Here is a 288358-nt window from a genome sequence, read left to right on the forward strand (position 1 = left end):
GCCTTCCACATACACAAGGGGGAGCTCATCACCAACCAAAAGGCCCAAGTCTGATCTTGTGCTGCTCTTGCAGTGTTGCCAACTCATGATTTTGTCATGAGTCTCATTATAATTATTGTTTTCCTTAAAGCCCCAGCTCCTGGAGTCAAGGGGATATGTGATGATTTCAACCTTCATTCTTAAACAAAAAAAGTTTTTAGCCCTCATGGCTATAGAGGAAGCTTCAAAATGTGAACCCAGTGCACCCGAAAGGCTAAATACAATTTTAGAACTTAACTGCAAGTACTTATGGTTGAAATTTTTGCCCTCAATATATTAATTATTGATAGCTAATTTTAAAACTGACTTTGAATATATACCATAGCCTTGTAAGTGTGTATTATATTATACTTGTATTTTTGTAAACTAGCCATTTTGGCCATAACATGCAACCTTGTGGGAAGCCTCAGTGGAAAGACCAAGACTGAATGACTATCTCACCAAGTCCAGATCAGGGTTGAGGCCCTTGAGCAGGACAGTGTGGGGAAGTTTGCATTTCCTCTATTTATGTTGTATTGTTTTGTTAACAGATGCCCTTCTCAAGGTTGTCAATTCAGCACCTTTCATTAACACAATGAGGAGAGAAAAAGTCCTACAAAAAGAATTTGATTGGCTGACAAAGTTTCCAGTCCTGTGGCTATCCAACATAACTACGGGTTAGGGCAGTGGTTTTCAAACTTTTTTCCTGGTGACACAGTTGAAGAAAATTGTTGATGCCTGTGACCCAACGGAGCTGGGGATGAGGGGTTAGGGGTGCGTGGGAGGGCTAAGGAGTGGGGCAGGGGGTTGGGGTGCAGGGTTGGGGCATGGGCTTACCTTGGGCGGCTCCCAGTCAGCGGCACAGCAGGGGTGCTAAGGCAGGCTTCCTGCCTGTCCTGGCACTGGCACCATGGACCGTGCTGCACCCCGAAGCGGCCAGCAGCAGATCCAGCTCCTAGGCGGAGGCATACAAGGGGCTCCACGCAGCTCTCGCGCCCCCTCAGCTCCCATTTCCCTCCCTGCTCCTCCCACACACACCACCCAAGGGCAGTTGGAAAAGAGCCTCAGACAGCATATTTTAAAACCTTTTATATAACAATGTTCAAACTTTCATGGGCCCTTTTCAAACTGGATACACCATGCGTTCTCATTTTCTTTTTTTGCAGACATAATTTACATGGGAAGAGCTTAGACACACTGAGGGGTGCTATTAAATACCCTAAAATATACAGAAAATGTGCTGATTAGTTGTGAGTAATAATTTTATACTTGAAAGGTCGCTAGAAAATTAAATGTGACAGTCTTCTTTCTAGCACCTGTGATGCCCATATTTTATACTCTTTAGGAAAAATATGTCTCAGAATAAAATCAATTACCTTTTTATTAATTCTGTTTTTGTAATATTTTCTTTTTCGTTTTTAACAGAGGGGGAAAGGCACTGGTTAATGGTCTGTGGTTTAGAAACAGGAAAATAATTATCTTGGCTGTCAAACATTGCATAAGAAACACTAGCTTAATTTGAATTTACCAAAGTGCTTTTAGTTTATTATATCTTGGGTGTACACATTACATTGCAAAATTCATTTTAAATAGCTAGAGAACAAAAAGTCAACCAAATGCATTTAATCTGAAAAAGGATAGGCAATAAACTCTTTCCAGGTAATTTAAATTAATCTGCTACTTCTGTCAGCAAATTCCTAAATGAAATCTTGACAGTTATGTTCACAGAGATTTTCTTTAAAGGAGAAACTAAAAGTAAAATCCAGTGCAAACAGAAGTAGGTTATCCCTTCATCTGATGGCACACCTCTCCACTAGTCCCATATCCCGCCAATCTGCTGTCATCCCACTTCTGGTATTGTAAATCATCATCTGAAATGCTGAATCACAAAAACAGATTGTGGGAAACTATTCATGTCAAAGAAATTAATCAACATATCTCAAGCTTTCTTCCTTTATTTTTATGTCTCTCCCCTTTGGCCCTTGACAAGTTGAGACCTATACCTTGAGATACCTAGCTGCTTGTTCAGTTTTAAAAACCAGCTTGGCTCTATATTTCATCTGCGCCAATTAAAATAATTTTCTGCCGAGGGTGTAACTGTTCGATGGGCAAAAAATAAGCACTTTTCAGAACTCACTTTCTGGTTAATATTTTCACACAATAATGAAGACAGGCAAGAAAGAAACCCTTATAAACGTGTTTAATGCCACAACCTTGAACCATTGAGCAAATGAGGAAAGCACGGAGGTTACACGTCCAAAGCTCTCTTTGCCTTTGGATATTAATCAGTTGCTCTGATTTTAAGGGGGAAAACCCAAACAAATTCAGTTAGAATACAACAGCTTGCAAAACTGTATTCGCTCAAACATGCATGGTAATTTTTTTCTTTTTTGTAATGGGCAAGTAAATATTCAGTTTTTCATAAAAAAAAATAATAATAAAAAAGGGGATAGAAGACTTGTCCCTGGGCTGGTAAGTTTTCAGGACAATTTTGTAAGATTGCAATATAACAATAACAGGTGTTGGCTCTACTTAGAGCCAGAAATACTTTCAACACAATTGACTGATGCAATCAGCAATAGCTAACCTTAAATTTAATTGTGATAAAAATCTCACTTAGCTCAGAATGCAGTGAGAAGGCTTTAGACTTGCCTGTGGCCCCTTTTAGGTAATGGAGCTATGAAATCTAAATTACGTGATTAAAATGGCAAGACTATGTGTCTCATAAGCCATGTGTGTGGCAGTGTCAAAATTGCCATAAGTGGACAGAATATTTAAAAAAGCTAAATTTAAAGAATTTGTGCAAAATAAATTTCTGCAGTGAGTTAGAATATAATGAATACACTCCACCCTTTTCCATCGGTATCACCTTATAAGCCTCTCACATAGCAGGAACACTATTATTTTGTGGCTTGCACATTTCAACAGCTTGTGAGGCAACACTCTTAATAAGCAATAGATTGTGAAAGTGTGGCCATTAGTACTTAACAGAAAAGAAACTGTTGACATGATGACCTTTGGTGACACTGAAATACAGGAATACCTCTAGGCACTACAGAGTTTTTAGTTTGCATAAATTTCCTTTTGATTTGTCTCTCTCTCTCTCTTCTGTAATAGATCAATATATACTTTTTAAAAAACTGCCAAAATAAGGTAGAATTCTATTTAGTGTCTAAAGCATACAAGGAAGCATCTCAAGGAAGGGGAAATTGTAAGAAGATTTGCTAGAGACGTGCCAAATTTCAATGGCGAAGAAGAAACCAACTTTTACCTTGAAACTGAAAAACATTTTTGAGTTGCTCAGATTAGATTCAAATGGCATTTACTTTATTTTAATAGATTTTGCCTTGTGCCTTAAATTACCATTGTTCATTGTAAATAATGCGACAAACGATGCAGCCATCTAGTAATTCACAATATACTATACTAACAAACCAATCTATAGCTTACCTGTTCCTTGAAAAGAACATAACACATCACCAAGACAAACTCCTTTTGCATTCACATCTATTGAGGTCCTCATAATAGCACCCATTACTGTAGTACCTGATGCCTCCATAAAGTTAATAACCAAAAATCACAATAGGCCAGTAGTCTAGCTTTGCCGCTGCTTCCTCCAAATTTAGAATTCAGCACATTTTAAAATGTCAGAATCATAGCAACAGGACAGATGAGCATGACAACAAATAGGCGGCATACAATTCTACTTTATGCTATGTTATTGGAAATGAGGTACACTATACAGTATTAATACCACCCTCTCTTTGAATGTCCTTGTGGCAATACAAGCTGACAATAATGTAATGCCAAAAATGCATATGAAAAATATATTAAAATCCAAAACAGTCAAGAAAAGCACTACAATATTATTTTTAAAAGCATTATATCCACACTATCTGTAGAGTCTGGAAACTGGTGTTTGATAGTTTCTCTTTTAGGAAAACAAAACAATAAAAAAATATTAAATTTTTGCTCATTGAAACTAACATTCTGGATGTTATTGAATTAAAAAGTCTAATAAAATGGAAGCTATAACTCAAGTGAGGACAAAAGCCCACACCAGATACATCATTCACTACAAACTATGCCTTTTGTCTCATCAAAGAGGGCTCAAATTGTCAAACTTGGGTACCTAAAGTTAAGCACTGAGATCAAAAGGAGTCACAAGTGCTCAGAACCTCTGAAAAACCATTCATTTTAGGTACCTATATATTGATATTGGTGCGCAACTTTAGGAAACCCAGCTTTAAAAAAAAATTGGCCCTGAAGCAGTGAAATGGTTGAAAGAGTCAAGGAAATCTTCAGATTGCTACTTGTTTACTAAGAAGCAGAATACTGGAGATAAAAATGTCATACTGAAAAATTGATAGTGCACAATCTTGACTGAGCCGCACTGTCAGGGAGTGAAGGAGGGACAGAGGAGCATCCCCTTCCAGGGGGTAGAGAGATTCTCTTTCACAAACACCTCTGTGTTCCCTCCGACCATCCCCAAACTTTCCCACCTGTCAAGAGAATTAAAAGAAAACTCTGAATTTCAACCCAGTGTTTTGAGGCCTCCTCAATGTGTATTTCCATATGAGGGTATAATTTTGGTCCCAATCCCCCTTATGGTAGCCCTTTGACAAGTACCATATTTATTGTTCAGAATAAATGAAAGGTCTGATTCTCCACTAAGATCAGTTTAAAACAGGAGTAACTCCTCTAAAGTCCTTGAAGGACTGGGGCGAGAGGTAAATCAGGCCCCAGCATCTCTGCTTTAATAGTATGAAAAAATTAGAAATTAGTATCCTAAATAAGACTACCCCATATTACATGGAGTACCAAACACATGCTTTGCTTATAGATGCTTCAATTGCAGTATTGGTGAAGAAAATAAGGAAAGTTTGCTCACCAGCAAGAATAATTATGCACAGTAACACTTCAGTCCTTGAAAGTGATGTTCATGAGTGGAAGCCTGATATAGTTGCTTTTTTTTTTTTTTTAAAGACAGCCTAGTCATAATTAGCTCATACCTAGTTTCACTCAAGACCATGGCAATAATTCCATTGGCTTCAACGGGACAGGAATTTGGTCCAATTTTGCAGTTTGGGTTTTTTTCTCAACAACTTGCTTTTGAAAATATTTTTAGGCTTAGTTTTTTTTAGAAGTACTGTGTATTCTATCTACAATCTAGCAACTTCACAGAAAAAACTGTTTGGTAATTTAGGCACTTTCCCCATATATCTTAATTTTTATTGTTTTCTGGTTCCATTGGACAGAGTTTACACATCAAAATTGAACAATTTGATTTATTTAAAATTCACCTCAAAATGCATTGTATTTAGTTTTTTTTGTTTTGTTTTGTTAAAAAAGAACATTCAAAGCATCAAAATATTACTAATTTAAAAAGAACCCTTGTTAAGAATAAAACAGTTTACATACTGTAGATTGGAAAAAAACCTATGGTAGATTAGGCACAGTACTAAGGCCAGCATGACAGAAAACAAGACTAACACACTCATTCAACATGTAAAAGGTCTGGACAAAGAGAGATAGTTTATTGAAAGGTATCTGTGTAAAAAAAAGTGTTAGTAAATTTTCAATCCAGACATAATTAATAAATTTAAGTCATTTATGTACTTGAAGAAAATCTATTTTCTTCCTGACAGCTAAATTATGGTTCTAAACCAAGGCAGAGTATTATTTGGAACTGGGATAGTGAACAAAAAGGATCACAGTACACAAAGCTTTAAATCCTGTACCAGGAAAAAGCAACAAGGGGATCAGTTAGGTATAGTATCTATTTTATAAAAAACAGATATAAAATATCAGTTGCATAGGGATCTAAATATAAGGCAAAGCAGAAGATTAAGTAAAATAAAGATTGTAGAAAGGGCACTATAGTGTCAAAACATAGTATTTCCATTTGAATTACTATCTAATTCAAAATCACAGTATCGTGCTAGTACTACAAACAGAGAATGTCAAACTGTCCCATTAATTTCAAATTGAAAACCAACATTAGGACTTCTAAGAAATATAAAACTAAGTTCATTGTCTAACCTGATCAGTGTATTAGCACAACAGTGCTTGGTACGTACCTGATTATTTATATATTCTACCTTCTGTAAATAATATCAAGGTTACTACTTGTTAATAAGTGTGAGATCACAACATTACTGCATGCCATCAGTGGTTTGCAGGTTTACTCAACAATTAATTATTCAGTCTTTAAAAGTGTAAGATCCCACCCTGCAGAATCTTCACCCAATGAACACAGAACACGGTCATTAATAAAATACATTAGACATTCCACCACTAATAACTAATGTTTAAGCCATGTTGCTAGATCCTAAAACCAATGTAGTTCATTATTATTAACTCACAGCAATTTTTGTTAGGAAGGTAACCTGTAGACTTCCAAATATTCTTTGCATGTATTAAATATAAAAACAGTATGTAACTATCGTTTATTTCTTGACATTTCAAGTAGATTATTAAACTGTGACACTACTTCTGCTAAATCATTTCTAAGTTGTTAACATGAAGTTCAAACATTAATTTCCATATCTACAAGTAGCTTAATTAACCTAGAATTGTAATGTATAGTAGTGTAAGAAAAAATTCTCAAAATGAATTCGTCATTAAAATTCATTAACTAGGAATACCTGAACCAACATTTTAACTGAAAAAGTGCATAAACATAGTAATACTACAAATATGTTAAATGAAGAACAAAAGGTTTTTTGGGAGCCAAGCAATACTATTTTTACACATTATTTACATTTGATGAATTATCCAGAGACCACAGGGCACAATTTAGGATCTTAAGATTTCTTTGATGTATTTAAAACGTCCTTGGACTTAGATTTCTTTGATAAATTTTAAGCATTCTTCCATCTATTCATTCTGGAAGCAACACACCAGTGAATTGCCAAGTACTGTTCAGTCAAGCAACATGGCAGTTATGGTTCTGTATTTCATCAAAATTCATTGGGATAAATGATACTTCTTTTGTTCTTTGAGGAATAGTAGAATTTTCATTTTACACTTTTAGTTGGGGTTTCAGATTCTGTAGACTGCCTCCCATCAGTCCATGCTTCTCGCGTGCTCTTCAGTGCTAGTGTTTTCTGTTGGTCAACCACAACATAATCCACTCTTTCATCTGCCACACTGCTCCCTGAACCACTGCTTTTTTTCTGGAAAGGGGAGAGTGAGAAAAAGGCAAGTTAACGTATATTTACAATCAAATGAAGCCAGGTTCATTTGCAATAGAGCTATGAATGTAACAAGTATTTTAAAAAAATAATACTACATACACAGAGTACTACCTACTCTATTCAACATATTGCATATGTTTTTGTTGAACATTATTTTACTTATGCTTGAGGACAATAAAACACTGAAAGACATCTCTGATAAAAACTTAGACTGTAACAAGACATCAGGCAACACTGATGATCATGTATAATAGCGCTCAATTTTGCTGATACTAGAAAAAATACAAATGAGGGTTGAGAGCTGTAGGGAAATTCGAATGGGAAGGTATAATCATAGAATCGTAGGATTGGAAGGGAACTTGAGAAGTCATCTAGTCCACTTCCCTGAACTCATGGCAGAACTAAGTATTATCTAGGCCATTGATACAAACACAGCCTGCTTAAGATTTTATTTTAATAGCTCCCAGTTATACGAGATAAGGCTTGTATAAAATACTAGGATTCAGGATTCCAGGGAAGAAATCCCAAGAGAGAAAATACTTGATCTACTGTGCACTCATTGAAAGTTAAAACGAAACTTCGCTACGTGTACTGAAGTTGTAGACACAGGCACTTCCCATACTGATAAAACTACAGTGACAGTTATGTGACGCAAGATCTGTGTAACTCTCAGAAAGAGATTGTGAGTAAAGTTGATGAAGGATTTGACTTCTCTTATCATGCCTTGACAAACCAAGGTAATAGCCCCATGCAAATCTGTCATTAGGATATATTATAGCTTTGCCAGAAGGGTGCAATATTGCTTCTATGACTGGCCACAATAGATAGCTGCTAGCTAATCAGGGCGAAGCTGCTGGGCTGCTTTTCTTTTTCATTGAGTAGGATAATCCAATCTAAATTTGCAACAACTCATACGTTCTTCATGCAGCTCAGTTCTGTACATCAGATCAACCTTCTTTTGAACAGTCATTTTGTTTACCTTACGAGGTGGAGTAGATTTCCCAGAATCTAGATCCAGATCTAAGTATTCGACTTGTTTATCTCCTTTGGGTTTTATCCTAGGGCTACTTCCTCCATCAAGACTGTTGCTGCCGAACAAAATCTGAAATTATAATGAAAAACAATCAAGTCAACAACAATGAATATTCGAACATTCTGCTCAGTCTATTAAACACTATCTACATAGTCAAGATTTTGGAACTCATCAAGGAGATCTCCTGGTCTGGTAAATAATTCATATTTTATAGCCTATTATTAATGATCTAACAATATTCTAAACAAAAATTAGGTTTAACTAATGTTGATCTTGGGACACAGAGTCAAAAGACAGGGGGAAAAAAAATCAAGTTTCAGGTAGACACTCCAAAAAGATTGTGTCTAATTCCTACATATGAGTGAGCTAAGGACAGTCTATGGATTTTCTGATTGGCACTCTGTGTCTCGAGTTTAACATTACTTAAGTAAAGAATTTTGTATTTCACTATATCACTATTAATAGTCATTTGATAAAAACTCAGCCTTACAATACCGGTAAAGTTTTGAAAAAAATCTTTTGCATTTCATTCAAAAACTATCATAATAACTAATCTGAAAATCCAAAAGAATTATTCAGTTGATAAAACTGCAGGATTAATCTAACTCTAGAAAATTTGGACAGGGCTGCCTAAAATGAACTATTGTATTGCATGAACCTAGTTTTCAATTAGCCCAGATTTTTACCGCCTCACCTCCTCTGTCCTCTCCCAGCCTGATCCCTCCCTCTTAACAGGTGTTATAGGAACAGTACAATAGAAGGACTCTTCTCTAAAAGATAAAGAAAAATAAAGGAAGACAGAGGGCAGCAGTCAGCAAAAAATGAAGAGCAAGGCAGAAGGAAAGACAGGGTAAGGCTGACAGCAACTTGAAAGAAAATGCTGAATATTGCTCATTTAACTAAATTAAACAGAAATATGACACATAGAAACAAGATACATTAAAGTCAATGACAGGAAAGGATGAGAAAATTATGGACCCTTTTTTAAGTTGTAGTTAAAACAATGAAGTTTCCAAAAACTTTATATACTCAGTGCATTTTATAAACCTAAAGCTTTGTAGCCATCTCAAGATCACTGGGAAAACCCCTCAATGCTTAAAGAGTTAATTTAGGGGGGTTGTTCTGTTCTTTTTTTTTTAATTCCATTACACAATTTATTCCATTATCACCAATGCCTTTAACAGTAGGAGGAAACATGGACAAACAAAAATGGCTAGGATTAAAAAAACTGAGTCAATTAAGCATCTGAGTTGTTTGTTAGGAACTTCTTTGAAAGGGTTTACTATATTTCATTTATAAAATACAAGTTTTATTGTCTGTATCATTGTTTCTGGCATGTGTAATAGTATATTACTCTTTATATAGAAAAGGGTCTATATTTCACACATTTACACAAACAGGATGTGTCCAATAAAAACAAAAACCAAAGTCTTAAAATATAATTAAAAGAAAAACAAAAGGGATTTGGTACCATAATCTAGAAGAATGAGAGATGTAAGACAGTAGAAAATTTTATAAGCAATGGGCCAGTCCTTTAGATATGAAATTAAACACATTCATTTAAGTTTTAAAATTAAATTTCTTAAGTGGTATCTTGGTCTAGTGGCTTGAACACAGAATCAGCAAACAGAAATGCCTGATTTCTAATTCTGATTCTGCTACTGATTTGCTGCATGGCTAAAGGTAATTCACAATCACTGTGTCTCAATTTCTCCAGCTGTAAAATGGAATATATCACTGCTTACTTACCAGTAACTCCTTCACAAGGCTGTTGTGAGGATCAGTTAATGCCTGCACAGTGCTTCAAATATTACTATTTGTATTTTAATTCATACTAAATAAGAATCTAAGCAACACTTAGATATTAAGTGATGAGCACTATGTAAAAAAATTAAAATAGCTAAGATGGGCCTGAGTTGAAAAGTTTGGCTACAGATGATATGAACTTTCCCAAAGTTCAATGGTGCTCTGAACTATATTTTGGTTTAGGAAAGTACTAACCTTTTATTTTAAAATGCTACTGCAAATTCTTGCTTCTATTTGGGAAAAACATGCATCACTCATGATACATTTCAGTGAACACCTAAATATAATGTACACACAGCTAACAACTTCTACACTGTATCTGATGTGAACAAGTGAAATGAAATTTAATTCACTTTTGCTAACAATTTCTTGGATGACTATACTGAAAGCAAAAAGCTATCTGAAGAAAAAAGTAGACAATATAATCATTATCATTTTATCTTGTATATAAAATATCTCCTTTTTTAAAAAAAAGTATAATAAACATATACATATTTTTAGAAAAACTTGAAAAAGAAATATCAATGGAGATTTCTTATGACATTTTTGTTCCTTCCGTGGTTCTTGCAATGTTTACTTGCAACATTTCTTTTTCAAAAGGACTCTGGAGTGGCTTGAGAATACTAGCATTATTTATATCCACTGAAACAGATTACTTACTGACACGTAGCCCAGGAACAAAGATTACAGAAAGGAAGAGACAGAAACCTTGGGAAAGAACAGATTTTAAACCCCTTTGTCCAAAAGGTGTCCTACTCTCAACTTATATTGTGGACATACTAACCTTCCTCTTTATTGAGCAACTCTACTCTTAACATTCTCACTGCTACAGTGTTAAAACAAAGCTAAAATTCTATAAAGATAAATGGTTTTTGGTTTTGATGCAGAAAATGGAAAAAAAGGTTTGTTGACTGAAGAAGGATTTGTGTTTGCATAATTTAAAAGTAAGGACTGCACAGGAAGAGAGTAGTTAAGATGTAGATTTTACATACTGAGTCTTCAGTGGACTGATTTGGATTCATGGGTACATAATTCTCTTCACTGTCGTGTGAGTCACTGCTGGAAGTTGTGCTATGAACTGAATCCGGTCTGGGAGACATAGGAAACCTGGAGGAGCTAATTACCAGGAATTATTTTACAAACAATCAAACTAGAATATTTTAACACTCCTGGTAAACAAAGAAAAAAAAGTATATTACAGCTTAAACTCTTATTTGTCAGCTTTACCAGGGTTGAGTTTTCTGGTTATACATTGTCTTCTTTATTTAACAAATGATACCGAACATACATACATACATACATATAGCTGACACATGCTTGCGCACATGGCTGCGCTTGTGTATACACACACACGCGCGCGCGCACAATGGAAATCTCAGTCTCTGCTAGAGAGGCTGAAAAAGGAAAGATTGCAGATATATTTATTAATGCTCCAGTAAAAAGAAAATAAATCCTCTAAAGTAAGAAAATCTAAGAGACTTACTCTCGTGCAAAACTTCGGGTGATAGGAGATCTAACTGGGGCTTGCAATTCTTCCCATTCTGGCAGAGGTTTTATTTCTAGTGGAGCTGGTTTTGCTATATAAAAAACAAACAACAATCTTAAAGCACAGAAAATTTGAAAACAAATCCAAATTCAGCAGCTATTCTAAGGCCAACAATGCACAGAAATCAATATCATTACTTTTATTTTAAGTTGCCACTGAGTAAAAGATTTTCATATAAACCCCAAAATACACTTATCCGGAAATGTTCATTTCTGAAAAAGGTTTCTGAACCACTGTCTGTATTATAAACTTTCCAAAATAATTATGATGATGTTAGTAATGAGTGCTAACACAAATTAAAGAATTTTGAAAGCTGAATATTAACATGCGATTCTATTCTGAAAAGGGAATCTGAAAATGGCACTCTAGGATTCTATGTTTATTGCGCCACAAAGACTCATCAAATTGCCAGTCCTGCAAACTCTAGATCTGAAATATTTTCTTGGCTCATACACCTTTGTCAATAATAAAGACTCTGCAGACCCAATTCTGCATTCACTTACACATTTGCAATCCCATTGTTAGGGCTGCAGAGGTGAAAGTGAGGGCCCTTTAACTGGAATTTAGTTAACAAAATTGATGAGGCATGAGTCATAACAGAATCCAGCTCAGTCTTCCATAGGTGAGTTAGTTCTCTGTACTGCTTAACTTGAGAGAAAAGCAGAAGAAACATACCAGCACCATTAACATCAGATGATAGGATTCTGAGTAACGTGCATTTTTACACAATTTTCAGAGCTTAAACTAAAACGGAAATTAAATTTAAGTGATTTTGAGTTGTAAAAAACCCAATGGATTTCTGTACTGCAAGACTTATAGGGAAGTCTATTTATCATCAATCTTAATTTCTATCATATTTGACATTTAAAAATTCAAATATTATTTTGAGAAGGTAGTTATGAAATTATTATGAACGCTATTAGAGTTTTTTCACAAAAAAACCCCCAAAATTAAATATCAGCTACACAGGATTGTTGACAGCCATCTGACTGCTCCAAGACCAACCTACTTACCAATATCAAACTTCAGCCAGTTTAAAACTAGTTCATACACAGTGAAACCTGTCAAAGTGACCACTTGTGGGACTCTCAAAAATCAATTGCTTAACAGAGGTGGTCTTATAAGGGGGAGCAGAACTGTACTCATTTCAGCTAGGGGGGCTATTTTGAGGCAGTATTAGGATAAAGGCTTATCTAAAAAGGTCAGCCCTTGGTACAAATTTCTATGTAATTTTTTTTTAATTGAAATGTTACAGATAAGTGATTATTGGACTTAATCGCACCAAACTGTTCTCCACTGCAGTTAAAATGCAGTATAGTCACCTATATGTAGCTCAAGAGGTATCAGCATACATCAGTAATTTACAATGAACATCAGAACTTACTCTGCCAGCTTAATTCATGCTTAGCAGCAACTTATTTATCAGGTAGTCCCATTGATTTAAAAAAAATCCCAATAATTTATTTCCGTGACTTACTTAAGGAATAAGATACTACTCAACGTAAGCTAGGATGGCAGAACTGAACCTTACTTAAGCAACAAATATGCTACCGGATGAGTGGCTATGGTGGATACCAGCACAGCCCAAGTGCTTTTTAAGGCATGAGACTGAATGGCAGCTACACTCAACAGCCCAAGTGCAACTACTGTATCTTTAGAAATGCAGTAAGGTCTTGATCGAAAGCCCAATGAAATCAGCAAGATTCAGTCTATCAATTTAAATGGACTTTTGATCAGGCTTTAAATGCACTTGATGAAGCATGCTTTAAAAAAAAAAAAAGTTTGACATTTGTAATTTGTCCTAACCCATGTGACTGTACTGGATACCAACACAGTTAGTGTCTACAATAAACCTGTCAGACTCCACCTTCGTAATGCTCATTTAAAAAACATAAATGAATTCGCTGTACTAATAGATGGTCACAGGATCAATCTCTTTGACTGCACCTTGACATTTAGCTAACAGCAGATTATTAACTTGTGACATTTATGTTCTCTCTTAATTAGAAGTTCTTTCAAACAACATACTGGTTGATCACATACCCTTGTTTCTAAATAAACAGATACAAAATTAAATCTGAAATATGAGCAGCTATAAACTGAACAGAACAAAACTTGTATGTATAAGTGTTAATTTCTGGTAAAGTTTTACTTATACTATTCAGGATGTAAGAATGTTTTCCTCTGCATGGGAAACACTTTTGATTAGCAAGTAAAATGTGTCCAATATCTTAGATTACAACATTAGCAGTGACAATGCTTTATTACAGTTTAATCTTTAAAAGAAACATACTTTTTTTTTTTTTTTTTAAAACACAGCCCCATACAACATGCAGTGCTATAGTACATACCCTTTCTTCTTGTAGCAAAGTCACCTATGGTTTGTGAATCAGTTCGCTCTAAACCATGTGGTTTAGGTCTTAAAATTTTAGGACTTTGACCTAATTGGTAAAAAGAAGACTCTCTTAATATAATGTTCGTTTTATAATTGGAAAAATGGAATTCTGTAAATAAGCAGCAGAACCCCTTGCAGAAAGGCTAACTGCATAAGCATAAGCAAGCTGCTGAGGGAGAGTTTTACAGCCCAGCTAGGTCTCATGCCAGGGCTTAAGCACGACACTTTAAAGGAACAAAACATTGCATGCAAGAAGCTTGTCTGAAGCAAGTAAGATGTATCTAAAAGGTAGAAAGCTATTAAAAAAAAAAAAAAAAGACATTTCTGTTGAATTACAATTTTTAAAAGTAGTTTTGAATAAAAAATTGCCATGTTAGAGGAACATTTAAGAAGATATGGAAAATGGTTATCCTTTAAAATTTAGGTTAAAATGAAATTGTAAAAGATAGTTTATATGAATTTCCACTATATTAATCCTTAAAAACCAGCAAAATCCCTTTATTTTTCTTCCAGATAAGTCTTTTGGGAGTCTTTTTCATACTATATTTGCTGATCTGTCTCAAGCTTCCTTCTGACCCTGAGGAAGCAGACATGACTTTCTCTTAGTGTCACAGTCATTCTGTAGAGGACTAATTCCAGGTTTAATTCTGGGCCACGGGCTGTGATATAAACTTAAGTCTGCATATGTCCGATCCAGAAGAACTCTCATTGATGTTAACAGGAGGTCTGCATAAAGAGCTAGAGTAGATCGACTGTGGCTATGTTGATGTTATAAATAATGCCAAACGTTTCAGATCTGGGTTCCTCAATACAGGCTCCTGAATCCCATATTTAGGAACTCAAATAAAAAAGTGTCCTAATTTTCAGAGGCGCTTACTACCTGCTGCTCCCACTTATTTTAAACCTCACTTTAGGCACTCAGGTTTGAACAATTTGGCACAAACTTTTCCTATAGCTATTTATTATTCAGTATCTTACTGTTGTATTCATAGATATTGTTATATTCGGATGACATGCTGCCCTTTATGACCACTGTATTTTTGACCTTTGTTTCTCTTTCTTACCCATCTTTTTTTCTCTGGTTCTCTTCTCCCAGCCTTGTCTTTGTCTCTCTCCTTCTTTTGCCCCTCTGCATTGTTCTCCCTGGAGCAAATCCCAAATCTCCCCCCTCCCTCCATGGGCTACATTACCATTCCCCTCCCTGTCCTAACTGCTCAAAGGGATAGCTATGGGGTTTGAGCATTAGCCTGCTAAACCCAGGGTTAGGAGTTCAATCCTTGAGGGGGCCATTTAGGGATCTGAGGCAAAAATCTGTCTGGGGATTGGTCCTGCTTTGAGCAGGGGGTTGGACTAGATGACCTCCTGAGGTCCCTTCCAACTCTGATAGTCTATGAAAAACTCTATGAAAACAATCAGCAATGAAATAGTTAATGTTAAGCGGTTAAATGTCACCATCAAATTTAAGAGGGAATGAGATTGGTGGAGAGCAGGGAGTTCACAGCTATTGTTTCAGGCTATCTGCAGACTCAAAAAGACAACACTATATTGGTTTATAATTGCTTAACATTTAAAATTATTAGTAACAAAAACATCCAAACATAGGCCAGAATCTTGGCATACTTTAGGCTTAATCCTTTAAAACAGGTCAAACAGCAGATACCGTTTCAGTGTATTTCACACAGGTTAAGTAACTACAACAGCTAACTAGCTAGGCTTAACTACAAACTCCTGCTAAATTGTGAAGTAAATTTCTCTTTTACTTTTTTCTTCTATTGTATATACTTTACACCTATAAATTTGCAATAAAGATACGGTAGCTCAAGCTATATCATCTGATACATTATACTGTGCTATTACTAGATTACACAATTCTTAATTGACACCTTTTAGATGCAAGAAACTATATTAGAAAATTACAGCTATCAAAAGGCATTCTGTAATAGACCCCTTCAAGAAAGTTTAATTGCCTAGGCAACCTGACCACAAAATACTCCATATAGTTCATACGAGGTTGTCCATTTTAAATATATATGTGGTCAATGTAAAACAGGGAATCACCACAGAGCAGGTCTGTTTCTAGTGGGGGCTTGCCAGTATCTGTTCTTAGCCCTACACTATTTAACATTTTTAATCAATGACCTGGAAGAAAACATATAATCATTACTAATAAAGTTTGCAGATGACACAAAATTGGGGGAGAGGTAAATAATGAAGAGGACAGGTCACTGATACAGAGTGATCTGCATCATTTGGTAAAGTGGGTACAAGCAAACAATATGCATTTTAATATGGCCAAATGTAAAAGTACACATCAAGGACCAAAGAATGTAGGCCATACTTAAAGGATGGGGAATGCTCTCAAGGGAAGTTAGCTGTGAGATGTGCTAAGTGTTTCAAAGAGTTCAGCCTAAATATCATACAGATTTTGAGTCAAGAGAACTGACAACTTCTTAGACAAAAAGAAAAGAGTTTTGAATTGTCTTGTAAGCTAAAGATTTTAACAACTATTTGAAACTTTGGTTCAAGTGGCATAAGACCTGGTGGTACTGGTGAAATTCCAGAAGAGTTAGAATAGCTTCAAAATTATTACCTGCATGTTACGTTCTGGGTTTCCTGTGTGATAGTCTTGTGCATGTATCAGTGGCAAAACTTGGCTATGAGTATCACCCGGCCAAGGCAATTCAGAACTGAATTTACATTCTGATAATTAAATAACTTGTCTAAACTTCTAAATCCTACTGTAGAATTGTTTGGTTGAATTGATGTGAGCAGTCCCATAATTCCATTGGCATATAAGCTTGATTGGAAATAAATAAGGATAGATCGTTCCACATTAATACCAGAATCACCCATACACTCATACTAGTAAAGAACTAGGATAAAAGTTTGATAAAACTGTGAATTAATTTAACTGATTTATTATCTCTTGAAAACTAACATCCCACATTGTGGTCAATTTTTCTGTCTGTGAACACCAGAATCTAACCATCTTTATTTTGCTTTTTGTAATTTTTTAAATCTGCTTTAAAAGCTATTTTGGCTAATAAAACTCATCAATTTATAATAATTCTTCACTCTGTACTTATGCTAAGGAGAACAGATCCAGAGAATAGTGAGAAACCTAGCAGAGGTAAGTGATTAATTAAATTATTTAGCCAATGTATATTGTGTAACCTATCTTTAATGTGGCTGGTAGGTGTCCAACCCACTACCATGACTTGTTATTTTAGGTCTGTTAATGATTCAATGTGGTTTTGAGCAACTTCCTCAACCTATGTTGCAGTTTTAATATTGGATATATACACTTATCTACATCAATCTTAATTTATTGTTTGCAAAGGATTATGAAATCCTCTATGCAGCAGCAGGAAGAGCAACACAAAGAGCTTTTCCATGTCTCAAGGGCTGAACATACAGAATCCACAGTACTTTCAGCTCCTGGCATCAAAGGAGACTGGGGCCAAAACAATGACTTGGTGGCAACATATTGTTCTGCTACCAAACTGCCAGGATTACCCAGTCCCACTATTTCAATTTATCAGATTTAAAGTTTTTGTAGGAGATATTTTTGTACAAATTAAAAACAAAGACTATCTCTGCTCTGTCATCAAAAGACCTTTATATCATTCCTCTTTCCGTCTCTCTCTAAATATATATTTCTATGTGTCTATCATCATTAGTATCAAGGCTTCCTATTAATTACCCAGAAAACATCAGTTCTATCACTATCTCAGATTTTTCTATCATGCCTCTGATTAATGCATCTGAGTACTGTAATTAAATTTCATTAAGTGTTGATGAAATGTGGATTCCATGGTGGGGTCAGCTCTTTGCTTTTTCCAAGTTGTAGGAAGCTCCTTTTAAGGAGGATGAAGTACAAAAACAATTAGCTCATACTCCAGTAGATTACTTTCTGAGCAGAATGAGTCTTGGTGACTGTCTTCTAAGAGATGAGGGACTGTTCTTCAGCTTTATTTATTGAGGGTTGGAGGGTAAAGAGATGCGTTTTGCATTGCACTCCAAAGTCGCCTAGATTTGGGCTCATTTAATCTCTGGTACTTCAGAATAAAGCAAAAGGATCTTACATATTGTTTTAAGAGGCATTTGTCTGTTAATTTAAGTCCAAAATTTAAATTTTGTAAATTATTTTTAAACAAACACTTAATATAAATTTTTCATGAACATAATAAAAAACAACAAAAACAATTTTGTTTGCATTTAAAACATTACATTGCAGCATTTGCAACTGTATACTACAATGTTGTACTAATATGCAAGAAACAAAAATTAAAAAGATTATAAATGAAATGGATTATAAAACAGAAGTGAGACTAACTAGTGTACTACAAAAGGCAAAAAAATGGAGAACAGTGTTTTTGGTTTTAATAAGCAATAATATTTGAAACTGTTAAATAGATTTGTTTAATAAAATACAATTTAAGTTGGCAATGTAATGCTCTGTACAGATTCCCCTTCATCCATACATAAATTATTTTGGGATATAAATATTGTGCAATGGGACTTCATGCTGGAGGGTAACTAATAAAGTGTAGTTTTCTGAAAAATTGTGGTAAGTAAAACTGTCAACTAGAAAGAGCACTTATGGATCTAGTGTCAGAGTGTACCCAATCACACATGATTTCTCCTCCAGAATTTCAGACTACCAATGCTCCTTTTGTCTGAGAAATTGTTAGGAGTAGCCCATTTGGCACATAACTATTTTTTTTTTGATCAAACAAAGGTTTAAACTGAAAACAGAAGCCTTAATATCAGAGGGGTAGCCGTGTTCGTTTGTAACCACAAAAACAACGAGGAGTCTGGCAGCACCTTAAAGACTAACAGATTTATTTGGACATAAGCTTTTGTGGGTAAAAACCCACTTCTTCAGATGCAAAAAGAAGATGCATCTGAAGAAGTGGGTTTTTTACCCACGAAAGCTTATGCCCAAATAAATCTGTTAGTCTTTAAGGTGCCGCCGGACTCCTCGTTGTTTTTGTAGAAGCCTTAATGACACAAGAAGCCTTAGTCTTGTGTAGTAAGCATGAAAAGAAAGCTAGCATCAAAAAGTACAACTGTTCAGACAGTGGTACAATCTTTCATTACAACAGCAATGACCTAACATTTTTGGTTTTCATGACACTTAAGCTCTTCAGGGCAGGGACTGTCATTAGTTTTGTGTATAGCTCAGCACACTGTCACTGAAAAACAAATACAGAGTAAATCTAAGATTTTGGTTAAAGATGGATATTTTTGGACCACCTACTGTTGGCTGCTTGATTTGTTGCATCAGGAAAATTCCATTTAAATGCCAATGCCATTTATATCTCAGTAATTCAGGGCTTAAAATTAAAAAGGTAAATCTACCAACATGATAGAAATACATGCCCTGTTAATGCAGTTTCCTGGCCACCACCAACAGGACTCTAATCCTCACAACCAAAAGAGATCTGAAGTAGGAATTCTAGACCACTGCCTTATTTGGAGTGGGAGATGGAGGGGAAAAGCCAATATTCAGCAAGTCAGGTGTCCCAAATGGCAGTTGTTTTGCCCTTATGAAAAAGTATAAAATTATAAGATCATTCATTGACTTCAAATTTCTGATCTCAATTGTGGTTTAGCACGATATCCTGTTCCAAGTAAATGCCTTGTTTACAACATTACAAACTCAGTTGATGGACATCGCAACCGCTACTACTTTGATCAGAAGCTGCTTTGATTTAATTGTGGCCTACAGAGACAACAGATTCGAAGATGGCATCACTGCTGCCAAAGCAATGGTGGAAAACGTAGGAGTTGAGCCTGTCTTCAAGGAAACTCGTATGCATCAGAAGAAAAGACAGTTTGGTTATGAGGGTAGAGATGAGATGATGGGAAGCTCAGAAGAAAAATTCAAGAGGGAGTTTTTTTGCTCGATTATTGACACTGCTCAAGTGTCCACTGAAGAAAGGTTTGGATAAATGAAGCACCATGAAAAGGTCTGGTTTTTCTATATGACCTTAGTAAGCTGCCAGTGGACAGGAAAACACTCTTGAACAATTGTACAGACCTTCACCAGATGCTGACACATGGGGAATGTTCGGACGCCAATGATAAAGACCTCTATGCCAAATTGGACAACATCCATCACATTTTGCCACACGGGAAGAACTCTCCACTCCAAGTTCACCAATTCATTCATGATGCAGAGCTGAAGGACACTTTTCCTAATGTGTGGATAGCTTTGAGGATTCTGCTCAGGCTGCTGGTCACAGTTGCAATTGGTGAGTGCATCTTTTTGAAGCTCAGGCTCATTAAAACATATCTTCAATCAATTGATTGCTGATGAGAGACTGACGTCACTTGCTATTTTATCACTTGAAAATGCCATTGGCCAGTCTTTGAATTTCTCTGATGCTGTGCTTCAGTTTGCGAGGGCCAAGGCGAGAAAAGCGACCTTTTGAACTAACGGACTAGGGTTAACATTCTAAGGCTGTTACCTACTGTAACACAAGTTAACACTGGCCCACCCAATGCTAGTGCATAGTTCAATTTCTTGATGTTAGGGTATTTCAGTTATTCTTAAAATTATAATGTTTCTATCAGCTGAGGAAACAATTATTTGCTATATATGACAAGAATAAATACAGATTTACAGATCCCAGTGGGCAAATTTATTGTCGTACATGACAGGGATAAATTATGCATGCAAATTGTGCATCAAAGTTGTGAAATGGGCAATAAATGCAATTAAAAAAAGTTATTCAGGAAAGTTTAACAAATGGCGGGAAGGGGATGCTGAAGATGCTCCTGGCCTGGGACGCCATTTGGTCGAGGGCCGACCCTGGAGATAGGATAATTTTTTTCTCAAATCTGGCCAGTGAAATGAGATGGATGGTACTGACCCTTTGTCCTGAGGACATACAACAATGCTAGAAATCAGTTTGTTATGTATGCTTGCATCTCTCTGAATAAAAGAGCTGTTTTTGAGATAAAAGAATTGGAGAGTCTGGAAGTGATTCTAGCTGTCTTTACCTTCTCCAAATAAAATTTCTCACAGCATCAAAGATACTTTTAGATACTCCAGAAACGAAGAATGTGTCAGAAAGGGAAGAATCAGAATCCAGATAAGTCTTTTAACTGTAACTTTGATCTAGGGTTCACCGATCCATAGAATATTTGCCAAATATCACAACAACTATTCAGTGAATACCAATGAAATTAATCAAAGAGTAGTATGTCGAACACTATTCGAGCAGCTCTACTCTGCTACTCACACTACATATGTCCATATTTAATTAAGCCTCAAAAATGGGATGAACTGAAAGCATTTAATCACACAACAATTATTTTATATTGTCCCAAGTACACAGTGCTTCAAGGGGGTGATTGAAACTCCAGAATCATTGACCACTCAGAATAAAGCATGTGGGACGTCAACTTGAGGTAGCTCTTCAGGTTTTATATAAATGTGAGAGATGGCAGACCTTCTTGAACAGAGAGCTTTTCCCTAGGAAATCAAGCATCATATTAAGGCTACATAAGAGGGAACATTCCAACTTGGATGTGGAAAGGGCTAACCTGCTTCATTTTATTTAAAAACCATAGACATCAAAATACCTATTTATATAAATACATTGGGAAGAGTCAGAAACAATACTGGGGGGGGGGGGGTGCTACCAACATTCTTTCATTCCTCCTCCTGTCAATTTCAAGATTTTTCAGGTACACACTACAGTTTTTAACAACATTTAGTAAAATACAGCCTGAAAAGTTGTTTATGTTGTTTTTTAAAAAAATTTAGACCAGGCCTTCTTTATTTGATGCTTTTTTCTACTCTATACATCTAAAACTTAGCAGAACTTCACTTGCTGCTGGACTACATTTAGCTGCAATTAAAAAAAAAAAATACTTAACTTGGAACTGTTAAATGTCCCACCTTCAGCTTTTTGTAACAGAAATTCAAAGCTGAAACAACCAAGCTGCAAATTAAGAACTGCTGGATCTTGGCAACGAGCTAGGTAAACGGCAAATAAATTACATTTAAAACTACTTCTTAGAAGCGAACCTAGTAGTACAGTAGTGACTTTGCACTGCCACAGGCGAAACCTGGGTTTAATACTTGCTTTTGGGGCAAACAAATGCTCGTGAAACAGTGATCATCTCCTTGGGTGTCATGGAGAAGGCAATAAAAAAAGTATTTTTTATATCTCTAAACAGAAACAATCCCCACCTCAACTGAACAAGTGGAACTGACAGAAGCAACTGGAAGGATTAAATACTTCACTTTTTGATTATTTAGTAGAGTAAAATGAATGTACCCTTAAAACTGTATTGCTACTCCGAAAAATGACTATAACAGTTATAAAAATATATATAATCTATATAACCTATAAGAATTGGCAGATTCTTACTCAGTTTATCTGCTCTCTGTGTGAATTTAGAACTAAATCAAAGCTGACACACAATAATTTTTACAACTTTTTAATACTACAGTGCCAATGAAACTCTGGGAGAGCGAGGTGGATTCTACTCTAGCTCACGCATCATTATCAGAATTGTTAGTTTTGAATGCAGAATTCATTGTTGCAGTGCTGCCACTCTGTTTATTTAACTATAAGTCTTGTCATTTTTTGTCATTTTCTTGTGATATTTGTCATTTTCTTAAAACCCAAACCTCTGATGTCACGTTATGTGAGCTTTCGTTTTCAAAAGAAAGCACATTTCTAGCTATCATGGTTTCAAAAAGCTTGACAATGTGAAAGGCTCAAAACCCAGAAGTCAAACAGAACCCTAAATTAATTATTTTTTAAGTTCTTGTGAATTTTGAATGCATGGATTTTGAATTTGTGATGTATAAGTAACGAAGAATTTAGGTTTGACTTTCAGATTGAGTTTGCAAAGAAGTAAAAAAAATAATTTTTTATATGTAAAGTGAGGAGATCTGATCTTAAATGGTATTTGAACAAATAATTTTTCAGACTAAAACCAACTTCAAGGTGTTCCACATTATATTTTAGTGGTTCAATAATACACTAGCTTAGATGGTGAAAGACATAAATGCCACATGGCCTCCTTGAGTTTTATTTGATGATGCTGCTCCTGCTATATCAAAACGTACATATCGTTCAAACTGCATACAAATATGTCACAAGGAAATTGTACACTGGGAGAGAACAGGGTGTGTGTGTGTGTGTGTGTGTGTGTGTGTGTGTTAAATCACACATGTACTGTACAAACCAACACACAATCATGGGTGATGAAGACTGTGGCAAAGTCAGAATCAATTCCAGCACTTACAACTATCATCTATGAGAGAGGTTTTATATAAAATTCTCTTCTTCAAAGGATGACTATACCTAAAACCACATTAAAAAAAATAATTACTGGAAGCTTTATTTATATATTGCTTTTTAGTAGGATCCTACTTCAAGTTACTGTACAGTGCAGTCTAATGCTTAATTTCAGTAAGTCTCAAAGATATAGTTTGCCTTTCAAATATATTCAGAAGAACTACATAGTAGCCCACATATTTTCTGCTTCAGCAAAATCCAGATTTAGATGCCAATCTCGATATCATTTTGTGGCGTCTTAAAAACAAATAATAATAATATAGCATGCATTTGCCCCAGTCTTTCTTTAATGTTTTTGTCACCAATTTCTACTTGTCACATATTGTGACGAACTGGGACTGTTCTTACTGTGGTCTTTGAATGTTGACAGGGAAGTGTGGCTAGGATAGTCTGCATTGGGCGATGGGAGACTGACCAAGGGGGAATACCTGAGCATGTAACATGAGAACCCACGAAGGGGTTAGAGGCCAGGTGACACCTTTGCCAGGGAAACTGAACAAAGGCTGTGGGAGGGGTCGCTGAAGGCAGAGTTTCAGGAGCTGGCTGGTGATATGGCTGGGAGGCAGATGGGGCTCTGACCTCCCAAGGGGGCTGGGGTGCCCGAGGACCCCAAGATGGACCTAACTGAGGGGGATCCTGTTGTCTATGCCTGCAAGACCTGTCTTGGACTGTGTTCCTGTCGTCTAAATAAACCTTCTGCTTTACTGGCTGGCTGAGAGTCATGGTGAATCACAGGAAGCCGGGGGTGCAGGGCCCTGAGTCCCCCACACTCCGTGACACACATAAAATTGCATGAGGTAAATTATCTTTCACTTTCCTCAAGTGTAATAAAATAAATCGAGGACATTAAATTACTCTACTTTGGCATCTAGTTTTGTTCTTAGAACTCTAGGTTCTCTCAAAGAACATGATTTTTCCCCTCAGGAGTTCTTTTTCTGATAAAGAGCCTTTTCTTGTCAGAAAAGGAAGTCAAGGAATAGTTAACTACTGAATCCTCCTGGGAAGCAACAAGTTCCAGAGAACAGGGCACATCAAGCTAGGAATCAGGAGACCTGGATTCTATGTGTGGTTCTGCTATTGTTTCAAGTGTATGACTTTGAAAAAGTCTTTTAGTATTTCCATGCCCAATTTTGCTCATCTGGAAAATAAGAATAAATAGAGTGCATATCCATTTGTCAAGAGCTTTGAAGTCTGTTGATGGAGAGCCATGTGAATGCTAGGTGATATATTATTTTGCTATAGCTGAGTAAGTCTTGAGATTTCTTAAACCCACAACCTTTTTTTGTTTGTTAATCATGTTGTAAAATCATGTCCGTTTTTTACATATCACTTCGATGAGTGTTTTTGTTATCATGACTGTAAGCTCCTCTAGATACTGGACCGGGGTGAAATCCCGGCGTCATTCAGTCAATGGGAGCTTTGCCAGGTTTCCATCCCGGTCTTCTAATTGGCTTAAAAAGCCATGCTCCTCTGTGGCATTATGTACATATTTATTTTTTAAACCAGCAATTAATCTTCTCTGTTTCATGGACTACATTACTTAAAACTCTAGTACATTGTCATAATACTTCTTGGTCTATTCAACTGCACTGAAGAGGACAATGAGAAAACAAAGTAGAGTTGTCAACAAGGAGTCATTCCTGTTTCTATTCCTAAAACTTCTTCTTTCTTCACTCTCTACTACATTTGGGTACATTTCCTTCTGCTTTTCCTTTGCTTTAATAAATGATGCTTCAAGGAAGGAGTGCTTGATAGTCTCAAAGAATTAAGATGTCATAGTACAGCTTGAGGCCAAGCTAGTCAAATACCTTTAGATTTAGAGGAACACCACCCAGTTGTGCTGATGGAAACAGAGATTCCTTAAAGGCAAATCCCATTTTGCTAGCAATATTGCTTCCAATTTAGCATCACACCACATGCAACTATGGCAGGCTAGAGCAGCAAAAGCACAATGACTACAAAAGAAATACAATGCGAAAGACTGGTCTTTTAAAGTAACATTTAAAAATATACTTTTCAAATTCCGTTCAGATAAGTACAGTAAAAACACAAGGGATTGAATACTCTGGATTTTGTCCCAAAAAGTATATCACTTACCTGTTATTACACTTCTCTGAAGGCTGTATCTTGAATTGATCCAGGCTGTTGGGTCATGAGGCCTCAAGCCATGCTTCAAAAGAGCTTTCAAAGGTTCCAGAAATTACTGAAAGCTCCCCTGTTTGCGGGAGCAGCTGTGAGCCAGGATAGGGAGTGGCGTTACATATGATGCATTATAACCCCAAACTATTTAATCCTTTTTGACCAAGTAAATTTAACCTAGGAAATAGTAAGACAGGCATAGCCTAACTCAGTTCACAGCTGCTGCTTCCTTTTTTTTTTGCCTCAGGGACACTTCTGCAAATAAGAAGTCTGGAGACTGCTAGGCCCCCAGCTATCTGAGGGGGTGGATGGGTGTTCATGTGTATATTAGTATGCATATATGCAGGGCCGGCTCTGGCTTTTTTGCCACCCTAGGCAAAAGAGCCACCCGCCGCCCCGCGTCCCCCGCCCCCAGCGCGGCAGGGGAGGGCCCGCTCTCCTCGGCAGCCAGAGCGCCGGGGGGAGGGCGGAGAGCCCCCGGCGGCCAGAGTGCTGGGAGCAGGGTGGAGAGCCTGGCCGGGGCTCTCCGCTCTCCCCGGCGGCCAGAGCACTGGGGGGAGGGCGGAGAGCCCCCGGTGGCCAGAGCACTGGGAGCAGGGTGGAGAGCCTGGCCGGGGCTCTCCGCTCTCCCCGGCGGCCAGAGCGCTGGGGGGAGGGCGGAGAGCCCCCGGTGGCCAGAGCACTGGGGGGAGGGCGGCGAGCCCGCCGCGGCTCTCCGCTCTCCCCGACCGGCCGGAGCGCCAGGGGGAGGGCGGCGAGCCTGCTGCGGCTCTGTTCTCCCTGGCGGTCGGAGCCCAGCGGGGAGGGCGGTGAGCCCAGTCGCGGCCCCGCTCTCGGGCCAGAGTGCCCCGCCTCGCCGCCCCCCTCCAGGAGCCGCCCCAAGCACATGCTTGGTGGGCTGGTGCCTGGAACCGGCCCTGCATATATGCTGGTGAATTTTAGGTTGTTAATTTAATATGAATGAATTCTCAAGGATACAAAGGGATACCACCACCCACAACTCACCCCTTCTTCACCATGTTAAACCCTCTTTTACAACACTGTACTATTTCCTAAGAACTAGCATTGAGAAAACATCTAAAAAGGTGTCCAAATGTTCCGATATTTATGCCTAAGAGGCCCACTCTCTTTTAGCCACTGACAGGGCCAGGTCTCTGTTGGTTAACGTGTTGGTTCCCAGAGATGGTGGAACCAGAGGAAGCAATACAACATTGCAAACCTCATTTCCACAAAATAGATTGGGAGAGGGGGGGCGGAGACAGGGAACAGGGGTAAATATCTGAAATCACTGCACCAAACCTTGGTCTCATTAAATTCTATGGCAGAACTCTGACTCCAGTGAGTCCAGGATTTCACCCATTACTATCCCGAAAGCCTTCCAGTTCTCAAAAAAAAAAAAAAAAAAAAAAAAAATGTCAAAGGGATCTGTAGACAGAGGAACCCAACAACACTAAAAAGCACAGGGCAATCTGTTCTTATCTGTGAATTCTCATTACCTTATTAGTGTGTGTCATGGCCTTAATGTTATTTTAAACACAGAATGTGAGGGGAAATGTTTCTCAACTACCCACAAATTATTTTTAGCATTGTAAAAATTTGTTGAGCGGAGTAAACACTAGTTACTGTTTAAAATATTGTTGTTTCATTTGCACATCTATGTAAAAATTTAGGTCAAACTAAAACAATTGCTAAGTGGACCAAAGAACAGGAGGGGTGCATATGTACTGAGCCTCAAGCTTTATTTACCCCTCCGAATACCAAGCAATCAGAATGTACAATACCAAGCAATCAGTATCAGTTTAAAATAAGAAACCCCTTTAAAAAATTCATCTTCCCCACATTTAACACTCCTGATCCAGCACCACAATTCTTGGCCAGGACCAGGTATGTCAAGTCTCAGCAGAGTACATTCTTATCAGTTATTAAAAACCCATTTGAAACTGGGGTTTCAAATGGAAAGATGAAACAACCTTAGGTCTGATCCTGCAATGGTAACTATTAACATGGTTCCCTGTGCTCATGTGAGGTCCTGCTAAAGTCAATTGACTCTCCATGGATGTAGAGATCCATGCTAAATATATCACTACAGAAACAAGATCACATATACTATTGTAAAAGTTACATAAGGCAACAATGTTTCTCATTAAATAAGAAACTTTGCCATCAGTACCAGAGAGAAAGGAGTTGATGATTGGATGATATGAAAGTTTCTCTCTATAGAAATAACTGTAGCTATCCATACACAGTTAAGGCTCACAGCTGCTTCCTTAGGGCTGGTCCACACTAAGCCCCCAGTTCGAACTAAGATACGCAACTTCAGCTACGCGAATAACGTAGCTGAAGTCAAAGTATCTTAGTTTGAACTTAAAGGTACTTACCGTGGGTCCACACGCGGCAGGCAGGCTCCCCCGTCTAGACAAGACGCGATAAATCGATCCCAGAAGATCGATTGCTTGCCGCCAAATCAGCGGGTAAGTATAGACGTACCCTTAGATAGGAGAAGGTGTGGTCCTGAAATTTCTGGAGGTCTTATAACCCAACACTGTGGATCTCTGCCATGATACATTCCTTTTAGAGAAATAGTAGTACATTCCAACAAAAATTCTTAAAACAAGCACAGGTTAATAAGCACACTGAAATTCCTCTATACTTAAAATGAAAACTCAACAAACATTTTATGTACCACATTCCTCAATTTTTCTTTTCTTTTTCCTAATTCTGGCTAGGCTTTCTTGAAATGCCTGGCCTGTCCATTAACCTCTAGGTACTTGGAGTAATTTATAATGGAATATTGTCAAAATACTTTTAAATGACAAGTGTAGAAACAGTGTGCTAGGAGAAGTTGCTACAAAAGCATCATGGCAAATCTTTGTAATGTATGCGTGTTTCAGTTATATAAAGGACCACGGAAATTTATACTAGTTTTGTGCTATATTAATGGCATTTGAAATTACTCAAAAATATTCTATAGCATGGGAACTTCATCTGTTGACATTTAAACATGACAAAATAAATACTCCAGTTTTCACTATTTATTATAACCGTTCACAATAAAAGGATATGACGACTTAATACATGGACTTTTTATCCTGACTGGAATGTTTAAATAAGTTCATATTTAAGAATGGAGAGAAACAGTTTATAAGATTTAATTTATTTTATGGGTTAATAAATAAGGTACAATTTCACAGTGGTAAAATCAGACATAATATTATCCTTGGTTAACAAAATCAGGGTTTTTGTTTGTTTGTTTTTAAAGCATATTCCTCTTTTCTCCCATTTCCCTTACCTCCTAAAAATTTACTGTTGTAAATTTTAGTCTTCTGCTGGATATAGTTTTACTTTACAAATAGTTGGCAATATTTGACTATTATATAATTTTTAAATGAAAATTCAAGTTCTTTAGAAAAATAAAACTAATTTATTTTTAAGCTGTTTTATAAAGGCCATCACTGCCAGTAGAAAATGGGCAGAGCCAATCAATATGAGCTGTGTTGTATAACAGTACATTTGTTAGTATATCAGTAAACCTGATGATCTTCTTTCTCCATCCATTGAAGTTAACAGGACTTCTCAGATTCTTAACGTGTTTAAGTGCTTTCCTGGATTCGGCGGATGATATCACTTTTTAGAATGCTGCCGTTTCAAGAAGAGAGACAAAAAAAGCACGTCTCTTTCTCAGAGATTTATGTGGTTGCACTGCATTGTCAACAATAAAGTGGCAATCTTTTTAGTATAGAGATTGACCTTTTGTGAAGGTCAATACACGCTATGTTGGTAAAAGTATGGAAACTAACAAGTCAAGGAAAAATATTTTTAAACAGTTTTGTATTTATTTTAAAAATATTTTCCAATATCAATTTTTTTCATTGTGTTACTGTCAAATATTTCTTAACTGTTAAACATAACTATTGTCTGGCAACATGAAAACAATTAGATGTGAGCAGGAAGTCAAGATTCTGAGGAAGGCTATGTTTTGTATTCTGAACACTGCTAGTCAGCTTCAGGACTTGGCACTTCCCGTTTTATGCAGAGATCTTCTACTTCATCATCCTGACAGCATCAGTGTTACCAGTTGAAAATTTAAATTACTAAAATTTTGGGGGCATGTGAGTTTTTAAGCACAGATTACATTTCCCCCCTAAAGTAATACATGTACATCAGTTCAGCCATTTTTCAAGTTGGTAAATATTATTGGTTTCAGATATTTAAAAAACTCATTTTCAAATTATATATATTTAGGAACCAACATTGCTGATATTTGATCTTATGTATGAGCTAATGTCTCTTAGTATTTTCTTCCAAAGAAAAGAAAATTATAAATGTCAAAGTCTGAAAAAGAAAAATCTATTGAGCATGCAAAAAAAAATGACAACCATTTATCTACAAGACCCGTATGTTGATGAAACATTACAGTGAGATTGAAAATCATAAGCCGCTTTGATCTCTCTATGCAGGTGTCTCACATCGACACACTACAAGAGAAAGACTTATTTGTTTTTAAAGAGAGACTATTTTAGTCCCGAGAATATAACTTCCTTTAAAGGAAAGTAAATCCAATGCTCCATAATGCTGCATGGAAATGAACATCTTATAGGAATGCTACAGGGGATTTACCTTTAAGTAAGATAAGAGTTTGGGCCCATTTGTCAGACTTCTCTTAAATTCTGTTTTTTTGGTTGGTTGTTTTTGCTCATGCACTTTTGTCACTAAAGTTGCTGTAGCTTCCTCAAACTCACTACAGTGTCTCCCACAAAGTAAGTAAAACCAAAACAGAAATGTTTTTAAATGTTAAGATATTTAAGATCTAGCAATCTCCATAAAAGCAGGGAAATTCAGAATCAATCCTAACTCAGTCCACTTCACAGGCATTACTTGACATTTAGGGCCACATCTTGGCATCCAGCTCTTAGTGTGAGGCAAATGCAACTTGAGAGCCGTGGGCTGGTGGGCTCTAAGCTCTGTCTGGATCCCAAGGGCTGTATTGCAACTTCCTGGCCAACAACCTAATCTGCTTCTTATGCGACTCTGTCCTACCTGAGCACTGAAGTCAAGATGATGGGCAGTTCCAATTGTGAACTGAAAATGAGCATGGGAGGTCTAATTTCTTTGCCTTTACAGACTGCAGTAAGGCCTAACATTATTTAACATTTCTAGATTTAACGTAGATATTCATGTTTTTCATTATTTAAAAGAAAATTTAAATAAAAAATGTTCTATAATACAGGGGTACTTTTAATAGGATTTGTTAGAAGCAGCATGACACAACATGCAATTCATTCTCCCATGGTACAATTAATTTTTGAGACACTGTAATAATATTTTCAGCAACTGTATATGCCTAAAACAATACTAAGGGAGAAATGTAAGAACCATTTTATCATTAAATCATGCAGTGATTTATTATCCTTTTACCTAGTAACATGTTACTATGCTTATAGAGATATATTTAATCAAAATGTTAATGTGGTCTCCTTCATAGCGAGCAGGCCATCTATAGCCTATTACGTATAAGAACTACCCTGTTTCCCCGAAAATAAGACAGTGTCTTATATTAATTTTTGCTCCCAAAGATGCGCTAGGTCTTATTTTCAGGGGATGTCTTATTTTTCAGAAATGAAAAATGCCTTATTATCGGTGGATGCCTTATTATCGGGGAGGTCTTATTATCGGGGGGATGCCTTATATTACAACGAGAGGCAAAACTGTAAGTAGGCCTTATTTTCGGAGGATGTCTTATTTTCGGGGAAACAGGGTAACTCACAACTCTTAGTTTGTTTACGGGTACTTTATAACAGGAAATGGCGTGCCACCTCTTGATTAATAAAAACATGTACAGCTATAATCTTTAAACCTACAGAAATATTCAGTTTTATTACTCAGGTAATTTTAAATGACCAAATGCTTTCTTAAGATTCTTAGTTCTGCTTTTTTTAATCTGAATTCTTGGAAAACAATCATTTCATACTATCTTGATTTTGGTATGAAAAGATGAAGCGCCAAATCATTATATTATAGGGTAAGAGCAACTTCCACAGCATGTTTTTCTCACCTTTTCTGTCAGGTTTAAGGTTCCGATCCACTGGTGGTGGTTCACATTCTGCAACAGGTACTGGCCTTCTGGGAGGGGTCTTTGGACTGGACCTGAAACCCATGTGGGCGGGTGGAGGGACTTGCATTCCAAATAACGAAAAATCAAATGTGCCTGGTGTCATAGGTACATAGTTTGTCTCTTGGATGGGTTCAGTAAAGCTGCTGGAATGCTGCCGTGGTGGAGAGTTAGGATTCATTGGGACATAGTTTTCATCCAGTTCTTCACTTGAAACACTTCCCACTGTGAACATGCTTCTGTTTTTCTAGAATTAACATACATTTCCTTTAACAACAAAATAATCAGTTATGCTATCAGCTGTGAAATCAGATTCATATTTTAATCTCATCTACTAAAAATATCGTGCAACTCTACACCCTGGTTTTGTACTACAGAACACAGAACATGCAAATGTTTTGTCAGTATAGTCTCAAGTCAGATCAAATCATACTTACAAAGCCTTCCAGTGAGCTAGCTCTGTCATTTGGAAATGATCGTGGAATATCATAGCAGTCTTGAGAACTAATATCTAAAGAATGAAAGGGGTGAAAGTAGGTATTTATTTTCTCATCTCAGTACCTGTCATGTACGTACATTAGACCACTTTTCCAAAGTCTGTAGTTGTTTACTAACTGCTTTCAAGTGCAATTCAAGTTACTGATCTTTAAAGCGCTAGTCATCAAATAATCAAACAGGGGGAGAAAGAGAGCGAGACAGATACACCTGCTATATGATGGTGCAGAGTGGTATAAAGGTTTGGGATGACTGCACTACTTATCAACAAAGCTTCTATCTACTGTATAAGTCACACTTTAAAGATCTGATACTGACATTTTCCAGGGCCAGAAACAAGTGATGCATCCTGTTGAAAAGCTGAGAGGTCTCATTTCCAAATGGTACAAAACATCTATATCTGCCATAACAGATTTTGAGATCTTGGTGTTTCACATGGAGTTCTACTTGGAAAAGTGACTTTAAGAACAAAATTGTGAGTCAAAAGTTTTCCGACAGAATATTTTCTATTGGAAATTGCTGATTCAACAGAATTGAAACATTCTACGGAAACATGTAAAATCCATCAAAACTTTCAAAGGAAACTTACCTGGTTTCCTGCCAGATCACCTGCCTTTCTCCTTGGCAGCCCAGCCTCCCAGGTCCTCCAGCAACTTGGGAGGCCAGCTCTCCAACTGGCTTGCTGGTGCACTGGCAAACCAGTCAACCAGCTAATCTGGAAATTTTCAAAAATATCCATTTTATTTTTTCCAAAATGGAATTTTTTTGAAAATTTCCATTTCATGTGAAATTTCACATTTCCAACTTTTAATTCCAAATCAGAATGAAATATATTTCCCATGGGGCAGAAATTCTAATTCTTGCCTATCTCTTATTGCGGGTTGCCTATTTATTTTGTCTCACTATTTCCATTTCCATTTTGCTAAATTTACAGGTGAAACATTTGGGGAAGGGGATGGCCTTTTGGAGTTTGGTTTTAAATGTTTTAATTTTGAAATACTAATTCATTCTTTCCATCAAACAAAACATTAAAATAATATCCAAACAAGTATATCATCAATTCCTTTTTTGTATTTTGCCTTAAAATATTCCCTACCTAATTCCTCTCTCCAAAGGACTTCTTTTTTAAGATCCCTCACCTATAATTAATATTACTCTAATTGGTTTAATAATTTATATTAACATGACATTGTTATGCTCAGTTGTCTCAGAAAACTAAGGCATCCATTATCGTATCAGAGACATTTACAAGATTAATGGAAAGGATTTCTCTATATTTGATTGGAGATGTAACACCACCATTTCCCAACCTTTCTATTGTTATTAAAAACAGAAATGTATATTGCTTTTGATATTTAATTAATCGTAGCTTGAAAGAGAGAAAAAAAGACAGAAAAAACTGTAAGTAGCAAATTTTTCTTTAGGCAGAAGCAGCTGGATGTTAAGAAACATCCAAAAATGTGTTAAGTCTCATGCCGAAAATAATAAGTATACTTTAAAGTCCAGAAATACAAACATGTTTTAATTATTATATTTTCATTTTTTCTAGACAAACTACATTACATATACTTAATCATAGGGACGTAAATATATTTTTTGTACCAGCAGAAATAAAGGTATGGGTTTATCTAGACATATAGGGCTTAGAGCAGTCCCCACAGAAGTCAATGGGACTCTTTCTGTTGACCTCAACAGCAGTGAGATGGGGCCATTAGAAACTAATATTATACTGAATGATTTATATCAAAAAGTAAATATTAAACTCCTTTAATGAAATTGATAATAACAAACAGAATTAATTCTCCACTTTCAGATATCAAAGATAAATCCAATATTAAAGTATTTGACCCTCTTTTTTTAAAAGATTTCTAGGATTTCAATGATACTTTGCAATAGACAGATCCTTAATCAAGAGCCCCTATGCTTTGCTACTTTGTTTCCAGAGTCTAAGTTCTTTTATTCCCACATCTACAAGTTTTTTCCTTTTGAAGACTATCTTCAACTGGAAAAATTTTAGTAATAACAAGCTTGGCATCTAAAGACCACCCTTCAATGGGGTGTACTCCCCACTCTGGGTTCTGAGAGGGATGAATTAGGCCAGATGAGCCCAAACAGCCAATTAAGCAGCAAACGAGGGAGATACAGGCTCAGTGGAAAGCCCTGATTAGAGAGAAGGTCACCTGAGCAAAGGTCAGTTGGGCTAGCATAAAGGAAGCTAGCATCAGAAAAGGCTTTCAGGAGGAAGTTTGCAGAGACCTCCTCTTTAGTAGAAAGGGAAGGAAGGGACCCAGGGAAAGAGTACAACCCTGGGGAGGTCTGGCCCTCAGAGAAGGACCTACACTGAAGAGAGCATGGTGAACAAGAGAGCCTGTGGGGGACAGAGTAGGAAGCAGCCCAGGGAGTAAGCTACAAGGTTGGGGACTGAACAAATCTTGGTTGTGTGTTGTCGGGTCCCTGGGCTGGAACCCGGAGTAGAGGGTGGGCCCAGGTTCCCCTACCAGCCACTGAGGGAGTGGCACCATGGGGCAGTGAACAGAAAGATGGCCTGAGACATTACTGGAGTGACATTGTCAGGGCAGTGAGGACTGCCTCATGCTTTTTGTGGCAAGAGACTTTGAAAAATCACCCAGGAAGGGAAAACCGCTGTGATTTGGCTGGAGCAGCTCCTGGAGTGAGAGGGGCTGCACACAGAGAGCAATACAGAGAGACAGAGTGCAGCTGGCAGAAGGGAAGTCTGCCTCACAGAACTAATCCCCAGAACAGCCAGGAGGAGGCGCTATCCTGCGGTGGATAGAGTGCCCTGTCACAATCTTGAAGAGCAGGAAGTATTGGTCTAAAGAAGAAAAAAGATATACAGTGCTCAAGTGTCAGCCATGTCAAGTATAAACTCAGCACCAGTTGAGAAGGGAGATGGAAGAGTGGCTCTAAACCACTATTCTGATCCCTCAATCTAGGATGGCTAAAACCAGAACAGCCCCAGTGTAACTTAGAACAGCTTCTGAGTTGCTCTGTGTTTCCAGCTGCAGCCAGCTGGATGTTATGTGCTCCACCCCACTCCCAAGGCACCCCATTTGCAGATAGGTGATTGTGGTGGGGTGGAGGGGCAGCACGGTGTTGACTATGCCAGTTTTGTGACATCTATGGATTCCCCGGTATTAGGAAGAATCCTCAACTGCCTCTTTTTGATAGCTTTCTGGGCTGAATCCATGGCTGATTTGGATCTACAAAGCCACAGACTTGTTATCGACTCATCTAAGAGTCTATAATGCTCTAATAGAAAGAGGAGGTAATGAGATTTTTTTTCTACCTATCAGTCCTACAAACTGCAAGTCAACTCTAGCTCAAGCTGAGGGTTTGGGGTTTTTTCCCCCCCTTTTGCCTTCTCACATATCACCACCAGAGAGAAAGTCCCTGCAGCACAAAGTATAACTTAAAATTATACCTATGTAAACTAAGTATCCAAATTCTGCCCTGAGTTACATCTGTACAACTCCAGTTATAACTTGCCTATAGGATCTTTATTACTAGTGATGACGCATAAAAAGAAAATAAGATCGCTTGACTTCTGCAAACCAAAAAGTGAGTTTGACAAGTAGAAAAGACATACGTAAATTAAGTAAATATATTGGATCACTGAGACTCAAGAAACATGGAACTCAAGCAAGTCATTTTTCCAGAACAATTTTAGAACAGCCACTAACTTTACACCTGTCACTCATGAGGATTACCACTGCTGGGCCTTGAGCCACTGCACCTTTGAACAGGAGCAGGGAACTCCATATGTGAGGGAAAGAAGGAAAAAGCTCTCTATCAGTTTGGTTTAGAAGCTACTCGTAGGTTTGGAATGTGAGCCATGGCATTGGCAAAAATGGATCAGAGTGCTAACTTGCCTCTAAACTGCGCGGCCGCGCAGCAAGCTATCAAATTCTGTGCAGGTGGGGAGAGGCGCCTCTTCCCCCGGCCCCATCCCCGGAGCTGCCCCGGTGAGAGAGGGCTAGGGGGAGTCCTCTCTCCCCACTGCAGCCTCGGGACAGCCTGCACCCCAAACCCCTCATCCCCAGCCGCACCCCAGAGCCCTCACCTCCAGCCAGAGCCCTCAGCCCCCTAACTCCAACCCTCTGCCCCAACCCTGAGCCCCCTCTTGCACCTCAACCCCCTCATCCCGATCCCACCCCAGAGCAATCACTGCCCCCCGCACCTCAACCCTTTGCCCCAGCCCTAAGCCCCCTCCCATACACCAAACCCCTTGGCCCCACCCCCATCACACATCACCTCCATGTTGGTGCACATAACTAAATTCATTCTGCACATGGATGTAAAAATTTGAGGGAACATTGTTACAGTGCACCACGCAGGTGAAGTAATGAAGGTCCATGATAAATACAATTTATCACAGGACTACCACTACCACATAGGATTATAATATAAAATATACAGAAATATGAAGTATGTTGTCTGCAAATAATTTGGGCAATAGTATATTTGAAGGCTGCGCTAGACAATCTTAATAAATTCTTGAGACTTGGACCATCAAAATTTAAAATAAAATGCCTATATTTTGGATGAGGTCACTAGAAGTTAGTTTCTGTGTAACACATTTAAAGACAACTTAAAAATTAATTTAAAATTACTGGATGTTTAAAAGTGGCACTCTAGAAAGCTGGATAAAGCCTTTTTATGGTCTTCATTTTGGCTGAGATTTTCAAAGCATTCTGTCACCCTATTTTCAGTAGAAACTAGGTGCATAATTCCCTTAGGTCCACTCCTTTAAAGAGCTCAGCCTATTGCACAAAATTGAAACAAAAGAATTGTGAAAAAGCAAGGTCAAGACACCAACTACTGACCTTTACGAAATATATTCAAATCTACAGTGGAAATGGTATTACTGCGTGATGGTGGCAATCCTGCTGTAGGGATGCAATAACTACTATCAGTGTCTGAGGCAGTACGAGTAATGCTACAGGTTTCCACGGGAGATCGATCCGAAGTGTGATGTGGTTTTGGTGGCCGAGGTGGAGGAATATCTGGAATAGTCTCTAGCTTCGAAGTTCCTTCTGGAAAAGTTCGTGGAATCTGATAAGTACCTCCTGGTGTTGGGGGAATGTCATAACTAATGGAGAAATGCCTCATTTGTGTATCTAATGAAGATGTAGCAGAAGGGGTATTGAAAACATGTTGCTCTCCTTCTGTATCAGTCCCAGATGGAGATGTTGCCTTTGGTAAACCATCCTGTGAATAACTCCTAGGCAGGTTATAAAGGCTGCAGTCTACGGACACTGATGCCGCTCGAGGTGGCGGAGAGTCATAGGTACTTTGTTGCTGAAAAAAGCCGTTCACTGCATGCTTGCTCAATGATGGAGCAGAATTTTTATGGGAGGGTACATTATCATTGCAGTCTGTTTCAGAAGAGACGGACTTTGCTGAGTCAGCATGCAATCTAAACAAAATAAGATTGAAATGTTGATGTATAAAGAAACACATTACAACTGTAAAGAACAACAGAAAATTTAAAATGTAAGCAACTAAAAGTCATTCAATTTCTTAATTCTAAAAAAACTTGAACTTAGATCTTTATTTTAAATATTTTAAGTAATTATACATGCGCGCACACGCACACACACACACACACACACACACATACGTACGTACGTGTGTGGATATATTCATCATATCAACTAGGCAGCTAGGGTTTTCACAAATATGTGACTTTGAATAAAGTCTCAGACTGGTTTGGAGGGCTTCTTGTTTGGCTGAGTATTTTGAAAAAAACATGTTGCACACTATATGAAGAGCTCATGAATGGCAATGTTAACGGTCCAGACATAGCACTAAAATTCTGGGCTTATGGTAACTTGCTTCCTCTAACAAATACGAAGGAAATACAATTAAAAAAATAAGGCCTTGTAACTTGCAACAGCTTTAAGTAGATACCTAAAGACATACGCTTTTTTTTTTAAGCATACAGAAGACAATGTATAGAGTAAATCAGAAAATGGAGGCAGAAAAGCTGAAGCAGTTAGTCTGAAGAAAAGAATTACAGGACATGGGGAACAAACCTGTATTCTGGTCTTGACCAGGGACAAGACAGCATTGTTTGATATTTTTTTTTTTTTAAATCCAAACAGTGGGTTTTATATGGCTTCTTTGGAAATTACGTCTCTTACGAAGAGAGCACCTAACAATGAACTGTTACCTACAATACCAAAAAAAGCAGTGGCTGCACTCGCTTGCTCTCTCCCCTCTTGTGTAGAATTCCATCATCACATTGTGGCACAAAAATTCAGTTGATAAGCCTGACAGTTAGTTTAACACAAAAGTCAAAATGAACGAAAACACTAATAGGTAAGTAGAGTAGTTACTCTTAAACTTAGCATTTACCCACAATGCCAACATATTGGTATCGAATACACCACACTATTTTCTAATTTAAGTACCACTGGAATCTATTGTTGCCTGTGTGGCACAATCTGAGTATGTCACTGTAACAAGTACAGCTATTACCCCAGTCATGTAACCAATTACAGGGCAGTTTATAAAATTATTGGAGTAAATATTTGACTGAAGATAAAACAGCAGCATGTAATGTCTTGGATACTAGGAGCTATAAAAAGAAAAGTTACACACTTACAAATATACAACCTGATTCCATAGTGCTTATTCAAACAGAACTCCCAGCAAAAGCAATGCGAGTTTTGACTGAATAAAGATGACAGTTTTATATACCATACCAGTGACAAACAAAAAGGTCTCAAAGTCATATTTTTCTATCCTGTAGAAACAGTAGTCAAACTATAGTATCAAAGATTAGTAGTCTCAGTGCGCGCATGCACACACCTTCAAAAACTTCAACTAATTTAAAAAGTTATAAAAATAAAATACAAATTAAGGCAAGAAACACACAGCATAGCATGATATGATAATAGAATAGAAATTCATGTAGCAAGCAGTACAGCACACTTTATTTTCACTCTTCCATTCGTGGATTATGCAGTTATTACAATCATTGTTGTCCATTACATATTCTCTATTTACCTATGCTCACAAACCCAAGTGGGCTTTAAAATACTGAACACAAAAAGTATTACAAATACCTTTAAAATCTTACTTACCAATTCTGAGAGCTAAGGAGCCTTTTACACGGGCCTTTGAGAGACCTCCTAATGAGGCTGTGCTGCATTTTATTTAATTCTATAAATGCACAACATACAGGAAACAGTCAACTAAAACCATCACTGAAAATCAGTAGTGCAATGGATGCCACTCTGGTAGAGTACAGTTCATGCTACCTACTAATGTTACCATATTAAACTTTAATTACTTCTAAAAGTAACAATGCTTTTCCTTTCTGTTTCTTGTCCATGTGCATTCATGAAAACTGAACAGAAGGAAACAGGAGAGGGATCAGATTTGGACTACTTGAGGCAGCATAGCCATCTTTCCCTTTTCCCTAGTGGCTGCATCTTGTGCTTTAGAATCTAAGCATTTTCAAAAACTGTTCTTTTAAAACTGAGTCTCTAGTCCTTATGGATGTGAATATAACCTTCAAAATGTGAACTGGCAAGACTGATCTGTGTGTGTCTGAGTTTGAAGACAGGCTGAAACAACAGTGCCAAGAGAGGAGTAAATTGCCCCTTTTCATCTTAGTGTGACAATCTCTGAAGCATAAATGATCATTAAAATGTCAGTAACAACTTTCACTGCTGATCAAAACAGGCATGGAAGAATTGGTATAATTATGAAAATCTGCACAATGTACTGTGAATGGCATCTCAGACTGGGAGAGCCTGGGTTGTGAGCAGAGCCTGAGAAGAGAATTAACACTATTATTTTTCCAGACTGACCCTAGAAGCAGAATGTTTAGTGAAGGGTGCATTTCTTCCATTCAAGCAGAACAGCTGCATTTTATAATTTAGTACAACTTTTCCATACACTTCCATAGCAGGTCATGAATAACTTTTCTGGCTCTGATAGTGCATCAGCATATAATACTGATTAACAGAGCATCGCTGCACTCCTATTTGTTTAAAATAAAGACTTAGTATAGCAAGAGGAAAAAAATTAGCCACATCTGTTACCGAGTAGGACTGACACACCAACTCCTAGCATCATGGTTCTACTACACATTCTCCTTACATCGCTGCATTACCAGGCCCAAGCACTGGCAACATAGTATCTGCCCCCATTCCTTTTCCCACAGTAAGACAGCCTCTCTTTCCATGGTACCATGAAAAGAGTCCTGCACATCCTTCAAGTCCTGACCTGGCTCCACAGAGGTGGTGACAGGACATAGGACCATACTCAAACTGGCTCCCACTCTCCATATAGCTGTGCAGTTGGGAGTTGGGGGGAGTATGCATGTCCCTGATAAGGCTTTGAACTAAGTAGAGGCACATTTTTGTCCCTTTAACTGGCTCTTGGTTCCTCTTCGTAAGTCGTTTGGTCACTTATCCTCTACCAATAGCTTTCCCTCTGTGAGAATCAATACAATAGGGCAGAGAGACTACTCCAGAGAAGTATAGGAGCAAAGCAGCTATTGTGTATCAGCACTCAGGAATGGTAAAAGAGCAGTGTGAGAAGCATGCATGGTAGAAATGTGAGTTCAGCCTTGATAGGTGCTGTCATAGCCCTATCTTGATTAATTGAAGTTGGGTTATATTGTTTCTTTTATTAAAACTCACAGCAGACCATGCAGGACATGTTTCAAATATGAAATTTTCAAGCAGGTTATGGCTCTGTGCTTCATTTCCCACACAGACTAAAAAACAACATTATACACTCACTGAAGTGGAATCTTTTTACTTTCAAAATCCTCCAGTAGTAGGTATTCTTTCCCTTCTTCAGAGACAAAGGATGACCCTGGGCTGGTTTATAAACAGGAAAAAATGGAGTAAGATCAGCAAGATAACAGCTGTTATTTTTGTATGTATCTCTGCCAACCAGCCAGAAATGTAAAGATTTCAAACAGACTCTATGGATGAAATTTTTCTTGTAAGTTCAAAGATGAACTCTCAATACTATTTAACACTGCAGTCAAATGTAATGATATTTTTTACTAATTACCTAATAGAACTTTAAGGATGGTCCAAAGTGATCAGGACATAAAACTGTACTATAGAATAAATATTATGATTATTAATACAACTACTATTATTTCTAACATGCTCCCAATTCCAGTAATTGTACAACATTTTTAAAGTATCTATAAATAAAATAGATGTATGTTAGCACTGAAGATGCAAATACCAAGAACCTTGAAAATTCCAAAAAAGAAATAATCTAGAAATATTCTCTATTTGCCCTTAGTCCCCCTCCCCCAAATGTACAGGAATGCACTGATTCCTAGATGTTCTAAAAAGGAACATGTTAAAGAAAGATATTTTCTCCTCATTTTTTGATGAACATTGGTCACTGTTGAAGGATAAACTAAAAGGTAAACACACTCCCAAACTAAGAATTTATGAAAATTCCTTTAATTTCTAACTTTTTTCGAATGTTATAACATCTGCCTACGTAATTATAACTACTACTATGTTTTATTTTTTTAAAATATGGTTAAAAAAAAACTTTGCTAAGAAATACCGCAGGCCAAAAGGATGCATCAATCGAGTCTACTAACATCTAGAACCTGTATTATAAAATCCAGAGATTATTCTACTTTAAAAAAAAAAACCCTCAAAACGGTATGAAAGTCTAGAAACTAACAGGAAAAGAAAGCAGCCACTTCAGTCATGCCATATATTCCTTCTTCGCTCACCATTGTTCCTGTGCGCTCATACAAGTTTTCCCTCCCCTTCCCATCGTAAATATGACCCCTTATAATCTGCATAAATACTGCATAACGTACTGCAAAGGTATTGTGAAATTCTAGTCAGTGGTGGGCAACCTGTGACTGTTCTAGTTCCTTATCAAGGGGGTCTATTTCCAACTTGCTATGGCCCCATTTCAGCAAAAGATATATGCCCAATAGGCAATTGCTTCACTAACTTGCTGAGTTGGGGCTAAAACGCCAATATAACATTATTTTGCAGTAACACTATTACATATTTTATAAAATAAAGACAAACAGTTAAATGTTAAACAGCAAGCTTAACTCAACCTGAACTATTCATGGTGCTACTGCCGCACTATAACGGACCAAACAACAAGGTCTTCAAATACTCAACTTCAAACACCATATATTCAACACATTCCATATCCCGCAAAATAATGAACCACAGCTCCCTGAGCACCTTTTTCTTTCATCTTCCCCTCTCCATGTCCAACTTGCATCCTGCCCGCTATCTATATCTCTCCCCTCCTGTCTCATCCAGACCTTCCCCATCAGGGAATCATGGTGACATGCAGTTCATTCATACACTCTCCACCCTCACATTCCAACAAAATTATCCCTTCTAACTACTGATCAATCTTATACTTCTATAATCCTACCACTTATTGGTATCGAATATATATACCAATATATATATATATATATATATAAATATAAAAATCACTGTATGCTAAATAGAGTTGACATAACATCACACAATAAACGAATAATAAACAAAATTCATTGGCTACATCCTTCAATCCCCTACCATTCTCCACGGTCCCTCCCAGACTCCTATTCCTCCACATTTGTTCCCAGTCTCCCACCTCAACCCATGCTCTCAATTCTGGCTCCATTCAGCAACTGGAGTCAGAAGATGCTCAATTTATATTTCTAAAAAGTGCTCTTCATAGCACTTACACAACTCTTTACCTGCCCCTACCACAACTAGACCCCTTGAAGTGCTGAGGAAGACATCTTGTCACGATGGCCAATTAAAGAAACCAATCTGGAGTTTCTAGGCCAAGCTGTTCTGGCGAGACAATGAGCCAAAAAGAGATTAGAATCATATTTAGAAAGTAAACTACAGCTAAATATTCAAAACGCTACCTTAAACTATTTTTTAAAATCAAACTGTTCAGAAAATCTTTACCCTCAGAAGAGATGTGACATATTTCAGAAAGATTGGGGTTTTTGGGGGGAATGAGGAAGTTAGTAGTGGAATGTCTAATGCTTATAATACAGAACTAGCTTGAACACTCAATATAGAGCGACTACTACTGCTCCATATTACATAGATTCCTTCCCCTCAGGTTGCAAGACACTGTGGACATTCTGACCTTTAATATTTTAGGAGTTAGCCAGTGGGCACCCTCCACTCCGAGCATTGTTTTGGATGTGGGAGGGCTGCCCACCACCTTCATCTTCCATGGACTGGAGGACAGCAGGCTTATTTGCCTGCCCTAAATGAGATATTTTGGGAGTTGGCTGCAATCAGCAACAAGACGACTAAGAAATACTCCTCTGGTCCCAGGACCATTTTACCTTACTCTGCCGTGCTCCAGAATGCATGGCACAGCAACACAGAAACTTGGCAGACAGTCACAATCATTGACAAGGTATTGCTCTAAGTGAATGTGTGGAAGACTCAGCAAAAACACTTTCAGAGACCTCTGCTTAGCCTTTAAATATGCCCCTTTGCAATCAAGAGAATAACGAGCAAGCTTCTCTAGAAATACACAAGGGACCATTATTTTAAATTGTTACAGCAAAGCATCTCTGCTTGAGAGGTTTCTAATGTTTTCCAAGGACCATTCTGAGAAACAAAGCAATAATTCCTGGATATTTACCACTACATATTACATCCTCCTATACAGGCAGCATTACATTTCCATTTAAAATGAGAAGGAGCGGTTACTTGGGTACATCAGTTACCAGAGCTGCTCAGGTTTTTTATATATATATATATATATATATATATATATATTCTAAAAATACTTGCCAGTTTTCCTACTCTTTAGGAGAGATAACAGGGTGGGTAAATCTATTTAATATTAAATTGGACATAATTAGATCATACTAATTTTTCTATATTATTCAAAACACACTAACAGTTCACAAAACTCAGGATGCAGAGACTGGATGGTTCAAGATAAATTCTCTCTCATCACAAGATCTCTTGTCTGAATTTGATCCAGGTCAGTAATAGCCAAAAAACTTATCATCTGAGGGCTGCTTGATAGCCTGTGTTAAATGAGTTGGTGATCTCAGTACAGGTCCAAGTTGATTTTTATCCCTATCACCGAGCCACCACTATAACTGTTAGTAATTTGGCTTCCTTGATAGTAGTCATGGTAGAAGTACAAGGTACTAAAAAGGCCACCTCTCCATCTTAGAGCTGGCTTGAGACACAATGGAAAGTGGTGAGAAGAAGGATCCATCTTTGCTATCCAAGTTGCACCTAATTCCCGAGATATATAGAAATATTTGGTCTCCGGGACTATTAGTCTGGTAGATTTTATCAGCAAATATTTTAAATAATTTAGAAAAAAACAAAACAAACAAACCAAAGACGCTGGCTCTGATGCTACCATTTCATATTATTAAAACAAGAAATTCAAGCACAAAACATACGGAGAAGAGCAGAAGTGATGGGGTAAAGCAGTGGCCTCAAACTTTTTTACTGGCAACCCCTTTCACATCGCAAGCCTCTGAGTGCGACCCACGCAAAATACATTAAAACACACTTTTTTATATATTTAACACTATTATAAATGCTGGAGGCAAGCGGGGTTTGGGGTGGAGGTTGACAGCTCGCAACCCCCCCATGTAATGACCTCGCGACCCCGAGGGGTCCCGACCCCCCAGTTTGAGAACCCCTGGGGTAAAAAAAAAATCAAGGCTGGTGCATTTGACTGCTGAATGACTTCAACAAAAAACAATTATGTAATATACCAAAATGCTCTGCAGGAATAACCATCTTTGGTCTATACAAATGAAACGACTACTGCAAAAAAATGAAAACACCCATTTACCTCGTAGGTTCAGGCTTCTTGCTTTGACAATTTATTAGCAATAGGTAATCCTGAGGATCTTCTTGGCTAGATGAGGACTCCAGAGGTGGGATGTTAATTAGTTGATATGGAGGAGGTAGGGATGATTCTGCTTGTACAGATGGTGGTGAAGTGTTGACTGCTAATGGTAATTCAGCAGATGCTTGTAAAGAACTGCCAAGTGGCTTCACAGCATCTATGACATAAAAGCACATAGATGTTAAATCGCTCTTTTCATAGTTTATTGTGCTCTTTAAACTATATGATGTCATTGGAAGGTAAACAACAACATTAATTTTAACATGATAGTGTGCAGATTTAAGCCAATTTCAGCATCACAATAATTTCTGACTCAAAAACAGGTCTGCAGGATATTAGAAAAATATTTCTAAACAAAACTCCATATGGAAGATAATTTTGTCTGATTCGATGTACAAATTTTATGCGTGGAAGAGGATCTCCTTCATTCTAGGCCGTTTAAAAATGCCTTGGGACCCTGTTATTCTTCAGATTTTTCCAGATGTCATCATTCGCCTGACTTTCCCTTCGAAACTAGAGGTTTGTCTTGTAACACGATTTTTCACCCACTTTTCTGGCCACAAGCAAAACAAAGATGCTGACTGGTACCATGCAACAATTAAGCAGACAAATCTGTTGTTTAAAACAACAATCAAGCGCTCACAGGTTAAAATTCTGTTATGGCTGCATGATTCCGCATTTTATTCTGTGTTCAATGTATTTTTCCTTGATCCCAGTCACTTTGGTATTTGATACTAGAAACTAGGCAAAACTGAAAAGAAACAGGAAAAAATGAACAAAACAAACAAAAAGGCTTTGCTCCTATGGAATATTCACTGTTGCCTACAAGATTCTGTGAAATGTGCTAGATTCCAAAATAAGGCTTTCTATTGCTATCCAATCCTGACCTGCTACACCTCTTATTATTGTGCTGCAATGTTAGATCCAGGTGGGTCTTTTGTTGTCCCATCTCTCCTCTTTATAATTCTTTTCCCCCTTCCATTTGTGAATGGTCTTTTCTTGCCAAATTTAAATTCTTTGGTTTCTCCAGAAACACACACACACACACACACACACACACACACACACCATTTTGTCTGGCAGTCTAAAAATGCTAGCAGCATCAGATAGCAATAAACCTTTAACCCTTTTATTCTGTTTTTAAATTAAACTGTTGCATTTCCTTAAATTATTGGACCATCCTTAATTTATGTATTGTTAAACGACAAGACTCTGCAAGTGCAATTTGCACATCTTGCCAACAGTATCTGAATATTAGCATTGTTCTAATTAATTCACTACCCTACAATGCAACCGAACCATTAACCTTGCAGCAACCTACAAGGCTAACCCACAAAACTAAGCAGCTTAATAAAGGGATGGTTCCCAAAATGATGATGATGTGTTCAATGATAATTCTGAATAAGGTTCAACTTCTAAGGAATTTTTTAAAAAGGGAATATGACATGATCATTTCCTGTTTAGAAACTGCAAAGACGTTACATGAACACATTTTAGTTTTCCACATTTCACAATGCAACGAACATCTTAATTCCCTGATGTCTGTATTAAAATGACAACTGCAAAATTCTCTTCATTCCCAAGACATGTTGGAGTGGATCGACAAGGTCTAGGCAATCCTGACAAGAGGAGGATTGAGGGGAAGGTAAGGTGCAGGCTCAGCTGCTCCAGAGCCTTCCCTTCTCCTTCCTTCATGACAGCTCAGAATGCACACAGACAACATGTCTGTGCAGAGGAGAAGGAGGAGAGATTGCTCCTTCATTAGCCAGGCTTGTGGGGTGGTGGCTGAGAAGAGAGGCGATGGACTCTGTGGCCCCCCTTTTTATCCTTGCTGTACATAAAACCCTCATAGACATGAGCTAGGATCTTTTTGTACACAGGTAGTACTGTAATCACACACAAGAAAATCCAGTATGATGTCCCTGAACTTTACAGGGAAGACGGACATGTCTAGTAGACACAGAGACAGATGTGCGATCAGCAGAACCTAGTAGGTTGACAGAAGGCAGATACCAGCAGCGTGTGTGTGGGTGCAGCCAAGCTACTCTCAGTGCCAGTGCAGATAATAGGTTCCAAGTGACCAGTTCCAAGAAGAAAACACGAGTAAGAAGTCTGGGAGATGACTGGTGGACCCTATTTGACTGGAGGAAGAAATCTTTGTGAACTCAGGGACCCTTCACATGTACTCTCATTCCCCCTTGCAGGGGAATGGCAAGAGAATTCAGAAATGGGCTGAATCCTTGAGATTAGAATGAAAGGGGCCAACCATAAATGTTTATTTGGCCATTTAACACCACACTGGACTCAAATATATGCTTGGTATTTGGGGTGGGTGGAGCACTAAACCATTAATATCTTCAACTTATGAACCTCTGCTGTGAAATCTATCCTGATGTGGATGCGTGGCATGCGCTAGTGCATCCCCAATCGTTATTTTAAACCAATGTATGATTTAAACAGTGACTGAGTTACTCTGAAACAAAAGTTTTAGTTCGGCTGAAAATTATTTTTTCTTCATCTTAAGGGTACTTCTAATTTGCCTTGCATGAGTTTAGTATTGTTAATAATTGTTTTCAGTACTGATAAAGTAAACAATGTTTTAATTTCGTATTTTTAAACACTCAAAAAATCTCTTTAGCCATTTAATATACTTTGGAACCTGATGTTCAACGTTTAGCCTAGCAGCTAACTATGATTTTAATGAGCTTTAATAATGATCTTGGTTCATTTTGAATGAACAGATTAGTCCATCTGCACGCTAATAAAAAAAACCATTCAAAATCTTTTGGTTTGTTCCCAGAGCTCAGACACCAGAGCTGCTCTGAAATAACTGAATTGGAAAAGCATTCAGTGTAGTTATCATACACATGAGCACAACAAGTATCCCATTTCACTTAGTATTCCTGTATTCAGTACAGCTAGAACAAGCAGCTTTTTAAACTGGACAAGTTGGGGGGAGAGGGGTATTTTTATTTTTTCGCTGGTTGGTAACAGTGGACAGATGCATCACCCAGTTGAGTGTTTGTCAGTCTGGTCAATATAAAGCTGGGTATAAGAGCAAAGTTACACACAAAGTAGTTATGAAACTTAAACAATGGTTAAAAGGACATTTTGCAACCAAGAATAATGAAAGGTTTTCCCTCATCCTTTTGGTTATTTACAATGTCGCTGATGTCTGCATGCTGAGAATAATCTAGAAGGTTTGAATGCCTTTTTTATGTATGAACTAAATTATTTAATATAGTGTACTTTGCAAATGAGTACAGTAGAACTTTCCACCACTTTTTTGAAGTATGTAATAATGTGAGCAGAATATAAAAGGTTATGAGAGCCTTTAAAAAATATTGATTTAATAAAATGTCAATTGTGCTGATTTAGAGTATGAGAAAGCATTCTTCATAGGATGTAGGTAGAACTACTGGAAAGTAAAAATGGGATTTTCCCATTGTAAGCATGAATCAGCAACAGATAAGCCATTGCCTGGCTCTACAATTCTTAGAGAAGAGTCATTCAATCCAGTTATTACTATGTAGATGTTCTAATTAAAATGATTTAAAAGACAAATTATCTATTAATCTTGAACAACTCCAACACAAACTATGGAGATGGAGTCATATGAGAGCCTACATAGACAGAGCAACAGAGAGTCCTGTGGCACCTTTAAGACTAACAGATGTATTGGAGCATAAGCTTTCGTGGGTGAATGCCCACTTCATCAGACACATGTCTGATACATAGACAGAGTACACACTGCTACAGAAAACTCAAGAATTTGTGGTGGCGTATGCACGTGTACACACACACACACCTCTCCACCCACCCTAGAATGCAGTATGCAAAAGGAAAAATGAATGTCAAATAATCTCAAAGTACTAAGACACTTCACTAAATCACTTATCTTCCAAAGAACTAATATTTTATAATAAAGGAAATCATTTCTGCAGTATTATTCTAATACAATATAAATCACATCCTGACACACAGGATGCTTTAGCTCCTCTATCTCACCCCAACATCAATTTCTCCCTCTCCTCTTGCATTAGTTTTCTAGGTCTGTTTTCAAATCAAGGACATCATCTTTAATAAATGTCTCAGTCAAAAAACCTGTATAAATATAAACTGAGTCACCCACTCACCCTTGGAGGTTTTCATCTCCCTTACATAAACTATCAATATATGAGTCAAGACAGTAAACATAGCATCCATGAAATACAGCCTATATTTACATACTCTTCTGTGAAGAGTGTAATACAGAGATGGTCGGGAATTTTCCAGTGAGACCGTTTCAGCGAACTTCCAACAAAATACAAGCAGGATTCCACTGGAAACCTGCCTGCTTTCTTGCCAGCTCCTCTGGCAGGCTGCTAAGGAGCCTGCACTTCCAGGGGCCACACCTCTAGGGCAGTCTCACCACATGAACTTCCCCAGACTTCCAGGCTCCCTGCCATGGAGCTGGGAGCCTGAAAATTTGAAGAACCCAGGTTCAATCTGGAGCTGTCAGGGCTTCTGGGCTCCTTGCCGTGGAACTGGCAACCTAGTAAACTTCGGAGCCACAGCTGAGCTGAGAGTTGCAAAGCTTGGGTGCCCAGGATCAATTCTGTTTAGAAATATTTGAAATTAAACATCTGGATTATTTCCAAACAAATATTTTTCCAGTTTTTCCCACCACGGGAAATTCTAAATTTATACTTGGTTCTGAAACAGAACAACTTTTTTCAGATTTTCACAATTTCCCACATAGTAGAAACTCTGCCTTTCAACCAGCTCTTGTGTAGAATCATAAAAGAAAATAAAAACTTTACATTCTTGACTTTTTAATGACTAATTTTGAAGAACTGTACATTTCAAAAGCTTATTTTGTTTTTTCAGTCTCATCAAGTTACATTTAGTCCTCTTTTTCAAAAGAATTTAGCAGTTGTCTGTTTATTTTATGTTTAGGAGAGTCTGGTCTACTGTGAAACACCTATAACTGTGACTGACAGCCCTTAAGTTTAGATCATGTTATAGTTAACATTTCTGACTTTCAGTATTTACTTTTTCTCAAATTCGGTGTTCATATTATGCAAACTGTGAATAATTTCATGCTGCATTTTTGGCTATCCATTTAAGTAAAAAAAAGAAAAATAGCAAAGCATTTTAGTTTAAAATTTCTCCTCTTTCTCTCAACTCAGAGAAGGCACTCTCACAAAACACAAGATAAGGTATAACCATTAGCCTCCTTCCTCCCTATATCGTTTATTTAAGTTAAAAACACAATACAACTGAAAAGTTGCATGGGGAAAAATGGTCAAATTTGGAGGTAAGGAGAAGTTTAATGGGGTTTGGCACTAAGTGTGTATGTGTTTTGTTTTAAAGGAAGTCATAAAATGAGTGAAATGTTGAAAACAGATGATGTATTATTCAGTTAAAACCTTCAACCCTAGTTTTCTGTTTGTTTGTTTTAAAATCACAATTAAGAATGAGGAAAAGTGATTTACAGATCAGTCTTCATCTCAAATAAATATTTTAATTGGTTACTTTTATTGCTATTGTCTTTAAAATGGTGTTATAGTGTAAAAGACTTAAGAACAGGACATGGAGGATGACTGGCTTTGCTGTATTGAGTATTATTAAAATACAATAATAATGCAATGTAACTTTAATGCCGAGAACTGAAGCATACAATGCAAGAGTCTCTGTATGGCACAAGTTCATGTCATATGAACTTATAAATTTCCTTGTCTCTATCTGCTGGATGAGAGAATTTGGTTATTTATTTATTTATTTTGCTTATTTTTACTACAACTTTTCTGAGAGGAGACAACCAAAGCAGGACGCAGTTTGTAAGATAAGGACACAACAGACTCCTATAACGCCAATTAACCTTTTCCTATATTATTCTCTATGCACTCCTTAATACCTTCCAACATAAATAGTTAATTTTCTTTTCTAAACATTATATTGAGCAGACATCTTTACAGAGACCAGTTTCTAGACTAGAAGATCCTTCTTGGGATTCCCTGAGCAAAGGAGAAGGGGGGTGGGGTGGGAAAGACATGCAGGCTTACTTTTCTTTTCCTTTACTAAAATGGGCTTCAGCTTTCCTTTCCAAAAAGACAGGTTGCTTCAGTCATAGGGCAGGTTTGCCATCTACTGCTGCATCTCCCACTGGAATCCAGATATCTAGATCCAACTGTGTTTCGGGTGTCCGAGACAGAGATACTTTTACTGCTGTAGCTAATGTCTCAAAGGATCCCATGAATTGATGCCCAACAGTTTCTAAATCAACTTTTCTTCCATTTAAAAAAATCATTTTATTTAAGGTGAGTTTAGTGCACATGAGAGGAAATCCAATTGATAAGATTGGAAAATGAAGTCAATCAGTCAAGATTTTAAATAATTTCTGAGGAAAAGAAATCAGCTAAGTTATAGACATTCTTCCATATGTCAGATTCATATTTGCTCAGTAGGATGTGTATTTGGCAATAAAGGTTAGCCAATCAACAGATATCCTGCATTTTGGCAGGAGGTTAGACTAGATGACCCTTCCGGTTCCGTCTAATCATGTGGTTCTGTGATAAACCTTTTCAGACTAGATTCTAAGTAGTGTATTTCTGGGACTCATTTTTACCCACTGCAGCCTCCTCCAAAATACCTGTAATTAGGCTATGAGAAATGTTGTACTCTACTCTCTCCAATCTCTCCATCCGGCCATCGCCTTGTCTCTTTCAGCATCACCCATTTGCTCTCTTCCTCTTGCCCTATACCTAGCCTTTCTGTGATTCCCACTCCATCAATGTCAATGACTTCTCATTTGCTCTCATCCCTCTCCTCTCTTCCATGGTATGGTTGGTAATTGTCTCCATGCTTCACTTTCATATATCCTGGACTCCTTCGCCCCTCTCTCTGCTATCGCCAGGTCTGCCTTGCCAGCCCTGGCTCAGCCTATCTACTTTTCTCTGTTCCTGCTCCTATGCTGATGAACATCTCTGACAGAACTGCTGTGACCAAGCTGACATCCCCCACTACAAATTTGTTCTCTCCTCCTTCAATTCTGCCAAGTTTCTAACCTAACTAAGCAACTTTACTTTTCCACTTTAGGATTGCAGACATGGGATTCAATTAGCCATCTTCTTTTACTATCTTTGACTCCCTCCTCAAACCCTCTCCCACTCCCTTATCTTTCTCCTCAACTCTCACTCTCCTCCAGTTATTTCCCTTCACAATACAAACATGCTTTCGTTTCTCATCTTAAAACCCCGCCACGTCTCTCTAAATACTATCCTATCGCCCTATACCCTTCATCTCTAAGTTCATTAAACACATTGCCAATAGTCACTGTCTGGAGTTCCTCTCCTCCAGTTCTACCCTAGATCCTCTCCAACCTGGCTTCTGCCACTTGCACTCCATTGGAAATGCTTTCACCAAAAAGTCTATAACAGTCTATTCCTAGCCAAAGCTCAGAACCATCCTCATTCTCTTTGACCTGTCAGTTGCCTTCATAACCATCAACCATGTTCTTCTTGATATCTTGTCCTCCCCCATGACCTCCATGACTCTGTCCTCTCCTGGTTCTCCTCCTACCTCTCTAATTACTCCTTCGGTGTGTCAGAGGATCCTCCTTATCCCCCTCCAGCTTTTCGGGGGGCGGAGGGGGTCCACCAAACAGCATCCCACAGTCGCTTTCTTTTCTCCCTCTACACATCATCCCTGGGGAAGCTTAGAATAGAATAATAGAATATTAGGGTTGGAAGAGACCTCAGGAGGTCATCTAGTCCAATCCCCTGCTCAAAGCAGGACCAACCCCAACTAAATCATCCCAGCCAGGGCTTTGTCAAGCCAGGCCGAAAAACCTCTAAGGAAGGAGATTCCACCACCTCCCTAGGTAACCCATTCCAGTGCTTCACCACCCTCCTAGTGAAATAGTGTTTCCTAATATCCAACCTAGACCTCCCCCACTGGAACTTGAGACAATTGCTTTTTGTTCTGTCATCTGCCACCACTGAAAACAGCCTTGCTCCATTCTCTTTGGAACCCCCCTTCAGGTAGCTGAAGGCTGCTATCAAATCCCCCCTCACTCTTCTCTTCTGCAGACTAAATAACCCCAGCTCCCGCAGCCTCTCCTCGTAAGTCATGTGCCCCAGCCCCCCAATCATTTTCGTTGCCCTCCGCTGGACTCTCTCCAATTTGTCCACAACCCTTCTGTAGTGGGGGGACCAAAACTGGACGCAATAATCCAGGTGTGGCCTCACCAGTGCCGAATAGAGGGGAATAATCACTTCCCTCGATCTGCTGACAATGCTCCTACTAATGTAGCCCAATAGGCCGTTGGCTTTCTTGGCAACAAGGGCACACTGCTGACTCAGATCCAGCTTCTTGTCCACTGTAATTCCCAGGTCCTTTTCCGCAGAACTGCTGCTTAGCCAGTCGGTCCCCAGCCTGTAGCAGTTCACGGGATTCTTTCTTCCTAAGTGCAAGACTCTGCACTTGTCCTTGTTGAACCTCAGATTTCTTTTGGCCCAATCCTCCAATTTGTCTAGGTTACTCTGGACCCTATTCCTACCTTCCAGCGTACCTACCTCTTCCCCCAGTTCAGTGTCATCTGCGAACTTGTTGAGCGTGCAATTCATCCCATCATTAATAAAGATGTTGAACAAAACCGGCCCCAGGACCGACCCCTGGGGCACACCGCTTGATACCGGCTGCCAACTAGACATCAAGCCATTGATCACTACCCGTTGAGCCCGACAATCTAGCCAGCTTTTTGTCCCCCTTCTAGTCCATTCATCCAATCCATACTTCCATATCAAAAGCTTTGCTAAAGTCAAGATATATCACATCCATCACTTTCTCCATATCCACAGAGCCACTTATCTCATCATAGAAGGCAATCACGTTGGTCAGGCATGACTTGCCCTCGGTGGATCCATGTTGACTGTTCCTGATCACCTTCCTCTCCTCCGAATGCTTCAAAATGGATTCCTTGAGGACATGCTCCATGATTTTACCAGGGACTGAAGTGAGACTGACTTGTCTGTAGTTCCCAGGGTTCTCTTTCTTCCCTTTTTAAATATGGGCACTATATTTGCCTTTTTCCAATTGTCCGGGACCTCCCCCGATCGCCACGAATTTTCAAAGATAATGGCCAATGGCTCTGCAATCACATCAGCCAATTCCTCAGCACCCTTGGATGCATTAGATCTGGACCCATGGACTTGTGCTTGTCCATCTTGTCTGCCAACACAAATTCTACTGATATCTCTATGCTGATGACTCTCAGATCTACCTCTACTACAGACCTGTCTTCTTATGTTCAAATTATAATCACAGTTGGCTTCTGTAACAACTCCTTGTGGACATACAGCAATCAGCTTACAATCAAGATGGACAAAACAGAGCTCTTACGCCTTTCTCTATCACTGGACAACACCATCATTGTTCTGGTGACTCCTCTCTTTACATCCCTCCACTGGCTCCCCCATTCTCTATGGCATCACACATAAGCTGCTTGTCTTCACTTTCAAGGTCCTTCATGACCTATCCCCACCTATCATTGCTTATGTGCCATTAAGATGTCAACTCCTGCCTCCAATCAGCCAAAGATGCCAGCCTCCAGTGTCCATTGGTTAAATTTTCAAACAAACACTTTTGTTGTTTCTCCCATGCTGCCCCTTGTGTGGGAGGAGCTCCCCATAAACATCTGCAAAGCTCCCTCATTCTCCTCCTTCAAATCCCTCCCTTTGCTGTGATGCCCACAAAAATCTTGATAACAATTAGGCTGCAGGAGTGCTGAGACCATGCCCACCATGCTGACTAGTACTATCTCACTGTTTCCTTGTTGTCTTTTGTCTTATTGTAAATTCTGCAAGAAAGGGACTGGTTTTGCTCTGTTTGTATAGCACCTAGCAGAATGGGGTTCTAATCCATGACTGGGGCTCTTAGGTATTAACCAACTACAAAAATAGATAACAACAACAACATCTGAGGCTGCCTGCCACTGCGGAAGTAGATACAACTGGAAGGAACTTCAGGGCATTCCCTTGAGGCTGGTGACTGACTGTCCCCACCTAGCTGCAAGCAACCTGAAGTACCTAATCATAATGCATCTGTGAACCTTAACATGATAAAGTAAATCCTATAACCTGCAGAAAATTTAAATAAAAAACAAATTGTACAAAACTGAAAAGCAACAGAAGAAAGTAAAATTGCTATTTCGTACAGAATGATTTAGTGAATCTTGAAAAAAGTTCCTTTGTGCTTGAAATAGAACTTCGATTCCTTGGAGAAACATGATCGGCATTTCTGGAAAATATAATTTAAATGCTACAAAAAAAACAAAAAAACAACCAATATCTATGGGGGAGTGGAGGAATATACACTATACCCTTTTTCTGTTCTTTTTCTCCTATTTTCTTTCTCCTCCACTTCTTTTCCTTTATTCTTGCTACATTTATTTAGTTGAATAGGCTGATGAACATACTGTTTGTATGTAGTATGACAATTCTTTTTCTCTAAAGCTCTGATTCATATACAAGTTTAACTTTAATGCCTATAAATTAAAGGTAACCTGCATTTTCATTTTTATTATTTTTTACTTCAAAATAGTTAAAATACATATAGTACTTTTTCTGCTGAACACGTGTGTGTTGAGAGATACAGTATAAAGTTTCATAGAAAAGTAACTAAAATAAACCCTTATGCATTACCATTTCCCATTTTCATTTTAGATAGATATTATCTATAATAGAATCCTGGAATTTAGCACTTAACTACTTTCATCTGAAGATGGGGTAGAAATTAACATTAAACACCCACCAATCTGTTTCTGTTAATTACAAGGAATAATTATTTAAGATTGTTAGGCAACTTGAATATCTATTTCTTGGTAACTCCAGACTCACCAGGAATCCAAAATAACTGAAAGTATATGTAAACTCTATCTTGACAACTAAATCCCTGTAAAAGAAATTGTCCTACAATATATTGTGCTGTACTGTACTGCTTCCTTAACTCTGCTCTCAGAAATCTGCACAGATTCAACAGCTTGTGACACTGATGATTCAGGAACATGAATCAATCTGCTCATTGTCCAAATAACAAAGTGAAGTTGTTGTAATTTTCCTAAATGAATGGTGACGACGTGCATAAATCATTTCTGCTTGGAAGGCCTACACTGGAACACCACACAGAAACACTCCTGTGCAAGTCAAAGGGGAAAAAAAGAAAGAAAATAACAGCCTGCCAGCACCACAGATATTCCAGTAAAGCTACCAGATAGCATAGAAGGAGCAACATAGTGATTAACTGAGATAATCCTTCCCCTCCCACCACCAGAACAATATTTCCCCCACCCCCAAATTAATCTTCAAAATACAAAAACAACAACAACAACAACAACAAAAATCACATTCTCATGATGAGGCAGCCTATTGGCAGCACAACATACCACTGGCCTGACCCAGCCCCCCTTCAAGTCAAGGGAATTGATTTGAAGAGGAGCAGACAAAAGCAAAGCCTTCCCTCAACCCTTAATCTAGCAAGGGCTGGTAATGGAGCAAATCACATAATATCAAGTCCTTCAGCCAATCTGGGGAAGGATGTAAGTCATGCTATAGGAAAGTAGTAACATTGGTATACTTTTTATTTTCTGAAGGAAGAGGAAGGTTTGACAGTACATAGATGTAATTTATCCTCTATTTAACATCCCAAAATAATCTATACATTAGCTGGGATAAAAATGTAACTAGTGTATATGATTTGAAGCTACTCTTTAATACGTGGATGCAGAGACACGTACCTTGTAAAAATCAGATCCTGAAAATGCATGTGGATGAACAGTTGCTGATTTTCCAAGCTATTTAAATTTTGCACTTAGGCAATGCAGGCCAAGGTTACATCCATAAAACATGCAACAGTACCTTATTCCGAACTAGGAAAGCTATGTATGAAATTTGAAGTATGAAGAAATTATGTTTGTAGAAAACTGATCCAGGACTATCAAGCCTTAGAATCCAAATGAGGATCTAGTCTACTTCTCCCTTCCCCAGCAAACACATAACATGCACACACACAAAAAACCTCTTACCAAAAAGCTCTACCCTAATTCCATATTAGTGTCTGGAGTAAATGATTCAATATAGTTCCTATAAACCTCACTATATACACATCCATATAGGTTAGCACGTGCAGAGCTGGGAAACATTTTTTTTGGAGGGGGGGGCTGAAAAATGCTGATTTGGCTCAACTGAAACAATACGGGTGGATTTTGGCTAATTGCTTGGTATAAAGAAAAAAATTGGAAATGTTGGAGCAGTTCATTTAAGCATTTCTGAAACAAAACACTTCAATATTTCATTTCAGAATTTTTCTCCAAGTTCTTTTTAAAACCACTGGAAAAAACCCTCAAAATCAAATGAAGTGGTTTTCAGTTTGGCTAGAGGCAGAGCCAGCATAGAGGCTGAGAGGCAATGAGGGCAGAGCTGGGCTGCGGGCAGAGCAGAGCTGCGACCAGAGTGGGGCTGGGTGGCGCTCCCTCCCTACCTCCCCTGGGGCCTGGCCTGGGCCCCGCCGCATGCCCCCCCGAATGCTCCTCCGTGCCCCCTTAGGGGGCACGCCCCTTGGGGACCACTGCACTAGGTCATAAAAATAAACAAACCCTACAGATCTCATTGTCCCATTTATTTCATTTAAATAGTAAAAGAGCTACATATCTGATGCATATATCTGCATATAATGCATTTTCTCTTTGTTATAAAAATAGCTATTGATCTTTAAATACTTCTTTGTAAGGTGACATAACAGTGTTGCTCAGGAAAAAAAATGCTAAATTTACCTTCTTCTGTAGGGTTGAACCCACAGATGTCGCAAATACAGCGAACCCACTTATTCATCTCCTCCTCGCTATCTGCCACCAAGTAGAAAACTCTGTCGATAGTGTTGATATCAAAAATATAACTGTTTTCGAACTCTTTTTTGTTAAATGTCAATCCCGCATCCACTTGTTGACACAAGTTTAAGTCAATAATACGAATAGGTTTTTTGGCATGGTCATTTTTGTAGTACTCCAACACATCTGGATCTCCTGTTAGACGGCCACTGCGAAGCACAAACCACCTCCTCTTCCATGCCTAAGAAGTAGGGGGGAAAAGGGAAACATTAATGTAAGAGTGATGTTATTTTAAAGACAATTATGCCTATTTATCAGTGACTTCCACTACTGGAACTGCATTGTAAAGAAAAAAAAAGAAAGAAAAAAAAGGTTGAATACAATGCAATAAATATTTCAAATTGTTTCCAAAAAACCTAACCTGAGGAGAATCAGATTGCAAACTGGTGGCAGTGACCTTTTTAAAAAAATATTTCCTTTTATATTTAAGACTTTGTTCAAGAGAATAAGTTTAAAAAGTAAGATGATATTTGCCAAATGGGAAAGGATGAATCCAATTAAGGAAAAGAGAAAAAAAAGAACTTCCAAAGAAAATTAATACAGGCACAAGAAGGAAAAGAAACAACCTATATTTTTAGGTACTTAAAAGTGTCCTCTTAATTTCATGCTGTTTTATCTTCAATAGTTACTTGCTTTCATAGCACACATAATGCTCATTCATACATGCACGTTTCTCTGAATCTTGTGACTAAAGCAGGTTAATCAAATGGTAGTATTTTAAGATAGCTACTCTTGTAGAAAGAGAGCCACTTTATTAGCTGGTAACCCTTTACAGCACTGTAAATTATTGGATTTTCTCCTTTAAACTTAAAAAAAAAACCATTTAATTATGTTCATGAATATATATATTTGTTGAGTCCAGGCACTGCGACTCCTACACCAACCCCAACTACTTTATCAGTGCCTTGGGGTTACGGACATCCAGTTTAATTTAGAACAGTGTTTCCCAAATGGTGGGTCCTGATCCACCAGTGGGTTGCAGGAAGAGTGTAGGTGGGTTGATTATCACTGCTCCCCCATGTCACTCTCCATGAGCCCCAGAAGCACTCCTCCTATCAGGGCCACAGGGGAAGTGGGGGAAGGGGGTTCTTTGCCCCAGGCCACACATTTGAGAGGTCCACCAACCAAGTGACATTGCAACATGCACATGGAGTCACAGCACCGCCCAGGTTTGCCTGGCTACCCCTCCATCATGATAGGAAGTAGTCTGGTCCAAACCTAAGTAGTGCTGCAACCCCATCCACCAGGTCACAATGCCCAGAGCAGGAAGCCAGGCCCATCCTTGCAGGACAGAAGCTGCCAGAGCAGGGTGAGTGCGGGGCAGGCCCACTCTTGAACACCCCCATCGAGGTCTCTCCAGCCAGCTGGGGCTGCAGATGCAAGCAGGACTGGGAGAGTGAGAGCATGGGGACTAGGCGGAACTGAGCAACAGGCTTGGGAGCTGGGCCAGGGATGCTCTCCTCATCTTGATGCAGGTGAAAACTTGGACTGTGAAGCCCCCTTGCTGGGAGGGGGATCTGTACTGTTTGGTGTCTGTTTCAATTAGGCTCCCCAGACACAAGGATTTTTGAGAGGCCAGTTCTCTCCCAGGACAGAGACTGGTCACTGGAGGGCTGTTTTGTGTTTTCCTTTGCTGTAGCATGTCTTCCACTCTCACTTAAAGGCATGACCTCCTCAATTACAAGGATGTAGCAGGAGCCCTGTCAGAACTCTCTATCCACAAGAAGGGACAGGGCTGGGAGAGGGGAGGTGCTAGCAGTGCAGAAAGCACGTGAGTTTATGTTTTTCTTTCATGTTTGAATTTTTAAAAAGTTAAAAAATAGTGAACAGTAATTTATATTTTACACACACAAAATTATTATTATGCAAAGGCGTCTCCCCAAAAAGACAAAAGGCAGTTGGTGGGTCACCTTAGTAAAAAGTTTGGGAACCACAGATTTAGAGCAGCCCTCAGAACATGCTAATTCATGCCGGGGAACCACACTTTGCACACAGTTGGTTCAGGACTGCAGAATGCCTAAGTTACCTTTGCACTCTCCTCCTAACCCCCATTGAGCTCCTTAGCTGTAACTAGGGATATGGGTCACTATATCTTAGGGAGAGGAAGCCTCCACAAATATGATCTAGTCCTGCTTTAATTAAGGTGCTCAGATATCGGGGCAACAGACATGGCATAAGAACCTAGACAGATGGTCTTCTTTTAGGAGTAAGAACTCATTGCCTTTACGTTGAGTTAAGGTTGCAGGATCAGTTCCACAGCCATGGAAGGAATAAACTCTATCTCCACCGCTTTTTTTCCTATTTATAAGTCAAAGTGTGAGCTCAAAGAAAGTGAATGGGATGGCTCTAGCAAACTCTCCTCCATACCAAAAACTCTCTTCCCCTTGCCAAAATGATTTCTTTTAAAGTTTGCATTTAGGTTGTTTAAACAAGTATAAAAATCCATCACATAAAAAAATCCATTCATATTTTCTACAGAGTACACAGTGACAGGAAGACAGACTACCACACTAACAAGAGGTGAAAAGGAAGTGTTGAGACTTGTAGTGTCCTTTACATATCCATATGCATCTGTCAACCTCTGGGATCAAAACTTTCTCAGACTGGACTTATGGAACCAGCTGTGGAGCAGAAAACAACTCATGCTGGTTCCTGAGAAGTGTAAATGTAACCTATTACCTCAAACTAAGTGGGGGAAAACATACTGGGGCCTGGGAATCAAAACTGTGCTGCCATCTTATAGCTCTGGCTCAGAACCAGCATAGTCAGCTTTTCAGTGGGTGCTCACAAACAACTCATTGTCAAGCGTGGATACCTTTTTTGGTATCAAGCTGAAGCTACTATGGAAAGATAATACAGAAATTAGGGAAGGGGGAAAATGCCAGACATTTAAACTGGAATTTGTGGCATATTCAGTAGCCACCATGTCCTAAAAATCATCTGAGTTTGAAAAAAGATTTTTATACTCGCAATTCTATACAAATAATCATACATTTTGTGCTCATTATCATAGATATTCATTATACAATTATACAATTCAAGTCAGTTCTCAGGTCACCTTTCTCACTACGTTAGCAAGTTAGTGAGCGGGATAAACAACAAAGTACAAGAATTAAAACTGACAGAAAAAAAACAAATGAAACACCTTAAGTAGATGCTATGTATTAAAATTTGTAAAATTCCAGAATTGATATGCATTGTGCTATACTGCTCTGAAAAGATGACAAATTTTGTGCTGCTTTCTGCATCTCTATCAAGCCAGAAAAACAACAGCTTAGAAAGTAGCGTAACAGGAGCCTTAGATATTTTCCATACAGAAAGGCTCCAAGGTTGATAATTAATTGATAATTAGTTCTGAAAAACATACTATAAGCTGCAACTATTTCAGAAACTGGAATTATCCTCTATGTCTTTGCTTTTTAAAAATCTCATCTGAAGAAATAATCTCTAAAAACCCCAACATACTTGCCTAAAGATTTATGCAACACAAATCGCTTGGTACAAATGAAATTTGCCTAGCTTGGGAGTTTCTGTCTAGTTCTGAGTTAGGGGGTGAAACTTGTTCATATTATCACTAATAAAAGCCCTATTCAACATTAAAGAGTGAAATATGACTTTTACTCCAGTTTCATAAATTAATCTAAAAGGAACTTGTTTTCAGCCTTAATGCTAAAAAATACCAACTATTAAGTACTCAAAACACTGAGTTTAGCCTACCACCTGCTACTATTTTTTTTTTTTTTTGAAGAATTTTTGCAAAGTGAATATGTGAATGTTTATTTCAGTCATATAATGAGTCACTCACTGAAACTGGCACAGATTAAACTAAAAAAAAAAAAAAAGCAATTCCATAAACTACACATTAATAAGGCAGATACAAAGGTTCTCTGGGTTACAGTACAAAGCACAATTTAGCAGCAGAATAAAGCCTGAAGCTAGACAAGAGAACTGACATCAGAACCCTTGCTAATCATAGTACAAAAGCTTCTCTATGTTTTGTGAAAGTGCAAAATGAGCCCACATAAATCACTCTTTGTTATCTGAAAATATCTAGGATTCTTAAAGCTTGTTCTATTTTTAACATTTCAGTCTTTGTCACCCTAGTGAAAGCTGTATACTGCCTCACTGAGCCAACAATACTGACTAACAACTAATGAAGAGAGATTCTTCAATAACTGCTTTCCCAAACTAAGTCTCTGAAAGGGGCTGTGTGGAGGTGAGAGCGAGAGAGAGAACAACTATTTATATAAATATATCCTTCTTTATTATTTTTTTTCCCTTTGGGTATTTTTGTTTGAAGAATGTTTATCGTATTTTACAGCTGTACAATCTGTAACATGCATTGTATCCTACAAAACCTCTACAAATATAAAATTGGGTTATGCCACAATGAAATTTCAGAAAAAACCCAAGCTTTGTCTCTTCAATTATTTAATAAACAATACACTCTAAACAACGTGACTTTGCTTGCATTGATAAAAGTGATTCAGATGCAGCTGAACTTGTATTGGAAAACAGTTGAGAAAAATAAGCAACTCTACAGTGTGATCTGATTTAAAACTCACTTTTCCAAATCCTAACCAATACTGGTATGAGACAGACGTTAGATATTTTAGGAGGGAAAATGATATTCCTTCCCTAGGATTATTTAATTTATTTTTAATGCAAAATATGTTTATTTACATTGCATGTCTGGTTCCTACACACTGCCTGCAGATTAGGTATTTATCAAGTATAGTTTTTTTTTAAAAGTATTAAAATCATATAATTCAGCAGTCTTTCTAAACTTTTAAATATAATTACAACAAAACAAAATTATGGAGATAGACTACTTTTAAAAACCTACTCTAAGATGTGATTAGCAGCTACATGACATCTTAAGACCTGGGCACACTCAGAGAGTTGTAACCAAAGAATACTGAAGTTGAGTATTTTTTTTAACCCAATGGAGGAAGAGAAGAAAGCACTTTTTTATTTTATCTGTTGCACATTTTATGTAAATTGAGTACTGCTGGTTTAAAAGCAAGCAATTCAGCCATGCCACAGTATCAGGAAAATTGGAAGACAGCATCACTTAGGGCTTCTCTACACTTACAAGGCTGCAGTAGCACAGCTGCATTGCTGTAGCGCTTCAGTGACAACGCTGCCTACCTATGCCGATGGGCGGGATTCTCCCATTGGTGTAGGTACTACACCTCCCCAAGAGGCAACAGCTGTGCTGACAGGAGGGCTTCTCCCATCAACACAGCGCTGTCTACCTGTCTACACCAGGAGCTAGGTCACTATAACTGTGTCCCTCGGGGGAGAGAAGGGGGGGGATTTCCCGCACCCCGAGTGATGTATTTGTAGCGACACAAGTTAGAAGTTTGGATATGCAGCTTCATTTTCCTGATGCATCTCCACTGTCCCTATTTTTTTTTAAATGTAATTTTTAAATAAAACATGGCAACAGAGAATAAAACCTCCACAAATATCCAGGTATAAACATCTTAAACAGTAACTGTGAAAGGTGGATTGTCAAGACCTTAAATTATCTCAAAATTGTACTTTTTAGTAATAATGCTGAGAGAGTAAACAAATTTATGAAAAACAAGTAAAGTAAATGTGAAGTGAGGAAAATACTGGATGCATTACTACTTTCTTTAAAGTACTTAAGACTTGTTTTCCAGGAAGCACCATCTTTTCTAACTGAGCAAAATAAGGAAAAAACAGTCTCAGTGGAAGTTTCCACTCTACTGGCTATCATCCTGATCATCTGTTCCGAATACACACAAGGCTAAATTTCCTGTTTTCAAACTATTGTCACCATTTTCTAGTCTTGTGCTGCTAGTTCTAACTTTAGCTTTGTTAAATAAACAAAAGAAAACATTGAAAATAAAGCAGAACAATACCTCCATGCATATTTACTGCAAGCAAAATGTCAGAATTTATATTTAATCATTTGAACTAAAATAAATAAATCAATACTGAACTATTCATTAAAGCATCAAAGAAAAGGCAAAAATTAGAAGAAACTTATCTTATCACTGTGTAAGGATCTCTCTCATTTTAACAAGCCTAAAACTACAAATTCATCGTTTTTACATGCACTTTAATTTTGCACTGTATTCCTTAAATCCCATCTACGTTAGGAGTCTAACTGTGCTAACAGGCGAGCTGGCCAAAACTCAAGATTTCCAGTTCCTGGGAAATTCTGATATTTATTAAGTTTAGTTTAGTTCTGATTTGGAAAGACACCAAAATTTTCCCACAAACCATAAATTTCACACACATACAAAAAATAATTTTGGAAACACTGGCATAGACTGTTTCTGAAACAAAATATGATCCTCAGAATCCCACAGCTGCTGACTGAAACTAAGAAGACTCATGTCAATTTTAATCAAGTGCTTCCAGGACTCCCAAGGTATGTGCCTCTAGGCAACTGGCCTGGGATGCCAGGGCTTCCAGACTCTCAGGCCAATTGGCTCCCAAGGCTGGAAGCCCGAAAGCCCTGAGAACATCCTGTGCTTCCAGGCTGCTGGATCCACAGCAGGCATCCCCAGACCCAACCAAGTCTAGCAAACAGGTTATAACTGTGTCATCTGATCCACATCCACACCCTCCTTCTCAAAAATCATGGGGTTGCATAGGACTTTGGCCCTTCCTCTATCTATTTACTTACCTATATACCCCAGACCCCCAATCTCAGCACCTCCTAAACATTAATGCATTTCTCCTCACACACTCCTGTGTGATAGGGAAATATCATCCTCATACAAATGGGGAACTGACTCAGAGAGACTAAAAGATTTACCCAAAGTCATGCAGAAAGCTTGTAGCAGAACAAGGAATCTAACCCAAATCTCTTGAATCCCAGGCCAACGCTCTAACCACAAGGCCACCCTTTCTCTTCTTAGTCTATATAATCTTTCTGGGCAATCTTGCCCACTTACAACCTTCAAACTATCATGATTTTTCTAATCACTTGCAAGTTTACCTTACCATTCCTGACTTGTCCCCATCTGTTTCAATTCTACATCTCGACCTGCCTATCCAACATCATCTCTTCCTGGAGGTCTTGTCAGCAAGAAATGTAATGTGGTCATAAATGAGCTTTTGGTCTGCCCTCCCTTGACCACACCATTACTGCTGAAGACAGCACCCTTGTCCCTATCACTCATGTTCATAATCCGGGGGATGGGTGCCTTTTCCTTGCCCTGCCCATCTAGGTGGTTTTCAGATTTTGCTGCTCCTTCCTCCACAATGTTTTCAAAATACAGTCACTCCTTTCTGTCCCTACCACTCTAGTTCCAAGTGCTCACCTCCTTCTGTCTGGTCACACACACACACACACACACACACACACACACACACACACACACCCCTCCTATCACACTTCTTCAAAAATGCAGCTGCTAATATAGTCTCGTCCTTACCACCACTCTGACCACATCACTCCCCTCCTTGAATTCCTCAACTGGCTTCCCTTTTCAACACAAGTTTAAGCTTCTTGTCCCTAACTTTAAGGCCTTTTCATCTCTGCCCTGCCAACTAATTTACTTGACTCTCTTGTCTCTTATGCCACCTCCTATGACTGCTGCTCCACCAATGATGCCAGCTTTCTCTGCCCATTTGCCATCTTCTCCCACAACCAGCTCTGCATTTATTTCTATGCTTGGAAAGTCCTCCCTGAATCAACATTTAAGGCCATGACATTTCCTTCCTTCCAATTCCTCTTCGAGATCCAACTCTGCTGTAATGCCTACAAGCAATCAGTCAACCAATTACAGTCTGGTTGTGCATAAATTGGAAATAGCTGATTTATTTTAAAAAGTATTTCATACCTTCATAAATCTTGCAGCTGTGAAAGAGATGCCTAACTGGCTTAGTTTAGTTACCTTCATCCTTATATTTCCTCCTTTTAATATACTCGTTGTGCTGGGCCCCAAAAAAGTACAGGAAGCTGTTGAGGCTAGGACTTGTCCCTTGGTATGTGACTGTATTCTGCATCGGACAGGGGTGTTTTGATGCTGATTGTGACCTTTAAGCACTACCATAGCACAAAGAATCAGCAACAGCATGACTTACTAAGAGTACCAAGGTCAAATTCTTGAACATGCAGTAATTGGGAGAGGCAACAATGCCTGATCACATAAAAATGGTTTAATTTAAAAAATTTGAAGTTTGGGTGTTATAGGGGCATGGTTAACTTAAAACTCCTGGATGAAATCCTGGCCCCATCTAAGTCAATGGGAGTTTTGACACTGACTTCAGTGGAGCCGGGATTTCATCGCACATCTTACTTTTTACTTACTAGCATTACAGTAATCTTAGGCACTGTTTTTAACTGGAAGATTTGAGGGAAAAATCTGTTTCCAGTTCATTTACTTGTACATTTACAGCATCTTGTGTATGTTCAGTTTCACTACTGGCCTGGATAGTCCGTCAATTTCCCTTGTCCTTGTGTGAAAGCCTCACACAGACAAGAAGAAGCAAGACATTTAAAATTATATAAAAATGTGCTTGTAAGACCAAAAACACAAGCAGAGGGACTTCAGAACAGGCACAATATCTAAAACTGTTTTTATACATTTTTTTTGAAACTGCTTAATATCAACTTGATGGTGCCCTTAAAAAAATCCTTCTCCAAGGCATAACAGACTATTTCTTTTAGATTCAAATACTGAAACAAAAGCTATAAAATGAATGAGACCAGTTTAGAGAATCAAGAGTACACAACATTTAATAATTGATGTATACATTAATATACTTTAAAGTTTTTTAAAAAAAGCTTCCATGTAATCGCAGCTCTTTTGACAATACTTGGTTGATAAAACAGTACCCATACTAACTTATTAATTCAACTAACAAAACATTTCTATAGTCTATAGCCTCTCTAAGAATAGTCAAACAAGCCACCAGATCAAGTGTTTTACAGAATCAAATAACTACATATGATCATTTTATTGTCACCCTTCTCTTCCCTTCAACCAACAACCACTCTAGTAACTGAAATTTAGTCTAAAAGCAAAACCTCATAACAACCGTGTAACAGTAACCTACATAGGAGCTCATGATCATATCACTGAAGATCTTGAGAGCAGACAACTCAATCCCTCAAGTATTAAATGTTTGTTTAGGAATATTCAGTACAAGTTTATTTTTACTATAAGGAAAACTCAAGTGCCATACTATTGTTTGAACAATCAAACAGCAACATAGATAAGTTTCTCAGACAATGGCCAGCCATATCAAGACAAATTATGCATTTTAGAACAGCACTATACTAAAATATACATTCCTTTGACTTAATATATCAGAACAAGATTGTGTATTTGCAGTATTAACTCTTAGAAAAGTATAAATGGTGTTCTAAACCATCTTATAGTATAAAATTACCAAATGTGCTGAATATTTACTTTCATGTCTAAGAAATAGCTCTTATAAAATCTTTAACTTGTATACCAAACAAAAATGACATCCTTTCTAGACAAGAAAAATTAACCTAAGGAAAATATAAATCTTTCCTTGGAGAATGTATTTTTTAAAACCTCATTAAATTTTCCATACGAATAAATAAAAACATCTTATGTCAGTTTTGGGAGCAGTTTACCTCTCTGTGTTTTCAGTAAATCCAAGCAATGTCCTGGCCATTTCTGTAGTTGTGTCTACACCAAAATAAGCAGAGCTTTCTTTTTGCTGTCAGCTTTCCATCTCACTATACATACACCACCCTATCCTAATAACCTTTGACCAACAGGAAGTAGACACAATGGACTGAAAATAACAGCAATTGTAAGATTTAGAATGATTTAATATATAAGGGGTGGGTTTAAAATATGAAAAAAAACCTCACTGGGTCTCTAAACAATTTGCAAAAAAGCATGATATTTATAAAAAATTCTTAACTCCAGGCTATTCTGAAGATCATAAAACATGCTAACTATAGAGTACATATTTTTTCATAGAAGTCTTGATGCCACAGCTCTTCTGTGGATAGGGATTTCTGCACAGGAATAATTTGGGTATATCATCTCTTAACTCCACAGATCTGGGGCTAGTATAACAGTAAAGGGAGGGGAAGTTTCCTACTACACATGTGCAAAGTTACTCTTCAATTTGTATCATTGCTGATAATAGGGTAAATTCTTCATCTTTCCAAATGAACCTGAAGGCTAGTATTCTGTGGAAGCTAGAAACCAGGAAAATCCTCTGATTTATGAGTTAGGTATATGGAACATATGATCATGCCAGGCCAGATCAGATCAGTGATCCACCCAGTTTGATATACTGTATCTGACAGTGACCCATGCAAGATGCTTCAGAGAAAAGTACAAGAAACCTTGTAGTGGACAATTATGGAACAATCTGCCCATAGGAGAGGTTTCTTCCTAATCCCAGGAAATTAGGGATTGCCTTGTGCCTTGACGCCTGAGGGTTTATATCCATTTATACATTATTTAATGTATCTGTAAATATCTACCTTAGCCACAGAAATGTCTAATCCTGGTGGGTTTTTTTTCCAGTATACTAAATTCTTGACCTCAGTATTTAGCGGCTATGAGTTCAAATGATCAACTAAACTAATTCCTTTGATTAGTTTGAAATTTGTGGCCTTTCATTTTCATTTTATGTTCCCCTTTTTAGGTTCATTGATTTCAAGGCCAGAAAAGAATGGTTGTGATCATCTAGTCTGACCTCCTGCATAACACAGGCCATCAAATTCTGACAAAATAATTCCTAAAGCAGATCCTGTAGAAAAGCATCCAACTTTGATTTAAAATTTGTCAGTGATGGAGAATCCACCACGACCCTTGGTAAATTGTTCCAATGGGTAAATATTCTCACTGTTAAAAAGCCTTATTTCCAGTGTGAATTTGTCTAGCTTCAAGTTCCAGTCATTCAAGCTCTTTCCTTGTGAGAAAGGGTATGTGTGAACACCCAGTTTACCTTTTCTATACCAAAATCATTATTTCGTGCACCTTTAAGTCCTCTCTTAGTCATCTCCTCTATAAAATAAACAATCCTAATCTTTTCATAAAAAGAAGAACAGGAGTACTTGTGGCACCTTAGAGACTAACAAATTTATTAGAGCATAAGCTTTCATGGACTACAGCCCACTTCTTCGGATGCATCCGAAGAAGTGGGCTGTAGTCCACGAAAGCTTATGCTCTAATAAATTTGTTAGTCTCTAAGGTGCCACAAGTACTCCCGTTCTTCTTTTTGCGGATACAGACTAACACGGCTGCTACTCTGAAATCTTTTCATAATCTCTTTTAAAGCCTTTCCATACCTATAATTGTCTTCATCACCCATATGAACTGCCATAATGGATCAGGCTGGAGTCCATCCAGTCCAGTATTCTGTCTTGCACAATATCCAGCCCCAGATGATTCAGAGGAAGATGCATGGACTGATGTATGATACTCTACCCTTCCCCAATTAGGTCTCCTCCTAATTTCTTGTAGTTAGAGATTGGCTTAAATCCTGAGGCATAAAGATAGGGTGAACAGGGCAGAACATGATATTCCAGGTGAGGGCATAACAATTTCTATCATATAATAGCTTGTAATCCTTTCAGAATCAGAGGAACAGAGAGAAGGGGAAAAAAAACCATTTACAAACCCCCAACACCCTTGTCCTGCCACTTAGCATAACTTGGCCAGACCAAAGGATTCTGCCCATAATTTTTACTTAACCGTGCTCCTTCATTAAAAACAAGTCACTTTGGGGATAAGAACAAGCAGAAATCTCAGCCCAAAATGTGAATTTGAGAAGGTTATAAGCATGTCAAAACAAAGTAATACTCATACATACTTTTTGCAGTGTTAACTACTATATAAACACACACACACACACATTTTATTCTATATAACTACACCCATGTTATTTACATTAAACTTCCCATGTTTTTAGTAGTACTTTACCAAATACTTAACCACACCAGAATCAGAAAATTCAAAAAAGCTTTGGCATCAGGTTTTACAAGCTGAGTCTGGATCTTACTTGCTAACATAGTAGTTCAGGAAAGTCTACAAATGCTAAAAATAACTGCACACAGAGGATACTAATATGATGTACTTTATTACAGAATGTATAGTAACTTCTAAATATACAACTCTTCCGTTGTGTCTGGGCAGTCTTTTGGGAACACCAGTAGAAACCACTTGCTCCTTTGTCTACCACTAATGTGCCTTTTTATGTCACATTTTAAGTGTCTTTTGAAGTACAATTATTAATTGATCATGGAGTAGGAGAATGATTTTGAGATCTTCTTCAACCACATAACCTGAAACCACACTGTCTGCTACTTCCAATCTCCCTTTCCCCTGCCTCCACTTTGAAACAGAACCTGATGCCATAACACCAAGGAATAACAGAAAAGGGATATCCTGCCTAGATATTCCATTATACAGATCAAATCATCAGTCCAGAGGGTTCTTTGCTTACACATGGGATAAAAGAAGATGCTTCCAACTGATAAACCCTGAAAAGGAAACAAAGGTTGGCTCCTCAACTATTTTTAAGGAGTTAGCACTCACAGAATAGTCCAATATTAACGGCCAATTCACAGAGCCTGCAAAGTCATTATGCTGAAATAATGAGAGTCAGAGTTTTTTCAAGAACTATGAAAAATGAGAAGGCAAAAAGAGTAAATATATATCTGCCCAGGATCACTTTACCTAACCAGTATGTTTTAAAAGAGATCCAGAACAAACAATGTCCTTGCCTTGCATACATAGCCCAAAGAAAAAAGTCATGAAGTTTCATGTCATTCTCGACAATAAATTATTTCCCCAGAAAAACTAAAAGTTACTTTAAAACTGTTTTATTAACAAATATAATGCCTTTACTGTATGTGCCAAGTAACACAGAATGAGTTGCATATCTTCACATATGTCACAAAACATAAGATCTGGCTAGGTCTATACTACCCGCCTGAATCGGCGGGTAGAAATCGACCTCTCGGGGATCAATTTATCGCGTCCCGTCGGGACGCGACAATCGATCCCCGAATCGGCGCTCTTACTCCACCAGCGGAGGTGGTAGTAAGCGCCGCCGACAGAAAGCCGCAGAAGTCGATTTTGCCGCCGTCCTCACAACGGGGTAAGTCGGCTGCGATACGTCGAATTCAGCTACGCTATTCACGTAGCTGAATTTGCGTATCTTAAATCGACTCCCCCCTGTAGTGTAGATGTACCCTAAGAGTTTGCTTTTTAGCCCTTCCTTGTTGAAGGATACCAACCATGTTATAGGAGCACTATGTCATTTACATGACTAAAATTCTTAACAAAATCTTTCTTCAGAGGGTCCTATTAAGTTAAAAGCATCCTGCCCTCCCTCCCCACCCTTCTGCTTTGCCAAGATTTCCTTTGACACCACCAGAGGAATACTTTATGCATCTTGATACTTCACTAACACCAACATCTGGGATATCATGGATTACGGCAAACAAAACTAGTAATTTAAATTAATATAGATTATTTCAATATTAAATTCATAACAGAAACATCACTTTCGGTGCCAGGCATTTCTTCTAGATAAATGACTAGTTCAGGTAAATGCCCTTCCAACCTATCACTGTACCCCAAGAAATGCCTAGAGTCTTAGGCAAAGTATTGACCTGAATCCTGGGGGTAGGCTGAAGAGAGCCTACCCCAAAATACAGATTATATGGTAGGAGCCTTGTAACCCCTGCACTGGAATCAATTAAATGCCCAGCACAGGAGAATGTGGGTGATGGGTGGGAAGCACCCCTTCCCTATGTTAAAGTTTAATAAAATTTGAGGCCTGCCACTTTCAAATCCATCCATGTATCTGTCCTCATTTCACTGCTGTGTACACATCAGTCATGGTGCACAAACTGAGAAGAATTTTAAACACACTAGTCTAGAGAAAAATCTGTTTACATTCTGACAATGTTACCAACCACCGCTGCTTTAGGAACACTTCAGAGACGGAGCAGTTTACTCATTACGAGGATCATTACTGAAGAAATGGTAAGAGAAAACAACTCTGTCACCCCCCTAATACTAGAAATCACTGTTGTGCAAAAGTTTGCATCTCTGCCATCACCCACATAGCAAACATAGAACAACAGTAAAAAAAGACACACCGTTGTATTGTTGTGTGCTTGCAGTCTAATCTTTGGTCTTCTTGATAGTCTTGGCAGGGAAGCGAAGGATTGAATGGGCACAGAGACAAAGGACTTGACTTTACTACTGGGGTAAGTCGACCCAAATTATGCTACTCCAGCTACATAGCTTAGTTTGGGGCAGGGCAGTGAAAACATCAAGGTATCAACAGGAGACGCTCTCCGGTCAACTTCCCTTACTCTTCTCAAAGAGCTGGAGTACCGGAGTCAATTTAGCAGGTCTTTACTAGACCCGCTAAAACGACACCCGTTGCATCGATTGCAGCAGTGTGGATCTCCCCAGTAGTGAAGAGAAGCCCAAAGAACCTCTCGCTCCTAAGTGGCATATCAGCATACAGTGTGGGGAAAACTCACTGCTACTGCCTGGCCATACACCTCTGCCTGGCAGTATTAGAGGACTTGAGCCTCAAAATTTCAATTTGACTAAAATGGAAGTAGCAATGATTTAAGCCAAAAAGGTTTTGGGGAATAAAAGTAAAAGTCAATTCAAGAACACCAATATAAAACATTTATCATCACTGCATCTAGTTGCAAAAAGTGTGCAAGTTACCAATATTTTTCCTAAGTTATAAATATTAAATACAAAAACCCATAGCATATTAACAAAACATTAATGCCTTGATCCTGTAAGCGTTGAAGACAGTGGAACTACTCACCCTCGTTTCAGATGCTGTCTAAAACAGGTCATCTTGAAGGAAAATAGTGTGGGTGATTTTAAACAGACCAAACAAAACGTCTTACAACCTCACAGATCTGTTTGTTTGGGTCATTTAAAAAAATCAAAGTAAGTGCAACAGTAATAGCAAAAAGTGCTCACTCTCAGCTCTTGGCACATTTACAAAAACGCATCAAGCAGAAGAGCCAATACATCATAAATCAACAGCCTACATTGTGACCAAATGCTGGTGTCATAACAAGCAGTGCAATAGTTTAGGATATTATACATTTGTTCTAGTGCAGGAACTAAAGGTAATAATGTGATTATACTTCACATATTACAAAAATCATAGTTAAGCACTTTCTGCAACTAAGTCTGATGATAGCCTGTGACACTGCATGTAAGGGATGCAATAGCTGAAAAATATTTTAAAAACTGGTATGTGTCACATCACATGATATTTCTAAATTAATACAAGTCCCTGATTTAGTTGGGAATTGATCCTGCTCTGAGCAGGGGATTGGACTAGATGACCTCCTGAGGTCCCTTCCAACCCTGATATTCTAAAGTCATTTCCACTATTTAATCAAATACATTCTAATGAATTGGTAAAAGGGAGGAGCAGATTGAAATGGCAGCTTTTTCTTTAACTCACAATATTTATATTGCAATTTCCAACCCAAGCAAAACACACTGGTGTTATGATACCATTGTTAGAACATGTTTATACATCTAACCTAACATTTTTGGAACCAGTCCAGACAGTTCAATAAACATATTACAAACAAAATTAAAAAAAGAAAAACAGTTAAAGACAAACATTTAGCTTTTTTCTCTCCTATTTGGACACAAAGTAGTTGCAAGAAAAATATTCTTGCAGAAAAACAATTATCCAATAAAAGCATTTTATGAACATTAAAGTAAGCAAATTTGCTTCTTTGTTGTATCACAAAAATGCAGTTTGCTACTTTTTTTAAAAAAAAACAAATAATTCACTCAGATAGAGCAAAGTAAATTCTCAACTTCACAAATTAAAAGGTAGATAAGCAAAATAATTTAATTAATGCACTTTTAAATCATTGCAAAGAGAAATCCAAAAAGTATAGATTACCTTTTCTTTAAATGCAAACAAAATCTATGTTCAAAATACAAACAACCTTTCAGCAAGATATATCTTTATATATAGAATTCTCTTTCATCTTCATAGACTTAAGAGTAGAGGCAGAAAATGACATCAGTCATCCAAAATGACCTATTTTTTTGTGTCCCACTAATATCCCATATCCAATCTGGCCTTCTCCAGTGGTGGTGACGGCTCACCCACATGTACCATTCTCTTACTCCACTATCTAGGTGCTCATAATGTTAAGAACTCGCCACTCCACACCAATATTTCTCTATACACCAGAGATGATGCAATTTACAAAACCTTCTCTTTCACTTTAGTCAACAAGAGGTTAAGAGTTCAGAGATTGGCCAGTTAATTGTACTAGTTTGGCACAGCACTACTTTACAGGAATCTGTGTTTACATGCCCTGGAAAAGAGAGAAAAAACATCCATGCCTACAGCGATTACAGACTAGAGATTTTTTAGATTGCATATGATGTGTGATGTCACAAAAAACAGTCAGCTCCTCACACAAAAGACAAAATCTTTAATGAATTAATGAGTTGTAACCTAGAGAGCGTTTACTCTCAATATTTTTATTTCTTCAATTTTATAAAAATATCTATAGGTTTGTCTCCAAGAAATCGGAGTTTACAGTAAACTAAAATTGGGATTTACTGATTATGTGTGGTTAAACATACTACTGATCTTAAAGAGAAATGGAAAGGTAATTTTTAATAGAATTCAAATGTAAATAGTCAAGTAATGGTTTAAATTTCTGATTTTGAACTATGATTAACAGACTCATGACTTTCAATTTGAAAAATAAAAGCTTGACTGAAAAATTAATGAGGATGTGTGTTACGAATCCATGGTTTCATATTGGTACCAAAATCACTTCTACAGAATACTACAGATTTATGTTTATTACTTTGTAATATATTTAAATTGAATTACAATAGATGAATTACTTGATAAACTGTAACATCCTACATTACATTCATTTGATTAGTTGAACACTGTAAACACTAAAATAGCAATCTTATTTTCTGCAATTTCTTATATAATTTTAAATTGTATTTTGATTAATAAAACTTATGTCTAAGAATTCCCAAGTCTGCACCTTATCTTAAGCAAACAAAAATACGTTTGTCAGAAACATGGTATGGGACAGTGGCTAATTAAATTTACTTAACTAATGTGTGTACAATATTGTATCCTCCCTAATGCTTTCTTAGCCATCTTACCTAGACCTCCATATTTTTTCCTCAAAAGCTCCCAGCTGCTAGCATGGACAATGGTCTCAATGGCTTAATAAGCAAACCAAGATGACACAAGGTCTCTATTTTGTTCCTAGTACTTTTCCTGCTATTGCTATCAACTGAGATCATAACAATACTGTTTTATTGTGACAGAAAACTATGCTGACTCTGGGTGTATGGTATTTTCCACTAGTCAGTAGGCTGATGGTACCCATAATAAAGTTGAGGTTCATCTCGTCACCTGAACTTGCTTGCAGGCTTTATGGCTAGATGCAAGTTCTCCTGGGGAGAAGACTGGAAATTGTGGTTAAAAAACAATTCTGCTGCTGTTCCCAAGGTCACCCCAAATTTCTCGCCAAAAGAGGCATGATGGTAATTCTGATAAGGGAAAACAGACCAGTACAAAGTGCTATATAACCACCTTATGCCCCAATTCCATTTGCGCAACAAAAGTTTGGATGTTCTGGCAGGTTCCTGTGGGCGAATGGGGAAAATGTGCAAACTTAAAAATATTTGTCCCAAGTTTTGCACTCCCTCCCAAATGCAAAAGTCCTCTTCTGAGTGCAGCAGCAGGAATCCTTGGATGATGAAAGTAAAGCTACTCAACCACTGTAACTGTCAGTAAGAGTTACAGACAGAGGCCAATAAGGAGGAAGGACAAAATTGCTGGTGGTGGGGGGAGGGGGATCATCGTAAAGCATGTTTGACCTCTAGTGCCCTCTGATGAATTAGTATGGCGCTCCCTGTACTCCTACCACAGTTTCACTTCTCAGAAAGACAGTAATGCCACTTCAGGCACTCTTGACATTTGATTCAATAATACCATTCTTAGGGCTTCTTTATTACAAAACCTCTTACAAAAAAAATCCATAACAAACAAAAAGGTACTTCTAGCTTTCAGGGCTCCTCTGAAGCCTGCCCTCTAAGCTCTGTTCCTAGTCCCCTGAAGGTTCTCTCTCAATCTTACGTTTCTCCTCATGTCAGGAGCCCCTGCGCTTCTCCTGGAGATGGGTAATTCACACAATTATTATCTCCTCCTGGAGAGCAGCCTTCTCCTGCTGGTGTCTGCTCCTTGCTAACTCAGGACTCTGCAGGAGCCTTCTTACTCCTTTCCGTGTTTTTAGGCACCTGCCCTGCTATGAAGCAGGAGGCAGCAGTTATGCTGGCCCTTCCTCCCAGCTCCTTCCTTATTGGATAGACCCCACCCTCTCTGCCCAGCTCAGGTCCCAGGCCCTTACAGATACCATAGTAACAAGATTCGTTCTAAATGCTACTTTTTCATGAGGACCCCTTTCCTCTCTCCTCATATAGCCTCAGGCTTTGTGAATCAGACCACCCTAAACTCTTGAAGGGCCATGATATGCGATGGGGAGGATTGACCAGTAGGAAGTACTGCCCTTAAGGGACAGAATACCCCATAACAGGGGAAAGTAAAGAGAAACTCATTTCCAATTAAAAGGAATTCCTTGCAAGAAGCTCTCCCAGAGACAGCAGAAAAGAATACATCTGCTCTGCTTTGTGAAGGCAGACACATTGGAAATAGGAAGGTTGGGTCAGCAAACACACCCTCAAAGTGAGCTTCCTGTTTCAATAAACAGATTAAAAAAAAAAAAACTGGCTCTGTCCCAATGGATTGGATAGAAATACCCATGAGTTATGACTTCAGCCTAGAACAATGGATCCATAGCAGGGAAATTAAGATGGTCACTCAAGGAATTACATTCTCTACATTGCAACAGATATTCCATCTGGCTTGGGAGCCTCATGATTTTCAGCAATGTCATGACTTAGAAAACTTCCTTGTGAGTCAAAAGTATCTTGAGATAGTTACTCTGCATCAGCTATTTCACATGCTCAATAACTAGAATGGTAGGTTGAATGTTTAAGATGACCAGCAAAATGTTCACATATCAATACATAATGGAGACTTTAAAGGGAAGTAATTCATTTCTGTCCACTATATTCAACTATACAGTTAAACACTGATTGACCAAAAAGACAGTATTTAGAGCTTTATACGATTTGTGTAATCTCTGTAGAACTCTGGGAGCTGCAGGGGACCGTGCAAGCAGATGGACAATGTAAACAAAATGTCTTGCAGCCCACCAGTGGATTACCCTGCTGGGCTGCGTGCCAAAGGTTGCCGACGCCTGATCTAGCCACTCTTGTTTGGATGTTTCTTCAAGGCAAGTGCTCCTGATTATACCCATATATGAAATATAGTCTATATGTCCTTAAGATCCACTTGCACATGACTCATTATTTGGATTTTTGGTGGAACACACGTAAGAATAATAAAAAATTATTCACATTAGGGTCTCTGTTCTTTTAGCATCTTGACAAATTGGCTCAATGATTGTTTTTTAAGAACATAAGAACGGCCATACTGGGTCAGACCAAAGGTTCATCCAGCCCAGTATCCTGTCTGCCAACAGTGGCCAATGCCAGGTGCCCCAGAGTGAGTGAACCTAACAAGTAATGATCAAGTGATCTCTCTCCTGCCGTCCATCTCCACCCTCTGAAAAACAGAGGCTAGGGACAGCATTCCTTACCCATCCTGGCTAATAGCCATTAATGGACTTAACCTCCATGAATTTATCTAGTTCTCTTTTAAATCTTGTTATAGTCCTAGCCTTCACAACCTCCTCAGGCAAGGAGTTCCACAGGTTAACTGTGCGCTGTGTGAAGAACTTCCTTTTATTTGTTTTAAACCTGCTGCCCATTAATTTCATTCGGCGGCCCATAGTTCTTATATTATGAGAACAAGTAAATAACTTTTTCCTTATTCACTTTCTCCACACCACTCATGATTTTATATACCTCTATCATATCCCCCCTTAGTCTCCTCTTTTCCAAGCTGAAAAGTTCCAGTCTCTTTAATCTCTCCTCATATGGGACCTGTTCCAAACCCCTAATCATTTTAGTTGCCCTTCTCTGAACCTTTTCTAATGCAAGTATATATCTTTTTTGAGATAAAGAAACCACATCTGTACGCAATATTCAAGATGTGGGCATACCATGAATTTATATAAGGGCAATAAGATATTCTCCATTTTATTCTCTAACCTTTTTTTAAATGATTCCTAACATCCTGTTTGCTTTTTTGACTGCCGCTGCACACTGCGTGGATGTCTTCAGAGAACTATCCACAATGACTCCAAGATCCTTTTCCTGATTAGTTGTAGCTAAATTAGCCCCCCCCCCATCATATTGTATGTATAGTTGGGGTTATTTTTTCCAATGTGCATGACTTTACATTTATCCCCATTACATTTAATTCACCATTTAGTGTAATATTTGACTTTGTTCTAAATTATCTTTATACAAACAAACACTGCTTATGTGATCAACACTTATAGAGAAAAATGATAGATGCCTTAGAAATGCCTTAGACAGTATGTCAATCTCAGAGATTTCATTGCCAGACTAATAGGAAATCTGTTCTGTAGTCTCGCTGCTGTTATTCATTGCAAGTGCATATGTGCTTACTAATGTCACATAGCACTTATTCTTAAGCAGCATCTTAACAGACATCAACCAGCTGCTCACAACATGCAGTAGATATTCCAAATATTATTTCTATTGAATTTTGAATAGCAAAACCACCACTTACCTCACATCTCTTTCTCTACATGTCTTCTCTGAACAAAAGGATAATTGTTGACAGCTTAAGCAGAGAAAGGCCAACTTGCTGAACATATTTTGATAAGGTGTACAGTATCAATATTGTAGCAGGCAAGTTCTTGCACTACAACAAATTCTTCAGTTTGGCTTATTGCCCCAGCAGGGCTCAAATATTCCAAGTAATAATGTATAAGCCATATTTATTTTTATTTAAACACTGCATTTTAATGACCTCCCTTTAGCAACAGTAAACAATGGGTTAAATGGGCTCTCTGAAAGCCATCTTTTCTAGGCACATCTGCATGTGCAGCCAGATGCACTATCCCTAAACAAGACAGTTGGGTATTGCAGTGCTGTCCCTTAGTCAACACAAAACAGAGCATCAGAGGATCAACTATATCTTAGACCAAGACTACTGCTGCCACTGACGATACACCTGTTGCTTCACCCCTTGCTTCAGGAACACAGAGTACTCAAAACACGAATGTGCTCTTTATGCTACTCTTACTACAGAATCACGAAATGGCAGTGGCTAAGCATGTTAAATAGATTTAACACAAACAACTCTGACATTGACATCAAAGTTAAATTCATTCCATAATTCAGAACCTTACTTTAAAATACGATGAAATGGAACATTTTATATTGGCATCCAGCAGCTGTGACTTTTATCCAAAACAAAAAACAACAAAAATCACCATTTCAGCCTCATCCCAAAGAAAATGAAAGCATTCTTAGCACCAATTCCCAATTGCAGTACATCTGAAAGCTGTGCAATCTTGTAGACTCAATGAAGGTTTCAATCATCTAATGAGATGAGGTAATCTGTGTGTGGTTTCACAGTGCAGTCTCAATGGCAGCCCATTATACCAGTCCCCTGACATGCTGAAGCATCAATCACAGCACTAATCAGTTTTCTCTACTATCCATCACAGAACGAAACTACTGCAAAATACAGAACCAACACAGGTGAAGATATCATATCAAATCTAAAATAAGCTCACAAGGTAGCTCATAAAGTTATAAATTCAGCCACACTAGTGTAGAGATATGTTTATGAAAAACTGTGATTTGGAAACACTCTCTCACAGGGGCAGTGTTGTGAGTATGGGAATTTGGAGGTGTGCCCTAGAGACGGGGGTTGGGAACACTGCATAGCTGTGTGCAGCAGCTCACTACAGAAGCTCTCTCATTTGTTTTATGAAAGGTGTATTCCTTTCTCATTCACTGGTTTGTTATTTAATGAACCCCAAGATTGTTACAACTAACACAGGCACAAATTCTAATGAAGTCATGCCATCAACATGTATTCAATGCATTATGCTACCTGATACTTTACCAGTGTAATTTGCTAATTATTACAGAATGCAGAATACTACATTAATAAATTTCAACTAGCATTTACCGTTTATAATTATCAGACTTAAAAGTTATTAAACAGTTTAAGAATCTTCATTTACCTCATTTACACATCAAATATAAAATATGTTAGTAAAACAGTGTTAAGATAGCAAACAAAATCCTTTCTTTTCAAGTCCACAGTTCTGTTGTCTATCTTTTCAGGTACTTATCACCACAGTATGTGATTGTATTTAAAGACACAACACCCCTATAAAGGTAGGGAAGTACTATCATAATTTTACAGGTGATGAATTGATGCAGAGATAGATTACGTGACTTGCCCAAGATAACTGGAAGTCTGCAGCCAAGGAATCTAAATCAGGTCTTCTGTATCCCAATTTATTGCCTTATCTGCAATATCAGCCTCCTATCTTCTCCTGAAGCACTTGAAAATATCACAAACCACCAGAAATGTTGGATGTTTTATTCACTACATTACTTAGTGATTCCCAGTCTTCTCAACTGCTTCAAGAAGAGAACAGAAGCCTGAATTCAGGTGCTGAAGTAATTTTTTAAAATGTATTAATCTTTTCATACTGTACACAACACCATTCTGATTTGGATCTTTTAATGGTTTATTTTATTTGCCTTTTTTTTTTTTTTTTTTTTTTTTACAAAGCTTTTCAATGCACCTTTGTCTCAGAACTTTAAGCTGCTTTTCCCTGCAGTGTTAGAACTGGTTGAGTTTTCAAGAGGCACAGAGGATGAGATGGAGAGGGATGGGGTGGTATAGCTAAAGTCTGTAACTTTTACAGAGTACTTGAGACCAAAATAGGCCATCTTATCTAAAATTTGGAAGCCCAAATATGGTGAAAAGTAAAAATAAAAACATACTAAACAGACTTAGGCCTCATGACCCTGCAGCTCAATATCAGCCAAATTTCTCCTGAAAGAATCTCAATCTGTTGCCAAGAAGTTAATTCAAAAAGTGAATGGATAAAGGGGGAAAATAGCATGTGAACCTCATGATGACAAGATTCAAAGTTTTTTTTTCCATCAGCTAACTGCTTTGAAGACCACTACCTCAGTGGGCACAATGGAAGCCAAGATTATGACTCTGGACTCTTTCCTTGCTGAGCAATCCTCCCTTTCGAGGACACACACTGAGCAAAAGGTAATTTTGTGGCATCTGACATTCCAGATATATTACATCATATATAAAGCATGCCTGCAGATTCTGGAATCCCTCTCTGATAAGCACACTTTTGATTTACTATGAAGTTGGTCTGTTGGTCCTTAAAATGAATCAAGAGAACTTATTGGCCTGATTCACCACTCCACTTTTAAGCCAGTGAATTTATTGAATTCAATACAACTAAAGTAATGGGCAAACACTGACTTGGGTCTTTCATAGCACTTTCCATCCATAGCTCTCAATGTACTTTATAAAAGACAGACAAGCATAACTATCTTCATTTTCAGAATGGAAAAACTAAGGCACAGAAAGACAACTTACCCACTGTGACTCTAAAACTTCTTAATGCCAACTGGCAAGCAGGTGCAGAGGGGTTACAGGAATCTCCTAGGTCCAGTATGCACATTCTAGCTCAAAGAGTGCCATGTGAGGTCTCAAATAAAAGCCGGTGTCATGCTGGCCAGCATGTATGGATGTTGTGTAAGGAGTTATGTATCTAAACTGAAAATTATGTTCTTAAGGTTTGTGTCTAAGGACTGGTCACACGAGCAAAGGTGAAAAAGATTTTCTAAAGTGTTTATCTATCTGGCTGTTTACATGTAAATTAAGTCTGTATGGTGGTTCACGATAGGGCTTCTCTCACAGGCTGAACCAAATGCTAATGAAGAATCATGAAAACTTCAGAGAGAGAAAAGTAAGAGGAAGAAGGAAACAGCAGTGGGGAAAGGGGGGAGGGGGAGAGGGGATAGGGATGATCCTATTTGGAGGTGAACATCAAAGGTTTGCTCTAGTAGTCTGGGGGACAAAGGAGATATCCTGTCATCCTTCACCTAGGAAGTACACAGACAGAGAATTTGCTTCATGAACGTCTCAACCATGGTTGGTTGAAAACGTTGGAGAGAACTTTGAATGAGACAATCTTCTTTAGATGAGAGGTTAACTTGTTATCTAATTTGGAAAGCTGGAAAGTGTGCTATGATTTTGTTCTCTACATAATTGTTTATTTCCAATATTCTTACCCACTCTCACTTGAATCTCTGTCCTTTCACACTTACTCTTCTTTTCATTATAAATATACCTCTGTGCTGGAGTGTTAAGCAAAGTGGTGATCCTGAGTTGAATCTTACCACCTGGTGAACCCTGTTACTTTGGGGTTCAGTGGATAAGGGGCTGGGCTGTACACTACAGGGAATGCTCTGAAGATTCAGGGATGTGTTCAATTCACTACCCTTCACAGAGGAGGGAAAGCCTGTGGAGGCCTGGGAAGGCAGAGCTTTTGTTGCCAGAGGAGCTGATCCACAGCATGCACTGACAAGACTAGGTGAAGGAGAGGTGCCTCATAACCCTGAGTACCACTAGGGAGTATCACTCCCATGCAGCAGATCAGTGGCAGAGTTAGCAAGAATATCCAAAATGGGATAATGCACAGGAACGCAGCAAGGCTTAATTCATTAACGTTTGAGAAGAAGTTCAAGACCTGATGACTTTTACGGTCAGTTATCAGCTTTGATAAAACAAAAATTAGTCAAAACTTTAACTACAGATTTTCTTGTGGTTAGTTTATATTTAGCCATATTAAGCATCCGTTGTACCTTTACAGGACCAAGACTACTTCCAGTTCACGCAGAGGAGGAAACACTAGGCAGAAGAAGATGGGTTTCAAGCATTCATATGTCCCTCTCAGTCTTGTTTGCTATCAGTTCATTTCAGAAAGTAAAGGAAAACCAACAAGTACATTTCTTGTTCAATTAGTCTATGGCTCTTGCATGGAAAAGTCTAACAGTAGGTTTGCTGCAAATAAGGATGAAAGTGCATTAGCAGAACTGTATAGAGAAGTCTGGAAAATGCCATCCCACATAACAGACCCAACCCTATAACTCTTACCACTCCTGGGCACAGTTTCAGTGATGGCAATATAGCAGGCAGTAAAACAAAATGTTTCAAATGAAGTATTTCCCTCCTCCTTATTTTTTGTATAAATTAAGGGAGCAAAGCTATTTGCTAGAGTCATTCAAAGGGACTAATCCTGCAACATTGGAAAAAACAACCCCAACTATAAATACAATATGATGGGGGCTAATTTAGCTATAACTAATCAGGAAAAGGATCTTGGAGTTATTGTGGATAGTTCTCTGAAGACGTCCACGCAGTGTGCAGCAGCAGTCAAAAAAGCAAACAGGATGTTAGGAATCATTAAAAAGGGGATAGAGAATAAAATGAAGAATCTCTTATTCCCTTATATAAATCCATGGTACGCCCACATCTTGAATACTGTGTACAGATGTGGCCTCCACGTCTCAAAAAGGATATGCTGGCATTAGAAAAGGTTCAGAGAAGGGCAACTAAAATGATTAGGGGTTTGGAACGGGTCCCGTATGAGGAGAGATTAAAGAGGCTAGGACTTTTCAGCTTGGAAAAGAGACTAAGGGGGGATATGATAGAGGTATATAAAATCACGAGTGGTGTGGAGAAAGTGAATAAGGAAAAAGTTATTTACTTGTTCCCATAATATAAGAACTAGGGCCGCCGAATGAAATTAATGGGCAGCAGGTTTAAAACAAATAAAAGGAAGTTCTTCTTCACACAGTGCACAGTCAACCTGTGGAACTCCTTGCCTGAGGAGGTTGTGAAGGCTAGGACTAACAGGATTTAAAAGAGAACTAGATAAATTCATGGAGGTTAAGTCCATTAATGGCTATTAGCCAGGATGGGTAAGGAATGCTGTCCCTAGCCTCTGTTTGTCAGAGGGTGGAGATGGATGGCAGGAGAGAGATCACTTGATCACTGGCATTGGTCACTGTCAGTAGACAGGATACTGGGCTGGATGGACCTTTGGTCTGACCCAGTATGGCCATTCTTATGTACATACCAACTTCTGCATAATTAGCCTTCATTAGTATTAAATTGTTTAAATAAAAAAATCTGATTTTTTTTTAAAGTTGCTTTGATTGTGTGTTTTGTCTGCTGACCCTGTTAAGTTTGTGGCAGACCAGGCACTGGAATTGAATGTAGTACATTATGGGGTCCTCATGTTTTGAATGCGTGAAATTTTTCATTTGGATACAGAAATTTTAAGTCTATGCAGCAGTCACAGAAGTCTTGTGTGGCTGTATTATGGCTCTAGCCTTCATTTCGAACTGTAAATAGAGTGCAAACTTGTAGTTGGCTTCTGTGCAAGATGCCTACAATACCAACTGCTTCCCTAAAGCACATTTTTTATTACTTATATGTGTTACAAGCACAAGCTTTCAGAATATTAATTTCATTATGTTCAAAACAGGTTCTGTCAGCAATATCATACTGACTTGCAACATATTGTATTTGTTCTAACCAGCCGATTTCCATTACAACAATTAAGGCTGCTTCATGGTTAAACAACATTAAGAACTGGAGCAGAAAATGTTCTGAATTTTAAAAAGTAGCTTATTGAAAATATTAAGCTAAGAGTTCTTTATTGCTAATAATTTCTGAAACATTCTTTTTTCTTTTATTTTTGAGAACACCATATTTTTAAGCACGGAAATTTAAGCTGTACCTTTTAATCTCTCTTACAAAGAATTTAATATTTTCCACTGATTAATTTATTTTATATATTAAATAGAAAAAAGGAATGACTTTTTGACTCTTACTAAGACGTATGCATTTCATTATGCCTTATTTGCCACTTATACGAGTGCTACTCACACATGGAAGATAGCTTATCTGTTTGTAACTTCCAAAAAAAAAAAAAAAAAAAAAAACCTTTGCTTATGGATAGAAACCAAGTGATAGTTTTGTACACTCTTGAATTTATTTACTTTTATTGTTTGTACCAGCAAAGTGCTAGGTGTTTTACAGATACATAAAAATACAAGGTCTTTGCCTAAAGAGCTTACAATCTGGATATAAAACAAACAAACCAACCAACCACCCCAGCATGTATAAGCAATAAAGAACTGCATGTCTACTTAATTCCCCCCTTTCTTAAAAAAAATATGAGAACTTTTCATTTAGGAGAAAACCAAAGTTTGTATATTTGGTAGAAGTAAAATTTTAGGAAGAACCTGAAATTGTTATTTCTTCATATATGCAAACATTTAGCAAGTAGGAACCTGATACAGTATATAACAACATTTCATTTTGATTACAAACTTCAAAAAATAATTTCTATCTTTTAGTCAGGACGTTTATAACATGCGCCCTGTCAATTACAATATATTGACAGGCCATTACTACCACCATTATTTCAGACTACTATATTGAAAGGTTTTAAGAAACATCTTTCCAAGTAGGGTGATCATATTTTCCTATGCGGAATACAGGACACCTGGTAAAATTACTCGTATTCAAACGAGTTCAATGGCAATCAATCGTACAAACGTTCAAATTAACATCAAGTTGACTGAGCCCCTGTTAAAAAGAAATACTGCGTAATTGGATTCTTTTTATTTATCTTATCTTTAAGACTTTAGGGTTCAAACGGGAGGAATGACCCAAACACCCCTCCCCCACACTCACACATGGGGAAGGGTCACACACACACACACACACACACACACACACACACACACACAGAGGAGGTGACCGACTGACCCGACCCTTTCTGCCCGCCTGGCGCTCTCCACTCTCCATGCCTGGCTGGGCCCCCCAGGACCTGCCTCTTCTGGTACCTGGCACCTGTCCGCCCAAGACAACACTTGGGGGGGAGGGGAGAAATGCAGGGTCACATGCCCCACCTCTCCAGATTTCTGCCAGGGTTCACACCAGAATGTGGCGAGCAGCAGCCTTTCGGTACCGGGTGGGAGGGAAGGGAAGGGAAGGGACGGAAGCTGCTTCCAGCCGCAGGGGAGTGGGGGGGGGGGTCGGAGGCAGGGGGAGTAAGGGATGACCTGGCCTGTGTCTTTGCAGAGCTCATCTTTCCCCCGCCCCACCGTTCCATATGTGGCTGGAAGCAGTTTGTCCCTTCTTGCCCACACACTGTCAAAAGGCAGCTAACACCTCCAGCCTGCTGCTGGCCACAGACATAATCCAGCCACCTCCTATCCCCTGGCTATAGCGTGGTCAGGTAGGGGTTAAGCCCTAAGTATGCACTGTGCACCAGGGCGCAGGGAGCCTGACTGCAGGGGCTTCAGCGAAACCAGCCAGAGAGGTGGCTCAACAGAGGAGGGTACTTAGGAGACAGAACAGCCCCTGCTCCATGGGGACACGACCCAGGGGGAAGGGGGCAGGCGAAGAGGGTGCTAAGCCCTGATCCCGGGGGCTGCTGTGGAGCCTGCAGGTTCAGGGCGTGAACAGGCTGGAAATCACTTCTCCCCCTCCCTCCCCACGAGCTTAGCTGAGGGGCGGAGAGGCTTCTCCGTGCCAGTGCTGTGTGGGGCTTTGGCACATGGAGGGCTCAGCTCCTCCTGGCCAGCGCCTCAGGCTGGAGGGTCTTGGGCTTTCCCGGGGTGCCGGATGAGCCAGAGGCAGTGGGGGAAGGAAGGAGCCTGCCAGCCAGGCTGTTGGGGAGCTGAGCGCTCCGACCAGGGGCTGGTTCTCTGCACAGCGTTGGGAGCAGGATGCGCTCCGCTGGGAGGGATATGGAGGAGCTGCGCGGCTGGGGTGGTGAAGGGGCAAAGCAGGGAGAGGACAGAGAGAAAAGAGAAGCACGTAAAGGGCCGATGGGTGGGCAGCAGAGATGATATGTAACTGACCACTGCCTGGCACCTGCCCACACTCACCAGCCACCGCAGCTCCAGCCAGTGCCGGCCAGAAACGGGACAGGGGGCGGGGCCCGGCTGGCCGAGAGCCGGCATGCAGCGGGGGCTATGCTGATAGACCAGCTGGGGGAGCGGCCAGCCCCACACACTGCATCTTCACCCCGCCACCAGCCTTGCACACCCACCCCCATCGACGGCCACTGGACCCTCCCACTCAATCACTGGTGGGTGGGTGGCTGGCATGCAGGGATCTGGCCAGCAGCAGGACCAACCAGTATTGATGCAAGGAAGACAGAAAATATTGGACAATTTGCCCGTTTTTAAGAAAAATCAGGACACCTGCAGGAGGACTTAAATACAGGACTGTCCCTTTAAGCCACCCTATTTCCAAGTGACAGTAATTTACTTCCAACTTCATCACAATAAGGAAGATAAGGCAAAACTGCAGTGGCATTTGCACCCTTGTAACAATTTCAGACCAGTGAGAAATCTTTTGGACATGGGAACTTGCTCTACAACTGATCACATGTTGCAAGTGGCATTTTGTTTGTTCATAATTATTTTGGTAACTTCATATATTTGAGAGTCTGTTTTCTGAAAATACACGTGCTCCTCAGGCCAACATATTTTCAAACTTCATTTATAGGATTTACAATTAACATAGGTCAGAACAGGAAACCTCAATATATGTCACAGAGCACCACCAAGATCATGTCTACATTAAGGCATAAACAGCCCGCCTCTGCAACTCAGGTCCAGAATATAAAAGAGTCTATACAAACAGCAATGGACAAAGCACAAGTATGGGTCAATAACAGCAGTATTATCTAGAACACCAGTCAGTGCAAGGAACCCAAATCTCTAACTAAAATTACCTCCACAGACTCCCATTCTTTCAGACTGCTGTGCAGTGAACAATCATTACCAGGTGGAGGACCAAGTAAAGACTTCTATGAGCTCCAAAGTGTTGCCTTATAAATAACTGAGATGAAAAAAAAAAATGGTCTAGACAAGCCTTCAAAGCGATCATCCCTCTAGTGAAATGAACCTTACAGCTGGGCTACTGGCCTTTCTGTCATGCATTTCAAAGCACCGTACTATCCACTCAGATGACAAAACAAAGGATAATACTCCCTTTGGGCTTCCCCCCACATTTTATATTACATGTGTGGTGGCATGAGAGCCTCTGCATGTGCACACCTGGTAATGTAATACAGGGAATCTATTCCACATCAATTCTTGCCCTAAAAACCTATCACAGTCCAAAAAACACAAGACAGCACAACACAGTATGATTCAATACAGGACACACAGTGAAAGAAGAATGAGATAACTGAACACAGAACAGATGCAGTTTTAGAAGAGCTTGAAGGAACAGAGGGAAGGAACTTGCTATTCCAGGTATAGAAGGCAGCATGGAAGAAGGAACAGGAAGAAGTTGGCAAAGGGGACACACTAAAAGGCCTGGGGAGAAGCTTTATGAGGACATTGTGTTATCAAGTAGAATGTATATGAAATTCAAGTAGGGATGAATGATGACTGCCCTGTAGAGTTATGGGGCTAGACCTCCAGGTGTGCCGAAGAAGCACTCAGTACACCTGCTACACTCTGCCAGCCACCAGCACCAGAGCACAAAGGCTGCCCTGGAATCCCCTTCCTCCTTCCCCACCTCCTATACTAGGGCGGGGGTGAGTGGGGGGGGGGGGAAGAGGAAGGAGAGCAGGAAGATTATGTAGAACCATGAGGGGTTGTCATAGGCCTGCCTTTGTCAGCTGATAATTCTCCTGCAGTTCAGGGAGTTTCCAGCTGCTGCCTTTAAGCAGTTTTATGATCAATTTGTGCTTCTCTGTGCCTCTATTTTGAGATCTGCACTATAAAAGAGTGAGAATTTCTGGCATAAATCCACCTGCTCACATGTTGTAGAGGTTTGACATACAAAAGCATTTCTCTGTCAAAAAAAAAATAATAATAATAATTCCAACTTCTTTTTATTGTGGTCTCAGTTATCTTAGATCACAAACAAACACTTTTATCAGATCAGGTTTGAGAAAGGAAAGGAATCTTTGCTCATCCTCTAAGTAATCAGGGATGGGAGTGTGTGCACGCGCTCTCCCTCCAGCAACAAAGGGGGAGGGAGAACAACAACAACTGTTTTTTTTTTCCCCTGGTGGTCTTCAGAATTATACCAGAATCCTCACTATTGTCTAGCCTAAAAGATCACAGGAGGTACAAGATCATTTTCAATATAAATTATTCCAAAACATATTAAACCAAAGCTTCAGTAATTTTTCTATATAGGTTCTGAGAGCAGAGTCCTTTCTGGCAAATGGAAGTCCTAGTACTTGGACATCACAAGCATTTATTGATTTCCCAGGCACTACAGATACTCTCTGTGAGGCCATACACTTCTACAAAGAATTTTTAGACTTCCTGCAATCAACTGTTCTCCCTATATTGCTCAATATGACCCACAAACTGTCTAAATCAATCAGCTTTGCTGTCATTTCCTAATTGTTCTTTAATTTTCATTGCTGGGCTTATAGAACATCTAAAGTAAAATTTACCAATTGAAGGAAGACTACTGAAAGTCTCTTGTCAGGTTCTGGGACTGTACTAGCTTCATTCATCAGACAAGAGGGTACCAATAGTTCTCCCAGGAAGGAGACCTGGGGCCTCAATATGGGTTGGCTTGATTTTTTTAATGGTTTTCAGTACATTTTATTGTTTTAGTTTCTAAGCACTATCAATACATTTTGCTACTGTGCCCCTGGAGCTACAGAAAATAGTGATTGCTGTTTCTAGGTCTGCTTCTACTCATGATCACCTCACTAACCCAATCTTAATAGTATTCATCAACCAGAGATGACTGACTGTACCGAGCACACAGAAATACAAGGAGGGGAAAGTTGTCATGGCCACCAAGAACCTGATCCAAAGTCCATTGACATTTATGTGACTCTTTCCACTGACTTCAATGTGCTTTAAATCAAGTTTCAACTGTGCAAGAGGAAGTATTTAAGGTTCTCACAGCAGAGCCCTCTCTGTGAGTGAGAGTATGGACTCTCTCTTCCTTGTGAAGAATGGGATAAAAGTCTCCTCAGTTTAGAAGTTACCAATAATATTGATTGTCTCCCTCAGCAGAAGAGGTGGTGTAAACACCAAAGTAATGAGATAGAGGAGACAGAGTCTCGGGGTGTTAAAACTGGCTGATCCAACACCACTGAGGCCTCCTTGAAATACACCTCTACCCCGATATAACGCGAATTCCGATAGAACGCAGTAAAGCAGTGCTCCGGGGGGGGGGGGGGGAGGCCTGTCGCTCCGGCCTATCAAAGCAAGTTCAATATAACGCAGTTTCACCTATAACGCGGTAAGATTTTTTGGTTCCCAAGGACAGCGTTATATCGAGGTAGAGGTGTAGTATGAAATGGTGCAAATGCCTCTTTAGCTGCTCCTCTATTAGCTCATTCCCCATATACTCCTTTTCTCCTCTTGAGATGCTGATGCTGAGAGGATTATGCTCAAGGCTGAAAACCCTGAGTTGGATGGTACTAAGGAATTTTGCTTGGCAGCCTGAGTCATGTGGACAGCACCAGAGAACGTAACACACCCACATTGCAGGCCCTCATGTGGCCTCTTTCAGTCTGATTGGACTCAGGGGTGGGGGACAAAAACTACATCCCTTCAACAGTGGTCCTGTAGAAACAATAGGAAGCGGAGGTTGATCTATGAGAGACATATTTATGGGATTTCAGACACACAGAATTTCTAAAGCCCTAGAACAGTGGTTCCCAAATTTGTTCTGCCACTTGTGCAGAGAAAGTGGCGGCCAGTACGTCCCTCGGCCCGCGCCACTTCCAGCAGCTCCCATTGGCCTGGAGCAGCGAACCGCGGCCACTGGGAGCCGCGATCAGCTGAACCTGCAGACATGGCAGGTAAACAAACTGGTCCGTCCCGCCAGGGGCTTTCCCTGCACAAGCGGGGCAACAAGTTTGGGAACCACTGCCCTAGAAGTATTTGAGAAGCTTTTAGATTTTAAAATGAAAGGTTAATACTCCAATGCACCAACCAACCATAATTCCATTACTAATTTCTAGACTGCCAAAAAATAATTAAAATAGAACAAATTAATTCCAGTGAGACACCAGGGATTCTAGGTCCAGCAACAAGCTGAAAAAAATAATAATCAGGAACTGAGGGTTATGGATATAAGGCCAAAGAGCTTCTTTCTATAGATGTGTTACTGGAGGCATAGAATATATCTGTTGAGGCATTTGATCCAGAGTTAGACCAACTGCACTTAATGGGAATTGAGTGCCTAACTGCCATTTAAACCTTTGAATCTCTCTTTCTGTCTGTGCAGCAGAGCAAACAACTCCAAAAGTATGAAATCTGCCTTTGGAAATTCCAATGGAAACAAATTTTATTCCACACACAAGATGCCTAGACCATTCTTAGCAGAGCAATCTATATGCAGAAGTCCAAAGGAATTGGAAAGTGTTTTAATACACTGGGAAGGGGGAAGAGAGAGTTTTTCATATAGAACAAAAATGAAACTCTTTTCTCAACAGTCTTCTGAAGGCAAGACCTTCAAAACTGAAATAATGACAAAGAAAATGGTTGCCTGGAAAACTCCACAGCAAAAATTCAAATCCAGCCAAAATTAGTAGTAATCAAAAGTTACTACAATCTGTGGACTGCTCTTCGGCTAATGTGAAGTTAATTGGTGGTCTCAGTTACATTTCAAATGAACATGAGTGCATATCACTCTACACTGGCACCTTCTTTGGAACCCCATAGCAAAATGGTGAAAGGAACTGAATCCTGCTATTGAAGATGCAGAGGCAGAATAGAATCAAGCTTGCTTTTCCATGGTCTTATTGATGCTACAGAATTAACAGCAATAAACATCCAGACCAGTACATAGGATTCAAGGCAACCAATATGTAGAGTAAGAAGGTGCCAACTCCAGCCACACATTATTTTTATTTCTGCTTTAGGTGACTGGGGGAGGGAGAGAATTACTTAATCAGAATACACAAAATAGAAACAAAATTATAATGCAAATTTTTTTTCACAATCTCTTAATATAAATTGGGCAACTACTAGTAATCCCTAGGCCTAACAGAAACACAAACGCATAGGATGGCCAGTGCTGAAACCAGAAGGACACAGAATAATTCTGATGCCCTTGAAGCTATGGATCCAATAGAAGAAATATGTAGACACACAAGCTACCCCCAAAAGAGATTTAAACCTCTCTAAAGATTGTTCAGGCACTCATACTATCACTATGGGGGCTACTTAAGTAGACAGTTAGAATGAGCTATGGAAGTCTCCTGCCATTCCCTGAGTTTCTGGCTGCTTCATTGTTTCATATTTCACTTATATTTTTAAGCATATGAAGCATTTTAAATAAAAAATTATTAGTGATTTAGCCATGTACTACATTGGAACAAGCAACTGGAAACTTTTTTTAAAATTTCATTGCAGTTTTCATTTTAAATTAGTTAAATATTTTGTGTCCAGCTGTGTAAGAATGAATTATATTGTATCTGCATTACATATGTATCTTTATAAAGAAACATATTTACTATTCAAAACACACTGCTTAGTTTGGCCAAAAGCTATGATTTCATAGCTTCTGATGGATTGTTATGTTTACTTAAAATTAAAGTTTTTCTACAGAGTTTCAAAAAAATGTTTAAAGAACAAGTGTGAGATAACATTCATATGCACACACAAGTCCAGGAAAGTGGGTGAATCTAAAACTTGGCATTAGTCTAAACCACATAGGCCCTCCACCCACCCAATTATCTTATCCTTATACATGTTGATTAATAACTGATACTGACCCTGCAAACACTTCAGTGCATGCTTAACTTTACCAGTACAGTACTTAAGAATACACATAACAGCCTGCAGGTTTGTTCTTACTATTACGCAATTAGTTAAATGAATTTCAATTGGTCTATTCTGAGAAGTAAGGCATTCCCTTTGTGAGAGTTAGGGTTCAGAATAAGGCCCATTCTTGGTTCACTAGTTTAGTATATTTTACAGTTTTGACACCACCACAGAAAATTTGGCAAGAGAATTCAATTTGCCATACCTTCCCTAGTACACAATGTTAGGTCTTAATATTAATTATTTGAAGAGTTACCTAAAAATTGAATATTTTTTGGCAGAATACATACTAACTATTGTGTCATACTACTTCTGCAACAGAGGTGAAGAACAGGAAGGGGAAAAAGACAAATGACTAACTTGCAGTTCAAACTGTACAGATATCTGCAAAAATATTTTTTCAAGTTACCTACTCCAGCACCTTAAATTAGGAGACATCTTACTTGCAAAGATTTCAAAGACCTTGTCTAGTATCTTAGGTATACCTCTAATAATGTGAAGACTCTTCTGTAACAGCTTTACTAAACTGTACCTATCCAAGTAAAAAAAAAACAAGATGAAAGTTAAACACATAAATCACTACCCTAACCAAGAAACCAAAACCAATGGACCTAAGTGAAGTCAAACAGTCTTTGCTCTTAATTAACTGAAAAAGTCCACAAAACTATGAAAAACTGACTAACAAGAAAACAAATAGTAGATAATGTTTTCACCCCTCAGCTCACAGAGAGAGTAAACAGTCAAGAAAAAGAATAATACTTTTTGGGTTAGACAGGTAATGCCTCTAATACGTTTACCATAAAAACTTAGCAAACTATCTGAACTGTGTTTCAAAACAATATGCTTAGCCTGTTTTTATTATTTTTTGTTCTTCCTTAGGATGCGTGAGAATGTGTGATATTTTTCTGCGAAAGACAACAAACTAAATATTCTATAAAAAAACAAAATAGGGAAAAAAATAGGAGATCTTAAATAATCAAGTGAATTGTTTCTCTCATGCCACATGTTGCAGGTCTCATGAACTGAGGAGTGCAAAACTGCTGATCATAGAAGCCAAAGGAGAAACACTACTCTAGGTTTGTAAAATTAAATTATAATAGATTCAGAAATAACATTTAAGTATAGGCAGTTCTAATTTTAGTATGATTCATAACCAAAATTTAATCAGTTTATAAAAAATTATCTAAGCAAAAAGTTTGGTCGGTGAAGCTCAAAAGAAAACATACACAAAATTAACATAATTTAGTATATTTCTGTATTACACCAGTAATTAGTATATGCAAATAGCTACTTTACAATGACTAAAAATCTTGGCATACAAAACGTACAAAATATGCTCAGAACAACACGCTAGCCTTTGTATTATACAGAGATATTCTACTGACCTTAAAATGCCAAGTCTGTTGAACAAGACTTTCATCAATGAAATGGTGTTACTTAATGACTTAATGGAGACAGACCATTAACTTACAAAACAGCGTCGGTCTGTCTAACCAGAAAGAAAGCAAAATTATCCCAGTGGGATAAAAGGGAGGCTAGTTGGGGAAAGAAGAGAGGAAACATCAAGAACATAAGCAGGGATTTGACATGCTGAAGAAAGCAAGACAAAAGCAGAAAACATACCTTTCATCCAAGCTGGCTCTCTCCATATCTCTGAATCACATCATCACACTGTTCATTAGAGTGGTCTTCACAGAAGCTACACACACAGCATAAACTGGCCTACGTCCAAGTTAGTGACTTCAACTGCTCCATATTAATAAAGTAACAGAAGCAATACACAGGGGACAGAGATAGAAAATGGAGTGGATTAGATAGTTGTTCAAGCCTCCCACTGCTAACAGATAGTGAAGATATTTCACAGGAACCCAAGAAATTACATGCAGCGGACTTGCACTGTTATCTCATACTGTGTCTTTAACATTGGCTTGGGCTCTATTAAGGAAAAGATTGCATTCTCTTTCAGTTATAAACACTGACGAGTACACAGCAGGATTTTATCATATCTCAAACAGAATGGCACCAAAAGACCCAACCCAGTCACAACAAATATTTCAAGTTGTATTGAACAGATTTCATCAACACTTTGCCAATAATATAGTTGATTTAAATATTATTATTAAGAAAAATAAAGGGATAATTAAAGAAAAAACTGAATGAAAAACCTATTTGAAAAGTTTCTGCAAGTGATAAAATGTGTTAAATTCCTGCAAGAAATTATCTTGCATATTCTGAACTATTTTATGATACATGAGCTGTTCAGTCAAGAAACTAAGAAAAGGTCAAATTTGCATCGATGGCCTGGCCAAGAACTTCTTGAAAAAAGAAATAAGGGAGGGAGAAGGGAAAGAGAAGCAGTCATGAGACCAAGAAACCAGTAAACCGACATCTACAGTTAAATAAAAGTTAAAAGCAATATGCAATGCAGATACAGCATACAGCTTTTAGATGCAAAACACAATTTTTTTGCAACTAATTTTCAATATATATTATCAGAGTAAAAAATATTTTCTCTTTCCAGTGTAGTTTGGTAAATGTTATTTTATTCAAAAAGTCAATATAGTTATTCAAAACAAGTTTTCTAAGCTTTAATCCTTCATCACATTCAAAGATAAAGAATTTGTTTTCATAAGACCATTCACACACATTCATTTCTTCTGAATAAAAGTTATATAGAACAATACACAAGTACTGCTGCCTATATAAAATAGGGGGTAAATTCCACCGTTTAACAAATTCAAGTTGTGTCAAGACATCTGACACATGCTTAAGTCTGGCAATGCTGCTGTCAAAACAGTGACATCTGAGCTACAGTGTTATGCTAAACCATTTGACAAATGAAAAACACAAAATGTAATTTCTCATTGACTCTTCTGCTTCTCAAGAGTTCTAACAAGTTCATATGGATTGGTTATTCTTCCTCTTTTCCAGCAGGAGGAAGCACCCCCACCTGTTGGGATTGGTACATGTCAAAAGGATAACTGAAAAGCTTAAGTACTATATACTTTTATACTTTGCAACTAATCAACACGGTATTACATAAAAAGGTGTCTCCTTCAGTTGATTGGTATCTGAGTGCAACTACGTTTGAATCAAACTTGCTACTCTACAGGCAACTCTGAAGTGAAAAGAACAAGTTTATTGTCAGATTCTGCAGGGTCAATAAAGTATTTTAAAACCAATGCACTTGATAAAGATGAGATCTGTTTGAAAATAAAGGATGGGATTGCAGTATACTAAGTGGTAATAACAGCCATTAAACCTGCAAAAGGTTCAGTTGTGGTTTTGCCACAAGCTCAGAATAAGGGGCTGCACATGAGTGCAATACCCAGGAGGGAGATTGTGGCTCAGAGTCGTGACCTCCATTCTTGTTCTCCCATTTCTTTGGTAAGAAGTAAATTATGTTGGGTCCACAGCCAGCAGTATAGCTTACATTTGCCAACACACCAGCCCAGCTAGCTGCCTGTCACATTTTGGGGGAGGGAAGGGGGGGGAGGGGAAGAGAGAGAGCCTTGATTCTGTCCTCTCACCCACCTGGGCAAAGGCAGTTGTTAGGGAGAGGACATATTAGCTCAGTGGAATCTGCTTTCCTTTCCACACTGCAACCATGATGCTGGGAGCTGGTGCAGGGGACTCAGGGGGTGCCTTACTAGCTGGACCTCAAATTTGGTCCTGAGAGAATACTAATATTAAGTACTTGTCTGCACCAAAGACTGTCTCTGAAATTCCTGAGAGGAACAAATCCAGAATAGTTAACAGCAATTGTAACAGTTTGAGCTATATCTTTAAGGAGGGTCAAACTGAGTAAGTTACACTGGAATATTGAAACAAATATATTAATCAGCAAATTCCTGTACAGCTTTTTAAGATCAAATACTTTCTTAAAAGATCAAGTATCAGAGGGGTAGCCGTGTTAGTCTGAATCTGTAAAAAGCAACAGAGGGTCCTGTGGCACCTTTGAGACTAACAGAAGTACTGGGAGCATAAGCTTTCGTGGGTAAGAACCTCACTTCTTCAGATGCAAGACATCTGAAGAAGTGAGGTTCTTACCCACGAAAGCTTATGCTCCCAGTACTTCTGTTAGTCTCAAAGGTGCCACAGGACCCTCTGTTGCTTTTTAAAGATCAAGTAATATTAAAGTATTTAAGTTGTGAGTAATAAATACAAACACACACTTAGGAAATACATTTCTCTCTTCTGGTAGTTTCAAGACATTCCCATACTAGTTCAGAGCACTGTGGAGGGGAGGGGAGGGAAAAGGTGGGATGGGACAGGAAATGGGGGTCAGGGAGCACCTTTCCCTTTAGCAGAAGGATGAGGCTATAAAATTGCCAAGTAGTTTTTTTTTTCCCCCTCCTTAAGTTTAACTGATCCCATCTCCCCCTCTCCAATAGGTGCAGGTTCATTTCTGAAGCCTTTGTACAAACATCTCTGTCCTCAGGCACGGTCACCTTACTATCACAAGCCAAACATTTTTTACTACCTCTAAGTTATGGGAATTTTTCCCTACAAAGAAGTAGAGAAAACAAACTTCTGTGATAGAATCTGAGTCACATCCATCAAGCAAGGAGGACCCAGCCAGAAGTGAGCAATGGTAGTGGTAAAACAGTCAAGACGAAAAAATTGTTGCTGTACAAAGAGATTTTTAAATTTGTCACACTCTAAACAAGTGACAAAGAGCTACAAGTAGGAGTGGGCTATGTTCCTACAGTAGGAACAAAAGTAATCTAAACATCAAAACTGTAAGCCACAACCAGCTGCGAGGAGAGATTTTAGGGGAACCACTGGCTAGAATCTAGAAGTGAGATGAAGGACTTAAGGTGAGCAGCTTTAGCATTTTGGTCTCCTTTTCCAATCCCAAACTATTGTTTTATTACTTGATAGACAAAATCCTATAAAGAAACAGCTGCTGAAGAAGATGACATTGACCAAGATGTAATAATTTTTTCTAATTTTCTTAGATGTCCTTCAGCACATAGGGTGACTCGCTCCACCACACAGCATAGAAGATTATTTGCGACTTATTTATTATAGTCACTTTCTGGGTGTTTTCAGACCCATTTCAAAATGATCATTCTCTGCTTTGTTAACTGGGATTTCTCCAATTCAACTGTACTTTGGATCCATGCTGAATGACTCTGTATTATTTTACATAGTGAAATAGCTGCGAGAGGGATATGTTGCCATAGTTTTAAAGAAAGCCCCCTTGTAGAAGCTTCTTTTGACAAAAGCCTCACTCACACTTGAGTTTGGTAATTAGGGGTCAGTATCTAATGCTTCTTTTTTGCCAAGGTCCTAGAAAAAGTTGACAGCAAAGCCTGTACAAGATAAATTTATGTCAGGAATCAGTGCAGGACAATGATTGACTCCAATGGATAAGAAAGGACTGTTTTTGTTGGTTTTATTGAATACATTATTTTCCTTGCTCCTGTCAAACACTAGATTAGGCATCGCTAATGTTCAATCCACAAACTCTGTATTGGAATCCCACGGGGCTCTAGTGGGCAGTAAACAATGGAGGGAACCTCCATTACTAAGCAAATCTCTCCTAAGTAGTGCAATCCATAACACAATGAAAAATTCCTTTGGCAGTCTAGTAGAGGAAGAGTAAAGAAGGGAACAATGATGGTAGTCTCCTCCCTGTAACACTGGGGGTAAACCTGCAAGGTCAATCTGGGATCAGTCTCCATTCAGATTTATAGAATAACGAACAAACAATTTCCCTAGGGGAGAAGACTCTGTTGCAAAAGACTCTACTGCAGAGAGACAAAGAGGATGCAGACGTCTGCTCTCCACCACACAGGAGAGAGACTGGGGAAGGAATGACTAGTTCAGCAAGCACAGCAACAGGAAAGGCTTCATATTTTAACATAAATATAAACAAAACAAAAACAAAACAAAAACCCTGCCTTCATTTAGCTGGACCAAGCAGGAATATTCTTTCCCAAGCAGTACTGCCAACAGAAGAGAAGAGAAGCTTTCCCAACTTAGCCCCAGTCTATGGGGTTAGGTCGAATTTAGCCGCATTAGGATAATTTTATAATTAATGCGTCTCCACAACCAACCTAGTTTCGTTGACCTAAAGGGCTCTTAAAATCAACTTCTGTACTCTTCCCCAACAAGGGGAGAAGCGCTAAAATCAATCTTGCTGGGTTGAATTTGGGTGAGTGCAGACACAATTCGACATTATTGACCTCCGGGAGCTATCCCAGAGTGCTCCAATGTGACCACTCTTGACAGCACTTTCAACTCCAATGCACTAGCCAGGTACACAGGAAAAGCCACGGGAAATTTTGAATTTCATTTCCTGTTTGGTCACTGTGGTGAGCTCAGCAGCACAGGTGACCATGCAGTCCCCCCAGAATCGCAAACGAGCTCCAGCATGGACCGAACAGGAGACACTAGATCTGACTGCTATATGGGAAAAAATCTGTGCAGGCAGAACTCCGATCAAAAAGAAGAAATGCTAATATATGCGCCAAAATCGCACAGGGCTTGATGGACAGAGGCTACAACAGTGACACACAGCAGTGCTGCATGAAAGTTAAGGAGCTCCGACAGGCCTACCAAAAGACTAAGGAGGCAAACGGTCGCTCCGGGTCAGAGCCCCATACATGCCGCTTCTATGATCAGCTGCATGGCATTCTATGAGGGGACCCTACCACTATCCCACCACTGTCCGTGAACACCTACAAGGCGGGAGTCTCACGCAACAGGGAGGAGGATTTTGTGGATGAGGAAAAGGGTTTCTAACCATCAGAGGAGTGAAGTTCTGGAACAGCCTTCCAAGGGGAGCAGTGGGAGCAAAAGACATCTGGCTTCAAGACTAAGCTTGATAGTTTATGGAGGGGATGGTATGATGGGATAGCCTAATTTTGGCAATTAATTGATCTTTGATTATTAGCAATAAATATTCCCAATGGTCTGTGATGGGATATTAGATGGGGTGGGATCTGAGTTATTACAGAGAATTCTTTCCTGGGTGTCTGGCTGGTGAGTCTTGCCCACATGCTCAGGGTTTAGCTGATCGCCATATTTGGGGTCGGGAAGGAATTTTCCTCCAGGGCAGATCTGCAGAGGCACTGGGGGTTTTTCACCTTCCTCTACACCGTGGGGCAAGGTTCACTTGCTAGAGGATTCTCTGCACCTTGAAGTCTTTAAACCATAATTTGAGGACTTCAATAGCTCAGACATAGATTAGGGGTTTGATACAGGAGTGGGTAGGCAAGATTCTGTGGCCTGTGTTGTGCAGGTCAGACTAGACGATCTTAATGGTCCCTTCTGACCTTAAAGTCTATGATTCTAGGAGGAGGAGGGGGAGGAGAATGCACAGCAGGCAAGTGGTGAATCCGTTCTCCCCAGCAGCCAGGACCTTTTCATCACTCTGGAGCCAATACCCTCCCAAGGCGGGATCCCCAACCCTGAAGGCGGAGAAGGCATCTCTGGTGAGTGCACATTTGTAACTACAGTACAGGGTTTAAAAGCAATAGTGTTTAAAGTTTGATTTGCCCTGAAGACTTGGGATGCATTCGCGGCCAGTACAGCTACTGGAAAAGTCTGTTAACGTGCCTGGCGATGGAGCGAGAATCCTCCAGTGACATCTCCATGAAGCTCTCTGGAGGTACTCTGAAAGCCTTTGCAGAAGGTTTCTGGGGAGGGCTGCCTTATTTCGTCCTCCCTGGTAGGACACTTTACCACGACAGTAGCAAGTAGTCTGGAATCATTGCAGCACAAAGCATGGCAGCAAATGGTCCTGGAATTTGGCCAACATTCAGTCTATATCTTTCTGAGTTAGCCTCAGGAGAGTGATATCATTCATGGTCACCTGGTTGAAATAAGGGAATTTTTGTAAGGGAACAATAAAAGGACCCCGGTCATGCTGTGCTGTTTGCGCTTGGCTAAAAAGGATCATCCCAGAGAATAGCCACGCGGTGGGGTGGGGGGAGGTGTGTGCTGCACATCCACCCGAAAACTGCAGCCTCTCCTTTTAAATGGCAAACCCAACTGGCATTGCTTGCTATGGGAAAGGAGGGCGCTGCAGTTTGAAACCATTGCCACATGTTATGAAAGCGTTAGAAGCCAACCCCACGTATCCTTTGGCTTACCATGGCTGCCTGGAAAGCTAATTCTGTTGCCCAGCCATGTGTGATGTGTCACCATACCAGCAGGTACCCAATATAAAAGGCAAAATGCGACCTTGTACCTAAAGCACATGTGCTGTCTGCTGTGATTTGCTTGATTAACTGACAGAAAATAACAGAACACCACTAGCTGTCACCTTCAGCCCCCAACTAAAATCTCTCCAGCGCATCATCAGAGATCTACAACCTATCCTGAAAGATTATCCTTTACTCTCACAGATCTTGGGAGACAGACCTGTCCTCGCTTACAGACAACCCCCCAACCTAAAGCAAATACTCACCAGTAACCACACATCACTGAACAAAAACACTGACCCAGGAACCTATCCTTGTAACAAAGCCCGATGTCAACTCTGTCCACATATCTATTCAAGTGACATCATCATAGGGCCTAATCACATCAGCCATACCATCAGGGGCTCGTTCACCTGCACATCTACCAATGTGATATATGCCATGTGCCAGCAATGCCCCTCTGCCATGTACATTGGCCAAACCGGACAGTGTCTACGCAAAAGAATTAATGGACACAAATCTGTCATCAGGAATCATAATACTCAAAAACCAGTGGGAGAACACTTTAACCTGTCTGGTCATTCTATGACAGATCTGCGGGTGGCTATCTTACAACAGAAAAACTTCAAAAACAGACTTCAACGAGAGACTGCTGAGCTGGAATTGATATGCAAACTAGACACAATCAACTCAGGATTAAATAAGGACTGGGAATGGCTGAGCCTTTACAAACATTGAATCTATCTCCCCTTGTAAGTATTCTCACACTTGCTTCTTATCAAACTGTCTGTACTGAGCTACCTTGATTATCACTTCAAAAGTTTTTTTCTCTTACTTAACTGGCCTCTCAGAGTTGGTAAGACAACTCCCACCTGTTCATGCTCTCTGTATGTGTGTATATATTTCTCCTCAATATATGTTTCACTCTATATGCATCCAAAGAAGTGGGTTGTAGCCCATGAAAGCTTATGCTCTAATAAATTTGTTAGTCTCTAAGGTGCCACAAGTACTCCTGTTCTTTTTGATTAACTGTGAAAGTCTCCCTTTTGTTCTCAGAAATGTATCATCTTAAATTTTACTTTCCCTTTTTATCCCCCCACAGGTGCAAATGTTTCAACGCTCCCCCTATCATCTCCGTCCCTGAGGTTATCGCAGATTAGAAGGCTGGAAAAAAAAAAAAACGCACTCGCGATGACATGTTTTCCAAGCTCATGCAGTCCTCCCGCACTGATAGGGCATAGCTGAATGCATGGAGGAATACGGTGACAGAGTCCAGGAAAGCAATAAGTGAGCACGATGAGAAGAGGCAGGATGCGATGCTGAAGCTAATGGGGGAGCAAACGGACATGCTCAGGCGTCTGGTGGAGCTGCAGGAAAGCCAAGAGCACAGACCGTCGCTGCATCCACTGTACAACCGCCTGCCCTCCTTCCCAAGTTCCATATCCTCCTCACCCGTCTAGATGCCCAAGAACATGAGGGGAGGGGAGGCTCCGGGCACCTAAACACTCCACTCCAGAGTATGGCCCAAGCAACAGAAGGCTGTCATTCAAACAGTTTTGATTTGTAGTGTGGCTACAATAAGCAATGTGGTCTTGTCCTTCCCTCCTCCCCCACCCCATGCCCCTTGTCAGTTCTCACTTTTTTTTTTAAATTAATAAAGAAAGAATGCATGGTTTCAAAACAATAGTGACTTTATTTCCTTTGCCAGCTGTGATCGAAGGGGAGAGAGTGGTTGGCTTACAGGGAATTAAAATCAACAAAGGGGGCGGGTTTGCATCAAGGAGAGAAACACACAATTCTCACACGGTAGCTTGGCCAGTCATGAAACTGGTTTTCAAAGCCTCTCTGATGCGCAGCATGCCTAACTGTGCTCTTCTAATCACCCTGGTGTCTGGCTGCTCAAAATCGGACGCCAGGCGATTTGCCTCAACTTCCCACCCAGCCATAAATGTCTCCCCCTTACTCTCACAGATATTATAGAGCACACAGCAAGCAGCAATAACAATGGGAATATTGGTTGCACTGAGGTCTAACTTACTCAACAAACAGCGCCAAAGAGCTTTTAAACATCCAAAAGCACATTCTACCACCATTCTGCACTTGCTCAGCCTATAGTTGAACTGATCCTTACTACTGTCCAGGCTGCCTGTGTATGGCTTCATGAGCCATGGGAGCAAGGGGTAAGCTGGGTCTCCAAGGATTACTATTGGCATTTCAACATCCTCCACAGTAATTTTCTAGTCTGTGAAATAATTTTCTGGTCTGTTCAAACAGCCCAGAGTTCCTAAAGATGCGAGCGTCATGCACCTTTCCCAGCCATCCCACGTTGATGTCGGTGAAACATCCCTTGTGATTCACCAGTGCTTGCAGCACCACTGAGAAGTACCCCTTGCGGTTTACGTACTGGTTAGCAAGGTGTTCCGGTGCCAAGATAGGGATATGTGTTCCGTCTATCGCCCCACCACAATTAGGGAACCCCATTGCAGCAAAGCCATCCACTATGACCTGCACATTTCCAAGAGTCACTATCCTTGATAGCAGACCATCAGTGATTGCATTGGCTACTTGAATCTCAGCAGTCCCCACAGTAGATTTGCCCACTCCAAATTGATTCCCGACTGACCAGTAGCAGTCGGGCGTTGCAAGTTTCCACAGGACTATCGCCACTCGCTTCTCAACAGTCAGGGCAGCTCTCATCTTTGTATTCCTGCGCTTCAGGGAGGTGGAAAGCAAATCACAGGGTTCCAGGAAAGTGGCCTTACGCATGCGAAAGTTTTGCAGCCACTGGGAATCATCCCATACCTGAACACTATGCGGTCCCACCAGTCTGTGCTTGTTTGCCGGGCCCAGAATCGGCGTTCCATTGTATCAACCAGCCCCACTGCCGCCACGATGTCCCAATTGCCACATCCCATGCTTTCAGGAACGTCTGTGTCCATGTCCTCCTCACAATTGTCCTCGTGCTGCCATCTCTTAGCCAGGTTCTTCACAAACTGCAGTATAATGCGCGAGGTGTTTACAATGCTCACAACAGCAGCAGTGAGCTGAGCGGGCTCCATGCTTGCCATGCTGTGGCATCTGCATGGGTAACCCAGGAACAAAGGTACGAAATGATTGTCTGCAATTGCTTTCATGGAGGGAGGGAGGGGAGACTGATGACATGTACCCAAAACCACCCGCGACAATGTTTTTGCCCCATCAGGCATTGGGAGCTTAACCCAGAATTCCAGTGGGCAGCAGAGACTGTGGCAACTGTGGGATAGCTGCCCATAGTGCACCGCTCCGTGAATCGATGCTAGCCACGGTACTGAGGACACACTCTGCCAAATTAATGCGCTTTGTGGGGACATACACAATTGACTGTATAAAATCGATTTCTGAAGATCGACTTCTATAAAATCGACCTAATTTTGTAGAATAGACATACCCTTAGCTTTTGAGTTTTTCCTCAGAAAGTGTTGCTCTTTACACCTAGACCACATTAAAGAAATTCTTCAAAGGCTCCATCCCCTCCCTCCATTCCGAAAGTTCATAAATCTGAAGCTCTAGCCATCTTGGATTAACTATTCACTACTCCGTCATCACGTTCTATTTTGCAATTGACCTGAATGCAGCTACAGCAAGAATGCCTATAAAAACGTAAGGTGCCAGGACCTGTTCTGATGCTACAGCTACATTCACGTAACACTGTAATTCAAGACTCCAATGCAGCCTGAAGGCACAGATACAGGAAAGTGTAACTCAAAGTCATATACGCACCAAGAAGCTGGATTTTTCTTCTCTCCCTGCTATTGAATTACCTATTTCTACCATGCTGAATTTGGCACTATTGACATCATGCCATGTCAGTCAGTCTGAAAAAGAGCTGCCTCTAATATAGTCATCTCCGCAAAACAGGAATGGAGCCATACGGGTTTTGAATTAGTAAAATATTTGTCTAATTTCCACATCCTTTCCCCACAATTCAAGGAAGATCAAATAAGGAAGAGTTACCTGCAACTTACACCAGAGGATAGACTATAATGTGGCTTTTGCAAAACCTCAAGGCCAATATGACTGCAATTATACTTATGGCAAAGGATTTATGGTAAGAAACAAATTTCAAAACAGTCCTCTGGATTAGTGCAAGAATGCAAGTTCTTTGGGGCAGGGACTGTCTTTGTCCTGTGTTTGTCCATGACTAGGATTCCTAGATGCTACAGAAATACAAATAAATAAAACAACAAGAGTGCTCCATCTGCTGCAGTCTTGCTAACTTGTATGCAGTGTGCATTTTCAAAATGTTTTGAGTCAGATTTTGTTCACACAGATAATGCAATTTCATTCACTTTTTGGTCTTGTATGTTAGGGGTTTTTTTTTTAAGTAAAGAAAAATATTGACAATACAAGTTATTTTCTTACATAAAAAGTGAAAGTGTTGGACAGTCCACATACTCAAAAGACTTTATTTTAGAACATTAATTTTTACAGGATTCCTAATTACTTTTTTGGTTTGAGGAGGTAAAAATATGAACTTCCAAGACGAAAAGCTTTAGATAGTTACAGGAAGCAAAGCTCTTATGAAACAACATGGCAAAGGATGTATATTTATAGGTCAGCAAACGGGGGGGAGGGGGGAGGCAGTGAAATCAGTAGTAACAGCTGCATGATTCTTATGTAGAAAATAAAAACAACTTAAAAAGAAAAGAAAAAACCTTACACAGTAGACCAAACATGGGGGAAATATTTTTGCTATTTCTGATATTACTGAGAAAGGATTTTCTACTTTAATACTAGCTTCTCTTTTTGCCTTATCCAGTTTTCATAAGATGCCTTTGCCAGTTTTCATAATTAAACCCATTAAATACATAATTATATGGCTATAACATATGTTGCTATGGAGAGGATTGAGATAGCACAGATTCAAGCTTTTACTCCGTCACTGCAAGGTTATATAAAAGATAGAATGAGAGAGAGAGAAAAAATTGTGGCTGAAAACAGGTTAATTATGTTAATGTACATTGTAGAGACACTGTTAGTAAGAAGTAGAATTCTCTATAATTGAAAGTTTTCTGAAGTGCAAGAATCCTGATTTGCCCCCCTACCTTTGTAGCAAGCAGTATAAAAGACCACAAGTATGGCTTCTTTCTCACGCATCATTTTGGTGTAGTGTTGTAATACACCTTCATGAGAATGATTCAGAGAAAGTTAGACAAGTGGGTATGAGGGCCACTTGGATTTTATCCACCTCCTAAACTGGGCCAACACCTCCTCTCCTTCCCAAGTACCCATACAAGAGACAGCAGACAGAGACAGAGACTCCATTAAAGACTATATGCTTAGTCACCTTTTAATGGATGTTCAAAAGAGATGCAGACTGGAATTTTCACCCTCCCACAGGTAAATGGATGTTCTCTACATGACCCTACCAAAGAGCAATGACTTAGTATGGGAAAAACATGTATTTATAGATCTCCTGTCCAACATAGCATGCTGTACTACCAGCTAAGACAACATGCCATCAGCAACTTATTCACAGACACCCCGTGTTATCACTGAACTGACAACGGTTAGAATGACAAAAATGTTACGTCTCATGGATTAAAAAAAATCCTAAAATGAAAGGCATGACCTAATGAGAAAAGGCTACACACCCACATTCTTGTACAATAAATTTTTAAATTAAAAATTTTGCTACATTTTACTAGTAAATATTCTTTTCAGAAAAAATGGCTTTCTAAAAAGGTTTCAATAAGAAAGGGCAGTCAAGCATGAGTTTTTAATAAAATATATAATTTGCTACAAGATAGCCGTGGAACAGCTTTAAAGTAATTTAAATTAAGCCTTTAAAGTCATTTAGTTAAGGCTGCAATTTACTACTAGAAATGGCTATATACATTTTCAAATTAAGGGACAGGCTAGAAAGATTTAAAATTGGAAAAACAAAACAAAAAAAGGACACACCTGAACTGAACTTTCAAACCAGTTATTCCAGTTTAACATTTTGCTTCCTGAACTGATGTTGTGTAAATAAGACCTACTGAACTAATGAAATACAAAGTTAATCCTGAAGCATAAAGGTAAAAATATTATTATTGTGTTGGGCTGTACTAATGGTAGCCTTTACAAAGCGAGGAAGAATGATCACACTATTCAAACACAATATAGGTTATACATACTCACAAAAAGCTATATATTAGATCATGTTCAATGATCTCCAACTACCAAAAAAGCACTCATAACCTCACACTATCAGGTCCATCTCTGCTCTTTGAAATTCAGGCAATGAAGGCAGCAAGAAATGCCTCCTACCACATCCAGTTTGCCACATGACTGCACCCATTCTGCTCAGATGAAGCCTTACAAACCATGATTCACACATTCACCCCCTCAGGACTGGAGTACTGAAATTTCCTTTATCTAGGATGGACAAACAAGGCCTTACAGAAATTTCAGATGGTGCAAGTGCAACAAATGTTAGTAGGAGTCTTCATGGCTGCTTCTTGTCCTCCATCACTACCAGATCCAACTAAAGGAACTGGTCCTGATCTTCAAGGCACTCAGTGGGATGAGGACAACCTAAATAAAAGACTAACCTGAACAAGAAGCTTTTTTAAAAACTAGGCAAGCTTAATAACCAACGAGGGACAGGAGCTAATCAGTTACCTCTTTCTCCCACCTCCAGCAGAAAAGGAAGAAGTATTCAATACAAAATCTGTTCTATATTTGGAAGAACAGATGATGTAGTCATATCGTATGATGATGCTCTTTCCATTCCACTAGCTGGAGGATGTTAAACAGCAGCTATTAAGGTTAGACATTTTTTAAACCAACAGGTCCAGTAAACTTGCATCCAAGAGTTTTAAAAGAGCTGGCTTAGGAGCTCTATCTACCATTAATGTGATTTCCAATAAATCTTAGAACACCAGGGAAGTTCCAGAAGATTGAAAGAAGACTAAGGTTGTGCCAATATTTTAAAAGAGTAATCAAGATAACCCCAGGTAATTATAGGCCTGTTAGCCCAACGTCCCAGGCTAGATAATAGAGCGGCTGATAAGGGACTTGATTAATAAAAAAGATATTATAATTAATGCCAATCAACATGGATTTTTGGAAAATAGATCCGGTCAAACTAACTTTGAGGTTGTTGTTTTTTTTAAATGAGATTACAAGTTTGGTTGATAAAGGTAATCGTGCTGACGTAATCACTTCTGTAAGGCATTTGACTTAGTGCTGCATAACATTTTTCTACCATTTCCGTCTAGGAATGGACTAATACCAATGATGGGATTCTTTTCGTTTCTAATATGCTTAAAAATCTCCTTCTTATTGTTCTTCAGTCTGCTGGCCATAGATTTCTCCTTGTGTTCCTTTGCTTCTCTTGTAAATTTTCTACAATTCCTAGATTCTGATTTATATTCATTATTATCAATTTCCCCTGTCTTCCATTTTTTAAATAGTGATGGCCCACTGGAACCTGACACTGTGTTCTTGTCCTTCCTCTGTGGTAGTTCAAAGTTTCTTCCCCATTCATTGCATAAGAGAGAATTAATTTCATTTTCACTTCTAGATCCAGTGAAAGCCCTGGTCCTGATCTTTAAGGCACTCAATGGGATGAAGTCATTCTATATCAAAGAATGTCTCTTCACTGATGACACTCAAATAGCTGGGTGGAAAATGAAACAATAAAGGCCTAGGGAGAAACATCTGGCAATTGAGGGAAGGACTCTCTTAGTGGAAGATCACGGTCTCCAGATGAAAGCCAAATGGAGCAAACCTAATGCAGTTCAGATCCCATCGTAAAACTAAGCTTTTAGCACAAGACTACCTACAACAACACATACAATAATAAATAATAATAATATAAGGTAAAAGATATAAGAATCCAAGCAACTAAACCCAAATATACAAGAGAAGGTGCACTAGTAATTCACCTTTATGCAAGGATTAGTTTCTAGGTACTGCAGTAATCGTTGCTGTGATGGGTGGACTAGACTCAAAGGCTCCCTGCTGGAGGCCTCAGGGTTCTGCCACACCCATCCCAGTAAAGGAGCAGTAGAGAGGTCCTCCAAGCAGCCTAGAGTGATTCTGAGGAAGCAACTAATCAGAAGGGCTGCTGGAATGGCCAGTCAGGGGTCAGGAGGGCCCTATTAGGGTGACCAGACAGCAAGTGTGAAAAATCGGGACACGGGGTGGGGTGGGGGTAATAGGAGCCTATATAAGAAAAAGACCCCAAAATCAGGACTGTCCCTATAAAATTGGGACATCTGGTCACCCTAGGCCCTATAAAAAGGAGCTACAGAACAGATCAGCTATTAGTAGCTCTTTGGAGCTGGAGGAGGGACTGTGTGCTTGGTTGAACGAGCATCAGGCTCACAGACAGTTGAGTGGGGGCAGGGACCAGGGGAGTCCAAAGGTCCTACTGGGTCGGGCCAAAGGTCCATGTAGCCCAGTATCCTGTCTTCCGACAGTGGCCAGTGCCAGGTACTCCAGAGGGAATGAACAGAACAGGTATCATCAAGTGATCCTCCCCCTGTCCATCGTTCCCAGTTTCTGGCAAATAGAGGCTAGGGACACCATTTCTGGTGAGAGGCTCCTGGGTGGCTGATAGGACTGAACCAAAGACAGTTTGTTGGAAGGGACCGGGGGAGCACTGAGGGAGCTCCTGGCTGGTTGTGGGGACTGAGCCCTGGGAATATGGCCCCATACCAGGGCTGGGACTACTTACTGAAAGAATGCAGACATACCCAACCAGAGGGGGTGCTTGTCAGAGGTGGGTGCTTCAGCTGCCCTATAATATTTTAAGCAGATTAAAATCTAAACAATTTATGTAGTGTTGTGTAATGTAAAGCTGGTCAAAAAATGGAATTAGTCTTTCAAGAAACTGAGATTCTGAAATTTAGTTTTGTTCCAAATCAGGATGAAAAGTCAAAATCTCAGGTGGGGTTTTTTTTTTATGAAATGAAATATTCCCCAAAAAATTTCTTCTGATAAGGTTAAAAGATCTCATTAAGTATGGTTTTAACTATTATACAAAAATCAAAATATTTCAACTGTCATATTATAGTTTAACGTGAGTTGAAACAAAACATTTCAACATTATCAAAATGTTCCCATAAGCATTTCAATGAAATAGATACATTCCAATGAAATGTTTTGACTTTGTCAAGTCAGTATTTTCTGATGTGAAACTGTTCTGTCTGGAAATTTTTGACCAGTTCTAGCTTATTAAAGCAGTGCATGTGTGTCTCTATAGTCTATAGAGACAAGGCACCAGGGCAAGAGCAAAAAACAGACATTCTATTCACAATTAGCCAAATCCTGCAATCCTACCTCAAGCAAAATTGCTATTAGCTTTTGGAAATCATCCCCAAGAAAGGACAGCAGGATTTGGTTCAGCAGCTGTTCTTGCTCTCTTACTGTACAACAAGGGTGGGCAAACTTTTTGGCCTAAGGGCCGCATCCGGTTTCGTAAATTGTATGGAGGGCTGGTTAGGGGAAGGGGTCGAGGGCCGGTTAGGGGAAGGGGTCAAGGGCCGGCCCCCCACCTCCTATCTTGTGCCCTCCCCCCCCCCCCCCGGGACTCCTGCCCTATCCACACACAGTCACTCCCTGTCCCCCAACTGCCCCCGGATCCCCGCTGCCCCATCCAACCCCTCCTTTCATTCCTGACGGCCCCTCCGGAACCCCTGCCCTATCCAACCACCCCTTCTCCCTGTCCCCTGACTGCCCCCGGAACCCCTGCCCCTTGCCGCCCCATCCAACCCCCCCTCCTTCCTGACTGCCACCCCAGGACCCCTGCCCCCATTCAACCCCCTGTTCCCCCCCCAACCGCCCCGACCCCTATCCACACCCCCGCCCCCTGACCACCACCCTGAACTCTCCAGCCCTCTATCTAACCCCCCCGCTGCTCTCTGCCCCCTTACCATGCTGCCTGGAGCACTGCTTGGCTGGAGCCAGCCACGCTGTCGCCACTGCGCAGTACAGAGCACCCGATCAGGCAAGGCTTTGCAGCTGTGCTGCCCCAGGAGCTCATAGCCCCGCCGCCCAGAGCATTGCGCCGGCGGCGAAGCGAGCGAGCTGAGGCTGCATGGGGGGTAGAGGGGGACGACAGCAGGGGAGCGGGCCAGGAGCTTGGGGGCCAGGCAGGACGGTCCCACGGGCCACATCAATTTGCCCACCTCTGCTGTACAGAATAAACTTACTGAGTTCAGCAATGTCTGCCATTTTTTGAGTTTTGAGTTACCAGTTTAGGGGAAAGCGTCACCTTAATTCCTCTTCATTTAAGCTTATCCTAGCCAAGAATATAAATGAAGATGACAATTTACCCTAACAATGAAATTTTTATGCTGGGTGACCATTAGATATCTCTTAAAGAGGTCTTCCAGTAAAATACATATAGATTCATAGATTTTAGGACTGGAAGGGACCTCAAGAGGTCATTGAGTCCAGTCCCCTGCCCGCATGGCAGGACCAAATACTGTCTAGACCATCCCTGATAGATATTTATCTAACCTACTCTTAAATATCTCCAGAAATGGAGATTCCACAACCTCCCTAGGCAATTTATTCCAGTGTTTAACCACCCTGACAGTTAGGAACTTTTTCCTCATGTCCAACCTAGACCTCCCTTGCTGCAGTTTAAACCCATTGCTTCTTGTTCTATCCTTAGAGGCTAAGGTGAACAAGTTTTCTCCCTCCTCCTTATGACACCCTTTTAAATACCTGAAAACTGCTATCATGTCCCCTCTCAGTCTTCTCTTTTCCAAACTAAACAAACCCAATTCTTTCAGCCTTCCTTCATAGGTCATGTTCTCAAGACCTTTAATCATTCTTGTTGCTCTTCTCTGGACCCTTTCCAATTTCTCCACATCTTTTTTGAAATGCGGTGCCCAGAACTGGACACAATACTCCAGTTGAGGCCTAACCAGAGCAGAGTAGAGCGGAAGAATGACTTCTCGTGTCTTGCTCACAACACACCTGTTAATACATCCCAGAATCATGTTTGCTTTTTTTGTAACAGCATCACACTGTTGACTCATATTTAGCTTGTGGTCCACTATAACCCCTAGATCTCTTTCTGCCGTACTCCTTCCTAGACAGTCTCTTCCCATTCTGTATGTGTGAAACTGTATATGAACTACAAGAAGTATCCCAATGGTGGACTCCAAAAAGTGTTATCTTATTAATATGTCTGAATAGGAAGGAATGGAGTTGGAAAGTCAATTGACGTGGGAGAAAGGAGGAGCGGTAGATTTTAAAGAATTCACTTGAAATGAATTTTCAAGAACCACTGGCATTTTCAATTTATTTTAAACAAACTGTATAATGCAGTAATAGGGATTCTGTAACATCCATTTACTTTGCTTAGAAGCCCCAATTTTTGTGGTATAGGAAATGGTGTTCATAGCACACTAAAACTATATGTCTTCCTGCCACAAAGAGAAAATAATTAAATTGCCATTATGAGATGTCTCAGGAACACACAGATACAGCATGACGACACATTAGTGGCACATAACATTAGCAAAATAGGTTCTTACGATTTAATATATTATAGTACACTTACTTAGCTTTGTAGTCTTTTAACCACACTCACCTAACAAGACAGGCAAGTTTGGATTATGCAATATGTCAACAAGCCTTAAAGCAAATGTAGTAGGACAAGTTGAAACATTGATCAAATTAGTTAAATCTCACTACACCTGAAGGTAGCCTCTTATTTTCATTTATTCCCAGTAAGAACTATCTAACTAGTTATCACCATCTCTAGCTCTTTTCTGGGTATGCTGCTGAGAGGATAGCAGCAGAATAGCTGTGGCACTGTACAGCATATGCAGATTTTCTGGATCCCTTTCAGCTGGGCTTTAGGCCCAGTTATGATATGCAAACAGAACATTTGTGGGCTAAGATCTGTTGCTGGTCCTGGCAGAAATCAAGTATCCATGCTGAATATTTTAGCCCTATCATAAGACTTCAATACATATGTAAACCCTGACAGGTATAGCTGAACTGCTCAAATAGATACATTCCTTTCTCTCGTGAATCCGCAGGGTTGTATGGGTGACTTCGGTTGGGCTCCCACAGCTCTCTTCTCTTTTCACCATAAATTCTGTCCTGCCATTCCTCCTCTTCAACGTATATTTAAAACCTTTGGGGGAAGACAGAGGCAGTATGGGCTGTACCACCACGATTGTGAGGCAACACTCAGCTCTCTAGGTCTGTCTTTCCATCAGACCGGGCTGATGCAGTCTGTCACCTCTCCGAGCATCCAGCTGAGACCGAGGCTGGAGGGAGGGCTAGGTGACTGAGGCTCAGTCTAGAGAAGATGTAGGTGATGCTAAGAGAAGCATTCAGAGGAGACAGCAGAGTTTAACATATGTCCTCTCAATGTTGGGGGCTCTGACCCAAGAACCCCTGGATGTCAACTGGCAGAGGGCAGTAGGGTGTTTATGGGTACAGGGATTCCCTGAGTTCACCAAAAGAATGTCATATAAGGCCTCAAATGAAAGCTTGTAATGCTGGTCATCAATCATTGCAAAGATGTATGAATGGTAAATATGGAAGATGGGGGTGAGGGGGAGGAAGCTGTCACACAAAATTATGTTCTCTAGGTCTGTAGTTAAAGCAGGTCACTCAAAAATCCCATGTCTTGAGACGAACTCCTCCAGACAGGGTGTGGGAGACACTTATCTCCAGAGTGGACCATTGTGTATTGTAGGTCATACAATGGAAGTCTATTAGCATTCAAAGTCAAATGCTAATGAAGAGCTGATAGAGACTTCAGAAGGAAACTAACAGGAGGAGGTAAACAGTGTGGGAGGGAACCCTATCTTGAGAAGGGCATAAAAGGTCAGTTCTGGTATATTTAGGGATGCAAAGACACTCTGACACCCTTCACCTAATAAGTAAACATGACAGCAAGGTTGAAAATTTGGTTGAAAATGCTGGAGAAAACTTTGGGTGAGATCCCCCTGTCTGAAGAAGTTTAACTTGTTAGTTAAGTTTAGGATTTAGAATGCATGTTATGATGTTTCATATGTAACTCATGTTTCCATCTCTTGCACTGATTTTTATTTGAATCTCTATTCTTTCTTAAATTTCCTTTTGTTTTACTATAGTTGACCTCAACTACTGCTCCTGTATTCCATATTTAAGTTAAAACTGGCAAACTGGGATTCCTTTGCGTATCACAGGGGGAGAGTTTGAAGGAACTCGGGGACAGAGGTGGATCTCTTGTCAACCTAAAAGACAAAGGCAGGGCTGGTGTAGCCTAGAAAAGGATTCTTGAATGGCTGACAGGCTGGTTATGTTAGGGAGCTAACACCCAGGTAGTACACACACGACTCTCTTCACACTGGAGGCAGTGAGTAACAAGCTAATTCTCGGCCATGAATGCCCTAAGAAGAGTCACACGGGGCTTATTCTTTTTGTTTTCAAAATGTGTAATCAGGAGATCTTTTTGGATCCAGGACTTAGCACCTAACTCCCTGCTTAAGCATTTCTGAAAATCCCACTAGGAACCTATCTGCATAACTGTGGGCCAGATTTTCAAAAATCTAGAAAGACAAAGACAGAGGCAAGGTAGGGAAAGGCATTATACACACAAGCAGAATAACTGGAGCAATGACAGGTATGCATCTTACTCTTTACAAGTTTGCTTGTAGATATTTTTCCTAAATAATGTTAAATGTACTAATGTCCCTACTACAGCAATACCCACCTTCAATACCACTTCCCCGCATCCCTCTTGCCCCTTGACATGTATGAGCAGTTCACTCTCAGAATAAATGTATTAAATAGGTAAGACCAAGAAGATTCTTGCATATGCCACAGAAGAAAGGAATCTCGAGGAAAGATTTAAATGAGACAGCAGGAGCTTTGCAGCGAACTCAGGAAGGTCACTCCATGCTCAGGAGGAAGCAAGAAACAGACAAATCTTCTGCAGCAGAGAAGATGGGTGGCAGAGCGATAAGATACAAAGTTGAATCAACAATGAGAGCAGAGTTATGAAAGGCCTTGAACATGATTGCAAGAAGCTTGAAGTCAATACTGTGTAGATGGAGCCCCAGTCAGGGTAGATAAACATTTATTTTTTTAAATTAAATATTTTATTTAAAATCAGATTTCATTTTAAAATCTCAAATTGAATTTAAAGTTATGACAAACTCGGTTAAGACCTATTAAAATAATTTAAATTAAATAAAAAAATATTCCAACAGTCTATTTTCTGACAAAGGTTTAAAGAAAGTCAAACCACTGAAATGGTGGTAGTCACTGGCTAAGCACCTAGAACCAGAGTTTGTTGAAGTGCAAAATCAGTTTTTAATTGCACTAGCCTCTTCTGCAGGTGCAGAGAATATTTTCTTCATTTCAATTTATATAACTAGCTCACTCAGTTGAGAAACCAACCAGGAACAAACATACATAGATCCATCTCCAACAGCCAGGGATGGGACACTAGATGGGGAGGGCTCTGAGTTACTACAGAGAATTCTTTCCCAGCTGTCTGGTTGGTGAGTATGCCCACATACTTAGGGTACAACTGATCACCATTCTGGGGGTCAGGAATTTTCCCCTGGGTCAGATTGGCAGTGACCCTGGGGGGGTTTCGCCTTCCTCTGCAGCCTGGGTCACTTGCAGGCTTAAACTAGTGTTAATGACGGATTCTCTGTAACTTGAAGTCTTGAAGACAGTGCCACAGTTGCCTACGGAGGACAATATGGAAAGCAGAAATGTGATCAACCATTTCCAAAGAAGCAAAATACTGACCCAGAGATTTGGCCAGAAAGAGGTCACTGAAGACCTTGGTGAGAGCAATTACAATAGAGAAAAGGCGGCAGAAAGCTGAGATACTGTATCTAAGAGCCATCAAATGTAAATAATGGGGTGGCTAGTTGAAGGGAGCTTTTAGGAAACAACTCTCAACACTGGAACCCCCATTCCCTCATCCCTCTTGTTCTGAGCAACTCACACATTTATTGACTTTCTGGGCACACTGCAAGGTCTATTTATTTACTCAGTTTCACCTGAAGGATATAGGGAGAGGTTTGAGGTTTTACCTTGAAGGAGGGCAGAGCCAGGTTCTTTTGTTGGCATGCTACTAATGTCTAAATTGTTTTGTTCTAATTATTCTGTACACACACCAAGAGATTATTTTGATGAGCACAAGTTGTAAAATATACACATGCTGCCCCTTTTACATTTTAGAACTGAAGGTTTTAGAATGCTTACTTATTTGGAATTTGAGAGAGTTTTATCTAATTTGAGTTTTAACAAAGCATTAAAGATGTTATTTGTAAAATGGGCATAGAGAGTTCAGTATCTAGTTGCCATTTGTGCCTTTGAAAATCTGTGTTCTTAACACAGAGAAACTACATAAAATGCCCGCCTGAAAGCAAATTGGTTATTAAATAGTCATAAAGATAAACACGTCCAATCATTAAAGTTGTCACAGAACCAATTTTATCAATTACAATGTCATACTCAATGGCTCCCAGCTGACTAACAATGATATAACAGATGTAGCAAGCTCAAAGACCTCATTCACCTTTCTTTTTATACTACTGTTACAGTTGTAGGAAAGCACGTTTTTTAACTTCTACAAAATTTGCTTATTGTGTTTACTATTAAATAAAATAGCCCATGATGAAAATCTGAATCATGCCATATAAATGGCAAAAATTGGTTGGTTAGTCCATAATCAGTACAATGTGTCCCTGAGCAAGAGTAGGAACTGCAATTTACCCTTCTTGAGCACTCATAGGTCATAATCCTGCAATCAGATCTGTATGTGCCCCCCTTTGTCTGGACACAACTGCAGGATTAGAGCCTTAGTCAGATGTGAGGCTTAGTAACTGATGACCAAAGATATTAAGTGTCCCAGAAGAGGTGGCTTTCTGTAGGTAAAAATTATAAGTGGTACACTGTGTAGGCCTCCTTAATAGAGTATGCAGTCCGCAGACTATAAGCAAAGCAAAAAATAATCTCAGTTGTCACAGAATTATAAATGTTCCCTGTTAACAAAGTTGAAGCTTAACACACATACACCCTATATAAATAATTCTGTTTTATTTTATTAACTATTTTTATTTACATTACAGGATTACTTTAACACCAAGAGTTTTGCATTTCCTTACAGAACTTTGGTGTCGCTGGATACAAGATAGATGTCTCTAATAGTATGATCTCAGAATAGATTGGAGGTTTTTGGTAGACTGAATATGGTTCTCTGCTTTGTAAAAGGGGAGAGAAAAAAAATCTGGAAAAGTTAGATTATTTTCTCCTTGTTTTGGTAAGGCAGCCCCTCCTTTTTCTGTAGAGCTGGTCAATAAAATATTGTCAGCGATACTCCTATTAAAAATGCCTTTTCCACAAAAAACAAACTTTCCATGGGAGAAATTGAAATGATGGCTCTCTGGCTGCCTGCAAAGAAGGCTCCTGTCAATTTCACTTTCTGCCAGTGAAACTGACAAAAGCTTTCCCAGAGGGCTGCTGGGTGCCTTGCCGCTCAGCCTCCTGTCCAGCTCCAAGGTCAGAGAGACAGAAAGCCATAACACTCTGCCTCAGCAGCCCTCCACGAAACATTTCTCAGCTTCACTTTCTGCTAGTGAAATTGACAAGAGTCTTTTAGGACAGCCAGGAAGTCGAAAAAATTCTATTTTGGTTCTCCTAAAACAGAGTTCTTATTAAAATCCCTTCCTGGGGGGGCGGGGGAGGGGGCTGTCAAATTTTTGGCATTTCATCCCTGTTCAGGATGAAAAAAATTTCAAAAATGCAAATTTTACAGAAAGGTATTTCCATTTCCCAGCCTGCTCTATTTTAAATGACAGCCTGTAAAGCACATTGTTTATCTTTAAAGTTTTATAGATGGATAATTAGAGGTGAAGGACATGTCTTCTACTGATTCCTGCCTCTATGTTCAACTTACTATCTTTTACCTCTACATCAATAGTTTTAAGATCCATTTAGAAAATAAATTCATCAGTGTAGGGTGTTTCATTTCTTCAAGGATATCCAGGAGTCACATGCGGAGTCACTGACTTCTATTTTAATTAGCTTTATTCTCTAATTACACCTCTATCCCAGATATAACGCAGTCCTCGGGAGCCAAAAATCCCTACCGTGTTATAGGTGAAGCCTCGTTATATCGGGGGAGCGGCGGCAGGGCTCCAGTGGTGATTTAGGGAGCCCCGGTCCCTTTAAATCGCCAGCCGAGCCCCGCTGCCGGAGCCCCGGGGTAGCGGCGGCAGAGTCCGACGGTGATTTAAAGGGCCCGGGACTCCCCGCAGCAGCCGGAGCCCTGGGCCCTTTAAATCGCCGGCCAAGCCCCACTGCTGCAGCCCCAGGGTAGCGGTGGCAGGATTCCAGCGGTGATTTAAAGAGCCCTGGACTCTGGCCACTTGGGGGAAGCCCGGGTCCTTTAAGTCGCCAGCCGAGCCCCATTGCCGGAGCTCCATGGTAGGGGCCACAGGGCTCCAGCAGGATTTAAAGGGCCTGGGGCTCTGGCTGCTGCGGGGAGCCCTGGACCCTTTAAAGCGCCGCCCGAGCCCTGCTGCCGGAGCCCGGGGTTACCGCGCTATATGCGAACCCGTGTTATATTGGGTCATGTTATATCAGGGTAGAGGTGTAATTGACTGCTTCCCCCCAAAAATGCAAACGGGTGTCTTTTATTGTTTGAGCCAATTCAGGGGCTGATACAGTTCTTCCTTCCCACAGCTCTGGTTGATTTTGAAATCTGCCTACATTTTCAGTTAGTTGCAAAGACACTGTAGTCACATTTAATGTAATATATTGCATTAAATGTAATATATTGCATAATTATGGTGGCTGGATCTTGTCTTTTGCACACTACATGACACCACCATCTTGACAGTCTTCCTGAGCTGTACCCACTAGCTACAAGTTTTGTACAAAGTTTAGCAAGGCTGTTTTTCTTAGTGCTCAATGTATTTTCAAGAGATTTATAAAGCCGTGCCTGTGGTTTTATTGGCCAGGAAGCCAAAATTTAGTGCATGAAACAGGAGTCTTAAAAGGATGTGATAGGGAGCTCACGGAGACACTGTTTAGCTGAAGTGCTGTATCACAGACCCTCCATTTTAATACTGTTTATACTTTAAAAAAAAAGAAAAAAGAAAAGAAAAACAACCTTCCAAAAACAGCAAGACTGTCATTTATCTTAGTAGATCACATATAATGTAATTACTGAAATTCAATGCAAGTTTGCTATAATTTAATAACTTCAACTTAAAATGGAAAATTAAGTTTACATGCTAATGTGATATTGATTGACTAGAACTGATTAACTATTATAATGAAACACTGTGACATTATCCTAAGATAGCATGTAATGAAATCTGACTTCCAATGCTATCTTTATTGTAGTTAGGAGGTCTCAGTGCTAGAAACTGAAGTTGAAAGAGCCCTAAAAGGCACATTACAGTAATACTGTTATAATTACAGGACTCAACCTACACATTTTTTACTTGAGATTCAGCAAAAGTCTCAACATGCAATTTTAAAAAGACACTTAAGAAATGTATAGATTCTTTAAGTGGGTACTTATTTTAACCTACAACTCCTCTTATATCATAACTAAAAGGATAAAATCTATATGGGTAAAGCCATTTCCACATAGTTTGCTTCAGGACTTAGTTCCCACTTATGGCTCTGTTTATCAAAAACCAAATCACTATCATTTAAAATGAGTTAATATTTACAAAACACAGCAATTCCTTGTGTTGCACCCAGGGCCATCCCTAGCTATTCTGGGGACTTATGCAGCCCCCACCGTGGGGGGGAGGGAGCCCAGGCCTCTGTCGGGTGGGGGCTAGGAGCAGGCCCTAGGCCTCTGCGAGGGGGGGAAGAGGGGGCTGGCCGGCCCCAGGCCTCTGGGGGGGGGGGACTTGGGGGACAGAGGGGAACCACCCCCAGCACTCACCATCAGCCCGGCTGGGGCCGGGTCTGCACTTCCCGCCGCCGGGAATGCAGCCCCAGCCATGCTGGCTGCTGCAAAGCTCAGTGGAGTGGGAGCGGGGCTGGGCAGGGGCAGGGGCAGGGGCAGGAAGAGGTGGGGGCCATGAGGAAGAGCTGGAGCAGCACGCAGCTGTGCAGGGCACCAACTTACCCAACTCCCAAAGTGGTTAACCATGTTGTGCGTTTAGATTTTTGAGCGTTCTCCCAATGTTGTTCATTATTCAACTGGGTAACCTGAGCGAATGTTACATTCTCCTTGTGAAAACAAGAAAACCTGGTCCTCCCAAGCATATAAAGTAGGACCCTCTCCTTCCAGAAAGGGAGTGGAGCGCTTAGACACAAGGGAGGGAACAAGAGACAGAAAAGGATACTGAGCTCTAGCCACTTTATGTGACAACGCTGGTAAATAGTATCAATGGCCAACGAGGGTCTGGCTGGAGAGTCTTGCCTACATGCTCGGGGTTCTACTGATCGCCATATTTGGGGTCGGGAAGGAATTTTCCTCCAGGGTAGATTGGCAGAGGCCCTGGAGGTTTTTCGCCTTCCTCCGCAGCATGGGGCAGGGGTCACTAGCTGGAGGATTCTCTGCTACTTGAAGTCTCTAAACCACAGGATTTGGGGACTTCAACAGCAGAGTCAAGGGAAAGGGTTGGGACGGCTTTGTGGCCTGCATCATGCGGGAGGTCAGACTAGATGATCATAATGGTCCCTTCTGACCTTAAAGTCTATGAGACATTTCCAAAAAGGCTACATGGGCTCAAATCTTCTGCCAGACTTTCCTCTTCTGAGGATTTCCCTCAATGTCTCATGACATTTATCAGGTGGGAAAGAAGGACATAGCAAAAGCTTTTTTACACCTGTGGAAGCATACTCATTTATGAGGAAATCAGAATGGGAGATGTGTTCATTCCTTGGCTCGTTACCCAATTGTCAAACCTAGCATAAGCCTTTTCTCTGCCTCTTCCACCATTCTTCCCACAACTGATTTTAAGCCAATGATATACAGTAATTCCATTCTAATGTTTCAGTTTGAGTGGTGCAGCCATAAAGGAGCTAAAATGTCCCCTCAAGGTCTAAACCAAACAGCTTTCCCAAGTGATGAATGTGAGAGCAAACAATGCATCAAGAGACACTAACTTTTGAGAAATGCAGAACAGAGATCATTCTCTTTAAGAGCAAGCAGCTGCATGAGAGCTTAGTATTAGGTTCTCTCCCCACCCCCCTCATCTGACACACTCACGTGTCCTGAATGAATTTGAAATGTTCCCCCTTCCCCCAACTTCATCTCAATGGGGGGGGGGAGAGGGATGTTGATCAAACAGACAAGGATAGACACACAATGCCAGGAAGAAAAGCAGGGGTGAGAACACATGATTGACAGATAGAAGCCAGGCTCTCCTTCTCCTGGGGTCCTACACCTCCCATTTGTTGAGCTGGAAGAACAAGCCAGGCTGACTGGCTCTCATGCCCTCCCCATCCCCATTCTATTTCAGCCCTGCTCAGGTTTTTCAAGGGTCTCTTGCCCAGGGCTTAATTTGTGGCAGGGCTTGCCAGTTCATAGGCCCAGCTCTGCTGGGCTTGCTGCATTAGTTATGAATGTAAAATAATTGCCTGAGCCCCAGCACCTCTTTCATTACAAATTAAGCACTGGTCTTGCTCCTTTAGCTGCCACATCCTATCTCCACTTAGCTGTAGTGTAGGAGCTGTATTTTTCAGAATGCTGCAAATCGGATTGATGGTCTGTTTTGGGATCAGGAAGGAATTTTTCCCATTGGGCCAAATTGGCTGAGGCTTTCTTGCCTTCCTCAGCATTTAACAGAGGCCCAGGTGGGTTGAAAGTGATATGACTTGAAAGTTTATATAAGAAAAAGTAAGTCCGTTCAGCTTGTTTTAACTTGTGGCTGATGTCCAGTGCAGATAAAAGACAAAACAGCCAGCTCTCAGAGGTAAAAGAGCCCTGAGATTTCACTAGTGGACCTTGTGCCTATAGGATTCATAGATTCCAAGGCCAGAAGGAAGCACTGTTATCATCTAATCTGACCTCCTGTATAACACAGGCCAGAGAACTTCCCCAAAATAACTCCTAGAGGGGATCTGTTAGAAAAACATAAAATCTTGATTTAAAAATCAAATCTAAAAATTTGAATTGAATTTAAAATGAGAAAAATCCACTTAAACATTGGTAAGTTATTCCAATGGCTATTTACTCTTACCATTAAAAATGTACACTTTATTTCCAGTCTGAATACGTCTAGCTTCAACTTCTAGCCAGTGAATCATGTTATGCCTTTCTCTGCTAGACTGAAGAACCCATTATCAAATATTTGTTCCTCGTGGCGATACTTGGCTCTTCTCTGACCCACTCCAATTTATCAACATCCTTCTTTAATTGTGAGCACCAGAACTGGATGCAGGATTCCAGCAGCAGTCACACCAGTGCCAAATACAGAGGTAAAATAGCCTCTACTACTTGAGATTCCCCTGTTTATGCATCCAAGGATCACATTAGCACTGTTGGCCACAGTATTGAACTGGGAGCTCATGTTCAGCTGATTATCCACCATGGTCCCCAAATCTTTCTCAGAGTCACTGAAGTGACTGGGCAACATGAACTTTGTATGGCCTGAGGTTCCCCTTGGTATCCTCTATTTCTCTCCCACCACCATCCCGGGGGGGGGGGGGAAGAGGGAGGAGAGACCATTCAGAAGTGAGCCAAGTCCTAGTGAGAGTTATTATTGATTATATGGTAGGAGACTTGTACTGGACCCAGTTAAATGTCTGGTATGCCAAAGTAGTGGTGGGTGGATAGCAATCTTCCCCTCCATTAATTTAAAATTGTGCCCGCCACTTAAAATCCATTCCTTGTGTCCCCCGGTCATTCACCTGAATAGACTGATCAATTAACAGTTATGTCAATTTAAAGACCAAAAAAAGGCAAAAAGCTGAACTGGCCACAGATGCGTGTGCTGAATATCCCCACTTACAAGTGAGAAGGCATTTTACATGTGTACAAACTAACTTCTTAAAAATATATTTTCATCTGTCTCCTATAATAACTACAGCCCCAAATTATGAGGAAGAGGTTTTGGAGATCAAATCATTTTCATCGTCATGGAGGTGTTTTCAAATAGGAAATCTATGTTTTGGTGGTTAGGAAAGGAGAGGAGAGAAAGAAGTCACAGAAAGCACAGGAAGTCAGTGACAGCTTCCACTATACTCAACTTGTCACATTATGCCAAGTTTTTCTCCAACAGCTAGCAAATACCATCACAGCCTGAAAGAACACCTGGGAAGCAATCTAAAGGGAAAGGAGCAACAACTGTATTTGTTATCATACCTTTTAATTTATATCATTATTAAAAAGGTGCCCATCAGCTATTCTATTTATATTACTGATATCATTATTTTTATTTTGAAGAGAAGTGCTGAAACATTACTAATAAAGTGGACTGCCAAGCAGTTAAACTGATCAGGTTCACAGCTTTAAACTCAGAACTCAGTAATGAAATGGACAAAAATCTTGTCAATTTCACAGCGCTGGTCTTTCCCAAAGCCCAGCAGCAGTCACTGAGGCTAACTTAGGGGAGATTCACAGGTATGCCCTATGCCTTCTCCCCTCCACCCCCAACACACAAAGAGGCTAGTTGAGAAGTATAAAAGAGACTCTCACACACCACATCAGCACCTTATGGGAGGGGTAATGTAACAGAGACTAATCTACTCAAGAGTTAGGAAGCTCTGGAATGGAAAATGGGTGGATGGAAAGAGAAAGTTTATCTTCTTTTCCATCCCTCTTCCCTAACTGCTGGAATATGCTTCAACTTTGTGAGACACCTGCTAGATAGAGATGGATACAAAAGATACAGCCCACGGGCACAGTCCAGGAACAGCATCCTAATAGGAATCACATCACCATCCATCTTCCAAGCAGATGCTGAAAGCAGCAAGGCTTTTCACCTTTCCCTTCCCCCACCATAAAGTATTTTCTCTGTCTCTGTCCAGCAGGCACCTGGTAAATTTTTCAAGGCCTGGTTAAATACAGTATTACTGATTTGATTTTATTTTTTAAGCAAATGCAAAAATGTAAAATTGAACAGGCAAAACAGAGGCCTTGTGTGTCAAGGCCAGATATGACTGTACTTTAACATCATTATTAGCACATAAGACTATTAAACATTATACCATCTCTTATTTACACAAACATTAAGGATTCTTTAGGCTCGCCTCACTTGTAGAAGAGAGAGAGACAAGGTGAGTGAGGTAATATCTTTTACTGGATCAACTTCTGTTGGTGAGAGAGACACTTACACAAGAGGGTCTTCAAGTGACCTGAAGAAGAGCTCCGTGTAAACTCGAAAACTTGTATCATCAGCAGAAGTTGGTCCAATGAAAGCTATTACCTCACCTTGTCCCTCTAAATTCCTGGGTCCAACATGGCTACAACAACACTGCACACAACAATTGTTACAGAGAGGCATTTGCTGATTCAAGCACAATTCTTATAACTCTTAGGCATCACAGAGCAGTCATTACTGACTGCCGATAGTTCATCTGATAATGAAGAACTGCCAACATTATTTTTCCCAGCACTGCCAAGTTTGCTATTTAGTTTCATTTCTGTACAAAGAGAAATGCATATTCATTGTATCATAACTAAGAACATGACATTACCATGACTTTGTACTTTAAGGACCTTATTTCACTTTGTTTTCACAGTACCATGATAAATTTGGCAATCTGAACTAGAAATAATTGTTCAGAAATAGTGTACAACAATTTGTTAGTATATGTAAGAGTCCTGAGACACAAATAAATGCGTTTATTGCTTTAAGAAAATTGTGTTTCAAATTAATAACTTCATGATACATTTTCCAAGTGCTCCACTAAACTTTGAAACCTAGGAGCATTTCTCAGCTTAAAAATGTTAATTCCCATTTTAGGAATGGATTGCTTCGGAAGAAAAGGGATAAGCAGATGTGGGACAATCCGCCTCCCAAAGAGATTGGCTTAAGCATGAAATTTTAAATACCTAATATTTTTAAGTATTTATTATATCTCTAGATTTTTTTTAATCTACATATGTCAACCATCTCTTTAAATCCTGCTAGATTATTATTTTAATGACATCTTGTGGGAATGAGTTCCACAATCTAATTATGTGGTGTCTGAAAAGGCAATTATTTTATCAGTTTTCAATATGCCTTTCAATTTCACTGACGGTCTCCTTTTCTTTTACTATAAGACAGAGAGAATAGAAGTTCCCAATGCACCTTCTCATTACCATTCATTATTTTACATATTTTTATCATGTTCCCTCTTATTTGTCTCCTTTCTAAAGTAAGCAATCCCAATCTTTTCAATCACTCTTACTATGAGAGTTTTTCCATTACCTTGATCATTATCAACATTCTTCTCTGTACCCCATCTAATTCTACAATATCCTTTTTGAGATGGGGTAGACAGAACTGAACACAGTATTTTGGAGGAAGGCGAACTACTGGTCTCTGTGTATATATAATATTTTCCATATTATTCTCAATCCCATTCCTTATACCTCCCTGGCAGTTTGTCTGCTTTTTTGACCACAGCTGTAAATCACCTCCTGAATGTTACTTAGGGCTAAGTTGAGAATAGCCTTCTCTTGTATGCTCTAGAACAGTGCTTCTCAAAGCCAGTCTGCCACTTGTTCAGGGAAAGCCCCTGGCAGTCCGGGCCAGTTCGTTTACCTGCTGCGTCCGCAGGTTCGACCAATCGCGGCTCCCACTGGCCACAGTTTGCTAATCTAGTCCAATGGGGGCTGCGGGAAGAGCAGCCAGCACATCCCTTGGCCCACGCTGCTTCCCACAGCCCCCATTGGCCTGGAGCGGCGAACCGCAGCCAGTGGAAGCCGCGATCGGCCGAACCTGCGGACGCAGCAGGTAAATAAACCGGCCTGGCCCACCAGGGGCCTTCCCTGAACAAGCGGCAGCCTGACTTTGAGAAGCACCGCTCTAGAACTAGCTGTTCCAAGATCATTTAAGCTACTCTGAAAATGCTACTGTCCTACTTAAGAAAAATCTACGTGAAGACACAAATGTTGTAAAACCATAAAAGAATTATAGATTAAATGTAAATGCCAATGTTTGTCCTGTGCAGTTAGTGGCTCAGTGAATTCTTTCAGCAGAAACATAAAGGGAAAAGGGTAATGTGAAGCTTACTGTTTTCAATTTAACACTTTTTATAGTTAATGCACACATTACAAATCTGAAAGTTAAAAATCTACATTAAGGTGTATCTGCTAATTGCTCATTTAATAACTAACCCAAATATAATATCAACACAGAGTCACAAGCTACAAAAAGTTTGTTTGTGGATGGAAGTTGGCTATTGTATTTGAATAACTTCCTGCATTCTTATCTCATTCCCCAGAACAACACACATGAATTCTTATCGTCAGCAATAAGAACCTACTGACAGCTACATGAGACTAATTTTTAACAAAAATCTTTTCGACACTACACAAGTACAGATGTCAGACCTTTACAACCATGGAAAACTTAAAATTGTTTTGCTATAGAAAAAAATTCAATTTGTGGAATTAGTTCCACCTCAGCTGGCCAGGTCAGTTCTAGGGTCCCACTATTTGGGGGTAAGTTGGTATTTTGGAACCTCTGAATGTCGCTATTTAAAAATAAACAAACTTCCAGGAACTATTTAGAAGTCTGGAAAATCAAAGATTTTAAGAGTAAAAAAAGTAAATTTTGACTACAATGTTAGTATTTTCCTGCTATTTATAATTTATATAAAAGATAAAACTCTCCAATCTGCTGCTGTTCCATTGGTCTGCTCTGGACATGGCTTAGAAATCTTCGATGAGCACAAGACCTGGTCCTGCAAACACTTACCTGTGTGCTTAACTTTATTACCATGAGTAATCTCTGAAATCAATGTGCCCACCCATGGTAGTAAAGTCAAGTAGGCTCAGAAGTGTAAAACACTGGATAACTTTGTACATATTTTGGCCTGACAATAATTTGGGGCACCCTGAAGATCGTTTGTGGGGGGAATGTCACCTCCCCCCGGCAGCACCAAGCCTGTCTACTGGCGCAGAACACACCTTATTACATCGCTGAGATTCACTGCATTCCACTAGATGAGGAGACAATTCCACCATCGCTCTGCCCCAAAGAGTTACATTTGGAGATGCATGGGAAACCAGCTTTAGTTTGTGACAGTCTTCACTACTGTAAAGGTGGGTTGCTTGTTTGGGGTTTTTTTTATAAGCAAGATAAACAACACATGATACTTATCACACTATAAAATCCTAGTAGAGAGAAGGCACCTGCAGCTTCTACCATGAGGTAGCTAGGCGAGGTCAGAACTATACATGTCCAGAGCTGATCTCATAGCAGGACTACAGAGCCTTATCTCTATTACGTTTTTGTAGCATGATATCCAACGTGTTTGTTAACTCACAGTTTAAAAATAAAGAACAAAAACAAACCACCACCATCTTTCTTTTTAAAGCAGCGAAGACAAAGCTTTAGGTTAAGTCTACACTGCAATTAAAAGTCTGCAGCTGGCCTGTGCCAGCTGATATGGACTCAGGTTAAGGGGCTGTGTAATTGCATTGTAGCTGTTCGGGCTTAGGCTTCAGCCTGGGCTCTAGAACCTGTGAAGTGGCAGGGGCCCAGAGCTTGGGCTCCAGCCTGAGCATCTACAGCACAATTCAACAACCCATTAGCCCGAGCCCCATGACCCTGAGGCAGCTGGCATGGGACAGCCATGGGGGGGGGAGGGGTTAATTGCAGTGTAGACACCCCATAGACTCCACAAAAGGGCTATCAGAGGAGAGTGCGGAACAGATATGGTCAATTAACACTCCCTCTGCCCATTCTGTCAACAAGTCAGTCTTTTCAGGATAAGACTTTCAAAAACATTTTCACTTAAGACCAAAGATGGGCATTGAACCCAGATTTCCAGAAGTGGAAGAGCAGTATACCCTCCCATCATGCCATTTACCAGGAGCACCACCACTCTCCCTGTTTTGTCAACCATTCTTCTACTGCCATTTACATAGCCACATTACGATGTATACGCATTTTTTTTAAATGCACAAGTCACATTGGCCATAAGTGGCAGATTTTAGAAGAGCATATGATTATTCCATTAGTTCCATGTGTACTGACCACCAGGTTTTAATTGCTCCAAATTAACTAAGTACCCTGGAAAAACCTGAGGTGCTAAAATGAAAAAAAAATATGACAACTGTTGAGTTGTTGGTTTAGTAACTGTAGCTAAGGTATAAAGATGCAATTGGATGTATCCCTTTGTATTCGAACATCCACAATAATTTTTAAGAACTCACTTAATAGGTTTTCAAAACCGGAGAATTAGAGGATTTACCTGTTAATTCAATCCCATGGATTCTGTTGAAAATTTAACCATTAATGTCTCACTGCTAGATCATGTTGAGAAAATGTTTTCAGTCATGCTACATAAAGTGAGATTATGCTAAAATTGAAAGTATTCAGGGGTGCTCCAAAAACCTTCAAAAGCTAACCAAAAAGAGCACAGAACTACAGTCAGCAGCCAAATGCAAGGGCAAAAATAGGTGTTAAAATCAGAGTACACCTCTACCCCGATATAACGTGACCTGATATAACACGAATTCTGATATAACGCGGTAAAGCAGTGCTCTGGCGGGGCGGGGCTGCGCACTCCAGTGGATCAGAGCAAGTTCAATATAAATGCTGTTTCACCTATAACGCAGTAAGATTTTTTGGCTCCTGAGGATAGCATTATATCGAGGTAGAGGTGTATATTCAAAATTAATCTGCTCTTTCACTGAAAGCTAGTACGAAAGATTGTAACACTGGTATACCATACTGAGAAACACTGACCATGCATTATCTGCAGAGCTTGGATTAAACTGTAATTTATAAGTAGTAAATAATCCAGAGAATTTGGGGAAAAATAAATTGCATTAAGAAAGGATCAGAATTAGCAATTAAGGATGAATCAGCATCCTCCTGAGACAACACTGTTTGTACTCTTGCTGGATTCCAAGATGATGATTTTTTTCTAAAGTACCATGGTAATCAAAAGAAAATGCTGGTTTAAATATACTAGTTTATAAGCTTTAGGAGCTGGATTCCCTTTGTAAGGTCACAATCAAACTAGCAAATTCAACTGTACGTACACACACAGTAATTCACTCCTCACAAAGCATTGCACACACAGCTGGAATTCAGAGCAATGAAAGGTGCATTTTGAAGAAATGCCTTGCTGCAGATTGGTACAGGTTAAAGTGCTTCTCTTGATAATTAGATGACTATTCATTAAAACAGACTGACTTTAAAGGGACACTGTTAGTTTAAACTAAGACAATCATGTGACTATCTTTTTAAACCTACCGTTGTCAAAACATGCAAGACTACTATGAACGAAAGAGTAAAGAAAAATATTTTCCTGTTTTTTAGTTTGTTTGCTCTCTACATTTTCCACACTTTGTATCTACTGCTTCACTGTTTCCCCCGCTAAATGCCTGACTGTAAAACAAAAACATGCTCTCAAGAAAGACCCCCAGGGACAGCTGTAGTACTGAAATTACTTGAAATCTAGTCATTAAAAAAAAAAAAAAAAAGTCAAGTTGACAGTGTCCCTTTAATCTTTACCACAGGCTTTTTTTCAAAGCAAAAACAATGAGAGAAATGTGTTATGGGTCTATGCTGAGAAAGAGACTACATTTGACTCTGATCATCTGACCCAACAGTCATTACAAAGACACACTTTAAAATTCAACAGTGAAGCTAGAAAACTAAAAAGCAGAAAGTGATCCAGCAATCACTTGAACAATTAAATTTATATCTTGAAAGTGCACTGTAAACAAGTTGCTGGCCTTTTTTTAAGCAGTAGGCTGATGAATGCCAAAGAAGAAAGCCAAAAAAGGGTAGTTCATACCCCTAGGAATTTCCTTCCCTAAAAGACTCTTTGTCAACTAAAGATGGGAAATGGCATTACTGGCTGTTTATGCTATCTGGGTGTCATTTCAAAGGAACCAAAGATTGCAGCTCACTGACAAGCAAGGACTATATAATACAAGGAGTGTTATGGTTTTATCCTGTTCTCCAAGCCATTTTCCTCTTCCCACCAACATCACTTCCATCTTACTTACATTTAATTTCAGCCAGCTGCTTCCCTGACTCCTGTCCTGGAAAATATAGGTGATGGGGTTCTTTTTTTCTATCTATCTGACATGAAAGGGATGCAGAACTAGACATCATATGCATATAACTGGAATTTAAATCTCTTGCATTTTGTGACCTTCTCTAATGGTTTAACATACATGTTAACTAGGATGGGTGATAGGATTATGCCTTGTGAGACCAGGGCCAGGTCTAAATTATGCTGGCATAGCTATGTCAGTCAAGAGAGTGAAAAAACCCTCACCCCCTACTGGGCACAGCTTTGCCAGCAAACCTCCTCCCCCCCATAGATGCAGCTATACCAACAGAAAAGCGCTTCTCTCAGCATAACTGAAGTTGTTAGGGGAAGTAGTGTTACTATGCTGACAAAAAACCTCTTTTTGTCAGAATATGCTGTGTCTACACCAAAGGGCTCTGCTGGTATAACTATACCAGGAAAGCATTTGTAACATAGACAAGACCTTTGTAATTGAACATTCAAGGTGTAGGAACAACTGCTGTTCAGCATCTCAGACGAAAGACTGGTACCAGTAAAAAGAACAGGAGTACTGCATCTGATGAAGTGGGATGTAGCCCACGAAAACTTATGCTCAAATAAATATGTTAGTCTCTAAGGTGCCACAAGTACTCCTGTTCTTTTTGCGGATACAGACTAACACGGCTGCTACTTTGGTACCAGTAGTATGCTATTCCATCCACCGCTGGTAATTCTTGGGTGACTCAGTAATCTCATGTGGTCCAAGTGTGTCAAATCTTGTTAACAGACCTGGCAGTAAGAGAATCAATAATTCTCCACTAAAAGGAGATAATCCACCAGGCCATATCCTGTTTAAAACTCAATTGTGAGTGGTCTAGGACATCGAAAGAAGTCAGAGATGTCTCTTCATCTCCTCAAAAACCTTGCCAAAATAGGAAAGTTATACATGACAGCAATTGCCACGATAAAACTGTTCCTTGAGGTGAATTATGATCCATCATCTTGACACTGCTTGTTTCATGGTGCCTAGATGATTGTCCACACTGAAAGAGGCAATGACCATGTCGGTCAGCAAAGGTCACTAGTTTTCATCAGTCACTAGGAGCAGGAGGCAAAATGGAAAGAGAGTACAGTGGCTTGAATGCTAGCCTGGAACTCTGGAGATCCAGGTTAAAATTTCTGTTTTTCACAGATTTTCTACTTGAATTTGGACAAGTCAGTTAGCCTCTCTGCCTCACTTGTCTTTCTGTAAAATGGTAATAATACTTTCATACCTCACAGGGGTGATATGAAGATAAACACATTAATGAATGCAAGGTGCTCAGATACCATGGTAACTCAGGCTATGTAAGTATCTTAGATACATAGGGGTTAGAGCAGGGGTGGGCAAACTTTTTAGACCAAGGGCCACATCTGGGTGGAGAAGTTGTATGTAGGGCCGGGGCAGGGGGTGCAACATGCAGGAAGGGGCTCAGGGCAATGGATTGGGGCAGAGGAGGGGTGCAGGGTGTATGAAGGGGCTCAGGGAAGGAGGTTGGGGTACAGGAGGGGGCTCAGGGAAGGGGGTTGAGATGCAGGAGGGGTGCAGGGTGCAGGCAGGGAGTTGGGAGACGGGGTGCAGGTGGGGTTCGGGCTCCAGCCCAGCACTGCTTACCTAAAGTGCCGGGGTGGCAGCGGCACGCACCGGAGCCAGAGCAGGCTCCCTGCCTGCCTGTCCTGGCCCCACACCACGCCAGGAAGCGCTGCAGCCCCGGGGGGGGAAGGGAGGGGACCCCTTGCCATGCCTCCAGATACCTCCCCTGAAGCTCCCATTGGCCACGGTTCCCCGCAACAGATGGATCCCTCTGCCCCCTCCCCCCAGGGAAGTGGTGCCAGCCACTTCTGAGAGCAGAGCGGGGCCCGCTGCGCCACAGGGGGCAATCCCGTGGGCCGGATCCAAAGCCCTGAGGGGCCGGATCTGGCCCATAGGCTGTAGTTTGCTCACCCCTGGGTTAGAGCCACACAAGGTGAGTCAAGTTTCCTTCAGTGTTCAAGGACTTCTGTTTGTGTGAATAGGCTGAAATCTGTGCAGGGAGGTATAGATGTTGTTTTGCAGCCTCCAAGTCCTGGAATCCAGAGAGTTTTTTAGATCCACGTGATCTTATTCATTAAGTAAGGTAAGGCCTTACCTATACACTGGGGTGAAGTCCTCGGTCCACTGAAGTCAATGGCAAAACTCCCATTGATTTGACTGCAGCAGAATTTCACCATGAAGTTGCAGCAGTTTAACCAAATCTTTAAATGCAATTTAATTTGACCAGTGCAAGCCTCTAATGTAGATACTAAAACAGGGATAGGCAACCTATAGCACGCATGCCAAAGGCGGCACGCGAGCTGATTTTCAGTGGCACTCACACTGCCCCGGTCCTGACCACCGGTCTGGGGGGCTGTGCATTTTAATTTAATTTTAAATGAAACTTCCTAAACATTTTAAAAACCTTATTTACTTTACATACGACAATAGTTTAGTTATATATTATAGACTTTATAGAAAGAGATCTTCTAAAAACATTAAAATGTATTACTGGCACACAAAACCTTAAATTAGAGTGAATAAATGAAGACTCGGCACACCACTTCTGAAAGGTTGCCGACCCCTGTACTAAAATCTGTTTAAACTTGGCTTGAATGAATTTAGTTTGTCAGTTATGTTACTAGTTGATTAGATCTTTGTCTAACTGGTCCTTATACTAGTAAGGTATAAAACATTAAGACTAACGGTATATGTCAGTGTATTATATTACATAAAAACTGAAAGACTTTTCAATGGAGAAAAATTGGTAGTAAGTGCTTTTTTCTCTCAGCATGTGCTTGTTGGGCTTCTTTAGCTTACTTTGGACATCAATCCCACTCTCCTAACTCAGAAAGACAAAGTATCTACAGTACACAGCACTGTATCTTTATTTTGTGTACAAAACAATGCAATTCTGTTTTATCCCCAAAGAAAATATTTGAAATTGTTACATTTAGTTTGCTTTCAATTGCAGAGTTTGGGACTCAGCTAGTTAATATTTTCTTTTACAAACATCAAAATGCAACACACTGACTTTTCTACAGAGCATATGATAGGGGAAGGAGGAGGAACAGGCCTTGGGGCTAGAATAGGAGTTTTTATATAGAAAGTATTTGACTATAGCTGGAATGTGGAAATGAGATTATTTGCTAAACTATATACAAAAAGAACGTGTGTGACATTCACTCAAAAAAGAAAGACAAAACAATGCATGACCTGTATTAAATCACAAATGGTAACTGAGAAAAGATTGATGTGAGATTGTAAAATAAGACTTTCCAAATTAGGGCTGACTGTTAGTTTAACTCACCGAGTTGTGCCTGAATATGGCAGAGGTTAACAATTTAAGGTACTTGGAAGGGCTCATCTCATTTATTATCTTTTCTCTGTTCTCATATACAGTTCTCTAGAATCTTAAAGAAGCTTTGCCATCTACAAGTGTTAAACATATAAGAGGTACCAAAAATGTGAATGGAGGTTCATATGAAGAGACTGTATAGCAGCCACTTCCCAAAGCATATGTTGGTATAAGCGTGCACAGAACAAACATACACAAAGAGATAATGTACCAATGGACTGCCAAAGAGAATTTCAAATTATGCAAGCATAAACAGCAAACAAAATACAAAAGCATCAACTTTCTGAGCCAGTTATCTTCTAGGCAGATGTATATTACACATATATATTCAAATAACCAAATATTTCTTTTTATAGTTGATACAGATTCTGGACTGACTTCAGCCTGGAACTGTATTTTATAGCAGAACATACATACATTTTGTAGGCTTATATTGAAAGTGCTTATTATGAGGCTGTATTACATGCCTTATATTATAAAACACTACATAAGGGGACAAATTAACTTCCACTTTACACTGCAGTCCTGGGATCCTGGGGCTCAATCCTGCAAGATGTTCAGCAACTCCTAGAGGAGGAGGGGCAGGATCAAACCCAAAATATCAAAACATCTCAAAGAGTTACTAGATTACCTCAAGATTAATAAATATAATGTGAATACTGATTTAGGACATCACTTGCAAACGAAGGGCTGCAAACTTACTCTGATCTCACACTGGTTTAACTCCACTGACTTCAGGGGATTTGCTCCCAATTTACATTGCAGAAACCATCAGAATAGGTTTGAAATTAACAGATGCATTCCAAAAATAAAAAGTTCTTCAGCCACTTTGGTTTATATCTTATCACAACTCTTATATGTATTTCCAAAACTTTTTTTCTGATGAAGAAGTGTTCTTAACTCTCTCAAATCTTTAGCCCTCAAACTACTACTTAAGATGGAAGACTAGCACTGATCACACAAATACCTAAAGAACTTCCAAATAAGCCAATAATAAGATATTCCATTTCTACTGCATCAGTACTTACACTATCTTAGAGTAGCATTAGTAATTACTCCTGGGGGAATTCTGCGCCACTGCGCATGTGCAGAATTAATGTCTGGCACAGAATTTTTTCGCTGCAGAAAATACATCCTGCCTGAGAAATGATGCAGTTCTGCCGTTCACCCACCAGAGGCCACTGTGGCACCAGAACAGCCAGCAGCTGGCTGCATTCATCACAGTGCCCTGCCCGGAGAGCCAGGTTAGGACAGAGAGTGGGGCACACAGGGCTGCTGGGGGGGGTCACAGACTGGTTTAGAAGGGCTAGTGGCGGGGGACACGACAGACTGGGGTGCTGGCTCAGGAGCTAGTGGGGTGACAGCATTGAGCCAGGGCTGAATGGAAGGGGTGCTGCAGGGCCACATGGGGAGGGGGGGTTAGGGGGCTTCAGGGACACATGGGAACAGGGGAAGATGTGCCTGACTGAATGGGAAAGGCCTGGGGTCAGCCAGGGTCTGCATGGGGGAGACTCTCCAACTCTCTAACAATCCCTCCCCTCCCCCCCCACCCGCAAAACCTGTTCCAAACTTCTTCCATCGACACCCAACAACCCTCCAGGTTTTCTCCCAGGCTCCTTCCCTCTTCCTCAGCTCCTCCACTCCTCCATTACCCTCAACTCCCACAAGCCTTTCAACTGCTTCTGAGGGGTGCGGAAAATATGTTTCTGTATTGTAGTTTAAATTAATTACTCAAAGTTCTGTTTTTAATATGCCTAATAAGGAATCTATTTGTCAAAACAAAAAATTACCTGAATAAAGACATCCTTGCTGATGGGTATTTTGAAATAAATTACCAAAATAATTGAAAATGGTATGATTATATTGTGTTATATTGACAAATAAAATAAGCAGAATTATAAATATTGTATGCAGAATTTTTAATTTTTGGTGCAGAATTTTTAATTTTTTGGCACAGAATCTCCCAGGAGTAAGTAATTCATTAATATAAGGTAATGCTTAATCATTCATCCAAGCTGCCTAAACTACAAGATGTTAAAATCAGAAATTGAACTGAGATACAAAATTTGGTCTGGATCAAAACTGTCTGAGTTATTTGTTTTATAGGCAAAATTTTAACTACTACAGAACAGCAAACATTTTACTCAAACTGGGATGCATAAATTCTCACTTTAAAACAGCAATAACTTTTATACAAAATGTAGAATAACTCACAATAAAAAAAAATCTAAGCTAACAATTCCACATTGGATTTGAAATAATGTAAAGCACCAAACACTGTAATTTACAACTGGAGGCCCAGTTGTATGTAAAAGTAAATATCAGGAAATGCAGCACAAAGATTTCTGATTTTCAGCAGATTTAATTAGGAGTTGCCACAGTGAACCCTAAATTTAGGAGCAATGGACAGAAGTGAAACTGTCCTTTTAGCCATTAAACTAATGAAAAATTTAGTAACCCTTGCACAATACTCATAAAGGGTCCTCCCCTCACCCCACTCCACCCTCCAAACCGGCAATTCTCCACCCCTACATCTAACTTGTCAACATATGGATATTTAAAATCCTCTATACTGCTACCAATACACAGGCTCACTTGATGTGTGAACTGGCACATGAACAGACAATCCGCAGCGAAACCACAGTACAGCAGTAAAATGATGAAAGCTGAATTTTTAATCTTTAAAAAAATGGAGTTGAGGAAAATGTTCTTTGTGTGCTTTAAATTTTGAAGAAATGGGAAAGAGAAAAATGAAGTGAACAAAAGTAGTTTCAAAAGACTTACCTTCCTCATTTTATAAGAGTGGACAAAGCAGCACAAAGAGGAACAAAAGGAACAGAGCTCAGCCTCCCTCCATCCCAATCAGGATCCAAATCCTACTTTACCTTATTCATACAAGTAGCAACGATCATAAACTGAACAGGATTTAGACCCATTCTCTCTGACACTAGCTTCCTCCTATATGTTTAGCCCCTCTCCCCATTTTGCAGAACTTAAGCAGATGACTAAAAAGGACAATGCATGTTAAAGAAGTAAATAGAGGGGGTGAGAAATGCATCCCTCTAAAGCCACATCTACATCAGGAAGCTGGCTCACTGTTGACAACTGCTGTCAGCAGTGGGTCTGCCTGAATGAGCAATCACGTTCTTTGCAATACTGCTGAAAATGATTATCCAATGCCAGCTCAAGTGAACCCACTGCTGATGACAATAGCTATAAGTAAGGAGTTTAGTTTCCTAGCAAAGACGTGAACTAACAATAAAAACATTTCTGCTTTTTTATGGGGAAAGACACCTGCATCCAAGAAACTGATTTTCCATTCCTAAAACAGTCACTTCTTGTTAGGACTTCAAATGCTTCGAAGTTGTCTTTAGTACTATGTAAGACTGTTTAAAAAAAAAAAAAACTGAAAAACCCCATGGACCATATGTCTGTGCACTAGCTTCAAAGTCTTCTTTCACCCTCCCTAAAACTTAGCACTAAAACCAGATTTAACATCTGCAATTTCAGACTTCCTATCTCCCTTCCCAGATGGACTCCTGGATTTGCCCCAACACTTGTGTGCATTAACTAACAAGGCATGAAGTTACAGTGTTCCATATACATGTGAAAAGTAGGTGTTGCAAAAGCCTACTTTTCCAGTGAACATTTATTCCTCTCTTCCTTCTGAGGGAGCCTTCTGAAATGTCACCAACACAAAATGCAGCTTTATATAACTTTTTTTTATACTGCTTCACAAAAATGTAGTTATTGTTAGGATAGACAAATCTGCGTCAGTCATAGAGGACTTCGTAGAAATTCATGAAGTTGGACCTAACAGACTTTTTATTTGGACAAAGAACATTGATCATGATATCAAGGTTACAAACATGGACTTGAGAATCTTTTATCTACAATTCACCAGGCACCAGAGACAAGCAGAAGGAACCTTATTTTAATTTATCCCCTAAACAGTCCCTCCTCTTCTGTTGCTGTTGTGTCAGCAAATATGGCTGTAGGATTTAAACTTATGGCTTTCTGTCCTAAAGTCCAGACAAGAGTGGTACCAACTGAGCTACAGTAAAGTTACTGAAAGCTTGCCCTTACCCACTACACGAAGTCTTCATTCTGTACAGCCTCAAAAAGCAGATCTTCCATTTTTAAGTGATATTAACTAAAAACACAGGGCTGACTACTTTTCAGGACGGACCAGTTAAAGGAACACTCTTGTGTAACATATTATCCTATTGATATATTTAATTATAAAGAAGAGAATAGTCATTAAAAATATCTCAAGTGATCTTTTCATTAACTTAATTTTTAAACAGTTAAATCAACCAGTATTTTTTACAATAATATGTAACTTACAACAACTCAAAGTGAGATTTGTGTTTTTTTAATGCCAATGGAAACTGTTTCGAGCCTACTTTAGATCATCAAACAGAGTTTCTGTTGGACAGTAGGATTAAGACGGCAGATCCCGGAGAAGGACAAAAGTCCCACTGACTGGAGAGTCTGAAATGTATGTATGCTATACAGTTATAATACCTTAGACAGCTAAATAAGTATTTATTATTCACTGGAGTTTTCTTCTAATGCAATGTGCATTATTTTAATTTAGCAGTGCAGCCACTAGTTCATTCAAAAAAAACCTCAATAATATGGAAAAGTACAACCTCTCGCGTAGGGTTATCTATGATTTATTGTATCAAGCTCTTAACTGTTAATAACCTCTTCCATCAAGAGACAGCATAATTGTGTGCGATTTTACTTTTCCTGCAGAAAAGTAGTCAAACTTAAAAGATTAGATAACTTGATGCCTCAATCACTGCCACTGTACTAATTATGATACTATACTTTTACCAGGTTTCAGAGTAGCAGCCGTGTTAGTCTGTATCCGCAAAAAGAACAGGAGTACTTGTGGCACCTTAGAGACTAACAAATTTATTAGAGCATAAGCTTTCATGGGCTACAGCCCACGTAAGCTTATGCTCCAATAAATTTGTTAGTCTCTAAGGTGCCACAAGTACTCCTGTTCTTTATACTTTTACCAGTGCCCTAACAGTACATACAAATATGCATACATTCAAAAAAAATGAATACCTGTATAGACCTTGTGCCCAATTCTGTAGGAAAGATATAAAGGTTTTATACACCACCACAATATTCTCATTGAAAGTCTGATCCTGCAACACTATAGTCAACGGGATTTTTGCATTCACTCCAATAGGACAGGACTGGGGCCTGAAATAGCTTTTATTTTAAAACACAGGAAAGTCTTGTTTAACAAACTCCTTGTAATTTAAAAACTCAAACAGCAATTAAAGTTCACTTCTCTCTTTCCTCTTTGGAAAGTGGTCATGAAGACATCAATAAATAAAAGAAATATTGTGACATGACAAGCTGTGTTTGCTGATTCTCAAGTAGTTTGCTTCAATAAAAGTGGCACCTTCAAAGTCCATTTTCTAATTAAATGAAACCTAAAAATGGCTAAGTGAAGAAATAGCATCTTGTACCAATTATACAGATACCATGCAAGCTACTTTGGTGCCATGGGAAGGACCTCAAGAAAGATCACTTCTGGCACCATCCATCCCTCCTACGTGACTTGACAGCGTCTCTGAAAGCCTATAGAGCTACGACAGCATTGCTGGTCCTGTGTCAAGAAATTCGCCCTCTCAGCAAACAAGCACCATTTTCATGCAACTTAAATGTCATCTCTGCTATAGTCTGTTAGAATATTTACTTATGAGCAACGGCAGAATTCTATAAAAAAGAAACATTGAAAAGAAAAGAAAAACAATTTGTAAGCCAGGAGTTCTGAAGGTGAAAAGGTTCCCTCGTGTGAGCTGTACTCAGGAGGAAAGGAAAAGTGCTTCTCAGATACCTGTAGGAATGATCACTGTTGCACAAACTTGCAATTGCCCTGTAAAGTACAACTTTCTATTTGTAGTATCAACCGATGAACTAGGGTTTTATCTTCCTCCAGCCCCACTGAGTGAGCTGTACAGTGTCTGTAGGAAAAGACTGGCCAGTGTTTACATTTAAAAGACATAACTTAAGAGAGGATCTAAAGGGAACAACTCCGCCCCACGCTCCCTTAGCAAGGCAATAAAACCCAGATAAAAGATCTGGCCGCTCAGGGTCCTTTTCTAACTGACATCAAACTGAACTGCGTACTTGGCAGTAAAAGAAAGAAAGAAAAGGTGGTGTGAAAGCCAAAGAGGCTGTGCGGTGCCAGTCTCTGTTGTCAACACAGTAACTCCACCATGCTACAAGAGAGCAAAGGCAGAGGGCGGAGGGCAGCGAAGGAGCGAGCGCAGCGGGGAGGAAGGAGACCCAGGCAGAGAGGGGCGAAGGCAGCCGGGACTGGAGAGCTGGGGGGGGGGTGACGCCAGCCCGCCCAGGGGATAAGCCGTACGGTGAATGCACTCACGTATCGCTTCAACTTCTTCTCCGGCGGGGACTTTCGGAGCCAGCCCGAGCAAACCACCTCCCCGCCGCTCATGGCTGCACCACCTTCCCGCTGGGGGGATTCCTCTGTCCGTAGCAGCGGCGCGGCCGGGCCGGGCCGAGCCGAGAGCCCCAGAGACACAGCAGCAGCCGCACCGCGCCCGCTCCGGCCTCCTCCGGCTCTGGGGAAAGGGGAGGAGGCGGCCGGAGGGAGGGAACGAAGGAGGGGTGGGTGTCTCTCACACAAACAGCCCGAGCCGGGGGAGCGGAGTGGGAAGCGGGACGGAGGGGGCGGCTCTCCCCCTCCGGCCACCGAGTCACACAAACAGCAGGCAGAGGAGCAGCGGCCGCCGCCCCGCCTGGGCCACCGCAACTTCAACGTCCGTGTCCCGAGAAACAACCCCGCCGCAGCGCTGCCAGGCTCGCTCCTGCGGGCTGCCGCAAGAGCCACCTCGCGCGGCGGGGACTGTCTGCAGCTTCCCGCGAGGACGGACCACGGGGGCTTCCCTTGCTGCTCTCCCTCTGCTGCCTGCCTGGCAAATCTCAGCGCCGCTGCCTAGAGCGGCTCCTTCCTCCTCCCCAGCTGCTGCTGTGCTGGGAGGGGGCGGGAATCGGCCGGGCAGCGCTTGTGTGCCTGGCTTCTCCCTCCCGGCTGGGCTGGAACGTGGAGCCCGGCAAAGTTCCACCCCGGCAGCGCTGGGACTTGAGAGGGGCGGGAGGGTTGGAATCTTACTCCCAGCAGAGTTCGACCGAGCGAACGTAGAGATTTGAAGGGGAGGGGGAACCCCAGCCTCAGCGACTACTGGGCACGGATAGGAGGAGGGGTCCCTCCCTCTTAGCTCGGGGGGAGGGATCTGCCCTGGTATTCAAGTGTCCTGCCTCTCCAGCCCTGTCTTCTACCGTCACCATCGGCCTTTGCTGCTGTCAGTTGAACACAGTTTCCCCACCCCTTACCCTTTTCCCTTCCTCCCCACCGGTGGCCTCTGCCGCCCGCCTCGCCCTCCCCGTCCACGGTGGAGGAGCTGAGACTTTCTCTGAAACTCAGCCAGAGCCTTTTCCAACAACAAGGGCAGGGAGGGGGAAGGAAGGTTGTTGAGCTTGGGAGGGGATCTTGGGATCTGTAGTTCGGAGGATGGTACAGCCTATGTCCGCTTCACGGACAGCCTGGTAAGGGGAACTACAGGGGTGGATTCATAGCTGCAAAAGGAGGTGAAGTTGGAGCCTTGGAGGAGGCCCGAGAGAGAAACTAGAGAGGGTGAGAAACTTTCTTCTTGGAAAAGTCTCCTGCGTGAACGTTGTCCATTTAAAGCAAAGCCCAAGAAGTTTTCTGGAAAGTGCGTGTTGTTTTGTTGTTTTTTGGGGGTTTTTTTTTGCAAACATGGATTTTAGAAGTTTGATTTTGCAGGCGCAGAACGGCAGCTGAAAGTTCAAGGAAATAGAGTTGTCTGTTGCTTTGGAGGGGATATCTTTCCTTTCAATACTAAGTGTAGGCTTGTCAAGTTATGGCTATTTGAATAAAAGCTATAAAAAAATGAAATGTTGCCTATCTCTTTTAAACACACAGAAAAATCCTTCACTGCTATAACAAGAAATTATAAAAACTGCATTGAATTTAACCCAACGGGAGGCTCCTCCTAGCAAATCTGAAACTGTCCTGAGAAAGATGTAAATATGAGTTAGTATGTGACAGTGGTATGACTTAAAATTAGGTGGAAGAGCATCAGAAGGATTTTAAGTGTCTCTCTGAAATAAATACATACAAACAAACAAACAAACTCCTTCATCCCAATAGGGAGAGACTTTCTAAAAACAAAACCCCTTCTACATGAGAGAGTCTTCCAGCAAAAGAGCAAGTTTTCAAGATTTGCAGTTTTATTTATGCATAACATTTCTCATGATGACTTTAAATTTGTTTTTTTTTTTAATTGAAATATCCCATAAAATGTATTTTTAGGAGCAACTCTATCAGTTTTTTAAATAAGTGAATAAACAGGTATACTTGGTAATCTCTGTTGGTAGTACCAAGGTCTGTGCACACACACAAAAATATTTAATGTTTTTTAGATGGCTTACTTAAATCTGTTTGTACGACCAATTAGTTGCAGTTTAGGAAAGGGCAGTTCAATTTGTTGCTGTTTTTTAACAGTAGTGTGCTTCCACAACAGAGAAATAGTCCCCCTAGTGTGCCATTGCTGTAGAAAGCAATTGTGATATTTGTTGTGATTCACTGAAGCATATTGTATTTAAGTTACAAAATAGCATATGAAGGATTTCCACAGAGCTGCTTACAGAAGTAGCAGGAAGACAAAGGGTGAAATTCTTTCCCATTTAAGTCAATGAGAGTTTTATCTTTGACCTCAATAGGGCCAGGATTTCACCCTAAATTTTTACATCTAGCCCTTCTCTAAAATGCTTGTAGTTGTGCTTTTAAGATATGTGAAACATTAACAAATATTATGCAATGAAAAATGATCTAGATCCAGAGGATTTTACATAATTTTTTAAAAGAAAATCAGTGAACACTTGTTTTTACCAATCTCCTCTAGTGCTCAAATCCTCCTCACCTGCTTTGCACAAATAGCCCTTTCATCCACCTCAGTGGGACTACACGAGAGAATAAAGTGAGCAAGTAGCTTTTTATGTATCCTTTATAGAGATGAACTCAAACCCTAATATTGGGTTTGGATTTAAGATTGCTGTTTTGGTTCAGCCCATTATAAATGTGTTGTCCAAGAATCCCCAAATTCTAAAATAATTTCCTAGTGAAAATTGAAAAGATCATAAGATATTCAGGCTTCTTTAAATACCTTGAAAGTGAACTCAGTATTGTGAGTTAGCCAGTGTGTAAAGGCCAGATGTGTTTAACTGAGGCTGGGTCTACACTACCCGCCTGAATCGGCGGGTAGAAATTGACCTCTCGGGGATCGATTTATCGTGTCCCGTTGGGACGCGACAATCGATCCCCGAATCGACGCTCTTACTCCACCAGCGGAGGTGGGAGTAAGCGCCATCGACGGGAAGCTGCAGAGGTCTATTTTGCCGCCGTCCCTACAGCGGGATAAGTCGGCTGCGATACGTCGAATTCAGCTACGCTATTCGCGTAGCTGAATTTGCGTATCTTAAATCGACCCCCCCCCCCCTGTAGTGTAGATGTAGCCTGAGTTTATCAAAAAATACCCTTACACATTGGGAGGATATAACAGTATATACTCCCTAAGGGTGAAATTTATTCACCTCTGTACGGAGGATCAGACTAACATCTATGTATAGGGCACTACCAAATTCACAGTCATGAAAAACGCGTCACGGACCATGAAATCTGGTCTTTTGTCTGCTTTTACCTATACTATACAGATTTAATGGGGGAGAGCAGCATTTCTCAAATTGGGGGTTCTGACCCAAAATTGAGTTGCAGGGTTATTTTAGGGGGGCTGTGGTATAGTCATCCTTACTTCTGCGCTGCCTTCAGAGCAGGATGGCCGGAGAGCAATGGCTGGTGGCTGGACGCCCAGCTCTTAAGGCAGCATCTCACCAGAAGCAGCACAGAAGTAAAGGTGGCAATACCATACCATGCCACCCTTACTTCTGTGCTGTTGCCTTCAGAGCTGGGCGACTGGAGAGTGGCGGCTGCTGACTGAGGGCCCAGCTCTGCAGGCAGCAGCGCAGAAGTAAGGGTGGCAATACCATACACCAGGGCATCCTTACTTCTGCACTGCTGCTGGCAGCAACTCTGCCTTCAGGGCTGGGCTTTTCCGCCACTCTCCTGCTGCCCAGCTCTGAAGGCAGCACCGCTGCCAGCAGCAGCCCAGAAGTAAAGGTAGCAATACCATAAACCCCCTACAATAACCTTTGCGATCCCCCCACAACTCCTTTTTGGGTCAGGACCCCTACAATTACAACACTCTGAAATTTCAGATTTAAATAGCTGAAATCATGACATTTACAATTTTAAAAATCCTGTGACCACCAAATTGACCGAAATGGACCGTGAATTTGGTAGGGCCTACCTATGTATTATTTAAATCCCCCTCAACCCCTATTTGGGGTCTTAACATTTTGAAGAACTCCAAAATCCAGTTGGGTCAAGCAGTCTGTGGATGATACAACTAAGTAAGTTATCTGCCCCAAAGGAGCAAAAGTGGTCATGGTTTCAAATTACAACTGATGGATCCTATAAATGTAAAATTTGCATTAGAAACATGCAGGGTCCTACACTGGTTTGCTCTAACACTTCAAAAACAATACATTTTCTTAAAAGGAACCACATTCCAGAAAAGTAATTTTTGTTCATATAGTGATCAAACATAGCAGTAGAGAGATCTGGAAAAAGAAATTAAAAGTTAATACTGGGGATGGCACATGGCAATAAAATAATGACAATATAATAAAACTTACTGCACAAATTATGTCTTACCACTGTACAGAAAGGCATAAAAACTGGACACAACAATGGCTTGCTGGATTGTTGTATTTAAGAAAATGTAAAACACTAAGGCAGGGATTTTCAAATGTTTTCCATTGGGTAGACCATATCTTATTAGAGATAATATCTTACTGTCTTATCTCCCTTTCTGTTTATGATCATGTGGCTCACCTCTCTTCCCACTCTCATGGATCACCCATGTATAATTACATGAAATTTCTGGGTAAGTACATCAATCACCTATAGTAATATTAAGATAGATACAAATACATGCAATACAATCTTTTAATACAGTTTAGCATCTGGAAACAACTAGAGCCAATACCATGTAAACAGCCGAGTCACTTTGGGAACCTCTGTATGAGGGCAAACCAAAGAGTTGAAGAGCATTGATGAGGTTCATTAGCAGCTCTGTAGTTTAGATTTAGTTTTAGGATTTGTCCACATGGAGAAATTGATAACCATAGCTATAGTGGAATAATTATTCGCCTATCCCCATGTGGACACACTATTTTGGAATAAGGTCACATTTATTCCAAAATAGCATCCACATGGAGGAGTTATACCAGCATGGCTATAGTGAAATAATATTCCACTACAGCTGTGCTATTCAGTTTCTCCAAGTAGACAAGCCCTCAAACTTAATAAATTTCCTTAAATTATCATTAAACAACACAAAAGTCTTTACCAAAGCTCTCATTTAAACAAAGGTAGAAAACTTAAGTTTTTTAGCTAGTTTTTCATATTACACTAAGTTGTGCTTTGAAAATTCTAGGTAATTTAAATTCTGTCTTTTCTGAAGTGTCCTTAAAATATGGTCTGCCCATGAAGGGCAGGACCTGTGAGGGTACAGAATATTCTGGCAAGGTTGCTACTCAGCCATTGCGCCACACTATCATTGATCTGATGGACTCGTAGAACTATTAACATATGTATGTAAGCAGTGGCACTTGGACATCTTCTTCACCCACTTTCTCCTTGCAGATCATTACTGAACAAATGTGCTGTGACAGATGCTGCTTGGGGAGAAAGGCCTATTTTGATGTGCACCATGGAGGATTTGTGTTCCTATGCTAGGTCAGTGGTTAAGGCAAAGAGTTTTTCTTACTTTTGACCCCTGCATCTGTGATATCCCCAAAAAGATGAACAGTCTGCATAGTGGGCATTTAATTAACCTATCAACTCACCGATAGTCAATATTTCTCACTATATTTGTTGACTTATTTAGCATGTAAAATTACTGAGTTCTGGATTGACCTGACTACTTTTCTGGTAATAGTATGAAAACAATTCATTATCGTTGGTTGGTTTTCCTGAGGTTTTGAATGTGTTTAGATGGCTGTGATGAACCACCTGTTAGATATATGGAGAACGGATATGGAGTAATGGATGTCATTAGCGGCAAAAAGGCATCCTTTACAATTTGGAAGTCAAATCTTAATGAGAAGAATAGGTGGAGAAACTTGGGCCAGTAAAATGTAAAAGTATAATTAGGAAGGCCAAGAGAGAAGTTGAGAAGCAACTTGCTAAAAATTCAAAAACTAACAATAAGAATTTTTTTAAGTACATCAGAAGCAGGAAATTGGGTCACTAGATGACAAACATGTTAAAGGAGCACTCAAGGAAGACAAGGCCATTGCAGAGAAACTAAATTAATTCTTGGATCAGTCTTCACTGCACAGGATGTGGGGGAGAAACCCACATCAGAACTATTCTTTTTGGGTGACAAATCTGAAGTACTGCACCAAATTGATGTGTCCATAGAAGAGCTTTTAGAACAAATTGATAAACTAAACAGTTATAAGTCACTAGAACCAGATGGTATTTACCCAAGAGTTCTGAAGTCCCTCACCAAAAGCTCTTCAGGACACTAAGAAGCCATAGGATAAGAGTGAAGGTCCTCTCATGGATCAGTAACCAGCTGAAAGACAGGGGAAACGGGTAGAAATAAATGGTCAGTTTTGACAATGGAGAGAGGTGAACAGCAGCGTTCCCCAAGGTTCTGTACTGGGACCTGTGCTGTTCAACATATTACTTAATGATCTGCAAAGGGGATGAACAGTGAAGTGGCAAAGTTTGTAGACAATAAATAATTACTCAAGATAGTTAAGTCCAAAGCAGACAGTGAGGAGTTACAGAGGGATCTCACAAAACTGGGTGACTGGGCAACAAAGGGCAGATGAAATTCAATGTTGATAAGTGCAAAGTAATGCAAAATGGAAAAAATAATCTCAACTGTACATATACAATGATGGGTTCTGAATGAGGTCTTACTATCCAAAAAAGAGATCTTGAAGACACCGTGGCTAGTTCTCGGAAAACTTCCACTCAATGTGGTACAGCAGTCAAAAAGGTTAACAGCATGTTATTAGGAAAGGAATAGAAAATAAGACAGAAAATATCATAATGCCACTATTTAAATCTATGGTGCACCCACACTTTGAATATTCTGTCCAGTTTTGGTTGCCCCATTACAAAAAGGATATAGTGAAACTGGAAAAGGTTCAGAGAAGGACAACAAAAATGATCAAGGGTATGAAAAGACTTCCATGCAAGGAGAGGCTAAAAAGGTTAGGGCTTTTCAGCTTAGAAAAGAGATAACTAAGGGGAGATATCAGAGAGGCCTATAAAATCATGAATGGCATGGAAAAAGTGAAGTGTTATTTACCCTTTCACACAATACAAAACCCAAGGGTCACCAGATGAAATTAATATGCAGCAGGTTTCATACAAACAAGAGGAAGTACTTTTCTTCACTTCGCACAACTAACCTGTGGAACTCAGTGCATTGGGATGTTGTGATATCCAGTATAACTGGGTTCAAAATAGAACTGGATAAGTTCATAGCGGATAGGTCCATCAATGGCTATTAGCCAAGATGTCCATGGATGCAACCCCATGCTCAGGGCAACCCTAAACATCTGAGTACCAGAAGCCAGGAGTGGAAGACAGGGGTGGATCACTCCATCAGTGGCCTGTTCTGTACAGTCCCCCTGAAGCTCTGGTATGGGCCACTATCAGAGACAGGATACTGGGCAAGATGGACCAGGGTCTGACCCAGTATGGCGGCTCTTATGTTCTTATATAACCATTTGTTTCATAGAAGGTTAATGGTAATGGAGAGATTCTCCACCTATGTCTAGCTGATATAGGGATGTGGATAATGAAGCAACTAAGATGGAATCTCCACTAACTGAAGATTTTGCTAAAATGATTTATAATGTTGGCTCTCAGCTGCATCCATCACTGCTTCAAGATTCTCAGCTAGCTGTGGTAGCCCATAGTATTTTTTATTTGGCGCTCAGATATCATGGAGATGGATGCAGTATAGAAACATGAATAGAATTTAACATCTGTGACTGACCAGCCAGCACTACTCTCTGCTGTAGATGTGATGACCATATGGGCATAGTGCTTTTGTCACCGTCCAGCTAGTTGACTGTATTGTGCTCAAACCTAGGGCTACCCTGATGATCACATCCTAGACCCCCAGTTGGTGCAGAATGCATCTGCTCACCTATTGAATGGAGCAGGCTACTATGAGCACATAACATGATGCTCCAATCTCTTCATTGACTTTTCTGTTCATTTGTGGGTGCAATCTAAATTGTGTTAAAAATGTTTTTCAAAATTTGGGACAGAAATACTGACAGGTGTCACCATATGAAGTATGTAAAGCCAAAATCCAACTATAGCTAATTTAGTTTTCCAAGTGGGAGCTATTGGGCAGAAGAAGAGATTAAGTTCAAGCGTGGGTGGCAGGCATCATAGGCCGAGGGAGGCTGCGCCTCCCCAAACAGACTCGTGTGGCCCCATCCACACTCTGCCCCCAGAAGTGCCTGAGATCCCACTCTTTGTGGTCCAGGCTGGGGCTTGTGCTAGGGCCGGACAGCCTGCCGCCTGGGACTGGAGGAGGCTGAGGCTTGCTGGTGTCCATCCCACGCTCTGGGGCTGGGTTGAGGGCACTGGGGCAGCCAGGGCTGGAGTGGGGGGGCCAGCAGCTGCAGTGACGGTGCTCTGGGCTCCGGCAGGGGAAGGGCCTTGGGCAGAAGAGAAGAGAAGGGAAGGGGCTGGGGACTAGCCTCCCCCAATGGCCAGTACACCCGCTGCCCGTGAGTTCAAGATCGTTTTTTTTTTTTTTTTCTCCATTAATTTTCCATCCAAATGATTTAGCAATTCTTCTGTTGCATAACCTTACCACAGACCTTGAGGTCATCATTGTGTTCCTTATCACGTGAAAAGCTAGACTGTATCTTTATCTTGACTGTATCTGTTTCACATTGCGAGATGTAATGTTGATGAAATTCTTGATGCGGATCTTTAAAACATTTGTATGTCTTACATTATATTTTAGAAAATAACTTGTACATAAATATGGAAAAAGAGGCTTGCAAAATTAATGAAAGTCAGATACATTGTGTCAGGTTATACACCAAACCCCATGTTTAGGTATTTATATTTCTCCAGTGAAACAGTGCAAAAAAACCAGATTATTTTAGACATGAAAAAAATGCTTCATGTAGGTATGTTCTCACCTTAAATAATTTTCATCCAAGTTCAGAAATCTTCCCATGTGAATTTCATGTATGAAAAAGTTCCTCGGTTAGTTTTGGTGATTTAAACAACCCAGTGTTTTTCAGATTACAAATAATTTAGATTGTCTGACAAAAAGATTGAGTAAGGAGTAATACAAAACAGACATTTAAATGAGACATGACTTCATGTTCATGGACTTCAGGATTGTTTACTGGTTATTCATTTACATTCTATCCTTTTATATCATTCTTTTTATTTTGTGTTGGTGTTATGGGCAAATAAAGAGAAGGGTACAATGTAGCACTTATATAAACAGGCACAATTTTCATTCCATTTTTTGTGAAATGTGTGTAATAAGCTTTTTTATGATTTTTGTAGGAGACTCTCCCTCTCAGGTATGAAGCGGAAATTTACAGGTAAATACTTGCTCAGCCCTCTGATTTATGCCAGCAGGATTTGGTTTACACCCTGATTTCATGCAAGGGAATTCCCCTTCTCTTCCAGATAAAGCAATGAAGAAGGAGCAGTAAGTTTGCTAGCCAGCCTTGTAGAAACTTCCTCCAGACTATACAGTCATTAACATATGCAGAAATAAATCAGCAGGATGTTCCCGCCCTTCCTCCCCCTCCCCCGCAAGACAATAGCTTTGCACCTGTTGAAGACTTATGAAATTGGGCAGATTTTTCTTTTTCTCTCACTGTAAGCATTTTATAGGTCAGGCACAGTGGAAAATCAGTGATCCAAACCAAACTGAAATGTGTGTTGTAGTGGTTGACTTGGTCATGTAACTGGTTGAAATTAAAAGTATTATAGGGATAACCTTGTGTTCTTGTGGCAGTGCAATGCACAGTCATGTAAGAGATCAGTATTTAGGCCCAGATCCACAAAAGGATTTAGGCACCTACAGCTCAGATTTAGGCACCTAAGTCCCCGTTGTGGGCATCACTGTGATTCACAAAACCCCTGCTTGGCTGCTGCCTAACTCTGTAGGTGCCTAAATTCACTTGGTGCCTATGTTTTTGCTGTAAAAGTTCCCTAGGTACCTAAGTTTCTGCTACTGAGTATGCACAATGTTGCCTTTCTCTAGGCATCCATATGCCTGTCTCACACCGAAGCTCCAGTGCAATCCTCAAACCAGGAGAAGATAGGCATTCCTCTGCCTGATCTGCTAGGTGTGCTCTGAACATGCCTCCTCACTCCACATGAACTGGCCAGGAGAGAGGAGTCCTCCCTTTAGCCCATTGTTTAAGGTATTCACTCAGGAAGTGGGAGACCCTGGCTGAGTTTCCTCCCCTGCCTTATGAGAAGGGATTTGAACAGGGGTTCCTCACTGCTCAGTGGAGTGTCCTAACCACTGGGCTATGGGCATTCTGATGTGGGGCTTTCTCCATGGCTCTTGTTGAAGCTGCTCCACTTTAGTTAAATCATTCAGTATTAATTGGGCCAGAGAAAGAATGAGAATCACTCTATAGTCCAACAGTTAGGGTGCTCACCTGACAGGTGGAGAACCCCTGTTCAAATCCCTTCTTCTGATCAGCCAAGTGGGGGCGGGGGATTGAACCAGGATCTCCTACATTCCAGATGAGGGCCCTAACTAGTGGCATAAAAGCTATAAGGGAATCCTTCTCCCACTGCACCCCCAGCCATTTTGTGTCTAACTCATTCTCACAAGGCACCTAAGCCACCTGATTCCGGGAAAGGAGTTCCCAGCTGTGAATCCCAGGCAGAGACAGGCACCTCCCTATAGTCCAGACTTAGGTGCCAAACTCTGTGAAAGACGTGGGGCTTAGGATACATCCCTCTCAGCAGCTTCTCCTATTGGCTTGCTTAGGCAGCTTCCTGCCTAGCATGCTGCCATTCTTAAGCACCTCTCTCTCCCCATTTATTGTATAGGGAGCCTAGGCACCTAACACAGGCTTTGTGGATCCTGTTGTTGTTCCAGTGATTTTCTAGGTGCCTAAAAGTAGGGTGTTGCCATGCTGAGTGTTACAATGCCTAAGTCTCTTTGTGGATCTGGGCCTTGGTTTCCAAGTTCCATTGATGGTCAAGACAATGTGCTGGGCCTGTTGAGGGGCAGACAGAGAGCATTGCACTGCTCCCTAGGGACACCAGTTGACAGGTAAATAGAGCTCTAAAGAGAGCCATATCCAGCTCTCCTACACCAAAGAGAAGGTTACTGCAACATGGAGCACTGGGTGAGAAGTGAAAAGGCCAAGAGTTAGCAAATATGAAAACAAACAGCTTGAGATTTTTTTTATTTCAGTATGAAAATCATGTGCATGTCAGAGAAGATTGGTCACAGAACCTTTTCATATAATAGAGCAATTTGGATAATTGAGTTTATAATGTAATGCTACTCATGTGCTTTGCCAACTAGAATTTTTGTTACTATTTTCCTCCTACCTTATAAGCCCCCATGCTTAAGCAATGCTTTATAACTGATATTTTGAAAATAAAATAAGGAATTTAAAAATTAACTTTAAATGTTTGAAGGAAGGGGAGGTGGTGTTAGAATGCCAGGATGGGCTAAGATGCATTTATCTGAAGGTCTTGATGTCCTCACTAAAAGATTAACCCAAAAAACTAAGCTACAAAACTCACAGAAAATCATGTAAATTGGGAACAATGAAGAATTAAACAAAGAATTTGTTCAAAAAATCTGCAATGACTTATTGGCAAAGCAATATGAATAAGCAGTCAAACTCCGCAAAGAAAGAAGCTAGTAGAAAGATGTTGGTTGGCAAACATCTATCTAATGACCCCATACAGGACTGAAAATTCATCAGAGATCCTACAACCAAGAGACAGTGAGAACATGTGAGCAAATGCCTTTTCCAACATGGTCTTCAAACTAAAACTTCACACACTAGAATCCAAGCTGAGCAATTCCTGGAGCAGGGCCGGTGGAAGGATGTTTCGCGCCCTAGGCGAAACTTCCACCTTGCCCCCGTCCCTCCCCCCCATCCCCGAGCCCCCGCCCTGAGGCACCCCCCCATGACAGCAGCCCCTCCGCCCTGAGGCGCCCCCCCCGCGGCAGCTCTCCACCCCCCACCCTGAGGCACCCTCCCTGCAGCAGCTCACCCCTGCCCCGCCTTCTCCCCGAGCAGGCAGTCGTGGCTTCACTTCTCCTGCCTCCCAGGCTTGCGGCACCAATCAGCTTAGGCACCGCAAGCGTGGGAGGCGGGAGAAGTGAAGCAGCCACGGCGTGCTCGGGGAGGAGGGGGGGCAGGGGTGAGCTGGGGCGGGGAGTTCCCCTGCGTGCCACACCCCCCGTTGCTGCAGGTGGCCCTCCCCGCACTCCACTGCCCCAGTTCCCTGCGCCGGTGGCGACTGGGGCAGCCGAAGATCTGGCCGCCATGGTCGCTGCCGAAGAAAATGCCCCCCAAATCCTAGCACCGTATCCAACCGCCTAGGTCGCCTAAATGGTTGCACCGGCCCTGCCTGGAGCTTGGCTTTGTTAACATAGAAATTAACATTACTACAACATAAAGTGCAGTTTAAAATGTCTCTCCATGCTTGGATGCTCAAGGGTCCTTCCCTCAGAACTAGACATCCTACACAGTTTTTCTACAGAGGGCCACACTCACTTCTCTCTAGCTAGGTGGTACAATGAGACACTTGATCCTGTTATGAAAGGGTTAACACCTGCTAACAGGTTGGGGGTATTTCAGGCAAAAACTTTATTTAATTAAAAAAAGATTTCTGCAGTGTGCTTGTGCAGTCAAAACTCTTGTCCCTATCCCAAACCATGCATATAAAGTCTAATACATTTGTTCATAAAGGTTAGGTCATCCAATCAGATAAAAGACATTATACTGATCAGTCACACAGTTCTAATATTGAATATTGACAATGTGAATGAATACTCACAGTGAACAGTTTACTAGCAATCCATAGATTGACATTTGTTTGCACAAAACATTTATCAAACTGTTGCAAATAGCAAACAAATCAGTCAACGTCACAATCTGCCCATGGACAATTTGTGAACAGACACGAGGGCGAAATTTGGTAAATAAATGGTTTCTGCAATTCGATTCACTCACCTCTACTGGAGACTATTACACTTCACCTTGAGGGATTTCATTTCACCATGTGTTCTGTAATACAAAATTGTGTGCTCATTTGAATTTTATTCTGATTTCCAAATCATTTGCCTCATAAATAAGCCCCCAATCATTTGTGCAATAAATTGCAACAGTCTTTTGGTTTCTTCTTGGATCATGACGCATTATATAAAAATAGTAGCGAACTGTGCAAATACTTTAAAGTGATGGAAACTTAAGTCAGCCTTGTTAAAGATAATCTGTTTGTGGAATTTACAGGAGAACACGAATTGCAATTCCAATAGTCTTAATAGAGGTCAAGATGCTTTAAAAGGGTGAATATTACAATACAGTCTTGTGGCAACAGATGCTAATGTTCTACACATTGAGATATAAGAACCCAGGATGAAACTCACATTGCACCCAAACCGCTGTTATGGGGATTGTGTATAGGGTGACCAGACAGCAAATGTGAAAAATCGGGACAAGGGGCGGGGGGTAATAGGTGCCTATATAGGAAAAAGACCCAAAAATTGGGACTATCACTATAAAATTGGGACATCTGGTCACCCTAATTGTGTAGGATAAGGCAACCTTTGATTAGGCAGAGAACCCTTTTCTGGGGTTTCTTCATGCTGCAAAGCAGCTTCACAAAAAGAGGGATAATGGCCAGACCATCTCTCCAGCGTATGTAATCCTAGGTGAATAGCTTGGATTAGGGGGTTACCCAGGTAGAAAGGCCAGGGGCTAAGATAGGGACAAGGAACAGTGTGTTTAAGTAGAATGAGAGTCTAAGGGAGTCAAAGGCCTAAGAAAACAACTTCTTGATGAAAGGACAGTAGAGTGTTAGCTGAAGTTTGTGTAAGAGAAAATTGACAGTGTGTGATTTGTTACTCCCTCTGATCAAGGAAACAGGTCTTGTGTCCACTGTAAATAAACAAGCTACCCTAGAAAATATCCTGAGTCTGCACCACCAATTTCTGTTCTGAGGAGAAACTGTTTGCTGTCAGGCCCCAAAATTTGCTATTATTCAACATCAGGGCAACAATGCTTTTATTTAAAAAAAAAAAATAGAGAGGTGGCTTCTGTCTTCATACTGAGACTATTTTTAGGCTGAACTTAGATTTCAAAAACAAACTCCCTCAAAAGAATTTTCTAAAGCTTTGCAAAATATTCTGTGCAAAATGAAAAGACACTCAAAACTTGCTTATTTTTGAGTTTGCAGCGCTTCCACAAAGTGATTCATAGATAATTTTCCATATCAGCACAAATTTGGGCATGACATTTTCTGCACTCTCTAGATGTCTACAAAATATTGGAGGCATCTTTTTACAACACATTGTGAATTTCATCTTTCAAGGTGGAATTGATTACAAGGTGAAAGTTGAATGGCTGAAATCACAGAGTACTTCATATTGGTTAGTATAAAAATTCTAACCTTTGACTATATTTATCAAAAATGAACTAAGCTGAGCCATTATTAGATTTATTTGTAGTTTTGCTCTGTTGAGACTGACTTACTGTGTGCTTTTACACAAGCTGGTAAGGCTGGCTTATTGGTAAGGCTGGTTTATTGTATGTTCTTACATGTGTCTTAAATATATTAATGACACATTATTTATATTTAATTCTCCTTATGGTATTAGATGCAGAATAATTACTATATAAAAGGCAAAAAGAGAGTTAGTAGTACTTTAATATGGGATCCGTAATTGAGCAGAAAATTCAGTGTAGTGTACAGTGGTTGCCAACACATATTTAGCATGGAATCCAGAGGGACAGATCAGAAGACGAGCACAGCTGGGTTGAGAGGTTCAAGGAAAGGGATGCCCTTGAAGAAGAGCAGTCAGAGTTCCCTGGTCGAGCGGTGGAATCAGACCAGACTTGTGAAAGCAAAAGGCAGAATGGCAGGTGGTGGGGAAAAAGGGAGTCACTTGTAATTTTTCCCAGGCTAGGAAGGGTTGGAGAGGGCTGAAGGCTGGAGAAATGAGTCTGCTGATGTCTCTGGGCAAGAGCTGAAATGATATCTGGAAAGGAAACAGCAGGGCAGAGAAGCACCCCATATGGAGGGGGCAGCGGTGAGGTGTGGTGAAGACACGGGAGTCACACCAGAGAACTGGAGCATGGTGAGAGGCAGAGCAATACCAGAGAGCTGGAGTGTGGTGAGAGGTGCCGGAGCTGTAGCTGCCATGTTGATGGACTGTTGGGACTTGAAAGATGGAATGTACGCTTTGAATTCTGCCGGGAAATTCCAGATTGTGGAAATTATTTAATATGTTAACCTCATCAAGGGCTATTTATTTTCTGTATTGGAGTTACTGGGAACTGTTGAAGGAGAAACTGAGGTGGGCATGTTGCAGCGTTTCAGGAGGCACCCCAGGAAGGTACCATCTTCTAACATATGGTGGAGAATGCAGGCAGGTGATCAGCCCCTGGGAAGAGGGTAACTGTTGGTGTCCAGAACAGGGAAATCGAGGCAGAGGGCCACTTACGAGGCCATCCCAAGGCCACAAGGGAGTGCCTGGGAGGCAGTCACCCTCTGACCAGGGCATTGGCAGAATAAGAATATTTCTACTATTGATTATAATGCTGAAGCTGAAAGCTGAAAGCAAATTAAATGTAACCCACCCAAAACACCAGGGAAGAGATTGGGGAAGCAGTCAAAGAAGGGTGTAAAAAGAGAAAACCCCAGAGTAAGATTGATTTCCTTATGAGTTCTACTTTCAGTTTAGAACATACCTTTCTCATATTTTACAGAAACATTTTAACTATCCATAGCAGCCTGGCTGAGACTGTACATAATGCAAAGGCAATTTTCTTTAGGAAAGGCAGGATGGCAGAGGAGAAAGGAGGCTATATCCATAGGGGCTACAGGCAAGTGGTCACTTATTAACCCTGACTGCCAATTATTAGCCAACATTCTAGCTGTCACAATCCAAAAAAGCTAGGAAATCCAGTCCAAGGTGGTGTCATTGAGTAGATCATCTGCTGCCTAAAAATAGAAAAAAAATCTAAACAATTCAAAAAGCAAAATCATCTATATCCCCATATCAGTTTTCTCCAACGATACAGAGAAAGCTTTGGACCTGACAGAATAGGTTTATGATCACAAACTTTTTGTGTACAGAGGACTCACCACCTTGCAGAGCTCAGACCTGGATGTTCACTGTGCTGATGCCAAACTGTCTAATACTTCGTGTGTAAGAGCTAATCCTGTGAGTTGCTGAGTGCCCTTAACTCCTACTGAAATATATATGTGTATATATATATCTCACATGATTAGTAAAGACAGTTTTTGGGAGTGATGCTCTAATTAGTGAGGTGACAAAAAAAAGGGGGAACTGCTCAATGGACCTTTGAGGGCCACTTGAATTCCTCTCATAACTCCACCTAAGTAATGTTGCTAAGATCTAGGCTTTTGAAAAAAGAGACACTTAGGCCCCAATCCTCAAAGGTACAGTATTTCAGCACCTAACTTCTATTAATTACATTGGGAGTTAGGTGCCGAAATACCTTTGAAGATCTGGACCTTCCCGTTTTAGCCATTTTATTTTTGTTTCTACAGGTTTACTATAATTATCACAACATAATTTTGAACTGAAAATGATTGCTTTGTTAAGTATGACAGTGCTGAAATTTCTTTCAGACAAAACAACAGGCAGTTGTCTCATGCCATTCAGTATCTGTTATACACCTTTTATAGCAACAAGCCAGGCCAGGGGGCACATAGTAGGCTAGTGGTGTATGCCTGGAGGTGTTGCAAGGCACAAGGCCTTTTGCCTCATGCTTTCAACAAAGTGTTCTAATAGAGAAACCTACTTCTCTGAATCCTTAAAAAAATTAATCTAAAACATAGTTTTGTGAGGATTTATGCAATGATCCTTCCACTCTGAAAGACATTTCCTAGTAAAAGATTAAGAGAAAATACTAGGAAAAACATCAATAACTTTTTTCTACTATTTTGAATATATTTGTTTGTTCAGTTTTCTCTAACTCCTCCTCCCCACAGTGTTCTCTGGACTATTTGGACCCCTTCTCCCCAACACACTCCCATGTCCCTAGAAGAATGGATGTCCTGTTAGCAACAGATGGTGGCCCAATGGCCAGTTTAACTTATTTGCTTTTATAGAAATTAAATTTGAAATATTGAATAGCTCCCAATTTAGATTCTGCACTAGAATGTGAGTTAAGAGTGGCTAAAAGAGTCACAAACTGCTGCTAAAGTGGCTTTTGGAGTGGTGGAAGGGAAAAGGGCAATTAAAAAATATCTGGGGAAAGTTTCTAAAGCACCTAAAAGATTTAGGGGCACAAGTCCCACTGAAAGCCAAAAGGTGCTTTTGAAAAATCTCCCCGCTCACTTTTCCCCCAGCCCCTGATTTTGACGACCTCATTTGCCATTCTTAATCTCTTGCACATAGTGTTCCTTATTATCTTCATTCCTCTAGTAAAGTTTCCCCTCCACCTATGCAGGAATTTTGAGTGTATTTCAGTGATGAAGTCCCAATTACACAATGTTGGGAGATGGTGCACGGGTGTGATTCCATCAAAAAGGCACAAACCTTCTACTTAGAATGTGCCTTTGGACTCTGTTTTCAGCCAGACTCTGATAGCAAGCAGAACACTTCCAGTGCCAACTCTTAACACTGTTGTTATGTGTGATCAACAAATAACAGCACATAATGTGAACAGAATTACTGAAACATAGTTTTGGCTTGAACACAAAACATTTCTTTCCAGCTCTCTCTGCTACCAAACAGTTTGTGAACATGCCCTCGCAGGGCAAGATGACTTCTTACTGACCCCTTCGTTCTTCAGACTTTATATCTTTAGTATCAAAGGAGACTGGTTCAAGTACTGTACAATGTTGCATGTGAAGTGTAGCACTTGATCCGGCTTCCACTTAGTGACCACTGAAAACCTCCCATGAACTTAAGATCAGGTACTGCAGTCTACGTGGAGGCAACCCTCCCACTGAAATCAATGAGAAATATCCCTATTTATACAATTTACTTTCAGAGGGTGCATTGTGGATAACAAAACATACTATTTTATTATATTTGTTGTTCCTAAAGATTTGTAACATTAATTTTCAAATGAGAATCTTTTAAAGTTGTTGTTTGCCTCTCTTATTTCATCGAATGTGATTATCTCTGGTAGACACCATAGCTCTTCATACACAAATGAGCAGAGGACAGTAAACACTGTGAGATCACAGTGAAATTCAACACAATTAACAGAATTTAGATTACACTAATTACTATGGGCCAGTTCATGGCCTCCCACATACAACGCTGTAGGAGGAACAAAGCGTTGACTCCACAAGTCTATGAGGTCAGACCCTGCCCTCTAAGGCAAGGGTTTTGGCAGCCATGAAGGAGTATTGCCCTCCGACCCTGTGGATACTCGAAGATCCACAGGAAAATCCCATGAGCCTTCAGGTGGAAGTGAGATCATCCATTATATGCCTTAGTATGACTTTTCGACTCCCCCAGGAGTCATGCTGTCTTTGTATCCCTGGTCATGCCTTGCCCAAAATCCCTTCTCTGAGGGGCCCATTGGCCAATGGGCAAGAGCCCATTGAAGTCAGGATTGATTCCCCACAGGTCTTTGCCTACAGGCTTTCCTGGCTGCCCATCCATGTCCCCATAAAATCTACAGAGCCCTAATTGCACTTCGGTGCAAATCTTTACATTGGTGTGGATACTGTTGAATCAGTGGGATTCCTTGCAGGTGTAAGCTCCACACCGCTGCATCTACTGGCATAGTTAGGACAACAGAGAGGAAGGGCTCAATGGGGTCAATGGGCATGATGTGACATAGACTCAGCTCTCCACTCTCAGGTAGATGTTTAGGCTTTTGAGTGTATTTTCCACTCTTTTTATTCCCTTGCACCGCCACTTGTTGGTAAGACTGAGCTTGTAGGAGCTAAGACCATGCCTTCTATCCTATTTGGAAAGTTCTGATGAGATCATAGGTGGTTAGAATATCTATTAAAAACAACAGCCATTCTCAAAACATGAAAGAAGTCAACCTGAGAAAGTATAATGGTCTGTCTTTACTAATGGAGATTATCTAGTCTGCTTACAACTTGATTGTGCAGCACTCTAGACAGACAAGTACACAGACAAGTTAATGGAAGCAGTATTGTTTTCAAATGAGGAAGATCTGTCTGCACCTTCCGGGAAGATGTACCCTGTCATTATTAGCAAGAGAATGAAAAAGGCACTACCAAACAAACAAAAACAACAACCCTACACACACACAAAACAAAGGTGATGTAGATGGGGCAAATCACATCTTCTGGGAGGAGTTAAGAGCTTTATTATGCCAAATAATCCCCTCCCGCAACATCTTTCTGAATTTAAAATAAATGTAATGAAATCTATGTTTTCTATCATTATATCAATAACAGTAAAAAAATCATACTAATATTTCTTAAATTGGTCCATTTTCTATGGATACATTAATAAACATTCCAATGCTATTGATTCATTTAAAATATATATACTGTACCCTGTTTGTTCTTGAGATATATTGTACCCACATATATTTTTAGTATTTTTGCATGCATCGTGGCCAATGTGTTACAAGCATACTGTACAAGTAATAACTGGTGTTATTAGATGGACTTTGTTGGTTTTTAGTAATAATAGATGAATAAATGTTATAGAATCTGGTATTTGACCTTTCAAAGACTATTTAAAGGTTACAGTAACAATGTTGTACATATGGATATATACACATGTACACACACACACCTGATCCTACAAGCTGCTCTGCACAGGCAGATCGCCTGTGTCCACATGGAGCCCCATTAGATTCTAAGGCAGAGGTGGCCAACCTGAGCCTGAGAAGGAGCCAGAATTTACCAATGTACATTGCCAAAGAGCCACAGTAATACATCAGCAGCCCTCCCATCAGCTCCCACCCTTCCCCGACTCCCAGTGCCTCCCACTCACTGGCAGCTCTGCCGATCCGCACCTCCCCCATCCTCCCCACACCTGCCGATCATCTGTTTCGTGGCGTGCAGGAGGCTCTGGGGGGGAGGGGAAGAGAGGGGGAGGACTGAGGGCATAGCAGGCTCAGAGGAGGGGGGAGGAAGGGGTGGAGTGGGGGCAGAGCCTGGGGCAGAGCCAGGGGTTGAGCAGTGAGCACCCCTTGGCACATTGGAAAGTTGGCGCATGTAGCTCCAGCCCCAGAGTCAGTGCCTATACAAGGAGCCACATATTAACTTCTGAAGAGCTGCATGTGGCTCCGGAGCTACAGGTTGGCCACCCCTGTTCTAAGGTGTTCTGTGGGGGCACAATGAACAGCAATGACCTGCAATGAGAAACTTGCAGGATTGGGGCCATGCATATGTGTAGAACAAACAAAGCATACACAATACTGTGTATAATAACTCAGGGTGCGCCTAATCGATGCTAACACCAGTGGACACAGATGTTTGACAACACACGCAAGAAAGGACACATTTTATATGCATGTGGTGTGTTATACACACACCATGAAAAACACATCAAGATAATATTAAGGTTGCATAGTTAAAAGCACTAAAAAATTAGGAAATGCATGTGCAACCTTTGAGTGTATGCATTATGATACAATCAAATTATATGACCATACACTATTATTTCCACAGGACCTCTGCCTCATTCAGTGTGCAGGGTGGGCAATAGTGAGTGAGTGATTGATCCTACAAACTGCTAGTATCAGTGGGCATTGAGACCACTTATCACCAATCAGGCTTGACACTGAATGAGGAAAGTGTGCAACATTTATGTTTAAGCAACTTTAAAAAAAAAATAGAAGTGCAGGTTTAAATAACAGTCCATATCATAATGCAGAGGGGCAGAGTTACAGTTTGTGTGCTTCACTTGTAACAGAGCTTTATAACAATGTAATTTCCCAAAGTTCTTTGAAGGAAAACAAAAACAAAAAGCCCCACCCTATCTTTGCTACTTCCTAGTCAATTTATCTAGACAGCTTCCAGAAGGCAGAAGTGGAACCTAGTTTACATGCCAAAAATATTATATAAACATATGCATAACTCACTCAAGTGCAGACACCAGTTAGACGCCTGCGTACAACTTACGCCTGCGTACAACTGCAGCCCTATTTTGAGGGTTTAGGTGCAACTTATTTTAGGGTTACCATATCTAATAAATAAAAAAAGAGGCCCCTCCACAGGCCCTGGCCCCGCCCATTTCCCCACCCTGGCCCCGCCCCAACTCCACCCCTTCCCCGCCCTAACTCTGCCCCCTCCTCCCTCCCACTCCCAGCCACGCGGAAAGGGCTACCGGCTTCATGGTTTGCCGGGCAGCCCCCAGACCCTGCGCCCCCGGCCGGCGCTTCCCCAGCGCAGCTGGAGCCCGGGAGGGGAAGCGCCCAGCCAGGGGCGCAGGGTCTGGAGGCTGCCCGGCAAACCGTGAAGCCGGTAGTGCTTGGGCTTCGGGCAGCCCCCTTGCCTCCGGACCCTGTGCCCCCAGCCGGGCACTTCCCCTCCCAGACTCCGGCGGTGCAGGGTCCGGAGGCATGGGGGCTGCCCAAAGCCCATAGCGCTCGGCTCTTAAACAGAGCTGAAGAGTCGGGGAGGAGCAGAGCCGCTGCAGCTGGAGGCTCTGCTCCTCCCCTGACTCTTCGGCTCTGTTTAAGAGCCGAGCTGCCCGAGCGCTACCGGTTTCGGGCAGCCCCCGTGCCTCCGGACCCTGCGCCGCCGGAACCTGGGAGGAAGGGGAAGTGCCCGGCTGGCGACTGGGGTCCGGAGGCACGGGGGCTGCCTGAAGCCCATAGCGCTCGGGCAGCTCGGCTCTTAAACAGAGCCGAAGAGTCAGGGGAGGAGCAGAGCCGCCATTTTCCCAGACATGTTCGGCTTTTTGGCAATTCCCCCCGGACGGGGGTTTGAGTGCCGAAAAGCCGGACATGTCAGGGAAAAGGAGGACGTATGGTAACCCTACTTATTTATACAATTTTTGCACAGGCTTTGTACCAGCACTCTGAATTGCACCCCTTTTGAATAACTGTCAAGACCAACAGGTTTCCAGTGTGACAATTGATAAAAAGTCCTTTCTCATTCACTGCACAGTAACTATAATGGATAGTAGGTAAAGTAATAACCAGTGAGCAGCAAGCAAATATGCACTACACATACTTTCCCAAAGAAAGGGGAAAATTGCCACTGAGCATAAGGCAGAATATCTAGGATTGACAAGAATTCAGTGCAAACATGAGGATGCAACCTGTAAGAACCCACAGACACATACATATATACACACCAAGTTGTGGTCTAACTGCATGGAACTTGTGATCTTCAGCTCCAGAAACATGGACCCAGATTAAAAAAAAAAGCAGCTCTGTAGATTGATAACTGATCAACACTTGAGCAGGTTTGACATTCCATTTAATAGAGTGCAGGAGTGCACATGAACACGATAAATATATTACAGTGTAACTACCACTAATTTTGATGGGTTATGGGCACATACTGATGTGAGAATACACCATCTTATATACCATACAAAGTTATTTCCTTACACCGCCATGACCCACAGCACAACTTCCAGACTGAAAATATCCATATTTAATGGGAAATGGCAAAACACCATAATGTCAGCAACTTTTTAAATGACCATTTTAGATGAAGGCAGTTTTGATTTGTAAGTTATCCAAACTGTAGTGAACACCATTTGGGGATATGCATGGGGAAATCAATAATGGATTCCTGTAATCTAATGTATTACAGAAATAACTCCATCCTATATAATCTTATATACTTAAAAGCATTTTCAACAGCCATAGGCATAAAGAGCTTAGAGGACTGGAATTTACAGTACTGTTTATTGAATACTTTTCTTATACATTCAAAAAATTGCTATGGGTTTGCAACACTTCTTTGGTCATGCTGTTACACACAGAGACTATGATCCACAACTGCAACCAAGGTATCACAACTTCTATAGAAAGGGAGCTACAAACCCACTCCTGTGCCCCAGCAGCTCAACACTGACACAGGGATTAATCAGGCCCTTTAGCACAGATCTCTCTTCTTGGTGTGAAGAAAAACTCAGTTCATCCCCCTGAAAGTGGCCATCTAACAAATCTCCAGTCTTAAAGACCATGGCAGGATTTCATCTTTCACCTGAGTGAAGGAATTTAGGCCCAGATCCTCAAATACCTTTGAGGATCTGGCTCTTAACACCTTTACTCTCCAGCTAGGTAAAGGGTACATAAGCCCTATCACAGACTAGAACATAAGACATACCATCGGTCCAATTCAGAGCAACTGTTATGGCTTTATGTACCCTTATTCTTCTCTGTTGGTTTTGTGTAGCTCTTAAATTTTGCTGAACAAGCACGTTTCATACAATGCGAAGTTCACCTATCGTCTGAAAAAGCATGACAGTTTCTTAAAATAAATTTTATTGAACATAAAACATTTATATCCCAGCTAAGAAAGAACAAAAAACAAACAAACATAAAACAACAACCCAGCAATAACAGATAGGATGGTGTTGTTAAGTGCTGGCTTTTATATCAATCATATTCAGTTTGCTAATGCATACACAGATTGCAGTGGTTACCAAATGATTAAATTTCCAACAGTCACTCCACTATGATGGATCTAGTTTCAGCCTGATTCTTTTCTCATTAAAGTCAGTGACATAACTCCCTTTGAAGTGAAACAGGACAGAATCAGGCTCTTTGTGATTTACTTTAAATGGTAAATGTCCAACCTAATGTGAATCTTCCAAAGCTTCTGATATCGGGTCTTCTAATGAATGAATACAGCTACCCCAGTCTGGAGAGCTGCCACAATTAGGAAGTCTGATATTTTTCAGGAGAAGAAATAGTGTGCTGTAAGGAAAGGAAAGGTCAGAAGCAATTATTTTGTCTAAACCATCATGATTATTTCTTTTCAGAAGGAGCATAACAATTTCTGGGCTGGGTCCTCTGACTGAATGAAAACCTAGCTTGAGTAGTCTGTTTACTGTACATTTTTATTCTAGAGCATAAATTCTGTACTTTCAATGAGAAATTAATGGCCTTGCTTGCTTTTGAAATATGCTAAGCAATATCTCGTCCTGCAGAATTCACTTATATTTAGTTTCACAAAGGTCAAAGTGTGTTTTCATAGCCTTACATTTGAAAGAAATGGTGTATATAATTTTCTAGCTGTCAAAATAGTGGTAACGATAATACATGATAATTATTAATAATTATCTCAGAACACACATTTTCTATTTTTTCTGAGGAGGTATATATATTATTAACAAATAATATACAGTATTTGCCCAATAATTTCTGCATCAAACCTATATCTTCGGTTTGAGCTATAGCATATCTTCTAGGAAGATATCCAATCTTGACTTAGAGAAAGCAAGTGATAGAAAATTCATCATATGCCTAGGTAAATTTGTTCCAGTTGTGAATTACCCTCACTGTTCAAATTTTGCACCTTACTTCTAGTATGAATTTGTCTAGTTTCAGCTTCCAACCATGGGATCTCATTATGCTTCTTTTGTTAGTTTAAAGACCCATTGCTATCAGAAGTCTTTTCCCCATGTAGGTACTTGTAGACTGTGATTAAATCATCTATTGATCTTCTCTTGGTTAAACTAAACAGATTAAATGTCTGTAGTCTCTCACTATATGCAGGGCCAGCTCTACTGTTTTTGCCGCCCCAAGCAGGGCGCCGAATTGCCACCACGGATGGCGGGGGCAGTACGTGTGCCGTTAGGGCGGCACTTGCGTTTCCGCGGTGGCAGCAGGAAGACAGAAGCTGCTGCCGAATTGCCACCGCGGGCAGCTGAACAAAGAAGCTGCCGCTGAATTGCTGCCGCCACGGAAACACGCGTGCCGCCCTAACTGCACACGGACTGCCCCCGCCGTCCGTGGCGGCAATTCGGCGTGCTGCTTGGGGGCAAAAACACATGGAATGCCGCCCCTTGCAGATTGCCGCCCCAAGCACCTGCTTGGAACGCTGGTGCTTGGAGCCGGCCCTGACTATATGGCATGTTTTCCAGACCTCAGATCATTTGTGTAGCTCTTTTCTGAACCCTTTCTAAACTATTTGTTGTGGAAGGTGGAAATGTCTAACATTTTAGAAAGAAGTGGCCGTACATTTGAATGTCAATCTGTCTTGAAGTTCAATCGAGTTCAAATGTGGATACCTAACTTGCTATTGCAAAAAGTGCATATGCAGCCATTACAGGTGCAAAATTAAGTTTGCATTTATGTGCACAAATGGGCATTTGCACATGTAAATCAGGTAAGACCATCTGCCCATGCAGTAGGTGCATTGGTGGGTTTTTCTGAGCACTGCAATTAAAAAGGTTGCATTTGAAAATCTGGCCTGTGGTGCCTACCAGATGGAGATGGACAAAGAAGCAGCAATTGCAGAATGTGTCTCCTTTGTTGCTCAATAGAAAAACAAGCTTATGACTCTTGTGTCTCTTACTTTTGCAGAGCTAATCTGTCAATTCTGATGGGTAGAGTGACAACACTGATGCCTTTCTGTCCCTTTGGGATTTTTTGGTTTTGTTTGTTTGTTTTTTCTGTTGCAACTAGTAGTCAATACATTGTAATAGCTATGTTTCTTGTCAGCAACGGCGAGGGGGAAGGGATCCTAAGCACCTCCGATAAGAAACCTGCTGCTAAATGTTATGATGCAGCTTTACCAGTGGATATCCCTGCAGGAAGAGCTTGACTAGGGTTACCATATTTCCACAAACAAAAAAGAGGACACTGGGGGGGGGGAGGGGGAAGCCCCGCCCTAGCCCCGCCCCGCCCCATCCACTCCCTCCCACTTCCCACCCCCTGACTGCTCCCCTCAGAACCCCAACCCCCCCTGCTTCTTGTCCCCTGACTGCCCCCTGCTGAGAACCCCCTACCCTAACTGCCCACCCCCAGGACCCTGCCTGTCCCCTGACTGCCCTGACCCTTATCCACTCGCATGGGTGGCAGGGTTGTAGAAATTTTGGTGGTGCCCAGAACCCCCCACCCCACCTGCCTAAGGCTCTGGGAGGGGGGTTGGAGGTCTGGGGTGCAGGTCCTGGACTGGGGATTAGGGTGCAGGAGGGGTGCAGGTTCTGGGATAGAGTTTGGGTGCTGGGTGCAGGCTCCGGGCTGGGGCAGGGGGTGGGTGTGCAGGAGGGGGTGAGGGGTGCAGGCTCTGGGATGGAGTTTGGGGGTGAGAGGCGGTGCAAAGGGAGGGGGTGCAGGCTTTGGGAGGAAGTTTGAGGGCAGGAGGGGGTGTGTGGGAAGGGGGAGGGGGATTGGGAGGGAGTTTGGGGATAGGAGGGGATGCAGGGGTGAGGGCTGTGGGTCTGGGGATGAGGGGTTCATGATGCAGGAGGGGGCTCAGGGATGGAGCAGAGGATTAGGGTGTGTGGGGATGAGGGCTGGGGCTGGGGGGTTTGGGGTGTTGGAGAGGCTCAGGGCTAGGGTGGAAGGGCAGGGTAAGGGCAGCCTGTCTTCCCATTAGTGGATGGGGGCACTAGGACCCGGGGGCAGCAGACAGCAGTTGCTGCTGGCTCTGGCAGTACACGCAGACAAGGGAGAGGCAGACAGGGAGGGGGAACCCACGGAGGGGGGGATGCGCAGATGGGGGATGGCAGGTGGAGGCTGGGGACCCATCCAACACTCCCCCGCTCCCTGACTGCCCCCCCCGACTCCTCTTCCCATTCTGGCTCCACGTGGGTCGGTTTGTGTGTTACACAGGACTACAGAGAGAGGGAGGGGGGAGCAGGGGAGGGCTCTGGCTGCTGGAGGCCAATGGGAGCGGCTCAATCGGCCTAGCCGCCCAATCAGCAGCCACACTCTGCATGGAAGGGAGGGAGGGAGGCGAGGGAGAAAACCTCCCCGGACATTTTAACCTTGTTACCAATTCCTCCCGGACGGCTATTTAGAGACGCAAAAGCCGGACATGTCCGGGGAAATTCGGACGGATGGTAACCCTAAGCTTGACGGAATAACCAATTATTCTCTTTTAATGGGACCTTACCCATAACAGTAAATGAAGGAATTCAATTAATTAGATATGCCAAAAACACACAGTAAGCAAAGTGGTGAATAGATATGCATCCCCTCCAGGACCTTACCCGCATCCAACACTTCCCTACTGAAGCTCTTATTCATGCTCTTCTCTCCTCTTGTTTTACCTATTACAGAGTAATTCCTTCCCTTATGGGCTTCCTAACCCCTAATTCTTCATATGTTAATTTGCTCAAAATGCTGTGGTTCATCCCTTCATCCATCCCTAGAAATAGGAACACATCAGCCTCACCCTCAAGCACTTTCACTGTCTTCCTATTTCCTGTTCCAGTACAAAATCTGCCTCCTAGCCTTAAACATGCCCCATGGATTTGTACCACTTTTACCATTTTAGAAAGAGAGAGGCTAAATGCACAAAGGCTTAGGCATTGTACCACTCAGTGTTGCAACACCCAACTTTTAGGTGCCATGCCACCCAGTGGAATCCACAGCTCTGAGTTAGGTGCCTGCAATGAATAGGGAGAGAGAGGCACCTAAGAATGAAATCCACAAAAGCCAGCATGCTGAGCAGGGAGCTAGGCAATGGGAGATAGGTGGGTCCTAAGCTCTACCCCTCAAAGGGACATAGGGGCCTAGCTTTGGGCCAGAGGAAGGTGCCTATCTCCACTTGGGATTCACAGACATGAACCCTCTCCTTGAGTTAGGCACCTGAACTGTTGCTGTCTTCATATCCTTTAGCCCAGTGGTTAGGGCATCAGTATAGAATATGGAAGACCCAGGTTCAATTTCCACCTTCTGGAAAAAGGATTTGAACTTGGGTCTCCTCTCTCTGAGGTAAGCACCCCTAAACTACTAGTCTACAGAATCTGTCTCTCTCTCTTTGAGGCTTGTGGGAGTGTTTGGGAGTGAGGTGGAGAGTGGGTGTGCTTTGCTATTTTCTTTGTTTCTTTCTCTTGGGGAAACGAGGGGTTTTTGTGTGTGTTTGTTTAGTTTTGTGGGTGTTGTGGGTTTAATTTCCGGATTTCTTTTGTTTGAGCAGGCTTCTGTCTGCCCTCTTGGCCAGTCCAGAGGACAGAAACCTCAATTTGTTGTTGATTCTGAGGGTTTAACCTATGGCCAAGTGCCTACTCAGTTTTCTACAGCCTGGAAAAGAAACATGCAGAGCAAAAGATGATTGTACATTTCAAGACACCGTGGGGCCAAGTGCTTTCACATCCTGTGAGGATAAGGAACTTTTCTGTGAATTTTTTCTTAAACCTATATGCCACAAGCCTGTGTGTCCATCTGAGACTCAGTGCTCCTGGAGGATCTTCCTAGGAACTCAATATTGGATGTGAACAGACTTGAACAGGACCTGACACTCAGAATTGACTACTGCTCTAAATGGTGTTGCTCCAGGGAAGGCACCTGGTATTGATGGTTTGACTGTTGAGTAGTATAAGGCCTTTTGGATCCTCCTTTGGCCTAATTTGCTCCAGGTTTTTCAGGAGAGCATCAGAGAGATGATATTGCCAGTCAGTTGTCATCAAGTGGTTCTTACCTGTTGCCTAGGAAGGGGGAGCTTGGAGTGGTGAAGAATTGGAGACCTGTGTCCCTGCTTTGCTCCAACTATAAACGTTTTTCAAAGGTCTTGGCAAATAGACTGAAAACTGTGATGGGTTGGTCATGCACCCTGACCAGACTTATTGCATCCCCAATAGGTTAATTTTTGATAACCTTTTCCAATTGTGGGATGTAATTTTGGCCTTGAAAATGTTTGATTTACATGCTGGGTTGATTTCCCTGGATCAAGTCTTTTGATCATGTAGATCATGGATATTTGTTTTGCACCCTTTTTGGTTTGGGGCCCAGGTTTATCTCCTAAATTAAGTTACTGTATAATTATATATATATATATATAGTTTACTTAAGGTGAATGTTGTTTTCATGCCCCCTATCCAGTTTTCAGTGAATCAGGGTTGTTCCCTGTCTAGGTTATTGATGCTCTTTCTATCAAGCTACTATTGTGCATGTTGTGAAAGTGCCTTTCTGACCTTCCGCTTCCTGTTCCAGCTTGTACTCCAGTAGAAGTCTCCACATATGCTGACTATAGGACTGTGTTTATTACTCATGACTGTGATGTCCAGGTTTTGACTGAATGTCAGCACTCTTTTGAGCAGGCTTCCTCAGGTTACATAAATTGTGGGAAGAGTGACACAGTCCTGCTGGGGGCTTAAATGATCTCACACCCCCTGAGTTTGCTGGGGGTGGCGGGGCTATTGTGGAGCCAAACTTGCTTTAAGGCACTGGGAATTATTCTGGGATTGGATGATATTTTGGGATTGAATTGGGAGGGAGTCATGGAGGGGATGTTGCAAAGGTGGAAGTGGTGTTTGCCTCGACTCTCCTTCCAAGGACGGGTGTTAGTCATTAATGATTTAATAGCCTCTATGTTGTGTAGTAAAAGTATATTGTGTTGGATTCTCCTCCACTCTTTTTTGAAAAGGTTCAGAAGTTTCCCCCATCATGGGCTGAGGCAGAGTATTTTGTATTTGCGCATTGTGGAAGGTGGTCAAGGTCTCATTGACCTTTTGAGCAGAGTAACTACTTTTCAGTTATAGTCTCTGCAGCAGCTATTTGTGGATGAGCCTGTTCCTTGGAAGCATAGGTGCTGGAACTAGGGGTGCTGCTACACCCCCTGGCTTGAAATGGTTTCCATTATATACAGGGTTTACAGTTTGGTTCAATGGCTCTCAGCACCCCCACTATACAAATTGTTCCAGCTCCCGTTGCTTGGAAGCAACTGGCCTTTGCTTTTTTTTCAGCTGGTAAGGGTTTGGGTTTTGATTGGGAAACTTTTTTGGTTGGACCCTGAGTGACTCAATTTTGAGGTGTTACCCTGTTTTATCAAAGCCTTTTTAACACTTGAAGATTTCTTAACCTGAGGTCACAGGAAGGGTGGCTGGAGTTCCCAGGGCTGCACCCTTTGTTTATAACCTTGCTGTAAGGATTCCTAATCTTGTTTCTAGGTGTCTTCTCTCTTCCCTTATTGCAGCAGGTGTAACAAAACTGGTTCATTGATTTTACTAATTTTCCCTGGGTATCTTGGCTGTCAAGCTTGGTTTTCATGCTATTCGCTGGGTTTCTCAGTTTTTATCAGAGATGGAATCAGCCCTTCCTAGGGGCAGTATCAGCCCTTGCCAGGACAGACAGTTGCCTCCTTGAGGAGTCATTCCTGCTTATACTCATGTTTCTATTTTCTTGCCTGTTTTTCCTGCTATGGAGTGGAATGTTGACAAGTCTGGCAGCTAGCTTGCCTTCAGTGGGCCTTCTGAATTTACTTTTAATAACTTAAGCCATAAGTCATTGTATATTCTTGTGGTAAAAATTTGTCATTTTCAAAGACTTGTTGATTATCCCGATATGATATGAAGAAGATGGTGATGAACTCCAGCCAGTCAGCCTGGTGAACTGTATACAAGCTTCTAATTACGAAGAGGATGAGTGATCTCCAGTAGAGAATTCTTCACAGGGCTATTGCCATGAATGTGTTTGCGCATCATTTGACTCCAGAGGTGTCTGTGTCATGTCCTTTTTGTGACACAGAGGAGACTGTGTTTCATATGTTTCTTACTTGTTCCAGGTTAAAGTCATTATTTGTTTTACTTCAGGATTTTGTTGGTTACTGCCCCTTGATTTTTCTCCTACTGTATTTATTTTTACTGCTAAGTATAGGTTCACAAATAGACCTGTGGTATGCCTTGCAAACTTTATTTTGGGTCAAGCAAGGAGGGCTATTTTAAAAAGTAAACAATGTAAATTATTTGGTATTGGGGTTGCCGATATTCTTTGGGTTTTTTAGATTTTTTAGCGGTTTTATGCCTTTTGTGTCGATATACTCATAAGCAATTTGGATCAATTTATTCAGCAATGGGCTATTGAAAATGTACTTTGTACTGTTTGGGACAGGCAATTAGTTTGAAGTTGTAATTCCTTGTTTTTACTGTGTTTCTGTACTGATTTGATTAAAAGTGTTTTTAAAAAGTCACCCTCTCTCTCTCTCTCTCTGGCCCAAAATACAGTTAATTCATTATATACAGTGGTACATTTTCAGCAGGAAAGATTGAGAGAGACCCACTTCAGAATGCCCCTGATAACCGGTGGTTAGGGCACTCATCTGAGAGATGGGAGACCCAAGTTCAAATCACCTCTCCGTGTCAGGCAAAGGGGGGAACTGAATGAGCATGTTCCACACCATGGATGACTGAGTGCTGTAACCACTGGGCTAAAGATTATAATGGGGGCTGCTGCTCCTTTCTTTCCCCCCTCCTCCTATAGCTGTTTTGTGCCAAATTAGGTGGCTCTGAGCACACCCATTGGATTGGGCACCACAGACGAGATAGGCAAGGGAACACCTACCCTGTTTCCCCGAAAATAAGACATACTTACAGTTTTGCCTCTCGTTGTAATATAAGGCATCCCCCCGATAATAAGACCTCCCCGATAATAAGGCATCCACCAATAATAAGGCATTTTTCATTTCTGAAAAATAAGACATCCCCTGAAAATAAGACCTAGCGCATCTTTGGGAGCAAAAATTAATATAAGACACTGTCTTATTTTCGGGGAAACAGGGTAGTATGAGGATCCCACTGAGGCTTAGGCATGAGACAGGCAACCAAGCACCTAGACTAAGGCCTTGTCTACACTACGAGAGTAGTTCGATTTTACTTAAATCGAATTTTTGGAATCGATATTGCAAAGTCGAACGTGTGTGTCCACACTAAGGACAGTAATTCGACTTTGTGAGTCCACACTAACGGGGAAAGCGTCGACATTGGAAGTGGTGCACTGTGGTCAGCTATCCCACAGTTCCCGGAGTCCCCGCTGCCCATTGGAATTCTGGGTGGAGCCGCAAATGCCTTCTGGGTAAAAAAAAGGTGTCCAGGGTGCTTTTGGGTAACTGTCGTCATCCGTCCATCACTCCCGCCCTCCCTCCCTGACAGCGCCGGCGGGAAATCAGTTCGCGCACTTTTCTAGTCAGTGACAGCGCGGACGCCACAGCACTGCGAGCATGGAGCCTGCTGCAACCATCACTGCAGTTGTGGCCGCTCTCAATGCCTCGCAACTTATCATACACCTTTCCCTGAGGCAGATGCAGAAAAGTCAGGCGAGGAGGCTACGTCAACGCGGTGATGGCCTGAAGTCTGAGAGTAGCACAGACCTCTCAGAAAGCAGGGGACCCAGCGCCGAGAACATCACGGTGGCAATGGGTCATGTTGATGCCGTGGAAAGGAGATTCTGGGCACGGGAAACAAGCACTGAGTGGTGGGACCGCATAGTGCTGCAGGTCTGGGATGAATCCCAGTGGCTGCGAAACTTTCGCATGCGGAAGGGAACTTTCCTGGAACTTTGTGAGTTGCTGTCCCCTGCCCTGAAGCGCAATGACACCCGGATGCGAGCAGCCCTGACTGTCCAGAAGCGAGTGGCCATAGCCCTGTGGAAGCTTGCAACGCCAGACAGCTACCGGTCAGTCGCGAACCAGTTTGGGGTGGGCAAATCTACCGTGGGGGTTGTTGTGATGCAAGTAGCCAAGGCAATCGTTGATGTACTGCTGCCAAAGGTAGTCACCCTGGGAAACGTGGAGGCGATCATAGATGGCTTCGCAGCGATGGGATTCCCAAACTGCGGTGGGGCCATAGATGGAACTCACATCCCTATCCTGGCACCGGAACACCAGGCCAGCCAGTACATTAACAGAAAGGGCTACTTTTCCATGGTGCTGCAAGCACTGGTGGACCACAGGGGACGTTTTACCAACATCTACGTGGGATGGCCGGGCAAGGTTCATGACGCTCGTGTTTTCAGGAACTCTGGTCTGTTTAGACGGCTGCAGCAAGGTATTTACTTCCCGGACCACAAAATAACTCTTGGGGATGTGGAGATGCCTATAGTCATCCTCGGGGACCCAGCCTACCCGCTAATGCCCTGGCTCATGAAGCCCTATACTGGCGCCCTGGACACTGAAAAAGAACTCTTCAACTACCGGCTGAGCAAGTGCAGAATGGTGGTGGAGTGTGCTTTTGGCCGTCTCAAGGGGAGATGGAGAAGCTTACTGACTCGCTGTGATCTCAGCGAAACCAATATCCCCATTGTTATTGCAGCTTGCTGTGTGCTCCACAATCTCTGTGAGAGCAAGGGGGAGACCTTTATGGCGGGGTGGGAGGTTGAGGAAAATAGCCTGGCTGCTGATTACTCACAGCCAGACAGCCGGGCGATTAGAAGAGACCAGCGGGAAGCGCTGTGCATCCGGAAGGCTTTGAAAGCAAAGTTCCTGAGTGAGCAGGGTAACCTGTGACTTTAAAGTTTGTGTATTGAGAAGCTAAACCTGCCCCCGTTTCTTTGCCCAGTTAATGTTGACTATCCTATCCAGTTACATACCCCCTTCACCCCACTTCCAACACACGTTTCAAAATAAAAATAGTTCTACTTTGTTAAAGCACACCGTTTTCTTTAATACTGTATTCGCGGGAATTTTTTAAAACTGGGACGCAGACTGTGGTGCGGAGCGGGTGTACTGTAGTGGCGCGAATGCAGCTTCTAAACTCAAGGATTGACAGGCTCCGCTGCGGTGGGATGGTTGTTTCAACGGAGCCTGTCACCCCTCCTGATAGGGACTGTGTGTATGGGGGGGTCTATGTGACTTTGTGGCAGGGGGAGGACGGTTACTGATCCCCTGCTGTGTGGCTCTGTGATCCTGCCTAAGGACCGCCGCTTAAGATCTGTAACTGCCCTCCCCTGCCACAAAGTCACAGAGCAACCCACCCCCCACCACATAACATGAAAACAACCTCCCAGACTAACCAGGGTAACTAGTCACTGCATCACTGCACTATGTATGTGCCCTGCTGCTGTGCCTGCCCCCGACTATATACCCTGCCAAAGGTGACTGTCCTGTCGAATTACCAACCCCCTATCCCCCCCTCCTCCAAAAGAACATGATGGAAACAGTAGTTAACAGAAACGTATTTTTTATTATCAACCAAACATGGAACTGGGAAAGTGAAACTTGGACGGGGGCTTGTGTCAGGCGGGAAGGAAAGAACTTGTCAAATTTTGGGGAATGAGAGCCTTCTGCTGCTCGAGCTCTCTGCAGGGGTGGAGTGAGAGTTAGCAGGGACTCTGCCGCCTCTCCTTCTGTGCACTTTGGGTGAGGGGAGTATGGGACTTGGTGGCGGGGGAGGGCGGTTAGAGATGGACTGCAGCGGGGCTCTGTCCTCCTGCCTCCGTTCCTGCAGAACATCCACAAGGCGCCGGAGCGTGTCCGTTTGCTCCCTCATTAGTCCAAGCAGGGTTTGAGTCGCCTGCTGGTCTTCCTGACGCCACCTCTCCTCCCGATCCATGTTGGCTTGGTGCATTCGGGTCAAGTTCTCCCGCCACTGGGTCTGCTGTGCTGCCTGGGCTCTGGAGCAGGCTATAAGCTCCGAGAACATGTCCTCCCGTGTCCTCTTCTTCTTATGCCTAATCCGCGCTAGCCTCTGGGAGTGTGATGACAGGCTAGGTTGTGAGACAGTCGCAGATGGGGCTGTGGGAATGGGAAAAAGGGAGTGAATTCCTCAGAAAGATAAATGTAGTTGTGAACAAAGAACATAGTCTTTCTCTGTTAACAAGACCATGCACAGCACCTATCACATGCGCACTCAGCACAAGGTCGAATTCTCGGCCTTCGCATTCAGTGCCTGGGGTCTTCTACAGCACATTTGAGAAGCCTCTCAGGAGAACGGAATTTCTGTTGCAGGCAGACATGGTAAGCCGTAGACTTGTGGCAGCTTAAAACTTTAATATTAGCAATGGCCTCATTTCACATTGAAATCAATGTCGGTCCCTGCTGCCAGCAATTCGGCAAGCAGGAAGTCTGCTCCTGTCCCACACCCTCGCGGCTGTCCCCGGGAACGATCCCTTTCGGCTGCCCCTCTCCCGCCTCCACCGCGTGGCTGCAAACCAGCGGTTACAGTTCTGTAAAGGAACGGCAAAGCAGTCCCAACACTAACATTCCCCTACCTCATTCAAAGCAGGTCATCATGAGCGACATCACCCTCATGAGGATCTCTGACAGCGAGAAAGAGAGAATGCTCCGGGAAAGCCTGCAAAGACCAGGGCCGTATGCCGCCCTGCTGTGCAGAGCAATGATTCCAGAGTACTTGATAGTCTTGTGGCGTGGCAACGTGTCCTACTACGGAGGACCCAATAAGGCCGCTCTCCCCAAGAACCTAATGCAGCGGATTTCCAATTACCTCCAGGAGAGCTTCCTCGAGATGTCACAGGAGGATTTCTGCTCCATCCCCGGACATATAGACCGCATTTTACTGTAGCTGCTGTAGCAGTGACTAACCAGTAGAGCGGCTTGGGCAGGACAATCATGCAAAACCGGACATTGCTAGATTTTTTTTCAATAGTTGCACTGCCCATGACTGAACCGTTAAGCTAATCAAACTAATCATGAGAAACCCATTTTTTAAATTGTTAATATTCCTGTTCTGTTACAAATAAATGTTTAGATTTTTACAACACTTACTGGCTGATCCTTCCCCAGATTCTGTGTCCGGGGTAACGGCTGGGGAGGGTTGGTAGGGGATCTCTGTAAGGGTGATGAAGAGATCCTGGCTGTCGGGGAAATCAGCGTTGTGAGCGCTGTCGACTGCCTCGTCCTCCTCATCTCCTTCCTCATCTTCCCCGTCCGCTAACATGTCCGAGGATCCAGCCGTGGACACTATCCCATCCTCAGAGTCCACGGTCACTGGTGGGGTAGTGGTGGCGGCCGCACCGAGGATGGAATGCAGTGCCTCGTAGAAACGGGATGTCTGGGGATGGGATCCGGAGCGTCCGTTTGCCTCTTTGGTCTTCTGGTAGCCTTGTCTCAGCTCCTTGATTTTCACGCGGCACTGCGTTACATCCCGGCTGTATCCTCTCTCTGCCATGTCTTTAGAGATCTTCTCGTAGATCTTTGCATTCCGTCTTTTGGATCGCAGCTCGGAAAGCACGGACTCATCGCCCCACACAGCGATGAGATCCAAGACTTCCCGATCAGTCCATGCTGGGGCCCTCTTTCTATTCTGAGATTGCACGGCCATCACTGCTGGAGAGCTCTGCATCGTTGCCAGTGCTGCTGAGCTCGCCACGATGTCCAGACAGGAAATGAGATTCAAACTGGCCAGACAGGAAAAGGAATTCAAATTCAAATTTTCCCGGGGCTTTTCCTGTGTGGCAGTTCAGAGCATCCGAGCTCGTACTGCTGTCCAGAGCGTCAACAGAGTGGTGCACTGTGGGATAGCTCCCGGAGCTATTAGCGTCGATTTCCATCCACACCTAGCCTAATTCGACATGGCCATGTCGAATTTAGCGCTACTCCCCTCGTCGGGGAGGAGTACAGAAGTCGAATTAAAGAGACCTCTATGTCGAACTAAATACCTTCGCGGTGTGGACGGGTGCAGGGTTAATTCGATGTAACGGCGCTAACTTCGACATAAACGCCTAGTGTAGACCAGGCCTAAGGCAGCTACACGCATGCTCAGCAGGAGAAACTTAAGTTTTTCTAGGGTGAGACAGCAGCTGAGCATGGGTTTTGATGCTCTCACTGGCACTTGAATGTTGGACTTAGGCAACTGAAGTGGCAGTTAGGTGCCCAAGTCCTTTTGTGGATCTAGCACTAAGTCTCTCTGACGACATCTTTCTTTGTTCTCCCTGCACATTCCTAAAAGTGCACAATACTAGACTACAGGTATATGGTACCGCTGATTCCCCTTGCATGAATGCCGCCCTCGTCATCTGGGCTCCACTACATAAATACATAACTCTTATATAAAACACTTTTCATTCATAGATCTCAAAACACTTCACAAAAGTGGGTAAGTATTATTACCCTCATTTTACAAGTGGGGAAACTGATGCACAGAGACAACGTTTGTTTGTCCTGTGGTGTTTCTGGGCTTTGCAATTGAAATGATTTAAAGTACAAATGACATATGTACATATAAGGCACCATCAATGTAATATTTAGGTAGTTGCATTCCCCACCCACACATGAAAAGGCTGATTTGCCAACCTGCATTTGTGCTAGGTCCAAAATGTCCTCCCTCTCCACTAGACTGTAGTGTGTTCTAGTGGACAACAGATTCTTAGGGAAATCACATGAGAATAGAATTTGTTGTGCCCAGGCTCTTTTGTGTGCCAGAGCATGGGACAATAGATGCAATCATGTACACTGCAAAGAATATCTCCTCAGTGCAACGTTTAAAAAAAAATGTTTTACAGTCTGAAGTCTCAGACACTGTAGAAAGATCATAAAACTGTGGCATCTGTAATTTTCTTGCCCCCAAGTTTTCGGCTTAGTCAGCAATTTATATAAATAATGCTTTGCATAGGAAGTCACAGAGGGAAAATAGAACTGTTCAGTGAATTTTGTGGTGGACAAAACCTAGATCAGTAGTTTGCATCAATGTGTCACATGTGACAACTCCTCGGGGTATCATAAACTTCCTGAATCATACACTTCTTGACAAGAACTGGGAAGAGACAGTACAGATTCTGCTCTCGAAATAGTTGCAAAGAGAAAATATATTGTCATGTGCTTCCCCTCTTTCACTGGTTGGTTTTCTTTTGAGAGGAGCTAGAGATGGAATATAAGAGACTAGGAATGAAACCTGAGTGTTGAACTGAAGAAAATATAGGCATTTCTCTAGTTAGATCTCTGGATGAACGATAGATTTAAAAGACATTTGGTCATATCCCAGTAGCTTCAGTAGCTTCCTTATAAGTGGCACAATGTAGCCAGATCATCTTAAAATAAACTCTCTCACACAAACTCTCTCTCTCTCCCCCTCTCCTAGGTAGAATTAGAGGAGCAAAATTATATCAACCAAGCAAAATGAAGCAAGTCAAAAATCATTTGATAAGCAACATAATAAAATGCAGAGGGGAAGTTATGTCATGGTCTAAAATCATGGGGCTAGGATATGGGAAGGCAGCCTTGATAAAATCTATCTAGAATATATCTTCATTTCTGACATTAAAATCATTTTCATGCACAAATCAAAGTTACAGTTCCAACCCTAAGGCAACACTTTTATACCAAAATACATTTTGCCTGGGTGTTTCTCAAAAGCCAAATACAGTGACTGCTGCAAATCCTTCACAATTCCATACTCTAGTTTTCTGCAAGAGTTTTAAGTGACGAATTACTTGATAATTTTAATCTGCACAGAGCAGCAGCTGCATACCAGAAGAATGGCTGAGCAGCCTGTGGCCTGGATCCTGTGAAGAAGTAGGGGGAACCTTCTTTACTTTGTTTTCCCTTTGTTTTAGAACCCTGGTTGCTCAGCCAGGGTCATTTGGACACAAGGGTGTTAGAGGCCCAAATCCCCTTCACAGAGAATATTGACCTCTGATCTTGCAGGGAACTGCTCGGTGAGCCAGGGCTGTTTTGTGGGCTGCAATGTTATTTGGTTTGCCCTTACCATTTTTTGACTGCTTTACACCTAGAAGGGGTGTTGCTACCTCACCAAGACTAACAGATGTAGGACCACACTCTGAAGTGGCTTTACACGACACCTACAGCTAATAAAGTACACCTGTGATGAGAGAGGTGTCCATCCTCACCCCACGGGGGTGCTCTAGAGGTACAACTTATGACAGGCTGAAAATTAGTCTAGCCCTTACATGCACTGTGCAAGGGGTAGGGATTGCTGCTTATGCCATCTCTCCCCTTACTGCACTCACCAGCATAGGGGTCAAGTATAATCTGACCCATAAGGAGGAACCAATCACAGTAGCATTTATTTGTAAGTTATTAAGAGAGGTTCTGAAATAAAAATCTTCACAGTGGACAGCCTTTTGAATCCCAGAACTCATCACATGGGCCCTAGCAAATTCATGGTCCATTTTGTTCAATTTCAGAGTCATGGGTGGGACCCTACCAAATTCATGACCATGAAAAACACGTCATGGACTGTGACATCTGATCTACCCCACATGAAATCTGGTGCTTTTACCTTATACTATACTGATTTCATGGGGGAGACCAACGTTTCTCAAATTGTGAGACCTGACCCAAAAGAGAGTTGCAGGAGGGTCATAAGGTCATTTTTAGGGGGCGTGTAGTATTGCCACCCTTACTTTTGTGCGCCTTCAGAGCTGGGCAACTGGAGAGCAGCGATACCAGGCCATCCTTACTTCTGTGCTGCTGCTTGCGGTGGCTCTGCCTGCAGAACTGGGATCCTGGCCAGCAGCCTCCATGCTCCAGCTGCCCAGCGCTTAAGGCAGCCCGCCTCCTGCAGCAGTGAAGAAGTAAGGGTAGCAATACTGCAAACCCCCCTACAATAACCTTGTGACCACCCCATCCCCCACAACTCCTTTTTCTGTCAGGACCCCTACAATTACCACACCATGCAAATTCAGATTTAAATAGTGAAATCATCAAATTTATTATTTTTAAAATCCTATGACCGTGAAATTGGTAGGGCCCTAGTCATAGGATTTTAAAAATAATAATTTTCACAATGTCAGATATTTACATCTGAAATTTCACAGCAGTGTAACCGTGGGGGTGCCGACTCCCAACCCAAAAGGGGGCTGTAAGAGAGGTCACAAGATTATTGTAAGTTGGTCATGCTATTGCCACCCTTACTTCTGTGCTGCTGCTGGTGATGGGCTCCCAGCTAGCAGTCATGGAGCTACCTGCGGCCAGGGGACGTTTCTGGAAATGGATCTGACTTGGCCTCGGAAGCGGCCTCTGCAGGGGAAGAGGAAGTTCTGTCCTTCCCTAGCCTGTCCGGGACTAGCATCTGGAGACTGGTGCACAGTAAGAGCTTTCCAGCCCTGCCCCTCCCCTACACTAGCCAGATTTCATGGGTGACACCAGATTTCATAGTCCGTGACGTATTTTTCATGGTCGTGATTTTGGTAGGGCCCTACTCACCACTATATTTTAACGCAGGCAGCTCCAGCAATGAACTCATGGGGTTTCCCTTCCTCAGACACACTATACTACTAGTTATTCTAACGGCTCAGCTGGAATTTTTAAAAACCATGACAGAGAAATGAACAAAAACCCAAGAAGAAAGTGAGCAAAAAAATATAGAGATGTGAAATTTTGTTTTCCAAATGTAAGCCCAGATGTAAAGTCAGAGAAGTATCTTTGGGTTTACACAGGCAGAGCTGACAGTAGGATTTGGCCTGTGAACACCCTCTACTACAGATATGGATTGTAGATTTGCAACAGACCTGGAAACTTCTGAGGTTCAATTTCCATTTGGCTCTAACAAAATATGAGTTCTGGACATGGTCCCAACAGGGCTAGAATTATTTTCAAACAATAATCTCTTTTGTTTGCACAGCATAGTCTTCCACTTAGTTATACATAAATCTTTTAAATTAAATTTCCTTTAAAAAAACCCCAGTGTTTAAAGGCACAAAGTGGTTTGCTAAATTCAAAGAGGTTTTATGAAACCTAAAATTTGAGGGAGAAGGGGTGTTGTAAAGCCCAAACCAACACTAAATTCTGCCAGGCCTACAAAATAGGTGAGTGGTCACAAACAGAAGAGTGGCTGTTGTTCTGGTTTCCTTTGCTTTTCCTATAACAAAGAAGAACACTGCTGTTTTACAGTCAGCAATGGCATCAGTTCTCTTTCTCTGTCTCTCCTCAATCAAACAAGGCAGGCAAACCATGCTTTTCAAAACACAACTGCTGTGGACCACACACAGAGCCCGAGGTTAACATTATTACTGCTCCTGTGTCAGGCCTTTCCTGGTCTACAGTGCCAAACCCACTGCTTATTTCTTTATTAAATAAGATTTTTTTTCAGTAGCTATGTCTCCCTCAGCCTTAGTACAAACTCCTTCCTTAGAGGGAAGAGGTCAGCATTGTGCTCTCTCCTAGGTAAAATTGCAGAGTTAGCATTGCACCAAGGAAGTTGCGGACAGTTTCCATCTTCTCTGTCCCACTCACACAAAAAGCAAAAAAAAAAACCCCAAAAGACGTAAACATGCTTCTCCTTCCTTCTTTCATTTTGTGTTTGAAGAGGGAGCATGTGATTCCTTTTAGCAGCTTCAACTCTGATTACATTAATTCTTTCAGCTAGTCTCATGGGCATCAGATTCTTCCAAATATACCTCAACTTAAAATTAAGATTTGTCCTTTAACAAAACATGAAGTTCTCCTTAATCCAAAATGTGTCTCTGCAACATGGGATAATGTTGATAGTAAAATCTTCCCACCATAATAAATTATACACATCCTTCAAAGGATAAGCAGTTGTTTGGGGCTTATTTCCTAAAATGCAGCAGTCCCAGAGGGAAAAAAATTTAACTTCTGCCCATGTGCTCAGAATGGCTCACATTTAATGTGTCCTTTGTCATCACAGCATTATCAACATGCATTCAAGCCATTTCAAATACATCCAAATATAAAAGATATTCTCAACAACCTAACAGATCATCATTATTTACTTTTACTTTACATTTACTTATGACGGTCAGTTTCAGCTCAGTGCTCCCACATTTACATTGCTTCATCTAGCTTTCTTATAGGCAGAGCTATGAAGAGCTTTCGGAGCCCAGGGGATACATTTCTCTTTTAGACTCTGTGTGCTACCTTTCCTCCTAGTGAAGTCTTTCTTAGCCCTTTCTCTATCTTTCCTGTTCTCTGTGTCCAGCACAGTCTTCCTCCCTCCATTCTGTCCCTCATTCATATTCCCTAATACTCTTTGTAGCTCATCCTCTTCTATAGGTCTTCTCTGAAAACATCCACTCAATGTGCAGTCAAAAAGTGAACAGAATGCTTGGAATAATTAAGAAAAGGATAGATAATAGGACAGAAAATATCATGTTGCCTCTATATAAATCCACGGTACGCCCACATCTTGAATATGTGTATTCAGTATTCCCCATCTCAAAAAAGATATATTGGAATTGGAAAAGGTTCAGAAAAGGACAACAAAAATTATTAGGGGTATGGAATGGCTGCCATAGGAGAGATTAATAAGACTGGGACTTTTTAGATTGGAAAAGAGACGGATAAGGGGAGATATGATTGAGGTCTATAAAATCATGACTGATGTAGAGAAAGTAGATGAGGAAGTGATAGTTCCATAGTTTGAGCATTGACCTGTTAAACCTAGGGTTTTGAGTTCAATCCTTGAGGAGGCCATCTAGGAAACTGGTGTAAAAATCTCTCTCGGGATTGGTCCTGCTTTGAGCAGGGGGTTAAACTAGATGACCTCCTGAGGTCCCTTCCAACCCTGATATTCTATGATTCTATGAAGTGTTGTTTCCTACTTCTCATAACACAAGAACTAGGGGTCACGAAATTAAATTAATAGGCAGCAGGTTTAAAACAAACAAAAGGAAGTATTTCTTCACACAACCCACAGTCAACCTGTAGAACTCCTTAACAGAGGATGTTGTGAAGGCCAAGACCATAACAGGGTTCAAAAAAGAACTAGATAAATTCATGGAGGATAGGTCCATCAATGGCTATTGGGCAGGAATGGTGTCCCTAGCCTCTGTTTGCCAGAAGCTGGGAATGAGTGACAGGGATGGATCACTTGATGATTACCTGTTCTATTCATTCCCTCTGGGGCACTTGGCATTGGCCACTATCAGAAGACAGGATTCTGGGCTAGATGGACCTTCTTATGTTCTTATATCTCCTCCCCCTTTCTTACACCCCCTTATTTTCTCCACCAGCCTTGTGCCTCCCCATTCTGCCACGTGTGTCTCCTCACCCTGATGTTCCTGGCCTTTGCCCACTCATCACAATTAAGAACATTGAACTGGCACCTCAGGCCAGTAGGAAGGAACCCAGGTTTTGGGAGCTCTTCTACTTGTAATACTGGAAGCAGAATTAATGGCCTTGTTCTAATCAGTGCTCTGATCCCGCCTCTGCCCAGATACTGATTAGAACTAATATTTCACAAGCACTGTAGCAGATGGGGAGAGCATCCTGTTCCAGTCTGGGAGGCTCCCTTTATTAAGCACATGGACTCTGTCTTTATCTTTCCCCATTCACAGTAGCTTTGCTCAGAAGTACTAATACATCATAGAAACCCTAAGATAAGACAAGATCTAGGTAGTTTCTTACTTGGGTGACTGGCTAGTGAAAGTCAAATTCTCTCCCCACAGACTCATTCAGTGATACAGGAATCATTTTTTATTCTCCACCATCTAGGATTGATAATCTGCAAAAACAAGATATCTTCATATTTCTCACTGTGTATATCATCAAATAGTATGGCTTCGTCCCAAGAAAGGATAACCAACATACAAAATTCAGTTAGAAGCACTGGGCTACTAAAGAATCCCACACCCAATTGGTTTCATTACTTATTATGGTTAATTATGTTGTGCTTCAAGGCTTCTTCTATAGGCTCAGCTTCAAAGCCATCTTCCTCTGCCTATTACTGTAGTAGTATCAGCATTAATGGTTAGAAATCAGGCTTCATCTCTGCAAGTTCTCCTCACTAATGGACATACATGCCCTTTCATGGATTTGACTAATCACTAGAAGATCCAGATTGGGTCATAATAATATTAAAATTTTCATCTCAATTATTCTCTCTCTTCAAAGACTCAATTATCCAATTTGATTCAAGAGTGTACAGTCAGAAATAGACTAGCTCCAACAGAGATTTTAAAACAACAGTGATTAACTGAAAACCATTCAAAGGTCACAAAAGCTTGAGTATAACATTGAAAATCAGACTCGTTACCACCTGTGGTAAAGTCACATGGAGTTTAATAGGAAGGAAGTCAATTGTGTTCTATAGAAATTACTCTATAAACCTGTGGAATTCAATATAATTTCGTATCAGAAATTAATTCTTTACAGGTCAGTTTGTGTTTTACAGGAAGCTATATGACTTTTCATAAGTGGAGGGCATTGCTCTTCTTTCAGAACTGCCATCAAATGGGATTCAGTCCCTACATCTGGTTGTCAAAAAGTACAGTCATATCAGAAAAATCTAACAGGTTTAAAGAAAAAGATGAAGAAATACTGGATATATTCTCCTTTCCCTGAAATCACAACCTGGGAAGTACAAAGCAACCCTGAGCCTAAGAGCATCTCCTTGGCAAAAATACCATTGGCTCTTAATATTATTCATTCTTACACTGATGCCACTTTCCTGTTCCTGGGTTCTAGGGTTCACAGGACTGCTGACAGGCTCTGTTATTGAGCATGCATGTGAATGGAGGCTCTTAACTGATTTTTTCCCCTCCCAGTTATCTTCATGCTCCTAAATTTCAGGCATCTGGTCACATCATAGACAAGTAATCAGACTTGAAAATATTCTCTGAATGCTACTTACATAAGCAGATTAGTACCAAGAATGCTGCCTCCAAAGACAGAAAAATTCCTACATTTTGATCAATCCAATACTCCCAGGGATAGGAAAAGCCATAAATCTGTATAGCTGGAGCTATATTAGAGAATCCCAGTTCCCATGGAAAAAAAAATATCACTTTCCCTGTCCTGCTCATTGACATTTTTTATGCATTTCACAGGACAATCAGGACTGCAACTTCACATTTTCTCTCTTTTCTTCCTAGAGTATTTTAATAGTTTGCTTTGGTGCAGCATAGAAAAGTAAAGTTCAACTTGTCTGTCTTTTGGTTTACAGAGCGCAGGATTTTCACTGTCCCCTTTTTCCCGATAACCTGCAAACTTATAATTGTGTTAACCTGTGCTTGGGGATAGCAACAATGAGAACATAACAACAACTTTTATGCATGAAGTTTAAGCTGGTAACACTTTGTATGTGTGCAGATCCCACAATGTATAGAACAAGGATACTTAAAGATGGTTTGAGTAATACAGAAACAATACAACCAACTTAAAAATATCATATCTGGATGTGGATATGAGGAACTGGCATAGCTAATCAATTCCCAGTTATTAGGACAGAAAATTGTGTATCATTACTAAATTGGCAAACTCATCTCTTGACAACAATTAGGCTGCTGATGTGCTGAGACCACTGCCTATCATGCTAATCAGCATTGTCTCACTGTTTCCTTGTATTCCCCCATCTATATCCATCCGTTGTCTCTTGTCTTATACTTGATTGTAAGCTTTTTGGGGCAGAGACTACCTTTGTTCTGTATTTATACAGAACCTAGCACAATGGGGTCCTCGTCTATGACTAGGGCCTGGTCTACACATAAGATTTAGGTTGACCTTGCTCTGTCATTCAGGGCTGCGAAAAATGTCAACCTAGCTACTGCCTCTCAGAGAGATGGATAACCTACATCAAGGGAAAAAGCCCTTCAATTAATGTAGGAAGTGTCTATATTACAATAGCACAGCTGCAGTACTGTGCCGCTGTAGCAGCTGTAATGTAGACATACCCTAGGGCTCCTAGGCAGTGGGGAATACAAACATAATAATCCCTGATTGATGCATAAGCAGGTGTCATGCTGTAAAGAGACGTCTCTTTCCCTACCAGCCTGGGGATAGAGGACCTTATGCAGCATGACCTTGTATGACTCAGAATGCCCAAGGCAGAGTTTCCTCTCTAGTCCCTTCCCTATGACTAGACCTTCAAGCCTGGGGTTCCTCACTATTCTTTCCCTGGGGGCTGATCTAAGACTGGGGGCTCAGAGGACCTCCCCTCATCATTAAGCTCCACTTCAACTGCCTAGTGATAAGGGGAGTGAAGAAATGCAGATTCCCCAGAATATTTCTGTTTAAATTTGGGGCTAGGTTTGGGAGGCCCAAATCACCAGGCCTGTATAGATTCTAGAGAGCTCCTGCTTGCTATGTTGCACTAAAAAGGTAAGCCCCATATACAGTCTTTTGGGCCAGAGGTTGTGAAGTCTTGAGAACCCAATAGGCCCTGGCTCTCCCATGGGTTTTCCAGGTTCCATATTCATATTTGATTTCTAATTGGATTCAAACTGGAAATCAGGCCTGATATTTGTTTATTTGTTGGGTGGTAGCACCAAAAGTTTAGATATATTCCTATTTAGACTTATATACAAAACACAGCCCTCCATTATATATATATATATATATATATATTTTTTTTTTGCTCTTACCTGTCAGATTTGTTAGCTATGATGGCAGCAGCAGACCTGCTCTTATTCCTATCTGAAAACTATTTGAGTGCTGCAGACTATAATAATACATTGAGCGTGGGGGCAAATAATAGGAGTACTCTCTTTTAAAAGCTAATTATCCAATTCCCTGGTGGATAGAGTTCAAGATCAGAGTACTCACTAATAATGTGGGTGGTCTGGGCTGCTCTGCGGTGAAGCTGAAAGCTGAACTCAGTGTAAGGGAGTGGCCTGCGCAATGGGAGAAAGAAGAAAGGGTGAATTTAGTATATTCTACTTTGTGTAGGTTAGAAATTGTTCATGGAAATACCAGTGGTGATAGCGTTGTTGGGAGAGCTAGAGAGCTTAATTTTCGTTTATTAAAGTAAGATACTTGACAATAAATTGAAGCAAAAGGAAATTAATTTCCAAATTTGAAGTGGCCCTGAACCAAAACCCCAGCTGCACAACAGCCCTGAATTTCAGGAAAAATTGATCTGGAGCTGAACTTTGTGGTGCATGTTGGCACAACTCAATTTCAAAAATATGAGCCTATTATTATCCTGACAATTTCCTTTTAGTGTATATCCCCTTCTCCCACCGTAAGCCTCTTTTTCCATAGACTGTAAACTTTTTTGGGAGAGAGATTTTGTCTTCGTTTGTATATGTACAAAGCTGAGCACAATGGCTCCATCCCAATCCTGGTTGGGGTTTTCAGTCACTACCACAGTGCAAACTTTTGGCCACAAGTTAAAATTCACCTCTGAGTAATTGATTTGAAAGGCGCCACATCCTATTACCTGTCTTCCGATCAAAAGATTTTCAGCCACTCTTGTAGTCAGGCGAGCTGTTTCTTTGTCAGAGAGAAGATATTTCTCTCCCACTCCCAAATTACATTTCTGCACTTCATGGACAAAATTATGCCCGAGCACTGCCAGAGCAGCAGTGTCTAAGGTAGGGTTACCATATTTTGTGCCTCCAAAAGGAGGACACTCCACGGGGCTCTGGCCTGGCCCCCAGCCCCTCCCCCTCCCCCGCCCTAACTCCGCCCCCTCCCCAAAGTCTCCGCCCCCTCCCCTGCTTCCCGCGAACATTTAATTCGCGGGAAGCCTGAGCAGGTAAGGGGGAGTGTGGGGGGAGGAGGTGCGGCCCAGGCTGGCCCCCCCGGCGGCTCCAGCCTGGGTCGGCTCGGGCCCTGGGGTGCCGGCCCTGGCCCCCGGCCGACCACCCCCGGCCCGCCCAGCACTGCCTGCCGGCCGGCCCCCAGCAGCCCAGCGCACCCCCCCGGCTCCCGGCCCCGGCGGCCCAGCGCACCCCCCCGGCTCCCGGCCCCCGGCGGCCCAGCGCACCCCCCCGGCTCCCGGCCCCGGCGGCCCCGCGCACCCCCCCGGCTCCCGGCCCCGCGCACCCACGGCGGCCGCGCGCCCCCCCCCCCGCTCCCGGCCCCGGCGGCCCCGCGCACCCCCCTGGCTCCCGGCCCCGCGCACCCCCGCGGCCCAGCGCACCCCCCCGGCCCCGCGCACCCCCCCGGCGGCCCGGCCCCCCAGCCCCGTGGCCCAGCGCACCCCCCCGGCCCCACGCACCCCCCCGGCGGCCCGGCCCCCCGGCCCAGCGCACCCCCCCGGCCCCGCGCACCCCCCCCGGCGGCCCAGCTCCCGGCCCGACCCCCCGGCTCCCGGCCCCGCGTCCCAGCTCACCCCCCCGGCGGCCCGACCCCGCGGCCCAGCTCACCCCCCCGGCGGCCCGACCCCGCGGCCCAGCTCACCCCCCCGGCGGCCCGACCCCGCGGCCCCGGCCCGGCACTGCGCCCCTGGACCCCGGCCCGGCCCCGCGACCCCGGCCCAGCCCTCCCTCCCAATTTTCCCGGACATGCCCGGCTTTTGGGGATTTCCCCCCGGACGGGGATTTGAGCCCCCAAAAGCCGGACATGTCCGGGAAAATCCGGACGTACGGTAACCCTATCTAAGGACTTTGGGCCAAACTGTATGTGTAAATGGATAAAGCTCCATTAACGTCAACAGAACTGTGCCTATTTACACCAGCAGATAGTTTGGCTCATTATGCCTGTGAATGGTGTAACTCTTCCAGGGTGATTGGAGAAAGCAGATTGGGAATCCGCTCTTGCTACACTCTTGAGACTGTACAGCCAGCATCCCTTCTAGGGCAGCTGTTGAAGCAAAGAAGTCAGAGCCATGGCCCTAAACTCAGTCCCTTAACTCAGTCCCTTTGGGGCTGTCTGTGATGGATGACATCCTTTCCTGCATTCACTCACTCTCTGCAGCCAAAGGATTGGTGCGCTTTGGTTGGGTGCACTAGAGAAGAAAGAGATCCTTGCATACTTTCTCCACCTAATATACTCATGCAGGGCCAGGCATAATCTGGCCCCAAGACTTACCCTACTTGGGACAAATTGAAGGTGAGAATTTTGTTTAGAAAAATAAGTGGGCTTTTCATGAAATTCTTGGTAAAACATCCTCAGCTGTTTCCTATTTTCTTTAGATGATGGGAGTAAATTATTCTGAGTGATTATTGTGAGCAAGGAGACTTCCTTCCTCCATGCTTTAAACATTATCTGGAGAGTACCAATTTCAAGGGCTCTGGAGTGTCTTATGATTGCACTATTCAAGAGTTTCATTCCTTATTACTTTAGTTTTCACTTTATTAGGATTTATTTGCCTGGGCCAACTCGCACGGGTTCTCTGCACTCAGTTGGTAAAAAATGATAGTTTTTCTCACTGCATTTTTTTCTAATTTTGTTCAAAACAGCAATGCCAACAATATTGTTCAGTAACTTTTTCATTATATTTTTCTAATGCATCAGATTTGCTTAGTAACTCTGTAGTGGTATTATGCATTGCCAATAAAAGCTGCAGCTCACTGGCATTACACATCTTAATAGCTCCATTAAGCGGTTATATACAATGGACCAGGGGTAGGCAATCTATGGCACGTGTGCCGAAGGCGGCACACAAGCTGATTTTCAGTGGCACTCACACTGCCTGGGTCTCGGCCACAGGTCCGGAGGGCTCTGCGTTTTAATTTAATTTTAAATGAAGCTTCATAAACATTTTAAAAACCTTATTTACTTTACATACAACAATAGTTTAGTTATATATTATAGACTTATAGAAAGAGACCTTCTAAAATCATTAAAATGTATTACTGGCACGCAAAACCTTAAATTAGAGTTAATAAATGAAGACTCGGCACACCGCTTCTGAAAGGTTGCCGACACCTGCAATGGACCAATTGACAGAGAGGCGACGGTGACAACTGACAAAAGGTTCACTGTTCTTCGCAAACAACTCCTGTCTCAGACCTGACAAACTCACTATACCTAATTTACAGCTCTCATGAAGGGTAGCATGTGAGATTTGTACTGAAAGCTTGTAACTTATCGATACTCATAATCATTGTGAGATGTGTATATGGGTAATATTTAAGGAATGATATAACTATATTGACAATTATGCCCTTATGGTCTTGGAGTGACACTGAGTCAACAGGGTATCATATCACAGTGATGGTCCATTCAAGCGAGAGGGAGCTTTTACACCTCCCTGGCTAGCTGATTATGTAATGTATTGCTCAGTTGCCTACCTTTGCACCAACCCAGAAGAGTAAATGGAAAACTGTCAAAGACAAACTATAAACATTGGACCCACATGGAAATGAACAGGAATGATAGGACAGCAAGGGGATCACCCTGTCAGTGAATAAAGACAAAAAAATGGTTTGATATGTCATAGGTTGGAGAAAGATACTCTGCATCCATTCACTGAGGAGGTACCTTGATGAGAAGGGATGCTTCATGAAAGATTGGGTCCTAGCATCTTAGGGCTAGCAAACACTGCAAAAGATTGAACTATGGGGTGAGAATCTACTTTATTAGATAGGAAAGGTAACTATTAATACATTTAGGCTCCAGTTTGTATTTTATGATTTTGTTTCATATGTAACTATTTATTTCCACCACTCACACCTGTTTCTACTTAAATTTATTTTCTTTCTTAAATAAATTTCCTTTTTGTTTTACTATAATTAAATTCAAGTGTCTGTGTGATACAGCAGTCAGCTAAGGTTAGACTGGTAAACTGGGGTACACTGCTTCTTTGGGAATGCAGGATCTGGGCTTTCTGTAAGTATCCAGTGATCAGGGTCTGGAAACCACGGGGGATACTCTGAAGGGACTCAAGGGCTGGGGTGTAACTATTGTCAAGCTGCAGGGCAAAGGCAGGGGTGGTATAGCCCAGAGGAGAGTGGTTGGGTGACTGGCAGGCTGGTTGTGCTAGAGCGCTAACACCCAGCTGGCATAGACAAGCCTCCCTAGTGCTGGAGGCAAGTGGCAACAAGGTGACTCAAGAAGCATCACAGCTCCATTAAGGGGTTATGTACAATGGCCAATATCTGATCTCATTCACATCCCTCTAAATCAGGAGTAGTTATTTTGGATTCACAAGGGTACACACACAAGAATACAGAAATGGATTCAAGGTATTCTTACTGTGCAATACTATAATACACTGTATTAGAGCCAGGGTGGGGACATTAACTGTCCAAAGCCACGATCAAATTTGGTGACTGCATCTTTTTAATGTCAGGCAGACCACAACTCCCAGAGGTGCACTGGTGGGAATTTATCACTACATAGCACACAAAATCCCCTGTTCTTTTTAATGGATGGAGGGGGAAAGGATAGTAATAAGGCACTCTGTGTGGATATGACAAAAAGAAACTAATTGGGACAGTGAGAACAAGGGGCTGAAGGAGAAAAACCTGACATTTCATAAAGAACCATAATAGAAGTAAGACACACCTAAAGTGTGTATCATTGATAGACTCTTGGGCAATCAAAAATCATATTCAAGGTGTGAATCTATAGACCACTAGTGAACACCCATGTTGAGGCTTATTGCATGCAAAGATGTTCCTCCTCATATTCACTACTATGAATTAACACAATTTATCTTAATGGCGCTGAACAGAAGGTATCGAGTTCATGTATATTTTTCAAGTGCTTCCATTTAAGCCTATGTCACAAGGCTTCAAGAAGATCTCATATTTGCTGATACAAAACTCATTCTCTGTAGTAAAGCAAAAGGTATACTAATTACATTTTTTTTAGTTTGGGAGATGATTAGAAGAAAATTATACAGTTAAAAACGAGGACACTAAATGCAAACACCTTTTTAAAGAAACATTAAAGGATGCTCTTAACAAAAAAAAAATAGAAATTAGAAATTGATGTGGATATATATTTAATTCGTCTCTGCTGTGAGATTTCTGTAATACTTAGCCACAATAAGAGGGGTTAACAATACAAGGCAAACTCTTAACTCCATGCTGCCTTGTTTTGTTTTGGTTTTGTCAGTTTAGTTCAGACTGTTAATGTTACTTTTTAAGAGGGTTGTAAAAAAAACTTAATGTGGATAGATTTCAAGAGACTCCTGCAAGCTAGACTTTATGAAATGGCAGAGAAGTACACTAGCAAACAGATTCACTTCAGTAGGATCTTCAACCAAGTTACTATAACACAAATATTATTGGAACTAATGTGCATCACTAGGGAATTTATGCACATTTTAAATCTGTGTTGCATGCAAATACATTTGTTCTTTAAAAATCCATATTTATGAAGCCCTGAATTAACTTCAGAATAATTTTAATAAAAATAGATTGATTAAGGTGTAAGTGAAAATCTGAGTGTTCTAAAATAAGTGCTGTTGATAATGCTTATATTTTCCCCCTCGCAGTTAAAGTTCTGCCTTGAGAATACTGAAACTTCCAGAACAAAAGAACACAGAACACAAAGGATATAGAATTGAATAGGTATTTGCTTCCATAATAATGATTGTTTACAAGCAACTATGGTAAAAGAACACTATTTAGAGAGCAAAAATTAAACAGTCTACAGCAAGGAAATGTCAGGATTTAGGTTGCCTGCACAACCTTAATTCTGCCTCCTTGTGTGTTATGCATATACAATTTTAATTGCATGATCCCATGTTATTTTTTCTACAGAACCTTTACCTCTACCCACAGGATAGACTGTGCTCAAGGAATGAGATATATTTTTTATCTTCATCATTCAATTAGTGTCCCTTGCATTATTTATTGCACACTATCCAAAGCCTGCAGTGAATAAAGAAATATTTATTTCCTTGCAGTCTTTTCTAGGGTGCTCATCACTGCAGTATCTGAATGCATCCCAATTTTTTTTAAAAGTTATCTCCACTGTAGCATGAGAGCACTGTCCCCACTTAACAGATGAGGAGACTGAGACAAAGAGACTTCTCTGAGGCCACACAGAATCAGAATTTGAACTCAGGACCGCCCTGACTCCCAACTCTGTATTCATGCCCCAGATGATACTGCCTTACTGCCAGAAGTACTGAGCTGTGGCAATTTCCTTAAATATCTTTGGGAAATATTACTGAATTAAGTTTAAATAGCTTTGGAGTCCATTGTTTTAAATGCAAAGCTTAAGTATTATTGTGGATGATCAAAGGACTGTACTGAACAATGTGGCAGACAAAAATGAATTTTTGGGACTGTGTGTGAGAAGTAGATTTCCTGAGAAAAATCTAGGGAGTGGTGAATGCAGATTCCCATCCTCATCCCCTGCCTCTGATTATGCAAAAACCCAGGCTTTTGAAATTATGCCCTGAGGAGAGGGTAACAGTCTGCTGATTACCCATTCCCAAGGTCCCAAGATCAAAGGCCCAAACTGTATAAAGGAGTGACTCACAGATTCATTGGTGTTCTTATTCTGAGCTGAAGTTGTTGTGAACTTGTGACCCCCAGAAAAAACCTTCCTGGGGTCTGAAGGACTGACTGCTTCCGCAGCCCTTGATGGAGGTGGTGGAGTGATTTCTGTTAATCTTATTAGTGTGCATGTAGCTTCTTTTATTGTTTTAATGTGTTTTCTTTGTAATGCTTTCACTTTAAGAATAAATGTGGTTGCTTAGAAAGAGCTATGTGGTAGCTTATACCTATGGGCAATTATGTTGTTTCTAGCCTCTGAGGAGAAAGCCAAGCAAGCCTGCTTAAGCAGTCAGACTTATTGGGGAAATTCAGTGTAGGCAGGGAACTGTGCAGCCTGCAAAAACTCCAGTGAGGAGGGAGAGAGACGTGGTTCTCCCTGCAAGAGAGCTGACAGAGGGGGTGCCGGGAGCCTAGGTGGGTACCCTTGTGAATCACAAGGAAGGAAATACAGGTGCAATTGCACTGAACTGTGACATGAGCATCAAGAGCTCTCATTGGCATCAGTTGCAGCTGTAAGTGAAAATCAAACCATAGAGTTTCAAGGTAGGCTCCCAGAAAATGAGGAACACACCGTCCACCTGTCGGAAGTTTAGCTTAAATGATTTACTGAGCATCATACAGAAAAACTATTGTTGAGGCACTTACAGAACTGAGTTCTCCTAGATGGCATTTACTTGCATTTATTACAAGACCATCCCCATCCTCTAATTCTTCCTCAGTCCCCTACTTATTCTCCATACATTTTCTAATTCCTAGAGCAAATTTAGCACTGATTGTACAAACAGCCTCACTATTTAGGAAATCTTAAAGCATTCCCTGAGCACCGTCCATTATCTGCATTGAATGAAGCAGAGGGCCTGTGGAAAAAACAGACTCGTATGCAATCGTGTAACTGAAGACTGTACCATAATGAATTTGCACAAGGGGGTCAAAGTAAGGGTGCACTGTGCAACATTGATTCTGTTATTTCCTAATGTCCCAGTGCTTGACTTTGCAACCTAAATAACATTCTTTCAAAGTATTTTTTTAAAATGCTGCTTTTCCTAGAGTTTTGTTATAAAAAAATGTAAAACCAAATTCCCATTACAGCTGCCTCCATCCCCATCAGGTGAACCCTGATTTTTCAGCACTGCAGCGTATCTGGAACTACAGAACTGAATTAGTTAGCAACAGGAGAAGACTTATCTCATAGGAAAAAAGGTCACTGAAGACATATGTGGGGCTTGGAAGAACAGGAGAGTGTCAGGAAGAGCACACTGGAAAGGCTACTTGTTTCTGGAGTTCCTAGTGCAGCATATGCTGCTGCTGCTGGGGCCTGGCCTTAGATGCTGCCAAAACTTTGATCACAATGCAAGCGGCAGAAGGAAAGTGATGATTTTAAAAAGTTGAAATCTCAGCCAAACCTGAACAGAGTTTCGTGTCATGGACAAACTTAATTTTGGCATCTCTGAAGTTTTGAGTGCTTCCCTTTGCAATGCTAGTAGTTTTCTTGGAAACATAGTTTTTGTGTGTGTGTAATATTCATATAGAATTGTCAGCCTAGAGGTAATTTTATATAGTGTAAAATTAGCTTTTAAGAATCTTTTTCAGGGTTTTAAACAAGTATTTCGGCAGAGCAGGTAAACATTTTGTTGTAAAATAGTTTGGCTGGCAATATAACCTTTTTGATGGTCTTTGCTTTCTGATATTTTAATAAACAAAAACAAGTAAAAATGGCTGCTATATTTTAGTTTGAAAAATAACCGCTGATTGCACAATAGTTATTTTATATAGCTTTTTAAACAAAGATGTGATAGAGCAGTGAAGATATTGATGTTTTGAAGAAACATTCCATTGTGAAGCATTATGCAGTAGTCACCTGTTACTATTTGGTCTGAGATGAGAGCCAGTTATTTACAAACCTATTAAATTGTGAGTTGGAACAATGAAAAATGCTGATGACAAACTAAATGGGACAGTATTAATGCAAGTTAACAAAAAGATAAAACAAAATACAAAACATTTGTTTTAAAACTTTTGCTGTTCTAACAAATTTACAAAGCAAATTATAATTAAGGTAGACATACAGTCTGTAACAGCACTGCTGTGCTTACAGTACTTTTTACTGTAACAAATATAGTTTGTACTGTAACTGACTGTTTTTAGACTCCCTAATGAAAGATCATATGGCTGCAGTTGGTAAGCACAACAGGACTGAGTTAAATATACTCCGGCTGTCTTAACTCAGAATTTCCTTGCTTTTGTGGATTTATGTTAACCCCCTAATGTTAACCCCCTAATGGTTTTTAGTGTTATTTTATCATTAATCTTATTATTATCCAAAAAACTAGCTGCAAATTAGTGTTATGAGGACCGGCAAGCATATTGTTACAGCTTGAAATGTTTAATTGCAAATGTGTTGCTTACTTATAGGAACAAACTGTCCTTAAATTCTATGCTTGCAAGAAATACTCATTTTTTGTGTGTTTTCTTTGGCTTTATGGATTCTACAGAGAAAAGAAAATAAGAATCAATAGTTTTACACTTGACACCTTCTATTACCACCAAATCTAAAATTTGCTAAATAATCAATCACACTCACTAAGGGAGGGCAAAGGGCACCGAGCACTTTGCAGGATTGGATCTCTAGTCAGGACAGGGATTAGTACAGAACTATTCTGATTTCTCATCTCTGGAATTATCCCCAGGTAGGTTCTGAAACAGCTGCTTTAGAAACTTCTAAAGCAGTGGTTCCCAAACTTGTTCCGCTGCTTGTGCAGGGAAAGCCCCTGGCGGGCCGGGCCGGTTTGTGTACCTGCCACGTCCGCAGGTTCGGCCAATCGCGGCTCCCACTGGCCTGCTTCCAGCAGCTCCCATTGGCCTGGAGCAGCAAACTGCGGCCACTGGGAGCTGCCAGCAGCTGAACCTGCAGATGTGGCAGGTACACAATCCGGCCCAGCCCGCCAGGGGCTTTCCCTGCACAAGCGGCGGAACAAGTTCGGGAACCACTGTTCTAAAGTAAACTCACATCACAAGTTCTGCAAATCACACTATGGGGATCCAATATGTTTTAGCTGACAGCATTGTGACCGTATTTTACCCACACTGAGAGGAATCTTTTTTACATCTCAGCCAACGCTTTGCATTCCTTTACTCTGTATTGTGAGATACAAAGTATTATAAGCCAATGTAATATGATGTTTTAAAACATTTTCTTCTTCTGTACAGAGGACATGTTGAAGTAACCAGTTACCCTGGCCTACCTCCTATAAACTGAAAAATCCTAGTTTGGCAACCAGGAGAATTATAACTTGGAGACTTCAGAACATATTTTTGATCATTACAATAAATAGGTAAATAATAATGCTTTGTGGTAAGGTAGCTCTTTGTGTTTTCTATATATTTATATGGTCTCTATTGCCATAGTATCAGAGTGCCTCCAACATTAATGAATTTATCCTTACACAACCCTCTGATATAGGGAAGTATTATCCCCATTTTACAAATGGAGAAACTGAGGTAGGGAGAGATAAAGTAACTTCCCAAGATCACACAGAGAGTCCAGCAGAGCTAGGAACTGAATACCAATCACCTGAGTGAGACCTAATTCAGTGATATAATACCACATGATCAACCTTCCTCTTTTGTTTTTGTTTCACTTATGCAGTTCTGACCTATTGCTTACATTACTCAATTGCTGTGTGCGTGTTTATTTCCCTAATCCTCCCACATGAACCGAATTTTAGCCCCCTACTCCCATCATCAAAGGCCTTAACAGCTTTTTTCCTTCGTGGTGCACGTACCATGCATCTTCACTAGGAAAATACATGAGGGGAACCTAGGGTCCACCACAATCGACTAACGTGTGAAAACAACTATTTGTTTTAGCCATTCTAGGATTTTACCTTGTGTGAGCTAACACCTGGGAAAGAAACATCTATTTTGTCAGTGCAGACACACCTTTACCTTCCAGCACAGATCTCATTAGTGATGGCATCTAACTCAACACTCTCCTGTCATGGAAAAGCCGCTCTGTCCAATGTCTCTTCTTAACAGAGTGAGCACTATGAGGCTGCTGCACCATTCCCAATCACTAAGGCCTGGTCTACCCTACGAGTTTAGGTTGAATTTAGCAGCGTTAAATCAAATTAAGCCTGGACACATCCACACGATGAAGCCCTTTTTTTCGACTTAAAGGGCCCTTTAAACCAGTTTCTTTACTCCACCTCCGACGAGGGGATTAGCGCTGAAATCAGCCTTTCCGGGTCGGATTTGGGGTAGTGTGGATGGCATTCGACGTTATTGGCCTCCGGGAGCTATCCCACAGTGCTTCATTGTGACTGCTCTGGACAGCACTCTCAACTCAGATGCACTAAACAGGTAGACAGGAAAAGCCCCGCGAACTTTTGAATTTCATTTCCTGTTTGCCCAGCGTGGAGAGCACAGGTGACCATGCAGAGCTCATCAGCACAGGTAACCATGATGGAGTCCCAGGATCGCAAAAGAGCTCCATCATGGACCGAACGGGAGGTACGAGATCTGCTTGCCATATGGGGAGATGAACCAGTGCTAGCTGAACTCCGTAGCAGTAAACGAAATGACAAAATATTAGAAAAAGTCTCAAAGGCCATGAAGGACAGAGGCCATAACAGGGCCGCGTGAAAATAAGGAGCTAAGGCAAGCCTACCACAAAGCCAGAGAGGCAAATGGAAGGCCCGGGGCAGAGCCGCAGACATGCCGCTTCTACGCGGAGCTGCATGCTATGCTGGGGGTGCAGCCACCACTACCCCACCCTGTGCTTTGACTCCATCAATGGAGAATCACGCAACAGGGAAGCGGGTTCGGGGTACGAGGAAGATGATGATGAAGATAGCTCACAGCAAGGAAGCGGAGAAACCGGTTTCCCCAACAGCCAGGATATGTTTATCACCCTGGACCTGGAACCAGTAACCCCCGAACTCACCCAAGGCGTGCTCCCAGACCCTGAGGGAACACAAGGGACCTCTGGTGAGTGTACCTTTGTAAATATTACATATGGTTTAAAAGCAAGCGTGTTTAATTATTAATGATTAATTTGCCCTGGCAATCGCGGCCATTACAGCTACTGGAAAAGTCTGTTAACGTGTATGGGGATGGAGTGGAAATCCTCCAGGGACATCTCCAGAAAGCTCTCCTTCATGAACTCCCAAAGCCTTTGCAAAAGGTTTCTGGGGAGGACTGCCTTATCCCGTCCGCCATGGTAGGACACTTTACCACGCTGGGCCAGTAGCATGTAGTCTGGAATCATTGCATAACAAAGCATGGCAGCGTATGATCCCGGTGTTTGCTGGCATGCAGACAACATCCATTCCTTATCTCTCTTTGTTATCCTCAGGAGAGTGATATCATTCATGGTCACCTGGTTGAAATGGGGTGATTTTATTAAGGGGACATTCAGAGGTGCCTGTTCCTGCTCGGCTGAACAGAAATGTTCCCCGCTGTTAGCCACGCGATGGGGGGAGGGGTGAAGTGATCATCCCAGAGAATTGGGTGTGGGGGAGGGGGTAGTTGGGTTTGTGCTGCATGTTAACCCGGAAACCGCAGCCCCTCCTTTTACATTGCAAACCCATTTTAAATGGCCAACCCAACGGGTGCTTGGTATGGGAAATGAGGGCGCTGCTGTTTGAAACCATTCCCACATGTTAAGAAGGTTAAAAAAGCCAAAAGACTGTGGCTTACCATGGCTGCCTGCAAGCCGAATTCTGTTGCCTTGCACTGCGTGAGTGATCTCTCACACCAAACCGGCAGGCCCTCAGTATAAGAGGAAAAATGCAACTTTGTAATGAAAGCACATGTGCTGTGTAATGTGAACAGCAAAATTTAACGTGAAAGAATGTACCCACTGTTCTCTAAAATGTGTCTTTTTTAACCACCTCTCCCTTCTCCTCCACCAGCTGCAAATGTTTCTCCTTTGCAGAGGCTAGTGAAGATTAGAAGGAGAAAACGGCGGACTCGGGATGATATATTCTCGGAGCTCCAGATGTCCTCCCACGCTGACAGAGCACAGCAGAATGTGTGGAGGCAGTCAATGTCAGAGTGCAGAAAAGCACAATATGAACGAGAGGAGAGGTGGCGGGCTGAATCGCGGGCTGAAGAGGATAGGTGGTGTCAGCTTGCTGACAGAAGGCAAGAGTCGATGCTCCGACTGCTGGAGCATCAAACTGATATGCTCCGGCATATGGTTGAGCTGCAGGAAAGGCAGCAGGAGCAGAGACCACCACTACAGCCCCTGTGTAACCAGCAGCCCTCCTCCCCAAGTTCCATAGCCTCCTCACCCAAACGCCCAAGAACGCGGTGTGGGGGCCTCCGGCCACTTCACCCCAGATGATTGCCCAAGCATCAAAAGGCTGGCCTTCAGTAAGAGTTAAAGTTTTAAAGTTTTAAACTGCAGTGTGTCCTTGTCCTTCCCTCCTCCCCCACCCCTCCCAGGCTACCTTGGCAGTTATCCCCCTAGTTGTGTGATGAATTAATAAAGAATGCATGAATGTGAAGTAACAATGACTTTATTGCCTCTTGAAGCGGTGCTCGAAGGGGAGAGGGGAGAGTGGTTAGCTTACAGGGAAGTAGAGTGAACCGGGGGATGGGGGGAGGGTTCATCAAGGAGAAACAAACAGAAGTTTCACACCATAGCCTGGCCAGTCACAAAACTGGTTTTCAAAGCTTCTCTGATGCGCACCGTGCCCTGCTGTACTCTTCTAACCGCCCTGGTGTCTGGCTGTGCGTAACCAGCGTCCAGGCAATTTGCCTCAACCTCCCACCCCACCATAAATGTCTCCCCCTTACTCTCACAGATATTGTGGAGCGCACAGCAAGCAGCAATAACAATTGGAATATTGGTTTCGCTGAGGTCTATCCGAGTCAGTAAACTGTGCCAGTGCATTTTTAAACGTCCAAATGCACATTCTACCACCATTCGGCACTTGCTCAGCCTATAGTTGAACAGGTCCTGACTCCTGTCCAGGCTGCCTGTGTATGGCTTCATGAGCCATGGCATTAAGGGATAGACTGCATCCCCAAGGATAACGATAGGCATTTCAACATCCCCAATGGTTATTTTCTGGTCCGGGAAGAAAGTCCCTTCCTCCAGCTTTTGAAACAGACCAGAGTTCCTGAAGACACGAGCATCATGTACCTTTCCTGGCCATCCCACGTTGATGTTAGTGAAATGTCCCTTGTGATCCACCAGGGCTTGCAGCAGCATTGAAAAGTACCCCTGCTCTCATCCTGGTATTCTGGCGCTTCAGGGCAGGGGAAAGCAAGTCACAAAGTTCCATGAAAGTGCCCTTACGCATGCGAAAGTTTCGCAGCCACTGGGAATCGTCCCACACCTGCAACACGATGTGGTCCCACCAGTCTGTGCTTGTTTCCCGGGCTCAGAATTGGCGTTCCATGGCATGAACCTGCCCCAGTAACACCATGATTTCCACATTGCTGGGGCCCATACTTAGTGAGAGGTCTATGTCCATGTCAATTTCTTCATCACTCTCGTCGCCGCGCTGCAATCCCCTCCTCGCCTGGTTTTGCTTTGGCATGTTCTGGCTCTGCATATACTCCAGGACAATGCGCGTGGTGTTCATAGTGCTCATAATTGCCACAGTGATCTGAGCGGGCTCCATGATCCCAGTGCTATGGTGTCTGGGCTGAAAAAAGGCACGAAACTATTGTCTGACGGAGGGAGGGGCGAGTGACCACATGGCTTACAGGGAATTAAAATCAACAAAGGTGGCTGTGCATCAGGAACACAAACAACTGTCACACAGAATACCCCCTGCCCCCAAAGATTGAACTCAAAACCCTGGGTTTAGCAGGCCGTTGATTTCATGGAGGGAGGGGGAAGCAAATGAATACAGAACAAATCTGGTCCATCTATCTTTTACATCTTAGGCTGGCAGCAGACAGTACAGCATGACTGGTAGCCATTGGCATCTTCTGGGTGCTTGGCAGAAGATGCTGCATTACGATTGCTAGCCATCATCGTCAAGACGGTTCAACAGGACTGCCGGCAGGACTGAGTCTCCAGGAGACAAAACATGTCTGCCCAGGTGCCTCTGACCGAACTCACTGAGGAATACAACGATGATGGATACCAGTCGTAATACACCATCTACTGCCAAAAGGCAAAGAACCGCTGCTGTATAGCAATGCAGCCCCACGTCTGCCAGCACCCAGATAGCCGATGACGGCTACCAGTCATACCGCACCGTCTACTGCCAAAAAGCTATTAACTGCTGCTGTGTAGCAATGCAGTACCACGTCTGCCGGACCCAGATGACATATGGTGAGGGTGAGCTGAGCAGGCTCCAGGCTTGCCATGGTACGTCATCTGCACAGGTAACCCAGGTAAAAAGGGCACGAATCGATTGTCTGCGAATCCATTGTTGCTCTGATGGAGGGGGAGGGGCCTGACGACATGAACCCAGAACCCCCCGCGACACTGTTTTTGCATCATCAGGCATTGGGATCTCAACCCAGAATTCCAATGGGCAACGGAGACTGTGGGAACTGTGGGATAGCTACCCACAGTGCAACGCTCTGGAAGTTGACACTAACCTCGGTACTGTGGACACGGTCTGCCGACTTAATGCACTTAGAGCATTTTATGTGGGGACACACACAATCGACTGTATAAAAACGATTTCTATAAAACCGGCTTCTATAAATTCGACCTAATTTCGTAGTGTAGACATACCCTAAGCAAGCACATGTCCATCTAAGTTATATTAATGACTATCATTTCTGTTCTACCACAAATCAGCACACTTTTGTAACTATTATCATGCCTGTTCTAGTTTTCACTCCCAGTGTATAGTGCTGATAATTAATGACAACAGCATATGCTAGCATTGCTCCAGCCTTTCCTCACAGCAGGAAAACCTTACTGTTTCTGGCCATTACTGCAGCTTCATGACTCAGTTCAGTGTTCCTTTCTTCTTTCATTCTCTCTTAGGCACACTTACATAAGGCCTAATCCTGCCACCTTTACTCAGGCCTTGAATTCCTACCTCCCCAAACTAAGAAATGTGACATTTTATGACTTAGTTTGAAAACCTTGCAGACTGAGGCCTGGCCTACGTTACAGTTAGGTTGATGTAAGCCACCTTGTGTCGATCTAGTTGTGCACGTGTCTACACTAAAATTTGTCTCCCACCTATGTAAATGCCCCATTACACCAACATAGTAACACCATCTCCCTGATTGGTGTTGAGCCATGCATGGTCAATGTACTGAGGTTGATGCAGAGCAAGTGTCGATACTGCATGACCTATCTTGACCCTAACAGTCCTCCAACAGCTGTCGCACAATGCCTAACATTGACTGCTCTGGTTGCAATTGTGAACTCCACTGCCCAGGAGTCATGTAGTCTGGAAGGTCTCCCCCAACCCCCCTTAAAGACCCTTGAATTTTTGAAATGCCTTTTCCTGATTTCCCAGTATGGTGAGCACACCTAGCAGCTCTCCATTGTTGTGTGTAACTGCCTAGCTAACCATACTGGCTACACGCTCCAGTTTGGAGTAGACAGGAGATATTGGATCTCCTGGGCTGTGGAGAGAAGAGGCTGTGCAAACACAGCTACAGGCCAGGATGCAGAAGGGGTATGATAAGGATCAGCAGCAGTGCCATGTGAAAGTCAAGATGGCTAAGCATGCCAGAAGGCTAGGGAGGCCAACAATCGATCCAGTGCTGAGCCGCAGACCTGTGCTTTTACAAAGAGCAGCATGCCATACCTGGTGGAGACCCCACCACCTTCCAGTCCACTGTCAATACCTCTGAGGAGCCTGAGCCACAAGCCCCTGGTGTGAACAGCAAGGAGGATGTGGAGGAAGAAGATGGAGGACAGGCGATGGAGGGGTCCAGTTGTACAGGAAACCAGGACCTGTTTCAGACTCGACTGCAGTCCACTCAGTCCTGGCAGTTGAGTACTGATGAGCTTGATGTTGGAGAAGTATCTGTGGGTAAGCGTGAAAATTTATTGTCCATTATATTGATGGTACCCTGAGCTAAACAGTACACAGCTATCAACTTTTCATTAATTTACTTGTACTAGCAGAGGTAGCAGTACAACAAACAGAGGTAGCCTTGTTATCTGCTTTGCATTGCTCTGCAGAGTTAGGCAAGTGGGACCAGGCAGACCAGTTAGTTTATTTGCACAGGGATGTCCCTTGAATCCTCCTGAGAGATCTCGATGAAACTTTCATGGAGGTTCTTTGCTATCCTCTCCTGGAGGTTTCTAGGGATGGCAGCTTTATTTCTTCCTTGGTGGTAGGACACTTTCCCTCACCAGTCAGTGATAACTTTGGCAGGCATCATTGTAGTACACAGACTAGTAGCATATGGGCCCGGGTGGCTTCGGGACGCCAGCAGCAGCTGCGTTCTCTCTGCCTTTATTACCCACAGGAGTGAGATCAGCTAAAATCACCACCAACTGTGGAAAACAGTGTCAGTATCCAGTGCCATTGCCCTCTATTCATAGTTCATGTGACTGAGCAATTCCCTCCTCATTTTCCTCACCTCTGGTAGGCCATGCTCACCATGGCTGGTGCAGTGAGTGGCACCGTGCACAGGAACTCCCAAGCAGAAGTGCCAATGAACAGGTCTTGTTTAAAATTTTAGGAGAGCAAGGGAGGGGAGTTCTGAATCTAAATTCGCTTTCCATTATGACTATACTGACAGTGGTACCTCTGTGTGTTTTATCTGCAGCGGCTGCTTTTATGGCCTTGAAGGGTCCCCCCTTTACCCCCGTGGAATTCCTGAGCCAGATAAGGAGGAGAAAGACAAGGACTTGGGATGACATGTTCATGAAATCCAGCAAGCCACTGCTGCATCAAACTGTGAGCACAGAGCCTGGAAGGTAAACATTGCAGACAGCCTGGAGAAGGACAGGAGTCCTGATGCACTTAGCAACCAGGCTCCAAATTGGATAGAAGCAGCCCTGAGTTTCTGCTGCCCTAGCTGAAACTAGGTTAGAAGGGACCTCATATATGGTGACAGACGTTGAGGTTTTTAGCAGGGATGTGCACTAATTAAATAGGAACTTTAGAGATTTCACAACAGTACAAAGAAAAGAGGCCCTGTGCACTTTCTCTATGTCCCAACTGGAGGCAAAGATATTAATAATAGCAATGATATGCATAGAGGAAGTCAGAGAGCTCTACCTACATACTATTTAAAAACGTACATGTGAAGCAGCTTAAATTAGTTCTTCTAGATTTAAGATGAGGAAATTGAGTAGCAACTTTTTTAATGGGCAACTGACTAACCCAGAAACCCAAACTCAAAACATGAGTGCCCCAGCCTATTCTAGCCTATTTTGAATGTCACTAGGCTCATCTGGAAAATAACAGTCCAACCTGACTCCTCCATTGAATCTTAGTTTAATATCCAGTATTCAGTTACAGTAGTGACATTTCCTTAGGCAGTCAGAAAAAGTTGCCTTTTAAAATGCCTTTTATTATAGAATATGTCCTGCTGAGAATGGAATTCTTGGAATGTTTTACATAGAAAGATTCTATAGATCACAAAATGTGCCTAACACCTTTAAAGATATACTTGCAAACTGAGTCAGACTTCAAAGACATATCATTCACACTTCGAATATGTTGCAGCTGTTTTCTATGTCCCTAACTGCCTGATCAGGAGCAATTACTAAATACCTTCCCCTATAATTTCTAAGAGGAGCTATGATATAAGCATAGGACTGGGAGCCAGGAACTCCTGAGCTCAAATCCTAACTTTGTCACTGACCTGCTATGTGGCTTTGGTCAAATCACTGTACCTCCGTTTTCCCCAATGACAAGATTATTTACCTCTCTCCTGCTTCAGGGTGTTGTGAAGATTAATCAGTCAATCATAGAATCATAGGACTGGAAGGGACCTCAAGAAGTCATCTAGTCCAGTCCCCTGCACTCACTTATAATGTTCATATAATACTTCAAAGATGAAATGATATAAGTGCTTACTATTATTAATTGAGCACCTCTGTCAAATAAACGGTTTTCATACTCAGACCAAGCATGAAAAGTGTTATTTTTACTAAAGCAATAACAGCTTAAAAACAAAAACAACGAGGAGTCCTTGTGGCACCCTAGAGACTAACGAATTTATTTGGGCATAAGCTTTTGTGGGCTAGAACCCACTTCATCAGATGCATGGAGTGGAAAATATAGGAGCAGGTATAAATACATGAAAAGATGTGAGTTATCTTGCCAAGTGTGAGGTCAATCTCACAAGACAATTCAATTGACAGCAGGATACCAAGGGAGGAAAAATAACTTTCGAAGTGGTAATGAGAGTGGCCCATTTCATACAGTTGACAAGAAGGTATGAGTAACAGTAGGGGGAAATTAGTATTGAGGAAATTAGATTTAGGTTGTGTAATGACCCAACCACTTCCAGTTTTTATTCAGGCCTAATCTGATGGTGTCCAGTTTGAAAACAGGAATTTTGTATAGAACCTCTATCATCACTAGTGAAATACTACTAACTCTAACCTATTTTAATGGTTTTGTGTCACTACTTATCCCCAGTAAGGACTTTGGATTCAAGTGCATTTATGTTCGTACATGTACCTTAGATTGAAAGTCTGCTCGTTGTTGTTTTATTTGTACTCTGCTGGAGTCTCCTTTCTTCTTGTTTTTAGCAGCAGGGCTAGTTCCAGTGCAGCTGTCAGCCTAGGATTCCTCAGGTTTCTAACCTTCACTTGATCGGTTTTTCATTTCACTGTAAATTGGTTTTAAATTAGACTTTTCTGGTGCTGTACTTTAGGGTAGGCATTGCTCCAGTCAGACAATAGATTTCTGTCAGATAGTGCTGTTTGAGGTATTTCTGTTTTTTTGGGTGGGTATTTTTGTTTGTTTGTTTTTAATTCCAATTCTCATTTTAAACAAAACTATTACAAAGATTAAGCAAAACTTAGACAGGACACTTACAATGAAGTTATTCATACAAAAGACAAATACTATAAGAAGCGATAACCATATTATCATTATCCTTACCAAAAAATGAGTAGTTCTACCGTTCACTCAGTATCCAATGGTGATGGGCAGCTGAGACAATTTCCTCTATTTCTGAGTAGTAAGTGATCAATTACGAGTCCCCCAGGAGCCCATTGTGGCAGAGTCAGCGGGTTACATTGTCCAACTATTCATTTATTGATGGGTTTTGATTTGTAAAATATTTTTATTCAGCACTTTACAATCCACCCTAACAGTAACAACAGAGCCAAAGGCCACACACACAGACACAGTTAAGAGTCAAAGTTAAGTATTTAAATCAGGGCTTATGCTTTATGAACAACAGATGACAGTCAACATTTTATTCAGTGGCATACAATATATGTGCTCTAAAAAAATAATTCAACTAATTTCCCTTTTCAGGTCAAGCCCAGAAGCTCATCTTAATGATTTCAGTTTGGTGAGCTTCAGACTTTTCTCGAAAGGCGAGGGACAATCTCTAATGTTATTCATGATCTTTTCTAGAGGCAGACAAGTGCTGATTCCATTAGCCCCATGGAAGAAATCTTTGCACCAGTAGTACATGATGAAAATTCTAGCTATTGCGAGAACAATGGCTAAGAACATTTTCTCTTATTTACTCAGGTAATGTGAAAACAGGCTGCTCAGAAACAAAGCTGTAGTTGTAACATACTCCATACAGTGGCAGATTAGCCACTGGACCAATGGGACCTGCACCCAGGGGCCCCTGCCAATTGGGGGGGGGGGGAAATGGGCGTCCCCACCTGCTCTGCCCGCCCGGCACCCCTGCTGGGGAAGCCCCCACACCCAACCCCGCTCCCCAGCAGGAGTGCCAGGCAGGAGGGCAGGGCAAATCCTGCACCCTGACCCCATTTCCCTGTCAGGAGTGCTGGGGGTAGGGGGAGGGGAGAGGGGGGACTGCAGGCAGAAGGGGAGGGGAGGGGTGGGACCCCCACTTGCTCTGGCTCAGGGCCCCACAAAAAGGTAATCCAGCTCTGACTCTGTACTTCCAGTAAATCTTCCAAGAACCTTGAAACTTTCCTTCAGAAAAACAGTTCCCAATTTCTGTCTTACCATATATCATAATTAACATTCCTTTTATGTAGCCTAACTGTTGCTATAGAAACTGAATAAAATTAAATAGAACAAATCAGTGTCTTGTATTAATTGAAGGTTCTTTTCTTAGTATCACCAACCCCAAAAGGCTCAAAAATCTTGAGACAGTATCCTGCCAAAATCATGGGATTTCAAAAATATATATATTTTTTCTGCCTTCTGATTTTTGAACTGGCCCCACCCATTCCTGTGTCTATGTGACCATTGGTGTTGCCCACTCTCACAAACTTGAGTATGGTGATTTTAACAAGAGCTCTCAGTCCTACATCTGCCCGCAGGGCTGGATTTAGGGGCAGGCAACCCAGGCGATCACATGGAGTGCCCAGCTTGGAGGCCTCAGGATGGGCTGGGCTCAGGATGCTGTTTTTGTTCTTAGTGACAAAAAGGGAAAATAGAATCCTAGTGTGCAAATTTATCATCTTATATGACAGGAATAAATCATGCATGCAAATCATGCAAAGTCGTGAAATGGGCTACAAATGCAATAAAACAGAAGGTATTCAAAAGTTTAACAAATGGAGGGGGGCTCTGAAGACGCTCCTCGCAAGCGGTGCCATTTGGTCTAGGGCTTGCCCTGTCTGCCCATCCCCCTCTCCAGCAATTAATTTTGCCCCCCCATCAATGATATCCCCCCATTTCCCACATCAGTTCTGCCTCCAAATCTGCTTGCCACATTGTTTCTGCCTGTCCCTCTGACCCCACATCTTCCCCTTGCCTGTCAACCTCACCTCTGTTTGGGAGCAGCAGGTCACTTTTTTGACAGGTGAGGCACAAATCACAGAATAGTTATTTCCACCCCCAGCCAATGTATAATTTAATAGCTATTAAAAGCTTATCTTAGTTTACAGTGAAGCAGCAGGAGATGGACCTGGAGCAGGAGCTGCCACCATTGGCTCCTCGAACACAGGGCCCATCCTATGAAGGAGGGACCTCGGGAGCCCCCGCAAGCCCCCTGCAGTCCAGGCTTAATTGCTACAATCCTGCTGTGGCCTCACCAAGCTGTGATTACTGCAGCAACACCCCTATGAAGTGACATCTGGGCATGATAACTTGCCATGGTAACAAGGCAGCTTCATGAGGCACCATTAACTATACCGAGATTTGAGCCTCAGGCAGCACTCCATTCTTCAAACTTTCTGGTGTTGCCTTTTGCTACTGGAGAGAGAGGGAGAGAGAGAGAGAGGTGTGACACTTAAATCAAATCACAATTTGTCCTTAAATCTATATATATTTATCAATTAAAATTAAAAAAAAATATGCCACATGCCTTTGGTAGCTTTTGGGAATTCTTGGTTAGGTTGTGCCTCACTTCCCAGGGCTGAGGGAGCCACCCCTCCCTCTACTCCTTCTGCAGCCCCAGAGGCTTTACAGGTCCTCTGCCAGACCAGAGGGGCAGCTGCAGTGGAGTCCCCCTTCCCAGGCTGGGTGATGGAGGGAGGAGAAGCAGAGGAATAGTCCCACTGTCCACTGGCTAAGTCCTAAACTACTGGGCTCTTTCTGCTCCATCTGCCCTCTTCGCCTTCTGTGGGGACGGGGTCAGCTCCTGAAAGGACAGGGAGACAGATTTGCCTGCAGCAGCAGCCCTGTCAGGGGTCACTTTCAATCTTCAGCATCATCTTGTGGTGAAACCAAGTGATAAGCAAGTTTGCCTCAGTTTCCCTTCTTTGATGGACCGATCACTATCTAGCTTGCTTGTTGATTTTTTGTCATGACCTCAGCCCTCTGGCTGGGTCGCTGGTAGTCCTTCCCCATCTCAAGGTAGTATTGAGTCCAGTATATCAGGAGGTTGATGGCGCTAGATGAAGGCTGGGTCGCTGGTAGTCCTTCCCCATCTCAAGGTAGTATAGAGTCCAGTATATCAGGAGGTTGATGGCGCTAGATGAAGGCCAGTCTCTGGCCTCTTCAAGTTAGCTCGCTTGTTCAAGGCTCCATAAACCCCCTTTGCCAGGAATGGGAATCTAGCCCCGCCACTCTGCCAGGCTCCAGGCCAGGGACCCTGTATGAAGTAGTTAGCACTAGTTTTTCCCAACCCTTTACTGTTTCCATGGTCTGCTTCCTACTGTGCCTCCTGGAGATTTTTCTTCAGAGTCACACTCTGTGGTCCTCTCTTAGTGGCAGTCTGACTTCTCCTCAGCGTGCAGCTAAAGGGTCCTGCTCTCAGCCTCTCTGGCAGTTGCCTCACACATTTACCCTGCAGCCTTTTGTCTCCTCAGCTGTTGTGAGCCCCCAATCAGCTCCAGCTGAGAAGGCAGTCAGTTTCCATATTAATGGTTTCACAGCTGAGACAGCATGGGGCCTGTACACCCCTCCGGGTGACAAGCCCTGAATGGCAGCTCTTTGGGGCAGTAGGGAAGTCAGCCAACCTGAGGGGTTTTCTCCTAGGCAAAGCTAAAATTCCCAAAAGGACTGGAGCGTCTCACATCATTGCTAGACTGGCTCCAGCCCTGGCCAAACTAGCCATTTCTTCACATGTCACCCAATACTGTAATTTCTTAGGTAAACTCCCATTGAATTCAATGGGATTTTTGGATGAGTGAATGAGTGAAGTTAAGGGTCTATTCAGGGGCCCTTCATATGCAGATCTCTCCTTCCTGTCAGAAAGGAGCTTAGCTACCTTTGTGGCAGCTCAGTACAGGGTTGGGATCCACATGGGGGGAAGGGCCAAGCTGACATGCTGTGACAGAAATGGAGCAGCCCTGTGATAATTTATAAACACTTTAGTGACTGGTTAGCAGCAGGGCCGGCGCAACCCGTTAGGCAACCTAGGCGGCAGCCTAGGGTGCTAACATTTGGGGGGAGGCGACGGCCTAGGGTGCTAACATTTGGGGGGTTGTGACCGCGGTGGCTGGATCTTTGGCCACCCCGATCGTCGTCGGTATTTCGGGGGCAGGACCTTCTGCTGCCTCTGATGGGGGCAGCATTTTGGGGGCGGGACCTTCTGCTGCCTAGGGCGGCAAAAAAGCTGGCGGCGCTCCTGGTTAGCAGGGTTGTGTGTCTTGTATGACTATTCAACAGCAAAAACCACGTTAACACAGAGGTAAGGTTGCTTGGTGGTATGTCATCCCATGCAGAATGCTAAATTGAGCAAAACTCAAAACTTCTAAAAACCAGGAAAGGACAGCTAAGGTTGCCTATGCAACCTTAATTCTGTCCTCTTTCAGTAATGCCCCAACACACATACCTTTATTCTGCCAACCCCATATTTTCTGAAATGTACAAGCTCTTCACCGCTTTTTACAACCCACTCATTCTCAGCCACAGGATTCCTTCTAACACTACCAAAGGACAAAAATGGGGGGTGGGAGTGGGAATAGTGGCGCATGCCACCTTACCTCTATTTTCCTAGATCAATGCTTCAATATGTCCCTGCTCCTATCCCCCCCAGTCCTTCTGCCACTCATCCCCACATCCTCCTTCCCACTGTCCTATCTCTCCACACCCCCTAACCCTCCCTCACCTGAGCCCCCAACCTCTTACCCCTCCCCTCCCACCCATCCTCATTTATCCCCCTCCCCATGCTTCAGCCCCAAACCTCTACTCCCCAAACTGATTCTTCCACCCCTTAATATCCTTCCCAGGAAGCATTAATATGTTTAATTTCCCCCTCAAAAATATTTTGATTACCTATCCCCCCAAAATAAAATTGCCACCCATGACTCACCAATTGTAGCAACCTCCAGGCACTCAGTCCAAAACTCCATTTGTTTTAGGTGGGGGCTTCTGATCAATTTATCCATAGTTATGTTAATTAAAGGGTGAGTTCACACCCATCAGTCTCAATGAGGTCTGTGATTCATCCAGTCATTAGTACCTCTCAGTTTAGGGTTGCCAACCCTCCAGGATTGGCCTGGAGTCTCCCTGAATTGGAATCGATCTCCCAGTAACTACTGAAAGCAATCCAGGAGATTTTAATAGGCTATTTTAAGAAAACGACATTAAGTCATGTTGGGGAAAATATCTCCTGGAATAACTTCAGTCTGAGTTGGCAACTCTATCTCAGTTTAACAGTAGAAGGCAGCAGAAAGAAACTATTTTGGGGCAAGGGGCTGTAACTTGGGAACCTCGCAGTCAAATTACTCCAAGTTTGGATCACTAATACAAGCCCCTTTTCCCGCAGGAGGCACACCAAGTTTCAAAGCAATCCAAGTCACTATTTGGATTTTAAACCGCAAGAGTTGAGCTTTTAAAGCGTATAAAATGGCAGGAAAGGAAATCCTCGGGCCTCTAGCCATTTTTCTATACTGTCACATGCGCATAGCAAAAATCTACATTTTCTTAATTACCAGTCTCGGTTTGGGTCCCCCAGAGATTTAATGGGTGCCATGCATTACACTGAGATTCAGATCTTTTTGACCTGCATCACATTAATAGTTTGCTCTCTAGCTCTGAGCAAAACAAACACACAAAAACCCTGCACCTAAAAAATTGATATTTTTTCAGGGCTTTTATCTTATACCCCTAGCTCAAACGATCCCAAACTTGGGTCACTAACCCTACTCTGCACTCTTCAGAGACATGCTAAATTTCAAAGAAATCTGACTAAGCACATCAACTTTAGGGGACTCAGCAAGGTCACATTTAAACAGAAGTCCTGACACTATAATATTGGCTGAACTCAACTGCGGTTTGTTTGGATACCGCAAGGCAATGAGGAGAAGAATGGCTCAAGATAGCCACTTACCAGCAAACACTTAACAACTCTGTCAATACCAGAATTATTAGCTTTGATGACTGTCTCAGTGCTGGCCAGCCTCTGAAACTGGTTTAACCAGGAATGACCAAGGCAAACAAAGAATGAGGGCAGGTTTTAAGAGATACAGTCTCCCAGTGGGAGGGAGAGCAAAGTGGAAGCGGACTGAGACATGGGAACCCACTGGAAGTGTCTGGAGAAGCTAAGCCTATCTAAGTCACAATCAGGGGATAGTATGACTTTAGGTAAGATAGCCACACTTGTAGATTGCTTGTTGTTTTAAGATCATTTTTCTCTAAACATTTGTTCCTATTGCTAAATAAAAATTTTTGATTTAAGATGGCTGTTTGATCACCCTGTATATACGTTAGTGGTCAGAGACTCTCAAAGGGAAGAATTGCAGATGCCTGAATCCAGTCAGATCTGCAGAGTAAAGTGACTGGCACAAACAGGGTGCTGTTCCCAGGGCCCAGTCGAAGAGTGGTAGGAAGTGCATCATTCCCCCCGAGACCTGTGAGGGGATGAGGCCTAACACAGGAGAGGATGCCCTCAGAGATACGAGAAGGAAGACAGAGGTATAAACTGCCTCAGAAGCGTGCAACGTGCCTTTGCTCCCTCCCTACGCAAAGGAGCTCATCGAAGAAATGTAACGGGCTGAGGCTGTAGCTGAGCCTGCGCTGCAGCAATAACATGGCAATGTGGCTCCTTGGGTATAGTGCTCAGTGCAGGTGGCCATGGCCACCTACCAATACCTTGTGGATCCCAGAGGCTTTCTGGGGGTTGCAGTAAATCCCATGTTCTGTTCCACTGGGGGAATGAAACACACACACACTCCACCTGTCTCAGTGGAACAACTCGGGGGAAAAAAACTTTCCACAAGATTTCCTCCCCTCTAGCACCTCTTGTAAGTTTTCCCACAGAAGGGGGTGATTATGTCTGAAGTAAGGACCTCAGGAGTTTGCTCTTTGTTTGCTTGCAAATATCCCTTCATTTATCTTCTGGGTACTCAGAATTAGCTCTTTCCCTAACTTGACTTTCACCCCCCGCCCCTCCAGACCAGTATATTTGTCCAATATAAGAAGGTGGTATAAATAAGAGATCTTCTTTTTCAGATGCACCATATTTGATACTCAAACAGATTAAACTCCAATTCTATTAAAGAATTAGTATGTCATTTTTCTAATAACAATATTGATATTATTTATTCTCTGTACTCGCAGAGTGCTAAAAGTGTGAATGGAGAATATGAGCCTGGAAAGATACAACTCATCTTGTTCAGTTTGTTTCTAAAAAGTGACAGAATATGTGGCCTGTGGCCTGAGGAAGAGGGGGGAATAAAACCCTACACGAGTAGATAGTGCTGAAGGTTCTCTGGAATAAGAGGGTGAGAACATAAGCCAGCAAAATTTACCAATTTGTCTTGATTCAAATGTTGTAAAACGCATCAATAGTACTATGCCAAGCATACTATACATATCTAGATGGGCTGACAGACAGACTAGAGTCCAGGGATACTGGAACAATTTGTATATTGGGGATGCTGAGAGCCATTGAACCAAACTGTAAACCCTGTATATAATAAGAACAGGAGTACTTGTGGCACCTTAGAGACTAACAAATTTATTAGAGCATAAGCTTTCGTGGACTACAGCCCACTTCTTGAAAGCTTATGCTCTAATAAATTTGTTAGTCTCTAAGGTGCCACAAGTACTCCTGTTCTTTTTGCGGATACAGACTAACACGGCCGCTACTCTGAAACCTGTATATAATGGAAACCACTTCAAGCCAAGGGGGGTGGGGCAGCACCCCCAGCACCCAAAGCCCCTAATGCTAAAGTCTAAAGAATGGAAACACTTTAGAGCAGACTGCCAATGTTTAAGGGGTTGTTTTTTTTTTTTTGCCAAGTAACAAACGCTGCACGGTGAGCACTGTTCTTTGTCAGCAGCATTAGCTCATTTCTAGTTATCACAGAAAGAACCCTCTTGGGCTCCTATGGGTTGTGCAATTTACATGGCATATTAAAAATGCAGAGTCTTTTTCCCTGAAGCCACGTCACCAGCAACTGGAGGTGAGCGGCCCAAAAATAATATTTGAGAGCGATTGCTGCCAATCCACCACTCTCATGTGGAAGAAGTTACAACACCAAACAGCTCTGGGCAGTCTTTGTTTCCTGGTGTATTTTTCATGGTTCATTTTAGTCTGATGTGATGTCCTCTGCTATTTGCCAGGCTGTTGTAGAGCTTTGCTTTGATTAGCGTATTTACGCATGTTGTTGCTGGGCTGTAAATAATTCAGATTCCTCCCACCCCTCTTTCAGAAAAGGTTATTCTGCTTCTTTTACTGTTGCTGTCAACTTTTTTTGCTTATTTTAACTCCATCAAAAATTTTTGCATATTCTTTCCATTCCCTTCCCTTCCCCATGTGTCAGTCATTCCTGATAGGGAGTTTCCTTTTGTTTTCACCACTTCCATATAGTACCTGCCTTTATTCAGAAAAACATTTTGTCTTCATTGTCTTGATGTGTTCCATTAGCTAGATCTATTTTTACTCTCTGTTCTAACACTACCCTCCATTAGAAGTGTCTTCTAGGGTATAGGTCATTTGGTAACGGGAGCACTCTTGGCCTCTAGGATAAACTATCACTGCCTCTGTCAAATGCCCTATAAGGCCTGGGTTTCTTAATTGACTCCATCCCACAATACTACAGGAGAGCTAGAATGACTGACCGCTTGAATGAAACATTAAATTGAGGTACCTTCTGCTGGTCTCTGGTAACTGGCCAGATGGACATTAATAATGCTATGGTACCTTTTGAAAAGAGGAAGGAATACACCCATTGACCTCTCCAACACCCACTCTTCCAGTGGAGCAGGTCCTGAGAAATGAGGACGGCTGCTAAGTGAGGAGGTGACTGTGCTGCTGGAGTTCATATCCTTTGAGTCAGAGTCAATCATCAGAGTTGTAGCTTTCTGCTAGGGTGACCAGCAGGGCCGGCTCCAGGGTTTTGGCCACCCCAAGCAGCCAAAACAAAACAAAACAAAAAAAAGCCGCGATCGCGATCTGCGGCGGCAATTCGGCGGGAGGTCCTTCACTCCCAGGCGGAGTGACAGACCCTCCGCCGAATTGCCGCCGAATACCTGGAACTGCCGCCCCTGTCCAGAACGGCCACCCCAAGCACCTGCTTGAGAAGCTGGTGCCTGGAGCCAGCCCTGGTGACCAGATATCCTGATATTAGGGGCTTTGTCTTATATACGCAACTATATCTCCCCAACCTCCTCCCTAAAAAAAAAAGTGTCCCGATTTTTCACACTTGCTATCTGCTCACCCTACTTTCTGCAGACTAAATTATTTATATAGATGTTAGGAGGAAGTAGCTGCATTAATCAAGGCCTGTAGGTAGATGCACTGAAGAGACCCTCTGCTGTAGGTGCTCCCATAGCAAGAGAGTATTATAGCCTACTATTAAAATGAGGTGAGCATTGACAATTGGTAGGCTGCAATAAGGAAGGCAGTCAAAGCATATGAAACAGAAGAAGTCAGTCAGAACATCCAGAACAACCCCCTCTCATCTATTAAGCCCTAGTGCTCTATACCTGAAGCCTGCAACCCAACCTCACTATCATCAGATAACTCAAAAATGCCTGCAATCAAGTGATTTGAGCTGCCAACTTTCCTAAAGTGATTCAAGTTCAATCTAATGGGGATCTCTTAATTGTGATATGACCAGTGCTAGCCCATTTCTAACAAACCCCATCAAACCTACAGTTCTGGTAAATCCAATACCTTTTAAAAGGAACAATTCTACCAAAAATTCAGCATGAGAAAAGAAACCAGTTTTATTGCACAAGAAACACCAAGCAAAGCAATTTTCACCCCCTATACTGCACCTATGGCAGCTCTGAAAAAAACAACATATGTTCACAACCTTCAATATATAACTGATGAATGATTTATGGGATTTTGTGTAACAGTACCATGCATCATCTTATCTTGATAAATCACAGAGAGTTTCATTATTGACATCAGCTGAAGTGAGAGGAGACCCATTTTGTTTTTAAAGATTTTTTTATTACGGTGCCTTATCAACTAATGCAAGTTTTCACATCTTGTTGCCCCCTCATCACTTCACTGTGTGATGTGGATATGTTCACCTCCTTAGCACAGTTGCCAACTTTCAGGTGGTAAATAAGCACCCCGACTTTCGCAATAAGCCAAAAATCAAGCTAATTTCATTTCAAAACAAGGCTAAAACAAGCCAATCCCTAAGAACCCCAATACTCTATGTGACTAGATCCCCGCAGCGTGCAATCTGGGACTGTGATGGGCCTGCTGTGCACCCCTGACTCTGTACCCTGTGTCCCTGCTTGCCAGAAGCCGATAAAAAAAAAAAAAAAAAAAAAAGCAACAAGCCAAAAACTAGCCAACAAGCAACTCACAAGCCAAAAACAAGCCCAATTTCTGCATTTTTTCCGCAGGTTTGGCATGTCTGCCACTCACTATGTAGTAGGATTTTGCACCCCTCTTTTATGGGTGGCAATTTTACCCTCTCAGACAACACTACTCTGATCCAAGAAGATTAATAGTTCCCTATGAATAAGACTCTAGAGCTAATTGTTCTTTAGTCCACAAAGAAGGTTTACAGTGCCATCTAATTTTTAGTCAATAAGAACAGATCCCACAAGTCACTTATTTCCAAGATGCTTTCACTGTACTGTTCAACACTTAACTGTCATTATCTCTTCTAAAAGTGAGTTCCACAGTCTAGGTCCAGCTCCCACAAAAATTCTGTCTCCTATCCTCACTAGACTTCTATTGCTTGGGAGTTTTATAGTTGCAGTGGAACACAGCTGCTGTGGGAGGTCAGGGCCACCGGGGTAGAGGCAATCTCTTAGGTAGGCGGGCTAATCCTGGAGGGGGCTTTGACTATCAGGACAGAGATGATGTATTTAAAGAGGAGCCAGTGCAGAGGCTGGAGCATCAGGGTGATGTGCTCACAGTGACCTGTATTGCTAAGCAGGCTGGCTCTGGGATTTTTATAGCGGTTGGAGCTTTTTAAGGATGTGTTGCTTCATTCCTATTAATTGAAATACTCAAGACTAGAGTCCCAAGTGCATGGATGTGTGAGCAGATCAGTATGGGATAGGATGAGACTTAGGCTTCCTGCTGCCTGGCTATTTGGCAGCCATAGCACTGAAAAATCCAAAAGGAGTTCAGTGCTGTAAACTGACAATCTGAGGGCATACACCCTCGAGAGTGGGGAATGTTACACAAGCTGCATTTCCTCCCCTCTTCTTACCAGTATCACCTCAGTCTCATCTGTGTTCAGCTTTTGCCAGCTGCTCTTAATTTAGATGTTCCCAAATAAGAGGTACTAATATTTTAAACACACCATGCTTTGTTAGGAGAGAATAAGCCCATAAACCTATTATGAAAACTTTGCTTTATTTTACAAAGCATGAAGTGAACTGCAGCCCACAGAATTGTATCTGCCCTTTTGAACGTCACTAAGTTCCATACATTCCAATGCAACAAGGAAACGATGTGTGTGTTCAAACTTGATTACAGATATAGGGTAAAGTGTGCACCTTTACAGTTGTTCCTTCACACTTACACAGTGCAAATTCAAACAATTGTTTTAAAAATAGGATTTTATTCTGTCTCGCTATCCCAAGATCAGAAGCCACATGCCTGATCACCAGCTACCAGTTAAAAATATGATTAGAAGATTGCCAAAGGTAAAATTACCAGATATCCACAAAGGTTCCTATATCACACTGCATAGGTTCTTTGCCAGCTGTGAAAATTGCCTATTGCCTCTTCAATCCATTACAAAAACAGTGCTAATGTGAATCTCTTTTGCTATTGCCAAGATAATGCCAGTTATCACTGAAAGCCATGCAATGGGAAAATGCTAGTCCTAGTAGGAGCTGACTAGCACCAGCTATAACTAGAACTATAGGAACTACCTTCCACCATGGGTTCTATTTGGGATATACCAGTTTGTGCTCTCATCTTACCTTTGCTGAAAATTGGAATTCTCCTTTGTTTTCCCCCATAAAAGTTTATTGAATTGAAGACATTTAGAAGATATTTGGTAACTGAATTTTTTTGAATGTGGTAGAGATTAGAGATTTTTTAATAACAAAGAATTAACATTTTGTCCTTCTAGAGCACCCTTCACCCAGGGAGCTCAAATGCTTTACAACTAACACCATCATGGCCATGTTGTGAGGTATGAAGTGTTATCCTCATTTCACAGATGGGGAAGATGAGGCACAGAGAAGTAAAGTGACTTGCCCAAGGCCACCGAGCAAGTCAGCATCAAAACGGGAAACAGAATACAGTGGTGCTGGCTCTCGCCCCTTGCTCTAATTCATACAGTGGTCTGTCAGAAGAGTTGTACCACTTTCTTTCTAGACATTTACATAGCTATAGTACCAGCTTTGTTATCAACTAGAAGTGAAAATTATAAGCTCTAGTTTATAGCTGTACGTTACTAATTTTTTAATGGATTGACTCCTCAGAAACATAACTGGCCAAACACATCCCTGGAGCAATTCCACTGATGTCAGTGGAGTTACACCTGGGATGTATTTGGCCCAATATTTTTTGTCTTAACATGAATAACATGCAAATATTAATTCATATTCAGCACATAAGTTTATACAAACACACTATCTCTTTGCCACACCCTGAATAACAATGGTCTTCCCTATAAGAAGTGTACCCAGGAGTGAAATCCTGCCACCACATAAGTTAATAGCAAGACTCCCACTGACTTCATCAGGGCCAGGATTTCACCCCAGATTGTTCCAAAGGGTAGATTTTTAGGCCTGAATGCGCAGGTCTGGCATACAACTGAATTTGTATTATTAAAATTTACCAAGCACCAATCAACACACAACTATCTCCTCAACACCTATAACTGGCCCTCTAGAAATACAAAGACTGTTTGTACTGGAAAAAATAAATCTGTGATTCTTCTCTCCAAGAAAAATGTTCTTGCTGAGTGGATTTTTTTATATACAAGTTTTAATGTAAATATTAAAGATTTGGCTTTAAAGAACTCATCCATTAGGTTGGAGATATTGTTGAACTGTTTAACTTGGCAGTTAATGTGCAAGCTTAAGTCTGAATGAAACATTCTGGTTGATGACTTCCCTTAAGCAATACACCAAATTTAACTTGGAATGTTTTCTTTGTTATTGCTTTTATTTTTCAATGAACTTTGAGATTTTTTTTAACTGAGGGTTTTGTCTACCTTAGAAATGAAAGCAATAGCATTAGCTATTGGTTTAGACTTGCATGAAATACATTCTTTTTCCATATCTAGGTACTGACACTAGGAATCTTTTTAATTAATAGGAAAGTAGAAAGAATAAATATGGGGAGTTTTGAAGGAAGATAATACTATGCTCTGAAGCATCACCCTCAACCAAACCCCACCCACTTGACTCCTCAAAACAAAATGCCACTCCAGTAGATTGTGCAGATCTTCATAATATGATTGTTACTCTTCCTCCTTGCATCCCTTACCAGCAATGAACTAGTTAATTATGTCCAGGACAACACCTTTATCAGTAGGCTTCAGAGTTTATACCCAACTGAGAAGAACTAATGTAAGTCACATATCTCTCAGTACTATTGTGTCAAACTGTCCCCACTTTTGAAGGATCTATTTACACTATTCACATTGTGAAAATTCTTTTGTAACCCTAAAGGCTATATTATATTTTTAAATAAAACCTTAGATTCTGGAGCACAGAGATGAAGCCACCGGGAAAAAAAAAAGTAACAATTCACTGAGCTGCTGGTAGCCAGCTCCATTTGACTGCTGGGCAGCAGGGTAGGAAGCGTTGTGCCTGAGACATGGATTTGAAATACAGTAATACACTGAAAAAATATACTAAAAATGGCATAACAGGGCTTTATTTTTTTAAGTCAGTTATTTTTTTAAGTCATTTAATTTGCTCAGTTTGAGTAATAAGATTGTTATTTTAAACGGCCAGCCTTGTAAAGTCAGATTGAGATCTGAAAGGCAAGTTTGCTCTTTCTGGCTCATGCTCCATCATATGTAATAAAGATTCTAACTTCAGTAAGATGACATTAACTCAACACAGCTGTCTAGTATCTGCAGGGCTAGCAGGAGTAAAAATAAAAATAAAGATATATTTGTCAGCAAAGTCAGCAGATACGAGTCAGACTACATACAAGTAGCAAATTGATTAAGATGTTGCCATATTTGCATAGCCATTTAGCTGTAGTGTATTAAAATGAACTATAGTTAGGGGTTCTGTTTTTTAGCTTGAACCCCAAGAACAAAGATCAAGATTAGGATTAATCCCAGAAAGACAAGATTTTTAAAGCTTCCTGTATCATCAGCCAACATTTTACCTTAACTAGCCATTTAGACTGCAGGCTGTCAGTCAGCTTCTAAATTAAAGACCTTCAATTAACCATTGAGTATCCACCACAAATGAGCCACTTAATCTCCTGCTGCTGCCCCATATTGTATGCAAATATTAATATAACAATTAGTATAGACCCTGCTGTTTTGTGTTCAATTATTTCTGTTTCAAACTCTACTTAATGGAGTCTCAGAAATGCATTGATTTGGACAGGCTAGACAACTTCAATCCAAGATCCAGCCCAGTGTTCCACATCCTAATATTATAAACTTTAGAAATACAAGCAGTCAGAAAGGCAACACAGAATAGTTAAGGAATGTGGCTTCCCATGTTAACTAAATAGGTAAGCTTTAAGAGAAGGCAATGCCAGTAGTGCTCTCTACTGGAGACACATGTTATTACTACAGAATCAATATTTACTTTTAAAAGTTTTAGAAGGGCCTCAATAATCAAGATGGTGGTGATGTAAAATAATAAAATCCAAATGAGTAAAGATATCTCATTGGGGACTGAGCCTAGATTTAGTAAAGCTCATGTGAACTACACAACTGTCCCTGCTCCACTTCCTTCTAACTCCACATACAGATACATCTATTAATAGGAGGATCTGAGGATGTGGTGGAAACAAAGCATAGTAGATTACATCAGGAATGATTTGCCTGAAATGTTACATACTTGTCGATTACAGTCTGATTTAAAAGCAGGCCATATTTGAACTGTATAAAGTTTATACCTCTTTTAATGTGTCTTAATTGTAATTTTAAATATACACCTCTACCCCGATATAATGCGATCCGATATAACACGAATTCAGATATAACGCGGTAAAGCAGCGCTGCAGGGGGATGGGGCTGTGTGCTCTGGCGGATCAAAGCAAGTTCGATATAATGCGGTTTCACCTATAACACGGTAAGGTTTTTTGGCTCCCGAGGACAACATTATATCGGGGTAGAGGTGTATTTCTGTTGGAAACAATAGGAGTCCTCCTGTAAAATACCTAATGATGCTAGCCAATATTTACCTGCCTCAAGTGTGTGCTGCTTTATAATTCAAAGTTGAAATTCTGTCACGATTTTTATTTAATTAAAATGTCTATTAATTTTTAATTGCTTTGATTGTGAATACAGTGTTTTCCCCCCATCAAAAACATTTCACCATCTGAAAAAAGTAAAGGCCCCCCCCCCACACACAAATCAGCCAAAGAAAAGTGAACCTCCTTAGAAGATAGCTAGCTATTTACACAAGCAAGCTGTACTAATCAGAGCTAAGGATTACTTTGGTCCACACACAACACTTGCCTAAATTCAGTGCTCCCACACACAGATTTATGAAATTTAGGGAGGGACTATGCCTTTCTTAAGTATGGTGTGTGGGTTTGCAATGTTTAACTTTTGTGACTAAAGAATAGGATATTTAAAATGAAAAATCACCAAACTAAAAGGTCTTGTATGCTTAAAAAAAAGGTCAATAATTGGTCAAGCTAAACAAGGCATAACCTGTTTGTGCTCCTATTATCATTGGGGCTAACCTAATTCCTTCCCTCCCTAAACAATCCAGATTGGTCTGCAAAAAGAAAGTTGGAGACTTTGAGAACCTCAGTCTTTATTTATAGGAGGCCAGAATGTTCCTGTGCAAAATATTTACACTGGTTTAGTTCCATTTTCATTTGGACTGCTGCATTTTCACTGGTGATAATTTTTTTCTGTAGCAATTTCATGACCTCTCTTAAGGTAATGTTTTTTGTGTGTGTGCAGCTGTATATGCAAGGAACTGTTTCTCATGCCAACAATGCTATTTAGATTTTCATGGAATATAGTTTTAAGATTTATATTGGGATTTTTTTTTCATGGTAAGAAATGTATAGTAAATTTGCCAACATAAACAGAGAAAGCATTTAAATTAAGAAACACCAAAACCGCTTTTAAATATGTTATTCTATTATTCACTGTTCCATAGGTAAGATGCAGCAAGATAAAACAGCTAAAGCAACACTATTTTGAGATGGCTCCGTGGTTTGAGTATTGGCCTACTAAACAAACCCAGGGCGTGAGTTCAATCCTTGAAGGGGCCATTTAGGGATCTGGGTCAAAAATCTGTCTGGAGGATTGATCCTGCTTTGAGCAGGGGCTTGGACTAGGTGACCTCCTGAGGTCCCTTCCAACCCTGATATTCTATGATTCTTCCAGCCCACTATCAGATGCATAGTATTGGGTCTGAAAGCTTTAAAAAACAAACAAACACCATTTTGATTCAGTAGACCTGTGGGTTATTTAGTTAGAAGTTGCTATTTATGTTCTGTAAATTTAGATGTGCTACTCAATGAGAGATTTGAGAACATCACCACATTTATGCTTTTAAAACTGGGTGAAAAATAGCTGGGGAAAAACTGTCAGTATTTTCCTTTATCTGAATGTCTATCCTTGAACTCAGTAAAACCTTTAAAATAGTATTAGAAATAGCTATTGAACCAGGAACAAAGGAAAAATTCTGACCTTTACCTACTTGTGCCTTTCAACATTTCTGTAATTCATTCATTGACTGCTTCCTGCCCTGTTCTTTATTTTTCTATCAGGAATATAATAAAAATATTTTATGTATGTTGTGCTTAGTGCTTACTTATAAGAATGCATATTGAATCCAGCAGTACATTACAAAACAGGATTTAGACAAGAGATTCTGTAAGCTGCTATACCAAATAACAGAAGCTATTAATAAAAAATTGAAAATATAATATATTATTCTTTTGGAAAATCCAACCTTGAACATTAATTTCTAGCTATCATACTGGTTTCTTTAACAAGAACAGTTGGGTTTTTTGTGTGTGCAGGGAATAAGGGAAATGAGGACATGTAGCGTGGCTTTTAAAGAAGTGGGATATTAAATCATTTCTCGCTAGAGTGTGAAAAGTGCTCTTGCCACAGAACTGTGGGATGGTGCAATTTGCCATAATACAAATCAGACTGACATTTTTCTTTACATTATTAAAACAGCTAATATAAAATGCATTGTGGGAAAACAAGTTGTAAAAAAGTTAATAGTGCTATCACCAAGAGGTCTAATCAAAGCGATACTGCCCAACAGGATAATCTTTCATATAGTGTAGTGGTACACAAGCAGCACGGTGCCTCAATATGCTCTACTCCTTGATCAAAGCTGTTTTGCCTATTGGCAGACTAGTGCATGCTCTTGACACTAAGAAAGCCTGCTCTGATCAAGATGGAGACATGCATGTCAGGCCACATCCTCTTCATGAGCTGCATCAGGGCTAAAGAGGCAGCTGCAGGTTGTACTTTGGGCATGCCTACTTCAGTGCTTTTCCAGCTAGTTCTTAAGAATTGACTAGATCACATTACTTTTGTTCAGGACTGGGAAGTAACTAGGAAATTGCGATGTCCTGTACCCATTGGCTCTAAGATGGGGGACCGATTCCCATCTTGTGTCGACAGTGGCAAGCAGCGGCACCGACTAGCTGTGCTAAGTTCATACCCATTGATTTCAGGTGGATTTTGTACTGAGGGCAGCTAGCCCACACTACCACTTGCCTCAGCCATGTTACCATGAATATGCTACTACAATGACAACTAGAGCAAATAAGTCTATGTGAGCTGGGAATCATATCCACTAGTGCATAGTGTAGATGTAGCCTAAGTTTGTCTAGAAACCAAAGTGTAGCCTGCTTTAGTTAGGCGAGACGCTCATATTTTCTCTTTTAAAATGTTTTCCCCTTTCCCAGCTGTAGGTTTCCTTTATCATCTCCTTCACTCTCCCCTTCGTTCCTGCCGTTCTTCATTTTTCATTTCTTGTTGCCCCACAGACCTCCAAATCTTCCACTCAAGCCCCAAGGAGGCTGCTGTTGAAAAATATTTAAAGCCACACACTTGGTACAAGCTGACACTCTCCTGCAGATTCCAGATGCCACTCAGGAGACCAGTGTGAGCCTGTGCGTGTGCTCAAGGGACAAGTCAAATTGACATTACTATAACAATTTGCTGTAGGATGACTGTTTTTCAAGTGTGTGTAGGTTTTGTCCCTTACATAATCTGTTTTGTGTACTTTGTGTTTACTTGTTAGATCTTGAGGTTTTCTTACAAATAGCATCAGAAGTGCTTCACTGGTCACATTTGAATTAACACTTTAGAAGCCTGTTAATTTCCTAAACCACAGTCACTCAAGCTCCATCTTAACCTACATTCCAGGAGTTTAAGGTCAGATTAGACCATTAGGTCATCTAATCTGATCTCCTGTATATCACAGACCATTAAATGTACTGAGCCCCATAACGTGTTTGGTTAAGGTTTATCTTCTTGAAAGGCATCCACTCTTGCTTTGAAGACAGCAAGAGATGGAGAATACATCACCCTCATGCTTAAAAATGTGTGGGTCATTTGAACTTGTTTAGCTTCTACTTCCAGCCCTTGATTTTTGCTTCACGGTGCTCCATTAAAGAGCTCTTTAGTACCTACTATTTTCTGTGTATCATCTTTATATGCTCTTAGATCTATATATTTTAGTATGTCCCACTATGGGGAAGCAAGGAGGCATGAGGAGAATCCAAATTATAATGAACCTTTAAAACAAGAGACTCCTGTGCCAAAGGGGAAGAGTAGCAAAGAATGCTAAGCGAGGTCATATAACTGCAGAAAATGGGATTCTGCCACATAAATGAGTTGTTTATTGGGTGCAGACTGACTAAAATGGCTCATCCCTAGAACTGAAACAGAAGTAATTGTTCAGATGAGATTCCTGTTTCATTTCATAGAGTAGCTCGTGCAAGAGGACAGGAAAAGGGGGAGGGGAGAAGAGCAAGCTAGAAGAGATAAGTGGCTTGGCTTTGTTCAGTTACCTATGCCGGGCACCCTCTCCTTCATCTTATAGTAAGAATCAACTCCATATCCAGTGCCACTATTTGTTACGGTTATACTACACAACAGTCCAATACTACACTCCATTGGTGAGAAATGCACAGGACCAGATGCATCAAAAAAAATAAGTTAAGGGGATAGCTATAAATCCAGTAACAAAATGACTCCTCTGCATTAAAATTTGATTTTTTTTTAAATGTGAAGAATAATCCTGATGCCTTAGTACAACTGTACATACTGCACTGAATCAAATAGACTGCAGGCCTCAGAAGAAATGTCCAACATTTTGTATCTTTTCCAAAAGGTTGACTAACAAACATGGAAAAAGCACAGGAACAGAGTTGTGCAGACTTGTGAATAAACTATCAGAATATTTACTCATACTGCTCCACAGAGCAGGTCTGGGATACTGTGGCAGACAGTAATATTACCATCACTTCACTCCTTTTGACAAAGTTAGATACTTTGCTCTTAAAAGGCAGTTCTACTCTATATTCTCTAGTTTGAAAGATAAGGAGTTTTACTCCCACATATTCAGATGTTAACTGGAAATTTTGGTCTTAAGTAGTTTTTAAAAAATGAATCTCCACCTAGGTTAACAAAAGGTAATCAGGGACAAGTAACTGAGTTTTATTCAACATGAGGTGTAACTTAATTTTATACTTAACTAGATCCATTCCCATTTCTGTTACGTTGTTTAAAACTCCAGGGTGTTGAGACCCCATTCAGAGTAAGTAAACAAGAATGTGTAAACCTTTCAAAAACACACTAAACAGATAGTGTAGAGCAGCGGTATTCAGACATCACAAATTATTTTTAGAAAGTCAACAAGATTTAGATTTTTACAGGACAAACAGAAAAACACAAATGACCCTTCCAAAAATATTTCATATTTACACAGCCACTTTAAAAATAACTTCATTTTTTTTAACCTAAAGTGTTTGAATAATCCAAGATCACTATAAACTGATCCAGAGAAACCAAACATTGCTCTTTTTGTTTACTTTGTGCATTAGATTGCATTACACGTAGTCAGCCAATCCCACAGGTAGGCAGTCAATTTCCTGTTTGTGTAGGTTTTCCCACACAGCAATGGGGGAGAAAAAAGCCATCTAAAAATATTCACCAGATAAATGCAACTGTAAGACAAAGAAAAAATGGCAAGGAGACCTAAAGGTGGGTGTAGTTTCTTTTAACTGGATTTTAAGTTTGTGAGAGATGTCAGTGGCAAAGTGAACTAGTCATTTAATCTTTAGAAAACCTAGTCCCAAACCTCAACCACATCATAAGTGAAATTACTGTTTGATCATTCTAATTTGTTCACATCCTTTGGAGAAGGTGGGCTTTTTCTGTATTTCTATTATATTTCTAGTTACCTGCTTGATATTATTCTGTATAACTACATGGAGTTAAGTGAAAGGAGTTTACGGGTTTACAAAAAGGACACTAAACAATGACAGAGGTGAGACACCTCCAGACAGAATACCAAGGATCCTCAACAGAATTATAGAGATATTAAATGGAAAGGCCTGGCTTCAGTCAGGCTAGGCTTATTTTTCCCAGGCCAAACACTAGGATCCAAGGAACACTAACCTATTAAACTCCCCTGCCCTACAGTGGGGGAGTGAGTGGGCAGCTGGAGATAGAGAGAGATACTGAGAGAATGCTGAAGGGGTTGACTCTCCTGCAGTTCAGGAGTAGGGATGTCTAGGCTGAATAGAATTTACCCAAAACTTACAAGGAAAGAACAGTTGAAAATTAATGTGTGGAGCTTTCTTTGTTATTTTAACCCATTTCTCTGTGTTCCTGTTGATAAGAATATTATTTTATAAAAGGATGAGCTATTTACTGAATAAATTTTCCAGTTCAAAATCCCCCAAAAGAGAAAGCTCTTGTAAGAAACAAAAACTAGCCCTGCTAAATAAGCCATGGCGAGAAACAGAGGTGCGGAAGCCTAGGGACACAGAGTGGTAGGATGATTCTATGCGCCACATAGAAGTCCAGAGCCATCACTAGTAAGGTGCATTTTGAGGCTGCAGAAGGCATAGCATGCTCTGTGCTCCATGGTGCATCTCAAGTCTCCATGACCGAGAACCTGATGCAAAGGCCCAGAACGGGAATAGCAGAGGTACCGCAGACAAGCCAAGATATTATAAATTGTCAAAAAAACTGTTTGGAAGCTTGAATAGCATCTTCTTCCACTTTTCAAAGATCAAGATGGGTTGGTCTGACTCATGAGCACTAGTCATTTGAAAAACAATTTTTTTTTAAAGTTATACTGTTCATTATTTATAATTTGATTGTCTGTTCAATTAGTCAAATAAAATAAGTCCTTAAAAATATACTTTTTTTACATTTAAAAACCAAAAAGGTATAAAAAAAGTTTGCTCCCATGACAAATCAAAGAAGTTTTCCTGATCCACATTTGTTGCTTTTAGTATTTATTTCAAGTCTTTGCTATTGTTCAGAAAAACACCTGAAATATGCACATTTCAAGGTCCTGGCACTGTCAAAGGAGTGTTTTGTTAAAACCAAGCACAATATAAAGAAACATTAACCAAACAAAAAATAAATAATAATAAAAAATATCCTAGTTCTTACATAGTGCTTTGTAGTAGTAGCTCTCAAAGCACTTTACAAAGATTAGTACAAATATCCTCATTTTACAGATGGTGTAAAACTGGAACTTACCCTTCTAGGTAAAGTGCATATTTTAAAGACAAACTGGATTCAATTGTGCAAGTGTTTTACGTCTATGCTCCTCTTCATTGTACACCCAAATTTATATTTCTTTTGAAGAAGTTTGGTACTCGTTTATAATTTATCAACTCATTTGTTATTAATATCAAACTAATTAATGATGCAGATATTACTTAAATAGATCCTACAGACTTTCAACACTGTGCACCTGAATTTGGATTATCCTGTGAATGCTCTCTAGCAATTTTAGAGGTATGTGCACCACTAATCTATGCATAATTTCAAAGGATGTCGTGTATAAATATAAATCAGGAGGTAGAGATTAAGGCCCAGATCCACAAAGGTATTTTAGGCTCCTAACTTCCACTGATTTCAATGCAAAATGAGAGATTAAGCACCTTTGGGATCTGGGCCTAAGACACCAAAACAGAGTTTTTGTTTGTTTTTTTAAATGAAGACAAGAGTCCTGAACTGCAACAGATTTCAGTATTAATGTGACTAAGAGAACCAGGCAGAAGAAAAGACGGACTAGTGAAGGAGAAAGAGAGCTCAGGAACAGGTTTGCGGAGTTGGAAAATGAAGGGACACAGCAGGTGGTCGCTGAAGGTGAGAGGGCAAGGAAGAAGAGAAGAGCAGTTAGTCCTATAGGACAAGGGGAAGAGTCAATGGAGATAACACCAAATATGAACCCCAGGATGGGATGGGTTGCAGAGGATTGCAAGGGACAATAAAAATCGAATGGACTTGCAGCCAGAGGGAGCAGGGGTAGACTGGAGAATTGCACCATCACCAGGAAAAGGCAGGTCTACGTGATTGGGGACTCCTTACTGAGAAAAATAGACAGGCCTGTAACTAGAGCTGATCCAGAGAACAGAAGGGTGTGCTGTCTGCCGGGTGCTAAGATACGGGATGTGGACCTGAGGCTGAAAAGGATCCTAACGGGAGTGGGAAAGAATCCACTTATTGTCCTTCATGTGGGAACAAATGATACGACTAGATTCTCGCTGGAACGTATCAAGGGAGACTATGCCAGGCTGGGGAAGACACTTAAGGAAATCGAGGCTCAGGTGATCTTCAGTGGGATTCTGCCCGTTCCTAGAGAAGGGCAATAAAGGTGTGACAAGATTATGGCGATCAACAGATGACTCAGGCAGTGGTGCTATAAGGAGGGCTTTGGGATGTATGGCCACTGGGAAGCATTCATGGACAGAGGACTGTTCTCTCAGGATGGACTTCACCTGAGGAAGGAGGGAAATAGACTTCTAGGATGGAGGCTAGCACAACTGATTAAGAGAGCTTTAAACTAGGAATTTGGGGGAGATGGTTGGGAGATGTCCAGGTAATCTCTACACCGGAATTTAACATTGAAAAGGAAGAAAACAAAGTAAGAAAGGATACAGCCATGGGTATGAGAATGGATGCAAGGAGGAAGGGTAGTGTAGATACCAGTCTAATAGGTGATACTGGCAACACAATGTCTGTGCCTAATCGGGTAAAGAATGTCAGTGAAGCCAAACGGCAAAGATTAAGATGTTTGTACACTAATGCGAGGAGCCAAGGTAAAACAATGGAGGTACTAGAGCTACTGGCGCAGGAAGTGAAATCAGATATTATAGGGATAACAGAAACATGGTGGAATAGTAGTCATGACTGGAGTACAGGTATTGAAGGCTATGTGCTGTTTAGGAAAGACAGAAATAAAGGCAAAGGTGGTAGAGTAGCATTGTATATCAGTGATGAGGTAGACTGTAAAGAAATAAGTGATGGAATGGATAAGAGTCTGTCTGGGCAAAAATCACCCTGGGAAAGAAAGCTACTAGAGCCTCCCCTGAGATAGTGCTTGAGGTGTGCTACAGACCGCCGGGATCCGATTTGGATATGGATAGAGACCTCGTTAAACTTTTTAATGAAGTAAACACTAATGGGAATTGTGCGATCATGGGAGACTAACTTCTCAGATATAGACTGGAGGACAAGTGCTAGTAATAATAATAAGGCTCAGATTTTCCTGGATGCGATAGCTGATGGATTCCTTCACCAAGTAGTTGAAGAACCAACAAGAGGGGATGCCATTTTAGATTTGGTTTTGATGAGTAGTGAGGACCTCATAGAAGAAATGGTTGTAGGGGACAACCTTGGTTCGAGTGATCATGAGATAATTCAGTTCAAACTAGATGGAAGGATAAACAAAAATAGATCTGGGACTAGGGTTTTTGATTTTAAAAAGGCTAACTTTAAAGAATTAAGGAAATTAGTTAGGGAAGTGGATTGGACTGAAGAACTTGTGGATCTAAAGGCGGAGGAGGCCTGGAATTACTTCAAGTCAAAGTTGCAGAAACTATCCGAAGCCTGCATCCCAAGAAAGGGGAAAAAATTCATAGGCAGGAGTTGTAGACTAAGCTGGATGAACAAGCATCTCAGAGAGGTGATTAAGAAAAAGCAGAAAGCCTACAAGGAGAGGAAGAAGGGAGGGATTAGCAAGGAAAGCTACCTTATTGAGGTCAGAACATGTAGGGATAAAGTGAGAAAGGCCAAAAGCCATGTAGAGTTGGACCTTGCAAAGGGAATTAAAACCAATAGTAAAAGGTTCTATAGCCATATAAATAAGAAGAAAACAAAGAAAGAAGAAGTGGGACCGCTAAACACTGAGAATGGAGTGGAGGTTAAAGGATAATCTAGGCATGGCCCAATATCTAAACAAATACTTTGCCTCAGTCTTTAATGAGCTAATGAGGAACTTACGGATAATGGTAGGATGACAAATAGGAATGAGGATATGGAGGTAGATATTACCACATCCGAGGTAGAAGCCAAACTCAAAACAGCTTAATGGGACTAAATCGGGGGGCCCAGATAATCTTCATCTAAGAATATTAAAGGAACTGGCACATGAAATTGCAAGCCCATTAGCAAGAATTTTTAATGAATCAATAAACTCAGGGGTTGTACCGTACGACTGGAGAATTGCTAACATAGTTCCTATTTTTAAGAAAGGAAAAAAAAGTGATCCGAGTAACTATAGACATCTGTAGCATGCAAGGTCTTGGAAAATTTTTTTTGAAGGAAACAGTAGTTAAGGATATTGAGGTCAATGGTAATTTGTAAAACCATGTTGTATTTTGTCCCAAAGGTAGATTGTGCCAAACCAACCCGATCTCCTTCTTTGAGAAGGTAACAGATTTTTTAGACAAAGGAAACGCAGTGGATCTAATTTACCTCGATTTCGGTAAGGCATTTGATACGGTTCCACATGGGGAATTATTAGCTAAAATGGAAAATATGGGGATCAATACGAAAACTGAAAGGTGGATAAGGAACTGGTTAAAGGGGAGAGTACAACGGGTCATACTGAAAGGTGAACTGTTAGGCTGGAAGGAGTTTATTAGTGGAATTCCTCAAGGATCGGTTTTGGGAGCAATTTTTTTTTTTTTTTTTTTTTTTTTAAACTGACCTTGGCACAAGAAGTGGGAATGTGCTAATAAAGTTTGCGGATGACACAAAGCTGGGAGGTATTGCTAATTCAGAGAAGGACCGGAATATCATACAGGAAGATCTGGATGACTTTGTAAACTGGAGTAATAGTAACAGGATGAAATTTAATAGTGAAAAGTGCAAGGTCATGCATTTAGGGATTAACAAGAATTTTGGTTATAAATTGGGGACATATCAGTTGGAAGTAACAGAGGAGGAGAAGGACCTCTGAGTATTGGTTGATCACAGGATGACTATGAGCTGCCAATGTGATATGGCCGTTAAAAAAAGCTAATGCAGTCTTGGGATGCATCAGGCGAGGTATTTCCAATAAAGATAAGGAGGTGTTAGTACCGTTATACAAGGCACTGGTGAGACCTCATCTGGAATATTGTGTGCAGTTCTGGTCTCCCATTTTAAGAAGGATGAATTCAAACGCGAACAGGTACAGAGAAGGATGATCCGAGGAATGGAAAACCTGTCTTATGAAAGGAGACTCAAAGAGCTTGGCTTGTTTAGCCTAACCAAAAGAAGGTGAGGGGAGATGTGACTGCTCTTTATAAATATATCAGAGGGATAAATATCAGGGAGGGAGAGGAATTATTTAAGCTTAGTACCAATGTGGACACAAGAACAAATGGATATAAACTGGACATTAGGAAGGTTAGATTTGAAATTAAATGAAGGTTTCTAACCATTAGAGGAGTGAAGTTCTGGAAAAGCCTTCCAAGGGGAGTAGTAGGGGCAAAAGACATATCTGGCTTCAAGACTAAGCTTGATAAGTTTATGGAGGGTATGGTATAATGGGATAGCCTAATTTTGGCAATTAATTGATCTTTGATTATTAGCAGGTAAATATGCCCAATGGTCTGTGATGGGATGTTAGATGGGGTGGGATCAGAGTTACTACAGAGAATTCTTTCCTGGGTGCTGGCTGGTGAGTCTTGCCCCCATGCTCAGGGTTTAACTGATCGCCATATTTGGGGCCAGGAGGGAATTTTCCTTCAGGGCAGATTGGCAGAGGCCCTGGGGGTTTTTCACCTTCCTCTGCAGCATAGGGCACGGGTCACTTGCTGGAGGATTCTCTGCACCTTGAGGTCTTTAAACCACGATTTGAGGACTTCAATAACTCAGGCATAGGTTAGGGGTTTGTTATAGGAGTGGGTGGGTGAGATTCTGTGGCCTGCGTTGTGCAGGAGGTCGGACTAGATTATCATAATGGTCCCTTCTTACCTTAAAGTCTATGAATCAGCACAGCCAAGGGGTCAGTATGTCACTGGGATAAAGAAAGTGTCTTCAGATGTTCCTCGGAGAGGCTGGAAGTGCCCAAGAGGGACAAACTAAGTAACATCATTAGTGATTCTCTTCTAAGGCAAAGTTCCTATTGTTGGACAAGCATAAAGGAAAATAATCTGGATAGTGGGAAGTGCAGGCAGTCTGAGACACCTTAACCCATTTGGTAAGGATCAACTCAGCAGCTTTTTGGACAAAACAATTTACAACTCTGCAACTATGAATCAGGGCTTATCATCAGCTTATTAATAATGTAGACCAGAGAAGCTGCAATTCAAAAACCACCCCACTGAACTGTAAATAATGGACAACATGAGAGGTTTAGAACCATCAGATTTTACTTCTGGAAAATCTAATAACTTTCCAAAAAATGTATTAATTTCTAATATTAACAAAACAATTTCTAACATTGTTCTTTAACTCTTCCACAGCCTCAGAAAGTTTTGTATTTAAGTTACAGTACTGCAAGGCACATACAGAACCTCCTCCTTTCAAATACAGAGCAGATATACTTCCTGAAATAATTTAAAAATGCTCAAAACAATTAGAAATACTACAAATTTAGCAATTTCTAGTTAAAAATTTTGTTCCTACAAGACCATGCACATTTCTTGAAAATGATTTAGCAAACGTGTATAAATGACTTTTTACAGTTTTACTCAAAATGAAAATATACTGAATCTGAATAACTTCTACCCTGGAAAGTACTGTAGCAGGTCACATTTTAAAATTTAAGTTATTGCCTTCATTATAAGGGTGCATCCTCTCTGCCACCATTAAGATTTCCAGAACTTATGAAGGAAAAAATATGTATGCAATTATGCCCACCTGAAAGCATTCCACTGTTGAATAACCATCTCTCTTTTAAAAGATTATGAATGAACTCTCTCTTCCTTTATTCAGTGGCTTGGGATAGTACAAACTGATTTAACTGCATTTATTAAATTTTATGCAGCATCATTACATATATATTTTTTTTCTCCTCTCTTTTTTGGAGAAGCACATCTTGCTATTAAAACAACAGGAATTTTAAGAGGTAGTTTTCTCCATGATGCACTTATTTATTTCAAATAAAACCAAAACAAACAAAATTAACATTTGTTTTCTGAACAAGGATTATGTCTCAAAAACAAAAGCTTGGTATGATATTGAAGCAGTTCAGTGATTTAACAGTCCTAAGCAGCAGTGGGAGCTGTTTTGGATCCAATGTATTCTAGGTCTTCCTCAAAACACTAGTCTACCAATAGTACTGAATCCTCCCCCACCCCCGCCACCGGTCGGTCCACAGCTTCCTGGGGGATCATTGTCATCAAATCCATTGGGTCGAAAAGAGCACGAGGCCGAGGCTGCTTGTAGTGCTTGTGTTCGAGCACTAAGTTCTTGCTCCTGAAATTAAAGAATAGAGGCAGTTAAAAACTCCAAAATTGAAACTTATTGCATTTGTATCTAAACTGGTTTTAAAAGCCAGTTCAGTAAGAACTAGGTACATAAACTAGGGAAAAATAAGAAAACTATAAACCATACAACGGATTCTCTATTAAACTGTTTTACTTTTTTGTTTTCAACTTGCAGTGTGCCAGTATCCAGGGACTATTTCAGAAAGCGAAGCATTGCAGAAGGCAAGCAAGGATAAGAGAATCTGGCCCTAAGTAACTAACAAACATGACTGAAGATAAATCTTGGTGAGATTGTCTTCGAGTTTAGAAGTATGGTACGGAGCCCATCTTTTCACAGAACTTCTCATGTTCAAAAGCTAAATGAAACGCATTTGTTTTAGCTGCAACTGACACCTTTGACACTAAACCATTGCAGGATATTGGAATTGCACTGGCGCAAAAGGCAAAAAACATGGATGATGTATTAGTGTCTATTCATTCAATATGGTTTATCCAAGTTTTTCTTAAAGAGCTGTTGCATGGTAGCTCTGACAGCTCTATGATATTACAAATCTCATGCAGGCTGAGATGCTAAATCAGAGTAAGGCTGGATATTGCAAAAAATAAAGAAATAAAATATCTAGGTTCCAGGGAACTTCCTTCTACCCAGCTATTGGGGCCACTAAGCATATCTTGCTAAAGCTGAGGGAATTCAGACAATTTCTTTTGCACGTCACCTAGACCCTTATAGTGCAAGAGCATGGGACAGAGCCAATGATTAAAAAAACTCGGATCCTTTGTGTTACACTATCATACGAGACAGATGCAGTATATGTAATTTCTGTGATGCTAAAAATAGCTGCATGTTTAAGTACTCGTACTGCCAAAAAATGCAGCCTTAAATTTGAAGCTATTTAACTCATTCCCTCATCATTAAACATGGACTGAATGGCCTACTTAATTCAGATTTACTTTGCTTTTGGAATTTGAAGGCAGTCACTTAATATCAGTAGGCAGAGTTTATGCTGGCTATGTCTGAGTGACAACAGTAAATAGTCTCCAGTCACAGGACAAGAATGGAATCCAAAGTTAATGGGAAATATTAAATTCCACATAACTTCTAGCTAAAGTGTTATTGAGAGATACTAAAGGAATGGTTCCCACATGCTCTTGCTAGAGCCTTTGTTTTAATACAATTCAGTTGTAATTGGAGTTTCTCATTATGAGCTGTAAATTTACTATAGATTAGCTATCCAAACATTCAGAAGTAAATGTGCAACTCATTTAGATTGCAAAACTTCTAGGCTAGCCATGTGCTCTGCATTATATTATATACGTTTATAACTAAGGATTTTTATTACAGCATTACGGCAGTCAACTGGAAGCATGAAGTTCCTATATAATTTGAATTTGACATGTATATAATATAGCTGGTAGTTAAACTGCTCCAGCTAGGACAAAGATTCCTCCCTTCCCCCCCCCCCCCCCCAAAAAAAAGCCCCAAAGCATCTGCTTAATGTAAACTGCTTGTGCAAGCAGGTTAACACTATGCCAACTGTCGCATTAACTTTAAATCCTTTAATACGTGTACAATGTAAGTTACAGTCATGAGAACCATAAACGACTGAATTTTAAAAAAAATCTCATCCATAACATTGTATTGCAGGTATTTTCCTCCCTTCCCTCTGTGGCTGTGGAGGTAGATGGGATAAAAAGAAAAGAGAAATTAGTGGTTCGCCATTTAGGGTGATCAGATGAGAGAAAGAAAACATCAGGACACGGGGGGGGGGGGGGGGGAGAGGAAGAGAAGGGGGGAGGTCCGCCGCCAGAGCAAAAACCAAAACCCCAGTGCTGCCGGCGGAGTGAAATATCGGGACAAACTGCGTCCCGACCGGTCTTTTAGGGACAAACCTAAATATCAGGATGTCTGGTCACCCTATTGCCATTCCTATGCTACCAGTAAAATTGTGCCTTTACCACTAATGCTCCATCAGTGTATCATCAACAAAGTGTCTCTTTTTCACTGTGGTGTTTCTTGGGAAACACTATTGGCAGCAGAGGTATGATCTCCTGCAGGACCATGAAGTGCATTGTGTATAGGGGACTCCCATACCAAACTGGAACCCCAGAACAGTGCACTGATTTTCAATGAAGAGTATAGTAGAGTTACAAGAAAGACTCCCACCAATGATCTTGGGAGATATTGTTTAGCAGCAACTACAACAGAGCAAACTAGTTCCATTCATGTTCATAGCTTAGTTACTACATCATGTGCTAAAAAACCTTTGGTACTATGTATGTAAGTAACATGTACATACTATAAAATTACCGTTTTAAAGAGGCACAAAACAAGTATTTGAACACTTATAGAGTACATCTATTAAAAAAAATCCCTTCTAGTGTCATCAATGCTAAAAATAAAAACAGAAAAGTACTGTGTGGTTTCCAACAAAACACTTCACTATGTCTTGGCAATTTTAAGTGTTTGTTTTCTTCTGTCAGGCAATCTATTGGCACAAAATTCTACATGTAAGACTGTTACAGCTTGAGAATAGAGCTCTATGTTGAGAGAGTCATCAATACATACTCCTCCTGCTTCCAGTGAGATAGACAATACAGAGAAACAAGTCTCATTAATGCAACTGTTCCTAGATTTTAATAATCCATGAGATTTTAGTGAAACACACTCAACTTACTTGCTTGCTTTCCTATTTAAAATTAACATATTAACATCCTATATTGAGTTAAGTACAAATAACTGCTTTCATTCCTCTTTCAGATAATCAGAAGCTAAGTTCCTAAGCAAACCTTTTAATTTTGAAGTAAGAACTCTCTTGCTAACGTAGTCAAAACATCAACTGGATTGAAATGGACAAGTTTGAACTTTCACAGTTTAGAGGATAGTGAAGTGTTATCCTTCAATCCTTCTGTACACTGTCCTCTTGCCTACGCTGCTAAATTCAATGTATTAGTTTGAGATGGATGGAAACTCAATATTGAAGAACGTGTTTTTGAAAAGGAAAGGACATCCTTAACAGGATACAACTTAATGAAAAAGCACAACTGAATATTGAGAGGTTGGAGTTTGAGTGAAGGATAAAAGAAAAAAAGAGTAAAATAACCTCTAAAAATGTTAAAGACATGAAAAGAATACATTTGCTCTTTTTATTCCAAAGGGTAAGTTTCAAAAGAGCCATTAATATGGCTTCCATCTGTACACTACCAATCGTGTGCAAAACTGATAGTTTACATGCACCAAACTCCATTTGCACACAAACGCTGCTCAAAGTCATCATTTGGGTGATTGTCAAAATATGATTTTCATATACATTCACAATCTAGCCATCAGTTTATAATAGTAGGTTTACAAAGAGCTTTCAGTGCCTGAAATTCTGTAGCATGGTTCAAAATCCCCACAGAAAGGATGCAACTCTTTATTAAATTAGTTTTTAGAGTAACCTGTAGGGTTCTATAAAATGTCAACCCTATTAAATTCTATAGAACTTAATAGCAAAGATCTCATGTTAATTCTGAAACAAAAATGAGTGTAAATGTAATGAAATTATTCAAGTGCTAATCGTTTTAGCAAGAACATCCAGCTATTGGGTTTATCCCACAATCCTATACTGCCTCTCAAGACCTCTGCAGATAAGAAAACTGCCCTCATTCAGCTGCTCAAACCACCTGCTTCCCCTTCCGCCAAAATTTTATGATGCAGTTGTGTAGACAATACCAAAAAAATCTATGACATAGCAAAACTGAAAGTGTGGACAATGTTAAAAACCCACGAATTTAATACCAAATGAACAGCAGGCTACGGTACTCAATGTATTCATTTTCATAATTAAAAGCCTCTCTAAAGAAGCTACCACAGAGTTTCCACTCTGTCACACTGGAGTGCCAAAGTTTGGGACCATTGCGCCACAGAATACATAGGGGACAGATTAGATAGCTGCAAGTTTTCACCGAGATGGAAGCTAACAGAGCCATAGCAGTCTCACTCCACCAGGAGCAGTTTTACTTTCACACGGAAACCTCCAGTTACATAAAAATGTTATGGCTACAATATCTTAAAAGCCTGGAATTTGCAAGTGCTAAGGCCTGTGTTTTACTATATTACATCCTTGCACTTATTGCTGCAGTACTGCTTTGCTCCAGTAAAGGAGAAGTCTGGAGACCTGAGACTTAACTCAGTTGCAGTTTGTTCAGGAATTCTATGTCAACTTCCATAAATCTGGTAGAGGTTGTTAAATTATGATCTTACTTGTTGTAAGATATTTTACTTTATATTGTGAACTCTACAGAGCAAGGACAGATTTATTTGAGTCTCTGAAGCATCTAGCACACTTCTGGGCACTCAAAAGAAACAATATTTGTTATCAAACTATATCTGTACTAAAAATTGTAAAATTCATAGTTACATGTCAACAAAATAATCTTGGAACAAAATGTGCAGTTGGTCTGTTTTGTCGGAGTTAAACTATTTCCTATCCTTAATGTTATAAACCTTAAGAAAGCAAACTGCTTAATTGTGTCATCCTGCTACTGGGGCTGACAGATGAACTGGATCTAATAGGAAAATACCTGTATGGGAGTGGGCAAAGGCCTTGTCCATCTACTGTGGCTGATATTTAGTGTTAGGACCCACCTTTGCTTCCATTATTTTATGAAGCTCTCTTGGTAACCTGCTATGGTTAAGGGATTTTTTCCCTTTTTTTCTGTTGGGTTAGAGATGTTAGGACATGGAATTATAATTCAAAAGGACCCCGATTGTATTACAGTCAATAAATACTTGCCATTAGCCTCCTACTAATTTTCTTTCTTCCAAATGTAACTGTCAGGTACGGCTAGGAACCCAGACTAGAACAGTGGGCCTGTATTTCCAGAAGCTTTTAAAATATGTCTATGCAAGATCAAGATTTCCATTTTACCTACATATTGTTACTATGCAGATATAACTTACTATTCAGTAAGTACCAATTATGGATTTACCGTCATCGAGATTTTATTTTCCTTACTGTTGTGAAACAAATTAAAGGAGACAGAAACGTAAACAGATTGATGAAGAAGGCATGACAATCTTGATTCAAAAGTGTCACAGCTGCCTGAGATATAGTTGGTAAGACATTTAGAAGCTATATTCTACTCCTCTGTGCTTACTGAGCAGACAACAATCAGCATGTAAACAAAGACTGTCAATTTGTGGTAATGCTTTACCACACAAAGTTTTGAAAATAGCAAGCCAAGAATAGGTTACAACATAAACCCACAATTCTCTTCAGCACCTGGAGGTACCATAATAGTTCTTCACAGTGAGGGTTAGTTGTACTTTTCCAATTTCAGTTTAGGTTTGATAGGCAGGATTATACTAAAATAATTTAACCCACTGTAAAAAGGGTATAAATAATAAAACCTTACCATACTATACAAGTAGTCAGTGAACCCCAAAAAAACAGTGGTTCTGAAATGCTCTAGCATGGACCATATTTACTGGTATCACAAATATTTCCCTAACTTTCCTATGTAATATATTTTTAGCTTCTTTTAATGCAATTTAGCAGGTAGCAATAAAAAGAACCAGCACTTTTTGATCATCCAATCCTGGATTGATTATCACTGGTCAAAGGACAGTTTGAGAACCTCTGCCCTAGAAATACAGAACGAGGTTAAAACATGCAAGTTCTTCATATAAAACATTTCACATAATGCTGTGCACTGGTAAATTTGATTAAAATTTTACTACTTAATCCATCAGTTGCTAGCGCATCAGGGTCGCAGGATTTATGAGCTATAAGATTTTGAGATTAATCCCCAGAATGTTTAGAAGTAACCATTTTAGAAACAGCAAGCAAGTTGATCCACATTTGCCAGTCCTCAGGAGACTGCCACTCTTCACATTAGTTATGTTCTCATCTTACCTGCAAATACAGTTTATTATCTTTTGTAATAGCATCCATAAGCTCTTTCTGCAGAGGAGGGTCTCCGTTCACCCAGAGTCCATTTGCTGAATTGGCATTGAAACCATTACTACAATTCTGTTTTTTGTACAACAGCACATAAGCAGTGTCCTTTGGAAACCTACTGGTAATTTTCTGGACAGACTGAAATGAGGTAAACGTCACTCTGCTGTCATTAAATAGAAACCACTCTTTTGACATCTCATTAGCGTCCAGGTCATTTTCTATAACTGCATGGGAAATCTCCCCTGTCAACAAGCTGCCGTGGGAAGCTAAAGCCATAGTTTTTGATTGATGGCACAGCCCTAAGGAGGGCCCTGAACCAGTGATATTTCTGGCATAAGAATAATAATGCCCACTTTCAGAGGATATACCAGAGTGTACCACAACAGAGCTTAATACATAGGGTACCAATTCTGGGCAGCACACTTCTTCCGCACCCGAGGGCTTCAGTTTTTTAGCAAGATTTTCTCCAGTGTCAGAGAATTCAACATCCACAGACCAGCCCCTTGATACTACACCTAAAGAGGATGCAGTTCTTTTGACTGGTAATTCCAAAATAAGTGGTAGACACACATTGTCCAGGATTTTGCGCCTTATATGACACTTTGGATCATATGAAAATCTGAGGAGAGTGAGAATGAGGTATTCAGGTTCCTCCATGATTTGCATAATTTTCTCTGCGTTCTGTAGAGAGGCACATTTTTCACAATAATACTTGTTGTCTCCATTTAGAATCTCAGGTGCCAGAAAATAATTCAGTAAGTCAGTAACTGAGGGAGTATTTTCACTTACTGGCTTCTGAGACACATTCTTACTATCCTGAACTTTGTACAGATCAGAATCTGTAATATTCTCAGAGCTCAACTCAGCAGGAAGAAGGTCTTTCAGAATTCCTTCATTCATAACTGTTTCACAGCCATCACTTACTGCCAGAGATGTATCAAGTGCTGATTCTTCAACAGGATGGGATGCTACAATACTAGTTCGCACCATGCAGTCATCTTTCACTTCAGAAGAATGTGTTATGCTTCGCATGTCAACATTTTCCAAGGAAGTGGGAGGACAAAATGCCAGCGATAGATCCGTGAAGGCTTCTTCTTTTTGAGAAGTACTTTTGCAGTTCAAACAGCATATACTGGTCTGTAGTTTCCCTCCAAACATTCTCTGTATCAATGTTCTTTCTTCACCTCCTGTGCAAGGTTCCTCAGTAAACACTTGTGCCTTGTTGGCAGTTTCCTGTGCCAAGGACTCGTCACTCATCATATTCTCAGATGGCTTTGCTGAAGACAAAGCTTTCAAGGTTCTCTCTTCTTCATGCAGTCTGGAAAAAAAAAAAAAAATCCAACAGATGCATTGTTTCCAAACATATTTCTGAAAGTCATTTTATATACCTCTTAGGATTTTTTTCCTCATCTATACTAAACAATCTACCGTAGAATAAAAGAAGCTTGGCTAGATGTTGCTTAAATTATGAACATTTTTGTCAATGCCACCAGAAAAGCAAACACATTATGTCCATTACAGCACAACTCTGTATGGAGATAGTTTCGTCTGAGAATTGGAATCCGAAAGTACATACTCATGTCACCAATTCTAATCAAAAGACAAGCTATTCGTTATTTATTTTAATATACATCATTCTGATTGAATGGCTCTGTACTTCTGATTCAGTAAGAAAGCTAAAAAAATCTATTATTTATATAGTGTCATATGGCATGCATAGCATTTCCATGGCTACGAAGTTGATCCCATTCCCAAGAAACAAAGTTAAAATGAAAAAGGAGAGACATGGAGGGCCATAGGGGACCCTTTGGGAACACTGTACTGCATATCTGGAGCAGTTTCCCCACAAAGTGAGAGGCAAGTATCTCTGCTTAAGTATCTCTGCCTGATTCTGAGGAGAGATTTGAACCCACAACACCTACCTCTCAGATGAGTACTTAATCTACAGTGCATAGAGCTGTTCTCACTCCCTCTTTTTGGCCCAATGAGCATTCAAGTGTTTATACAAAGTGTAAGCTTCAACAGGGAAACAGAGGCCAACCCAAGAATAGCCTTATCCTTGAGGTCAGGGTGCTCACCTGGCAGTGAGGAGATCCAAATTCAAATCCCTGTTCCAGAGTGGGGACTCAAACCTGGATCTCCCACTTTCCAGACAAGTGTCCCAATCACTGATCTCAAGGGGGATAGATGGAAACGTACACGTTTGCTGTCCCTGAAAAACTTTCCCTGGGCCAAAACTATTAGGCCAAATTCACAAACAGTTGAAAGTCAACCAAAACTATTTTTTGAAACAAACACACACACACACACACACACACACACAAAATGTCTCTGAAAAATTTCACCCACCTCAACTCACAACATCTATGAGGTAGGTAGGTAGGTATCCAGATTTACAATGGATACACTGAGGCACAGAAGTTAAGGGGTACGCACATTATGCATCACTTAAGCAGCAGAGTCAGGAACAGGACCCAGAAATCTTGACTCCCCATCTTGCAATGTAATCATCAGATGATCACTCAATTAAAATTAAGCATTCTACAAACCTAAAGATTACCATTAAGTTAATCATTACTGTACCTGTCTAGCAGAAACCTGAGATATTCTGAGCAGTCTTGCTGGGATCTAGGAGTAAACCATGGTGGCCTGGAAGCCTCAAAGAAAATCCGAGGCGCATATGCCTCTCTCTGTCGGCAGTAATAAAAAAAACAATAAGGCAATATATACAAGTCTTACTAAATAACTTGGCTAAATTGTCTCACCACCTTTCTGACATCTGAACTTTGACTCCTTTTAAAAGAATTGAAGAGTATTTAACGTATGGAACACAACATTTCTTTAAAAAAAGAACTAGGGCTGTCAAGCGACTAAAAAAATTAATCGCATGATTAATCACAGTGTTAAACAATAAGAGTAACATTTATTTAAAACAGTTTTGGATATTTTCTACATTTTCAAATATATGATTTCAATTGCAACACAGAATACAAAGTGTACAGTGCTCACTTTATATTTATTTTGATTACAAATATTTGCACTGTAAAAACAAAAATTATATTTTTCAATTCACCTCATACAAGTATGTAGTGCAATCTCTTTATCATGAAAGTTGAACTTACAAATGTAAAATTACGTACAAAAAAATAACTGCATTCAAAAATAAAATGTAAAACTTCAGAGCCTACAAGTCCACTCAGTCCTACTTCTTGTTCAGCAAGTCACTCAGACAACAAGTTTGTTTACATTTGCAGGCAATAATGCTGCCCGCTTCTTGTTTACAGTATCACCTGAATTTAAGAACAGGCATTTGCATGGCACTGTTGTAGCCGGCGTCGCAAGATATTTATGTGCGAAATGCACTGAAGATTCATATGTTCCTTCATGCTTCAACCACCATTCCCGGAGACATGCGTCCATGGTGATAATGGGTTCTGCTCAACAACCATCCAAAGCAGTGCAAGCCACTGTATGTTTATTTTCATCATCTGATTCAGATGCCAATAGGGTGACCAGATAGTAAGCGTGAAAAATCGGGACGGGGTGGAGGGGTAATAGGAGTCTATGTAAGAAAAAGCCCCAAATATTGGGAATGTCCCTATAAAATCGGGACATCTGGTCACCCTAGATGCCACCAGCAGAAGGTTGATTTTCTTTTGTGGTGGTTTGGGTTCTGTAGTTTCTGCATCGGTGTTGCTCTTCCAAGACTTCTGAAAACATGCTCTACGCTTCGTCCCTCTCAGATTTTGGAAGGCACTTCAGATTCTTAAATTTTGGGTCGAGTGCTGTGGCTCTCTCTAGAAATCTCACATTGATACCTTCTTTGTGTTTTGTGAAATCTGCAGTGAAAGTGTTCTTAAAACGAACATGTGCTAGATCATCATCCAAGACAGCTATAACATGAAATATATGGCAGAATGTGGGTAAAACAGATTAGCAGACATACAATTCTCCCCCAAGGAGTTCAGTCACAAATTTAATGAATGCATTTTTTTTTTTAAACGAGTGTCATCAGCATGGAAGCATGTTCTCTGAAATAGTGGCCGAAGCACAAAGCGGCATATGAATGTTTAGTATAATTGGCATGCAAATACCTTGCAATGCTGGCTACAAAAGTGCAATGTGAACACCTGTTCTCACTTTCAGGGGACATTGTAAATAAGAAGCAGGCAGCTCGGTAAATGTAAACAAGCTTGTTTGTCTTAGCAATTGGCTGAACAATAGGTAGGACTGAGTGGACTTGTAGGCTCTAAATTTTACACAGTTTTGTTTTTGAGTGCAGTTATGTAACAAAAAAAATTTGTAAGTTGCACTTACAGGATAAAGAGGTTGCACTACAGCAGTGTTTTTCAAAGTTTGGGTCGCGACCTAATACTGGGTCGCAGCATGTAAGACACTTGCTCAGCGACCCAGCGGCTCTGGTCAGCATTGCCAACCGGGATGTTAAAAGTCCTGTTGGCGGTGTTGCCCGGCTAAGGCAGGCTAGTGCCTACCTGCTCAGACACCACGCTTCCCCCCTGGAAGCAGCCAGCAGCGGGTCCAACTTCTAGGCGGGGGGCCATGGGGCTCTGCGTGCTGCTCCTGCCCCAACTCAGCACTCCCATTAGCTGGTCCCTGGCCAATGAGAGCTGGGGGGGAGGCGGCGGTGCCTGTAGGCGAGAGCTGCGCGGAGCCACTTACACGCCTCCACCTAGGAGGCGGACTTGCTGCTGGCCACTTCTGGAGCACAGCATGGTTTGTGGTGCCAGGACAGGCAGGAAGCCTGCCTCTGCACCCCGGCTGCACCGCTGACCAGGAGTCACCGGAGATAAGTCCGCGGCCCAATCCTCCACCCCAACCCAGAACCCCTTCCTGCACCCCACACGTCTTATCTCCAGCCCCACCCCAACACCGTGCCCCAGCCCAGAGCCCCCTCCTACACTCCAAACGCCTCATCCGCAGCTCTGTTGGGTTATGGCATAAATTTTCTTCAACTGGGCCCCCAGAAAAAAAAAGTTTGGAAACCACTGCACTACAGTACTTGTATGAGGTGAATTGAAAAATACTCTTTTGTTTGCCATTTTTACAGTGCAAATATTTGTAATCAAAAATGTAAAGTGAGCACTGTCAACTTTTTATACTGTTGTAATTGCAATCAATATATTTGATAATGAAAAACATCAAAAAATATTTAATAAATTTCCATTGGTGTTCTATTTTTAACAGGGAGAATAAAACTGCAATTAATCGGTTATTTTTTTAATTAAGTTTTTTTTTAGTTAAATCACAAGTTAACTGTGATTAATCGACAGCCCTAAAAAGAACTAATTTTGTATAGTAGGGAAAAAGGCAAATAGTTCATGAATACTACAGAACTGCCTTTAGTACAAAAATCAAAGTTCAATCATAGGCTCTTTATAGGTCAAAAAAAGTTACAACTAAATATTTAATGTTCTACTGTTTGCACTTTGCATGAAAAAACTATTGAATAAGACTAAAGAGATTATACATCTTAGCCCTATACATTAAGCTTTTCGCCATTAATAAGTTTGCAGTACATTTCATCCATGCTTCAGGACAAAAAGACATGTTCCTCCTTTCTTTTGCTATTTATCTTAATGTGCTTTTTAAATTAAGTTTAACTATATAAGTGGCAGAAAGAATATAGCTATTTTCTTCTCTTATATCTCGTTACTCTATTAGAAAAGTCATTTGCTGCAAAAAAAATTACAAAGTTTCTTTAAAAATTCACCTGCAAGAGAATTTAAAGAAGATAATCACAAATTTGCATTGCATAGGGCCTTAGATTTTACTTATGCAAGCTACATTACCCAGTTTGAATGTTTAAAATCATTCAGGGTCTATTTTTAGGGTTACAGTTTCTTAAGATACACCTTCTTAAGCCTCATTTCACCTCAAAAAAATTGCCACAATGAAATTTCCCTGACTGAGGAAAAGAACATATAGGCTTCCTTGAGCATATCAATAATATTTGTTCATTTGGTGGCACTGGGTACTAAGAGATAGAGGTAATTTACACTCATTCTCCTCGCAGGTCTCAGTATCACATCTATACGTCAAGACAAACCCTGATCTCTCCCAGTCCAAGCACCGCCTCTGCACCATCAAGCCTGGTCAGTCTTGAGTATTACAGCTAGTCTTAAAAAAAGCAGATGAAGTTGACCAACACATACCTGAGTATGAGCCAAAAATGCAAAGAGATGCTGTAATTTTCTCATTAGTGAATTGCACCCATTTAGATTCAAAGATAATACATGTCTCCTGAAACTGAATGGACAAAGACAAGAATTTGTTTCCATATTAGAGTTTTAGAAATGACAGCAACAAAGTATCATTCATGCAAGGAGGATGGAATTAATTTGACAAAGAAGAGCAAAATATATTAACACCTGCTTAAATGCTCAGTGGTTGTTTCTCTAAGAATTCTGTTTTTTAAATAGAAAAAAAAAAACTCTAGAACAAGAATTGACCTCTTGCAAAGCTGTTTAAATAAATAAAAAAAGGTTTAAGAATGGAGGAGCACACGAAAAGCATTAAAGCAGACAAAGTATTATAGTTAGTCTCAACATTTAATAGAGTACCACAAATAACTTCAACACTGCAGGAGGGAAAAAGACTTCTCTTGGGCCTGGAGCTTGAATGCAATATTGCAGCCCTAACTTAATTTTAGATACTGATGAAACTGATGAGTACCAACTAAACAAGGTACATCACTACAATTTGATACCAACACTTCTCTCAAATGAACATAAAATATGTAATTTAGTTTTATGACCACCAAAATTGTAGGCTGGAAGAACTGTATTTTAACACTCTTTCCTATATGTTCACACTCAGTACACGATTAGCTATTAAATGCAGGAAACTCCTATAAGGTTTTATTAGGAAATATGTAGCACAGGACAGTTTTAATCATTTTGTCTTTCACAAAATGTAATGTGGATTAATTTGTAATAGATACAGTTTATTAAAAGGCCGATGGAATACTAAGGACTAAAAGGTTTACACTTACTCTGTGGCCATAAAAAGTGCCTGAATAACACTGTTCATATAACATGTATTTCCTAGGTTAACTAGACCCGTTTTCCCAGTTTCAGATTTTCCAGACAGTCTAGACAAACAAGATGGCAACGAACTGGATTGAGAAGTCCAGGCACTTTGATTGAGAATCAACTTAATCTTTTCTTCACTGGGTTTGGGCAATTCCTACAAGAGAGAAACATATTTAAACACCATTGGCAGTATGTTTTTGTTTTTACAACACACACTTCACCCAGCAACAGTCTTCTACATATTCCCCTTTCCTGCCATTTTGCATTCCCCCCTCCGGCTCTGGTCACCTGGTAGCCTAGAAGAAGCCATACAGTTTCCTTTGAAACTACTGACAACACGATTGTTTGGCCAGTCATCAAAGGCTCATACTGAGTGGCATGACCAACATGAACTCCTCCTGAAGGATAATTCTGTCAACTCTAATGACACTGCAGACCCAAGGCTTTGGAGGTCACCTTTCATCTGTATGCTCCTGCTCTCTCTTTGCCACCAAAAATTGCCTCTTAAGTGTCATGTTAATAGCATAACAGAACATACTCTGTTCTGCCAAGTTAGAATCCCAGACTCAAATGAACGAAACTAAAAAACTCCCCAAGTGTAAGACTGTGGATTTTTTCTCTCAAAACAGGAAGGAATATGTCCATACATACTTATTTATTAATTGCAGAGGTGTCAACACAAATTATATCTGAAAGTGGTTTCTACCAACATACTTAAATACATCATTTGTATTGTACACTTTACATCAAAAACATGAAAACATACAGAATTTTAAGTAAAGACCACATACCAATGATTACCCACAGAAGCATCCAAATTGAAGAGTCTTAGACAAGCGTCCAAGGTATTTTGCCTTTTTTTTTTTTGTTAGCTAGAGATTAATCAGCATACACTCCTCCCTTGTCCTACAATTAACCTCAAAGGTCAAACAGACACTGCCCTCATATCAGCAAAGAAACCCACTTGCCAATGAGGAACTTCCTCTCCTTGCACACTCATTCTTCCTTCATATTAAGTAGCTCCCTTTTTCTTCAGCCAACGGTCACTGCTTTCCTAACCTCTTTAGGGCCTACTTAGTATTTCAACTCAATTCCCCATATTCGAGAGACAATGCCCTGTTTAATCGCATTCTGTATCTTCCTGTAGACACTAGCAGATTGCAATGCTTCTTTTCAGTACCATGAGTAACCCAAGTTGAGTAACTGGGTTAAACTGGATCGCAACAATGGCATTTCACCTGGCTGGTGAACACAAAAAACCCTACTTGGGCATGTTTGTGTCCCTCAGGGGAAAATAAATAAATAAAATCTGCCAGCAGTATGTTTCACCATCTAACATACCAAAAGTGAATACAAACTGAAGCATGACTATGAAAGAATGAAGTCTAAAGTAAAATAGCACAGTTCATATAAAAGAAAATAAATGAATTATAGTCAAAGGGAAACTAACCCCCAGGGTCCAGAGACTGGGCAATACAAATCAGAATTAAAAAAAAAAAAGTTATCATGGCTTGCATATTTTAATTACTCTAGTCTCTTCAGCCTCCAGATGAACATGCTTCACTCTCCCCCAACACCTCATCCCACTAAGCACTTTCAGCCAATCTTAATAGCAAAAAAATGCTCAATTTAGACTCTGGAGATTCCATCTGATAATTTAAAGTTGTGCAATCTGTTGATTTAGAGCCAGTTTGCTGACTTTGGTTTAAATTTAAGTCACTGTTTCTGTAAAGAAAAGTTTGAGAATGGCATGGAGATGGCACACTCAGCTCTTCGCACAATGTTGCTGAACTTAAACACCTTAACAATAACTGGGTACTAAGTGAGCTCTGGAGGCAGAGCAGTTTCTCGTTCCCACCTGGAGGATAATTCATTTAAACATACAACATCAACACAGGGGGAAAGTGTTTGCACATACAAAAGGGAAAGGATTCAATGGAATCATAGCCTCAACCTAGATTTCCTTCTAATAAAATAAATTAGAAATAGGCATATCTAATTGGTGTTTCCTATCCCCTGCAAGTACAGGATGCAGTCCCCATAAGAGAAGAAATATCAGATTCCTGATTTAAAAAACAAAAACCACTAAAACCCCAATCCATTCTGTCTTGAAGGGCAACTGTCTCTGTGTGCTGAAGATGGGGTTGTATTAGAGAGTTATAATAAATAGCAGCATTGGAGACTTGAGACTCCCAGTTTTGTAGCTCTTCCATATGAGCTTGCAATGAGATGCTCAACACTGACATTGGAACAAGAGTGTAGAGGTGGTTAAGTGAACCAGAAGAAATTAAATAAGCAGATAAAGATTTTCAAAAATAGGAGTTAAAAAATAACCTGAAGTTTAACACCTGTGTCTTAATTACTTCATATCTTACGGCCATTTTTATTTACAACAATTATTAGCACACAATGCTCAAGATAGAATTTTCCCTGTACAAGTACATCTGCAGGTCATATACTAATACCGAGCTCAGCAACTTTTCAGAAGTGGTGTGCCGAGTCTTCATTTATTCACTCTAATTTAAGGTTTTGCATGCCAGTAATACATCTGAATGTTGAAGGTCTCTTTCTATAAGTCTATAATATATAACTAAACTATTGTATGTAAAGTAACTAAGGTTTTAAAAATGTTTAAGCAGCTTCATTTAAAATTAAATTAAAATGTAGAGCCCACCAGACCGGTGGCCAGGACCCGGGCAGTGTGAGTGCCACTGAAAAATCAGCTCACGTGCCGCCTTTGGCACGCGTGCCATAGGTTGCCTACCCCTGTACTAATAATTACTTTCATCTTTACTAGTGCTCTACAATCAATACTTAACTATTAGATCAAAGGTTTCATATCTCAGAGAAAGCATTCCCTTAGCATTCGCATTACAATACCTTAATAGCTTCCAGAATAGGTTCATAGAGTTCTGGAAATCCCGAATAATGATACATCATACAGTGTATCAACTCAGTCAGCTGCACTAGGAAAGCTGCACTGGAAGGCAAGCCATTGTTTTTAAAGGAGTGAACCAAGTTGACCACATGTGGAACAAGCTACACAAACAAAACAAGAAAGAAAGAAAAGAAAATGAGTTACAACAATTGCAGCTCCTATTTTGGATCTTCAAGAAAAGAACTTTTACTATTCAATACATTAGATCAGGGGTCAGCAACCGTTCAGAAGTGGTGTGCTGAGTTTTCATTTATTCACTCTAATTCAGTGGTTCCCAAACTTTAATAACCTGTGAACCCCTTTCATTAAAATGTCAAGTCTCGCGAACCCCCTCCTAAAAATGACTATTTCCAGGGATTTTCTCCTTTATTACCTGCGTATAAATTATAAAAACAATGATCTTCGAAATATAAAATTTGTTTTATGACATGTTTATTACACACTATTTACTACTTATTGTTTATCATTACAGTATTTTTATTACATACAGCTTGTATCACTTTGAATAAGCCTGTTATAAGACAAGGCTCCTATGTTCAAGGAATATCAGATGTGAAAGAATGAAGGTATTCAAGAAGCCAACTCAAAGAGTTCCTCCTACACAAGCATTCAGGTCTTGAGCAGTCCAGGCAAACAATGCACGTTACAACAAAGCTTAAACTTGTTCTTCATAATAATTTTAAAATACTAGCTGCCTATTTAATTTTAAAAACAGCAAAAAATATCCACCTCCCTTTCCATTTCTTATAAGGACTCTTGAAGTTTAAATCTCCTCAGTGTGATAAATATGCTTGCTTGGAGCTGCTTAGCTCTTGGAAGTCCAGAGGCTCCGGGCTGCTGGCCCCAGGCTGCCCGGGGTCCCTAGGGACAACTCTTTCTACCATTAGGGAATTTTTTCCCCCAAGAACCCCCAGTAACATTTTGTGAACCCCCAGGGGTTCACAAACCCCAGTTTGGGAACCACTGCTCTAATTTAAGGTTTTGCGTGCCAGTAATACATCTTAACGTTTTTAGAAGGTCTCTTTCTATAAGTCTATGCTATATAACTAAACATATTGTTGTATGTAAAGTAAATAAGGTTTTTAAAATGTTTAAGAAGCTTCATTTAAAATTAAATTAAAACGTAGAGCCCCCCAGACCGGTGGCCAGGATCTGGGCAGTGAGAGTGCCACTGAAAAATCAGCTCACATGCTGCCTTTGGCACTCATGCCATAGGATGCCTACCCCTGCATTAGATAGCTGGAAAATATTCATCAGAAAAAATACACACTATTCTATCCCAGCCCACCCAACATTTTTAAACGGTATTGTTTAGTCTTCAGTCTGCTCTTACGCACATTTGTTTCAAGTTTTGAAGCTTTAAAAGCAGGCATTCTGGAGCATCTCCACATTTTAGGTAACCATTTTAGCAATAAAAAAAGATTAATCTTTAGGCTATATTTTAAAATGTTATTTTTTGAACGATGAATATATCTATGATCTTACGGGTATTATTTTTTTGCATGGTCATTCTTATTCCGTTTTCCACCTATATGTATCCTACATCTCAATCATTTTAGTAAACGGGAGTTTTTACTACTTTTTAAGTCTGGGGCTGCTATCCATGGTTAGTCAAGGATGATACAATTGGAAGTAAAGTCTGCACTTTCTCCCCTCCCCCCCTTCCTTCAACATCATCGTTTACCAATCACTGGAGTCCAAATTCTGTCTGAATCAGTCATACCACTTAAGAAAAAGGTGACAAAAGAGTAGCTAAGAACAGAGTTTGGCCTGCAGATTCTTTATGCACATGGCAGTAAAAACCTTACATGAATCACAGATTGAGTTTTCAGGGCCAGAAGATATAAAACCTGTTGACTTGTGAACAGAATAAATTTTGTCCAAAAGCACTGAAATAAACATGAAACCCTGATCACCAATTTTACAGTCATTTCCATTTAGAACCACACCATAAATATTACATGTGGCCCACTTTAACAAAACAGCTGAAGACACTCACAATTTAATAACTTACCAAGTGAAAAGCCTCTGGAGAATGCTGAAAACTAAGCAACATGTGAGAAAGGACAGCCAGAGCACCAGGCCTCACAAGCGGAAACCAAAGTCGATTAAAAACCTTAAATAAAATAAATCAGACATTTACTCGAGCAAGTCTAAAAAAAATGAAGACTCTTAAAATAAGCAGAAATAGCTTCCAGGTTTACAAAGAATATTTTGAACAAGACAGCTTTGCTATGCTACAACGAACATCTACAAGAGACATTTATACTCTACTACACTGGATATAAATATATTGGATCTATTGTGGCATAAATATGGATATATTGTGGCACAAGGCATGCTCTGCAGCTGCACAGAAATTAAACAAATCCCCATCACAGCATTATTATCATCCCACATACCAGTTCTATCTTAAGTAGAGTAACATCGATGAGAATAGTGAATTTCTGGACTGCAGCTAGTCCTTTCAGCAACGCAATCACCCATGTCTCCACATGCTGAGCCAGGGGCCAGGACAGCCAGTCTATCATTCTGAATGGTGACGCAAAAGGACAAACACACATTAAGGATATTTCAACTGTTTTTCTGATCTCAGGTATTCTACATACATTTATATTACTTATTTAATCACACGAGTTACACAAGGGTCTAAATGAAGCAAGTTGGGGCACGAGTTGAGGGTTAAAAAAAGACAAGATCAACTCCCTATTTAGCTACATGAGGAACTATGCATTTTTAAAATATGCACATTAAATTGTAAATTTGACATCTAATTATGAACATAGCTTTTGCAAAAAATTCCTGTTAGCATAATGATCTCAGTCACTTTGTGGCTGAAGTTCTCTTAGAGAGAAAAGAAAGCAAACTGATTATACTGGGGGAACCATTCTCTTCCAACTTAATACTGAGGCTACATCTACACTTATGGTGGTACACAGAGTTCAGGCATTATACACGTAGCTACATGCTGCAATGGAAAACAGGCTGTGCCATATTTGCCACTGTAGTGGGTAGCTTCATACTGCAGGGAAAGGTCCCGCGGGGCAAGGGGGGGGAAGCAGCAGGATATTACACTGCTAAAAATGGCAGTTTAGACATGGGAGACACAGCGTGGGCACACAGAGAGCCCAAGTAGAGTATATACCCTGGGGGTTTTGGTGTGTAGGACACTCCACTCGTCAAAGCTCAATCTCTACACTGCTGTTTATACTCACGCTAGCTGGGCGTGTAGTGTCAGTACTCTACATACTGCCCCAAGTGTAGATGTACCCTAAAACCACACCCGAATTGCACCCATGTTGAATTAAGATTCTAAATTAATAGGCAGTCCTTGTGACCTCATGTGCTTCTGAATTACAGGAAACCAGACTCCCTCTAAGTAGGGAAAGAATGGGAAAATTGAGGATGGCTGCACACTTTACCACAGAAAACAGTGTACGTTGCAGCCTTACGTCAGCTATATGCTGCCTGTGTGCTAATAGGTCTTACCAGGTGCAGTCATATAAACAGTGGAGAGAAGATGTGCAAAGGAGTTTGGCAGCATCTGGGTAGTGTGATAAAGATTAATGGAGTAATGAAAAAGTAGGTAAGTAATGTATGTTTTTCTAAATCAAGATCTTTTCTAAAGGAACTGTGAATTGATTATTTTCACTGGAAAGTAAGGATACAAAACATGGTGAGGACAGCTACACTGATTAAAGTAACTATGGTCTAGGATCATTACAATGCACTGCCTCCTGAAAGATTAAAATTCAGGTTTTATACTCTGAGAAACCTTACTCTATGGTCCCTAAAAGGAAAATACATTTTTCTACTGCTCTTGAGCACCCATCCCTCTGACCAGATGGAAGATGACAAACGTTGGTGTGGGGGAGGAGGCTGTGGTGGAAAGAGCAGAGGGGAATGTTAAAGGCACACTTCCTCACTTCTCTCCTAATTTTTTTCTTAGATGGGTGACTACTCCTTGTAATATGGATTTGGCCCCCAATGAAAAGCAATTTTGCGGTTGTAATCATTCACTGTCAACGAGCAGGTTAACTTCATAGGCTTCCTCTGTATTAGATCTACATTTGACAACATATTCCAAACCAGTTAGAATGTATTTTACATAGGGTGCTGCACAGTGGTTAAGGCTTTACGCTACCCCTGCTCTAGATACTATGAGCTTTCAAATACTAACAAAGAAACAAATCAAGTATGGTTCAAAATGTAATTTTAATATTTAACAGATATTTTCCCAGTTTGCAAACCGAACACTGCAGAATTGTTAATGCACATGAAATGGAGTCATACAGCAAAGCAATAATTTTAGACTAGATATCCCATACTTTCAACAGTACACCCAGTGAAGTAGTACTTTTTACAACAGAGGACCAAACAAACACCTGTGAAGAACAGTCTAGCCAATATTTAGTCCTGCCATGCATGCAGGGGACTGGATTAGATGACCCCTTGAAGTCCCTTCCAGTCCTACTATTTTATGATTCTATATTAGATCAGCTGTAATAAACTAAAACTAGATCCTGCACTAGAATTGTAGAACAAAAAATGAAGATCAAATTATAGCAGACCTTAAACACCACCACCTACCATTTAATTTCTAAGCCATTTCCAAGGGCTTACACAGTAATAATAAAAAGTCAAATTTGGCTGAAGTTTAGTGTCCAAGGTGTCAGAAGTTACTTCAGATACTTTAACACCTGAAAACTGGCTGCAGCACACACCATATGCTGTTCATAAAGGTGATAAACATGCACTGAAAGGGCGAAGTATATGCTCTTAAGCACTACAGATAAAAAGGAGGATTTAAGCCTATATTGCCCAGCTCCTGATTTCCCTCTTTTCCCTGGAGGGCTTGCTATCTGTGGGGAACAGAAATGACAGAGCCGGACACCTGAGCTTCAGCTCTCCAGCCTGCAGTTGAGAAGACAGACAATACTGAGGTTATGTATTTGTATGGTGCACAACTTACTACCTACACCTTACTCTACAGCACTCTAAGAGCTTGTCTACACTAGAAATGCTACAGCAGCAAAGAATTCTTTCATTGACCTAGCACTATCTATGCTAGGAGTTAGGTTGAATTAATTACGTCACTTGGGGTGGATTTTTAACACCCCGGAGTGATGTAGTTAAACTGACCTAATTTTCTAGTGTAGACCAGACTTAAGTTTTCTTTAAAATAAAAAACTCCATCAGCATTACCACATTAATGATATTGCTCATCAGTAAATATAGTTCAGAGCTGTCTCTATATATTCACATTTTTTGTGACAGGCTTCCTCCATGCTACTTAAATAAAAAAGCCTCCTTGAAAGTAGGCAGTGCAGACTTGCCCTAGTAGACTCCCAGGCAAATGTCAAAGCTGAGGCCTGGTAGACGAAGACAGATGTTAGGACCAATTTTAAGCTATTTAACCTGTTCTGTTAAGGTTCACACCCCCACCCACCTAAGGAGATAGATGCCAGGAGAGGATAGGTATGTCTGGTATCAAAAACAAAGATGTAAGGTTACTCTTCCTCCGACCAAGATGAGTGAGCCTCAGCAGCCCCTCAGTGGATCTGGTATCTCATTTTCAAGACCCTAAGGATCTGTCTTGCTTTTAAGATGAACAGATCTCCCCCCACAAATACACCCTGCTTCAGAGGAGAAATCCTTCAATCCAGTTCTATGCCTCCATTGTGAACCCAGAAGGCTTCAGCCAAGAACAACACTGTCCATGCAGGGGGTCATAAGTATCATAGCATGCACAGAAAGCAGATTTGGACACCATATTTCCCTCTACAACAGTACCATTCACAATTTTTTTTTATTCACACCAGGCTGACAGCATAAAAACAGAGGCATTCAGCCCCAAAACTGGTACCAAACCATCACTGCTTAGAAGTTGGTGACAAGTCCCCATAGTAGCAGAATCCCGCAAAATTAAATTTTTTCCACATCCTTTCCCACAGGGAAGGCATTGTCATGTTTAGAGCCCTTGATCTTCTCTGTAGCCAAGGATCCATAGGTGGGGAGGTTAAAACAGTGCTAGACCCCTTGCTGAGGTACTGGATACAGGCACTCAGCCTTCTTTGAGCACACTGGAGCGGATGCTAGGTGCAGCTACATGTCCTGGGATAGGTCTAGTAATCCTCAACAGGAGAGTAATTTCCCCTTTATTCTTAATTTCTATGGCATCAAAGAAGCAATGACACTTCTCCTACATTACTAATCTCCAGCTCTAACGATTCTGCCATGTGTCCCAAACATTCACAGAACTCTACATTATATGATAGTGATAAAAAATGAGGCAGCAACACTGTCTTTAGATGCTGAGGACTTTCCAATAGCATTCTGATATTCAGGAGAAGATCTCTCTAGATCAGTCACTACACCTCTTCCCCCTTTAAAGTCAGAGAAGATATCAAATGCTGGCTAAAGGTGTGGAAGAGGAAGAGAAGCCAGTACTGGTTGGGGGTAACAAGGGAGAGGAACAGAAGGGAGAAAGGAGACTACAGAAAAAGCAGCAGCAGAAGGGGGACGGAGGAGCAGGCTTAGAAGTCTCTTGACAAAGTATCTAGATATACAGCTAATCACCTAAAGGAATTAACTTAGGCAGCCCTTTAACAGCATGAACATTTGGTACTTTAAGAGAGTGCTCATGCAACCCTGACAGGTACTGCTTCTTAGTTTATCAGAGCTCAGTAGTGCCTATTCCACAAGTAGAAATATACAAAGACAATTCTCAAAGTATTACTATACCATCACATTGTGTTCAAACATTGCAAGCACTGCTCAAACAACAGGTGATCCTAACAGATGTAATACCTAGGCATAATATGCAATCTCTAGCACATTGTTGGCAAACTATTAGTGCTCCTAAAGAAGCTTTTTATTTTAACTCTGAATTTCCTAGCTTTCAGTTTTAGATTGGACACATTCTTTTTATTTGAAAGAAACTTGCTTTTACAAGCACAGCAGAAGTGTAGTCAGGTTCTTTTAAAAACCGGAAATCAGCACACTGGCCCCCAAGAAGTAGAGTAAAAATTTTATGTGTATGTGTATATATCTCACATGAAATCTAAGTACCCAAACTAAAATAAATCAATCCCTGAAATCTAATTTCTTCACACTGAAGAAACCAATTAAGCCATATTAATCAGATTCCTCTAAATAGTACTCAACTGAATTTATGGTTAAAGATATAGCCAAACCAGAAGGACTGAAAATAATTACAATGAAGATAAGTATCAAATACAAGTGTTTTCAGAAAAACTTCAGCACTTCACATTAGTTCTCTCATACCTAAAATATGAAGGATTTTAGACATGCCCATAATTCAGTGTCTTTCTAGTCTATTCACCCTCAATAACAAGAGCTGCCGGGTTAGACCTTGTGAAAGAACACATTCAGAGGACTATTTTCTTACAAGAGCTAAAGAAACCCTTCCCTAGTACTGGCAGTTTTCTAGATCACCATTTACATTTCTGTAACTACTAACCAAGTCTGCAATTCAGTAATATGGCATGTTGACATTTATAGTCCTGAGGATCCCCAATGCTTAAACTGGTGACAAGAAACCTGGTGGGCAAATGATTCATGACATCCTTCCTTCTTTCCTACCTCCATTGCTACAATACCCAGTCAACTCCAGCTGCACAGTATTTGGAGACTTGAAGAAGATGAAGCCAGGAGCAGCCCACTTTAAATCTTCATGAATTTTCAACAGGATATCACAGTGGAAGTCATTAACTCATCCTCCAAACTGTCTGTCCTCCTCAAAAGAGGACAGGATACAGATGGGAATGGGAAAGAGAAAGCAGCAATGCATCTAAGGCCTTGGCTACACTCGCGGATTCACAGCGCTGCCGCGGCAGTGCTATGAAGCGCCAGTGTAATCGTGCCGCCAGCGCTGCGAGAGCCCTCTCGCAGCGCTGCAAGTACTCCACCTCTCCAAGGGGAATAGCGTGCAGCGCTGCGAAAGAGCATGCAGCGCTGCAGGCACTGATTACACTGGCGCTTTACAGCACTGCACTCGCGGGGGGGTGTTTTTTCACACCCCTGAGCGCAGCAAGTGCAGTGCTGTGAATTGCCAGCGTAGCCAAGGCCTAAAAGAGGCTGAATCCATGAAAATGAGGCCTGTGTCCTGTGAGGTTTACAGGTTTAGCTTCTTTCCCCCAAATCTATGGCCTTGGCTACACTTGCAAGTTACAGCGCTGTAAAGCCTCCCCCAGCGCTGTAACTCACTCCCCGTAAACACTGGCAGGGAACTTGCAGCGCTGTATCTCCCTGGGTACACCGCTGCAGGTACTCCACATCTCCGAGAGGAATAACAGCTGCAGCGGAGTGGCTACGACTCACGGGTGTGAGTGTAAACGCTTGCAGCGCTGTACTACCACCTTGTCAAGTGGCCAATCCTATCCATTGTTGTGACGGGCTGCAGGAATGCGGAAGTGCCGGTTTCAAAGCTCGAACCGCAGAGAAAAGCAAACAGTTTGCAGCTTGCTTTGAGTGAGTAAATGAATGAGCAGGGGCCGGGAGTTCGGGACTTGCAAAATAGAGAGCTGACATGCTCCAAAAAGCACTCTTTCCCCCCCCCCCCCCCCCACACTCCTTGTCACAATCCACCGCCCCCCGTTTTGAAAAGCACGTTGCAGCCACATGAATGCTGGGATAGCTACCCATAATGCACTGCTCCCAACACAGCTGCAAATGATACAAGTGAGGCCCCACCACTGCACTGGCAGCTCTCAGTGTGGACAGACTGCAGCGCTTTTCCCTACTCAGCTGTACGAAGACAGGTTTACCTCACAGCGCTGTACAGCTGCAAGTGTAGCCAAGGCCTAAAAGGAGCACAGCAAGCTTCCTCTCATAATTTCCAGCTGACATTTTACCCTCCTCTTGATTTTGCCATGGCGAAGTATGATCAGGCCACATTAGTGAATAAGGCAACAACATTTCACTGAAAACTTGATAGTGTCATATTTGTGGCATTAGAACTACAAATTCATTTAAAGTTCCAGGTAGTGCAACATAAGATTCTTAGATTTTCAGTTTAGATTTTTATGGAATTTATGTGGCAAATAACTTTATAAAAGGCATGAATTAGAAAAAGGCTTATCCCCCTTTCCAATGAGAAACAGTACCTGCAGAGAGCTTGAGTCATACTTGCATCTTTTACATTTGGATCTGTGGTAAGGCTCCGGATGAGTACTGTAATCATCTGTAATGGGATATGCTGCACAAGGCTTGCCAGTGCAACAGAAGGCTCAAATGAAGTATCTATAATAGTTGAACATGACATCTTGTAAGAAACAAAAACACAGAGACAGCTATCTTTTACTCCTATCCTAGATAAGTGTTTCTGTAAACTGTTAAAATTGCTGCCATGCCCTGCACAAGTTATTTCAGCATGTACCAAGATAAAAATCAAATTGAAACTAACGTTTGAGTGGAGGAAACACTGACCCTGTGAGAATATTTATTCATTTGCCTGACAGATATGTGCAGGAAAGTGACATGTTGCTCAACACATCATTAAAGGCCTAATTTATTTTGATAGGCTAAGACAACTGAATCATGCTCTTGAATCCAAGAATAAGCCACAGAACTAGTTTAAACGAGGATTTGTTGAACTGGGTGTTAATAGTTAAGAGTCAGGTTTAGCTGGTACTCTGCAATATGTCGTATCACCACTTCTCTGTTGGCCACACCAATTTCTGCAGAAAAAAAACCCACTCTTAATTATCAAGGTTCTAGAACTTTCAATTGCAAACACAACCTCTGCATGTGAGCCAATATGCAAGCTCATTAAAAAAGTACTACATTAAGTTTATAGATTTTAAGGACAGAGGAGACCATTATGATCCTCTAGTTTGATCTCCTGCATAACACAAGTCATTGAACTTCACCCACTAATATATGGCTTTATGTATGTATGTATAATACTTTGTGTGTGTCAAGCTTTCTGATGAGCAGTCGCACAATGCTTTGAACAGCTTTATGATCTTAGCTATCAGAAACCTTCAGCTAAACTGGGATTGAAGGCATATCTTGAGATGAGTATTAACACTTTCCATCCTAAACTGACCTATGAGAGGTAACAGATTGTTAAAAGTTAAGTCACTTTGCTGAAAAACATTACAATTAACAATTAACTTTTACCCATAGTATAAAAAAAACAAAACCACAATACACCAAGCCATATTGACCATAGTAATGTTACATTTATAAGAGGGTGTACGTGTGCTAGGGAAAATAAGTTTCCTTTTAAAATTTTGGACAGATTAAGCACAAACTTTTTACATTAGAGGCTGTCATCTGGATACGAGAGGGTGAGCGTGAGCTCAGCCTCAGTAAGTGACCAAATCCCAAACACAGGCACATGTGAACACATCACTGTTTCTCCACATTCATTCTACTGGTCACTTCATAAGAGATCCTCTTATTTCTCCCCCACCTTTGCTATGACCACCCACCCTACAGACTCCATTATTCTAGGGCAGACCACTTTATATGGGCAAGCTCTTCATTTTAATAAGTGGGACCATTACAGTGGTATCCAGCATTGCCAACTCATGATTTTGTCATGAGTCATGATAATTATTTTCCTTAAAGCCCCCGCTCCTGGAGTCAAGGAGATGTGTGATGATTTCTGCCTTCATTCTTAAAGAAAAAGTAAGTTTCTAGTCCTCGCTGCTAAGGAGAAAGCTTCAAAATGTGACCCCAGTACACCCTAAAGGCTCAAAAAGCAGAAGGCAAATAAAAAGAACACCAAATCTATTTTTACATAATCTCATGATTTTAAAGCCACTGTGATTTTTGGTGAGCCTGACTCATGATTACTGAACATTTAAGGCTGGCAATACCAGGTATCTGAGGCCTGCCACAGCAGCACCAGGCAAAACCTATGGTGCCAGCACTGGGCAAACAGATTGTGCGTTGGGGCTTGCAATACCCATTCCAGTTTCTGTGCCCATTCCCCAATCCTCCCCCACAGCACAGCTCTCACCTGTGGAGGAGATGACGGCGAAGAGCTCTTGTAGGGAGGGCAATAGGGTGTCGGGCTCGGCCTTCCAGATACTGCGCAGGAGGCCGCTGACCTGGGTGACCTGGGAAACATAGAGGCGCAGCTCGGGCTCCCGACTGCCCTGGCTCTGGAAGTGGGCCATGCTACGCACCAGCTGTTGGCAGAAGGCGAGCGAAAGCTTCCGGCCGCGGGGCAGGCACTGCGGGAAGTCGCCCAGCAGCTGGCACAGGCGGGCGCAGAGCGGGGGCGCGGGCCGCTCACACACCATCCGCAGCGCCTCTACCTGCAGCAGGGCGAAGAGCTCCAGCACCGAGGGGCAGCTGATGATGAGGCGCAGCCCGGCCTGGACGTAGTCCAGGATGGCGGGGTCGCGGCTGCCCAGCCCCCCGTAGCCGCGCTGCAGCAGCCCCAGCACCAGGCCGCGGTTGAAGAAGGCCTCGAACTCGTCGCGGTGGAAGCGGGCGTAGGCCTCCAGCACCTGCCGCCCCACCTGCCGCTGGAAGGGGTCGGGCCCCTGCAGGATGAGCCGGGTGCTGAGCGCGAACATGGCCCGGCACTGGGCCTGGCTCAACGGCGTCTCCGCCGACTCCACCACCCGCCGCACGATCACCCGCTTCACCGGCAGCGGGTGCGACGAGCTCACCAGCCCCTCCAGGATCTTGTCCATGGCGGGCGCCGGGGCCGCATCTACCGGGCCCAGACCGCACCCGGGGCCGCCCGCTCCCCGGATCCCTCCCTAAGCCCCGGGGCAGCCGCTCCCTCCTGCCCCCCGCGCCCGGCGGCTGCTCAGCATCGGCCCAGCGGCCGGTGTCGGGCTCCCCGGCTCGGAGGCCCTGACGAGAAACATAGACTCTCCGCGCTGACCCGGAAGCAGAGCGGCGCAGGCAGGAAGTAAGAGTGAAAAGGCCACAGGGACCTAGCAACGCGCACGCGCCATCCTGCCTATGCGTGCGGCGTCATTGCCGCTGCGCTGCCCAATCACAGGGGACAGAGGTTGGGCGGGGTAGAAGCGAGGGGGAGGAGCCGTGAGGTGGGAAGAGCGTGTGGGCGGAGCTGGGGAAAGTCGCACGTGCCCTTGTCCATTGCTTGGGGCTGGGCTAGTACTCAGGTGCTGGTGGAGCAGTTTTGCAATGAAGTCACGGGGAAGGTGCCCAGCTTCACCCAGCCTGGGCTCTCTGCCCAGGTTCACAAATTGCTCGAGCCAACTGGGGCCCAAGTTTGAGGCAACTGCGGCCAATTTATTATTTTGTAAAACTGCGAAATTCACACCTCCCTTTAATTTTCCGGCAAAAAGGGTGAAACACGTTGGTGTGAATGAAGCTCCACTGTCAAACACAGCCAGGAGTGAACCCAGGCAGAACAAAATCTAAGAAAATGTTTGTTCAACTCTGAAGTAATCCTGCCAACTATTGCACAACTCTGGGTGCTACATCACTAAAAGTCCTTAAAAATTGTAAGTTCTATTTTGTTGTTGTTGTTTTTGGTCTGTAAAGCATTAAGCCCATATCATCAATAGGAATGTAAAAATAAATGATGGTGACAATGCCATTACTATTATTTTAGAGCACCAACCGACCCCCTAAATGACATAGCAAGAATTTGATCCTATAAGAACTCTGCACAAAGTATTGTAGAATTTATTGTCCCAAAAGGTTAAAAAAACACAAATGATTTTTTAGAATGTTTAAACCAATATTTTATGCCAGTTGGCTGAATCTCCATTTATGCTAAGCCCACTACTATATGATAAGCTGTTCCATAACTGCTGAATTCAAGCTGCCAAGTGCTAAAACACTCTGAACAGTGTTACTCTAGAAAACGCAAAACTGTATTAAATGCCAAATTCTTACCCCAAAAAATAAATAAGGAGGACAAATTATTTTGTATGTGAATTGTATGTAAATAAACAATTTTTCATGTTAAAATCTTGATATTTTTCAACCACACACAACACAACACAGCACAGCACTGAGGTCTGGTTTGTTAGAGCACAGGATGGAGCCACAAATAGCTGCATTTTTTAATCCTGTCTCATCCACTAAAACTCTGTGGCTTCCAGCAATTCACAAAACATCTCTGTCTGTTTTTCCTGGTCTGTAGAATGGTAATAATAGGGAATGTGAGGATTAAAAACTGAATGCACAGTTGGGATAATATAATACAGGAAACCAATGTGACTAATGTTCTATATGACTCCAAGTTCCAATGATGCTACTAACCTTTTCAGCTTCATTCTTCGTTTATTGTAGTGTCTTCAGAAACCTGTGATGTGGATGAAGTGCTGTATATCAATATGTAGTGTGTGCGTGTGTATATATATGTGTGTTAAAAGAACATAACAGTTGCGAAGTCAAGCACTCAAAAATTAGGAAATGCCAGATTTAAATTTACCCATGCTACTTTAATTCAGCCCCTTGTGCGTATGCATTATGATAGAATCTTTAATTACATGATCCCATAGTGTTTGCATTGTCACTAGCCCAGGTGTCTTACACTCGGTACCCAGAGAATGAGGAATGCCCAGTTAGTGGCCAGCTATGAACATTTTCCTTTGAGTGACTTGTTCAACATCACCAGAGCCAGCTCTACCATTTTTGCTGCCCCAAGCCAAAAAAAAAGCCACCCGAACCTGCTCGGACTGTGACGCCCCAAGAATGGACGGAATGCCGTCCCTTAGCATGTGCCATCCCAAGCACGTGCTTCCTCCGCTGGTGCCTGGAGCTGGCCCTGAACATCACATAGGAACTCTGTTGCAGAGATAGGGATAGAATGCAGTTATCCAGCTGACATTCAATGTCTTTAACCAGAAGACCATCCTGTACTATAGACAACAACCTCCTTCACTATAAAACTCTAATTCATTCCATGAACATCCATGCTGCTCACTGAATGAGGCAGGAGCCTTATGAAAACAATAGTGTTGTTATGTAATTAAAGACTGTATCATAATGGAGATGCATAAGGGGCTGAATAAAAGGTTACATGGATAACATTAATTCCAACATTTCCCAACTTTTGAGTGCTTCACTTTGCAACCTTAATGTTCTTTGAATTTATTTTTTTTTTAAATATAATTTCCTACAGTCAAAAAAATGAAAAACAAATTTTCCATCATGTGGAATCATGCTGACCACCCAACTTGGACCCTCAGATTCACAGTACAGACCTCTGCCTCTTGAACTAATGCAGTAACTGGTAGCAGTAGTAGACTGTTATCCTGTCATTGGATCAGGCACTGGAGGTGGGTGAGAAATATACCTTGCCAGTGGGTTTCACAGCTATTTACTGACAGGAAAGGAATGTAGAGATTCAGGACCCCTGAGTTCAATTCCAAGTTTGGGAGGGGAGTGTGTTATAGTGGTTATAGACCTTTCTCACTTCATGCCCCTACCCTGTCTCTGTACTTGTATGTACCTATCCATCGCAGTTCAGCTCCTATCAAAACACCCCCATCCTGGTTCCCACATCCCTTCTCCTATCCAACCTAACTCACCTTGGCTTCAGCTCCACCTCCACCTCCTACTTTGTTCGTATTCAAACCCTCTCACCTCTGCTCTTTCCCACCCTCCCCTTCTACTTTCCAACCCTTGAGGCTCCCCTCTGCTGTCTGACTCCTGTCTCTTTCTTATTCCTCTCCTTTCCCTCCCCCTCACCCCCGGTTCCTGCAATCCCCACTTCCTCCTCTACATTCCAATGTAGCTGCTTTCTCCTTTTCCAAGGAGCCCGAGCACCAACAGGGGAGAAATATTGAGAGCACAGGAGAGATGGGCTCCCTGATCTCAGTTCCTGTGTCTGGCATTGCAGCAGCTGGGAGAAGTAATTGCAGAGAAAGTCCTGCCCACCCCCAAGATGAGGCATGATCAGTGCAGACAAAATCTGCAGAGACTTTAGCTGCAAAACTATAGCAAGTCTCTACTGAGCATGTGTGAACTGAGATTTTTTTCCACAGGCCTATAACTTGGCCAAATGGGAGTGAATGTTCATGAGGACAACAAAAGGCACATCCCTGTCATCAAAGCAACTTCTGTGTTTTATTCAAGACCCTGCTCCAAAGCAAGAAGCACAAGAGCTTCTCAGTGAAACAGTTGCAAGAATATTTTAAGTGGATAAAATAACATATTTCTACCTAATCTTGATCTTAGAAACAGCTGGACTATTTTATCTGAAACTTCCCAATAAATGTCTGTTTCCCAAACAGCCAAAATTTGCTTAAGTTATAAACTGAAAAAAGGGTCTTATAATGGCAAGTGTTAGGCAACCATGAGTTGTACTACCAGCTCTGCCTATACTAAAATTATCAACTTTCCATCACCTGAGACCCTTCCTAGTCAATGTTATATCATCAATCTCCAGATGTAGGATGTCCATCCACTAACCCTTCAAACACATGGATAAACCTTGTCCAATTATTAGAAAAACATTCTCAATCAAGGGTTCCTTCACTATTATTTTTCTCTCATTGGTCTTTTATCTCATCTGCTCTTGAAAACTTTGCTTTTTAAAAGAATATCACTGTCCTTTTAAAAGACCATCACCATGATAGTATAGTGACCACCTTAATATCTTCAAAACCTACTCTTCCAAAACAATCTAGTCATCTTAGATCTGAAACTGTTCTCTGAATAACCTTCTTTATCTGAATCTTGCTCACAATCTTTACATATCCCTCTTGATCTCACACTGCATTTAAGACCATTGACTATGACATCCATGTTGTTTGCCTAGCAACTGTCTCCCTGGTCTCAGGCATTCCCCCCCGCCTCCAGTTTTGCTTCTTCATCCTGTCCAGTCAGATGGGTGATTTATACCTTTTATCACTAGTTCTTTTCACTAAGCATACAATCTCCTTCTATTGTTTTCGCCTCTTCCCTGGCCAACTCTTTCCTTCATTCACAGCTTATGATATATGTGGAAATGATACCTGAACCTACCGTGAAAGTATTCCCATTCCCATTGCAGCTTGTTCTTCACTCTCTCTCTCGTCTGGCTTATATCAAATTTTCAGCTTTAGCTTTTTGTTTATACAGCTTGTATTTTAAAACCAGAATATATCCTTGGCAGCGGTGGAAAAGAAAAGGCTGTACAGTACTGAAAGTACTGAGAATGTCATCTCCAGAGAACCACTTAACAAAGTTCATAAACCCACTGATTAAAGATATCTCCAGTGTTAAACATCCTAAAAATTATACCCCACCTCCTAATTAGAAGAAACTAACTCAGGCTGACTTATTAGTCACTTGGTCTGCATACACTGGCAGGAGGACTTCTATTTGGCTGTGTATTATTTAGTATGAACACATACATTCCACTGTGAATCATGCCTACATTTACCTAATTAATCTCTTGGCAATATCTGCAGTGCAGCTGGTGCAGAATCTGAACTGGAGTTAAGTTTGAGAGTAGATATCAGTAACTTAAGGGTAAAGGAAACTTACAATAATGTAATAATGCTGTAGCTATCAAAAAACAAGCAATATGGACCCATGAAATTCAGAGTTAAGGTTAACCTTTAAAGGAGGTCTAACATTTATAGAAGTATGGATATGCACAGTTAAGATGCTGAAACAACCTAAACTCTGCCCTTCCAGCCTCCAAACTTCCCTTTTTGGTTCCTTTCATACCTGGAGCCAAATTCTACAAACCATTCTACACACAAGTGAGAGTTTGCAGCATCATTCCATTCCAAAACGTATGGGTTTTAGATCAAGGCCTTGTTTTGGAGGACTTTATGAAATTCACAGACAATGGCAGTGAATACCTAAAATATCTTAAATTTGTAAAATACACTGTACTGGAATAGTGACCATACCACCCACTGCTATCCCTTTGTCATCCTTTTTTCAAAGGGACATTGAAAAGTTTGTAGTCTATGCCTGTAGAGATCTTATAGACGGTACAGACCATGTCAGTTGCAAGTGTGATACTTTGGCTCTATGCTAAAGCTGCTTATGTAAGTGCCATATTTTCATGGTGTGGAACTAGGAATTTTGTATTCTCCAATACACTTGTTCTGTATTTACATTTAGAACTATTCATGGCACCCTAGGAGGAGATGGAGTCATCAGGGCCTACAGTAAGAAGGGGAGCCAGGGTCTGGAGTTTTGGTGTCAAGGAATCAAGGTGTCAAAAACATATGGGGGGCAGAGACACGTGATGATGTGGGAGTCAGAGGTACATGTGGTTCAGGGGAGAGGGACATGAGTGGTGGGAGAGGTCAGAGGCACGAGGCACATAAGAGAATGCAGGTCACGGAGGAAAATGTGGTTTACAGGCACATGAGGACACTGGGGGGAAGGTCAGAGGCAAATGGGGGGTTATAAGCACATGGGAGGATGAGGTACAGGTCAAAGGCACAGGAAAAACATGGGTGGGCAGAGGGTACATGAGCAGCTGCAAAGCAACAAGGTGTGTAAGATCACCTTCATCAATCGGTCCATCAGTCCTCACAGAGAGAGCGCCGATCACAACACATCATTTGTGTTGTTCTAGGCAGTCCTTCAGCCACCCGCTGGCCAGGCTGTCAGTGGCACCGGACTCCTGATTGGCATAGTGCACTGCAGCCCAGAACCTCTGAGCGATCCGCCAGCCTCAGCCTCCCAAGTAGCTGGGATTACAGGTGCATGTCACCGTGCCCAGTGCGGGTAAGATAATATCTTTATTGGACCAACTTCTGTTGGTGAAAGAGACAAGCTTTTGGGGTTACACAGAGCTCTTCTTCAGGTCTGAGAAATTGTGTCACAGCGAAATACAAGATAGAACAGATTGTTTCCCATAAGTAGTTAACACATATTTCAAGGATTTTAGATGCCACCAGACTCTTTGTTGTTTTTGTAGATACAGACTAACACGGCTACCCCCTGATACTTGACATATTTCAAGGGACCATTCAAGGTGAAGTGGCCCATTAACACCTCTCTAATCATAGGGAGGAAAGGAAGGGAGGGGGAAGCAGCTGGGTGGGGGTGTTGGTGGGTTATAGATTGGTGAGGCAGGGAACATCTGCTTCCTAGTGGGCACTAAGGCCTTGGCTAAACTGGCGCTGTACAGCGCTGCAACTTGCTGTGCTCAGGGGTGTGAAAGTGCCCCCCCCGAGCGCAGCGAGTACAGCGCCAGTGTAATCAGAGCCTGCAGTGCTGCACACTCACTTGCAGCGCTGCAAGCTATTCTCGGAGAGGTGGAGTACATACAGCACTGCGAGAGAGCTCTCGCAGCGCTGGCGGTGCGACTACACTTGCGCTTCACAGCGCTGCCGGAGCAGCGCTGGGAAGTCCCAAGTGTAGCCAAGACCTGAGATCAAGGGGCTGAGCAATACATTAGCACTCAGCCCTCTATTTTCACACGTGGGCATGGGAGGAGACACAGAGCTCTGCCTGCAAAATAGGCTGAGGAACCAAACGGTTCATCAGCCTATGTAGGAGCTCTGCCTGGCTTCTGTTCCCCAGGACGCGAAGAATTGGGGAAAGGGCAGCCAGCCAGTCAAGTTGATTTCCCTGTGGATGAGGGGTTTTCTCCACAGAGCCATAGATGAGTCTGAAAACATGTAATCTTCCGGAAACCCATGGAGTTGGCAAATCTGTAGGAGAGTGACACCTGGTGGCTCAGTCATAGGAACATGGAGAGAATGTTTTTCTGTTTGCATCCAAGTGAACCTACCCTTTATTCCTTTGACTCATTTCATCCAATAGAACTGAAGTATTCAAATAAACTGGAAAGGAAGGATGATGATTGGTTGAGTCAATTAGTGTCATTATGACATCAGATATAAGAATCACCTGAACTTTTGGGATGGGCCTGACTATACTCATACAATTAGACATTAGGTCATGGTGGATAATCAGCTAAACATGACCTCCCAGTGCAGAGAAGTTATCTCGCCTTTGTATTTGGCACTAGTGCAACTGCTGCTGGGATACTGTGTCTAGTTCTGGTGTCCACAATTCAAAAAGGATGTTGATAAATTGAAGACGGTTCAGAGAAGAGCCATGAGAATGATTAAAGAATTAGAAAACATGCCTTATAGTGATAGACTCAAAGAGCTCGTTCTATTTAGCTTAACAAAGAAAAGATTAAGGGGTGACTTGATTATAGTGTATAAGTACCGTATGGGGAACAAATATTTGATAATGGGCTCTTCAAGCTAGCAGAGAATGTTATAACACGATCCAATGGCTGGAAGTTGAAGCTAAGCAACTTAAGTCTGGAAATAAGGCATAAATTCTTAATGGTTGAGAGGCCAGAAGGGACCATTGTGATCATCTAGTCTGACCTGCTGTATTACAGGCCATAGAACTTCCCCAAAATAATTCCTAGAGCCTATCTTTTAGAAAAACATCCAGTCTTGAGTTAAAAATGACCCATCTGTAAAATTGAGATAATACTACTTAGCTACTTCACAAGAACATTTAGGAGAATAATTAGTTAATGCTTGCAAAGTGTAACACATTATTATATTATTATTATTATCATCATCAACTTCATAAGTGATGAAAAATGCTTAAACATTGAGTCATCATGTTTTGGCAATTTACAGCATGTTATCATGTGTCCCTCAAGCTTAATCACCCAAAACACCCCACCTCTTCCTATAGTGATGAAACCTGTCATCACAAGGTACATATTGATTTTTGAAGAGGGGAACTTTATTCCACTGTGAAAGCTATTTTTCCTTTATGTGGGTGTGATGCATCATGATTCAGTTATTTACCAGCGGTATGGCTCTTTAAGACTTGCATATAACTGGGAAAAAATGTCCATTGAGTCAGGCACCAACATCAGGCTTAACATGCCATAGCTTCTGTATTAATTTCCTTCTGTCATAATAGCAAGAAATTAAAGCGGTTCAAATAGTAAAAGGCATCTCCACAGTATGTTGATTCAAAGTGGTACAAATACTTTGTTTTGAGCTGATCTTACACTGCTTACCTAGCCAAAACTTGATTTTAATGTGTGTTTTGCCTGAGTTAGAGGTGTAGCATCAGACTAAAGTAGTGAGTTTTTACCTCTCAGTGAAAATTATGACTAATAAAACTATGTTATAATTTATTTCTCTAGAGTGTGGAATATATGAGTGAGTAAAATTGCCTGTTAACATATATCACACTGATATTTGTCTCATCACACATTGTAAAGAAAATTAATACACCAGCTATAGCTAAAGCAGCAGAGAGTCCTGTGGCATCTTATAGACTAACAGACGTTTTGGAGCATGAGCTTTCGTGGGTGAATACCCACTTCTTCGGATGCAACTACTTATGGGAAACAATTCAGTTGCATCCGAAGAAGTGGGTATTCACCCATGAAAGGTCATGCTCCAAAACGTCTGTTAGTCTATAAGGTACCACAGGACTCTTTGCTGCTTTTACAGATCCAGACTAACATGGCTACCCCTTTGATACTTGACAGCTATAGCTAGACAATAATGGCAAGTGTTAAATTTTTATTTGGTCTACTGGATTATCTACAAAGATTACCTACTCTTCAGTGAACGTTATGGACTGGATTCTCCTCTCACTTACACCACCTGAAATTCATAGTTACTCCAGAAAATCACTGGAGTTACTGTGGTGTAAAACTGGTGTGAGAGGAGTATCAGGCCCTAATCAGTGTTGATAAAAGCTGTATGTCTGGCATAATATCAGGAGCTGTGTTTCTTCCACATATGTTTTCAAAATTGTTCTCTCTCTGAGTAAACAAACTTGGCTGTAAGTTTTTTTTTAAATAAAGTATTAATGAATCGGATTTTTCTTGTGATTTTGTGACAGCATATACAATACATTTGACTAACAGTACACCATCCCATTGGGGAAAAGCATCTTTTTCCATTACCACATTACTTTAACAAAATCCAGATTAGATACTGATGTGCTAACATTTCTGCATATATTATGTCTTCTATGCAGAAACAGAGGAGGCAGGTGGAATTGGACAAGTGGGAGGGTACTATACTACTGTAGCAGCATGTCCAATTCAGGACAGCACTTGTGCTTAAGACCCACTGAAACTAAAGGTTTTGGTGTACCAAGAGATTTACAGCAACACCATCAGGGAGTCATTTACATGGTCATGTGCATTTACAACAAATTCATGCTATTCTAGAAAATGTTTAAAAAGCCCTGACATGTCAATCTGGCAAACACAATTGAACCTGTGGCACCATGTTTCTTTCTTGTCCCACACCACTCGGAAGTTTCACTCCAAATGTCTTTTGGACAAAAGTCATATTTTAAATATCTTTTTCGAAAGTGAGCATAAATTGTATTATATTCAGGATATTTTTGGGCCAGATGTTTAAATATGGAGAACCAAAGTAAGTTATGCCAGAAAACTTGCATTTGGGCACTCAATTACTCACTTTGCATGCAAATGCCTGTTTGGCACACATATGTTTGCAATTTATGTACAATTTCAGTGTCAGCCTGTGAAAATGTGGCTTATATCGGATCTAATATTCAGTGGTACATATATACTTTTTCAGAAAAAATTGTAATGCTGATACAAACTCTTTCAAGAGCACATTGCTTTAAATGCAAAGAAAAGCAATACTTATATGAAGTACTTCTTTTGATGAATGATACATTTGATTGAGCTCAGGTACCGGCTGTGGAAATAGCCTCTTTATATAAATGGAGTTATACCTCAGCATAGCTATCTGCCAGAAAATAGTAAAAATAGATTGGCTGCAAAGTCATCTGTGACTCAGAAATTAAACAGAATGCGGACTGTGGAAGAGCCAGCTGTGAGGCTAGTGCTGAGAATACATTATGTGCGTGTTCCATTGAATTAGTACTGAAAGATGGGTCAGGTGTCACACCTATCTCTAAAGGAAATGATTCATCAAATGAAGAAAAGATGAAGCTTGTCTATTGCTGAGTTTTATGCACAATGGACTTAAAAGGTTGATTATTATTAGATATCTTTATAAAAGTTTGGCTGAAATTTGTGCTGACCATGGATGGATATACATGTGAGATCATGGAAATATGACAGAGCATACTGCATTAACCAGGGTTAGTTAAAGTAGAAGAGCACTCTTCCCTTTATCAGTTTCTAATGAGACACCAGACAGATTTGATATTGAAAATGTGTCTGACATTTACTGAAACATAGAGTGCCAGGCTATTTAACTAAGGAGTAAATAGCATCTTGGATCTGCACTGCCTATCTTCCAGTTCTTAGCGTAATTTCCCCAAATTAGGAGTAGAAATCACCTTCCTTGTCTATTTTCTAATCTTCTCTAACTCTGTCATCTCCAGCTCCATACACTGTCAATGTTTCTAGTAACTGATATCCACAAAGGCATATCTTTGGACCAAGAATAGGCAGAGTTAGCGAAATGCCAAAGGTCTTTGTGTTAGGTCTCACAAGCACAGTTGTGGACAGGTTATTGCTGACTTTTGACGTAATAAACAAAGGCCAAATGTACCCTCTCACTGAAAAGGGGATTTTAGGGGGCCCCTAAAAATCTTCCCTGTGAGAAAGTACGCCATGGAAGAGTCGAGGGCGGGGTGTGTGGGGGAAGGCTAATGCCTTAACTCCATGGATCCCGAGGATTTGGAAATAGGAGAGGAACTAAGTCCTCTGGGGAATCAGCACCTCTGTGTACCTTCTCTGGCCACCCTCTCCCAATTATAGCGTGTCTTCTTGTAGAAGCTCTGCTTCCATTAGCCAAGCACTCCATGCCTGCACAAAATCCACCTCTTAGAGGTCTCAACTCAGCAAGTTACTTTATGTATTTAGCACGAGTAGTCCTAGTGACTTCAGTGGGATTATTCTCCTGCTTAAAGTTAAGTACGTGCTATAAGTAACTTCCTGAATGAGAGCCTTAAGGAGGTGCAGATACAAAGCCAGTGTTAATGCTGGTTCAAGCAGCATTAACATAGGTGGTGATCTGTAAGCAGATATCCCTGCTTCCTTAGAGTAAGGCATGGGTGGGGAGAATGGCATGAAAAGCAGCTCCTCCCTACAGCCCTATTCTCACTAGTTTTGATGTAGCCCAATCTCTATGGAGCGCTGATGGATTTTAATTGTGTAATGGTATGGAAACTTGTCGCTGTCTATTGATACCTCTCTATATAATAGCTGTACAGCTTGTGGAATATTACCTTACATCTCTGAATGGGTTACATCTGTGTAGTTTCATCTGTGAAAGATCTGATCTCAGCTCTCTAGTCTCCATTTTCCATAACTTTTAACAACCCAATCCATGAAGGAATCACATCACAGTGGAAATTACTTCTAGAGAATGCAGCCATGAAAGTACAGTATATCAGGCTCCTGGCATGGTTGAAGCATTTTTCATTTACCTTCCAAGCACAGCTGAATAGGATATGAGAAATCAGAACACATTTTGTATTTTGCATTTCCTCCATCTCTTTTCATTTCATCTCTTCTCCCTTGTTTATCACTCTCTCCCTCTGTCAAAATCTAAGGGCTCAATTCCACTGACATAAACTAGGGCACAAGGACCTCCATGATAGAAAAGAATGCCAGGAAGGGATTACAGCAGTAAAAGACACCTTTGACCCCTGCTCTCCCAAGAAGCCCGCAGCTGGTCAACATATATCCAGAAACACTATCCACGGAGGCACATGGCGGTGACAGCCGCAGTACTTGCTGATTCAGCACATCTCTCAGGCAGTCTCCACCAGCTGACAAAGCCTCCACAACCCTCCAAAGTTGCCTTCTCCTGACAGGGCACCATTGTCTTCCCTGGTGCAGTTGGGGGGCCAATTGACCGCACCACTCCGACTGTGTCAGGCATGAATTAAATCCTGTAACTATTCTCTGAAAACTATCCTCTGGAACCTGTGTCTCTCTCTCTTTCCTGACCTGGGGTTTTAAGGCTGCACAGCTTTCTGCCATCCATTGTGATATCCCCAGCAAGCCAGTTTGCTTAAAGACCAGCCCCTGTGCATTGCTTTCTCTCAGAAGACAAAGACAGTGTTTTTACTAGTGACCACACAGCTCTTCCAAGCAAGCACATTTATTCCTATGGCAGAACCATTGCAGAGAGAACATATAAAAATAGATAGATTTAAACTCACACTAAACATACCAGAAATCACCCAACTTCCACATGGGGCATCTGACAGACCAACATCCCTTCCAACCCTTCAGCAAGGATCAGGGTGTCCTCTTGAACAAAGTCATGTTTGTTTGCTGAATCAAAATGAAGGCCAGGAGTCAGTTCAAGCTCATCCTTTTACACCAAAGCTCTCTCTGTTTCCTAGTCTCTGGAAATCTGAGCCTGAACCAGTATATGTAAACCACCCCATGGTGGGACTTCTCTGGAGTTGTTTACAATCTCAGGTAGGGTAACCAGATGTCCTGATTTTATAGGGACAGTCCCATTTTTGGATCTTTTTCTTATATAGGCTCCTATTACCCCCCACCCCCTGTCCCGATTTTTCACACTTGCTGTCTGGTCACCCTAATCTTAGGGGTAATCACCCCCTATTGTTTTAGCTCCTATAGGAGCTGTGATAACCCTCACCCATGGAGTAGAACACAATCATACCTAAATCCATAGGTGCTGGAACTAGGGGTGTTGGACATGCAGCAGCGGCTCCTGGCTTGAGGTGGTTTCCATCATATACAGGGTTTACAGTTTGATTCAATGGCTCTCAGCTCCCCCACTATACAAATTGTTCCAGCACCACTACATAAGCCATTCATAAATGTAATATAATAGTCCCAAAGATCAGGGCCGGCTCTAGGATTTTTGCTGCCCAAAGCAAAAACAATTTTGGCCGCCCCCCCGCCTTATTTAATTACCCCAGCCCCGCCTCAACTCCGCCACTTCCCCAAATCCCCAGCCCTGCCTCCTCCCCCCAGGCTCTCAAGCCTAGGAGGGAGGGAGGGGGAGAAGCGGCGCCGCGCCGTGGCCACTCGGAGTCTCCCCCTCCCTCCCAGGTTTGAGAGCCTGGGAGGGAGGGGGAGACTCCGAGTGGCCGCGGCTCGGGGGGCGCCGCTTCTCCCCCTCCCTCCCAGGCTCTCAAGCCTGGGAGGGAGGGGGAGCAGCGGCGCGCAAAATGGTCGCTCGGGATCTCTCCCTCCCTCCCAGGTTTGAGAGCCTGGGAGGGAGGGGGAGACCCCAAGCTGCTCCCCCTCCCTCCCACACTTGAGAGCTTGAGAGCGGAGGTGAGCTAGGGCGGCCGGGGCACATTTTTAGGGGCGGCATTCTGGCGCCGGCCATGCCGCCCCTAAAAATGTGCCGCCCCAAGCACCAGCTTGTTTTGCTGGTGCCTAGAGCCGGCCCTGCCAAAGATACTGCATGGGATTGCATTATGTGTCACAGACTGTCTAAAGTACAGCTGCATTGTATTTGGTTGTTGAGACAATGTCAATCCTATTAATCTCTATGTTCCCTTGTTGCTTGCCAAAGATTAAATTGCGTAATTTGTCTGTCTACAAAACATTTGTGTATTGCCAATCAAGTATTTTCAGATACTTTTTTCAGAGCAGACAGATATTTATGTGCACCTTGAATCACAATCAACTAAAAATGTCAATGTTTGGCCAAAAATCCAGGATTTGTAAGATATTTATCCAAGTTACAATTCTGTACATTTAGCTATCTTCCAGTCTTTTGCATTATGTAAACTAAAGGGTCAGCTTGAAGTTTCAGAGAACTGTTAATTACTGTCAAATGATACTAAATTTACAGTGGGTGAAATTCATCCAAGAGCACAGGGTCCATAGAAAAACCTATATATCACTTATGTCCCATAGTAAGGCTGGGAGTGGGGCAAGGCAGGGTCAAGATGGCTTCTGCACTCTTTTTCATGCTGTATAGAAAATCTCTGCGCTGGATTTGAATAGAATGGCAGAGGGGGGGCAGGCTAGAGGAGAGGCCACTGAACCCACACTTATGCAGATCCAATGGACCAGTCACAGGAGTGGGGAATGACACAGCAGCCCTGTGTCCTGCCCACATGATGAGAATAAATTCTAGTCCCCCAACTCCCTTTACCTGCACAAAACCCTTTTATCAGAGTTTGTGACCTTTTACGTCACCTCATAAGAATATTACTCAGAATAAGAAAATACAAATAATTGTTGGTGCAGGCAGGGAAGGGACTAAGAAGCCTGTTGTGGACAACTAATGAAAAATCTATCACATATATTTATACCTTTCAGCTCAAGAGATCCCACAACACTTTTCAAACCATGCATCCTGTATAAAGGAATCATTTTCCCCAACAACAAAATACTATGAGATGAAGGATGACAGCCCCATGTAATAGTGTAGGACAAGAAGAAAGGAGTACTTTACTGAAATAGAAGTCAGAGCCAGATCCAAAAAGCAAGGACAGCACACCAAGTGCATTATACTGCCCTTGTACTGTGCAGACATCTGCAAAGATTTTCACACTTAAGTGCACAGATCACAAAAAGGGTGGAATTTGGTCCTAAAACATACTGTAGTCACACTGGTTATCAGAGTATGTAATTAGTTTCTTTCTTCTGCCAGGAATGTCAATGCCTTTTAATGATATTGTGAAGAGTTTTCACAGTTGCTATTGTATTTTCCTATTAGATCTCTCTTCTCTGCCTTTTGAAGTTTGCTCGAATTTTAGAATTATACAAAGAGTATTTAGCAACAAAATAGTACATCCATCTCAGGTTTTTTTGATCTGGAATCTGGGAATTCCAAAGTAAGCCAGCCTACTTTTGATTTAACACTTTGGGCAGAATTGTATGTGCTGGTTCCAGTGAAAAGCTGATAACTCAAAGTGGTCTGATGGCATAGCTGAATTCTGTACTGAAAATCTGACTCACTAAAATTTTTTCCTGTACCTCAAAGTTGCCAAATATATCCTTGAAGACAACATTTGAAAAGAGTTCACTGAATGTCTGCCATTGACATGTATGGTGCATACAAAAAGGTGCTGCAGTTATAGCTTTGTCCACATTGAAATCTGAAACTGTGTTAGCACCTTTTTATTTGAATGCCATTTCAAATCTCAGCACAGATGGAAACTGTGATAATTCAGTAGTGATAAAATTTTGCTTCATCTTAAGCCAGGAACTGACATGTTCTGCACTTACAGCAGCTGCTAGGGGAAGCTTTGGTTAATGTGGATGATAATTGGTTCTTTGAACAAGTTGGGCACACTCTCAAACAGCTTCAATATCTGATTTCTCCTAATCAGAGACGAGGACAATCTTTTCCTTTTTTTGCTTTTTCTTTCTTTATGCTCCATATGTACTAGAATTTCTGTACTGTAATCAAGTCAATGATCCCGTGGAAACAAATGCTCAGCATTGTAAATAACTTGTGATCAGACAAATATAGAGCTTACACTGGTCTACAATTTTTGAGAAGTCGTCTGCTTCAGAGATAAAATGTGCTATTTATTATGTATTTTGATGTGCTGAATTCAAATATGACAATTAAAACAACTGAATGGCTACCGTTTCTAAGATATTTAAGTTTTTACATTTTATGTCTATATATATTGTGTAGATAGTAGAGTTTTAATCATAAATTGTAAACCTAGGTCTTTTCATATGTTTATGGTTGCTTTACATGATAATATTTCACCTGTCCTGTTTATGTAACACTTTAAAATTCAGCAAAAGGGTTATATAAATAAAATTTATTATGAAACAAAAGGCAAAAAAACTATTATGAACATAGTTTAGTCCTATTCAGGGTCTACTCGGCGCTTCTTGGCTTGTCTCTTGTATTCATTAAATGGAGCATCTCTTGTCACTGTCCAGCAATAGTCTGCAAGCATTGATGGGCTCCATTTGCCCTGATAGCGTTTCTCCATTGTTGCAATGTCCTGGTGAAATCGCTCGCCATGCTCGTTGCTCACTGCTCCGCAGTTCGGTGGAAAAAAATCTAGGTGAGAGTGCAAAAAATGTATCTTTAGTGACATGTTGCAACCAATGCTTTTGTATGCCTTGAGGAGGTTTTCCACCAACAACCTGTAGTTGTCTGCCTTGTTGTTTCCGAGAAAATTTACTGCCACTAACTGGAAGGCTTTCCATGACGTCTTTTCCTTGCCATGCAGTGCATGGACAAATGCATCATCTCAAAGAAGTTCACGAATCTGAGGACCAACAAAGACACCTTCCTTTATCTTAGCTTCACTTGACCTTGGAAATTTTCCACGGAGGTACTTGAAAGCTACTTGTGTTTTGTCAATGGCCTTGACAAAGTTCTTCATCAGACCCAGCTTGATGTGTAAGGGTGGTAACAAAATCTTCCTTGATTCAACAAGTGGTGGATGCTGAACACTTTTCCTCCGAGGCTCCAATGACTGTTGGAGTGGCCAATCTTTCTTGATGTAGAGCAGTATTATTAGAGCTGAACTATGTTTCAAGATGAACTATGCACTTTTATGCCCTTATTTTGATGACTTCATTTTTCAGGGAAAGGACCTATTTAGAATAAATCTGCATATTTCAGCCATAGCATAGCTTCACAACAAACAAGTAAGGACTTATTTCATTGGGAGCGGGGGGAAGAGGAAGAACACCAAGTGCATATTAGCTACAATATGTATCCAGTTTTGAGAAGACTAAAACTCTTTAGGTAATCCACAAAATGTTAATATTTATTTATACAGATTTTTCCCTTTTTTTGCTTCTGTATAACTTAATAAGGCATGAAAGGAAGCATAGGTGCCAACTTTTAGCATAGAGTGCTGTACCCCCACTCTTCCCAAAGGCCCCACCCCCCTTCCTCTAAGACTCCACCTTCACTCTGCCTCTTCCTACCCCCGTTCCACCTCCTCCCCTGAGGTCCCATCCTCACTCCAGCCCCTTCCCCAAGGCTCCAGCCTCGCTCCACCTCTTCCTGCCCCCACTCTGCTCCCTCACCAAGGCCCTGCCTGCCTGCTGCTCTCCATCTTCTTGCAAGCCCCATCCTGAGCTGCCAAATAGCTGTTTGGCGGTGCTGCCTATCAGCTATTTGGCTGTGTCCCCAAACAGCTGTGGCTGGTAGGAGCTGAGCGCCCACTATTTTTTTTCCCCATGGGTGCTCCAGCCCCTAGCACCCACGGAGTCGGCGCCCATGAAAGGAAGTTTAAAAAAAAAAATATATATATATATTAGTGATAGTACTGTAAATACGTGTGTTCTGACACTTTTTTATTTAGGACTCAAGTATTGTTTATAATGTCACAGATACCAAAGAATCAAAACCCAATTCAATGAAAATAATTTTTATTCAGAATGTTTACAAATTATTTTTGTTTTTAACGCTTATTTAACGTAGACATCTAAAAAGAGTTGAGAGAAAAGCCTCTTGTTAAAGATTCAAAACCTCAGACTTCAACTAACGTTTGGCAGATATCCCTCCCAGTTCACTTTTTTGGGTTCGGTTCTTCAGCAAATGTCTAAGGATCTTGTTCAAACTCAAAACACCAGCCAGCAAAATCTCTGGCCATATTCCATTCATGCAGGTTACCTGTCTGAACTTCAAACAACAAACAGGGAAAGTCTGATATCTTCTTGTTAGCAAATCTCCATTTCTTCATTGTTATTATTGTAAGAGTAGCTGACCCATTTTTAAGAGCCTGAATCCAAATAGACTCAGCTGCATCTGAATGCATCATTGTAGAAAAGGAATCATTCGCAGCTGGGACTCTGAATTCCTTGATGATATTTTAAATAATTTAATCCATTAATCCCCACACTTCTATTTGCCTTGGCACTTAGGGGCAGATTGTAGTGCCCCTTCAGATGCATTATCCCCAGTATGCTTTCAAGTGGATAGTAGTGCAGAAGCATATGTGAGTGGAAGGGGTAGGACAGGCTCCCAGTGTCTGTGGCATGAGTCATCATGTAGGTGTAGAATCTGAGGTCAGCTGGATGGTGTCAGGACATAGCCAGGTGCTGCCTCTTATCCATCTATTCTGGAACTGCATCTGATAAAGGGATTTCCACACATCCCCATTCACAGTTTGTTTCTGCTGCCTCTGAAATAGACTGCGCTGACTTTCTGGATATGCTGATGATCTGACTATTGTAGGAGAGACAGAAAACATGGTACAAAGGTTGACTGAAGTCTTGAAGGAAGAGGCAAGAAAAAGATTTACAATCAGTGACAATAAAACTAAATATATGCTTGTGAGCTGAGGAGCAGATCTTGGATAAACTTACTTAACCATTGATAACCACAGTTATCAACAAGTTAGACAATTGATATACCTCTCTTCTTCTATCTCTACATCCTGTGTCTGGTGTGACAAAGTTCCTCCTCTATCTTGGTGGGTCCTGCACTTATTGGCGGATTTTCTTGCCTCAGAGATTCACCATGTGGGTTGGGGAACAGCCCAGAGACCTTCCCCTCTGGAAGAACCCACAGTCCAGGTCAATTGGGAGGTTTGGGGGGAACCCGGGCGCGCCCTCTACTCCAGGTTCCAGCCCAGGGCCCTGTAGACTACAGCTGTCTATAGTGCCCCCTGTAACAGCTGCATGACAGCTACAACTCCCTGAGCTACTTCCCCATGGCCTCCTCCAAACACCTTCCTTAGTCTCACCACAGGACCTTCCTCCTGGTGTCTGATAATGCTTGTGCTCCTCAGTCCTCCAGCAGCACACCCTCTCACTCTCAGCTCCTTGCGCCTCTTGCTCCCAGCTCCTCACACTCACACCACAAACTGAAGTGAGCTCCTTTTTAAAGCCTGGGTGCCCTGATTAGCCTGCCTTAATTGATTCTAGCAGTTTCTTTTTAATTGGCTCCAGGTGTCCTAATTAGCCTGCCTGCCTTAACTGGTTCTAGCAGGTTCCTGATTACTCTAGTGCAGCCCCTGCTCTGGTCACTCAGGGAACAGAAAACTATTAATCCAGTGACCAGTATATTTGCCCTCTACCAGACTCCTGTATCCCACTGGTCTGGGTCTGTCACACTGGGCAGTCTCATTCATGTACAGCTTCAATTATGCTGATGATTCACCGACCTATGTCCCCAATCCTGACCTTTTTCTTTCTGACCAAACTAAAATCTAGGCCTGTCTCTCTGACATCTCCTCATGGATATCCAGCTGTCAGTTTAAGCTCAGCGTAGCCCAAACTGATCATTTTCCCAGCTCATCTCTTCAGCCATGTCACTCCTCTTTTTCCCTCTCTACACTGACTCCACCTTCTTCAACACAGCAAACACAAACTACTTGTCTTCACTTCTAAAGCCCTCAAGGCCTATCCTTGCCCTTCTAGTATGCTCGTATCTGCAACTGAGACATCAGCTCCTGCCTCCACACTGTCAGTGATGCCAGCCTCAGTTGTTGCCTCTTGTCTTATATTTAGGTTGTCATCTTTTTGATTATGTGTTTATACAGCACCCTAGTACGAGGGTACCTAACCCATGACTGAGATCCCTTGGCACAACCACATTACAAATAACAAACAAACATAAGAACATAAGAACGGCCATACTGGGTCAGACCAAAGGTCCATCTAGCCCAGTATCCTGTCTACCGACAGTGGCCAATGCCAGAGGGAGTGAACCTAACAGGTAATGATCAAGTGATCTCTCTCCTGCCATCCATCTCCATCCTCTACAAACAGAGTCTAGGGCCTGGTCTACACTAGGCGTTTATGTCGAAGTTAGCGCCGTTACATCGAATTAACCCTGCACCCGTCCACACCGCGAAGGTATTTAGTTCGATATAGAGGTCTCTTTAATTCGACTTCTGTACTCCTCCCCGACGAGGGGAGTAGCGCTAAATTCGACATGGCCATGTCGAATTAGGCTAGGTGTGGATGGAAATCGACGCTAATAGCTCCGGGAGCTATCCCACAGTGCACCACTCTGTTGACGCTCTGGACAGCAGTACGAGCTCGGATGCTCTGAACAGCCACACAGGAAAAGCCCCGGGAAAATTTGAATTTGAATTCCTTTTCCTGTCTGGCCAGTTTGAATCTCATTTCCTGTCTGGACATTGTGGCGAGCTCAGCAGCACTGGCAATGATGCAGAGCTCTCCAGCAGTGATGGCCGTGCAATCTCAGAATAGAAAGAGGGCCCCAGCATGGACTGATCAGGAAGTCTTGGATCTCATCGCTGTGTGGGGTGATGAGTCCGTGCTTTCCGAGCTGCGCTCCAAGAAACGGAATGCAAAGATCTACGAGAAGATCTCTAAAGACATGTCAGAGAGAGGATACAGCCGGGATGCAACGCAGTGCCGCGTGAAAATCAAGGAGCTGAGACAAGGCTACCAGAAGACCAAAGAGGCAAACGGACGCTCCGGATCCCATCCCCAGACATCCCGTTTCTACGAGGCACTGCATTCCATCCTAGGTGCGGCCGCCACCACTACCCCACCAGTGACCGTGGACTCTGAGGATGGGATATTGTCCACGGCCGGATCCTCGGACATGTTAGCGGACGGGGAAGATGAGGAAGGAGAAGAGGTGGACGAGGCAGTCGACAGCACTCACAACGCTGGTTTCCCCGACAGCCAGGATCTCTTCATCACCCTTACAGAGATCCCCTACCAACCGTCCCCAGCCGTTACCCCGGACACAGAATCTGGGGAAGGATCAGCCAGTAAGTGTTGTAAACATCTAAACATTTATTTTTAACAGAACAGGAATATTAACAATTAAAAAAATGGGTTTCTCATGATTAGTTTGCCCTAGGCGCTTAACGGTTCAGTCATGGGCAGTGCAACTATTGAAAAAAAAATCTAGCAATGTCCAGTTTTGCATGATTGTCCTGCCCAAGCCGCTCTACTGTTTAGTCACGGCTACAGCAGCTAGAGTAAAATGCGGTCTATATGTCCGGGGATGGAGCAGAAATCCTCCTGTGACATCTCAAGGAAGCTCTCCTGGAGGTAATTGGAAATCCGTTGCATTAGGTTCCTGGGGAGAGCGGCCTTATTGGGTCCTCCGTAGTACGACACGTTGCCGCGCCACGAGACAAGCAAGTACTCGGGAATCATTGCTCTGCACAGCAGGGCGGCATACGGCCCTGGTCTTTGGAGGCTTTCCCGGAGCATTCTCTCTTTCTTGCTGTCAGAGATCCTCATGAGGGTGATGTCGCTCATGGTGACCTGCTTTGAATGAGGTAGGGGAATGTTAGTGTTGGGACTGCTTTACCGTTCCTTTACAGAACTGTAACCGCTGGTTTGCAGCCACGCGGTGGAGGCGGGAGAGGGGCAGCCGAAAGGGATCGTTCCCGGGGACAGCCGCGAGGGTGTGGGACAGGAGCAGAGTTCCTGCTTGCCGGATTGCTGGCAGCAGGGACCGCTATTGATTTCAATGTGAAATGAGGCCATTGCTAATATTAAAGTTTTAAGCTGCCACGAGTCTACGGCTTACCATGTCTGCCTGCAACAGAAATTCCGTTGTCCTGACACGGTTCTCAAATGTGCTGTGCAAGACCCCAGGCACTGAATGCGAAGGCCGAGAATTCGACCTTGTGCTGAGTGTGCATGTGATAGGTGCTGTGCATGGTCTTGTTCACAGAGAAAGACTATGTTCTTTGTTCACAACTACATTTATCTTTCTGAGGAATTCACTCCCTTTTTCCCATTCCCACAGCCCCATCTGCGACTGTCTCACAACCTAGCCTGGCATCACACTCCCAGAGGCTAGCGAGGATTAGGCATAGGAAGAAGAGGACACGGGAGGACATGTTCTCAGAGCTTATGGCCTGCTCCCGAGCCCAGGCAGCACAGCAGACCCAGTGGCGGGAGAACTTGTCCCAAATGCAGCAAGCAAACATGGATCGGGAGGAGAGGTGGCGGCAGGAAGACCAGCAGGCAACTCAAACCCTGCTTGGACTACTGAGGGAGCAAACGGACACGCTCCGGCGCCTTGTGGATGTTCTGCAGGAGGACAGAGCCCCACTGCAGTCCATCTCTAACCGCCCTCCCCCGCCACCAAGTCCCATACTCCCCTCACCCAAAGTGCACAGAAGGAGAGGCGGCAGAGTCCACGCAAACTCTCACTCCTCCCCTGCAGAGAGCTCTAGTAGCAGAAGGCTCTCATTCCCCAAAATTTGACAAGTTCTTTCCTTCCCGCCTGACACAAGCCCCCGTCCAAGTTTCACCTCCCAGTTCCATGTGTAGTTGATAATAAAAAATATGTTTCTGTTAACTAATGTTTCCATCATGTTCTTTTGGAGGAGGGGGGGAAAGGGGGATGGTAATTGGACAGGACAGTCACCTTTGGCAGGGTACATAGGCGGGGGCAGGTACAGCAGCAGGGCACATACACAGTGCAGTGACTAGTTGCCCTGGTCAGTCTGGGAGGTGGTTTTCATGTTCTGTAGTGGGGGGTGGGTTGCTCTGTGACTTTGTGGCGGGGGAGGGCAGTTACAGATCTTAAGCGGCGGTCCTTATGCAGGATCACAGAGCCACACAGCAGGAGATCTGTAACCGTCCTCCCCCTGCCACAAAGTCACATAGCCCCCCCATACACACAGTCCCGATCAGGAGGGGTGACAGGCTCCGTTGAAAGAACCAGCCCACCACAGCGGAGCCTGTCAATCCTTGAGTTTAGAAGCTTTCTTTGCGTCACTACACTACACCCGCTCCGCACCACAATCCGCGTCCCAGTTTTAAAAAATTCCCGCGAAAACAGTAGTAAAGAAAACGGTGTTCATTAACAAAGTAGAACTGATTTTATTTCGAAACGTGTGTTGGAAGGGGGGGAGAAGGGGGTATGTAACTGGAGAGGATAGTCAACATTAACTGGGTAAAGAAACGGGGGCAGGTTCGGCTTCTCTGTACACAAACTTTACAGTCACAGGTTACCCTGCTCACTCAGGAACCTAGCTTTCAAAGCCTCCCGGATGCACAGCGCGTCCCGCTGGTCTCTTCTAATCGCCCGGCTGTCTGGCTGTGCGTAATCAGAAGCCAGGCTATTTTCCTCAACCTCCCACCCCGCCATAAAGGTCTCCCCCTTGCTCTCACAGAGATTGTGGAGCACACAGCAAGCTGCTATAACAATGGGGATATTGGTTTCGCTGAGATCACAGCGAGTCAGCAAGCTTCTCCATCTCCCCTTGAGACGGCCAAAAGCACACTCCACCACCATTCTGCACTTGCTCAGCCGGTAGTTGAAGAGTTCTTTTTCACTGTCCAGGGCGCCAGTATAGGGCTTCATGAGCCAGGGCATTAGCGGGTAGGCTGGGTCCCCGAGGATGACTATAGGCATCTCCACATCCCCAACAGTTATTTTGTGGTCCGGGAAGTAAATACCTTGCTGCAGCCGTCTAAACTGACCAGAGTTCCTGAAAACACGAGCGTCATGAACCTTGCCCGGCCATCCGACGTAGATGTTGGTAAAACGTCCCCTGTGGTCCACCAGTGCTTGCAGCACCATGGAAAAGTAGCCCTTTCTGTTAATGTACTGGCTGGCCTGGTGGTCCGGTGCCAGGATAGGGATGTGAGTTCCATCTATGGCCCCACCGCAGTTTGGGAATCCCATCGCTGCGAAGCCATCTATGATCGCCTCCACGTTTCCCAGGGTGACTACCTTTGGCAGCAGTACATCAACGATTGCCTTGGCTACTTGCATCACAACAACCCCCACGGTAGATTTGCCCACCCCAAACTGGTTCGCGACTGACCGGTAGCTGTCTGGCGTTGCAAGCTTCCAGAGGGCTATGGCCACTCGCTTCTGGACAGTCAGGGCTACTCGCATCTGGGTGTCATTGCGCTTCAGGGCAGGGGACAGCAACTCACAAAGTTCCAGGAAAGTTCCCTTCCGCATGCGAAAGTTTCGCAGCCACTGGGATTCATCCCAGACCTGCAGCACTATGCGGTCCCACCACTCAGTGCTTGTTTCCCGTGCCCAGAATCGCCATTCCACGGCATCAACATGACCCATTGCGACCGTGATGTCCTCGGCGCTGGGTCCCCTGCTTTCTGAGAGGTCTGTGCTACTCTCAGACTTCAGGCCATCACCGCGGTGACGTAGCCTCCTCGCCTGACTTATCTGCATCTGCCTCAGGGAAAGGTGTATGATAAGCTGCGAGGCGTTGAGAGCGGCCACAACTGCAGCGATGGTCGCAGTGTGCTCCATGCTCGCAGTGCTGTGGCGTCCGCGCTGTCACTGACTAGAAAAGTGCGCGAACTGATTTCCCGCCGGCGCTTTCAGGGAGGGAGGGCGGGAGTGATGGACGGATGACGACAGTTACCCAAAAGCACCCTGGACACATTTTTTTTACCCAGAAGGCATTTGCGGCTCCACCCAGAATTCCAATGGGCAGCGGGGACTCCGGGAACTGTGGGATAGCTGCCCACAGTGCACAGCTTCCAATGTCGACGCTTTCCCCGTTAGTGTGGACTCACAAAGTCGAATTACTGTCCTTAGTGTGGACACACACGTTCGACTTTGCAATATCGATTCCAAAAATTCGATTTAAGTAAAATCGAACTACTCTCGTAGTGTAGACAAGGCCTAGGGACACCATTCCTTAACCATCCTGGCTAATAGCCATTAATGGACTTAACCACCATAAATTTATCCAGTTCTCTTTTAAACGCTGTTATAGTCTTAGCCTTCACAACCTCCTCAGGCAAGGAGTTCCACAAGTTGACTGTGCGCTGTGTGGAGAATAACTTCCTTTTATTTGTGTTAAACCTGCTGCCCATTAATTTAATTTGGTGGCCCCTAGTTCTTGTATTATGGGAATAAGTAAATAACTTTTCCTTATCTACTTTCTCCACATCACTCATGATTTTATATACCTCTAACATATCCCCCCTTAGTCTCCTCTTTTCCAAACTGAAAAGTCCTAGCTTCTAATCTCTCCTCATATGGGACCCGTTCCAAACCCCTAATAATTTTAGTTGCCCTTCTCTAAACCTTCTCTCCAGGGCTGCTTTTACCCTTCCAAGGCCGAAGCAGGGTGATCGCCCCGCTCTCATTGTTTGCCATGCAGTACACTGCAGTAGTAGAAAGAACTTCAGGAAGGTTGGATGCAAATCAGCAGCAGTACTTAAACAAGACTCCCATTGCATCTCAAGTAGGAGTTTTGACTGAGTAAGCAATACAGGATTGGGTACTTATGATGACAGTGCAGAGGAAAATTAATCAAAAGATGGTTCTACCAAACCAAACATTGGAAATAAGCATGAATATAAGAGCTTAAACAACAAATAATTTTTTACTCAGCAATGCAACATGGCAAAATGACTCATATACACTTCCTGAACTCCCATTAGGGCTCCAGCTCTCTGCAAATACAGTCAAGATACTTGGGATTCATCTGCAAAGGATGAAACAGAACTGGTTTTTCTTGAATTTGAACAGGTAAACCAGGAGGCAGTTAGCAATTATAATGCCAATGACACAGCTGCTGCCACAATGAAAATGAATTAGGATTAAGATTTAATGAGATTTTACAGAAAAAGAGATTAGTTTGCACTCCCATTGGTGAAAGAGAGAGAAGTGTTACCAGAGATAAAAAAAAATGGTAATTGTCAAGATTGATACAGATTTAAGAAATTCTGAAAGTCATATATTAAAAAGCAATGCAGAAATATTGATGAGTTTAGCTGATTCAAAAGAGAGCAAGCAGTGATTTAAAGAAAGAGTAGACATTACTTTCCTGTTGTTGCAGCAGCTGTGAGTAGAATTAATCAAAACTGAGATAAGACAAAATTTAGGACATGCAGTATATCACCACAGTACCTTCCGCCACTCTCATCCAGCATACAAAACATCCCCTGTATGCTCTTCACCAATGTATATGTGAGCTGTGGTGAGGATAATATAGTGGAACCTGTCTGTATAGGTTTTTTTTTTTAAATTGCAAAGTCCTTTTTGTTGTAAATAGAGGATTGCGTATACAAAATGTTCATAGCCAATTGTGGATTTGATATCATCCTCTCAGGAAGAAAGAAAGGTTTTGTGGGCAAGGCACTGGACTTGGGGGGAGAGGGATAGCTCAGTGGTTTGAGCATTGGTCTGCTAAACCCAGCATCGTAAGCTCAATTCTTGAGGGGGCTAGTTGGGGATTGGTCCTGATTTGAGCAGAGGGTTGGACTAGATGACCTCCAGAGGTCCCATCCAAACCTGATATTCTCTGATTCACTAGATCTGAGTTCAGTTTTTTTGTTTCTGCCCAGGTTTCTTATGTGATCTTCAGCATATTACTTAATCTATCTGTGGCTCAGTTCCTCATCACTAAAATAGGGATAATTCTCCTTTTTTCTCTCTGCTTTGTGTGTTGTGTTTTTCTAAATAGAAAGAGATAGTCCTTGTCCCAAGAGCTTACAGTGATTATCACAATGGGTCTTGATCTCATTAGGATTCTCTAGGCATTTCTGTAATAATTGACAGTGATCTGGATGTGGGCGGTCCTCCCTCCTGGTTGGAGCAGGAGTTGGAGTCCAGGGTCAGAGTTGGAGTCAGAGGCCAGGTGCCAGAGCCAAGGGTCAGAGCCAAAGTCAAAAGTCAGGAATCGGAGCCAATGGTCAGAACCAGAGTGAGAGGCCAGATGCCAGAGCCGAAGTCAGAAATCAGAGCCAAGGATAAGGATCAGGTTACCTGGAGTGAAGCAAGACAAGGGTAAGACTAGGTCCAAAGCAGGATCAAGGCTGGAACAGGGCTGGGAACAAGCAGCTGTAGGCAAATATTTTGAGCACCCATTGAACTTTTCTTTTTAATTTTCTTTTTCTTAAATGGTGAAACAGACTTAACTAATTAGTTTATAGATATGACCAACTATAATTCCTAAATACGCAGTAGCTTATATTCTCTCAGTCTGCCCTGTGTCCTTCAGGCAATGTAACAATGCCTTTCTAAGGCAGGGGTGAAAGTAAAATTGAGCTCTTA

The 288358-nt window shown here is 41.4% G+C and overlaps 2 protein-coding genes and 1 long non-coding RNA gene across 8 annotated transcripts; 1 reads left to right on the forward strand and 2 right to left on the reverse strand.

Annotated features, from left to right (window-relative positions):
* Positions 1-1541: 1541 nt before the first annotated feature.
* On the reverse strand, positions 1542-140465 carry GAB1 (GRB2 associated binding protein 1). 6 transcript variants are annotated; one of them, XM_054029423.1, is made up of 12 exons: positions 139901-140465; positions 57781-58075; positions 44913-45126; positions 40850-40930; positions 36914-37506; positions 32012-32085; positions 31518-31821; positions 13954-14043; positions 11540-11633; positions 11049-11172; positions 8197-8319; positions 1542-7196 (listed from the first exon to the last, which is right to left on the reverse strand). In XM_054029423.1, the coding sequence occupies exons 1-12, from the start codon at positions 139970-139972 to the stop codon at positions 7038-7040; spliced, it is 2223 nt and encodes a 740-aa protein (XP_053885398.1). In that variant the 5' UTR covers positions 139973-140465; the 3' UTR covers positions 1542-7037. The 6 variants fall into 6 exon arrangements, with proteins under 6 accessions (XP_053885398.1, XP_053885394.1, XP_053885395.1 ...); XM_054029419.1 differs by lacking the exon at positions 11049-11172 and adding an exon at positions 8945-9020 and having other exon boundaries at positions 139901-140066; XM_054029420.1 differs by lacking the exon at positions 40850-40930 and having other exon boundaries at positions 139901-140066.
* Positions 140466-145333: 4868 nt separating this feature from the next.
* LOC128837833 (uncharacterized) lies at positions 145334-151653 on the forward strand. Its single transcript, XR_008445042.1, has 3 exons — positions 145334-145417; positions 149255-149292; positions 149381-151653. It is a non-coding gene; the product is annotated as an uncharacterized LOC128837833 (long non-coding RNA).
* Positions 151654-232590: 80937 nt separating this feature from the next.
* USP38 (ubiquitin specific peptidase 38) lies at positions 232591-262520 on the reverse strand. Its single transcript, XM_054029883.1, has 10 exons — positions 260593-262520; positions 258728-258863; positions 252002-252131; positions 251614-251715; positions 249542-249700; positions 246622-246815; positions 245783-245876; positions 242193-242299; positions 239565-240927; positions 232591-233656 (listed from the first exon to the last, which is right to left on the reverse strand). Exons 1-10 carry the CDS (start codon positions 261275-261277, stop codon positions 233495-233497), a joined length of 3132 nt encoding a protein of 1043 aa, XP_053885858.1. The 5' UTR covers positions 261278-262520; the 3' UTR covers positions 232591-233494.
* Between the last annotated feature and the right edge of the window lie 25838 nt (positions 262521-288358).

The sequence above is a fragment of the Malaclemys terrapin genome, chromosome 5 (assembly GCF_027887155.1).
Source record: "Malaclemys terrapin pileata isolate rMalTer1 chromosome 5, rMalTer1.hap1, whole genome shotgun sequence".
NCBI lineage: Eukaryota > Metazoa > Chordata > Testudines > Emydidae > Malaclemys > Malaclemys terrapin.

What these genes read in the sequence shown, in the direction of transcription:
- GAB1 (XM_054029423.1), bottom strand. Translation starts at nt 139,972, where the DNA reads ATGAGCGGCGGGGAGGTGGTTTGCTCGGGCTGGCTCCGAAAGTCCCCG. An exon ending in AGAAGAAGTTGAAGCGATAC is followed by an intron (nt 58,076 to 139,900) that starts GTGAGTGCATTC and finishes CCTACTTCTTAG; the next exon opens with GCATGGAAGAGGAGGTGGTT. An exon ending in ACCCGAAGTTTTGCACGAGA is followed by an intron (nt 11,173 to 11,539) that starts GTAAGTCTCTTA and finishes CCTGGTAATTAG; the next exon opens with CTCCTCCAGGTTTCCTATGT.
- USP38 (XM_054029883.1), bottom strand. Translation starts at nt 261,277, where the DNA reads ATGGACAAGATCCTGGAGGGGCTGGTGAGCTCGTCGCACCCGCTGCCG. An exon ending in CGCCGTCATCTCCTCCACAG is followed by an intron (nt 258,864 to 260,592) that starts GTGAGAGCTGTG and finishes CAACTATTATAG; the next exon opens with ATACTTCATTTGAGCCTTCT. An exon ending in CTATTCTGGAAGCTATTAAG is followed by an intron (nt 246,816 to 249,541) that starts GTATTGTAATGC and finishes TCTCTCTTGTAG; the next exon opens with GAATTGCCCAAACCCAGTGA.